Source organism: Haliotis asinina, chromosome 10 (genome assembly GCF_037392515.1).
Source record: "Haliotis asinina isolate JCU_RB_2024 chromosome 10, JCU_Hal_asi_v2, whole genome shotgun sequence".
NCBI lineage: Eukaryota > Metazoa > Mollusca > Gastropoda > Lepetellida > Haliotidae > Haliotis > Haliotis asinina.
Genome location: NC_090289.1, coordinates 51,421,913 through 51,710,270, shown reverse-complemented (window position 1 = coordinate 51,710,270; position 288,358 = coordinate 51,421,913). Strand labels below are relative to the sequence as shown.

At 38.8% G+C, this 288,358-nt stretch overlaps 9 protein-coding genes and 1 pseudogene across 29 annotated transcripts in view; 3 read left to right on the top strand and 7 right to left on the bottom strand.

The window, feature by feature from the left end:
- Positions 1-75,204: 75,204 nt before the first annotated feature.
- Positions 75,205-105,676, bottom strand: LOC137298111 (PHD finger protein 14-like). 17 transcript variants are annotated; one of them, XM_067830209.1, is made up of 24 exons: positions 105,480-105,676; positions 104,056-104,175; positions 97,125-97,507; positions 94,824-94,909; positions 94,164-94,219; positions 93,748-93,848; positions 93,442-93,497; positions 86,945-87,056; positions 86,692-86,786; positions 86,130-86,178; positions 85,132-85,272; positions 84,866-84,941; positions 84,547-84,641; positions 84,345-84,441; positions 83,801-83,907; positions 83,335-83,430; positions 80,978-81,072; positions 80,625-80,756; positions 80,125-80,266; positions 79,231-79,455; positions 78,621-78,727; positions 78,049-78,166; positions 77,464-77,489; positions 75,205-76,078 (listed from the first exon to the last, which is right to left on the bottom strand). In XM_067830209.1, exons 1-24 carry the CDS (start codon positions 105,541-105,543, stop codon positions 75,979-75,981), a joined length of 2,679 nt encoding a protein of 892 aa, XP_067686310.1. In that variant the 5' UTR covers positions 105,544-105,676; the 3' UTR covers positions 75,205-75,978. The 17 variants fall into 17 exon arrangements, with proteins under 17 accessions (XP_067686310.1, XP_067686307.1, XP_067686308.1 ...); XM_067830206.1 differs by having other exon boundaries at positions 79,231-79,467; positions 83,326-83,430; positions 85,120-85,272; positions 105,480-105,655; XM_067830207.1 differs by having other exon boundaries at positions 85,120-85,272; positions 105,480-105,655.
- Positions 105,677-107,171: 1,495 nt separating this feature from the next.
- LOC137298186 (cytochrome c oxidase subunit NDUFA4-like) lies at positions 107,172-111,429 on the top strand. The gene is made up of 4 exons (XM_067830343.1): positions 107,172-107,283; positions 108,439-108,527; positions 110,345-110,402; positions 111,005-111,429. Exons 1-4 carry the CDS (start codon positions 107,242-107,244, stop codon positions 111,068-111,070), a joined length of 255 nt encoding a protein of 84 aa, XP_067686444.1. The 5' UTR covers positions 107,172-107,241; the 3' UTR covers positions 111,071-111,429.
- Positions 111,430-113,747: 2,318 nt separating this feature from the next.
- LOC137298759 (uncharacterized) lies at positions 113,748-116,033 on the top strand. Its single transcript, XM_067831035.1, has 4 exons — positions 113,748-114,484; positions 114,539-114,824; positions 115,314-115,416; positions 115,607-116,033. Exons 1-4 carry the CDS (start codon positions 113,748-113,750, stop codon positions 115,819-115,821), a joined length of 1,341 nt encoding a protein of 446 aa, XP_067687136.1. The 3' UTR covers positions 115,822-116,033.
- An 8,898-nt stretch (positions 116,034-124,931) lies between these two features.
- LOC137298113 (cytospin-A-like) lies at positions 124,932-249,323 on the bottom strand. The gene is made up of 4 exons (XM_067830210.1): positions 249,314-249,323; positions 131,133-131,171; positions 127,436-128,487; positions 124,932-126,114 (listed from the first exon to the last, which is right to left on the bottom strand). Exons 3-4 carry the CDS (start codon positions 128,472-128,474, stop codon positions 125,204-125,206), a joined length of 1,950 nt encoding a protein of 649 aa, XP_067686311.1. The 5' UTR covers positions 128,475-128,487; positions 131,133-131,171; positions 249,314-249,323; the 3' UTR covers positions 124,932-125,203.
- LOC137298117 (ankyrin homolog) lies at positions 152,833-164,142 on the bottom strand. 4 transcript variants are annotated; one of them, XR_010957717.1, is made up of 11 exons: positions 164,023-164,131; positions 161,847-161,893; positions 161,452-161,653; positions 160,301-160,398; positions 159,939-160,062; positions 158,685-158,885; positions 156,028-156,146; positions 155,217-155,331; positions 154,444-154,879; positions 153,461-154,301; positions 152,833-153,402 (listed from the first exon to the last, which is right to left on the bottom strand). XR_010957717.1 is itself a non-coding variant. In XM_067830214.1 (9 exons), exons 2-9 carry the CDS (start codon positions 161,865-161,867, stop codon positions 154,578-154,580), a joined length of 1,182 nt encoding a protein of 393 aa, XP_067686315.1. In that variant the 5' UTR covers positions 161,868-161,893; positions 164,023-164,142; the 3' UTR covers positions 152,833-154,577. The 4 variants fall into 4 exon arrangements, 3 of the variants coding, with proteins under 3 accessions (XP_067686315.1, XP_067686318.1, XP_067686317.1); XM_067830214.1 differs by having other exon boundaries at positions 152,833-154,879; positions 164,023-164,142; XM_067830217.1 differs by having other exon boundaries at positions 152,833-154,875; positions 155,213-155,331; positions 164,023-164,101.
- On the bottom strand, positions 165,420-221,914 carry LOC137298116 (stAR-related lipid transfer protein 3-like). Of its 2 annotated transcripts, none has more exons than XM_067830212.1 (14): positions 221,596-221,914; positions 212,679-212,779; positions 204,034-204,181; positions 202,309-202,389; positions 201,471-201,548; positions 199,716-199,769; positions 198,601-198,742; positions 198,041-198,142; positions 176,053-176,129; positions 173,609-173,770; positions 173,042-173,137; positions 172,386-172,570; positions 171,626-171,719; positions 165,420-169,749 (listed from the first exon to the last, which is right to left on the bottom strand). In XM_067830212.1, exons 1-14 carry the CDS (start codon positions 221,617-221,619, stop codon positions 169,642-169,644), a joined length of 1,452 nt encoding a protein of 483 aa, XP_067686313.1. In that variant the 5' UTR covers positions 221,620-221,914; the 3' UTR covers positions 165,420-169,641. The 2 variants fall into 2 exon arrangements, with proteins under 2 accessions (XP_067686313.1, XP_067686314.1); XM_067830213.1 differs by lacking the exon at positions 221,596-221,914 and adding an exon at positions 221,301-221,451.
- On the top strand, positions 221,913-243,406 carry LOC137298115 (UBX domain-containing protein 4-like). The gene is made up of 12 exons (XM_067830211.1): positions 221,913-222,110; positions 226,527-226,632; positions 226,841-226,869; positions 228,276-228,394; positions 228,755-228,957; positions 229,977-230,031; positions 230,890-231,059; positions 231,393-231,515; positions 236,186-236,288; positions 236,401-236,523; positions 237,241-237,437; positions 241,952-243,406. Exons 1-12 carry the CDS (start codon positions 222,029-222,031, stop codon positions 242,097-242,099), a joined length of 1,458 nt encoding a protein of 485 aa, XP_067686312.1. The 5' UTR covers positions 221,913-222,028; the 3' UTR covers positions 242,100-243,406.
- A 5,925-nt stretch (positions 249,324-255,248) lies between the features above and the next one.
- Positions 255,249-278,211, bottom strand: LOC137298109 (meiosis-specific coiled-coil domain-containing protein MEIOC-like). The gene is made up of 8 exons (XM_067830188.1): positions 278,085-278,211; positions 275,694-275,828; positions 268,537-268,883; positions 266,189-267,637; positions 265,753-265,837; positions 262,326-262,460; positions 261,613-261,793; positions 255,249-255,552 (listed from the first exon to the last, which is right to left on the bottom strand). The coding sequence occupies exons 1-8, from the start codon at positions 278,178-278,180 to the stop codon at positions 255,326-255,328; spliced, it is 2,655 nt and encodes an 884-aa protein (XP_067686289.1). The 5' UTR covers positions 278,181-278,211; the 3' UTR covers positions 255,249-255,325.
- LOC137297770 (uncharacterized) lies at positions 269,170-270,596 on the bottom strand (annotated as a pseudogene).
- Positions 278,212-287,508: 9,297 nt separating the features above from the next.
- LOC137297849 (dnaJ homolog subfamily C member 9-like) overlaps positions 287,509-288,358 on the bottom strand; it is a 7,533-nt gene continuing 6,683 nt past the window's right edge. The window contains exon 5 of the mRNA XM_067829811.1: positions 287,509-287,947. Within this exon, the coding sequence (XP_067685912.1) occupies positions 287,750-287,947 (198 nt within the window). The 3' untranslated portion in view covers positions 287,509-287,749. The remainder of the gene's footprint in view (positions 287,948-288,358) is intronic.

The following is a 288,358-nucleotide window of genomic DNA, read 5'->3' as shown; positions in this document are numbered from 1 at the left end:
AACTTGAGAGCTGATTGTCCATTGTGATATGAACAGCAAAATGCCATCGACAACACAGGACCATGTTATCTTGGTGGGACAGGGTTTTCATTGTGAAATGGTACACCTGTAAAAACCGGCCACTACACTCTTGAGAATAAACTGTATATTGTTATACATGTCAAGACGTCTAGTGCATATAAGTGAATAGTGACCTAGTTATGAAATACGATATGATATACAGACTGTTGGCAGACAGCTACTTGGTATATATCTCGAGATATAGTAGTTAATCACAAACGGGGACACTGGCTTGTTATAGTTTTCAATCACTCACTGATTCAAAGAAGTAAGTAAGGTCAACATGGTCGGGGTGTTTTTTTGCATAGCTACAGTATTCATTGAGGAATCCGGTTGTCAATGTTCACAACTCGAATACGTTAAGCAATGTCCCAAATACGTCACGCCTTTTTGCATGACGAGGTTTCTAAAGTGGGACCTGTTTAAAACACTCACCCGTCTATACCATCCATGGTTTGACTACTTGAATACTTAATGCAATGTCCTAGATATGTCACGCCTTTATAAGTGAACGAGGTTCGCTGGTGGTGTTACGTTTTTTATGGTCCATGATGGGGACGCCAGGAGATGGTGTCGCCCGTTGTATCTATGTGAGGAGTCGAATCGGGTGACGAGCGAATGCCGAACCAGTTACTATCTCATCTTTGGGAGACATACAAATGAAGACTATAATGTTCTCTCCATGTATCATTCAAAGATCCCTTTACAACTGGAATTCATTTATGGCGACAAATGTTTTCTTAAATTTACAAAATCGAACGAATCTTGAGTATTTTAATTCATTTGTGTATTCGTTAGTACTAACTGAGACCTCAAAGACCATGATTTGGGTCCAATACTATTCATGTAGTTTACATCAGCGAGTAACCCGTTTGTCACAGCCATGACATGGCTGCTACTGACCTAGCTGCTAGTGTAGATGTGGTAATGTGATCCCAAGGGCCGAGCTGGGAAAATGTAACAGGGGTTAATGCCATCTATCTTCATCGTACAGCGAGATACTTAACATTACTTCAAATACATTATGCACTTGATTGATGATCATGATTGATTTAAACTCTGCATATAACGACTACAGATGTAACATTAGAACTCTGCATATAACGACTACAGATGTAACATTAGAACTCTGCATATAACGACTACAGTTGTAACATTAGAACTCTGCATATAACGACTACAGATGTAACATTAGAACTCTGCATATAACGACTACAGATGTAACATTAGAACTCTGCATATAACGACTACAGTTGCAACATTAGAACTCTGCATATAACGACTACAGATGTAACATTAGAACTCTGCATATAACGACTACAGATGTAACATTAGAACTCTGCATATAACGACTACAGTTGTAACATTAGAACTCTGCATATAACGACTACAGATGTAACACCAGAACTCTGCATATAACGACTACAGATGTAACATTAGAACTCTGCATATAACGACTACAGATGTAACATTAGAACTCTGCATATAACGACTACAGATGTAACATTAGAACTCTGCATATAACGACTACAGTTGTAACACCAGAACTCTGCATATAACGACTACAGCTGTAACAAAGTTGGCAAAATACCACAGCATGGTTAGCATTATAAGTATTCCGGAAGCGGGTAAAGTATACGGGGGTGGGTAAAGACATAAAGTAAAGTAAAGTATTAGCTATTGGTTCCCGACAGCGAGTATCACGGCTGCAGTAAGCGGAATGGTAACGGAAGGAATACGATCCCGGATGCGTGTAAAAATTACAAGTACATGTATCAGGAAAAGGATCCATGCGTCATGTTAAGGATCCAAGCTGCATGTAAAGAATGGTGGCGGTGAAGTGTCTTGGCAGAGGGTTTAAGGATCGCGGAAAATTTACAAGATACCGGCGGAGAGTATAGAATAAAGGCAAGTTGTGTAAGCTGGTACCTGTTTCGACAAGCACCCGGACGAACAACACAAAGCGGTAACGATACAGAATGAAGGAGTGACATGTCTCTTGGATTAAATACAAAATGATTCAAAGTATATACATCCTCAAGCATTAGTGTGTTATCGTCATTATACAATCATAAATAAACTTTGCCCATTCGCTGGTTAGAATTCGATTTCAGAAAACGCAATGCTAAAAACAGCAATCGAATAACATCGAATTCATGTGAGAAAAGATTTCTCTGCCAAACAGATGTAAACTCCAATGTCCTGGCTCAAATGCCAGTTAACCCATTTTTCCCAAAAAACAGATGTCACTAAGTCCCAGTTTTCAGTCCGGGTATATGTTTATGAAGCACCTCTTTACTATGTGACCTGTTGTCGCTATCAGTTGATTTTCTGCCGCAATAGGTAACCAGATAAATGTTTCTAGCTTCTACAGCTGTGCTGTACACTTCACCAGTGTGCGAGTTTTATGTTGCTTGTCGACTCAAATACAATGCATAGCGAGATGCTGGGTAACAAGATGCAGCTTGTTATAAAAACTTTTAGGTAACATGTTCGGGAATCGAACCACTAACCTTCCGCTTCCCAGGCAGATCCAGTGGGCTATGGTGACGATCCTCAATCCTGACGACAAGCACGAGTTACTCTACTACTACAAACAGCTTCGTCGTACAATTAGTCTACACATAAATTCAGTTTTGCAAGCACTCTAGACATCAACATAGGTAATGTTGTACCCATTAAGGCGAAAGCACACTTGCACGATAACCCGTTATATATAGAAAGACGATCGTTTGTTCAGGTATGAATATACTGGCACCAGTAGTACATAAGTCGTTTTCACAATTAGCAATATTTCGACAAAACCGGAACACATCAAGTATGAGTTTTACAACAAGCGATATATAACTGTGGTTGAACTTTAACATACTGACTTCAGTGCAAACACATCAATGCTCGATAAAACACATGACCTCTGAAGGAACACATGACATACATTGAAACAATACAAGTATTATTGTCTAGGTGAGTCAGTAGAGAAATATTTCCTGTGACAAAATTCCATATACAGGTGTTTCTTTGCAGTGTTGTGGGAGGCCATCTGAAACACCAATACGTGTTGTCTCATTTATGCTGTTTTATAGACATTGTATGAAGTACTTAAAGTTGGATATTTGCAATTTCAAATTATGAAATTCAAATCTGTTAAAATCTTTAGTCGTGGCGTTAAATTCTCTTTTCGAATCTGAAGCGGAAAGCGTCAACAAGAGTTCGCGTGTCACATTTTTACGTTCCATTCCGGATGTTCGAGGAAATTCCAAAAGGCTTAATTTCAGAATGTTTGGCAGTACGTCCTTCTTTACTGTCGTCAGAACGGTGCCAACTCACAGCCCATGCAGTGCTAGTCAACACCCATGTTGGGCCTCGAATGGCCAATAGTTGCCCACTAAAGTCCGTACACTTCATCACTAATGCGGATGCTGGATCTGAAATGAATGAATCCCCTAGTACTCGTCTGGAAACTCATTATCTTTAACAATATAGAGAGGTGTACTTTCCTTTTCTAACATTTTGTCGATATTATTGTGTTTGGTCTCAAATAAACACAAGCCCCTGAGAAAACACGCCAACGAGATATAGGTTAAGAACACGTGGCACATTTGTTTGCAATAGATTGAAGGATTTAAACAAAGAACACACTTGTTGTTTGCAGCAACAACTATTGCTAAAATATGGCAAGCAATGTTATACAAACAGAACATGATTTCGAAATAATTCTGAAAAGAATGTATCTATATCTTGTAAACAGGATTTTATTAAAACTGGGAATCTGTGCCCGCGAGAGTATGGTGGAACTCCTGCTACAATCTGACGGCTGAAACACCAATTCGCTGCTGATCGACCGAGGCCTAGCTTTCTGAAGAATGCATTGAAAGCCTTGTGTAAAGATTCCCTGTTTCTCTCGAGTCACCTGTAGCTGAATCTGGTGTTTGTTGAGATTTGACATTTTTGACCACTGATCAACAATCTGCGGTATTCCATTCACAGTTCCTATAGTAGACTCATTCACATTGACTCCACTGAAGAAATGAAGGAATCATATCTGTGCAAATGATACAAGTTATATGTGTATTCTTAGCGATTTGTTGTAGATAAACAAACGTGTGTGTAGATATCTGTAGAGAACATAGATATTGTGCTAAGTGACTGTGTATTGATGCTTAAATAACTGTTTGCACCAGAATCTGAATGTTAACATATTTGGTCAATCAATGGCATGTAAAATGTATCCATGACTAAATATCATGCTAAAAATCTCAATCCAACATAGGCCTTGATCTCGTCTGTATTATTAATATAGAATCGATACACATGGATGGTTTATTTGTTTACAGTTTGCAATATTGGTAATTTCTTTAACATTGTTCCAAAATTGGGCATTTACACTTTGTACATTAAACTTCAATGAAAGAAGTTCTGTCAAATATTGTTCCCTCACCGAACGGTTTCTGCATGTTTCACTGTGTACACTGAATGGTTATAAGAACGGTTTGTATGGATAGGTACATGTGCTCACTAAATAATTCTAACGTTTTTTTAATGGAATGCTTTGTTTTGTATTCGTTCTGGTTTGTTAGATTTACACGTCTAAGAATAAATTTTGAAAATGAAGTTTAGTTTCTTTATAATATATATTTGTTTCTACAAAAATCAAAGAAAGATTCCTGCTTGTAAGAATAGATTCGTCTTTAAATGTTTTGTGGGAATGACCGTCAGCGCATGACATTATTCTACAAGGACTGAAATAGGTTAACATTAAGTCTTTATTTGCTTGAATGACATCTTGGAATGACACTTTCTCCCTCTCTTAAAACTCTAACCGGCTTCCTTAACATTGTTTCTTAATTCCTTAGAGACACGTCAATCTCCGTGGAATTTCATTGTCATGCCTATCGACGCCATTTTTTTGCAAATGGCGGATGGTAGTCTCGTTGTGCGCCAACGTTTGCTTACGAGATTGTCGCTGTCATCACGAGAGGTTGGAATTTGAAGCTTCTACACAAGCCGGTGCTAATCTGACAAGCCGTGTTTTCTCAAAACAAAATGGTGGCGGCATTCCTTCTCGTTCTCACTTACCTCCCTTTCTTTAAAGAATTGTTGAAACAAATTCGACCTTTCAAACCAGGAGCAAAACAAGCACGTTGAAATTTTGCGCAATTCCGAAAATGATATTTCTGTCGTTGACATTGAGATGTGGAAATGTAGTATCGTGTCACAGTTTTGAAATCAAGCTTTAGGATCCAGACTGTTTCATGATGTATGTTGATTAAAAAATTATAAAATGGGGTGTGAATTCAGTTCATGGACAGCAATGACCAATCAAAGAATACGGTTATTAATTACACATGGCCGACACTACGTGGCAACGCCAGCGTTCTGTACACGTAACACTTGACAGTCCACGTTTCAAATGGCTTAAGTTAGTGTTGTTGTTGTCATGAGATCAACAGAGGCGGTAGTCACTATTAAGACTTTGTATGATGCATATATACAATATATGTATATTTGTAATTGTCTCCCTTAGAAAATTGAAAGCAATGAGCGTCGCCTGTTCTATTCAAGCAAATGTTGACACTGGAATGCGGCGTTTGCTAACGGTAATCCAATTGTAACGGGGCATGTGGCAACCCTTGAGAAACAATATTTAAGCCCTCTTTTGGCATCTGTTTAGAGTAATTGTCATTCCGTGGGCCGACCGTTTCAGTTTGAACGTCTTAAGCCGCCAGGTGCCACAGGAACACGGCTGACACTTGTGCTGCTCCCGCATGTATGGTCCGCCATGTTGTGTCAATCCGCGACGGATGTTTGCGGAATGTCACATCGATCGGAGGGTGTCAATCGGTCGCTGAAGACTAAACAAGGAACGGATGATTACAGGTTTTGGCTTTAACTGAATGTAGTTTACACCATAAGTTTAGGAAGTAGAAGTATCATTGGCTAGAGAAATATTTTAATACGTTTTTCATGACATTTCGTGATGAATTATACAATATGTTATTTTAGATGGGTACATTTTCAGCGAAACAGAACTAAATGCAGATGATCCCAATGCTGTGGTTTTCTTCTGGTATTGACCGATTATACACTACGGAAACAGTTTAACGAGAAAATAATAGCTGTATGAAAATTACTTGCATACAGACGTGCGTGCATCGTGGTCCAATTTGCATGTACTATGTGAGAAGGGTTTACGTTTTTTCATAGAAGCAGTTGTCAGTAATATTATTATTCTGAAAATGAATTATATATTTGAGATCGCAGATATTTAAAACACTTGATCAAATGTTACAAGTAGCAAGGGAAAGCTGTGTTTGGGCAATTCACATGATGGTATTATGCAGTGAAGAAAAGTGTAGTGGCGGTATGATAATGATAATTAGGACTGTTGAGTATTTGCATTGATCAGTCTTTCATTAATATTATTACGTGTAAGGTTAATATGTTAAGAAACCCAAATGATGCAAGCCATAGGTGTTTAGCCAATTGGAGGAACACAAAATATGAGACGGGGGGTTGACCATGACGGGACCTAACATATTGGGGGTGCAAAGGGACAACCCACTTAAGGCCAATTAAGATACGTTTTGTCAGACGTGAATCATCCAAGACGCACAGACTGGGTACAGACACAGATATAAAAAGTCGGAGTTAACATGGGATTCGAACCAGCAACAGGGTGTTGATTACCATGGGATGCGGATATGAAGACAACATGCTCAGCTCTGGAAATAATAACAGTAGTTGCAAATGATGTTTCCTAGACAGGTACGTGATAACTTACTTGAAAACAGTGAGACAGTGCATTTTTCAACCAGTGTTTTTATCCAAACGATGAAAGGATGATTCGTTTTACCTCACAACAACACTGACATATCAGTGAGCTACGTGTTGCTTCACATCTCTATCTTATCACTGGGCCAGCTGTCTGATATCGTCATCGCCTCGTGTCCTATCAACGGCAACAACAACGACAGTCAACAACATAAGTCATTGACGAGAGGAGGATTTTGACATAGAAGATAACGTCACATCGGAAGTGGGCAAGGTTATCGCCGCCATCTTGTGAGGTTAGTGTAGGCCAGTTGTAAGTGCTATGCTACTGTTTTGACAGCGGAAGTGACGATATGTTAGACGTCAACAATCAGGTGTCAGAGAGAAGAGAGTCTTCCGGTGATAACTTCATCGACATTTACGTCATTTTAAAACGTGTTTCCCAACTGCATATGGTAGCTTAGTATGAACAGATTCTCAAACAGAATATCAAAAAACACCTTTAGTTTTGAATAATTTGGTGTCTTGACAATAGCTTGAAAGGTGTGTTTTACTTCGGCAAATAGTCATATACCGAAAACTGGCTTCGCACCGTGTGTACATTAATCATTGTAAGCGATTCGATACGTAAATGCAGTACAACTATGATGTACTTGAACCGAAATTATTATTGCACATATTTCATCTTGTTCCAGAATATTATCGTTTGAATAAACTTCAGCACTAACTCCAGGAATACTTCGTCTTCAACGTGAATACACCAACAGACGCCTTGACGAGTAATAAGCTGTTGCTGGGTGGACACTATCGGAATGACATGTATAAGGACCAGCCGAGGAATTAAGGCATGGTTTGCTAACGGTGACTTGTTTAATGAATAAACCGACAACCCTCATCCATGCCTGACCTCCACACAACATTGGGGATAAAACTAGCCTTTTGTGTACTTGACAATATTACAACGCTTTGGCCAGTTGACCACAAAAAATCAGCGGGTGCCCCATGAATATTCTTCATTTCCTGCTACACGTAAACCGCAAGGCATCAGATCGGTGGCTAGCTTCGTGTCAATGAAAGAAATGACATAAGCCTAGCATTGTAGGAACAATTGCAATCTGCAAAGTGTGCAGCCAATTTAGTTCTTGCAAAGTGTGCAGCCAATATAGTTTACAGTAAGTAACAAAAGAACGTGAGCATCTTTTCGTGTTGGAACATGAATCATAACCAAGTACCTAAACACTAACATAATACTGAAACCATATCCCCGGCTCCTTCCTGTGAAACAGAATGGTTGTTCCCCCGTGGCTTGACCAAGCGTTTCGTGAACACGTGCATTTCATCGTCCGTCATACCGCCACAGACTGACATTCCGCTATGCGACACCAAACTCGGGACAGTTCTGTTCGGATCTTTGACAAATACGAGCAAGACCATGAGGATTGATAATAGAAGCTACGGAAATATCTTGCTCCGAAAGGTTTTGGAATGTGCGCGCGGTATAACCAAGTTTCGTTGAAACACAACCAAACTATGTACAAATGCATGTAGATAATTATGTAATCACCGTATTAGTTTTTCAAAACCATGGTATGACTTTCATCATTATTTTGTATAAAGCTTTAAAGATTCTGTTTTGTCAAATAGCTGATAGTGATTATTACTTGGTGTTGGCGTTTGGACTGTGTGGATTCATCTCTTTAAAAAGAGATAATCACCAGGAGCATCAAATAAATGATCCTAGAATTAAAGGGATAAAACTTGCATTTAAACATTATAAAACCAAGCTATTCCTTGCCCGAACAGTTCACACCATTGCCGTTTACGTCAACTGGGGAGGATATAGTTTGTAGAGAATCTCACTAAAATCTCATTAAATATCTCCCCGGAACTGTTTCGGTGAGGTAGTATGACATTTGACGTGTGTGTATTGTGCGGCAAGTGTCATACAATGTCCATCGATGTCTATTGCCTTCCTGGCAGTCTTGAGTGGCAGATATACACAACTAAACTATCCCACTCTCAATAACTGTCAGCCACTACACACAGGCCAGGTGGCGTGGAAGAACAAGCCCCAGGTAGTTGAAATACGCTGGATTAATTTCTCCTTCTCTGATGACCGCGAATAACACTTAGGAATGGAGCGAGCTTTTCAACTGGCAAAGACTCTGACGGTGCTTGTAATGTCACGGCTTTGCCCCATCATTGATCAAGACTCGAGGGGTTACCTATGTCCGTAACGGCCGTTTCAAGTATGTAGAGACGTCGCACATGATTGAGCATGGCAGAGTTTCTACAGTCCGTAGACACTGGTGCAATTTGGAGAGATATTGGGAAGTTGATGGTATACGCTAATGTCTTAGATTCCTTCAAGAAAACCTTGATCATGCCTGATTGTTTTCGATATTTTTTTATTACGTCCTCTCAATAACACAATAACCGTATTGCGAGGCCGGCCGATTGTATTGCGAAAAGGACGCACTGAAACCTCTAAACGTAATGTTTTACAAGAAACAAAAGTGTTACAAGCATTCCTCGAACTAATCCAGACTGTAATTAGATTGCAATTTAACTATATTTAGCACAGCTACAAGTTACGGTTTATAAGGTCGGTATTTTTATATTCTTTCTAAGAACTAATTCTAACATCTAAGAAATAGCACATTCCGGTTAGGACGATGATCTCATGAGAGATCGGGTCCAACTTGCTGTACAGGTAGCGACAAGTCCTCTAACATTGACCGTAATGTACTCTATCTTTCTGAAAATTCCCATTTGGAAATGGCTGACCATTGCAGATTGAATTAGTTGAATTAGGTAAGTAGAGTACAAAGATGACTGAAATATTCTCCGTGTTTGCTCATTTACCTGGGTAAACAAAGAAACAAAACCCATAAACTTGTGTGTGAAAGACAGCCATAAACGTTAATATTGTTTGATGCCTACTGCCATCGAGAACTCTCAAGACACACAAAGCTATGGTATGCGAGAAATGCGTATCTATACCCAGCATACAATGGAGTATTGGGGTGCTGTCGAGGTGGTTCTATCTTGTACAGGTATGGTGCGTTATAACTGACTGTAGGTATGATGTAAAATGTAAAAAAATGTCATTTTGAAGCAATTTCTCTTCATATAAAGTAAGACATTAAAAAGAACTTCCTCTCTTTGTAAGGTCAAGCATTGACCAGAACGTCCCTTTTAAATAAGCTTTTAAGGTGATACGTTCAATAAGATTTCCCATTTAAATAAGGTGATGCACTGAATAGGACTTCCCTTTTAAATAAGGTAATACATTGGACCGGGCTTACCCTTTAAATAAAGTATTATATCAAACAGGACGTCCCTTTTGAATAAATCAATACATCGATCAGGACTACACCTTTAAATAAGACAATACATCGAACAGAGTTTCACCTTTAAATGAGGTAATACATCGAGCAGTGTTACAAGTGTAACACTGAACTTTGTAAACAAAGTCCAATTGTGAGCATGGCGTCCTCTCTTTACAAGGTAAGATATTAAATAGTACTTCTTCTGTATATTAAGTAGGATATTGTAAATGTCGTCCTCTCTGTATTAAGTAGGACATTGTAAATGACGTCCTTCTTTATAGGGTAAGACATTGAACAGTACTTCCTGTCTTTAGGCGGTAAGACATTGGTGTTGACATTCTTGAAAACATACAACTTGATGCAATGAACGTACAGCGAACTAAATCAATTTACCAGATATAGGCATCTATGTACAGCTATCTTAGCAATGTTGTAAGAAGGCAGTAAGGGTTTTTTAATGTGATATTATTTAGAAGAGTTGAAACTTTTTTGTTTCAATATCCAATCTCCCAGCTGAAACATTTCCACACCGAGAATCATCACTACAAGAATGTATGCCTAGGGTAAGTTATGGTTATATCGTGTGTTCTTCTTAGGTCAGTAGGTTCGAGGAAAACTAAGTCAAATACATAGTGATGACAACTTCCATGACGACCGGAAGTGTCATGGCGGTTCCCGATAGCCATCGGGTATGCCTGCAGCAGCTGTGTAATTATCTTCTCATCTTTCAGGCTGTGTATGTGTTCAGTAGAGCCAAGTGTGTACCTGGCTATTACACTGACGACGTTTTAGCGCCTGGAGTTGGGATAGATGTCAGTAACTGGGTATTATTGACAGATGGCGCTGGATTTCCAATGTATTTTCCGACCGTTAAGCAGCATAAGGTGAAATTCAACTCTCTACATTCACGTATCTGACCCATTTTGACTTATATAAGGAATGTATTTAAAGTTGTATCTATAAAAGTATGAACTATGGAAATTCTCGAACACCTGATGCCATCACTAATTTTCAGTGATCCATTCACAGTGATGTTACCTCGTCCAACCGGGGCTCATAATCGGGTTGTTGAGACTTGCTGCTCACTGGCGCTGTCTTTTTACAGTCTTTTCTTTAAACGCTGTTTTACATTAGACACAGTGTATATTTATATGTTTTGCTTGACAATAATAGTTAAAACGATTTTGAATGTGTAGACCCGATTTTGTTCATATATTTCTATAATAAACGTTTTATCATTTAACTGATTTGAGGTAATCATTACCGATACTCCATGTTGTACTCCGGAGAGAGTCGACATGGTTCAAATCGAGGCATGTGAAAATGGACAATAAAATTAAAAAACAGCTTAGCTTAAAAACACACATACTACATGACTGTTACGTATATATATGCCTCTTTGTGTACAGCTAGACATGTTCAGTAATAGAAGACAGGCGTTTTGACTCTACCGGTCACGACTTATGGAGTTTCACTGTAACGTGCATCTAGAATCGCATTGTCGATTTGCGGTATTATACAAAACGGTTAAAGTCTATGCCAAATGGCCTCATTTACGGAATTCAGTCTTTCAGCCCACTTTCGTCAACTAGTTATGTTGATTGCTGCAAGGAAGCGAGAAAAAATATAAAATACTGTGTTAAAATAAATAGGGCTTAAATATACATGCATGAAAGGAAGTAAGTCATTTGGGAAATAAACATCGACCAACAGTTCACTGACGTCCGCAATGCGAGATACAAACAACATGTTTCCTCCGAGTTCCTGAAGCTTTTCCTGTAAGTACACTCGAGTCTTGAAAGATGGCCCTTCGGCCGTGATTTATGGACCTCTGTTATGATGTATGTTGATGACCGTTTGAGCGTACAAGAGATCATCCAAGCTTTGTAGTACAAATTACAGTGATAATCAGGACTGCCGGAGGGGACGAGCTTGATGGTGGATTGAAGATCTAGCGACTGGCGAAGGACGTCGACTACAGCGCAGGGAGGTCTAAAGGAGCGTCTCATCCCTGTCTTCTGTTCCAGCAGAGAGGAGACCGCTTGTCTCACGCTATTGTGTTGGTCGTGACCTTTAGTCGGGTATATGTTTGTTAACAATGGATGTTTTGTTCGCTAATTATACAGATAACGTAACATCATCGTTGCTGGGTCCAGATTCCGAATCGGTGGAAAGCGAGTATGTAGACACAACTTCGGCATTAGAAACATACTTGGACTGCGTGCATTCTACATAAATATATAGGTATAACGATATATTTCACTTCGACTTTGATTACACTGTTATGTATAGAAAGTGATGGGTGATGTCGGCCATTTGTTTGTCCTACTGATATTATAAACAACATGGACCATTCGCGAAGATTAACGTTTTTGGGATTAAGATGGTTTCTTTTTCAGTGTAGGTGTCAATAAAGCTTGGATTGGAACCGTCGTTCAACGAACCCTGGCAGTTAAATAGCACTATTCTTACCAGCGAGCTGTCACACGACTGGCCCGTTCAAGCTAGATAGCCAGATGTGTAAGGAATGTGGTTGGATTTCAGCGTCACAGACAGACATCAGTCGAGTTCATCCCAGTGCTAAATATGTGGTGTATAAGTAGTATTTCAGTCCACTTACACAGCATGACCCAGGGGTGAGACGTCATACCAGGACGGGACACGTGGACTCAGTATACGAAGGATCTCATACATCTACACTGAAACGGATAACACATGAGGGAGATGGCGGCTTTCATATGCGATCAATGACATGAGATAACGAGTGAGTGATTGTTGTTTTATCCAGTATTTAAAAGCAAGAAGTAAATAATCGAGACCATTTCATGATAATACGAGGAAGGGTCGATGCCGAATTACAACCAGGGGAGATAATAAGCTGTCAACACCCTGTCTTCATACGCTGGCTCTTATAACAAATACAGTCGTATAGGGATCATCTCTGTTCCGGACGCCAAACACATGAACCTATCAGTCAATGAGTGAGTGAGTGTTTTTTACGTCGCTTTAGCAATGACGAGAAGATGCTTCAGCCATTAAGCTACCCCACTGACCCCATGAACCAAAGAATGACAAAAGTTATTTAAGAAATAATTACTGCTTGACAAGTATTAGATGATCCAGCGCAGTGAAAGCGTTTGTGACAAGCTAGCGGGGCAAGTATATCGGGACGAACACACTTGGTTGCTACAGGTAGATTGGCAATTAAGCACGTGCAATACATGCTGACCGTGGCGTGAAATCAATGCTGCTATTGTTTAACACGTGTCTCGTAGAGCGATTTAGTTCAGGAAAACACCATCACAACACGATTCGATTGAACTTTTCAATATTTAGATGACAACCTGTCTCCCTCTTGTTTCAAATGGAATGTTCTGGAAGGCGTTCCCATATATGCAAATTGGGGTCATTTGTCAGGTGGCTCATCTAAAACTTGTGAAGCAGTAAACATCCGGGTCCCGATCCACAAAGCGTACGTAAACGTTACGACCCGTCGTAGCTCTAAAGTGTATCATATGCTTGCGAATGTCGTAGCGCTATGACGTTCTTGTAGATCGGGACCCAGGCAACAAAGATCTCAATGGAGTTGGCTCTCGCAATAATATACAACTCAAAAGAAGTTAAGGACCACCCGGTTCTATCTTACTGCTATAACTAACCCCCCTCGAGTCCCGTTACATGGCAAATCTTCTATTGTATATTTCCACACATAACATTTTACCTGTCTCAAATGTAGCGCTACGACTGTTGTAAATCTATGCTACAGTATTGGAGCTGCGGTTACGTTAGCGATACAACCGCTTTGGGCCCTGGGTTCAGTTATTCAAAGCGATCTCAGCGTTGAGGTGACTTTAACCCCCATACTTTAACATAGAATTAAGGTAGTTTTAGCGCCAAGAGCACTTTGCACAACGACACCCAGATCTGTAAATATCAAGTATAAACAAGACAATACGCCGATTGATATTTAGAGCAGCGACTCAAGCAGGCGGTTTCGTTGACACAACATGGTCGACACGGAGCCTGGCCATCCTCTTACAACTACGAAATGTGCCATGGGGTCCCCTGCGTACCCCCCACTTATTCAGTCCTGGTCCCCATAGTTCAGTTGATTGTTTATAGGCTAAAATTCTACTGACTGTGGCATTAACAAATATTCACACACTCACATACTGTATATTTCACACCATAAAACTGTAGGCAATTGGGTTCCCGGAGCACGGTAGGGGTTGTCACGTGACCATGTATGGATATAGTTGATTGTACTTAACCTATTTAATCCCCGATAAAACGTTAACCCCGAATTCAAATAAAACATATGACTGGTTGTATTTATCTGCTCATTGTAAACAAATCGAAGCGTCAGCCTTTCCTGTCGCATCATAAAGTCCAGCTCATACCTTCTTAGGGGTCACCGCAATACCGGTTTTCTCTTGTCGCCTATATACGCTATAATCATATATAGAGACGGAGCCTGGCTTAAGGTCACTGCCTAAGGTCAAAGAGTGACAAAAAGGTGAACATATTTTGACCTGTCTCGCATTCCCCACGAGTTTTATTACAGGTGGACGCGTGTCCGATTCGGCCATGCAGCTCCTCGGTGGATCAAGGGGGCTATTACAAGTAGACTCCATTGTTGTGGTCAACCGCAAAGTGACCAGTAAATACAAGGCACACTCACTGACCACGTTGTATCTATTCAGTGAGCAAATCTTAGTTACTCATTGTTATAGCCACGTTTCAGCTATGAGGTCATGTCCCTGCCTGTGCTCTGTTCATTCATGGTCATATGAACTTTGTGAATGGGACAATGAGGTCAGCTTGAATGGACACATGTGTAACCACGTGACACAGAGGTCATTAGTACTGACCAATGTAAACACCGATGACCAAAGTTATCGGTACATGACACTGACATCAGTACAAGACGCTGGCATCAGCAAGAGACACTGACATCGAGTGTGACATCGGGTCAAGAAACTGACATGAGTACAAGACACTGACATCAGTACAAGACACTGACATCAGTACAAGACACTGACATAAATAGTTATAAATAATTCGGTGTATTATTCTCCTATACTGATAAAATGGGAACTTGTGCTGCTGGTTTAGCGACGAGTGGTAACTGTGCAGTAATGAGTGTTATTATTAATGTAAGTAATGTTTCAAAGGTGAATTGTAAAGCCTTCTATAAACTATTGGACGCGCAAATACAACCAGTCGTGTTTTATGGCGCAGAAATATGGGATATGGACACGTTTGGTGGATTAGGAAAAGTTCATTTAATCGCATGTAAAAGAGTTTAAAGACCAACGTAGACCAACCATGCCTATCCTAAGTGTTTCATTTAATACCCCTTAGTAATGCAAACCAACAACAGTGATTGAAACTATGATCGCTGGTTAAACAATTTTAATCCTAGGTTGAATAAAATTCTGAGATTTAAATTTTCAGTTGGCAATGTAAAAGTTTGAGGATTCACAATCCTAATTTGACTTTATTCCATCTACATTTTTGCATAAAGTGAATTTCATCGGTACGTTTTCACTGCAAACAGACTATACATTATATAGCACGCTACGAATTAAATATTTTCCTTATGTGTATCATAAAAATACGAATATGCACAATTTAGATAGTTTCTATCAACGGATAATGTAGCTGAAGTTTAAGTATGTGTGCATGTGTACATGTATGTATGTATGTATGTATGTATGTATGTATGTATGTATGTATGTATGTATGTATGTATGTATGTATGTATGTATGTATGTATGTATGTATGTATGTATGTATGTAAAATATTATGTCTTGTAAACTAAAAAGAATGCTGAAATCTATCTATCGTAGACGTTTCAAAAACGTGGGGTAACCTAAACTTTAGATTTGGCTAGGAAGTGTAAACGTTGGCAAACGTTTCAAGTACAGGCACCTTATGAACGCACCACAATTTCCCTCTATTACCATCCCTAAGCACAACTCATGATATGCACGTGCACAACACAGTAGCCCCATACACGCTCACGGGGTCCCATTCTTGATTTTGACGGTTTTTTCAAGAAGGTCGAGAAATCACTTAGAACATTAATTTTGACACTCATCTTGCATCACACATTTGTTAGTGATTTGTGATTTGATTTAAAATGAAAATTGTATACATGCAAAGTACATGTCATACACCAATCATCTTTCAAAACCGACTACATTCCAAATATCTATGGTTGTAAGGAAGTGGAAATGGTGATGCACTCCCAAAACATTCAATATTATATCAACATTGATTGACTCCGATAAATCTCCTAAATATCTTTTAATCGTAAATAAAGAAATGAAGTCCCCCTACTTTTTTTGAGGAGTATATATACGGCTGTGTATATTTTGCATTGTACATGTATATTGGCCTGTGGTCTTCGTAGTGGGAATAAACACCTAACTTGACATCAACACTGACACTCAGTAAGAGATATGAATAGAACAATAAACATAGACCACTTCGTTTATGTCAAATGTAAGCGACTTTTAAGCTCAACGTTTAAATCCAAAGTTCTTTATTCACACGAAAGTTGGTTTGATATCCCTAAGGGTGAGAATTAACAGCCGCCAAGGTAGGATTATACACTCCAAATAATCTTTCAAGATCTCAAAATTACCACTAAAAGCATGACGTGTTAAATTTCCAGAGATAATTGATGTGTTCTACATGATGATTGAATGTATGTGGTCCATCATTGCAAGTATAATAATTTTTTTCTAAAATATGAACTGTCTTTTGATGACGATCATAAATAATATGAACAACTCTCGAGATAACGAGGCCAGTTTTGAATATGCTTGACGACTAAGACATAAAATTTATTTCGAATCAAACAATGTATATAGATATACATGCTTCTTTGAAGTCTCGAGCGTAGTTAAGAGGCCCATATCAAACAAGCACTATATCCATTTAACTTTCATTTCAAGGTCATATCTATAAAACACATTTCGTCTCCTATTCACACTTTGAAATTTGTTATATACACAATAACAAGTCGTCAATCATTCATGATAACGTGTTCTCAATAAAACCCAACAACGTACAATACCGACTGGTAATGACTCACTTCATTCGGGTCATAATTAACCATCCCACCACCGAGGTATTGGTCATAGGAGGGGTCATCTCCTGTTACCGAGCCAGGGGGCACATTCTATAAAAGTATATCGATTCTGCTTTGAGGGGAGTTCACACACATACTACCATACAGTAATTGTCAGGATATTTAGGAATTGTGGGAGAGTGTCTGAGTCAAGGTGGCGCTATACTACCGATTCCCTTCAATATAATTTACACAAAATCTCTGACTCACAACATAGACACCTGTACGGGGAAGAAAAGCTGTGGTTCTATTTGTTCACGTGTCCTCTGTTTAAAATGCACTGAATAAACTATTGCAGGTGCGTGAACAATGCTAATGCTGCTGCATGTTACTCCTTTACCCCGCTTCCAATATGACATCACTATTCGCAACATGGTACATGAAATCCTATGTCAAGATTGAAAGCTAAGTCTGATTCATAATGCACAAGGCGATAGAGGGCTGGGTGAGATAACCTTTCCGCGGAGACCTGGTGTCATTCCTGATTTCAGTGGGCCATTAAGTGATTATTTTATCGCTTATTTTCTATTATTGTGCCTTGTGAGTTACAGTATTATTGAATTTCGAGTTATATGTTAATTTTTTAGTGTCGGGGTTACAAATAGAAGTGCAAAAACACATATCGTCACCTATTTTCGCATGCTCTCACTTCATTTGAATGACTTAATAGTTATGCACATATGTTTAGCCCAGTTACGTTCTGCGAGCTGACATCAATGATAGGTTGTGCAAATTGAAACATGTAAAACAACATCACCATTACGGATCCATTTTATCTGAAGTTTCGTAACTCAGTTGTTAACGGATCACAAAACGTGACCTGCGATTTCCCCTTGTGAAATGTAAATCAGTCTTTATGTTTATCATCAATCTATTATTATCACGTTTAGGATTAGGGCCGAAGGACACCAGGGTTCATATATCAGCAGTTTTCAGGTTCAGCAAAAATTGCACGGCGGTTTCTGGGATCTTGTGAAATTCTGTTTGTAAACATAGATTTTAATGTAAATACACTTAGGATCAAAGACTTGTTTATACAATCAATTATTTCACCTTTGAGGAGAATAAACACAAAATCTGTTTGTTGAAGTAATTTATGAGTACAGTGATTCGTCAGTATCCGAGCTACGAACAATGGATTTAGTGAGCTCACATTAAGATAGAACAAAGAGAGAACAATGCAAGCATTGTAGACATGTGAGAAAAACTCGAAAATTGTTTGTACATATCGAGTATATCACCGTAACCCTAGCCGAATTGGACACAGCTTATGGTGGTGAACATGGATTTAGTCATTCTCGATTTTTTCCCAACCTATGTGAAAAATAGCTATTGTAGTTTGTTGACTTGAGTGGTTCTCCCCCAAGAAACAACGACTCGCTTGTGTTGGCTTAACACCATAGCCATTCGACATACAAGGCCGGATCTAACGTACTGGGAGTGGGGGAGATTTATGTTACTCTTAAATTACAACTTCGAGGGTTGGGTCCTAAACATTACTACAGTGACACAGAAGACACAGAGTGTGGTGGAAGGGTGGCCAGGCGGTTGCAGTATTCATGAAAAAGGTTCCGTGTTCGATTCCCAAATTTGTATTATATATTACTCACTTATGTTGAAACAAAAGTAAACTTCACATATTGCACGTGTGTATATGCATACACACACACAAACACACAGACACACAGACACACACACACACACACACACACACACACACACACACACACGTGCTCGTCCAAAAGGCTAATAAAATAATAAAATGTATATGAGCAAAAATCAATGATAACACCAGATTACTTGTTTAATGGGCATTCTAGAAGTTGGTGAATCAAAAATCAAACATACAGCTTCATGAATTACAACTTCTTGTTTATTACGTGGAGCGACGTTCCGATGTAGATTCTTACATCGTTATCAAGCTAAATGTGAATACAACCAAATACAACCAAATTCACCCTCGTCATTGGCTTCATCACTAGTGCCATTTGTTGTTTTAGTTCCCTACTGGCCTCTTCCAATTATGTTTCACGTGTTTATTCATTATATTACATGATGTTGTTAATGTTAATCCGCTGTTTGTCACAACATACCATGTATATGAAGCTTCTCAGTATTTGGCTGTATTCACTTTCAGCTTGATAACGATGTAAGAATCCACATAGAAATGTAATAATCAAGAAGTTGTAATCCATAAGTTGTGTGTTTCATTTTTGTATGGTTCAACACCAGGTGTCCAGGAAAGGGAGACGCATAACCGCCCTATCAGCACCATCCCGCACTCACACTAACATGACAAAAAGTGTTCTTGTAAAAAAACGTGTTTTCTCTCATTCAATTTCTCAGACAAATGTTCCATTTATTGCAGAAAATAAGTCTAACATTATGCTGCTAAAGAGCTTTTCGAGTAATTACTTTTATACCTCATAATAGATGTAAATACGATTTATACGCTGATCCAGTCTGTTCATGGCAATGATAACCTTCCGACTCCGACAATACGAGTGGATACTATTTGATGTCTATTGATCATATCAAAGTTATAAAAGAACTTGTTACGCTACTTACAAGCATTGTACAAAGGAATACTCCTTTTATGTTGAATCAAGACCACCCGAGTTTACTACAATAGAATAATCATTTCGGCAATCTGCAACAGGTGCAAAAAGTACAATACCACGTTGTGATAAGGAGTTAATATCAAATAAAAACCGACATGATGATCAGGTAAGAACAATAACAATACATTGAAACACAATAGGTCCCAACCTACAGCAGCGTGTGCTTTTGTCCTGTTGGTCTATGGCCAACAATGAAACAAAGACGTTGGTCGGTCACAACTAAAACAGGCGTCGATGATATCTGGGGAGCCCCTGCTGCTAGTGCGACCTATGTGTCGCTGCTTATATACATATGCTATTTACAGAGAGTTTTAATATGAAAGCACGATACTCATTTCATTTGATGACGCCTCATTAGACAACACTACAAAGACTTCATACGTGTGTTTAAAAAGTGGACCTGTGGTGTCGTGGATTGAATGGCTGGCAACCAGTCATCTGATATTCTGAAGCGAGGAGAAAAAACTCGTGTCAGGTCAATAAGTAAGGTGTTGTGACTTTTTAATGGAGTGAATGAGGTACATAAGCACCATGTTATGAACTGTTATAATAATTCAATTGTGTGAGAAACAAGTATTGAACCTGAAATATGGTAAATATACATTGCCAGTGCAAAACAATGCCCAATCCTGACATTTCTCAGAAACGGTTTCAGATTGGTGTAGAAGGAAATATAGTTCTAATTGTGTATGAACGTTTATGAATGTAATCAGTGTTTACACCAAATGTGCGCGAAATGGGTAAGCTTTGGTCCCGAGAACATCAGCTATATGAGAAACAAAACCTGGACTGTTAACATGGATTCAACAGAATTAGAAAACTGGCACCCACATTATTGGTAATAATTACGAGGAGGTGATTCTATACACTTCTAGTTGTACCCAACACACAGCATGTAGACTGTTTGAACACGATCTTGTCATCTACATGAAACATTTGGCCATACAGCCTGAAACACAACATCAGGTGCATGCCGTGAGTGACATGATCACCTTAGTGAAATACAAGTGAGATATTGCTGAAAAGGAAAACGCATGCCAATTTCACGTATAATGAAAAAACGCAGCCCCCCAAAACCAGCAACGTGAATGTACCATGGGCAGGCGCAGTGCAGGTACACGTGTCTTGGCTCTAGTGTGCCCAAAAGGCTATTAAAATGTATATGAGCAAAAATCAATGATAACACCAGATTACTTGTTTAATGGGCTTTCTAGAAGTTGGTGAATCAAAAATCAAACATACAGCTTTATGAATTACAACTTCTTGTTTATTACGTGGAGCGACGTTCCGATGTAGATTCTTACATCGTTATCAAGCTAAATGTGAATACAACCAAATACAACCAAATTCACCCTCGTCATTGGCTTCATCACTAGTGCCATTTGTTGTTTTAGTTCCCTACTGGCCTCTTCCAATTATGTTTCACGTGTTTATTTATTCTATTACATGCTGTTGTTAATGTTAATCCGCTGTTTGTCACAACATACCATGTATATGAAGCTTCTCTGTATTTGGCTGTATTCACTTTTAGCTTAATAACGGTCTAGTCATCAACGTGAAACATTTGGCCATACAGCCTGAAACACAACATCACGTGCATGCCGTGGGTGACATGATCGCCTTAGTGAAATGCAAGTGAGATATTGCTGAAAAGGAAAACGCATAACACTTGGACGTGTAATAAAAAAACGCAGCCCCTAAAAAACAGCAACATGAATGTGCCATGGGCAGGTACACGTGTCCTGGCTCTATTCGCCCAGCAACACCCAGTGTGAGGACACGTAAGCAACAGAAGGACTCCTTTGTAGATCTGGCCGCCACGGAGTCGCATACAGGTGAGTTAGAAATCATGGTACGTCATCTCCGCAGCCGCTTTGCGAGTCCAGATCTCCTCCAGCAAGCAGATTTTTGGAGCTAGAGTGTCACCAGTCTTCCGAAGAAAGAGCAAGTCCTTTTCAGATGGTCATCCCACTCCAGGTTGTAATTGATGAAATCATCCATGTAAGCCTCGACACAATCGACCTGATGTGACATTTTGCTGACGAGTCTCTTGAACATCGCTGGAGCGTTCTTCAGACCAAACGGTATCACCTTGTACTGATACAGTCTATCTGGCGTATCGAATGCCAATATTTTCTGTACATGGTCTGTAAGTGGAATCTGCCAGAAGCCCTTCAGTAAGTTAAACTTACTCATACATTTAGCTTGACCAATGCTATCAATGCAATCGTCCACTCTCAGAATAGGATACGAATCAGTTCATGAGAACGCATTGACAGCTTTCATGTCAGCACAGCAGCGCTAACCACCTCCACCACTTTTCAGCACAAACACACATGGTGAACCCCACAGACTGTCACTGAGTTCAGTGATGTCATTGTCCAGCATGTATTTCATCTCTTTCCGCATAATTTCACCTTTCACGATTCATCCGATATGGGTGTTGCTTTACAGGCACAGCATCACCTACATCTATATCATGGCTAGCAACATCAGTTCGACCAGGCACATCAGGAAATAAGTGACAGAAGTCATAAATCAAGTTCTCATCAAGGTGATTGAACACATCAGAATTTCTCAATTTTGGTTAAACATTATCACTAAGGTCATCAAACTTCACATTGCTAACATAATCATCAACGTTGTCAACATTTTCACAATTGTCTTTAGTACAATCAGTAACTGGGGGCAGTGTAGCAATACAATTAACATGTTTGGTTTCTAACCTGTCATGATATTTCTTAATCATGTTGACATGACACAATCTCTTTTGTTTACGATGACCAGGCATCAGGACGACTTAGTCTGTGTTGCTAACCTTTTTTTCAACAACATATGGACCTTGATATCTTGCTCTCAGTGGCTGACCATGAATGGGAAGCAAAACTAACACTTTCTCACCACAAGTAAAAATTCTCTCTTTTGACTTTCTGTCACAGTTTAGCTTCATTTTTTCTTGTGTAACTTTCAAGTTTTTTCTGGCCAATTCACCTGCTTTTGATAGTCTGTCCCTAAATGGTAGACACATAGTCTAAGAGATTGGTCTCAGGTGTGTCATTGAGCCATTGTTGTTTCAAGTGTTTTACTGACCCACGCACACTGTGACCAAATACAAGTTGAAAGGGGCTAAACCGTCAACTTTCCTGGACTGACTCTCTGACAGCAAACAAGAACAAATGCACGCCCTCATCCCAATCTTTCTATGTCACATTTATCAAAGTTTGATGAAACCTTTCTAAAGTTCCCTGTGAATCTGGATGATAAGCACTAGACGTAACTTGCTTAATACTTAACTGGTACATAGCTTGCTGACACACCTTAGACATGAAGTTTGAGCCCTGATCAGACTGAACAACATCTGGCAAACCTAATAAAGTGAAAAACTTGATCAAAGCCTTGACAATCACAGGCGCAACAATCCTACAAAGCGGAATTGCTTTAGGAAATCTGGTGGAAGCACACATGATTGTGAGTAAATACTGATTACCAGACTTAGTCGTAGGTTGTGGATCAACACAATCAATAATAACTCTACTGAAAGGTTCCTCAAAAGCTGGTATTGGTTTCAAAGGAGTGGAAGGAGTTTTCTGATTTGGTTTTCCAACAATTTGGCATGCATGACAGGTCTTACAAAATTCAGCCACATCTTGTCTCAAACTGGGCCAAAAGAAATGTGCCAAAATTTTCTCAAAAGTTTTGTTTACACCCAAATGACCGGCCATGGGACTTTCATGTGCCAGTGAATGTACATGTTTTCGAAATAATTTCAGTACCACAATTGAATGAGGCAATTTCCATTCATCCTCCGCTGGAACACCTGGCGACCTAGATTTCCTCATCAGAACACCATCCTTGTAGTAATAACAAACTGGAACCTTGCTAACCTCCTCAAAAGCTTACTAGCCAACTTCTGCACTTCAACATCCTCACCCTGTGCACTAATAACCTGCTCTCTGGATAGGAATGTGTTCACCACCTGACAAACTATCTGACTTATCAAGAAGTCCTGAAGAGCTACTACTCTACCTCACACAAAGAATGATCCATGAATGTACCTGACGAATCATAAATGGTATCATTCTGCAAAGAAGTCTTGGAAGAAATGCCTTTTCACATTGAACGAGTCACTGCACAAGACGAAAAACTACCCGGAAATTCATCCTTTTCTGTACTTACTGAACTCTCTGGCAAAACAGTGACAATTGGATCAGCGCCTACTTTGGCCCCCATAAGATCATTACCAAGTCAAATTCACAAAATGGAGAGGAGCAGAAGAATTGCCACCTATACCCTGAAACAAAACATCTGAGTTAGCTGAAGACTCATCAGAACAAAGCAAAATATCCTTCAAAATCAGAGATTGAAGAGCTCCAGTATCCCTCAAGATAATAAGGGGCCGTGGGGTAGAATTATCTCCCATAAGTGACACAGAACCCTTAGACACAAAGCACAAAAACTCCTACAGAATCTGGAGACTTACTCTCACAAACAAAACTCTCCTCAGAACCAACTGGAAAGAAAGGCTTAGGTGGATGGACACAAAAGCATTTGGGGAACCTGTAGCCTGATTTCAAAACTAGAGTTCGTAACATGCAGAAATCAAATGACCTGGCTTTTTATAAAATGCACAAACAAGATCAGAACCATTGGTAGTCTTAGGTTTAAAGTATGTGACTGCTTGCCACTAGAATTTTAACCTGTTCTAACACGACTGTAACCTGCATGTCCTGAAGTCTTAACCAGGGAAAGGCCCTTTTGGTCAGAAAACTTTGTATTACCCAGAGACCTGAAAGAACTCTTGTGAGTCAAAAAATAATCATCTGACAACAATACTGCCTCATGTAAGTCATGAACCTTTTGTTCATCCGAATAAGTTTTAAGGCCAGCATGAACACTCTGCTTGAAATCTTCCATCAGCACAAACTGTCTCAAACCATCAAAATCTGTGACCTCCTTAGACCCACACCACCTATCAAATAATGTTTCCTTTTCTCTAGCAAACTCTACAAAAGTCTCACTGTATCTTTTGTGAGTATTTCAGTATTTCTGAATTTCTGACGATAAGCCTCAGGCACTAACTCAAAAGCTTTCAAAAGTGTACTCTTCACAAGATCATAATCTGAGCTTTGTTGTACTGACAAGACTGAATAAGCATCCTGAGCTTTACCCTTCAAAGCAGTTTGCAATAACACAGTCCATGACTCCCTAGTTTTTCAGCAACTTTCTCAAATTGTCTACTTCTTTCTCATTAAAAGGGGGCACAAGCCTAGCATGTCTTGCAATGTCAAATGAGGAAGAATCCGAGGGCTGAAAAGGGTTTTCAAGCTTTTTCAGTGCAATTTCTCTGTCAATTTCCATTTTTTTTCAATTTTAATTCTTTTCTGTCTCTTTCCCTATCTTTTTCTATTTCCTTCTCCATCTCAAACTTTTTCATTTCTTTTTCTTCTTCTATTTCCATCCTCTTTAGTTCTATTTCTAAGTTTTGTCATTTCCAACTGGTCTGAATATTCCTCTGGCACTATTTCCAAAACATCATCTTCAAAAGCTCCCTCATCAATATAGTGATTCAACTCAATTTTCAAAATCTGAAACTTCCTCATTGCGGGTTTGGCATCAAGTTTGAGATGTGAAGAAATTTGCAATAAATCTGATTTCCTCTACTGACTAATTGTCTCAGAGTCAGGGGACAATGCAAACTTCTCAAGTTCAAACACCATTTGGCTGGTTCCTCAATTACCTTGTTGCACAAATTGGAAAACATTTGAAATAAATTTCACAAGTGGTCTCAAATGTCAAATGAATTCTATCCCAGACGAACCCCCGTTTTGTTACAGTTAAGAATTTACCGTGACAAACGATGTAAGAAACCTCCTGTGAACCAGCAAAACAGAATAAAGACAAGCCTAAAACATTCGAACAGTTATGCAGAATGTAACACAGCGAGCGGTCTGACGGCTATGAAGATCAAGCGTTTGGCAGCGATTGATGATGTATATACTCCAGTAATTGTGAACGTGTCCCTGTCACACGGCCACTAGCCTTTATATATACACGCGGTCATTTCCCGAAAGTTCTAGCATTTACGACCATCGCCACTAACGTGGAGAGCTCTGGAAACAGTCAACAGTTGCTTTTCAAAGGGAGGTAACTCTAAAGTACTGCCTTCGAGGCATACTGCTTAAATCATTTGCCGTAGGAAATGTGACCCATAATAATGAACCCTAAAACCTTTAATATTGTGACCCAATTACAACTCCAGCAATAATAATTAATAACAACTCAAATCATGGAAACTGATTAGCACAATCCCGAGAAGTGTAATTTTTCAGATAATTTTTTCGGGTCGTTTTTCAACGAACTATATATTCCAATTGACTTGTGACATCTACAATGCAAGGATTGAGTGGTTAGGACTCGATTCTCTATAGGGACCCATACTATGGCAGGAAAACTGCGGAGGCGTCAGGCAACACCACGCACTCATTGACATTGCCTGAGTGGCGGGTGCTACCTACAAAGTAGGACATGCTTACCCTTTATGCCATCACCTAGAGTCATCATTGATCTCCCTTTCACTACTACTTTGCCCTTTTCGCGCAGTGAACTGTATATGTTAAAGACTGACGTTGACGTATAATATTTCCATCTGGAATGACACGTACTTTGTTTGAAAATATCGGTTCCCATTTCTTTGTAGTGCTTCTCTTGTGACAAGGGCATGTAAAATTTCTTCCAATGTTGTATATAACTACCGCGTGAAGATCCGGGTGGGAACTGGTCCTCAGTAACCCATTCTTGTCGTAACGTGATCGATGGCCAGTTCGCTGACCTGGTTGACAGATGCCATCGTATCCCATTTGCGTGGATGCTCATGCAGTTGATCATTGGATTGTCTGGTCCAGAATCAATTATTTACAGATTGCCGCCATATAGCTGGAAAACTGCTAAGAGTGACGTTAAACTATTGACAAACAAGGTGTTTATAACTGGAACAGTTACTGAATAGCATAATTACACTGAGATAATGTCTCGGCTTTTAAAAAGCTTAGTCACACGCATAGTCTTTGGAAATATGTAATTGTGTTATAAACAAACAACTTGTGCATTTATTTAGGGCTATTAGGATCACAGAAAGTGCTAGTCACGCGGGAAAATAATGTTGTGTGACGACAGCGATGTTGTCTAAACAGGTACAATAAACCGGTTTCGCTAGCGTGCCGGATTGTATAGCTGACACTGTTAACTACGACTAGAAGTGAACCAGTTTTGTCATTCTCCTATGAATTTGTGTACCACGTGGTTTTCTCAATTACTGCAGACAGTGACTTAACTCAGTAATAACCTATTCACGTATACCTATACTAAACTAAAATAAACTTATCTTCGCCTGCAACTACCTAGTTTTAACCGCAGGATTCAAAGCAAGTGACAACATAGTCCGGTCCACTGCTTTCCACGAGCCGGATTAGACAGCGCTAATTACTGTATTCCGGCGGCCCATTTCATGCCAAGATTCGGAATTGCTAGCTGCCGAATTATTGAGCTTTTAAACAAAAATAACTGTACAGGCCATCGACGGGACCCAGAATTTATACCGGTGTTGACAACTTGCCGGATATGACTCCTGTCGGTTTTGATAGCTTCCACAGTATTAAAACATAGTGATGGGCAACTTGCAGTGAGCTAAAAGTGTAATGTTGAAGGGCTAATGTGATTATAATCGTACAAATTGGTCAGTGAAAATAAATGATGATACCGGGTGTTAACGACGCTCACGTATTGAACAAGTATGAGAGTGAGACGTTCGAAACTCTGAATTTAGCCAATCAGCCTTGTAAGATGCGTGTGTTTCACTTTCCATTCAGACTTAGGCAGATACAGCAGCCCATCTAGCTTCTCCTTGTGCACAACATGCGCTCCAGTCTTGGCACCGATAGCAATACGGCAAATACAAATATATGGCCAGGCAATATGAAATGCGTGTGGAGTAAATAGTGTCAGATATCGCAGTGGCACCTTTCTTCCTAAAGTGTCAATCACGATATATAATGGAAGCCCGACATGAACATGGAACCTTTTTCGGGTTGATTTGAGCGAATTGTTTGCGGATTTAACAGACATAATTCTATCTCCTTATCTGAGTAATACAACCTGGATCCTCCCGTCTGTGTCGAGCCTGACAATTAGCGGAGGTTGTGACCTTGCCACAATGTCGTCTTGTATTTCAATGACGTCATCAAAAGCTTCGGCTTGTGATAATGAATTGTATGGGTGGGAACACTTATATCCTTTGCAGTTCATACATGATACCAGTGTCAGCTCTGAAACGATTCCCTTCAATATCTGTTAATCCGTCTTTATTCGTGTTTCTTTTAAGCCTCCGTGTAAATGCAGTAACGATTTGTGCCATCGGGCAGACAGATATCCCACTGTCACGCTTATCGGTATCGAATGCTATCTATTAAGACGCACTGTATTTTCCCAACGGTATGGTCTTATTGTTACACACGTGGCATCATGCTGTTTGACAGATTATGACAGAATCAGTTATGTACATACACGTGACATTATTGTATGGAATATACCATTGTAAAGAAAAGACCAAAACTGTAATATCTCATTCAGAGTTGATTGCACCTACAGGTCAGTTAGTACGTCTACAGCTTGTCCAAGGAAATGTCAAAAAAAGTGACCTGTCCTAAGCAAAAACAGACAGTCCAAAAAACTAAAACAATGAAAACATGATAGATGAAACGAAGTTCAAAGTTCAGCACACTTTTTCAAATATTTCAACCGACCAGTGGACGGCCTTACTTTTTTCATAGTTTGTCCTCCATCAAAATAGACCATCTATTGACGTTGGAACAGGCTATGTTTTATACTCAGCTATAACATATTGCACAATGAGGATGGAACATTTAGAATGGCGTATGTTGATATAGGTGCCTCTCGACTGCTTTATCAATGATAAGATACTATTTTAATATACTTATGTTCCTCAAAAGAAGTTCATGAACATTCAGTTTGATTTCACAATACGGTCATAGCATGAGCTGCATGCTGTTTTAACACTTCTTCTTCTGGTGCCAGAGAACAAAAGTGATATCTTACTTCAATGTTTTGACCCTAAAATATTTAATGCATACGCAAAGCAGAACAATGCGTGCATGATTTATGTTGACATTAAGAGCGAAATGTCCTTGTAACGGTACCAATCAGCAATCTTACAAGGCAACCCTAAAAGGTGTTTTTAAACTGTTAGTGTTGACGTAAGTGATAAAATTTACTGTTTGAAGACATGACATGGACTGGCCATCCTGCCCTTTGACCTACATGACCCGTCCCACGCATGTCAGTAATACGTCCGCTGTTCTAATTCAAACCTGTGACTAGGGTTGGGAAGGGAATGGGTAGCGGAAAAACCATACCGTTTATTGAGAGTTTCGCCAAGTTAGGAACCATTTAAGATCGCCGTCACTTTGTGATTTTCGTCACTGCTAAACTAGAACTTAGTTTTCTCCCAATGCGGTTTTCGAAGTCAAACCGACCCACTAAAACGGATAGTGACTGCGTTTAAATAGACTGTCTCTATCTTTTCAGCAATCATCGCATATTTAACGTTTTAGAAAAGGGTTATTAAGCGCAATTATTACATGAGTGCCTGTTCGATGCCAATTAATGCATCAACGCTAGTGTAACGTTTATAATGTGTATTATGTCTCTGTATGTGTGAATTTCACAACGTAGACATAGATTTAAGGTATACTTTTCCAATGCAAAATTATATTTTGCATCAGAAATACACAACAGAACTCATCACGGTAATGTACAGTTCCAAGCATTCCATGAAAATAAGCTTGGTCATATGAAACGTTAGTTTCAAAACGTTAATACTCGTTCCAGATGAAAGCACCAATGTTAATTATAAGATTATTACCTGTCCACCTGAATTCGTCTACGTCACGTCATCGTACACGCCGTGTAATCCGTCACGTCACGTCATCTCTTCGCACACAGCGTGTAGTACGTCACGTCAGTCCATCGTACTCCCAATGTAATATGCAACATCAATTCAGCGCACTTAACATGACGTACGACTTGTCACTTCAGCACAAGATTCACGTGTAATATGTCACATCAGTTAAAAGACATTCCGCATTAATACCTCACGTAGATTCAGCTGTAGTGGGACATCCGTGTTCATGTCGAGACTGACACGTAAGACACGTCCGTGATGACTTACGAGTAGATCAGCTGTCATCAAATAATGTGTGTGTACGAGACACTATGACATGTTGTAATCAAGAAGAATCAGTTTCCTCCTGTGTTTTCAAGCAACGATCCAGCTGACGGCGAATGCGCAGGTCAGGGTTACACTTATTGACTCACTGAGAGGGGCTCAGCACATGTTCTATGACAAGTTTAAGTATTGGTGTAAGAAAACCATTCGAGAAAAGAAGTATTGGAGCTGTGTTGTCACCGGATGCAAAGCGTCAGTGATTACCCAGAATGACATCCTTCAAGCGGTCTTGCAGGTAATATTATCATGAATTATCAAATTTATCAAATGTATATCCGATTTGACATAAAACTGTTTTACTGATATTCGTTTGATGCTTGACTTATTTGCCTATTTAATTTAATTAATTTTATTTATTTACACTTGCACATCACCCACAAAAGAGTGCAATTCGAGATGGAAGTGGAGGCCTTCAAGCCCACACCAGTCCACCGTGCAAAGACCGACACAACGATTCTACACAGATGAAATATCCCGACTGAGACCCCTGATGACATACTAAAGGAGATACCTTCCGTTGCATCACCTAAGACAATTCTCTACAGATAGCGGCTCAAGATCATTCCTAGACTCCGTGCCACCCTACGTGAGATGGAGCTTGAGGGACAGTGGACCTTGATCGAAGCAGGAGAACCCTTCCTCCATCGCATCGACGTCAACATCGTCATTTTCACAACTGACAAGAACACTGAGCGTCTGTGTGCAGCAGATACAGTGTTTGACGATGGCACCTTCTCCCCAGCACCCCGGCTGTTCCAGCGGATCTACACACTGCTTGCTGGGTATCAAGGCCACATGTTCCGATTCATCTACAGTTTGCTGCCACATGTACATAAATCCGAGGATACATACAATACCTGGACCCTGGAACACTTGTGTCAGAAGGCCCATTAGGTGAACTGTTCCCTCGATCCAAGGAGATTCCAGTTAGACTTTGAACTTGCTGTCCACTATGCTGTGAGAAGTGTATTTCCCAACACCCTTCTTGTGGATGTTTCTCCACTTCACATGTTTGGAACCACTTCGGCAATCTTGGACATCGAACCAACAGTGACGTCGAGGGATGGAAGCACAGGATAAACAATCTTGCTGAGGAAGAGCTCTTGCCTTTTGCTAGAACTGTACAACGTGGAAGTCGCCATCCCACGGATCTTCAGTGATCACCTCAATGTAACTTATTGGTGAACAGCCTGTTACTCAATCATTTATTGTTAAATATTTTTAAAAATTTCTACCATTACAACGGCATCAGACAACAACTCACATTTCTTTGTTTTTCTTGTGTGGTGAGTGTCCTGGGAACGCGAAATTCTGTGTTCACCGTAGCTTGACCATTCCCGCGAAAGCGAAGCCTAATTGAGGAGGTTTGATCCAGATTTCGCTTTCCCGGACCATAGCCGTTCCATCAAGTCATCACTGAGTTCACCAAGTCATCACTATTGTCCATCAAGTCATCACTACATTTCACCATGAACCTGCGGCTTTTACAGAATTTTTAAAATATATTAACTAGTTACTTACTAGGCTTCACTATTTATTTCAATATTTTCCTACCTGTAATCACAGTTGTTGTGAAATACCCATTATACGCCAGAATATCTTTACAATGACTTTACCAAAGATGCAATACTTACGCATGTTAACTGTATATGTTGTATTACATTTGGGGACAATGCCACACTATGTTACTTAAAGTAACTGTTAAAGTAAAACTGATTTGAGAACTCTTTCTCAAATATCAAAGAACATGAATATGAAAGGCCTCTACTCACGTGACCTAACTGAATTTAACACCTTATCATAATGCTAGATGTTCGATTGATATGGTCATGCTACAATCTCTTCACACTCCTCCTCAAACAAGATCTCAAGATTAAAATGCCTGTGTTAAATATACCCCCTCCCCAAAAGTATTCTACTCGCCCCCGAACCCACACAGGTAATGTGATGTTATTCTGGGAGCCAGATAACGCTGCCACGACTTACAACACCATTGTACTTGCAACATAGGTGGGATTTGGAACCTTTAGGGGGAAATCAGTCACTCAGCTAGAGTGACTCTTCACCATAATATTATCGTTGAAAGGCGAGAAGAGGCGTAAGATGGCGCGATTTGCCGTAGGCTTTGATATAGGGTGTCACAAATTTGGTACAAAACTATCTCACTATAGAGAAGAACATTTTAATGAATATCAAATCACATTTTCTATAACAAAGAAGCATGGATTCAGGATATGAATGAATAATATCGATTGTGAGTGAAATATTCAAATTGGAAATATCAAAACGAAGATGAGATAGTGCTATAAAAAGCGCGCTATATCGGGATTTTAATGTATTTATTCCGATCCATTAAGTTTTAATCGTAGTCAAAGAACATCATTTCAAAAGCGGCACAATGAATGTATTTTGGTTTAATTGAGAGGAAAAACTCTAATTTAAACTGATTATCTCTCGGCTTCCTCGAGGTTGAGTCCCAGGGCTAACGTTCAGTGTCATGGTGCTATCAAAAATCAACATGGGTGAAGAATGGATATATGGTGGGTGGTCCACAAATTAAACACAGCCACTAAAGTCGTGAATACATGCGTAGAAGTGTATAACATACAGGGTGCGCTGAACTGACGTGACGTGCTACACGGTTAGTGCGCTGAATTGATGTGCCGTATTAATAGGGAGTTCGCTGAATTGACGTGATGTATTAAAAGTGAGTTCGCTAAATCAATGCGATGTATTAAAAGGGAGTTTGTTGAATTAACTTGATGTATTAATAGCGACTTAGCTTCACTGGCGTGATGTATTAATAGGGAGTTCGCTGAAGTGACGTAATGTATTACTAAGGAGTTCGTAGAAGTAACGTGATATAATAATAGGGAGTTTGCAGAATTGACGTGACGTATTAACAGGGAGATTGCTGAACTGACGTGATGTATTAATAGCGAGTTAGCTTAATTGACGTGATGTATTAATAGGGTGTAAGCTGATTTGGTGTGACTTTCAAATGGGGGAGTCCGCTGAACTGACGTGAAGTATTAGTAGCGAGTTCGCTGAATTCACGTGATGTATTAATAGGAAGTTCGCTGAACTGACGTGATGTATTAATAGGAAGTTCGCTGAACTGACGTGATGTATTAATAGGACGTTCGCTGAACTGACGTGATGTATTAATAGGAAGTTCGCTGAACTGGCGTGATGTATTAATAGGAAGTTCGCTGAACTGGCGTGATGTATTAATAGGAAGTTCGCTGAACTGGCGTGATGTATTAATAGGAAGTTCGCTGAACTGGCGTGATGCATTAATAGGAAGTTCGCTGAACTGGCGTGATGTATTAATAGGAAGTTCGCTGAACTGGCGTGATGTATTAATAGGAAGTTCGCTGAACTGACGTGATGTATTAATAGGAAGTTCGCTGAACTGACGTGATGTATTAATAGGAAGTTCGCTGAACTGACGTGATGTATTAATAGGAAGTTCGCTGAACTGGCGTGATGTATTAATAGGAAGTTCGCTGAACTGACGTGATGTATTAATAGGAAGTTCGCTGAACTGACGTGATGTATTAATAGGAAGTTCGCTGAACTGGCGTGATGTATTAATAGGAAGTTCGCTGAAATGACGTGATGTATTAATAGGAAGTTCGCTGAACTGACGTGATGTATTAATAGGAAGTTCGCTGAACTAACGTGATGTATTAATAGGAAGTTCGCTGAACTGACGTGATGTATTAATAGGAAGTTCGCTGAACTGACGTGATGTATTAATAGAGTGTACGTTGAATCGGTGTGACGTTTAAATGGGTTAGTCCGCTGAAATGACGTGACGTGTATTACTAGTGTTTATGCTGGAGGAGGTGTGAACGGAATTAACATGAAGCATTAATAGGATGTACCTAGAAATGACATGACGCATTAATAGAGAGTACACTGATAGACCTATTTCAATAGGATGTACGTGGAATGATGTGACATCTCGAGAAGACACTTTTGTAATTTGCTGAAAGATGAAATACTAAAGGAATATGTGTTTCTTTTCCGAAAATGTCCACGAAAATATCGGTTGTTTTTAAACTTTTTTTCAGTAGCAGATATTGCTCGTTTGTTCCGAACATTATACTGAATGTTGCAAGCCGTATGTATAAAATAGTCCTATTCCAACTCGAGGGGATGGTGGTGTTATCTTGGCACTGCCTGCAACAGATGCCCGGCACTACTGCTTCACAAATATTCTTTCATCTCTTCACAGCTGATCAAAAGATCCGAAATCCTTTTTCATGTCAAACTGAGATTCATATGTAGATTTGACAAGGTTTTGCAAAGATTGAGACAGAGGTCCTTTGACCAGATGGCATTCAGTCAAGCTGGGGTGTCGGGCCGAAAGGGCGAAACAGTCGCTGAGTCATTACACTACGCAAAACTCACTATCCAGACAGTTTTAACAGCTGGTTAATTATGCCACAGCCATCTTTCTAGAACCAGTTATTCGTCGATGTCTGTGTCATCAGCGGCCACATACGGGCACTTATGCACAGAATGTAGGGATAGGCTTTAAGGTATTTTGCTACAGCAGAAGAGCTTTTACACTGTTTTGTTCTTATCCCCCATTTACAAGCCCTGAAATAGCTTTAGATTTCTTAATATCGCCAGTGCGTGAGCAGGTTGTCACTACGTGTCAGCTGCATGTGCACCAGGAGGGTGACGCTGGGCCATAGCCGTATACTATTTCAGGGACAGACTTCTTTTTCAAGATAGGTGTATTTATCGCCTGTTGGTTGTTTTCATTCTACTGACCAGGGGCTCGTTTCACAAAACTCTCGTAAGTCTAAGATCTCGTAACTTTTCTCGTAGCCTTTGCAACTCCTATGTTACAGTATGCCAGGTACAAATGCTACGAGAAAAGTTACGAAATCTTAGGCTTACGAGAGTTTTGTGTGAAACGGGCCCCAGGGACACAGTAAAATATCGCAACACTCCTCATTTACTGTTGCAATCAATATAAATGAGTTATTCAAAAAAAGATTTAATATAATCCCGCTAAATACTTATCGTAGACTCACTGAAAAGTACACCCAGTCATACTGCAAATCTTTAGAAATGCAAACTTTTTAGCTATCAATCAGTAAACCAAAGAACAGGCCTGGCTTGGGTGAAACCCGCGATAAAGACCAATTACAACGTATCGTACTCACGGTGGATGTATACATGTATTTTACTGTTACCTTCACCAGCTTTTCTCTGCTGCGATATGTCTACCCAAACCTTTATATATGTATATCCATGATTTGTTCCAACAATTCTTTACTCTACGTGTGCTTATATATTCCAGTAAGCTACCTGTCATTCGATGAATAAGATAAAACAAAGGTACAATAAATATAGACGTTCTTTACAGTCCTACTTCATTCACAAAACATGATCTCCACCATAGCCGTGGGCCATGTAAGCCCTTCGCTGTATGTTCACATGTCACAGTAACAGATTATATACATTCATCCAGATAGCTTCAGGCCTCGGCTGGTGTGTGGATGCGTTCGACTAGAAAAATGTTTCGTCCTAAAAGTTAGATAAGAAGTTTTTTTTCGTATAAAGTTATCGCATCACATTTATTAACGATGAAATCATATTGTATGATTCAGTGTTAGTCGGCCTTGAGCCTTAAATACATCCCAAGGTCGTTCAGAAGTCAAGAAAACACTGATCCCATTATTGACATCCGACGTAGTTAAGGTGTTAAAGAACCACTATGGACCACGTTGTCATCCAAGAGTCATCTAGGTTGTAATGAACCCTTATGGACCACGTTGTCATCCAAGAGTCATCTAGGTTGTAATGAACCCTTATGGACCACGTTGTCACCCAAGAGTCATCTAGGTTGTAATGAACCCTTATGGACCACGTTGTCATCCAAGAGTCATCTAGGTTGTAATGAACCCTTATGGACCACGTTGTCACCTAAGAGTCATCTAGGTTGTAATGAACCCTTATGGACCACGTTGTCATCCAAGAGTCATCTAGGTTGTAATGAACCCTTATGGACCACGTTGTCACCCAAGAGTCATCTAGGTTGTAATGAACCCTTATGGACCACGTTGTCACCCAAGAGTCATCTAGGTTGTAATGAACCCTTATGGACCACGCTGTCACCCAAGAGTCATCTAGGTTGTAATGAACCCTTATGGACCACGTTGTCACCCAAGAGTCATCTAGGTTGTAATGAACCCTTATGGACCACGTTGTCACCCAAGAGTCATCTAGGTTGTAATGAACCCTTATGGACCACGTTGTCATCCAAGAGTCATCTAGGTTGTAATGAACCCTTATGGACCACGTTGTCACCCAAGAGTCATCTAGGTTGTAATGAACCCTTATGGACCACGTTGTCACCCAAGAGTCATCTAGGTTGTAATGAACCCTTATGGACCACGTTGTCACCCAAGAGTCATCTAGGTTGTAATGAACCCTTATGGACCACGTTGTCACCCAAGAGTCATCTAGGTTGTAATGAACCATTATGGACCACGCTGTCATCCAAGAGTCATCTAGGTTGTAATGAACCCTTATGGACCACGTTGTCATCCAAGAGTCATCTAGGTTGTAATGAACCCTTATGGACCACGTTGTCATCCAAGAGTCATCTAGGTTGTAATGAACCCTTATGGACCACGTTGTCATCCAAGAGTCATCTAGGTTGTAATGAACCCTTATGGACCACGTTGTCATCCAAGAGTCATCTAGGTTGTAATGAACCCTTATGGACCACGTTGTCATCCAAGAGTCATCTAGGTTGTAATGAACCCTTATGGACCACGTTGTCATCCAAGAGTCATCTAGGTTGTAATGAACCCTTATGGACCACGTTGTCATCCAAGAGTCATCTAGGTTGTAATGAACCCTTATGGACCACGTTGTCATCCAAGAGTCATCTAGGTTGTAATGAACCCTTATGGACCACGTTGTCATCCAAGAGTCATCTAGGTTGTAATGAACCCTTATGGACCACGTTGTCATCCAAGAGTCATCTAGGTTGTAATGAACCCTTATGGACCACGTTGTCATCCAAGAGTCATCTAGGTTGTAATGAACCCTTATGGACCACGTTGTCATCCAAGAGTCATCTAGGTTGTAATGAACCCTTATGGACCACGTTGTCATCCAAGAGTCATCTAGGTTGTAATGAACCCTTATGGACCACGTTGTCATCCAAGAGTCATCTAGGTTGTAATGAACCCTTATGGACCACGTTGTCATCCAAGAGTCATCTAGGTTGTAATGAACCCTTATGGACCACGTTGTCACCCAAGAGTCATCTAGGTTGTAATGAACCCTTATGGACCACGTTGTCACCCAAGAGTCATCTAGGTTGTAATGAACCCTTATGGACCACGTTGTCACCCAAGAGTCATCTAGGTTGTAATGAACCCTTATGGACCACGTTGTCACCCAAGAGTCATCTAGGTTGTAATGAACCCTTATGGACCACGTTGTCACCCAAGAGTCATCTAGGTTGTAATGAACCCTTATGGACCACGTTGTCATCCAAGAGTCATCTAGGTTGTAATGAACCCTTATGGACCACGTTGTCACCCAAGAGTCATCTAGGTTGTAATGAACCCTTATGGACCACGTTGTCACCCAAGAGTCATCTAGGTTGTAATGAACCCTTATGGACCACGTTGTCATCCAAGAGTCATCTAGGTTGTAATGAACCCTTATGGACCACGTTGTCACCCAAGAGTCATCTAGGTTGTAATGAACCCTTATGGACCACGTTGTCATCCAAGAGTCATCTAGGTTGTAATGAACCCTTATGGACCACGTTGTCACCCAAGAGTCATCTAGGTTGTAATGAACCCTTATGGACCACGTTGTCACCCAAGAGTCATCTAGGTTGTAATGAACCCTTATGGACCACGTTGTCATCCAAGAGTCATCTAGGTTGTAATGAACCCTTATGGACCACGTTGTCATCCAAGAGTCATCTAGGTTGTAATGAACCCTTATGGACCACGTTGTCATCCAAGAGTCATCTAGGTTGTAATGAACCCTTATGGACCACGTTGTCATCCAAGAGTCATCTAGGTTGTAATGAACCCTTATGGACCACGTTGTCATCCAAGAGTCATCTAGGTTGTAATGAACCCTTATGGACCACGTTGTCATCCAAGAGTCATCTAGGTTGTAATGAACCCTTATGGACCACGTTGTCACCCAAGAGTCATCTAGGTTGTAATGAACCCTTATGGACCACGTTGTCACCCAAGAGTCATCTAGGTTGTAATGAACCCTTATGGACCACGTTGTCATCCAAGAGTCATCTAGGTTGTAATGAACCCTTATGGACCACGTTGTCACCCAAGAGTCATCTAGGTTGTAATGAACCCTTATGGACCACGTTGTCATCCAAGAGTCATCTAGGTTGTAATGAACCCTTATGGACCACGTTGTCATCCAAGAGTCATCTAGGTTGTAATGAACCCTTATGGACCACGTTGTCATCCAAGAGTCATCTAGGTTGTAATGAACCCTTATGGACCACGTTGTCACCCAAGAGTCATCTAGGTTGTAATGAACCCTTATGGACCACGTTGTCATCCAAGAGTCATCTAGGTTGTAATGAACCCTTATGGACCACGTTGTCACCCAAGAGTCATCTAGGTTGTAATGAACCCTTATGGACCACGTTGTCATCCAAGAGTCATCTAGGTTGTAATGAACCCTTATGGACCACGTTGTCATCCAAGAGTCATCTAGGTTGTAATGAACCCTTATGGACCACGTTGTCATCCAAGAGTCATCTAGGTTGTAATGAACCCTTATGGACCACGTTGTCATCCAAGAGTCATCTAGGTTGTAATGAACCCTTATGGACCACGTTGTCATCCAAGAGTCATCTAGGTTGTAATGAACCCTTATGGACCACGTTGTCATCCAAGAGTCATCTAGGTTGTAATGAACCCTTATGGACCACGTTGTCACCCAAGAGTCATCTAGGTTGTAATGAACCCTTATGGACCACGTTGTCACCCAAGAGTCATCTAGGTTGTAATGAACCCTTATGGACCACGTTGTCATCCAAGAGTCATCTAGGTTGTAATGAACCCTTATGGACCACGTTGTCACCCAAGAGTCATCTAGGTTGTAATGAACCCTTATGGACCACGTTGTCATCCAAGAGTCATCTAGGTTGTAATGAATCCTTATGGACCACGTTGTCATCCAAGAGTCATCTAGGTTGTAATGAACCCTTATGGACCACGTTGTCATCCAAGAGTCATCTAGGTTGTAATGAACCCTTATGGACCACGTTGTCATCCAAGAGTCATCTAGGTTGTAATGAACCCTTATGGACCACGTTGTCATCCAAGAGTCATCTAGGTTGTAATGAACCCTTATGGACCACGTTGTCATCCAAGAGTCATCTAGGTTGTAATGAACCCTTATGGACCACGTTGTCACCCAAGAGTCATCTAGGTTGTAATGAACCCTTATGGACCACGTTGTCATCCAAGAGTCATCTAGGTTGTAATGAACCCTTATGGACCACGTTGTCATCCAAGAGTCATCTAGGTTGTAATGAACCCTTATGGACCACGTTGTCATCCAAGAGTCATCTAGGTTGTAATGAACCCTTATGGACCACGTTGTCATCCAAGAGTCATCTAGGTTGTAATGAACCCTTATGGACCACGTTGTCACCCAAGAGTCATCTAGGTTGTAATGAACCCTTATGGACCACGTTGTCATCCAAGAGTCATCTAGGTTGTAATGAACCCTTATGGACCACGTTGTCACCCAAGAGTCATCTAGGTTGTAATGAACCCTTATGGACCACGTTGTCATCCAAGAGTCATCTAGGTTGTAATGAACCCTTATGGACCACGTTGTCATCCAAGAGTCATCTAGGTTGTAATGAACCCTTATGGACCACGTTGTCATCCAAGAGTCATCTAGGTTGTAATGAACCCTTATGGACCACGTTGTCATCCAAGAGTCATCTAGGTTGTAATGAACCCTTATGGACCACGTTGTCATCCAAGAGTCATCTAGGTTGTAATGAACCCTTATGGACCACGTTGTCATCCAAGAGTCATCTAGGTTGTAATGAACCCTTATGGACCACGTTGTCACCCAAGAGTCATCTAGGTTGTAATGAACCCTTATGGACCACGTTGTCACCCAAGAGTCATCTAGGTTGTAATGAACCCTTATGGACCACGTTGTCATCCAAGAGTCATCTAGGTTGTAATGAACCCTTATGGACCACGTTGTCACCCAAGAGTCATCTAGGTTGTAATGAACCCTTATGGACCACGTTGTCATCCAAGAGTCATCTAGGTTGTAATGAATCCTTATGGACCACGTTGTCATCCAAGAGTCATCTAGGTTGTAATGAACCCTTATGGACCACGTTGTCATCCAAGAGTCATCTAGGTTGTAATGAACCCTTATGGACCACGTTGTCATCCAAGAGTCATCTAGGTTGTAATGAACCCTTATGGACCACGTTGTCATCCAAGAGTCATCTAGGTTGTAATGAACCCTTATGGACCACGTTGTCATCCAAGAGTCATCTAGGTTGTAATGAACCCTTATGGACCACGTTGTCACCCAAGAGTCATCTAGGTTGTAATGAACCCTTATGGACCACGTTGTCACCCAAGAGTCATCTAGGTTGTAATGAACCCTTATGGACCACGTTGTCATCCAAGAGTCATCTAGGTTGTAATGAACCCTTATGGACCACGTTGTCATCCAAGAGTCATCTAGGTTGTAATGAACCCTTATGGACCACGTTGTCATCCAAGAGTCATCTAGGTTGTAATGAACCCTTATGGACCACGTTGTCACCCAAGAGTCATCTAGGTTGTAATGAACCCTTATGGACCACGTTGTCACCCAAGAGTCATCTAGGTTGTAATGAACCCTTATGGACCACGTTGTCATCCAAGAGTCATCTAGGTTGTAATGAACCCTTATGGACCACGTTGTCATCCAAGAGTCATCTAGGTTGTAATGAACCCTTATGGACCACGTTGTCACCCAAGAGTCATCTAGGTTGTAATGAACCCTTATGGACCACGTTGTCACCCAAGAGTCATCTAGGTTGTAATGAACCCTTATGGACCACGTTGTCACCCAAGAGTCATCTAGGTTGTAATGAACCCTTATGGACCACGTTGTCATCCAAGAGTCATCTAGGTTGTAATGAACCCTTATGGACCACGTTGTCACCCAAGAGTCATCTAGGTTGTAATGAACCCTTATGGACCACGTTGTCATCCAAGAGTCATCTAGGTTGTAATGAACCCTTATGGACCACGTTGTCATCCAAGAGTCATCTAGGTTGTAATGAACCCTTATGGACCACGTTGTCATCCAAGAGTCATCTAGGTTGTAATGAACCATTATGGACCACGTTGTCATCCAAGAGTCATCTAGGTTGTAATGAACCCTTATGGACCACGTTGTCATCCAAGAGTCATCTAGGTTGTAATGAACCCTTATGGACCACGTTGTCACCCAAGAGTCATCTAGGTTGTAATGAACCCTTATGGACCACGTTGTCATCCAAGAGTCATCTAGGTTGTAATGAACCCTTATGGACCACGTTGTCACCCAAGAGTCATCTAGGTTGTAATGAACCCTTATGGACCACGTTGTCACCCAAGAGTCATCTAGGTTGTAATGAACCCTTATGGACCACGTTGTCATCCAAGAGTCATCTAGGTTGTAATGAACCCTTATGGACCACGTTGTCACCCAAGAGTCATCTAGGTTGTAATGAACCCTTATGGACCACGTTGTCACCCAAGAGTCATCTAGGTTGTAATGAACCCTTATGGACCACGTTGTCATCCAAGAGTCATCTAGGTTGTAATGAACCCTTATGGACCACGTTGTCATCCAAGAGTCATCTAGGTTGTAATGAACCCTTATGGACCACGTTGTCATCCAAGAGTCATCTAGGTTGTAATGAACCCTTATGGACCACGTTGTCACCCAAGAGTCATCTAGGTTGTAATGAACCCTTATGGACCACGTTGTCACCCAAGAGTCATCTAGGTTGTAATGAACCCTTATGGACCACGTTGTCACCCAAGAGTCATCTAGGTTGTAATGAACCCTTATGGACCACGTTGTCATCCAAGAGTCATCTAGGTTGTAATGAACCCTTATGGACCACGTTGTCACCCAAGAGTCATCTAGGTTGTAATGAACCCTTATGGACCACGTTGTCATCCAAGAGTCATCTAGGTTGTAATGAACCCTTATGGACCACGTTGTCATCCAAGAGTCATCTAGGTTGTAATGAACCCTTATGGACCACGTTGTCATCCAAGAGTCATCTAGGTTGTAATGAACCCTTATGGACCACGTTGTCACCCAAGAGTCATCTAGGTTGTAATGAACCCTTATGGACCACGTTGTCACCCAAGAGTCATCTAGGTTGTAATGAACCCTTATGGACCACGTTGTCACCCAAGAGTCATCTAGGTTGTAATGAACCCTTATGGACCACGTTGTCATCCAAGAGTCATCTAGGTTGTAATGAACCCTTATGGACCACGTTGTCATCCAAGAGTCATCTAGGTTGTAATGAACCCTTATGGACCACGTTGTCATCCAAGAGTCATCTAGGTTGTAATGAACCCTTATGGACCACGTTGTCACCCAAGAGTCATCTAGGTTGTAATGAACCCTTATGGACCACGTTGTCATCCAAGAGTCATCTAGGTTGTAATGAACCCTTATGGACCACGTTGTCACCCAAGAGTCATCTAGGTTGTAATGAACCCTTATGGACCACGTTGTCACCCAAGAGTCATCTAGGTTGTAATGAACCCTTATGGACCACGTTGTCACCCAAGAGTCATCTAGGTTGTAATGAACCACTATGGACCACGCTGTCACCCAAGAGTCATCTAGGTTGTAATGAACCCTTATGGACCACGTTGTCATCCAAGAGTCATCTAGGTTGTAATGAACCCTTATGGACCACGTTGTCATCCAAGAGTCATCTAGGTTGTAATGAACCCTTATGGACCACGTTGTCATCCAAGAGTCATCTAGGTTGTAATGAACCCTTATGGACCACGTTGTCACCCAAGAGTCATCTAGGTTGTAATGAACCCTTATGGACCACGTTGTCATCCAAGAGTCATCTAGGTTGTAATGAACCCTTATGGACCACGTTGTCACCCAAGAGTCATCTAGGTTGTAATGAACCCTTATGGACCACGTTGTCATCCAAGAGTCATCTAGGTTGTAATGAACCCTTATGGACCACGTTGTCACCCAAGAGTCATCTAGGTTGTAATGAACCCTTATGGACCACGTTGTCACCCAAGAGTCATTTAGGTTGTAATGAACCCTTATGGACCACGTTGTCACCCAAGAGTCATCTAGGTTGTAATGAACCCTTATGGACCACGTTGTCATCCAAGAGTCATCTAGGTTGTAATGAACCCTTATGGACCACGTTGTCATCCAAGAGTCATCTAGGTTGTAATGAACCCTTATGGACCACGTTGTCACCCAAGAGTCATCTAGGTTGTAATGAACCCTTATGGACCACGTTGTCATCCAAGAGTCATCTAGGTTGTAATGAACCCTTATGGACCACGTTGTCACCCAAGAGTCATCTAGGTTGTAATGAACCCTTATGGACCACGTTGTCATCCAAGAGTCATCTAGGTTGTAATGAACCCTTATGGACCACGTTGTCACCCAAGAGTCATCTAGGTTGTAATGAACCCTTATGGACCACGTTGTCACCCAAGAGTCATCTAGGTTGTAATGAACCCTTATGGACCACGTTGTCATCCAAGAGTCATCTAGGTTGTAATGAACCCTTATGGACCACGTTGTCACCCAAGAGTCATCTAGGTTGTAATGAACCCTTATGGACCACGTTGTCACCCAAGAGTCATCTAGGTTGTAATGAACCCTTATGGACCACGTTGTCACCCAAGAGTCATCTAGGTTGTAATGAACCCTTATGGACCACGTTGTCACCCAAGAGTCATCTAGGTTGTAATGAACCCTTATGGACCACGTTGTCACCCAAGAGTCATCTAGGTTGTAATGAACCCTTATGGACAACGTGACCACGTTGTCATCCAAGAGTCATCTAGGTTGTAATGAACCCTTATGGACCACGTTGTCATCCAAGAGTCATCTAGGTTGTAATGAACCCTTACGGACCACGTTGTCATCCAAGAGTCATCTAGGTTGTAATGAACCCTTATGGACCACGTTGTCACCCAAGAGTCATCTAGGTTGTAATGAACCCTTATGGACCACGTTGTCACCCAAGAGTCATCTAGGTTGTAATGAACCCTTATGGACCACGTTGTCACCCAAGAGTCATCTAGGTTGTAATGAACCCTTATGGACCACGTTGTCACCCAAGAGTCATCTAGGTTGTAATGAACCCTTATGGACCACGTTGTCACCCAAGAGTCATCTAGGTTGTAATGAACCCTTATGGACCACGTTGTCACCCAAGAGTCATCTAGGTTGTAATGAACCCTTATGGACCACGCTGTCACCCAAGAGTCATCTAGGTTGTAATGAACCCTTATGGACCACGTTGTCATCCAAGAGTCATCTAGGTTGTAAAGAACCATTTTGGACCACGTTGCCACCCAAGAGTCATTTATGTTGTAAAGAACCATTAAGGACCGTGCTGTCGCCAGAATCATCTAAGCGTATGGCAAGAAATTATTGAGAATTTAAAGATTGTAATTTTCCCCCACTCATTACTCATGTATTAAATGTGAATATAAGCAGAACGTAACTCCAGATTCAAAGACAGGTTAACAGTATTTTGTCATGCAACAATGGACAGCAATGCAGGCTTCAGTGTGACTGGACACACTACTGATCAAAGAAGGTAGAAAGTCGTCGCCCATGCTGTCCCAATATCGGACCACCTCTTCTTTTATTTCAGCAATATTTGTCAGGGTTTTCTTACTGACACTTTCCTTCATAAGTCTCGAAATATTTTCTGTTGGATTTAGGTCAGGGCTAAAGCTTGGTCAATCTAGTAATATTTTGGGTCCGAAGTCAGGCCTGTGGATGTTTTGAACGATATTTTGGGGCGTTGTCCTGCTGGAAAGTCAAGACATGTCCATAGAACAAGATGGAAGGAAATGTCCCTGGAGAATATCTGTGTACCGCTCAATGTTCATATTCCCCTCAAATACACAGAAGGGCGTTGCCACTAACACAGATGTGTCACCCCGCTCGTTAAATTTCGGATTGTACTTTGGGCGCTGATACAAAGGTTTTACAGATTGTTTGCTCCAGAATTTCAGTGTATTAGGAAACAGCAACAGAGAACTTTCTTCTTAGAATATAATATTGTCACAGCTAACACTTCCATGCTGTAAGCACCAGTTCAACCTTCGCTCCTTTTGTTCAGGTCTCATCATCGGTGATGGAATCCCTCGACTTTTCTGCAAACCCACTGCATGCAGCTCTGTTGTCTCCTCACAGACAGCCACAGTTCTTCTATCAATCATATCCAGCCTCAAGTTTTCTAAACTTCTACGTTTGTTTTCATTAACAAGAATACCTAGCTGCCTCCTGTCACCGGCAGTCAATATTGCAATATTTTTCAAACAGTGAAAAGGGCGATAAACAGTGGGCAAGGGGATACCTATTGTTCTTGAAATCACTTTAACGGATCTGATGTCCATGTCATAATTCTCTTAAATCAACTTCCTCTTCTCTAAAGCATCCATACTTAGGATCACTGAAAATGTCGTCTGCTAGCAAGTAAACAAAGGGCGATAACTCTTAAACAACTAATGAAAAGGATTAACGGAGTTGACTGTCCTGCATGAAACCAAGCACATGATAGCTGGTCAGGGTTGTTTATACCAGAAATCCAATTAAACAAATATTCCTAAAATTCTCAATAATTTCTTGTCATATTATAAATGTCCACTACAAACCATATTGTCACCCACGGTCGTCCAGGTGTTAAACAACCATTATGGACCACGTTGTCATCCAACCGTCATCTAGGTTGTAAAGAAGCACTATGGACCACGTTGTCATCCAACCGTCATCTAGGTTGTAAAGAAGCACTATGGACCACGTTGTCATCCAACTGTCATCTAGGTTGTAAAGAAGCACTATGGACCACGTTGTCATCCAACCGTCATCTAGGTTGTAAAGAAGCACTATGGACCACGTTGTCACCAAGAGTTATCTAGGTGTTACAGAATCATTATGAACCGGCCACTCACCAGAGTCATCTAGGTGTTCAAGAACCACTACGTACCATATTGTCTCCAAGAGCCATCTAGGTGTTAAAGAGCCACTACGTACCATATTGTCTCCCAGAGTCATCTAGGTGTTAAAGAACCACTATGGAACATGTTGTCGCCCTGGGTTAACTAGGCCTTAAAGCTTCTTTAAGTTGGTTAACAAAGGTGCTTGAATCACTAATGTAGGATTTCCTTCTTTTCGCAATTGTTCTTTTCTTGGCTTCAGTATTATAACGCATTGCTTTCTTTGTACATCAATCCAGGCTTCGTAATTATATTGTTATCTTTGTACATATAGAATCTCACCCAAGTGTCTACTGATATCAAATATATCAACACGAGTTGATAAAATAGCAAATATTCGAGACTTGTCGAGGAAATTTTTACCTTCATCAAAGAGTGTTGATATAATTGACATGCGGGTAAGATTCTATTTATCATAAAAAGTCATTCTTCATTAGTTTTCAGTGAAAACTGTACATCTCTGAACACAGCACTGACATTAGAATTGCAGTGCAAAGATGTCATAGCATTGTTACGTCAAGTTCATGACGTCATAACATTGTCAGGCCATTGTGCAAAATCTACTGTCAAAGCGATATCACACAAGCAAGAATTAGTAATGAAACGTGTTGTGAAGAATAAAAAGAAACTGTTATCCATAAACCGTGTCATGTATTCACTATGGAGCAAGTTGTTTCCCAGATCCATCCCATTTTTAAAGAATCTGACGTGGACTCTTTGAAGATCACCACACACCATCACCGTATACTCGTTGTATATACATCACTGACTGTGTTGATGTAAACGTTGTGTGAGGTGTTATGTCTGTGTTGATATATACATTTTGAAAGATGGTATTGTCCTTGTCCACATATATATTGTTCTAGCAGAAAGTGACCTGAACGCATCATTGTATGGGGGCGATGAGGTAGCCTATTGGTTAAAGCGTTTGCCCGCCACACCGAAGGTTCAATTTCCAACATGGTTGAAATGAGTGAAGTTCATTCTGGTGTCCCCCGCCGTGATATTGGTTGAATATTGCTAAAAGCAGCGTAAAACTAAACTCACTTACTCACTCACTCACCCACTCACAAGTGCATCGTGTTGTGTATTGCACTGTATCTTGTAATATAAACTCATTGTTGTGAATATATCCATGAAACAACATATTCCACTTGCATAACGACCATCCGGAGGTCATTACATAAGGAACGTTGGAACATGAAGGGAAGCATTCACGGATTACAGGGTGGGTAAGTGAATACTAGCTTACTCCGTAGTTATCAGTATTCGTACTTCATCACGGTAGCCTGTAATGATCGAATCTTGGTCAGGCAGATCAGTGGTTGACAGCATGAGCAGCATGTCACTTTAACAGGTAATTCTGAACAAACTCATCAACCAACTATCCTAACAAACGTCATTATGCACACAACGAGGAATCAATAACTTCATTTACTATGACACCTCATTTGCTTAAACCCAGTCTGCATGGTAAGAATGCAGTGTTACAACATTTAACATTACACACACACTACGTATAATGAATTGACTTCCAAGCGTATAAAAACTACAAACAAGTCGCACAGTTTATTGTGAAGCTGACGTGGACGCGAACCAGTCAATACTCAAACAGTTTTTGCCACGTGGTCTGCCCCAGCTAGCTTATTGATGCCGCTGTGTTATATAACCCGACCTAGTTTGTAATGTGATTCATAGAAAACCACAAGGAAAGGCTACCAGGTTGCTGAGTGTTCCCTCCGTTCATTTCCTGTTTTGCAGCTCCATCGAACCAACACAAGCCTGCTTAGTTATCGTAATATTTACATTCTGATGACTGACACACTGTTAATACAAACCCTTAGTACATTGTCAGATAGGTTCAATAAATGAATATCCATAACGATTTTATCATAATCGCGAAAAATAGACTGATTAAATGAAAACACCTGAAGTTTCAACACCTATTGCCAAGGCCATTCTTTCATCTATTTATAAGCCGCAGTGTTGTGGCGCGTTTTTGCGCGCGTCATATAATACAAAATATCATTGAGTTGCCTTGCGCGATGTGTGACTCACCCTTTTGCGCGCGGACGGTTGACAAGGAGCTATCGCCTGATACGGAGTGGCCAGGTGGGCGTGGTCATAGGCACGTGGCTAAACCAGGAGGCGTGGTTTTATAGTGAAAAAAGTCTGGACGTTTTATAATAATAATCATTGACATGTATTAAATGTCACCTCTGTAACAAAGAAAGGAAAACGCAAAGTATGCACCTACGCCTTCTTGGCATCAGACATACATGTCTATGGCATTAGAAATACTGAAAGACATATTTTCACAGAAAACATGCATCCTAGAAAGGAATTGCAAGTTCTGGTTTTGGGTTGTAACGTAAATCTATGAAAAGATATTGCAAGAAAAGATGACAAAAGTGAAATGTCATCGTCGCATGTACGAAAAAGGTTCAAATGTTTATTATTTGACTTATGTCACGTGTTTAGCCATACGTCATTACAGCTGGCTTGTATTCATTAATCCAGTATGTTTCGCACGGAGCAGATTCAGTGTCACTTATTTAATAGGGGGCATTTATACAACATCGTGGTAAGTCTTCACTAAAACAAAATCCCAAAATATTGATGATCCCTTAACTCTTTTTCAGAAATGAGCTTACTGCATGAATATGGTATACAGTGAAAAATTGATTGCATCAATATTACTCTCATCATCTTCCCCACCCGACTCGACCAGTGAAGCTGTGAGTCATAATTGGCCATGCTTGTTGTAAGATGCTACTAACAGATCGGGGGGTCAGGATCGCTGACTTGGTTCACACATGGCGTCATATCCCAAGTACATAGATTGATGCTCGTGCTGTTGATCACTGGATTGTCTGGATCAGACTCTAGTATATGCAGAACACTGAGACAGAGCAGAGATATTGCTGTGTGCGACAAAAACAAAAACAAACAAACCGTTCTCCTCAGCGTCATCGTCATCGACATCTTCTTTTTGGTACTTATTTCTTCATTCATATCCATGCGCAAACGTTCATTCGACACTCATATAAACCAAATGTCCGTTGGCTAATGCAAACCCTGATGGGCACACGTAAACGTTCATACACGGCGCAGTAAAGTTATTGCCACACAGAGAGCAGTGTTAACCCCACGTTCTTCTGACAATGAAGTGAAATGATCTCGCATGAATTTGTTAGGTTTCTGTGAGTAATCATAGTAGGAACTATCCTTCTCAAAAACTTCTGTGGAGCTGTTGTTAAAATGAAGCTGAATGTCTGTCTGAATGTGGTTTAACGCCGCCTTTAACAATATTCAAGCAATATGACGGCTGCGTGGGCTATAAATTGGCGTAAGACATCCCACTCATGAGCAGAACTGGACCCGGACCTTCGCCGTGACAAGCAGACGCTTTGACCACAATACCACCCTCCGCTTCTATCAGAACTATCCGTCTACACGTTTACCAGCATGTAGCTCTGTCATCATATTCATGGTATGCTGCAAAAGGAAACCATCCTTAAGACATAGTGTCTGTACATTTCCGGGAGATCTGCACCCGATATACAACACAAGGCAGTGTCGTATTGTTTCGTGAGTGCCCTGTATACAGCACATGGCAGTGTCAGAATGTTTCCAGCGTCACGTGTCAATAAAGATCCCAAGCTTTCTCTATAAGAAGCATGACAGAGTCACGCCCGTTCTGAAAACCAAGGTTCGCCTGTCACAGAAATTGGCACTTATTCGTCGTGCAACTGCCCAGAAATATACTACTTCGTTGTCAAAATTTCTCTCACTATCGGTAAGTGTCTTGTGTCTGTTTTGAACAACCAGCCACTGTTTCATCAAACATTGTCCAAGTAGATTACTGAAACACGTCACTTCAATTCACCTCGATCTTAATGAATTGTGTATTTCTTTGATGTCTGGCGAAGACAAATAATTCTGGGTTATAAATAATGTTTATTATTGCTTGGTCGTTATTGATTCCAGTGAAGGTATCCATGATTTGTTCAGTGAGCCGAGGTATCAATTTAACAACACTGTATATATGTAATGAATTATTATCGGGGAAAAAGCTCATAAAGAACTGACTAGCTATTCTCGAAACGTTCGGAACCCTACGAAGTTCTTAAGCCAATTCTAAATACATTGCTTACGATCAAAGTTAAGAATTCTTAGGGCTACGAACGTTTCGAGAATAACGGCCCTGATTGTTACAAGAATTGTCAACGACTGTACTCTTATATTCGACACTCTTTTATTAAATTATAGGACGTGGTAGACGCAGGGCCGGCCCAGTATGTTGTGTTACGGTTATGAATTTGCCGTGACAAAAGGTGTAAGAAATCCCTTGAGAACCGGCAAAACAGAACAAAGACAGGTCTAAAACATTCAAAAATTGTATTGTTTTGCAAAGAGAGAGCAAGTATTACAAAGTCACCAGTCAATTTCACAATACCGATTTCAAATATAATACAAACGAGACAAAATCTTGGCCAATGGGCCACAAAATATACAGCAAACTCACCAAAGTCTTAGTGCGAGAAAGAAACAGTCGTTGACAGATGCAGATGATGTATACTCCAGTGAATGTGTGTCCGTCTCCAACACGGCCACTAGCATTTATATATACATTCAGTCATTGCCCCAAAGTTCGAGCACATACGACCATCGCCACTGACGTAGAAAGCTCCGGAACTCGTGTTATATGTTTTTCCAAATAGAGGTAACTCTAAAGTACTGCCTTAGAGGCTTACCGTTTAAATAATTCTCTGTAGGAAATGTGACCCATAATAAGTAACACTAAAACCTTTAATATCGTGACCAATTACAACTATTGCAATAATATTTAATAACAAAATATACAGAAAATACACACTCATAACAGTTGCAATGACGTAATATGACATATGTTTCTCCAAGGTGGAGACCATCGAGAAGCTGTTATCAAGAGTGAATTGGCGTTTACGCCCACATAACACCCATGTCAAACCCGGGTCTTCAGAGCGGCAAGTGGACGTTGAAACCATCTGGCTACCCCTCGGTACCTTGTTATGAAGACCCGATATAGGCATCAACACTGAATTTTGTCTTTGGCACAATTGATTGGCATGGAAACATAAAACAGCTCACTCAAGTTCCAACTGGATGGGTACTATGTGTGAAACCCATTTCTGGTGTTCCCAGCTGGATTATGCTGGAATATTGTAAACGTAGAAGATTCGCATGGGCTTTCGTTTCTGAAATACGAAACATTATACTATGATAGTTTGTGGATGTAGTCACAGTCGGACTATATTGTCGTGAGCAGCGTACCGACTGTATACATATGTGCCAAACAAAAATAGAATTAAAGTAAAAATAGATTAGTCACTGTGTTGAGAGTTTACTTTATAGAACACTACGTAACAGCGGCGTAAAACCATATTTCCTCACAGTTGGAATGGGTGCCCTGGTCAGTGTCCCCAAGGTATGTTGGGTGAAGTAGGTTAATATGAAACATAACACTAGGCAATATAGTTTCACATGGTACATTATCACATTTATGGGAGGTGATCATGGGAGGCTATTGGCCTAATGTGTTTTGACGCATATCAAGACTAAGATCGAGGGCGCGGTGAAATACCTCGCACAAGGCGTGTATCAATAATTTGATAGGAAAAATGTAGTTATTGCTATCAAATATGTTTTTCACCGCGTGGCTGATTTGTATTTGCTGTCAAATACTCCTTAATTGACAAAAAACGAGAGCAATAAAGGATTCTGGTGTGTCCAGAAATAGAAGTACATCAATCTGTGCACACAAGTGTACTGTTCCCTTTGATGTGTACAGATAAAATGGTTGGTGTATATGGAATCTCCTGCAGGCGATACACACCCAGTTGTTAATGGAATGTCCAGTATTGAAGACTAATTGTATCATTAACAATATTAGAGTCAACTGCCACACCCGAACCATTACTAAATGCCACGTTCACGTTTTTCATCGTAGTGTTTGCAGGCCTGCCATATGTTTATTACAGGTGTCATCACAGGCAGCATACGTTCATCTTTTAGAGAACACCTGGTGTCACTTTTATTTCAAAGTGACTCATAAACACATGCTCTGTCATCGTATTGCATGGTGACAATTACTGGATTGTCTGGTACTATATCTGTTTGCAAACAACGTGGTGCAGCTTGATCACTGCTGAAACAAATATGTGCTCATGATATCGTCACAACTGTACAATCGACTCTGCTTGTAGCAGGGATTTCTTATGAATTAGGAGTTTTGTTGCTAATATATATATATATATATATATATATATATATATATATATATATATATATATATATATATATATATATATATATATATATATATATATATATATATATATATATATACGTAAAACATATAACACATATAAAACATTTATTTCCTAGTTTCCTTAAAATTGTAAATTGTTCAGTTTCAACAAAGTATACGTTAGTGAATGTAAACCAGAAGATTGTTGATGAATGTTTTGAAATAGTTTCCTTCACGGTTATGTTATGTGTGTAGTCATTCTGGTTTCACTGCTGCCTGCACTTCTTTAGAGGGGATCACAATTACACAGCCTGTCTTCTTCCTTGTCGGCTGATTATATCTCCTACTCACACTAACGTCAATACCATACAAGTAGGTCAGGTGGCACAGCAGAGTGACCTGGGACCTCTACCTAGAAATCTACCCGTAATATTGTAGATCACTACATCCTACTGTCTCTCCAGTACAGCCACGATGAATGGGCCTTGCCATGATGAAAATTGATGCAGTGTATGTCTTGCATAGACGGGGCGGAGCTTAAAGTTCGGGTGCACGCGCGGGAAAACACCACCGCAGCGCACACGCGGCCGTGTTAAAGAAAAGGGTAGGGCGCCAACAGTCTTTTTCTACCACGCGAACAGAATCACTGAAGTATATATTTTGAATACCTGAAATTAGGCATACAGTGAAACGTTATTGATGAAGGAATGCGAATGCAGTTAATGCGATGACAGCCTATAATTTCTGGTACCTATCTATGAGCATGTTCAGCGTATAGTTATAATGACGAGGGTTCGTCCCTTCTCCAGGGCGTTTTGCGCTTATCAGTGCACGAACTAGACAAAGTGGACCGAGCCATATTCATGAAAACCATTCCCTATGGTCGAGAGAGCTTTTAAGAGCAAACGGGATGAACCGAAGAATTGTTTTAAACTTGCGCCATATTCTCAGTCTGTATTCAAAACCACTGGGACGAAACGCTAGCAAGGCTGTTTAAACCATTGAAACTCGGTGCAGTTAACTTTCTATATAATTTTCTGAAATCTCAGTATTGTTCCCGTTCGAGTGTCGCGTGGCCAGGCTACTGCATATAGGCTTATTATGAACATATGACTTATGTTTCTTTGTGCCCTTCAACCACTTAGGTATTTTCATGTGAGATTTAATGGGGCCCAGAAGCGCGCATCCTTTAATGATATACCCCTCTCGTGCTCTGCAACGTCGTCTGTGTATGTACAGCATTACTTTGTGAGCGCACCTGAGATTTGAAAGAACAATAGCTCGTTGTTTGTCGCAATGATGATATTAGCAGCTGGTTCCGTGACGTGTTCCAGTTTGAGAAATATTTTTAAAGTCAAGGTTTTGTCTGACTTTCTATCCTGCAGTTGAACATGAACTGTGTTGACACATGACGTCCAGCGTTCGTCACGATCAGGGACTCGTCAAAGGCAACGCTCGGTTCCTTGCAGTCTCTCACTACAGGGTAAATTGAAACAGTGGTGACGCATATTTCTACCTCACCCTTACCAAGTCATCGGTTCTTCAAAGTGAGGACATATTCTTTTTCTGTTCATCACGCTCTAGATAAATACCGTGAAACCTCACGACAAACGTAAAATTGTTGATCATGGCCATACGAAGTGTTGGGGGAATATCAATAGGTAAACAATGGTATATATCTATAGTAACCTTTCATAAACATTTGCATGTTTGACACACTTGGCGTCAAATGAAGTAGATAAGTATATAATGTCAGTATTTCATTTGTATTATTCACACGTGGTATTAGGACACATACAATTTGTTTATTGTTTCCCTGTATCATACATTCTACCTAGCAGTGGATTAATATTTTCTCATTACGTCCCAATTGTGTTAACAGAATGACTGTGATGAAAGGGTCTCCCACGATGCGAAGCTTGATCAGCAGGTGCACGTTACAACAGAAGACAGTGTATTTGCAGATGCGTGTGGACGTGTGTCATTTGATGAGTCTAGGAATGCATGAAGCAACCTGGGAGCATATCGCCGTAGTTGGTTGTTTGTCTGTATGGAAGCCTTGTCGTAAATCTATCCAGTGGTCTGATGTCCAATATACACTCCTCTCCCAGCCGCATCCGATTACGAGAGGGGCTGGCGGGAGACAAATGTTTTAATAATCAGAAGTCGAGGTAGATTTCCCCTTGAATAAAGATCGTCTCTTCCTTACTATCGTTGAATAGGAGCCTCACAACGAACATGTCATCTGCAAAAGCACAGTGTCATCTTTCGGTCGCCATCTTGCAAGAGCCGGTTTCTGAGGCCATGGACTTGTGAGTTGGACAATGGGCACTTTCTTCTATTGCACAAAGCAAGACTGTGTGGCAACGTGATTAATTGGTGGGGGGGACACTCACTGTAGATATATTGTGTGGGACAGACATTACGGTTAGATATATCATGGTGATAAGCTAGCCTGGGTAATCTAGATCGTCAGTTTGTCAAAACACAAGGGAGATAACTCTGGCGATATAGACTGACTGAAAATGGGAAGACATGTATCACTTTTACAACTCTGAACAACAAAACGACGAAGTGGTATATGTGTAATATGACGCTCTGTGGTGTGGAAAGTTTAAACCGTCTTTGCTTCAACACCACATAGCTTAACAAAGAAACTATCGCGGCTCTAAATGTGGCACATGTCAAGCTGATGTGAACACCAACAAAAATCTTACAGGTGACTTTTCATGGAGGGGATGGTGTTTCTGGCTCCAAACAACCTGGTTTGATTCCATATTCCTTCTTGGTTACTATTCTCGTCATACTGCCGCGATGAAGCTGAAATACAGTTGTGGGATTGTCTGAATATTATTAGGATAAAGCCACATTTACTTGGGCTATAGATGAAATGCAGCTCGGATAAAGATGGGATATATCTTTCATTTTGCTTAGTATAGCTTGGATATGGATGCGATACAGTTACAATAGAGATAGGATATTGCTGCCTTATAGCTGGATTAGGCTGGGACATATCTGAGGATTTGTTTTGACAAAACGTGGAGTGAGTGAGTGATTATGGTTTTACGCTGCCGTTAACAATATTCCAGCAATATCACAGCGCGAGACACCAGAAATGGGCTTCACACATTGTACCAATGTAGGGAATCGAACCCAGGTCTTTGGTGTGACGAGCAGTCGCTTTAACTTCTAGGCTACACCACCGCCACGGTAAACTGAGATATTACTGGAACCGAGGGGTGATATTACTGGAACAGTGGGGATGTTTTGGAAAACCAGGATACAGTAATTCTGTATTGTGCGGTATTGCTGGGGTATTGTTGGGGTATTGCTGGCATTCGTGTAGAAAATTGGACATAACAAGGATAAATCTTCGGGAGATAGCCGATACATTTTAGCTGATTGGTTTAAACACATTCTCGACGAACACAGATTCAAAGGTACGATCGAAGGTGGGCCAAGGGGACTATCCATAGTGTTGATGACTCTGTCTGATGCTGGTATATAGCTGTAATTTTGATGCCTTTGTTCCATGCTGTAGTTGTTGTTTCTGTGAGTACTTAGCATACAACTGAATACTTGATGTATACTGGCCTGTGTGTAGCTGATGATGCTGTGAAATGATAACAATAGAACGATAACAATAGACCGTCCCCATATATGTATCATGAGCGCTTTCTGGTGACGTTTGGCCACTGTGTCCATTCTCTCCTTGTCTGTGTTTGACATAATACAGATTGGGCAGCTGGTACAGATAGGTCTTTGGGAAAAGACATATATGTGTATCTAATATCATACATAATTTCTTGATTGGCTGAGCGTTCTCCTATTAATTCCAATGTAGCCTACTTACAATCGATGTACATTTCAATGTACCCCGATACCAATAGCAACTCATTTGGTACTTCTTGGTGATACCTCTTTACCTCGAATAACATTGAATCACACATGATGCACTAAAATTACCGATGGTTTGCTAATGCAAATCGATGGAAGCGAGATAACTCTAAATCTGTTTTTCTTGTGTCGTTCGCAAAATCTACAGATGGCTAACAAAAGATTTGCCCCGCATTCCAATAAATATATTTTGACATATACATATTTCTCAATATTATGAGAAGGTGATTTCACCGTGGCGACTTTACTAAGACAATACCTGCGTGGAAAACAGCAGGATGCAAGATTTGAATCGTTCGATTCACACAGGTGGGCTAAGTGTACGATGCGATACCCATGCTTCAAACCGTTCAAAATTAAAATTAAGGTGTTCGGTAAGATAAATGTTCACTGGTCCTATAGGTTGATGTATCCTCGATGTTTGCTTATGTTCCCCTCGCCCTTTGGGCTCAGGGCTCAGAGGCCAGGGGTCATAAACAAACATCGAGGGTACATCAACCTATGCCCTCTCGTGATCAGTGAATAACTTATCTTGTACTCTATGTCCAGTTATGTACATCCCTTTAGGGTCTTACGTGTTTGATTTAATCTTGTCGCACGTCTGTAGAGCCCTTAAACCCCGACAGGTCACGTCATGCATGTTTTCCACGTTTTGATAAAATTCATAGGTGAGGATACTGCCATCACACCACAACCGTCTTCTCTATCCGACATCATTATAATCTGCTCCGCTCCTCTCCACTATATCAAATACCACACAATACCTCTTAACCCCACCCCTCCTCGTTCAAATACTTTGCGCTCTACTCCCCTACACTCAGTTTAATCTCTTGTGACTTTAGAGATGCAAGAAAGGTTACCCCTATACATACTGTATGCTCTTCCTTGTAGCCTCTGCTGGGCATCCTACACGCTGTGCGGTACTGATGAACCTACAAGCAGATTTGCATTTTCTTTTGTGCGATATTTGTATAACATTTTCTCAGGTAAATTGTTGAATACTTTTTCACTATTGACATAATTCTCATAATATTTGCATACATACGGTGTTGAAATTCATATCATATAATTTAAGAATAACATTGTACAGCAATTCAAGAAATGTTTAAGATCAACACAATGACTATCGTTCAGTCTTTCATCTTATTTTGGGAGACCTTTCGAGTATTTTGTAAATATGTTATTTACAAAAATATTCAATCTCAAGGGCGTTCTAATGCGTTGCTGAAATTCTGCAGATACAGCTTTGTATGTATTCTGTTGTCGTTAAAGGTACCCCAATGTTTACATGCCAAACATAAAGAAATAACAGGTGTATGCTCTTTGTAGATGAACACGGGAATACTGTTAGGGGTGTTCTGAAATTTTGCTAGGATGTCAATTAAGGAATCTGCGAGTTTTTAAGGATCAAGACCTTACAAACAATATGTTGTAGGCTTTTTAGAGGACACTACTAGCCCACACGCGTGGACAAGTATTAAATGGTATTGAAATCCGTCATGAAGGTCAATACACTACTGATGTAGTCCAGAGTGAGTGAGTGAAAAGCAACTGCAGGTTGGATATCTCTCCTCGCGGGAAGTGAAATAGAAAGCAACTGCAGCGGGATGTCTCGCCTCGCGGGAAGCCAAATGGAGAGCAACTGCAAACGGGATATCTCGCCTCGATATAAAAAAGAAGGAAAACCAAAGGTAGACAGGATATCTCCCTGGTGGAAGGAGCAGCATAAAGCAACCATGATATCTCACCACATGGGAAGAGCGACTTAAAGCAAATTGCTGGCGGGACATCTCACCTTATGGGAAGTGAAATGGAAAGCAGTTGCATGGAAGATATCGTCTCCTGGGAAGAGCTACTACTGGCAGGATATCTCGCCTCATGGACGAGTCATGCATTGCAAACGTACGCAGGATATCTCGCCTTATGGAATGAAGAGTATAGAGCTAATGTTGGCCGCTAGAATATCTCGCTTCAAGGCCTTTCCGTGAAAGCAAGACAGTAAAAGGTGAACTCTAGCGATTGAGATGATTTGTTGTGAATGTGTTAGGAGAAATTTCTAACGATGAAAAGGGCCTGTCAAAATGACAAATTGTGTAAATACACATTTTACAATATTTCATTCATGCGGTATTAGGAATGAAATAAAGCTTTAGGGCCGTATTCCATATAAAAGTGTTCTCTTCAATGCCGTTGTTGTGGAAGTTAATACGGCAAGTTTGGGAAAGGGGTAGAAGCATCTTTGAATATGCAGCATGTGCGGCTTGGGTGGGGGATGGCGAGGCGGTGGAGGGGTTGGCGGCGTGGGCAATGGGGATGGGGACTGGGGTTGGTGTGAAAACGTGTTCAAGACAGCACACGGGACTGTCAAGAATATGATTCCTTCTCCTGTGAGCTTTGTTACTATTACTTTAAAGACAAAAGTAGTTTATCACAGACTCTCACAGACGCTGGCATACACAGACACTGACACACAGACAGACACTCACAGATACTGACACAAAACAGACACTGGCACACGTCGACACACACTGAGAGATGCTGACATACACAGACAGACACTAACACACGTCGACATACACCAACAGGTGCTGACACACAGAGACACTCACAGATACTGGCACACGTCGACACACAGTAAGAGATGCTGGTACACAGAGACAGAAAGACAAACACAGATTTTGGCACACACAGACACAGACACTGACACACACAGACAGACACTCACAAATACCGACACACAATAACAGACACTAGAACACACTAACAGATGCTAACACGGAAAGACACTCAACGACACTAACACTCAAAGACACAGACACACCTAGAGACACTCACAGACATTGAAACACAGTAACAAACACTCACAGATACTGACACAAGTCGACACCCTGACACACACTAACAGACACTCACAGACACTGACACACATACACTAACAGATACTGACACACACAGACACTGACACACACACACAGACACTGGCACACGTCGACACACACTAAGAGATGCTGACATACATCGACACTGACACACAGACAGACACTGACACATGTCGACACATACTAGCAGACACTGATATACATACATCCGGTGGTAGCTGTTACCTGACAATGTCTGGGTATTTCAATGAAACATCTCACGCTTAGGCCTGAAATCCCTATGTCAGCAACCGATGAAAACAATGAAACCCATAGAAAATAGTCATTGTCTACTGACGGGATATTTAGTTACTGTACAAACATGTGGAACAGCCTATTGTCCACGATGATGTGTTCATTGGGCCCCGGAAACATAATGTTAAAGTAAAATGGAGAGAAGATTGTCTGAGGTTAATCCTCGTAAATGACAACCACTTGAGTTTCTGCAACAAAATGTCTTTACGTTAGGTAAAATGAGTCCTCAGAAATTCTTTTATGTCGCACGTGACCTGCGTGTAGATCTAACACCACTCACAATTGTGACACTATTGTGGAAATGTATTGGAATTGGCAGTTGTCTTTTGAGCGAGGTGTATATCCACCATTAATATGAAATGGGTATTGCGAAACATCTTCCACTTGAATTAAAATGAGGGCCAGGCTGTCAACTAACTCAAACCTTATGGTCTACATCAATCTTGAAGTTAGTGAATACGCCAACGGCACATGTACATGGAACTAACTGTATTTTCTAGATATAGATTGACAATGGGATGAATCGACTTGTTTTCGGCACCATTTTGTCTTTGATGTCCAGAGATGAAATAACTGGCACCGAACAGTCCCCCGAGTAATAAACTTCTTCAATGCTCACGTCGTAAATCACTGAATACTCCGATGATGACTGAAAAGAAAGGCCACCAGGAATTAACCCTGTCTAACGCATACAGTACCCAGTGGCTAGATTAGCTCTAATGAAGACGTTATAACTGTTATATTGCTGTGACGCGTGGCCGGAATTAGGACTTGTGACAATGCCCCAAAATCTGTTACACCATCTAACAAAAACTGCAAAGAAATCCGTGTAAATATGAAAATAGTCCAGGCATGATTTGTGTTAGATGCAAACCTCAGCAATATTCCTACAACATGATTGAGGTCTACTTGCGTCTTGATAAACCAGATAATGATATCACAGACAACGACAAAAGCCATCAAGGTGATATCACATACGACAAACGAATCCAAGGTAAAGGACATATATTAAAGTATGTATTCGACGTTGACTAAACGATCCACTAAGTCGCTACCAGTCATCAGCAGGAAGTCCCCGAAAAGTGACGCAACTAAGCAGTATCTTGCTAATGACAAGATTTCCATCCAGAAAACTTTGATTAGTAACTGTCTGGTAATTCTCCAATAGAAATATTAAGAAATATAGTACCCCATGGATGACACAACGAAATCTTTGATATGACATTGTATTTCCTTCATATGACATTGTATCCCCTGGATATGACATTGTATTCCCTTGATATGACCTTGGGCGATCCCTGAGCTACATCTATGCTAAAACAGAATTTTAATTTTGAGTAAGGGGTTGTGAAGATATAACACCAGAGAGCATTTACAAGTGATTTGTCACATTTCACGAAAATCTTTGTTAAAACTGAGACTTTAATCTACATAACAAATGATACAATGTGTCAGCAAAGCCATTTGGTTCCACTACAAGTGAGGACCTTTGTTCGGAATTAAATCGCTGGCACGACCTTTTTTTCAAAAAGTAGCCATTGAAAATAATGTCTCGCTCCCAGCAGCGTCACTGTGGCCACGGCGAATGTAAAAATGTTTCCCCTTTGTTCGTAAAGCTACTTTTCATCACACTTCATTGTCTCGTTAATTCTCAACCAGCACGTCCAGGACTGTGATTATTCCTAATTAATACAAGCTTCTTAAAATCACTGCCCTGTTTCAGTTTCCAAATCAATAATTTCACACTTTTGTGAAAAGGATGTTTTTCACTGAATGATGAAATCCGCACAGATAATTATAGGTTGTTGGGCTCCACACACGGGGATCCTGTGTCACGTACCCTCGACAATGCACTTAGGGGCCATCTCAAAATGTAACCGAGTTTGTTTTATCACCATCAGCGTTGTGTAAGGGCGAGACGCCCTGACATGTCACCACAAACCCAAAAACCTAATTCATCATAAAAGACACTTTGCTGCCGTTGTTCAAACTCTGCCTCTGTGGCTGCAATAATATTTCACACATCACGTTTTTGGTATACTATGACGATAGGTTACTTTCGAAAACAAAAAAAATGTAATTTATATTTTGTGCGTGTAATTAGAAAAAAATATAATCACGAATGTCATGCAGGTATTGCCTTTGTTGCAAACCACCCACTTTGAAAAACAAATGCCCAGACCAAGAGCAGTCGTGCAGATGATGAAGACGACGCCCCGTTGACAATTCCGACAACCATCTTGGTTTTGGGTGGATGAATTCGTTGTGAGCAACATCTGCCATTGGGGGAAAATAGCCACATTAAAGAAATATTTTTTTTATTTTTTGATTCAGGTAAGCGGAACTCAGATGTAAATGTCTATCAATGGCACTCTTGACATTTACTGGTTTCAAACAACCATATAAACAGGAAAGCATGCACCTGTGGTTGCGGCACCGAAAACAAAAACAAAAAACACTGGTCTGGTATTCCATATGGGTATCACAGCCATCTTTTGGAGCTTAAGTTGATTTGTTTCCAGGTTTGAAATGAGAAAATGTAAATATGAAATTATAGATTTGAAAGAAAAAAACCTATAAGCATTGCTTTCACAAAAAAAGTATTTTCGGAAAATCATTCGCTGGGTACTAACCAGTAAATATACATTGATGGATAAAATGTATACACTTGCATGATTTAACAAATGATTGCAAGTATCAGTTCGTTACTAGACTGAAAACAGTTATGAAAACACTTCAACCATTTTCCTTTTCCGAAAGTTGTAGTAATTGATTATCATTTTTCTTGGTTTTGATGACTTTCCTGATTACGTGCGATCTATAGACCTTCTCGTGTTAGGTGCCACTTAATTTACGACTGTTTTCACTGTAACTTGACCATAACCAATGGGATATGTGTTCCCCAAAACGCATTCTGTAAGACAATATGGGAAAAAGGTCTTGTTTCATGAATTCATTCTCCTGTACATGCGCGAGGGGTGTATTTACACGATACAGCAAGACATGCACGGATGTTAGTCCCGCGAACAACTGGTCGTTTCATGGAGTCTAAAACCACCTTTCACGAAAAGTTTTAAAAAAAAGATCACGATTCCACCATATCGCCGGTTCTGGTTTCACCATGAAGCAACACGTATGTGCAAAGACTTTCGTGCATGTTATCCTGACGAAAGGTTCATCCTAAATGTGTGTTTTAAAACCTTTCACGTATGTCGTACGTAATATGAGAAGTCTTCATTAACGCCATTTCCATTTGACCATGCATCTCCACTGTTTGTAGCTTTTAGAAGCCTAGTTCTCATATATAGTGCTGTAAAACCAAGAGTTATGGTCAGGGCTAATGTATTGTTCAGTTCACTGGATCATGACATGTTAAGGCAGTTCAAACAGAGTTCGTATCACGAATTTAAAATAAAAAACAAAAAACCAAAAAAAACAAACAAAACAAAACAAAGAACATTACGTCAGCAGAATAAATCACGCACAATGCGAAGTGAAGCCACAAGACTGACAACACATGGGTATAATTGAACACAATTAACTCCTAGGCAATAAAGATAATAACACGTTTACAAAACCATCACATCTACATAAACATTATTCGAATGCGACAATGGGGGAAAACCGATGCTCCTTCGGGATATTTAAACTGCTGAGTCAGCACTATAGAAAAACTACCGTGACATACATGTGCAAGTGGTAACTACTGTGTGGGCGGTTCCAGTGTCAGGCAGTGATTCACAATAATTAATATCTACTAACTAATGACTAACCTGTGACTAACACAGGATAATCAGGGGAACAATTATGGATCTAGTTTCTGTAAAAGTGTCTAATTATAGATACGTCAGCCAGATATGTTCAAAACTGTGTTAAATTGAGCGTTCAGTTGCCATTATAGCCGGGTGTTCCCAGTGAGAAGGCTCAACACGGATACAGTCAGATGTCATATTGGTGATGACACAGAACAAAGACATCTCACCTGATGAGTTGCCGGAAGTGATGGGGGTTAAGAGTTACGCTTGCGTGGGGACGCGCATGCATACGTGTGTTTGGTCTATGTGGACTGATGTAAACAGACATGGGTTTTATGGTGCAAGCCAACAAGATACCATGCACCATTTTAAAATGGAAACCTGCAAGGCGGTTACAGCTTTTCACCCGTATTCACGGTCCATATAACGTGGACAGAACGATGAACCTCAAGCTCCAGAAATGCTCAAAAAATATAATAATGTTATAAGGTTTTGCGGTATGACGCAACGGGGACAGTATAATGTTTTAAGGTTTTACGGTATGACGTGATGGGGACACAACCACCGACCTTCTGTTATAGGAACAGGTAGGCTGGACTTAGGAGGCGGTCGATGAGGTTCTGGAAAGGAAGCTGACCAATACGGGGCAAGCACGGGTCATCTGTCACTCCTTGCCCACCAAACTAATCTCTGACGGTGAAAGCTCAGTTGTTTGTCTAAACACTCAAGTTCGATGTATAAGGTCCAGCGGTGAACACATCACCGTATTTCCTCTATAAGACAGTCGGGTAATCCATCAATTTCGTGCGAGCGGTCTAACTGATGTCTGCTGGCGACCAGCGTATGTTTACTTCAACTCGCCATCATACCAAAGCCGAGATTCCAGTCATATATAGCGTACACAAACAGGAAACAGTAAACATAAATAACATGGAGCCAGCCAGACTTCCTGCTTCTAGTGCGTCTACCCTTGGACAAAGTGTATCACCCGACGTCACTTAGAGGCCGTGTATTGCATAATCCCCCGCCGTCTTCCAGAAGAATTACAGTACCTTGGTCATACGGAGACGTGGGATAAGGTTCTACGGATATTCAACTTCTAGATTACAATATACGGAAACTATCGGTGTAGATTCTCACACCTGTATCAAGCAAGTGATGGACAGTACTGATGGTAAAGACCTCATATACATGAGTGAAAAGGTATTTGTACATAGAGATTTACCAACAGTATTTACATCACTTCCTTGACAACAGTGTTAGCATCTACACGGAAACGTCGCATATATCAATCCCCATTATAACAGCAATATAGAAGTTGCATATCCAAAGAGCGTTCCCACTTATTCATCACAACGACTTCTGAAGGCCATTCAGAAACGTCAAAAACAGACATCTATGTTTCCCAGTCTAAGTAAACTTCGTCTCAGTGTATTTCGTTACACTCCACCACTGAGTCTAACAAAACCTAGTAGAAGGTCGCGTCAGGTAACCGTTGAGCAACCAATGACAGTCCAATCAATTGCGAGACGGTTAAATAGATTTATCCAATCAAACAACGGCTACTATTTAGGGATCGGTGGGACTTTCAAAATATTCAGGTCACCGACACAGATCTCTCCACAAACAAAAATAAGCATATTACACAGTTATTTCACCTGCAGTATGTACGCTTTGGGGTTTCTGTTGACATGGTTACCATAACCTAATATTTCCGCAAGGTAACATCCTTGAATATTGTCAAAAACACTATTTTCAGCGACTATTTACTCACCGTTGTCATGGCAGTACGTACGCCGAGTGCATCACCTGGAAGCGATCGAACGCTAAATAGCATTCGGAATTGTTCGGGTACGAAACTTTTCGAGATAAAAAGTTCATAAGGGATGTGCGAATGTGCACTTTCGCGATTTGGTAAGCTTTGTTCTGATTGGTCAATCTCAAAAGTTACCTGACGCGACCTCCCATAAGGTTTTGTTAGACTCAGTGGTGGAGTGTAACGAAGAGTACTGAGGATAAGTTTACTTAGACTGCTATGTTTCCCGTGTTAGGTCCAGGCTACGTCACGTATACATACATCTACATCAATCAGACGTGCATAGGGTTGAATGTTCGTAGGGAGGTCTCTATCTCTCTCTCGCGAACGAACGAACGAACGAACTAACTTCAAAGCCTGCGAAACGGGGTACGACATATCAACTTCGTTGATCACAAGATAAACATGGTGTTTTCATGCTTTCCAAATTGTCTCGGATCTGTATATATTCGGCTGATGTAACCTGTACCAGTGTGCATACCGAGTGATTATTATATTTTTTTCACGTCTGAGACGGTCATACAAAGGACACAAAATTACACGGAAGAATAGCCTATGACCGAACAGCAATATAGAGATCATCACTCGACATGACCTGCTTGATAACAGCGTTATAACCAATAACGAAAAGTCGTCGCTCTCACTGCAATAACGTTGTTCATTCATAGATGGTAATCCTTCCTTACTGCTTCTGCTTCTAAACCCATCTCAGAGCTTCATGGGAAGAGATGGAACTCATATTCTAAATCATAATCCTTACAGTTTGGTGCCCTTGTACTCAGCCTGTCCTCTCTGCAATCCCATATCGTGGGGTCGGGTTTCAGTACCTCGTTGCATGTTAAAGTATTACATGTTTATCAGCTGTCATATCAGTTCCAGTAGGTGTGTCAGTATGATTCTGACGACAGCGCTTTCAACATATGTCCTTAACAGTTCATGCATGTTAGAAAGTCAGATTTGTGTATGGAGCGCTTAAGGTTTTTATTGCTTCCCATCTTTAACCCCATAGATCACCACCCCCACCCCGTTTCCAATCTCTTCCTGTTGGTACAGACGTGCATAAACAGGGAAGGCGGCGTCTTTGATGTCGACGTAGACGGACAGTTAACCAAAGGTCATTAAGTGCACACATTCCTGGGAAACTTTGTGAATGAACGTCACAGAATCAGGGCGGGGCGGTTTCCATTCAAGTTGATCGGAATGTGCCCTTCACAGAAATTAACTCTAGATGTGAGTTTTATTAGGTGGTTCTGTGTTTGACAAGCCGCCGATAAAATGCTTCGAGGAGGGCATGTCGCCCTTTGGTCATTGTTAATAAAGAAGAGGTTAGACATGACAAGATCGTTGTTGCTTATATCGACTCCGGGGCACCTTTGCTTAGCAACTTGAGAATCGCCTGGCATTTGTCATATTTAGAGACTATGAGGACCGCCTATGGACGGTACCGTCCAAGAAAAATACACAATAAAGGGGGATTCCTTTTAATTTCTATTTCTACCATTCCTAATTGTGTTCGAATCAGTGGGCAATTGTGTATAGGAAGTAGATAATAGATGAGGGTTTTTCACCAGTTCCACTTACACGGTTCGTCTGCGGTTTGCTTCTAGCGGAGAGACTTACGATTACAATCACGTTTATACTGCAGTTTGATAAAATAACAGTCATAAAGTCACTAACGCAACCCACAGAGCAAGGACACTTGCATGTGACTCACATGCACAGCAGAAAACAATATTAAATAAACCTTGCACAATGCATTTGTAAGATAATATAAAAGGAACAGATTCAAATAATTCCAATATTAAGATCACTGTAACTATTTCAAAATAACGTCGTCTTGATATTAAGCATTGTCTGTTTATTGATGTTACACCAGGAAATACATGTTGAGAAGTGCTATACTGGCCTTCATGCCGAAATAAACTATCTAAGAAGCAGTGAACCAGATGATGAGTTAGGGGAATGGAGCTGTTAGCGAGTTTCTTTCACGCGTGCCGACTCCACCCCAACAGAGGACGGTTTAAGCCACGCCGCGTCAAGACAGACAGCGAACGCTTTAATTCGCGATATCATAATATCATAATGATAATAAAGCTTTAGTTTAATCTAGAACATCTGTCGTTTTTAAATGACTCATGTTAACACGCTCACATACACGTGTAGCCAATACCTTGTAGCTGATTTCGATAGGAAATCGAACAACCGAGATCATACTTTATGGCAAGACGAAAGGTCGAAGTCTTGGGTGGGTCAAAGATCTAAGAAGTCTTCCTAAATTGAAATCAAATGATCACAAATGACTTTATGACAACGTTATAATCATACATTAGAGCTGACTATGAGCATGTTTGACTCTGGGTGATTGGGGTCAGTGGAATACTTGTGTGAATAGTTTGTTATCTTTTCTTACAGGACTTACAAACCGTATCGTATCAGACTGAATCCCGTGTTACATGAAAATAAGGAAGACACGAATATTGAAGGCACAAATAAACTGCACTAAAACAGACGCCGTTAGCTCTTTCTTAACTTGACAATAGTGGTTTAAAGTTTGTTTGTTGTTAGTTTCTTTGTATGACTTTTCACTCAGCAATGTGCCGACTGTACAATTTTGTACGATAAGACAAACATGGGTGCCGAAAACCGATTCCAACCCGGGAAGCTGGCTGACAGCGGGTAACGGAAAATGCAAAGACATAGATATGTTTCCTTCAGTTTGCACAAGACATAATTACAACCATTATTGCCATTTGTTACTCTTTTTGAAATCTTAATGCAGTCTTTCATAGTAATAGTTGAGAACAATGAAACGGGGTGAGGTCCTCGGAAAGCAATACTCTATTGCAAAATGCTTGAGTAAAACCACAATTTTATAATTTTTATTTCCTATACATAAATTGGCTCGACGTTTTTCGATTTAGGTACAAGAGACCCTGGTGGTTCAACACCCGACAATTACGTGTTCAGATCATGTAGGTCCAAATCCCGGTAACCCAGATTATGTTTTAAAGGCACCATAACCGTGGTCTAATAAGCCAATACTAGGGGATTACCTCCCACATTAACCTAACACGCAACGATTAACACTATTACTTATATATTATGGGGCGTTAAACCAGTCTCACTACTATGCAACTGACAAATGTAACATCGCAATAGTTTTCTTCACTTAGCGTCTATTCTTAATCCCACGAAGATCTGAGTTATATTATTGGGCTTCGGGTATCGTAAGAGGTAGCATACGGAATCGGGTGGTCAGGTTAGCAGACTTGACTGACACACGTCATCGTATCCCAATTGAGTAGACTTATACTCATGATGTTCATCACTGGATTGTCTGGTCAAAACTCGATTGCTTACAGATCGTTGCCACGTAGCTGAAATATTACGGAGTGCGGCGTTGAACAACAAAACCACCACCACCCACACTAACCATCGACTTGGGAATAATTTGATATATTTCTTCCCCATATATAGAGTTGTTAACAACATTATTTATTCATCAGACTAAAAACGACTGACCAGGCTTCGATAATTTATGTTAAATTAGATGGTTTCTAGATGAAGTCTTTTCCATTTGAGAATACTAACGTTGATCGCGAATCGTGTTAGTCCGGTTCTCAGTCGATGTAGTGTAATTTTACGTCCGCTTCAATTACTATTGATTAATGCAATAATTGTGCGTCATCCATCGGGTGCGACGGTGTTCGTTGCATATGCTTTATAATCCAGTGGTCGTCGGCTCTCCTCAATCATAATTCGGCATCCGGTAGAAAGGTAGTATAACCTACAATATCTTGGTGTCTGGTTACAACTGACACATTTCTTCAAAGCTGCGTTATTCCAAATCACTCAAAAGCGTCTGTATTTCTATTGCTAATGCAATTTTCCGGCGAATCATTTCAGATTCCTTGTGGAATGTATTCCAAAAGTAATGACACCGTGCTCGGAAGTCTAGCTATCACAATGAAGGAACAATTTAAATATACAATTATCATCAACCTAATGTTGAAACATTTGCACACTCTTTATCGTCGCACACAGACATATTCATGTTCCTGAGAAAATCAAGTCTTGTTCAGAAAATGTAGTTATTGAAATCATAAGCACTGACCCCAGCCGCCGACAAACAATGACCTGCATAAACCAAGCAGCAAGCTTGGCCACATAAGTCCTTCCAAGAGCTCATTTTTAGCAATCGTCGTTTAAGAATTTACACAAATTTGATTCAAACGATTTTGAGTAGAAAGACGAAGATTATTTCGAACGGTGATGCATTGAACTAAATCACAGCCATCTGAAAGTTATAAAACGACAAAGAAGCGATCCAAAAACGATACAATAAGTTTACTGGTCCAGCCAAAAATAATTACTCTTTCATCGCAAAGATATAGCCTACAAAATGTACAGACTACAGAGAACTACAGAGAAGGACTAACTACAGACTTGGAGTTGCTCCAACTGTTGTTTTACGAACACAACGAAGTACAGCCTGACATAGTCATGCACCCCAAAAGACGGCAAAGGCGAAGGTCACTGCTGCTGTTACAGGTCATTGGCTCCCTCCCTCTGCAAACTGTCAGCGTTCTGCTGTTTTCTTGACAGTTGCACAGACAGATTCTTTCATACAAATGCATAAAATAGGTGATTTACAATGTGACTTGGTAGTCTGACAAAACATCCACTTGCTAAGTTTGAGATCGATTGTATCACAGGATGAAGAGTTACATGCATTTCATGCCAAACTATAGCTTCTGGCAAATATCCAATTCTGGCCTACAACTTAGGGGCATCTCGCCACATCATCGCGGCTTAATACCCGAGATATCTCAAGCTGTCATTGACCAATGCTAAAACAAAGTCATACAATGTCCACATACTGAGCAGAAATGGAGATCACTCAGCTCTGAGTCCCACGATAAATGAAGCCTACCTAACGCCAAGGGAGACCTGGATGGGAAGCACATAGCCATTCGAAAAACATCATGTGGAAACCTGCACCACAACTACAACGGCTTTGTCTCAACCGTTCTTCTGGCACTGGCAGACGCCAACTACAGGTTTCTGTGGATAGATGTTGGTGGGATGGGCCACGTGTTTGAACCCCTGAAATTTGTTGCCTCGGACCTTAAAGAATGCACCAAAGACGAAACCATCAACTCTCCCAGACCTAAACCACTCCCATATGACGACGTTGATGGACACTTTCTTCTGGGGGACAATACTCAGAGAGTATCATGAAGTCATACTCCAGTCGAGGTCTTACAAGATGTCCAGAACACACAAGAGTCGTTGAGAATGCCTTTGGATCTTGGCCAGTCGATGGCAACGTCTTCTATCTACACTGCAACAAGGACCAGACATCGGGAAAAGTATGATTGACGTTGCTCTCTGCCCTCACATTATCACGAAGACGAGGAACACTGCCAACCAGGATGCACTTGTAGACAGTGAAGACGTTGACCACAACACCGTCTCTGGCGTTAAACGGCCAATATACGTGTTTTGCCCCATGTGATGGGTCCCAACGGAGACACTGTAGAGGCCAAGAAACAGCGAGAGAAGAGACAAGCTGTTTGGCTGTCATATATGATCAGACAAGCTCAAGTGTAACTGTGCCGTGATGGATGGAAGCTACTCCCTTCGTACGTAATATGCATGCTAGACCTTTGACACAGCATCACCCCACTCAGTGGACTCTTTATGTATGCAATGTCATTATAAATTGTTTCCATATGAATTCGTGTTTTCTCATTCTTGAAATGTTGTTAGTATGTTTCCTTTGTCATGTTTTTCTTACACGAGAAAGGAGACGGGAAAAAAAGATTGTGAAAAGAAAGATGAAAGAGAGAGTAATTTTGTATGTAATGTGTAACGTTGTTCACTTTTTTTCATTCGTCAGTATTGACAATATGGTTTGGATGTAGTTGGAAAAGTGTATGCTACAGACATCATCACACGTCAGTACCAGACAAAAGGGTGTGAACGCATTTGAGGGCTAAGAGATCATTTAATTTATACAACAGGGCAAAAGCTTAGAGTCACAATTGAAAATGTAATGAAGCAGGGTTGTAACAACGGAAATAGTCATGCTAATAACTTACAACTTTTCTGTAAAACAAGCCATTCCAATAAAATGTTATTACACGTTACTGGAACAAACAGCAAAATGACTTTTTCGTTTAAGACAATTATGCATGCAATTCTACACCGTTATCAGGTAGTACAGTAAGCCCTGTGTATTGATGTTCGGCAGTATTCAATTAATCCTCGTCGTACGCAGCACTGAACTTGTATTGCATAACGTCTCTCGAACGTGTATCTCGCTGATTCTTATTACCATGTTCGAATTACATCACGCGGAAAGGGAAGGAAGGTTACCGGAAAACTCGCAGAAGACTTGCGGTATGTGCGTTCTTAAAAGAAATGAATACGAACGACTTGCTATGCTAACGTTTTTAACGATTTACTCCATAACTATTGAACAGAATGAAATAAAATTTATCTTGATGATAGATCAGCTATTCACTGATGTTTTCTGCTTGTTTACAGTTGTCGATCGTGTTTCTCCGAAACGCGGTCAACAGGAAGCGCGGTAGTGTATATTGTGCTTTCCCAAAGACCAATTATCGCCATTTCTGAATTTTATGCTATTCACCTAATTTGATATAAACTTGGTAATAAAACTATTGCGTTTCAATCCCTGACATATTGAAGAAATTTCACAATTGGAATTTGTTTTTAAAAGAACAAAACTCGGTCTCACTGTGAATGTTGACGGGTGCTGATATATGCTGATAGGAATATGGAGATGTCACTACGGGGTTGAATTTACGATGGTTGAGAATTCGAATAGTAGTTTGCACTTTTCGCAATGTTTGTTTTCTCGGGGGAAAAACGAAAAGATGAAAGTAGAAATCGACAGTTGTCAGTATCGTCATCGTGGTATCTGTCGAGTCCATAAAACGGAGATGGAAATTTGGGTTAATTCAAAGTTAAGTGATTGAATGTTTGCATCTACGGTATGTTCAGACAAATTAAAATCTGTACAGATTCCTAACACAGCGTGGATGATTTTCATTCAATTCTCATCGTTTATGAAATTTCATGTCAACACACTAATGGTCACGTGACATACCCCGACGTGTTTAGATCTCGCCTTCCGACGGATTCATATTTGTAAAGCTTACAACGTAAAATACTCACAGTAATTTTAACTCTTGTAACCTATTGGGTTTTTTAGGGATGTGTCAATGTGTGAAATGCTACGGAAGTACAAGTAAAACTGTCTGTGCAAGTGGTACAGCCTGGTGTTGGCGATAATTAGTACGCAGCGATAACTGGTCGCTAGCCAGTACATATTTAAGATCTCTGCAGCGGAATTCATTTTCATATTATAGGGTACGTTTTAACTAAATCGACAGTATTTCGATCGGACAAAGTGATTTTAACCAGGGAGCCTATATAGAGGGGGAGAAGAAACTCCTCGAAAAGCCGATGAACGTATGTCTCGGGCCATTACGTAACCAGTGTAGCCAATATGGTGGCAGCGTAGTATTTAAAATTGAGCCCGGTTTATTTTCAACAGCTGATTAAGTTCGCTGAGAGTTGTAACAACTGAAATCCAACATTGTAGAAGATAGATTAACTAATTTGTCACTTCAGTTTAAGTAAAAAAATATTACTAGTGTCCGTATTAGGACAGTAGATTTGTAGTAAAGTTTTAAGTCGGTATGTTATGGCTCACTGGCTTCTATTCTCGATTCACCGCGAAGATAGACTAAATTGTGCCGATAAAAACTTCTTTCCCACATTCGTTTAATTTTTATGAGAACATACCTTTAGTTGAAAGGTGATAGTTTCATAATCTAAAAAAGAATGTTAGGGTGTATTGGAGGTGTGAAAAAATATGACATAGCCGATCTGATCTGATTCGCCATTGATGCTTGAGGGTTATAGTTCCATAACTTCTTACTTTCTTGTTGATCTTATTATTTGACAAAACTGGAAAGGTGTTTTAGAACGCATTGTGAGACTTTTACACTTTATTTTTGAGGGCAGTGCGACAGTGTCAGTTAACAGTTTCTTAATCTCCATTCCATTCCCCCACATGCAATAAGATATATGAAGTAATTATTAATGTAAACAAAAATGTCTCAAAGTAGATTTTTTAAAAGCACAGCTGTGTTAACACGTGTTCTCGCGATACTTTTGCGTTCTTCAACATGTTTTGGGTGGGAAGGTCGCGGTGTATCATTTATTCTTTCATTCATTTACATATGTACTTCTTTCTATTATTCTTTTTCTTTATTTCGTTCATTCATTCACATAATTCTTGCTCTTAATTCTTACTATAATTCATTCATTGTAAAATTCCGACTGATACAATAAACTGGCTGAAGTTCTGTTAAACCAGGGATAATCTACAACGTATATATTCTATATAGTCTCCCTGGTTAAACACAGCTGAAGTTGCACTGGGAACGAGCCAAGTCACTGTGTGCGTTGGAGCATGACGAGGCACACCTTAATTACAAATTACAAATGGTAAAGAAAGCAAGCGAGTGACCTATCCCTGTTGTAGAGTATCCCTGTTTTAACACACAGGATTCGAAATGACCCTGTTGATAAAAATCACATTCAAATATCATTTCAGGCAAACCAGCACACCATGGTACCGTGTGTATCATCATCCTGACCTTGAAAAGTATGGAAAGATCACCAAAATAAAACTGGGCCCTGCACATTCCCTATATGAAGCATGCTTTTACATATGAAAAGGATCCAGAAAAGGTTCTTGAGATATGTCGCAGATGAGCTTAACATGCAGGTTAACATGCTGAAATCTTTTAAGTGTTGAAAATTACGTGAACGTCGCCAAAACCGACTGTGTCTTTCCTATGTAAAGATGTTATAAAATATGAAGAAATTCCTGAGAACGGTTCTTGAGATACCTTGTTGACAAGCTTATCTTGCAGGTTAACATGCTGAAGTGTTGTTGTGAGCTTGAAAATTATGTGAAGGTCACCAAAATCGACTGGGTCCTGCGCCTTCCCTAGATGAAGCTTGGTGTCAAATAAGCAAATTCTGCAAAGGGTTCTTGAGATATCTCACTGACAATGGTAAACCGTGACCTTGAAATGAACATCAAGGTCATTAAATCTAACTGGGACCTCTCTCACACTGTGTTGACCCTAGGTACAATTATGAAGAGAATGTAGTCAATGGTTCTTAAGATATTCCAAGGATATACAGACCCTAAAACTATATTCCCTTCTTCACACTAAACAAGTGGCAGGGGATGAGTCACCAGAGCTCTGATCTCACTTGCACATGTGTCATACTCATTCCATATATCACTGAAAACTGAAAGTGCAAGTTTAAGTAAGTTTAGTTTTGTGGCTTTTAGCAACATTCCAGCAATATCACTGCAGGGGACAACAGAAATGGGCTTCACACATTGTGCCCACATGGGAACTGAACCCAAGTCTTCCGCATGACAAGCAAAGGCTCAAAACACTAGGATACACCATCGCCCCGAAAGAAGTTTGATAGTCATTTTGTAATAATTGCAACAAGTCTATGTCAGAAAGTGTTAAACAGAAAACATAATATTTATAACCTAATATACTCATTCAAGCTCATTGGTTAAGTAAGCCTGTGATTATTTGCTTGCTTCATAAGGCATGCATCCATTTTTTCAGCTGCAGTGTTAACATCAATGAGGCCAAGAATGTCCTGTCATAATAATCATGACACTCTTTAATGTGAAAATATACAAGCACTGAACAGAAAGTGGACAACCATTTGAGGTCAGCTGTTCAGGGGAGGTAAACCAGTTACCATATGTCTGACAGCTGTCCATCTCTTCCTTGCTGCACACAAACACATACACCATCAATACTGACTGAAACACATCTGACCAGACAATTGCTCCTTCTCTAACACTGACAGGACAACAAAGACATACAGCTGGAAGATCATCATAAATTTGGCTTGCTCTTATTTGTACAGTATTAACATAATACCTACAAAGTTGATGATGTACAGCTAGTGTGAGTGATTGGGGTTTTCTGCCACGTTTAGCAATATTCTTGCAATGTCACCCTGGGGGAACACAAGAAATGGGCTTCACACATAATACCCATGTAGGGAATCAAACCAAGGTTTTTGGCATGACGAGCAAACATCTTAACCACTAGGCTACCCCACCACCCAGTCAACTGATGTGACCACAGCTACCAGTACACAGTATGTACAAGTCCTAGCCTAGTTTTCCTGTGAGTAGACAGACACTCTTACCTTGGGAAGATCCTATTAGCCTTGGGTCACTACACTGCCATTAAATCATGATTTCAGTTTATGAATGTTGGACATTATATGTACAAAAATACATGAAATGCATCAGTTTTGATTCTCTGACTCTGCTGGATTGTCATGTATGTTAATCACTGTCGTCAATCTGCACAACATCATCCTCTTCTTCAACATCAACATCTGCATCCTCATCGCCCAGATTCACAATTTCCACATGTTCCATAACTTCTTCGGGAGACGACGGTCGCGTGTGGACTTCCCCCTCGACGGTACCTTCATCTTCATCATCATCGTCCATTTCCTGCAAGAAACAAAGCAAAATAAACCCCTAACATCCACAGAGTATAATGTAAATAAATTTTATGAAACATTTAGCATTACGTAACAACAGAAACACTGATATGTTCCTATCTTCCCATTATAGCATCATTTGTTATTATACATGAACTTTACATTACGGTATACACAGAGATTAAACATGGAATTCTCATACAGAAATATCACTGTAACATGCGACGCCATTACTTTCTCATGTTCACAGGGTTAACCAATTAATGATTACAATTGTTGATTTCAAATCATTTATGCAACTAATCACCCACATCAAAGAATTTATATACATCAAAGAATTTATAGATACTCAAATTTCACAAGATAAACAAAACTCTTTATTTCACTCAAACATAATGAAAAACTTAAACTATAATGTCCTCACTACGTACTCAAAATATAAAAGACAACTTCACATACCTAACTAAACTTGCCATACACATATGGAGGTTATTCATGGTACTAAACAAGTGTTAGTAGTACATATATTGGAGAGAAACTTCCACAGTTCATCATTAAAATTGGACAAATCCAAAGATTTATTCAAGTGTCACATTTTATTAACATTTCCATGTGATGATAACCCTAAACTCATAGCACTTGCTCTCAATGTCCTGCCTTTAAAGATAGATAAGGTTAAGCAGAGGACTAGAATCACAAATACTGATATTCATAGATTGATAATACCATTGTTATCTATTTATTACATATAAAGATTTGGATCTGTCCAAGCTAGAGACAAGTACTCATCCAAGCTGCAAGTTGACAATCAAACTCCAGTGAAAAGCAACAGTGTAAATAATTTTGCATAACGTAAGCCAGAGAAACTCTGAAGCAAACGGTAACAAAGCAGTCATCACAATGGTCAGGGAAGAGATTCACAATTAAATTTCACCTCCATTAGATTCAGAAATATTGTGTCGTTACATAAATCAAGACATTTCAATTGCAAGATGCCAAACCATAATAAGGTATTCAGTAAATTCTGGTTTTGTTATTTAATCACATTCCAAAATCAAGAGACATCAAGAGATTTCAAGAACATCTTTAAGTTGTTACGATAAAAAAACTTGGAACTACCACCACAAGGAAAGCGTGAAGATGTGAAACAGGCTCAACATAGCAGCCCTGCCTTGCCGTGCTACAGGTGTGAATTGGTGCACATACATCATCTGACATAAGGATTAATCCAAGCAACCCGCTGTCACCTCATTCCAGTATCGAGCCACACAGTACCAAATACAGCCAACAGCAGCTCAAAACCATAGTTCTCAAGTTTTAAACGTTTCCTGACCATTGTGAATAAAAGAATAAGTCTAATAGCTGATAAGGGTGATAAATAAAATAATACAACACGTGTGTGTCTCTTTCTCTGGAGAAGTCTACATGCAGCAGCACCAAAAAGAAAAAAAAAAACATTGTGAAACTTTTAGCAAAGGAAAATATATCCTTAGTATTATGTTCAATACATCTAAATTACTGCATCCAAACTTGAACTGTTTTAACCAAACATTTTTGCTTCTTTTTGGGGTTTGATGTGTTGATGTAACTCAAAGCCATTTCTCATCATCATATTCCTAAAGTACCTTGACTGCCTACTTTATGAGTTAACTGATCATCATCGTCATCATCATCATCATCATCATCATCATCATCATCATCATCATCATCATTTTGCAGAATGTAACTTGTCAGATAGTAACAAATAAATGTACCTGTAATGGTACAATATCTGAGAATTGATCAGTATTAACAAAGAAAGAAAGATGCTGCTCCAATTCAAATATTTTAATATATGCATACACTGCAGGAAATTCCCTTCAAGCCAGAATACATTATTAGTGCAAGGTCCTACTTAGACCTAAGTCCAAATACATGTTAAGAAGGAATATCCTACACAGAGGTATACATGACAGGTGGCGTGTGAGTGTGAACACTGACCGACTCGTCTGTGGGGTCACAGGCTTCACAGTGCCACGTGTACCCTCGGGGTTTGGGTGACTTTCTGGTTGGGGGATTCAGACACTGGAAGTGGTAGCACAGCTGGCACTCATCACAGCTGAAACATGGGATGTCAGAAGCATTAGCTGCATCACAAAGAAAACATGCCGACAAGTAACAAGTTTCATATAAGCATAATAATGTTACAAAACCAGAGAGGCATAAAGGGTTTTGAAAAAAAAGTGTTATATACAAGTAAATAAGTGGCATGGGATAAGCGTACATGATTACACAGTTAACAGATAGGGTGTCAGTATAGAGAGGGTAGCCCACCCTGCATTCCATGCCACTCTCCCTTCTGAATATGCCAAGGTCAAACATGCTAAAATATGCACCCTAATACTTTGAAAAGATTTGCATTAACACTGATGTTGTGAGCTAATTGAAACACTTAATTGTGTTTAGCCCCACAAAGTATAAATACATTACAATTTCAATAAAAATTGTCTGACAAAAAGTCCAGTGAGTTTTCCAGTATGGCTGTCACAGTTGCAGACGGACAGGTGGCATACCTGACCAGGTTGCTGTTGGTTCCTGGTTGATTGCACACAACACACACATTTTCTTTTGGCTTCTTTGGAGCAGAAGTAGTAGGAGTCATTTTGGGCTTCTTTGGTGGCTGATAGTAAAAGAAGAACAAAACAGATGACAACAAATTACATGAATGATCACTTTTATTCTTTTCAAAGATATACAACACAGCAATCCTGAAATGAAAACAGAGTGAAAGACTTTATTTGATGGGTTGATAGTTGACACATGAGAGTTCTGGTTTGAATTATTCCAAAAAATGATTGCGATTCAGGTGTCTTGTTAAAACTAAAGAAAGAAATCTTGGAGCATCTTCAACACATACCCTTGCCTACATTTCCAAGCTTCAACAATTCTCCAAACAAATGGCAGTGGCCATTAGTGATAATGCTTAAGGAAGATCTGAACACAACACACATCCCTCAGTCTATAACCTGACCCAAGACACCAAGGTGCAAACAGATTCAAAATGATTGATTGTATCTCACCTGGATATTTCACTAAATAGTCATGTATATTCGCAAAGCCAGCCACTTCACAAAAGTCAGTTTTGATTTTTAATAATCTCTGTAAAAATTGTGAGCAACTTACGGGTTCTAATACTGGTTCATGTGCTTGTTCTGGCTCCGCTTCCTCCAGTTCCAGCTCTGGCTCTGGCTCTGGGTCTGGGTCTGGGTCTGGTGCAGGTGTTGGTGTAGGAACACTCTCGACCTCTTCTTCCTGTTTCTCATGTTCCACAGTCTTCTTCTTCCTGCTGCTGCTGCTGCTGCTGCTGCTGCTCCTCTTCACATTTTTGCTTTTGTTCCTCTTCTCTTTCTGCAAGGAATACTGTTGGTGAGATCAAACGTAATGTAAGGCTGGGAGACTTTTTAATGCAATCAGAAACATCTGAGTGGTATTTTATGACAGAGATTATTTACAGTAGACAGATGATGCTTTGACAAAACAGCCTAGTTCTGGTTATCATGTTAGTCTATATGTCCACAGTGAAACCTGTGATTTCTGTTTGCTTTTTAATGCAGCACTTTGTAAAATAATATTGCAATGATGGCCATCTGAAAGTAAGTGACTCTGGATAAAACAAACCAGTGGTCAACATCACAAACATTTTTGTACCCAAATCTGACAGGCATTAACAAAGTCACTGAGTATGACCACCTAATCCTTTTAGTCACCTCTCAAAACAAGCATAGGTTGCAAGCTACACAAAAGAAATTGGTTAAAGATATGGTTACAGGAAAGAAATGGTAGTTCTATAAATTATGTTGTGACTTCAAACTACACTTTGTTTGAATGAGAAACAGACCAACCAAGGCGCAACCACAACGCTGCACATACCCACTAGATTTCAAGGTAATAGTTTTTCCCAGTAATCCACATATCAGTATAACTGATCACCTGTAGCTGATATGTACGTTTTTATTTTCATTTCATGGACAGAGTATGCTGTTCATCCTAGGAAGTCAGTTGTTAGCCAGATATTACCTTCAGCATTTCAAGTCTCTGCATGTTGACAAACTTCTGTGGTTGTTTGATGGTTTCACGTAAGCGGCGAGGGGCATCAACATTGACGTTGCTCTTTTCCACTGACTCATCACTGCTTGAGCTCACACACTCTGAACACTGCCTGATCACATGAAACAGAGCAGGAATGATGATGGAAAAATGCACACATTCAGAAAAATAGGTTGAAAACTAACAGAAATAAAGAAGAAAACAGGGCATGATTAAGCAATATAGCGAGTAACTACACCCATAAGACCTTACAACCACTGTTTCTTAAAGCACTATTGACATCTGCCCTCTCCCTATTTCACTAATTGTATATAACTGCTTTCACTAAACAAGTTTTGATGCATTCTGAAGTTGACAGATGCAGATTATAAAGTTTAACTCACACTTGCTCACACTTTATCACCAAACAAACATTCCCAGTCAAAGAAAAACCTTTAAGCATACAAAGAAAAGTAACCATTGGTACCCACCACCCCTGTAGTTTGGTCTTCTTGGGCATCCTAGTGAGAGGTGGGTCCAGGCAGCCTAAGTGGTAGTGCTTCTTACAGCTGTCACACTTCGCCAGCAGGTGCTGGTCTGTTGTCAACACACAGATACCACATCTACAAAAAAAGGCAGAGTTCAGATTGTCATTCACAACAGCTGCTGGGTCAATGTTACTTAACAGGAAGTTGCAAAATTGTAGCACCAGCCAAATAAAGAAGTACAGTACCAATTTATTTAACTTCTCTCAGTAATCGTAATTCATCATAATGACCAACAGCCTTTCCAAACATGATTTTCATACAACAGCAGATACTAAACTGCAACATGACTGCCTCACTTGTGAATGACAGCTGGTGGAGATTTAGGAGTTTCCTTCTTTGTTGGTGATCGAGGCACCTTCTTGGGACGAAACATTTCTGGAATGTTTACTTTCTGGAAGAACATCAAACCATGTTTACAAACAGTACAGCATTATGTACCACAGCAACATAAGACAGTATCATACAAGCTCAGGGGACTCACCACAAACTTTTGAGGCAGAGCATTTCCATATTAAGGTGTCATGATATTCTTCTCATTTATAAGAAAAACAAATTGAGACCCTGCTGCTTTTCAACATTATTGAATGATGTAAAACACATACTGTAAACAGGAAATATTCTGCGTCTTGAAACTTTTGCGTCAGCGTACCACCAGCCTGTTCTGCGACGTATTATTTTTGCGAGAGTAGGAGGTTTTGCAAAGCCAACATTGTTAACTTAAACTACATCACTTCTTGTTAATCCCTTTGATCTGAACAGTATCAACTCAGTGTCAGTGGGCACTGAGATTGTTAACTCAGTGTCAGTCGGCATGTGACTATAAACAGCAGATTGGTCAGTCTCTCACAAAATCGAAATGTGGAAGTTTGTAACTGTACAGAAGCGTGGAGAGATAGGCCTACCAGATCTCTCCAAGGCCTCGACACCAGAGAAGGCCAAGAGGATGGCTGCTATTAACCAGACCATTGAACAAAGTTTAAATAGGGGTAGCCATGACACAATCATTACTAAACGTGGTGTCAAGCGAAAACAAGAAAATAATAATTTCTCTCCAAGCACAAGAGCCAAGATCACAAAGTATGCAATTGACAACGGAAATACCAGGGCCACCAGACACTTCAGTTCTGTTCTTAACACAAACATTGGCGAAAGCTCCGTCAGATTCATGAAGAAGGCTTACCTTGCTAAGAAGAAAGAAGACAAGACTGCTGATATCGAAGAATTAGTACTCAAACAACGCGGCAGCCCCCTCATGTTGGGAGAATTAGACAAACTGGTGAAAGAACACGTGACCGCCATTCGTGACTATGGGGGTACTGTCAATTACAATATTGTTTTGGCTACTGCTAAGGGTATTGTTTCTTTTGAAAATAGGCCACTTCTTGCTGAAAATGTAGGCCCCATTTCCTTAAGTAAAACATGGGCAGAATCCTTCTTAATAAGAGCAGGATTTGTCAAACGTAAAGGTACGAAAGCAGCTAGGAAACTGCCTGACAACTTTGCCAAACAGAAGGAACAGTTCATTAGTGGTGTAGGGGAGGCTGTTTCCAAACATTTGGTTATTAATTTTGACCAAACTAATGTCAAAATTGTACCCATCTCGAACTGGACATTAGCTACTCTAGGATCAAAACAAGTGGGCATTGTAGGTCTTGAAGATAAACGTGAAGTGACAATGGTATTAGGAAGTAGTGCAAGTGGTGACCTTCTCCCCCATAGCTGATTTACTGAGGACTTACTTATAGATGCCACGCCCACTTCAAATTCCCCGAAACCTGGCACGTGACTCACTCTGCAAACCACTGGAGCAACGAATCGACCATGCTCGAGTATATTGACCATGTGCTTGTACCTTACACCAAGACTGTGAAAAAAGAACTCAAGTTGCCATTGAAACAAAAATCTCTGCTGATCTTTGATGTTTTTGCAGCACATCATTGTGAATCATTCTTGAGCAAGCTGAAGCAGCGGAACTTCATTTTCAAATTTGTTCCGGCTGGTTGCACTGGCGAACTGCAGCCAATGGACCTTTCTGTTAATTTGGAGTTTAAGTCAGCTGTGAAAACACAGTTCACAGACTGGTATGCTGATTGTGTTGCCAAGAATCTAAAGGACGGGGGTGATCAACGTGTTTATCTACGCATTAGCACATTGAAACCTCTCCATGCCCGGTGGATCCTGTCCAGCTTGGACAGTGTGAAGAAAAACAAAGACTCAATCATTCGTGGATGGAGGGCATCTGGTCTTCTCGATGTGATAATCCACCAGTAGTTTGTCAAAATTAAAGTATTTGCTATGTGACACTGATTAAACTGTCTGGGAGTGCTGCATCCAATTTGTTGTTATTGTGTGTAGAATTTGTCCATGTATTTAAAGAATAAAGTATATACGTCATCAGAAATATTTGTTTTGTGGTGTGTGTATTGATAAATATTGAAGGAATGTCTAAATATTTGTTGAAGTAAATTTACGTCACGTAATATTACTACGCAGAGAATTTTTTGCGTGGGGAAGAGAAATGCAAACTTCGCAAAATATACACGGAGGCAGAATATTTCCTGTTTACAGTATTCAAATCATGTCCACTCGGTTATGAAGCACAACAACCTTCACCATAAGTCAGGTGTGTTTACACATCAGTTACCATGGTTACCTTTCCACCAGATTCTGACAGGTTATCCCACATCATCTCCCCTTCCTTCCTCAGCCTGGTTGTGGACTCTTTGTGTTTCTCTAAAGCGGCAAACAGCTGCAACACAAAGTTACATCACAGCTGCTTCCTGACAACAGAACTTCTTAATCAGGGAAATAGCAATAGTGATTTATGGAAACAGTCAACTGATGGATGCTAAAGTCACCGTCACTTGCAATCGTCAAAAGATGAACACAATCTATGAAAAGCTTATCTATCCAAATCTGTGTGCAGTTGATACATGCCATACATAATTCATTGAGGACTTTACAGAACTACTCTTCATGATTCCAGATTAATGATTGTGTTAAAAAGGGATCCAACTGTATTTCTGGGAGTAATACATGTAAACAAAAATAACAGAATATTCATAAACAAAGGATAATTTGATGTTGTACCAATAAGTTGTAACACAAAATGATCTTACTTGATCATATTGGCTGCGGAGTATTTTCTCCTGATCTTTGAGTTTATCATTCTGTGTGATGAGATCCTTCATGTTCTGCTTGAGGTTTTCAATACGAGCATTCCTCTCTATACAAACAGAAGCACAACATACAGCATACAAGTGTTCCTTTCTGCAAAGACATAAGATGTCAATGTTCCAATCACAATAACTCTTATGTTACATAACAATTTTATCTTCCGTGTGCACCAGACAAAAATCCCAGCTTCCAGAATATACCCAAACAAACACACTGCCTGTCAAGAAACCAGAAACATCAGTATTGTTTCATTTTAATTTCTTATCAAAGCAATATTCCAGCCATCAGTAGCATGTAAATATCACATCAGGACCAGACAATCCAGGGCTGATGTTGTGAGCAATCACCTACCCAGCAGGAATAGATAGATATGACATTGAACGAGCCACAAAGTCTGACAAGTCAGTTCACTGGGAAGCCTCTTACAATCTCAGACACGTACTCTGTCAGTCAGAAATTCCCACAAGTCTAAATTCTAACACATACCAAGATAGTAGCCAATGAATTCAGAAGTTAGAGCTGGAGCAATGTGTAATTTCTTCCGAGTTTCTTGTTTCTCATGACCATGGGACGAGTTATGAACCTGGAACAAGCATGTAAAGAAGCTGTAACTAGAATCAAGGTTAAATGTACAAAAATATCAAATACAATTGTTTTCTGTTCGTATGTTTTAATGCAAAACACTCACCTGAGTTATGACGCCCATGAGTTCAGCTTTTTTCAACATTCTCCTTACTGCTGAAGGGCTTGATGTCAGGAATCTCACTAACTTTTGAGTTGGAACTGCTCAAAAACAATACCATTTGATGAGATGACAAAAACAAATGTTTCTGGACATGATGTATGTAAACCACACAAATGCAACAGATGTTTTGGAATTGAAATACTATACATATAATACTGTTCAGAAGTTTACAGTGTTCAGTTCTGATGACTGAAATGGCTGAAAATGAGCCATATACTTGTACATTTGTCAAAACATTATCGACCATTCTTCCAACACATACCCCAGGAAGGCGGCCTCCTTGACTTTGCAATGGCATACTTCTGTCGATGCCGGTTAAGTTTCCTATGAAATCTTGCCTGAAAAAAGACACAGAACATATACATTACTAGCAACACTGAACACGCAGCTTGCTTGACTCCAACTGTTGATGATGATTGAAGGCCTTTACCTTACAGGAACTACTGAAGTGAGATTAGGTTCAGACATGACATCACCAGACAACATCAGACACTGAGATGCTACTTTATACTCAACGGAATGTTCCACCTTTTCTTTCTCATCTTCCAGAACTCTGTCCGAATGGCGCCGGACATGAGACTGGATGGCAAGCCAGTTGCGTCTCTTGGCACGGGCAGAATTCTTGTCTGCGTGGAGTTTGCAGTAAGCAAAGAAAGGGTCAGCTATGTCCTGGAACAAAACACTGAAAGGTAACACAGTTACATATATGAACCAGAAGGAAAGTCTGCTAAATCAGCCTCAGCCACTGAAGAGTTCGAAGTAAGCATACTACTTTGGAGTAGAATTTACATATCTATTTCATATAAATCTAATTATATTGTTGTATTGAAATAAACTGAAACCAATATTGAAATTACATTTTCAAAACTTGAGCCATCCCCATCTACTTGACCTAACACATGCTATCTGACCAGAGAACTTGACATCAATTGCCTTTGTCATTGCTAATTACTCCTCTTGCTTCACAGTAATCAGGTCTAAACATATATAACATGCCTTGAACATCAGATACCATTGTGTTCACAAAACGTCCTTGACACATCTGCGTGCTGTGTTCACTGATATGATTGCACACAGACTGATGTCATAAGATGACACAAAATAGCCATGTGTCCCCTAGTCTTGTGAAAAACCACAGGGTTAACAGGTCTGTGGAGTACTGACAATTGAAAAGATATTGCTAAAGTTGTTTCTCTTAATGCTTGTAACACTTTCACGTTTTCTCAGCCCAGTATGAGTATACAGCAGAGAGACATGAAGGAACAGTTGCTATTTATAGTGCACAACATACAACAGGTTTTTAACAAACAATTCAGGGTGAGATTTACTGCTCTTTTTGCACCAGTTTTAACTCTCATATTGACTAAAGTGTACGCCAATCTATTCCTGTCCAAAGGCCCAATTGAAGATTGCGGATATCTTGCTGAAAGCATGTTGTTGAATTACCCTAATACTGTGTACATTCTAGTAACAAGTAGCATGGTGCAACATGGAAGAGCTAAATCCCACCCTGACAATTGTACTACCATTACTTCTTCAGGGGAAGCCTCGGACAGCAGACCCTCTCTCTGAGCACTGAAACATACACAACCACCATTATTAGAATCTAAATAATCCAATAATCATCAAAACTGCATGGAAGTTAAATACAATGACACTTTCATAAAAGAGAAAGAAGCAATGAAACATCATTACAAACAAGGCTTTGCTATATCTAAGACAATAACGTTATTTACACATGTTCTTCCAAATGCTAAGTGCTAGAATGATAATTGTTTGGCAACTTGCAACAGTATTGAAATATATAAACTTTCCAATGCTATGACCCTTATAAGAAATTACAAAGGTAGTACATTAACAGTACTTTGGAAAGTTCAAACCCCTAAACATATGAGTTCGTGCTTAGAAGATTCATTCCCCTTTGCTAAATTCTCTTGATGGAAAATATTATGAGAGTAATGTTCCTTCAGGAAAAATCTAAAAGATTTATTATTCCCCAAATGGCAGGGGAATCATAGATCTAGTAAATATTATTCCAACCCAGATATATTTATAGTGGCTTGAATTATCCTGCACATCTGCACCTACCAGGTGACATGGAAGTATGTTCGACACATGCCAGCATCACAGCTAATACACACGCCAGTCCGGCAAAACCGAGCATCTTCACACAGAGCACACTCCTGTAATAACATCAGGTACATTAAAGCTCCATAACAATTAGTCACAATTACAGGGTTTTAACTCTGACCACCCACAACATAGTTATTACTATATTTCATATTTGTCTTTTAAGAGTGAAGTTGATTTTACTCAATATTTTCATACAATTTCCTCTCACCCTTGCTCCCCATCGCACATACGGCATCTCAAACAACGTGACAGGACTGAGCTTGTCAACATCTCCAAACGCCACACCAGGGGTATACAAAGCACACACAAGGTGCACCCATCTACAGCAAAAAGAGTCAATAAGTAAGAAAAGTTTATATTAAAGAAGGCTTTAGCTAGAAATGCAATTTTCTGAATAAAACTGATATATTATACTTATCCTGACTCATGTTTATTATGCTTATTTCCTACCACCATGCGAAGATAGTGAAATCCCTCCTAATTAAAGCGGACATACAATATTCTCAACCACTGGAAGCCTCCCTTTCTCACCAATATGGTCACATGACCAGCCATGCTTGCCTTTCTCTCCAAAATCTCCTACACAAGAATTACTGTGAATTCTGCATGCCTGAGAGGGTGGTTGGGAAGGTTTGACGCTGTGAAACAGGATAAGTATAAAATACTCAGAAAATTACATAGTTTTCCTTATCCTGACTCATGCTTGTTATGCTTACAGAATCCGACGTAAGCAATGTCCCATAGGTAGTGGTTGGTAAACACTGTATTTGATTTCCAAAAGCAGAAATCAATTATAGTTGTTTGCAAGCAGTTTCCATATAGAGCAAGTGTCGACGCCAAGGCTCTGACTTCGTGTGGATTGGAAGCTCGCGGAGGTTCAAGTCCTGCTGCTTTGTAGGCCCTCAGTATAGAGGCTCTCATCCATACTGTTATGAGTGTGTATTTTCTGTATATTTTGTTATGAATTAAATAAAAATTATAATTGGGTCACAACATTTAGTGTTTTGAATAATAATTATGATAAGTCACATTTCGTTTAAATAGCAGGTCAACACTTTTAGGATTCTGGTTTTTATCTGCTCCTAGTTTTCTATGTGTCTACTTCCGGGAAACTTATTTGAGGGCATTCTGCAGTGTTGACGATGTTCGTAAGTGCCCAAACTTTCAGGAAATGACTGAGTATATTTATAAAGGCTGGTTGCCATGTTGAGGGCGACACTCATTCATATTACCTGGAGGATATACATCACTGCCAACGCTTGATCATCAAAACCCGTCAACGCATGACCTACATTATCCGCTGTCAGAACGATCGCTGTGTTTACATTCTGCATAGTTGATAATCTCTCGTACTGAGACTTTGGTGAGTTTGCTATATTATATCTTCTCATCCATTGACTTAGATTTTGACTCTCTTGAATTGTACCTGAAATCAGTATTGTCAAATTGACTTGTGACTTTGTATCCCTTGTTCTCGTTGCATAATAATACATAATTTGAATGTTTATGACTGGTCTTTGGTCTGTTTTGCTGGTTCACAAGGAGATTTCTTACATCGTTTGTCACGGTAAATTCTTAACCCTAACAATACTGAGACAGTGTTGCAGGATACTTCCATAAGATTCTCAGCAGATAATGGGATGAATAGACGCTTGAAACGTCTCCTTGTTTTGGTTCTCTGTAGATATAATTTCAATGCTCTGACTGGGCATATTGATATATCCTGTGTATCATGTGGCCCGACGACTGCAGATAATGCCGATATGTGGAATCGTCTGTCCAGCTGTTCAGGCAGTTGATTTTAGGTGATGAAATCCCATCTCAGTCCTAGATGTACAATCTCACGAAGACTGGAGTCCAGAGCATTGACATCCGTGCCACTGCAACTAGGGCAAGCAGAAACAGCATTTCCTGTGTCAATAGATCAAACAAGTTCCGGTCTATAGGCTCGTAGACCTCACTCTTGAGGTGTTGTAGTATGACATTCAGTCCCAAGCCGGAGCCTTAAATCTGCTTAGCTAGTCTTCCAGTTTGAATGATCATAGTAAGGTGAGTAGTTCCAGTAGTTCAGACAGCTTGATCCCTGTTTTCATGATCATAATAGAGCCGAGTGCCGCTAAGTATGTCAAGAGTGTAGAGCCTGTCAATCCTCTGGTATGTTGTAAATGACATGTAGCACGCTACTTGAGGATGTGTGGCCGTTATTGCAGTGAAGCCTAGTGTATTCTTTCTAGCGTATCTTGCAAACCTCATCCATTTATCGTCATATTAAGTGCGGGTAGATCTACATGGAGCTCGGGTGACTGTCTTCGCCACTCTAGAAGAATAGCCTAGATGCTTTAGGCAGGCCTTGATGCGACCCAGACGTAAAGTTGGAACAATGACGGACTGCCATGTGCTTGTTTGGTGTGTGAAGGCATGAGTAAGTTCTTTGCCAAGAAGATGTGAATCAGTTGTATCAGCATCGTCTGTTTTATCTTTCCGATGACTTTTGGGAGTAGTACTGGAGTTTAGGCACTTAAGTAAGAGTTAAGCCCTTCCCACAAGCTGACCTGTGTCTGTTGCCCATGCTAACTGATCCAGCACTGGATATACGAATGTTGGTATCTGCTTGTTGAACTTTGTGGCAAACATGTCTATTTGCAGAGATCTGAATGTCTGAGTGATGAGTCAAAACGTCTTTCGATGTAGCATCCATTCTGTTGGAGGTGGTTATAGTGGGCATGACAGCACGTCAGCCATGACACTGCGTGCACCTGGGATGTGACATGCCTTTATGTAGAGGTTCAAGTCAGCAGCGATGTCAAAGATGTCACTGCAGTAGCAGTGTGTGAGAACGTGTTGATCATTGCTTGCTTATAAAGAACGTTACTGTGGAGTTGTCTGCATGAACCATCAGTAGTTTGTTCCTCAATGCTGTCAACTAATGACATACTGCACTGATAACAGCTTTCATCTCCAAGTGGTTGATATGCTGAATGTGTTCACTGCTTATCCAGGTTCCTGCTGCCACCTCACTGTCCAGGTGAGCACCCCAACCTTGCAGCGACGCATCTACGTAGACATGGTTGCTGTAGACCAGCTCTAGCAGATAAGTCCTTGCGCAGACATTCGATAAGTGAGTCCACCATGGTAGATTTGGTCTCAAGTTGTCCGGCAGAGCTATCCAATCCAAGGTGTTGAGATGCTGAATAAGGAACTGTTGTAATGTATGTAATTGTAGATGTCCTCGTCTGGACAAATCATGCGCTGATGTGAGCAGACCGAGTAGACATTGCCACTGTTGTAGTGGTAGAGCAGAGCTTGTTCTATAATGGTTTCAATTATGACACACCAATCCTCTGAAATGACGATACGGTTCAACGGAGTGATGACTCGAATCCAGAGGATGCAGCTTTAATTCCAACTTCCGTATATTCACAAGCCATCTGAGTTGAGTTAGCGGCCTGATGCTCAAGTCTAACTGTAGTCTGAGTTCACCTGTCTCGTGATGAGCTTGAAGGACGTCGTCCAGGTAATAGGCACTGCGAAGTAAGTCCCTGCCGATGTAGGTAGGTGACGATGGGCTTGGTGACTCGAGAAAATAGACATGGGGCTGAAGATATTCCCAATGGTAGGACCGACCATTGGTAGTGCTGACCGTTGAATAGGAAGCACAGATATTTCCTGGAGTCCAGATGAAACGAAATGCGCAAGTAGGCTTCATGTATATCGATGTTGGCTACATAATCCACTGGATGGATGAGATGCCGTAGTTGTGGTTGTCGGATCATTCTGAACTGTTCTGGTGTCAGGCAGGTGTAGTAGATGGATCATTCTGAACTTAGGAACCATTCTGGTTTCAGTAGATAATCCTTATTGAACAACTTCATGTTGTATAAAGTCAAAACTTTTCCTTGGACTGTTTCTTGGGTCTCAGAAACCAGGGAGTAGAATCCTGGTGTTAGTCAATCCAGGTGTTGTTCTTCAACTGTGCCTTTCTCTAGTAGAGATGATATGGCATCGGCTAACTTGTCTCGTTGACCCTGAGTGCTGGGTCTCTTGTGAGCAGTGGTGAAGCCTGTAGCAGTATCTTGTAGCCGTCTCTTGGATGCTCATGGTGTAATCATCATTGAGAAGTCTCCAATTCTTTCAGTAGTGTTGTGGACATCCACTCACTCGTGCAGGTTGTACAGGAACGGCTGGGGGTGGAAAACTCCAGTTGTTCCAAACTTGATCTTCAGCGCTTTCCTCCTTTAGCACCCCTCGCATGATGTTCTGTTCCATGGGAGCAGCTGCTTCCTCCAGTTCAGCGAGGAAAAGAGCACTTGCCTTGTACTTCTTGTCTCTATCTCTCCAAGAGCCTGGAAAACTTTGACTTGTTGAAGCAATGTTGAGATGTCTGTTTGAGGACAGCAGACAAAGTGTCAATCGCCTTTATCATCATTACTTCCCTGGAGTCCTTGGCGGCGGATTTAGCGACGTCCTAAATTCTGGCACTGATTACTGTGGATGCTGATAAGAAGGAACTGACATAAGGGTTTAGCAAAGTTGTTGGCCCAAGAAGGCACTGATAATAATCCTTGTCGGCGTAGTAGATTCCATGGACAAGTCAGAAGAAGGTACACCAAGTGGTTGTATTCAGATGAGTCAGTAACTTATCCTCCATGTAGGATCTGTTATGAGTCTCACTGATGAGCTTGCACTGTTGTAGGCCTCATCTACGTCAGATGCTCTCATAAAGGGCTCCATGTGATGTAGTGGGAATTGACGAGTGCTGGTACTCAGTCGCCATCTGAAAGGCCACTGACAAAGTTTCAGGGATCGTAAATATCGGCGCAATCAGAGGAAATGTCAATGTGTCGATGTCTTCATTATTCATCTTATAGGTATGATCTTCGTTGGAGTCCTTCAAAGGAAAGATGAGGTCCCATCCTTTCATAACCCACAACGCGATCTCTGAGTCTGAGAAGAGCTCTTCCTCCAGTGATGTAAATCGAAGACGCCGAACTTTGTCCATTGAAACACCTCTGTCCTTGCACGAATGCATTTGCAAGTGAGGAACGATGTCCATGCATCAAACATCATTGTGATCTTCCTGTCTAAGTGTATCCCTGAAACGACTGCCATTTAGTGAATGCCTTCGCACATGCCTGCATGAATCCACATCTAGTAAAGAAGGGGATGCAGACAGGGGTTCTTGAGATATCTCACTCAATATCAAGGGTTAAATGTTAAAGTCCCTTTGTGATCTTGAAATGAAGGTGAGACCTGTCTTTTATTATGATGAACCTAGGTACCAAATACAAAAAGAATCTAGTGAATGGTTCTTAAGATATTCCAATTCGTACATACAGACAAACGGATGGGCAGGGCCTAATACTGTGTCCCCTGCTTTGCGCGGCAGTGGATAATAAATATAATGTAAATTCTGAATCAGATAAAAGTTCACAGCAAACGGGAAGAACAAATAGGTTTGCACGACTTCATCAACTAAGACCAAGTCTAAGTTGAAGAAAGCCTGTACAAAAACATATGAAAATTTATAAATTTCAACAATGATTTACATCATGACAGTAGTAATTACAATCCAAAAACTGAATACAACACAATTTAGTTTACAGGACCGGAATATAAGCAAAACTTATAGCTGTATCAGGACCCAAAGTGCCTCCAACCATCCTCATCGAGCAATGAAGGAGAGAGCAACAAGCATGGGCTTGTGAACGATTTGAGGGGAAAGAGAGGTTTTCAGTGGGCGAGTGTATTGTACATGCTCAAATAGAAGTGAACTTCAAGGGATTTCACATGTTCCACTATCTTCACATGGAGGGAGGAGATAAGCATGATAAGCATGAGTCAGGATAAGGAAAAATAATGTATATTCATAACACTTATTCTATCACATCCTTCTTTGCCTTTGTTCGCAGAGTGGAAACAACTTTGAACGAGTTTCCAATCCCTAGTTATCAGAATCCAGAGCAAAGCGTACATCTTGCCTTGGCTGACCACGTGACTCCCTACAGTCCCTTACTCATGGGGCCGAACCTGCGGGGTAATCTCTGTAGCAGTCGGTCAGGTGAATCTCCATCACGTGTGATAGGATAAGTATCATTAATTACAATTTATAGTTAACGTTTTATGTTGACCATTCTGGATCGGAAGTCTATATGCCTCCATTTTGATCAATGAAATGTAAGAGTCTCCCAGAATCATATATCAGAGTTGTTGATCAGCATGAAAGGGGTAGGAAGTTACAAGTAGATTGGTGATGTCAGAAAGTCATCATTTTGAAGCGTCAGACAGACTCTTCCCTGTGACTTGTCAAACCTGTCAGGATCCTGAATCATTTGCTAAGATGGTATATACATTTTGTTCAAGGTTGTTTCCACTCTGCCTTTGAAAGAAAAGAACAAGAGGTAGGAAAAACTTGCAACAGCAATAGTAGAAATACAAATGTTATCAAAATAGCACCTGCAGTACCCATTTGGCCAAATCTGAAAATGACCAAAGATCCAGACACAGCTAAGGGAAACAACTCTGCCAAGCTAACACTAAGGGAAACAATTCTGACTAGTGATTGAGTGATTGAGTGAATGAGTGAGCAAGCAAGCACTGCACTTAGATTCTTGCACCCTTCTTTGGGTGAACTGTTAGTAGTGTTATCTGCTTTTGGAATCAATGTGTATCTCGATGTTCATATTGTTCAGTAGAGGTTGCTCTTACTTGCCAGCATCTGTTTCCTTGTATATTCCACCAAAGTTTGGACACAGCTCGCAGTGCTGTCAAAAGAAAACATGGCCTTGAAACCTATGTCCACAGCATATCAGTATAATTCACAACGAGTGTTCAAATACTTAAGACATTGTCAACATAACCAGTACTTTGGAATCTCTGTACACCATAACATGCACTTTGTGGTTAGTCAAGAGGTGAATGTCATAACCCTAAAAGTAAACGTTTAGACGTTACAGAAGCCTTAAAATATTGTGAATATGCAATTCACTTGATGCATATATGTTGAAAACATACAGGTTTCACTCCAGCCTTGCAAGCATCACAGAACCATGGTTCCGTGCTTGCAGATGACTCGGTACTGGCAGCAGACTGACTCTCACTGATACCATAGCAACCTGGAATAAACAACAATATACTACAACCATGACTGTCAGAATAAGCAAAGGTTGATCACAAACCTAACATGACAAACTAAGAAATTCACACCTGACAACAAACCACCTGAACACCTGACATGACAGACAATAAATGAACAAGATACTTCGAATGACACTACCAACCATGACAGGAACATGATAAATCTCCTACTCAGATCTGGCACAAAACTTGAATTCAGGCTACCAAAACTGTATCGGTATTACATATAACGTCACTTAGATGTCCTAATAAGAAATCTGTTAAGGTTATAAGCAATCAGCCAGGCATGTTACCTTCATGTACCGACACACCACAGTTGTCACATTCCACTATTTCATCATCGTCAGCACTGAAAGATTAGTGGAAAATTAACCTTATTGTGATGCTATATATCATCTCAGTAGATGTAAAGAAGCAGATATTTACCACACTTGAAACAAACATGGCTTTTAAGGCAATGTTTTATCTTGACAAGACAATTTTTGTATGTTGATCTATTCATAATCAAACATTCAGACTAAAAATACCTGCAAGAATCAAGTGCATTTATTTTCCAGGCGCAAGATGTGTTAAGTAGGTAAGTCGACCAAAGTTTTGTATCAGGTGACGATATGAGAAACTCACCATGCCAGTCGGTGAATCAAGTACAGTTAAATAAAAATCTCTTTATATGTTTTATTGCATTGAACTAATTAATTCTAAATCTGTGAACAAAAACTGCTCTGCATGTATCTAGCATTTTAATTTAGTAGATGTCTGTTATAACTAAACTCAATGTATAAAGCTGTCCAAACAAAACAGCCATTAAAACACTCTGAAGGAACTGATAATGAATGTACTTAGCATTCACTTACTCACTAGGCCCAATTTCACAAAACAATTACAAATAGATCATGAGAAAAAAAAGAATCGTTTGTACAGACAATTCAGGACATAATATGTCAGATACGTACTTTGTGTCTGAGAGACAAACACAACAAATGAGGACTTTAATGTGGCCATGGTTGACTTTCAGCTGAGTTTCAGAGACTGGTGGCAGCTGAAATGAATCGTTTGGTTTGTAGTCATCAACATTAACAAAGTGTCACAGACTGTTTACAGAAGACAACAGGCGAACACTACACAACTGGAAACAACAGCAGGTTCAGTTCACAGGAAATATTCACTCTCAGCCTTAATTAGGCTTTTTGACATACAACTTCATGTTGTTTGTTATTTAACACCACAAGCAGAAATGTTCCAAATCACTGATGGCAACATGTTACTAGCAGATTCTGGACCAGACCAATCCAGTGATTGGCACCATGAGCATCAATATACCAAAAGTCACTCAAACTGCAAAAGTGAGGTGCATGCCAATACAGCTCTACGTATCCAAGCTTCCAGACCACAACATCAGTAACGGCACGAGGAGTTGTACAACCAGTGTAAACAAGAATCATCAGAAGGTGACATATCCCCCCAGCTCCCACATATTTGAAACAACAAATCATCTGACAGTTACTTGTTCTAGTTCTGCTCCACAAACAAAACCTGTCACTCCTTTTGGAGACTAAGATGGAATTGTTTTCCTGATGGTAATCACACTGATTACAGGTAATTACAGACAAAAATCTGTAAATAGCTAAAGGCATCACTTTGTGATTTGCCAAGTGCTGCTGGGAGATATTTAAAGGTTTTCTGGTTGTGCTCTGGAAATGAAATCCAACCTTCCCATAGAAACTGGAAAAACAATAAATCACAAACATCTGTAAATAGCAAAAGGCATCACTTTAGGATCTGTTTGGTATATCTACCAAGTTTGGCAAAAAAATACTGAACGTGTTTTGAGTTACAATCAGGAAACAAATCCCACCCCTCCGTTTAGACTAATTCCAAATCATTTCCATGGAAACCAACAAAACTAGAAATGACAAAAATCTGTAAATTGCACAAAGCACTACCTTAGTTTCTGTTTGTAATATCTACCAATTTTTGCTGAAAAAGCACTGAATGCTTTCTTCAGCAACAACATGATTACAGACGGATGGACAGGAGGACAGACGGAAAAGGCATCGACTACATACTGGGGCAATGACAAAGGGTAAATGTGTAATTGTGATCTTGTACACTTGTCAAAAACAGCTGGAAAAGGGAAATATGTAGACTAATGACACTGACTACTAATCTAATCAAGCTGACTGTTAGTATTCACGGTTTGTTATAACACAAAATTCAGGAAATAAAAGGTTAAAAATATGAGACTTTCCAATATTTTAATTGACATGATCACTGTATGCTTCATGTCTGATTAACGTAGTGAGAGGGAGAGGTTTTTTTTCTAAATTGGATAACTTGTGCCCAATCCTTTTCTTCGTGAATAAAATATGTTTAAATCAAATCAAATCAACGTAGTATTTTAATCATTTCTGCATCTTGATGCTAATGGAATTTGCATTCCAGCATTTGTACATGCCGTAAATCATGTCCCACAAACTGTAGTCAAACATATGCAGATAGTTTTGCAAAAACTGTGACAGCTTTGGCTCAGTACTTACAATTATATTGCTAGGTGATGTCTACATAAGCAGTATCATGAGGTTTTTTTTTCTTTCTTATAATAACAGAACAGATTGTTTCTTGATAGACTTTTCAACAAGTGTGCCAGGAAATGATTAGGACAGCCTTTCAATTATGCTGCCCCTCTAGGCAGCAATGAGCTGACTGGCATAAATATCACGTCTGTATCTACATTTAGCTAGAATGGAATTCCCTGATCACAATCACTGAACTTTTGTTATCATAGTGTTCAGTTACAAAATGATTTCGCCTAAAGAAAAGGATTTAACAGATTAAGAGTTGAAGAGTATATGTTTTTCTGAAAATGTGAGTAATTATTCAGGTCTTCTGTGATTCAGTGATTATTGTTTGTGCATATTTTAACCTGAACAATGGGTTAAATATACAAGATTTGCACTTCTGGGCAAATACTGACATATTGAAGCTCATCCATAAAAAGAACACAAGCTTTGTCATCAATCTGCCTCTAATAAAACATAAGGGAAGTCAGTAATTGGGTAGCCAGCTTTTTGTGGAGCTTGTTTGTTCTGAGAACTGAATCAAACCTGAGGTGAAAGTGTGACTTAACACTCAGAAACATTTCATGTGTGACTAAAAAACACCTAAATCTGTCAGCATTCTGTCCCCTCAATTATAATACAACAAAAAACAATGTATTTTTAATTCATTTTGCAGAACAATAAATATCAACATACCTTGGCCTCTGGCAACTTCAATTTAACGACTGTATCTACTGCGGCCTTCTTTTGCTTATCTTTCTTCTTGGGAACATAATCTTCATCCTCGTCTTCATCATAATCCCCGAAAAAGTTAAAAGCTGGTTCCTCACGTGAACTGTCTGCATCTTCATCATTGTCACTAGAGCTCTCATCATTGCTTTCATCATTGCTGTCATCATCATCACCATTGTCATCATCATCATCATCTTCTGATGATGATTCTGCCTCCCCCTCAGCTGCTGCTTCTTCTTCGTCCCCATCTTCAGCATTTTCTGCTTCTGAAGCTACGTCTTTGGATTCACTCGACACTTTGGATCCCTTGTCACTTTCTTCCTCACCACTGTCACTGTTGTGGCCCTCTGCAAATAACATACTCACATCACTACACTTGTCCGATGCTACTTAATCTTGAATCATTTCATATGCCGGCTTTGAAATTTAACAAAGCATTATGTCAATTTTATGATCCTCCCTTTTGGGACTAAGTCTGAACCACAGGCGCCCACCGCGGGTCCAAAAGATCGATAAACCAAGACCCGGTTTACTATCCAATCCCCTTACTATATAAACTATAAAGGTGCATCACCAAATCACGGCAACGTGATCGAAAACAGGACAATTTTGCACTCTTCATTGAATATATCGTATTTCAAAACTCTCACGAGTATCTGAAGCTTCTGTCCACATTTTCTGATGTGTGTGGGAGGCACGTGCACAGGCCTTTCGAGGGGATGCACTTGTTGCTTTTTATAAAATCGCCAAAGACCGAGTTGCTGTGCCGGAAGTATACAAAACTAGGTCGTCAAACCTAGGTCCAGGGATCTGATTGGCTAACACTATTGTGTACAAAACACACAGACACCCACGTGAAGTTGCAGTTTGCATTATTAACCAATCAGATTCCCGGGGGTCATAAAGCATGTCGCCGACGATCTAGTTTTGGTGATGCATCTTTCTAGTTTATACAGTAAGGGGGTTGGATAGTACACCGGACTTAGTTTATCGATTTTTTCCGGACCCGCAGTGAGCGTCTGTGGTCTGAACTGTTTCCATAAAAACCTAGAAAACAAAATGCTAAAAATCCGTAAATAGCAAAAGGTACAACCTTAGCTTCAGTTTGCTATGTCTGCCTATTTGGGATAAAAATATTGAATTTTTTTTTAGTAATGCTCCGAAAAGAAAATTATTATGTTATGGATGGACAAGGTGACGACTTTATCATGCTGGGCGGTTAAAAACACCAAAAATCTGCAAACAGCAAAAGGCACCACTTTCAGGTCTGCATCACATATCTGCCAAGTTTTCAAGTTGTGCTCCGGAAACGAAGCCCGTCCCTCCATTTAAGATTAAGTCCGAAACATTTCCAGGGCAACTGAGAAAATAATAAATCACAAAAACCTTTATATAGCAAAAGGCACCACTGTGGGGTCTGCCTCATATATCTGCCAAGTTTTGCTGAAAGATAATAAGTTTTCAAGTTGTGCTCTGGAAACGAAGCGTCTCTCCCTTTTGAGACTAAGTCTGATTCGTGTCCATGGAAACCAAGAAAAAGATAAGACACCAAAATCTACTTCTTTTGACATGTAATCTCCTTAAATCAACAGTGTACATTTCTCTACTGCAAACGAAATTTCAACCAATCAGAGGGGAGCGGCACCGGGTTGTAATATGAGGTACACCTGTGTGGGTTGCTGTAGTATTTATGTACATTTCCAGGGGTAGATTATCTTGTTCATAGGTTTGTCTAAACCTGCAATCGTGACAGTTGTTTTGAACAAGAGTCATCAGAAGATGGCATATCCTCACAGCCCCCCATATATTTAAAAGGACAAATCATCTGACAGTTACTTGATGATTTTTTTAGACTAAGTACAAATCATTTCCATGGAAATCATGAAAAATATAAATGCCATATATCTATAAACAACAAAGTGCTTCAGATCGCATATATCTGCCAAGATCTGTTGAATGATATCAAATGGTTTTCGAGTTGTGCTCCATAACTCTGGAAACAAAGCCGCACAGCCCTCCCTTTTGAGACTAAGTCTGAATCGTTTCCATGGAAATCAGGAAAAATAATGATGCCAATAATCTGTAAATGGCAACAAGAGTCATCAGAAGATGACATGTTGCCATCCCGGCCCCAACATATTTTAAAGGACAAATCATCTGACAGTTACTTGCTGTTTTCTTAAATAAAGTTTGAATCATTTCCATGGAAGTCATGAAAAATATAAATGCCATATATCTGTAAAGAGCACAAAGCACCACTTCAAGATCTGTTTCATATATCTGCCCAGATCTGTTGAAAGATATGAAATGGTTTTCAAGTTGTGCTCTGGGAACGAAGACCATCCCTCCAGTCAAAATCGTTTCCATTGAAACTGGGAAAATGATAAATCACAAAACTCTGTAAATAGCACAAGGCACCACTTTAGGGTCTCCCCTACATATCTGCCAAGTTTTGCAGAAAGATATTTAGAAGTTTTTGAGTTGTGCTCCGGAAACAAAGCCCATCTCTCACTTTTGAGACGAAGTCCGAAACATTTAAATGGAAACAGAGAAAATAATAAATCACAAAGGTATGTAAATAGCAAAAGGCACCACTTTGGGGTCTGCCACATATATCTACCAAGTTTTGCTGAAAGATATTAAGAACTTTTCAAGATGTGCTCCGGAAACGAAACACACCTCTCACTTTTGAGACAAAGTCCGAAATGTTTCCATGGAAACCCAGAAAATAATAAATCACAAAGGTCTGTAAATAGCAAAAGGCACCACTTTGGGGTCTGCCACATATATCTACCAAGTTTTGCTGAAAGGTATTAGGAACTTTTCGAGATGTGCTCAGGAAACAAAACACACCCCTCACTTTTGAGACAAAGTCCAAACTGTTTCCATGGAAACCGAGAAACGAAGATATCACAAAAACCTGTAAATAGCAAAAGGCACTATTTTAGCTTCTGAATGGTATATCTACCAAGTTTTGCAGAAAAATAGAGAACAGATTTTGAGTTCTCTGGAAATGAAACCCATCCCTCCATTTCTAGAAATAGTCCGAACCGTTTCCATTGAAACCAAGAAAATAATATACCACAAAAAACTGTAAGTTCTAAAAGGCACCACTTTAGGTTGTGACTGTATGTAACAAGTTTTGCAGAAAAATATTCAAAGGTTTTTTAGTTCTGCTCTGGAAACGAAGCCCATTTCTCCTTTTGAGACTAAGTCCGAAACATTTCCACTGAAACCATGAAAATAATAAATAACAAAAACCTGTAAATAGGAAAAGGTACTACTTTGGGGTCTGCCACACATATCCACCAAGTTTTGCAGAAAAATATTGAACGATTTTTGAGTTCTGCTCCGGAAACAAAGTCCAACCCCCCATTTTGAGACAAAGTCTGAAACATTTCCATGGAAATGAAAGATGAGAAAATAATAAATCCCCAAAACCTGTAAATAGCAAAAGGCACCACTTCAGGTTCTGATTGATATATCTACTATGTTTTGCAGAAAAATATAGAACAGTTTTTGAGTTCTGCTCCGGAAATGAAACACACCTCTCACTTTTGAGACTATGTCCGAAACGTTTCCATGGAAACCAAAAAAATAATAAATCACAAAATCTTGTAAATAGCAAAAGGCACCACTTTAGTTTCTAACTGATATATCTACCAAGTTTTGCAGAAAATTATTGAACGTTTTTGAGTTCTGCTCCGAAAACGAAGCCTACACCTCCCATTAGACTAAGTCCAAAACCAAGAAAAATAAAACTGCAAAAAATCTGTAAATAGCAAAAGGCACAACCCTGGGTCCAGTTTATTATATCTACCAATTTGGGTCTAAAAATATTGAACGTATTTTGAGTTATGCTCCAGAAACAAAATGATTACAAACAGACAGGCAGGCGGGCGGACAGACAGACGAGGTGTCGACTATATTCCTCCCCTCCTCCCCCAAAATACATGCCCCACTACAATCTTAGCCTCAGTTTGTTGTGTTTGCCAATTTTGGTCTAAAAATATGGAACGGTTGCTGCAGAAAAAAATGACCACAGACGGACGGACGGGCAGACAAGGTGACAACTATATCTGCAGGGGATAATAATGTATAACCAACCACAAAACCATCTTCCTCCTTATCAGTGCTGCTGCAAGTGACATCCTTGTCATCTCAGGCTATCACTTCATAACATCTGATATAACTGGACCAGCAAGAACTTAGAAATTTGTAATTTCAATTCAGGAATTTTAACTGACATATGCTGCAGAAATATCATATTTCTTTTATCTGTCTCTGTTCTACTACTTTGCTGAGTCTCGAATAACAAAACATCAAGAATTCAACACCAATGGCAACTCCCCATGTTATTGAAAGCCACATGCGTTGAATGACTTGTACAAATATCTTGACATCATATTTGATGAGACGTCACATGCAGGTCACAAACCTGTAACTACTTTGTACCGTGTTGAAACCAGAAAGTATCTGTAACTTGAAAAAACAGTAATAATTAATTTGTCACATGTACTTAAAGGTCACATATACTCTAATAGGGTACAAACGCAAAATCACTTGCTGACATCGTTATAAATGAAACCCTGTCATCAAAAAAGCTCATTTCGATCTTTAATTACCTTAAATTGACCTTTTTGTCAACAGTGCAAAATTCTCAGCCGCAAACGAAATTTCAACCAATCAAACGTCTCCGTGACGTAATAGTGGGTATAGAAATGAGGGTCTGTGCAGTATTCATCTACATTTCAGGGGTTGAATTATTTCGTTTACTGGTTTGTACAAACCTGAAATCGCGAAAACTGTTGAGAAAAATGAAAGCTATATGTTCTCACAATCTACTATCATTTAGTTTTGTCTCCTGCTTTGCCTAATTTTCAAGTTACAACCCGTTTTCATAGACGAATCTGTCAAAATCACTTGGTGTCGCTAGGTTGTAATCCATGTTAGGTGCTATAAACCTACACGTTATTTGTCATCATTCACTTGATGCTCAGTTAATGAATTTATAACAGGTATAATTAGTGGTAACGCCACTTAGATTACCCGACAAAGGCCCCCATTTGGCATTTGTTTTGTCTGGATTGATCAAAGGATTAACCGATAACACGCTGATTGATTAATTAGTTTTATGGGGATTTAAATGGGGGAATTGTCAAAAGGTAGTGTTTATGTATGTACAATTACTAATCTATACTGAATACACTCTGTCGTGTCTGTGTCTATGTAAAACAACACCCTTCTTTCAAAGGATTAACCGCCAATACATTGATTGATTGCTCATTATTGACTAACTAGATAACTTCTTAAAAAGAATGACGCACATTATGCAGTTAGTTGCCATGTGTGCTATCTTGGGTAACCAATGAAACTATACAGCGATGTGAAAAACCTGAAACGATACATCACGTTTTCGTATATTAGACTGTTAAAAGACACATCACTTGGGAAATCTGCAGATGAATTATAAATCACTTGTTTTTGTGGATATTGATAGATACATTCCTCGAAGAAGGCAATAGCCTGACATTGCTCCTATAACTTTAATTTTAATATTTGCATTTTTGTTTTTAATACGTTGTCGTAGCTTTCAACAGAATCATTGTTTTCGTCGTTAAGTGTAATGATGCAGACGACATACACTAGGGCATGGGTGCGAATTATGATTCATATAGGAAAACTATGAAATGTCTACATATTACATTCCTGTTACACATTCGCAGATCGCATAAGTTTCAAAATACATACAAGTATGATTATAAAGTAATTAGGATTATGAGACCAAATATAAAGATGGATACTGACAAGTGTCTACATACTGGTGAGTGAACGTTACAAACCAAGTAAATTTAGCGAGTGAAGAAATTTATCGCGCAGTATTTTCACTTCGACCCTGACCTCGCTTAGGTTATGTTACAGGTTGTGTCATGCAAACTCCTTTTGGTAATGATTCAAATACATATTTATGTACTTTTGATTTTCTATCTTGATGAGAACAAACCATACATATTCTCATTAATTCAAATGGATTTGACTTCACGATTTTCAAAAATGGCGGCGCCCGGTCTTGGGATGAATGCTATTTAAGTTTGTTTTCACCGACTTACAAAATTACTTTCTACTGGTAGTAAAATATGTATTTTATTGATGGACATTAGGATTTTACATGACCTTGCTCATAACATAACAATTTCATTCTTGGAATCGGTCAATATAAGGGGTCAATATAATATTACTTACGATAATATTGTCACTTCGACCATAACCTCGTTTCCGAGGAAGAAAGCGTTATATCCATGCAAAATCCTTTTGGTCAGCAATGTGTAGTAAGCAGTCTTGATTTTATAAACTCGATGAAACTTGAACTCCACTTCCTATCCTGGAAGCGTGGTAGGGGGCGAACCATCCGATTTAGTATATACCACAGGCTTCCACAAAGCTCACTTCGCACACACTAACAACCAATTTAAGCACAAACTACGGACTCTGGTGGAAATCTGTGCATAGTGACACCATCACCCGGCCCCAAAGAACAATTGACGGCAACACAACAATTTGGCATGTCTTTGGTGACGTCAAGAAATCAGCAAAATGACGAGCTTCCTACACATTTTCTATACATTTAACTGGAAACTGTTCCTTCTATGACATCACTGTAGGGCTCTGGCGAGAGAGTTACGTAACCTGTCAGCGGTTTTGTTTGCGGGCAAGAGATAAGCAGACAGCTTTTTAGCAACTTTTAAGCGCTTGGTATTAATTAACAAGTTTTTTTGAAAAGAAAATGGTGTTTATGACTAACCAAAAGTCTTTACAAGATGAATGTGTGTACACTAACATAATTATGCTGCTAACATTTCATCATTTTATTCCCACTCGTCATGAAATTCCTCACCTTTGTGAGAGTTTAATTCAAAATCACTGTCTTCTTCACTATCATCAAGTCCACCAAAATCTACTTGTATCAGATGTTTTTGTACAGGTTTTACTCTTCTCTTCTTTGGATCTCGGGAAACTGAAAAACAAGAGAAACCATTTAGTAAACATGTTTACACCACTAACTACAAAGGATGATTGTTTTCCTTTATCAATTTCTGAACACTGAGCACAATACTTTACTTGTTTCTACATTTAAGCTTCCTCTATACATATGAGGCAGCTGTGGACAATTTAAAGTGACGAAAATTCACAAAACAGGATTCTACAAAATATCTCAAATAAAAGGGCTAACTACAACAGTCTCTTAAACATTAGTCAGCTGCAAAGGCATGGGCAGTGAAGTTCCCTAGGGAAGAAAGATGAGATTGAAGCATATAAGATTATTCCAGACCAAAGAGACCATCAGTTGCTAGCACTGAGGAAAAGGTTCACAAAATACATGCTAAGATTATGGAAGATTGACAATTAACCACACACAATCTCCAATAGCTTTCATAGATTTGGGGGGTTAACAACTTTTTCAGGAATGAACATAGCAGAATACAGACTTTCATGTCTTTTTGACTTAATGACGACATTAGATAATGGATGTTCTCAAATCAATCCAGCTCTGGAAAACCTCAGCACACTGTGATCTCAGAGTAGGTTATCAGTAAATGGGTTAGTGTCACAGGGGTAGCATAGTGGTTACAGCGTTCGCTTCACATAGGTAGAATATGTGAAGCCCACTTCTGGTGTCCCCATGATACAGCAGTACTATTGCTAAAAGTAGCGTAAAACAAACCAAAGTCACTCATTCACCATTTCCTATTATGTAGGGATGCACAAGCCATAAAATTCAGAAACATAAGGGAGCAACAAAGTAAAATATAACCATAAAAAAATTATGTCACCTATCTAAACTTCTTTCCTACATCACTTTAGAAAATATTGGTCAGAACAAATATACCGTTAGCAAAGCACTCCGGTAATATCATTATAATAGTCTGTACGAAATTGCCTGTTTACATCAGTTATGCTGATTCCTTTGACTTCAGCTGTACTAGTAACATAACCCTCCATGCAGACTGAAAAGTTCATCAGTTATGACCTCCGATGAAGGCTTAACTTAAGGCCCGCCATCCCCATTAATCCAGATAGATATGTAATTGGTACCATGTAATTATCAAGATTGGACTGGCGTTCGTAATACCAAAGACTAAGATAATAATCTTATTATATAGCGTCTGTTTGTACATATCCACGCTATTCAGTGACATACAGCATATCTCGACCCAACGGTAACGAAGAAATCGGCAGGCACATTTTGCTAAGTTTTCACAAATTATAAGCATGATGCCATGTCTACTGAGTGTTGTCTGAGTGTGCCCAAATACATACACATAGTCTTGTATAAAAAGCTGACACTTGGATCAACACCGTCAATGCCCAGATCATCATCCATCTTTTTAAAAAAATGACAGAGATAGTTTAGATGCAGAAATTCAATCGTTGTAATGAATGTCAGAAAATGAAAACAACGCGCTGAAAATCGGAAGCGGTCTACTGTGTCAGCGACGCCTAGCGGAACTTTTGTGAAAATTCAAAACTCCATGTAATACAGAACGCACTCGGTCTCTCTAACTGGTTCTGCTGTATAAATACGCGTCTAATCAAATTTCTTTGAATATTCAAGCATTTATAGTAGAAAACCTACTTTCATTTATCAAATTGGGGGCCAAAATTGGTGTTTGAGAATATTTAAATATGGGTTTGTCTGTCAACGCATGTCAAGTTAAAGCGCTAAGGTTTTGTGCGCACCACCCATAAGTTACTTGTTTAGATGACAGAACCCACTGAAAGCGCGTAAGCGCAGCAGATGCCGGGAACCAGGCTGTATGAGAACATGTATTCTTAACAACTTATGTATATGGATATTTCCAGATTGACATTATATAGTGAGCTTTTCGAATTGTGTCCACCAAATAGGCGCCATTTAGCACTTTGGATGAGAGAATTGGTACAGTGATACGGGGGCCAAAATTAAGATTGCAACTGTGAAGACTATATCAAATTCTTTAATGTCCAATATCCAATTTACAAATAACAAAGAAAAGTTAAAAGTCATATGAAAATTTGAAAACGACGTCAATTTTTTTCTTTCAGAATATAAATCTGCTGACTGACTTTGTAAATTACTCAAAGGGACAAAAATGGCATGGGTTTTTCAGTCAGTAGATGACATAAATATGGCTAGTGTAGTGTAACACTTGATATACTAGTACATATGTTTTACTGAAAGATGCCATTTCATTAAAATTGAAATGAAACGTTTTTATTGAAACAATAGATTCAAAAATGTGTGGAAAAAAACTAAACATGCTTGATTAATGGCTGCAGAGTAACAGTACCGTCTGGACGAAAACAAAATATGGTTCAGGGAATTTAAGATAATTTAACACCCGTGTTCCAAGTTTAGCCACTGTACAACTGTTAAAATCGGCAGTCTGAGTAAACTTCGTCTCAGTGTATTTCGTTCACTCCACCACTGATGGAGTGTAACGAAAGGTACTGAGGATAAAACCTGGTATCAGTATGTTGAAAGGTATAAAGCTACTATGTGTTTGATACTGTCACAAAGAAACGGGATCATGCGGTCAGGCTCGCTGACCGATGGTCATGGTGTTATCACTGGATTATCTGGTCCAAACGCTCTTATTTACAGACCTCCACCATATAAATGGAATCTTGATCGGTGCAGCGTAAAACTTACTCACTGTCTCTTCCAACTGATCAATAACTTACTTTCACCATGTCTGTGTAGAAAAAAACGTAAACATGCAGATGTCGCGTACTGTATTCAGTAAGAAATCATGCAGAGAATAAATATGTCGTTATTCCCTTTTGTCCAGGAAAAAATCAGCAGCCGTACATTGGCACACCACGCTAATCGGGATGTGAATTTGGATATGATGTATTGGTGCTAAAATCACGTTCAAGCAAATGCCATCGGAGACGTCAACAATTTAGAGACGCGTTAATACGATATCGGACATATAACCAACTGGCGCCTAACTGGCATGAGTTGTGATCATAGTAGTATACAACAACATCCGCCATCTTTCAGTCTGCTTGCACGGTCAAAACTAAGGTGGCATTAACCATGAAGGGGTTGACAGTGTCAAGTTTGAAATCGCATCCTTCGGTGAGAAACGTTCAGGGAAATTCTTTGGTCGGTCTTAGAATAACTTAATCGAAAATTATGCTCTTGACGTATTCCCCAGAGCTCTAATTTCTTTGTTTTCATGTGCCCTTGAAATCGTGTCCCGATAGTGATACTTCTTGAAAAGCCTTATGGGTTAAGTTCAGAAATCCATAACCCCCGTAAAGTGGAACGATAATATTCATCATTTGAGTCTAAAGGGAGTTTCAGACTGTAGACATACCACATTTGGTATTTGGTATTAAACTCTGAGTAAACTACCTTAAATTCAAGGATATTTTAATGTTTTATTGGGTTGAGCCCCGTACGGGATTCGAACTCCCACTCTCAGAGGCGCCTAGGTCGATTCTTTATCAGTTGATTGTAAATAACGTGAATGTCTATTAACACAATATTTAACACAATGACTTACACCAACAAAGTCATCAGGTGTCATTCTGTTTGTCATTGGTTACTAGGTTGCTGAAGACCAGTTCCAACAAATATCTTCACCAGGGGCCCCTTTCACAAAACTCTCGTAAGCCTAAGGTCTCGTAACTTTTCTCGTAGCAATCGTACCTCCTATACTGTAACATAGTAAGTAGGAATGTTACGAGAAAAGTTACGAGACCTTAGGCTTACGAGAGTTTTGTGAAACGGGGCCCTGGCCTGTAAAATGACATGGAGAATGCAAATTTGAAGGAACTGCATGTCAAATGTAGACAAACGCACCCACTCGCGAAACAATTGCAGCAATGTTGTTAGTTTAGCGGTAATAACAAAAACACAACGTTCCTATCAGAAACAATGTCGGCAATACTTGAAACGCGATCGGCCATCTTTGGAGCAGGGCCTGTGTATGCTGGATCTGAACCATTGTCAGATTTATTCTTAAACAGAATATTTGTGAAAATGGTGTCAATTAATGTGAATAATATTACTTTCACTTCTAGTTGAGTGTTTTGTGTATCGTTTAGTTAGTGCTGCCCTATATCCAGTTTAATGTATGAATACGCTAAAAAGTTATGTGATGATGCTATTAATATATCATGTTATTAGTGAATTCATCGTGTGAAATAAGTTTGAAAAATATAGACTATGTACTGTTGCTACTAAGGTAACAATGTCAACCATGTTAATTTCTGTATCAATTTACAGTTGATCCCACTATTTGTTGCGACTGGTGTAGGAGCTGCTGCAGCTTTCTTTTACACCATGAGACTCGCTACAAGAAACCCAGATGTGTGGTAAGATGGTTATTTTCTGTTTTGTTCTTATCTTTATCAGATGGAAAACAACAAATATTACCTGGTCAAGAGCAGACTCATACTCTAGCTTCACAGATAATGCCTGTCTTAAACAAAAGATCCTTAGTTGGTTGTGATAGGGTAAGGTTTAGGCAACATCCAACTCAGTCCTTGGTGTTTGGATCCCCTTCACAGTCAAGCACACTTTACAATCAGTTAGGGTTAGGTGCTCATTCATGGTCACCAGGGTTAATGCAGCCAGTCCAGTTCAAGCTCGACAATCATTTGTTTTGAGAAAGTGGTATTGCATGTTAATTTTGCCTGAAAATAAAATACTCTGGAAAATGAATCTAGGATAAATGATAAGATCACACTGGCTAACATTCCAAGGTTAATGAACTTAATGCAGATGCAGTGTGACTTGTAATATATATTGGAGGGGTGCATAGCAATTCTGTGCTGGGTATTCCTTTGACAATTATGCTGCAAGTTACTGTCACCATTTTCCCTCATTTAATAGATTGATCATGGTTGATACAGTGTTCTCATCAATTGTTTGATATATGTTTACCTAGAACCAAATGATACAATAACAATATCATTCCATGATGAGAAGGGTTCGAAGTTGAACCATGTTGTCATGTTGTAATCCATGTTCAGGGATTTACAAAGGAAAGACCCATGAAGATCAGGGTTAGGATTAATCTTCTGTAGCCAATGCTTGTTGTAAGAGGTAACTAACAGGAGTAGGTGGTAAGGTTTACTGACTTGGTTTATGCAATTTATTGGTAAGAGTTCCGCCCATAACCCCCACCCCAATCAAAAGCCAAAATTACAAACTGACATGCATACCTCACCTTAAATATACATTCAGTAAACTAGAACAGATATGAAAAACACATCAATGAACTTGTTTCAGTGTAGGAATATTACACCGGGGAAGGTGGCAATATTCTATGTAAAATGATGGGGGTTACGGGCGGAACTCTTTCCAATTTATCTTCTCCCAATCGTGTTGATTGATGCTCACACTATTTATCATTGGAATGTCTGATCCAAACGTGATTATTTACATACTGACGTCATATAGTTTGAATATTGCTGAGTGAGACGTAAAACCAAACACACTCACTCTCAAAGGAATGGGGAGACGTGACTTCCAGCAAGGATGAGTTAGTCTCGTTCGTATGATGTCTCAGTATTTCCATATTGAGAGTATGATTACAAAAAGACAGCTGAGCTGGAAGTTAATCTAGCATTCCAAATAATGAGCCTTAAGAAGTTCATGTTGATAACAATATTACCCTGTAAGCATATTTGTCTCAGGAACCATTTGTTCTTGTGTCTTAATTGTCTTAGTCTGCTCCCATCTCGTATTTCAAATATTGATGGTATTTAAAGTAGTCATTTGGGCTGAACATTCATAGAAAATGGAATGCGGTCAGTATGTATAGAAAAAAAGTGATCTGCATACAAAGTACCAGCAGCCAAATGTGCAAAGTATTCATTTTTCATGGAGCTAAACATTGAATGAAACTCTCTAATCGGCTCTTTTGAAAGTGAACCCTTGCATGTAAATGATACCAAAACATTACGTTGTCTGATTTTGTTCATGCTGTAAATTCTGAGTACTGGTTTGAAATACTTTTGATGATATGTTTATTATGTCAGATCAACTATTGTTTGCGTTGTTGATCAATGTAGATGTTGAAGTCCTGGTCGATGACCATGAGCTTCTTGCATTTTAGTACTGTGTAATATCAGTAGCTATCCGTATCCTCAATCCTGAGGTAACAGTATACTTTTTGTTTGTTTAGCTGGGACAGGAAGAACAACCCCTATCCCTGGCAGCAATATGAACGCAGGCAGTACAAGGTGAGCAAGGTCCACAGGGTTTAAAAAGTCCCATCGCCTGATGCCTAGGACAAGTCAGTTTTCAGTTCGGGCAATCAAATAATGGTATCTTACTTGTCTGTGGGCTACTAGATAATTTTTGCTCACGGTTCAAAACTGACAATAAACTTGTATTTCATTTCATATCTACAATAAATGTAACTGTTAAATTTCACAATGATGATACAGTAGGGTTATCTTTCTTGGCTATTTATCACTTTTCGATAAATAGTCCACTAAACATTAACATCAAATATCATGTTGATTTATTTGTTCATAATTACATCATGATTATGTCATAGAAATCAGGGCAACTGGAAAATTAGTGAGGACAAGTTGCTTTCTTAAAGTCTCTTTCCCTGTTGGCAAGTGGCTTTAAACATTTTTGTAAACCCCTGGTCAAAGAAGCATCAAACAGCATCACAGTAATGCTCAGTGACATCTACTTTTTTGTTGATTAATTTACCTTTGCAGCTTTAGCACTAAAGAAAATCAAGTTTATTGCTAACTGTTTAAAGACAAACATTTTTTTAGTTGTTCTGAAAGCTTCTGGTTTCATTTATGATCAATATTTATTCTTTCAGTTTTACTCCCCAATCAGAGACTACAGCAAGGAAACATACCCCAAGGAAAGACCAAGTCTCGACTAGGACAATTGCCTGAATGTGTTTTGTGTGTTTGTGTAAAAGAATAGTATTTGATTTGCTCCATAATTCTACAGAAATCTCTCTTATTCAGCAGAAAGTTTCATCTTAGTTGTAATCTCAGAAGTGATAATATCCTATATGTTAATTTTTTAAACTATTGCAATCTCATTGTCTGTTTGAAGCAACAGTTTCTTCAGATAATAGAGTCACTATGGCTCGTCCAGCGCACAAATTGGACCTCTCCACAAACACTTTATAGGGTTATTCATTGTTTTGGTTTAAAGATGGAGTTTATAACTTGGAAAATTTGTACATATTGTTCATGTACTACATGAGCTACAATAAAATATTGAAAGTTGAAATGTGTGATGTACCTTCATTCAGTTTTCCAGTGTTCTTAATCAGTGTTAGTGTACACATATTTCTTAATCACCACACCCCCTTTTATACAAAATACGAGTCTGACAATCTGGTGAATGATATGAGTAAAGTCAGACGAAGTTGCACAATCACATGCTACACCCCAGTGTTGTCATTCTTAATTTGCTGATCAGACATGGGACCATGAGGCCAACAAATCCATTGCACTGGTTCAAATTCACATTTCTCGAATGTTACCTGTGAACTGCAGTAATGCTAAGAGCATGGCTACCTTTCGGTCCTTTATTTTTTTTGACATGTGGTCCTCCGTGACGACGCGAAGTGAGAAAAATGTGCATCGACAAGCCTTTAGTAATGTGCGGTGCATTGAGGCAAAAACGATCAGCTGGTGTCAACATGGCAGCAATGAAACATGTTGTGTTGCTTGTTGTTTCGTTTTGATCAAGTGAAAACATTCAGCTAGATAAATGCGTTAAATTATCGTGTCTAGGGAAATACGGGGTGTTATCAGTCCCGAGTAAGCCGGAGGCGAGGGGAATACAACCTTACTCGGGACTGACCGTCCGGCTCAGGGAATACAACCTTACTCAGGACTGATAAAACCCCCATTTCCCTCGACACGATGTGATAACTTATATAGCCTCCGCCCAAATACCCAAAGCAGTATTTCTGAAGCTACACACTTCTTGATGCAACTCGGATGGACATTCCTTCAGCTGGTTTGCACAGTCTTCACCTTATGTTATTAAGGCGGAAAAGGACAAGGATTCTGTGACGTTGTTTGGGTAATTATCTCATGGAAATTGGAAACCATGCACCATGTTTACAATGAATCTCAAATTTGGAGGCTGCACCTGTAACAGTATTCATTACACTTTATGTAGGGTGCCAGTAGCCCATGCTTGTTTAGTGGGTGTCCAAATGATTTGGACACTTTACATGGTTTCAGGGACCTCAGTCCTTATTGCTAATATCTATTCTATCATTTACATCTTGGCTATTCCCAGTATGGCATTTTGGAAAAAAGTACAGCAATCCTTAGAACCTTATGCAACTATTCCATCTCTCTGCTACAGAGAGTTTCAGTATTCGAAGAAGCGCATGTAAAATCTAAGACATGCACTGGGTCCAGTTCCACGAACATCGCTGCTTCCACTGAAAGGAGGTCAGTTAACGCGCTGCGCTGTTTGGTTGAAACGGTTTTCTTCCAGGAAGTTCACACAGCGGGTAAATGATACATCACTTGACTGTCTTTATTCCTTCCAAGATTTTCTTTAAAATATGCATGTGGTCTCTGTCTACTTTCTAGTTTTATATTAACTTTACGCGGAATACACAGCAAATGTATGGACTCCTATGCACTTGATTTCTATGTATCTACTTGTGTGAGAAATGTATAATATCACGTTAAAAGTCGGCAAAATTATCTCACGCTATTAAAATATCAATTTATGTAGAGCACAGACGTGTGTGGATATACAAAACTATTGTCAATATAAAGTACAAGAGGAAATGGTGAACTATAGTAAATGACCCAAGAACGAGCTGATATCCAGGAACATTGATAAACAATAGAAACGACAAAACGGTTGATTCACACTTTTGGAATCTTGATTTACACGAAAACACACGATGACTCTGACAGTGGTTAGCACTTTACGTGACATCAGAGTTATCTACCTTATCATAACGCCCAGCGATTGGTCAGTGACGTTACCCTTCACTACACAGCTATTGTGGGTGTTTTACTACCGGGAAGTTCGAAACTACAGACATACTGCGACAAGATAACCGCTGAGTGATACAGCACAAGTGTGTAAGTTTATGTAGCCACATGTAAATGTCGCTAAGTAATTAACACACACGCTAAACCAAACTTGCGGTGTGTGAAGTAGACTAATCGATCTGTGTGTATGATGTCAAAACCCCCATTTTCAAAATGATGGACACGAATTTATTGCTGAAACCGTAGATTCATTTGTATACGACATCTTTGAGGTTAACTCCTCTTGACGGATGTCAACAGATGACGGGGCCATTGTAGAGACATCTAGAGTTCCATGCTGTACCTTCACTATGGGGTGATAAATAGTAAAATTTTACAACCAATTTATATACGCGGCCCCTTAGTCGGATGCGGTTAGGGTAATGCAGAAAGAGGTACATTAATGATTGTGTAGTAAAGATGCGACAACCAGTGCCGAACAATATCTGAATGCAGTGTCCTCGAAATGGAGCGTTAATTCATTCATGTATTGTAGGTCGAAAATACATGTGTGGTCCTTATTTTGAGCAGGCGATGCCGTGTAAAAGAGACACGGAATGGAAGGAGGTCAGCCCGAGCGGTTTGTCCTTGACCTCCTGGGTGGACGCATATGTGAATGTTATTCTTAAGGCAATGTTGGACCAACACCAGGCGACAGAAGAGCCCACAGCTCAGAGAACACGGCCAGGTACTCCTACACCTGATGACTGTTGTGTGCAGAGGTTTGTTGGCTGGATCGTTGCTCAGGCTGAAGCCGCTATTCTTGCCCAGGAAGAGGAGTATGTCAGTGACCTAGTAGCTCATTCATTAGAAAAGATTTGCAAAGAAGACACAGGGAATCCGGATCGTGGGGAAGACAGACTGGATATTGCTGACACCTCAAGTTCCTCCCAAGTCATTGAGAAACAGGATAACGGGAAACGAAATGTTGGCATAAACTGTAGGAAGGATTTTTCACCCAAAACTGCTTGCCGCAAGAAGAGTAAGCAAACTGCAAACGAAATGCTAATTGAGGGTAACTTAGACAAATATACTTCTGAATTTGTGTCTGGTGTCATTGATAGAATTGTAAAGGAACAAGTCAGAGATAATTATTCCACCAAGCGTCTAAACGATGGGAATATGTTGAATGTGTTCGCTGCTGAAATTGTTTCAGATGCTCTGGACCGAGCCAAACAAGGACTTGTGATTGCACAAGAAACGACACATTTGGACGTTTTCGCAGCTGACTTTGTTTTGAATATCCTCAACAAAATTTACGCAGATGAACAGGTTGTGAAAAATACATACATCCGTAAGGTAGCCACTGAAGGTAACGCCCGAACTGGCAGCCACTCCATCCCCATACACACGACGGAGAAGCCACTGACTCCGACTTGCAAGAATTCCGCTGTCTCTGAAGCCTTTCAGAGGATAAAACACACAAGTGTAGACAGACCAGTTGATGCTGACTTCAGCTATGTTTACCACCGTCTGACAAATTCATTTGGGGAAGGGGTAGACGACTCTGTCATCAGCTTAGTGATGGAAGCCATACCTCAACACAGCACTTGGTCGGAGAATTTTGAAGCTGTAGACAAAAGTATCAGAAGTGTAGAAAATTGCAAAAAGGTAACCAGCGACAGTAGGGCTGGAACGAGTAACTCGGATACCTGGGACGGGTGGGTAACGAGTTGGACACGGGTACCCGTCTCAATACCAATGCCCTTTATAATCATGTGACAAATAGATGAAACCGTCTAATATATTATTCTTTCATGACTGAAAGATTTTTTTGTCTTTACGATTTAGACATAATTTCAATCACATCTTTTTGAATATCTCACAGATTCAGTTCAGACTTTGAAAAGTTCAAACGTTTAACCTCGAAGCTGAAGAACAGTATTGCTATTTCTTCCAATTTTAATGTTAGAAGTTAATATAACGGGTATCCGGTATGATAGGGGTAGAGTAATGGGGGTGGGGAACCTGGGCAGAAAATGTTGACCCGTCCCAGCCCTAATCGACAGTGTTCATTAAGTTCATTAAGGTAGAAGCTGAAATACGCCATGCCACCAGTACGTTATCGTTATCTTCGATTCATGACGACTTTCTCCCCAGAAACGTCTGACACTTCACCGAAGCCAAGCAATGACACCAGAGCAGCTGAAGCCTCCCTCTACGAAACCATCCTCTGGCAGATGTTTCCTGGATATGTTTCAAAGTAAGTTTGGAAAGTTTTATCATAAAACGGAATCCAGATAAGCCACACTTATTATTTTGTTAGATGTGTTTTAAATTATTATTATTTCAGTGGGAGAGTAACGATCTCTGGTCTCTGTGTACTCATTATCTAGACACATAAATACTATGATATGTTTTGCTAGAAAGACACAGTGTATTCTTACTTCTAGTGAAGAAGAGCATCCATGTGACCACCACATCGGGGGACGTCATCCAGCCGTCAACAGGGGTCGTGACACCTAGCAAGAACGCGGAAAGTAGTAGACGCTCCACCCCAAGTCGCGCAAGACGTTTCCTGACCAGTATGCGCAGTTCCTTGTTCCGTTTAAGAATATCAACCACATTATCCCGTCGGGGTCAAAAACGCATACTAGTATCTGTATAGTCACATCTATCCGTGTATCTAAACACGACGTCGGTAGGTTCGGTCAACATTTTAAGGATATTTAGCTTTATATATTTCTGAAATTGGAAGATTTTTACGATTCAAAACCTACTAGGAGACACATAACTTTATTTAAAATTGTATATGTCTGGAAAATTATGACATAGGTTGTGGTGGATACTATTGTATGCTATAATATATCTGGGATTTGTGACTTGTCGTTTGTTTGTTCACTGTGCGCCGTCAGGAATGATCATGACTAAACCAGGGATAATTAACAACAGCTATAGGTCACTCCCTTGCTTTCCTTACCATTTGTACTAATAAACGTGTGTCCACGTCATGCTCCAACGCACACAGTTACTTGGCTCGTTCCCAGCGCAACTTCAGCTGTGTTTAACAGAACTTCAGCCAGTTTATTGTATCAGTCTGAATTTTACAATGAATGAATGAATGAAATGTAAGAATTAAGAGCAAGAATTATAAGTGAATGAATGAAAGAAAGAAAAAAGGAAGGAGTACATATGTGAATGAATGAAAGAATAAATGATACACCACGGCCATCCCTCCCAAAACATGTTTAAGAACGCAAAAGTATCACTAGAACACACGTGTTAACATCAGCTGTCCTTTTTTTAAAAAATCTACTTTGAGACATACGAGCGTATTTGATTACATTAATAATTAATTCAGATATCTTACTGCATGTGGAGAATGGCATGGACATTAACAAAATATTAACTGACACTCACACACCACTCAAAAACAGGAAGTTCAAAATTATCACAAAGCGTCATAAACACTTTTCCAGTTTTGTCAAATAATAAGATCAGCAAAAAATATTAGGATCAACAAGATCCCTCAGGCATCACCAGCATAAATGGTGGATCAGATCAGATCGTCATATTTTTCACACACATCACATACGCCCGAACAATTTTTTTTAAAATCATAAAACTATCACGATTACTTGCAAACACATTTCATCTGATGGTATATTCCTTTCATAAAAAGTAAAGGCCAATGTGAAAGAAGTTTTCGAATAATAACCAAAAACATTCGAACAACGCAGTGTAGTATTTCAATGGATGATCGGATCAAATCAGCGATATGTCACATTTTTCACACACCTCAAATACAGCCTAACATGTTGTTTTTCAATGATGGAACTATCCCTATTACAGGCAAACCCATTTCACCTGATAGCATATTCCCCTCAAAAGAATGAAAGGTGTATGTGAAAGATGTTTTTGAAGCAATAACTAGGAACACTCAACGTCCTCAATGGCGGATCTGAAGATATCGGCAATATGTCATATTTTTCTCACTCCTCAAATACACTCTAACAGTTTTTTAAAGTCATGAAACTATCACTATTACTTCCAAATACCTTTCAACTAAAGGTATGTTTTCCTCTGAAAATCAAACTAATGTGTGAAAGACGTTTTTATCGACTTAATTTAGTCTATCTTCGCGGTGAGTCGAGAATGGAAGCCAGTGAGCTATAACATACCGACTTGAAACTAAACTGCAAAACTACTGTCCCAATACTGACATTAATAACGATTATTTGACTTAAACTGAAGTGAGTAAGCAGGGTATCCGCAGCCCCAGGAACTCCACGTTAGCCTATGACACATCACGAACATCACGATAATTCAGGACAAGCAGTTACGGAAAGGGGCTCTTAGTGACGAGTGATATGCCTAGACCGATGTGACTGTTTTATTAGATTTATTTCACTTAACGCTTCACATGCTGGAAGCTAACTATATCCGTGCCTGTGGTGTATGTGGCATCATATCCAGACAATATGAATCCTGTCTATACCAGAAACTCTGATTTGCCTAACACGCTCACCCCAGATATTCACAAGTACCGAAGTAGCGTAACTTCGTAACATTCACTGCCGATTTCTAGGTGCAGTCAGAAGGCCATCTTCATGCTTTTAGCAGAGACCATATAATAATATAATTTATTATATGGTCTCTGCTTTTAGCAGCTTTATATTAGCTCGGGAAACCGAGTGGTGCAGAACGGGAAACCATGAAACCTTTACGGACCAATCACATGTATTCCTGTATTCACGCTTGGTAACGAGTGAGATAATTAACTCAAACTAAACTCAAAAGAGAAACTATACCTGGATGAAATGTGATTACTGGTAATTCAGAGAACATCACGCTCTCAAGAGTAAAGACTTACTTTCACTTACTATGACGTCAATGAGCGTCACCCCTGCAGTGACACAAATTGTTCGTGTGGCATCGGAAACAATTGTGTATTGTATACAGAGACCATAAAATAAAGGCTATAATACACTGTATTGCCCTTGTTATAACGAGGGGGTTGTAACATTGTGTTGGATAAATTGTCTATCACTCATTTTGGTTGAAGGGTTCAACCAGATGCTTTCAGCTGAAGATAAAAAGCCACAACTGGCAATATGACACCAAAGATAATGGGAAAGATCTGCTACTGAACAATCTTGACCAGTCAGCAATGTCACATTTTTCACCATCTGGTACTCCTGTTGAGGCGATAATGTTTTGACAAAGACATTCTGTTGTTTCCTCGGATCCTCTCTGAGACGGAATGATAGAATGTGGTGGTCATTTCAGAACATTCTTATCTCTGGGACATGATATACGTGGAAATATATATAACTATCTATGGAACGTCTTGCACCTGTTTCCTGAAGTGTCTTTTATAAACAAGAACAAACAGATCATGTTAATGCCTTTAATTATATTTCACCTTGACACATATATTACAGGAATATCAGGTATATCAATCAAATGAGATTAGAACTAATCACCTGGCAGGTGAAAATAGATTTAGTAAACACTGGACTAAACAGGTTGTATGCCAACGTTGTTGATACTGCTTTCGATGAACTGAGGTCACAAAACTATAACCAACTCACATTGTTATACATGGTACAGGCTTGGTCTTCATGTGTATATTGCAATGTCTGGCGACAGACTGAGATGAGTCACTAGCATCCGTACATTACCCATCATTTGGCTTATCAGTGGAACTGCTGTTACCCAAAGGTCAGTAAATCAGAAGGATCAGTTCTTTCAACTTAGGTAAGACACTTTCTATGTGTAGTGGAGCTCTACAACTAAGCTAGTCAACACTCATTAACAACCTAAGAAAATGCTGTTTTGAAATGTTCTGAAGGATTGTATCCTCTTCAGATACAGGATGTCGGAAATACTCATGGAATACAGCAATGACCCAAATTATCAGTAAATTTCTAAAACAATAACAATAGCTGCTGACAAATGTGATTTTCACACTCATGACCAACAGGGCAAAAGAAGAGCATAAATCTAGCCTTGCTAAGCTGTGACTGAATCAAAGGGCTATGGACAGTCTAGTAGAGTGTGGAGTCTGGGGCCAAGGTGAGTGGTGAGGAATAATGTGGAGCAGTTCTCACTCATCCCTTCAGCTAACTTCCAGAATGAAAGATTGAAATACCACTTAAAGACATAACTTTGCTCCTTAAGTTTTCCATATGGTTAAAGAGCCTTGTCATTTCTGTTTCTGTGATAACACCTATCCCCATTGTACCCCTGTACAGGAAACCCTGGGCGTCTGCCTTGACTATTGAATTCAAGATATAATTTTCACCAGATCTTGACACTGCTCTGGTTTTCTTTACATGCTACATTCACTTTTGAGGTCAATATTCACAAGAAGAAGCAATTTGACATCTATTTAAGGCATTAGCCAAGTGTTTGTCTGTGAAACAAATATGTAAACAAGTCATGAAGTAAGATGTTATTGGTATTATGAATCACCACTCATAAATATGTAGATCTCATAAGGTGGTGAGTGAGCAACAGGATGACCAGTTTGTCATGGGATAAAAACTAATAAACCAGGTTCTATACTGTAACTGAAAAAATACAATAACATTTTATTGTATTTCTAAATTTCCCAAACCATGTTTTGTCTCCAGTTGCCCTTAAACAGGTGATACACCACAGTGACCATACTACATAAGATGACATGCGACACCATTTGCCTCTCACCTGAGTTTGTTGTAAACATGTACTGGAGGAAAAGATTTCCAACAGTTGAAAACTAATAAAAGATGTATGATTTTCCTGTTACATAATTCAAATTAAATTAAATCCCTGATCATGCTGATATAACATATTACACCTCAACCATGTAATGACTGAAGGTACTTTACTTCACTGATTATTACAGCCTTTTAGTGGGTACTTCATACTTTCCAACACTTAAATTGTGTAAAGCAGACAAGCAAATAATCTTGACCTAACTTTTGACAAGTATATACACACACATAATACAAAAACTAAACACAATTGATAAATATTTACATAATGATCATTAGATATCTAATTACACAATTTTCAGTGAGTAATTTGGGTCTGAACAGATTGTACACATACACAATAATAGTGGGCAATAATTACAGTGCTCCTGTCTAGGTGCTTCAGACACTATGTTCCAATACTATAGTTTCAGTGCAAACTGGTATTCAGTTGTCATTAGGTAATTATTTCCTCAGAAACAAAATTGTACGTGGCAGATTGACAGATTAATCAGATTTAACACATCACTGTTGAAATTCTTGTTACCTGCAGGAAACTTTACACATATAATAGAGATACACATGTACATCAAATGGCTGGAAATTGTTCATGAAGAAAACTGCAAATACAACCGATACTTTAATAGAAGTGTTTACCTGTTTATGGTAGAAATATTTAATACAAAACAAGTTCTACTAGCATCTCTAACAAACACATCACAAGTCTTAATTCATTAATCTATGTTTTTAAACACAACGTCTGTAGGTATGTTTTTGGTATATTGTTTAATGTGGATGAAACTCACCAAATATGTTGAACATCTACATTTCATAAAAATCACAGTTTTTGACAGATCAGACAGACTGATAACAAAGTTACAATATCATATGCAATCAAGCTAGGTATGAAGTTTGTAAACTGTTTGAATGTCTTGTTTCAGTAACATGAAAGCACTAATACTAAACTCACTGTACTTTAAATGTGTGCACTTGTTTCACTCAAGACTACAGCAACTTCAATCCATATATAACAGAAAATTCTGACTGAACAGTTTTTGTCTAACCCCAACTCGATGGCAAGCATTTATCAAATAACAGTTATAAAGAGTGTGGGTATCAAGGGAAGTCACATAAATGACTAATGTCGTCATTAAGAATGCTTTGAATCTCACTTTGAAATGATACACAAAAAGCCAGATGCCTTATATTCGTAAACATCAGTCATTTTGGAATGTCATGTACCTCCTTGTACAGACATCCACAAAATTATCCCCTACTTATATTTCTTCAAGTCTTATAAGTTATTGCATGCAAACACCTTTAAGAGGCATTGTACACTGATCAAAAACTTCAATTCCACACAGTAACTGTGAACATAAACAACTATGAATGATCAGTTGAAAATATGAACCCAAGAAGTGTTACAGTTGCAAGCTGTACATGATGCTCCAGTTGGTTGAGATACAGCGTGCCTGACTATGGAAGGTGCTGACAGCAACAACCGCCACATGAATGGATCCTGCTTGCTGCAGAGTGATCCATTCATGAAAAAGCTAGTTCCCTCCATGACAATCTATGAAAACATCTAGTCCTTTCTGCAAACTCAATGATTTGTTTAATCAGCATTAAGTTGGCACGTCAATAATGAGGCATATGACTATGGATAACAACTGCTTGATTACTGCACAGAGCGACTTTTGCCTTGAAAACATCACTCTATTGGCTTAAAATGTAAGAATTTACACTTAAATGTCGTTCTGTGCATTAAACATGATGTTGGTATCCGTTATGCGTATAACTTGAAAGTGGTGTCACTGAAACACCACTGAATGCAATAACAAGAAGTTGTTATCCCTTATGTCATATGCTTCATTATAAACTCAACTGATTTGAGTGGACAACTATGTTCATAGCTATAATGGACTTTCTCATAGTACAATGACGAGGCCGTGAAACCCCACTGGGAAAAAAACCACTGTAGCCATCATTACTATAATGAATGAATGATGAATATAAGGGATACTGATCACTAATAGCTGCAACACATGATTACTGAGGACAGATAGGATTAAATACCACTGTCACCAGCTGAGCCAGACACAACCACATCAACTGATGATTTCAATGAGAGTTGGGACGTTAGATGACTAAAGGCCTATTCTGGACGAGGCCCTTTTGCACACCATCACATAGTCATGATAGGTAACATTTCAGAGACAATAAATCATTACTTCCATTACGCCCATGTTTTATGACAAGGCCAAAATGACCATATTATTAGTTTCTGAAAAGGAAGGGAAAGGTTGATTCCAAAACTGCCTCCGCTGGCATCTCCAAAATGTGACAAATACTACTGGGGTAAAAACACAGATTACAAATAATAATCTTTGCCTTTATCATATCCATTTTAATGACAGAGTTGAATGATTATTTTGATCAATTCTTGCTGGTTCAGGGTTATAAGATATAAAGTAAGGGTTAATCTTGTCAAGGGTTGACTCCATGAACACAACCCTATAGGCAGTGGAGGGAGGGCCGACTTGAAACCATTCTCTATGTTGTTCAAGGAAATTTGTCACATTGTAAATTGGCATAAACACACAGCATCACACCTACTTTGTTCACGGTTTAGCTTAAAATAAATGGACCTCAAACTTGTCACAGAGAGAGATAGTGGGAGAGTTAGTACCCCACTTTTAACAACATTCCTACAGTATCACCGCAAAGGATACCAGCAATGGGCTTCACATATTGTACTCACATGGGGACTCAAACCCAAGGCTTCAGCATGACAAGCAGTTGGAATGGTGAGTGAATAGGTTTTTCTTTTTTTCACTTTTGTCCATATTCCAGCTATACCATACGAGGTGACACTAGAAAACATCTTCACTCATTATATCAGTGTGGGGTCTGAACCCTGGCTTTCAGTGTGATGACAAAACACTATCTGACTTACATAATGAAGGGCTCCAGATAATTTTTCAAAATGAGGAGTACGTACGCCTTTTTTCACTAAAAGAGTACTGGGAAAAGTCAGAGTACTGAATGGAATTTACTGGCGTGTAAGTAATCTCGTGTTTCCTTTCATATATGCACAACACTGCTACTCTTGTGTAAACAGGTCAATAAACAATAAAGCAATACTTTTTCAGATAAATACGTCCATAACTGATTCTAAGACTGTAGACCATTGCTGTGTTGCGTATCTGCTACATTTTCTGATGTTTCTCTTACCTTATCGCACATATTTTTAATCCGTACATACACCGATACGGCCCTTATCTGGAGCCCTGTCATGAAAGTTTGATGAAGAATAAAGTAATCAGTTAACAGATGTTTGCAATCTTGTGAAATTCATAACCATGGCTCAGGTGCTAATACACCCTGGTCACAACGTGGACAAAACCCATTTAATATTAGCTGAATGTTGATGATTTCCATTGCAAAGAAACAAGATATACTATTTCAAGAAGAGTAACGAACTAGAGAACTGTTTACTCTGACTTCTTTCGCCATCCAACACAAAATGTGTACTAGTTTAAAGTAATGACGAAACAGACCAGTCAGTTACCATGGTTACACTCGACATGATAGATAGGATTAAAGGTCACATGCAACGCAAAACACACCTTTGCAGATTCTGATACCTTTCAGTATGGGCTTACAGGAACAAATTATCAATAAATCCAAATTTAACCAATAAAGTTTAAAAATAATGCATTGAAGAAAGCCCGCCAAATTGCAGTTCAAACGATTCACTAACTTTCCCCTGGGGAAAAAGTGGTTTCAACAGCTTCGTCCATGGCACATGTGCAATGATTAGGCTCATGTGGCTTGAACAATGAAGGCGTCTCGTGCAAACACAGCAAGTGATGCGTGCAAGAATTATCAATGCAGTCGAAGTTGGAGAACAAGAGATGTTTCTTACGACTACAAACATCTTGGGTCTGCAGTAATAAATATAAACTGGTCCCATATATGCAGATATGCTAACAAAGTTTTCAAGAAAGTGTAGCATTAGAAATACTATTTTCATTGCTAAAAACTGCTCAGCATGAAAACTAAAATGTTTTAACACCTGTCTGCATAAACATATGAAAAATATGTTGATTTTGATAAGATGTCTCTGTCACTGACAAAACTCGATCTCTGTTTTATTCACACATATGTGTCTGCCTGCCTATCTCCTAATGGCAATATGAAATATACAACTTCAATCATTGTCCACTTAAACAAACAATAGTTTCCAGCCACATATTAGTTCACCATCTCAGTATTTCTTGATTGGATCGAACAGAAATGCAGAACCCAGCATCTCTATAAACATTTTTATGGATAACAACTTCTTCTATCGTATATGATGCGACTTTTCAGTGTGGATTCTTGTACCGCTATCACTCTTGCTGGACAACAGTATATGAATCCATACCGAAATGTCACATCATACACAATAAAAGAAGTTGTTATCCATAAAAAAATCATACTTTCTTATTACTCACCATACTTCTGAAATGCCAATAAAACAGGTCATCTCTATATACACACAATGAGCCTTCTGCATACTGGCAAATGATCCAGCCAATGGAAAGTCTTTGTTACACTTAGGAAGCTTTTTGCTCATGGCTTATAAGCCTGATAGGTTTTAATTGCATGTGGTCAGTGATTGAAGCTGTGCATTGCATACTGTCATTAGCAGACACACATACAAGAGTCAATTAACCTGACACTGAGTTTACTCTGTGACAGAGTCTGCTTATCACAATCAGCAAGCTTTTTTTATGTAATGAGTAGATTATTTAATTGTTTGTGTACACAAGCAAGATTAGACTACTGCTCACTACCTCTTACTCTGGGCAGGCATACTGTTACAAGCTCCGAGAAACTATTCACTGCACATGCGTTATGAGAGCAGCGCAGCATACCTGTTGCAACCACTTTTTCCCTCAGTGCTGGGGGAAAATCAGTTAATTGTTTGAACTCCGATTTCATGGGCTTTTTTTCATCACGTTTTTTCTCAAGTTTAAAGGTTGAATTGGCATTTTTGATGATTAGTTTCAGTAAGTGCATACAAAAAGGTACCAGAATCTGCAAAGTTATATTTTATGTCACATGCGACCCTTAAGCAAATTTTGATCAAGGATGGACCCTAAGTCTGAAATTTATGTTATGACTGATGCATACTAACTTTCAAGCTTATTTTCAAACACTGGAAAGAAAACACACTTATTTCTAAAACAATTTTAAATCCTCATACATTAATAAGCACTAAAACTCACTTTTGTTGTAAATGTGATGTGAAAACTGCCATTTTTATGGATCTAATATCTCAAATCTGTCAGTTATTTCCTGCTCAAAGTGAGTCTGAACATGCCTTTCAAATTCTTCCTGTGGTACGGTTTCAGGGTAAAGAGCATTGCACATAGGACATATCCTTTCTATCTGCCCAGGTCGGAGAGTTTCTGGTGCACTGGAGTCATCAAAACATTCAAACACATGTGTTTGGAAATCCTCCATTGGCATCGATGCAAAGTCTCTGGAACAAACAGGACATATCTTCTCTGTTGACTCTGTCTGATTTCCTTGCACCTGACTGGTCTGTGTTCTGCTGTTGCTAGATGATGCTTCAATACCAGGATATACTGGGTTCGGTCTTAGTTCCGGAGGTACAGGGAAAGCTGGAGTTTTGTCCTGAACCAGCCTAAAATCATCACCAACAACTGTCTGGTAATTTCGTCGCATGTTTGGGTTAATATTTTCATAGCTACTCTCAGGTTGGACATGAGTTCCATTAATCCGCCACTGAGTCTCTGAGAATGGTGAGGATTCTCTCACATTTCCCAGTGTATCACCTGACCTCACAATTACCTCTGATTTGCTTCGTGGACTACTGAGGGCATTGTCTGATGTTCTTCTCCTGAGCACCTCTGACCTCGAATGTTCCTGATTTGATACAGACATCTGTGGTGTGGGGCCCTGTGAACTACTTGACCTCCTTTGTGGAGAATTCCAAAGGGCTCCATCAGAAAGCCGAGATGTAGCTCCTGGCATTCTCTGGGGAGATAAGTGGTCCCCATCTTTCTCATACTGCCCAATCTGGGTCAAATGGGGGTTGCCCCGAACGTTCTCCCAACTTGGACCAAGACCATTTTCTTCATTTAGTGTTCGTTTTGGAACACCTATACTTGGTTCAGTCCTTGCACTTACCATGCCACTTGTTTTGCCTGAAAGGTAAGCAGTTAAACATAAATTATTAAACATAATTAACAGGCTGACAACAATTACTATAATTCACAATCAGACTGTCCTCAAATGCTCTTATACAGTTTTAGGACACATAAATATGGAAATATCTTTCATTCATAACATTAGCATCATGCTAAAATGTATCATGACATTACAACTTTTGAAAGTCATACTTGAAGCAGAAGTCCTAGCATTGTGATCTCTTTGTGCAACTGCCACAAAATGCCCTGTCAATCTAATATATTATTCAAGTATTAAAAACCAATAAAACTACAACATTTTAAAAAATGAGAATATTCTAATACTTTAACTGTATTATCAGGATAAAAAGCCTTGAAACCAAAAACTTGAACAGGGAAACATTCCCACAAGACCACAGGATCAGTGAGTGGACAGTACATAGTGGTCTTGTCTGTACTTCACTGAACCAAAATAACAGCTGGTATTACGTTTTATTTGCAATAATATTTTGCAGAGCTCATTTCATCTGAGGGATTTTATCTATCAGTTAACAAACAGTCATACTCAATGGCTTTGTTGATTACATGTCACCCTTGGACTGGTGTTCATGACATCAATCATTGGATTGTCTGTCCATACTGATAATATACAATCTGTTGTCATTCTAGGTGAATACTGCTAAGTGCTGTGATCACAGTCAGAAGTAACTTTTTTGTATCCACAACATTTCGCTGTGCCTACCTAAGCTTGCTTATGTTTCCACAACAATTGGCTGTATCAACCTAAGCTTGCTTATGTATCCACAACAATTGTCTGTACCTACCTAGCTTGCTGAAGTATCCACAATTGTCTGTACCTACCTAAGCTTGCTTATGTTTCCACAACAATTGGCTGTATCAACCTAAGCTTGCTGAAGTATCCACAACAATTGTCTGTACCTACCTAGCTTGCTGAAGTATCCACAATTGTCTGTACCTACCTAAGCTTGCTTATGTATCCACAACAATTGGCTGTACCAACCTAAGCTTGCTGAAGTATCCACAACAATTGGCTGTACCTACCTAAGCTTGCTGAAGTATCCACAATTGTCTGTACCTACATAAGCTTGCTGAAGTATCCACAACAACTGTCTGTACCTACCTAAGCTTGCTGAAGTATCCACAATTGTCTGTACCTACCTAGCTTGCTGAAGTATCCACAACAACTGTCTGTACCTACCTAAGCTTGCTGAAGTATCCACAATTGTCTGTACGTAGCTAAGCTTGCTGAAGTATCCACAACAACTGTCTGTACCTACCTAAGCTTGCTGAAATATCCACAACATTTGGCTGTACCTACCCAGCTTGCTGAGGAACTCCCTCTGTTGTATAACAGTTCTCCTGAGATCAGAGATGACTTTCTTGAGGTGCACTAGTTCATCTGCTGTTGTCATGGACGACCCTGGAGGAAGATCAGACTCTCTGGAAACCAGCAGTTCCTCCTCAAGGGCACGGTTTTTCGTTCTGAGGTCATCAAAGTCTTCTTTAAATTTCCTGACTGTGTTCTGCAGTTCTGCCTTAGCTTCCTGCAACTCTCCCTTGGCACTTTGTAAATCTGTTTGGGCAAGGTTTTCACTGACCTTTAATCGGTCACACTCCTTCCTCAAAGTATCACATTCAGCTTCAAGATTTTTACATTTTAACTGCAGATCCTCCAAATCCCTGTTCTGCTTTTCCAAGCTAGTCTGAATCACTGAGCTTTGCATACTGTCCTGAATGTCAGATGCATGTCTTCTATAGGAATCACGCTCTTCACGAAGTTGCATGTTGTCTTCTTTCAGCTTGGTAATAATTTCATTAGCACGTTGCAAATCCACGTCCTTTCTTTCCAGCTCTGACACAGCATCCTTATATTTCCTTTGCATAGCACTGCAACTTTCTTCAAATGAGCCTTTTATTGAAATTAACTGTTGTATTCGAGACTCATTGTTCACTTTCTCACGTTCAAGATACTTGACATATCCCAAGCGTGCTCTTAAATTGTCGTCCATAACCACTTGTTCTGCTGTTGCAGCAGCTCCTTGTGCATTGATCGACAGTTCATCAGGCGTATCACCATACGTCGACATGTTTGGTTCCGCAGATCTCAACTTACCTACGTCACGCAATGCTCGGGATAACTGGTCATTCCTCTGCTTTGTTTCATTGTAGCGTTTCTTGAGCTCAGAATATGCTTGCTGCAATGCCTGGACAGCTGGATCTGGCCTGCTACCAGGGGATCGCGATATCACAAAGTCAAGAGGCTGATGTAGGAGACGATTGCCAGGATCGGATACACTACCGTCGAGTGTGTCATGGACACTGGACAAAATGTAGATATCATCATCTGTGTTCTCCATCCTTCACCTTGGTCTGAAGAAAAGAAGATATGCTTGTGAACAACTTAAAAATAATCATCAAAGATTTCTCAGATAAAAAGGTTAAATGTGGCATTTGTTAGATGCGTTTCAAATTTCAATAAAAGATCATATTAATTAAAAAGGCATTTGTTTCTAATAAGTTAGTATGAAAAAACAAATAATATGTCATTAACATGATGAAGAAAAAGTTACTTTATGTAACTGATTTTATTGTAAGAAGAAGCATGAGCATTGTTTTAGTTTTGTCAAAATACAGTATTGTACATATTCGATAGCATTAGCATTGCAGGGCTCATGATAATCTGTACATTTTCATTAAAGACAGAAACCAAACCACTAATTTAATTTGCTGTTTCTCTGGTACAGAATGATGATGTTTAATAAACCAACATGGCATACATTTCTGCTCTGACTGAAGACGAGCAGTACTTATATATGGTAGTATATAAGCAGTGTGTGTGCTTACTTATTGTAACTAAGACAAGTATCACTCTTATGGAGATACTAAATGTAACTCACTTGAGGAAATACACACACATTTGCTAATAAGAAGGTGCATTTGTATCTGAAATGCCATGGACTAATATTGCTTTCAAAAAAAGTTACTAATTGGTTTCCAAACAATCACAAGCTGCAGAAAACAGAAGAAAAATGTTGAAACACAAAAATATACAAACCATCAACAAGTATGAATGATAACATATGAATAAATACTGAATGGCGTAAATCACGATTGGAAGCCCTGATACTGTATACCAAGCATAAGCTAATTATGAACATATATAGAGGATACCAAACGACCTTCTGTGTAATACCATTTTTATTGAACGAGTTAATGATTTGCTATCAAACGAGCAAAAGCGAGTTTGATACCAAATTTTTAACGAGTTTAATAAAAATGATATTTCACCAAAGCGAGTTTAGTATTCTGTTTATTACTCGCCAACATAAATTGACAGAAACTGTGGCGAAATTGCCTACAGTGTGAGGGCTCTCAGCTTTCAAGTCAAGCAAGGTCTAGTAAAATCGCGACATCAACATTAGCATTGTGACGTCACAACTTTGAACCATTTTGACGTCATAAGTCAAGCGGTATTACACTAGTGTAATACTGAAGTGAAAATATTACACTGCTGTAACTTCAACGGGCGAGTAATAAGATACTTTACTTTACTATGTTCTTAGCTATTTTCACCATACCTTAAAATCTCTGTCTCAAATAACTGAAACCAAAAAATATGTTCAAACTATTTTGGAAAAATAAAACCCTTCATTGATATTATGCCAGTATTTGAAAAAGTTTTATTTTTCTTTTGAGAAGCAAAATGTATAAGCAATGTTTTGACACTAACATTTGTCAGTGAACACATTCAGTTATGTATTTGTTTATGTAAATGAGTGGGCACATCACTGACTCATAACATCAAAACCATAAATAATTATTAGTTTAAACTAACAACAATTTCTAAAAATTTTAGACTTGACACTGACCAGTACTATGAAGACAAAGCAAATTATTAGGTAATTATCTGCAGGTAAGAAATACCCACTTACACTGAGTAGCCAGTTAAGAAATGAAATAGCTGTCCACCTCTTATTTCTGTTAGAAATGTTCCTGTTTTCAATTACATAAAATCATTATGTCACAAATTGTTTTTCTTTATTTTCACAAGATGTTTGCAGACCTTTCACAAAACTTACAATGAATTATGCTTAGAGATATGCATGAACACCTGATTCTTATACACATACAAAGAATTATGGATACCAACTGAGTTTTAGTTTAGCTCTGACAGTTTATGGATTAAGCAGGAAGTATGATGAATATATTATTATCACAGTGCTACTAGGCCTACTAGGGTAAGAGCTTAATACATGATACCTTCTATGCCTCGGACACCATTGACTGACTGGTGGGACACTTACACTGACTCTCCGGTGTACATATTTCATTTCAAGTCATCTGGCAAAGAAAAACCTTTCGTAAGAGAGTAAATATCCACATGCAGATGACTAAACTGTGGGTGTTTCTGACACGAACTGACCTACATAACTTGTGTGATTGTATTCAAGGGTGACTAAGGTTAAAAATAGGCCACTGCTTGTAGTATACGTTTTACAACTTATCTCGGAAATATACTGTGGCCGCCTATTGTGAACACCTTTATTTACAGTAAACAAATGCACAGAAACAATTAAAGCATACTTACAAAATTTACATATTTTTAAGTGTCCAGACATAAGTACTAGTCAAGTACGCACTAAAATACTAATTGCGTTGTTTACAGACACAATAAGTTTTCCAGTAGTCCTTATACCATTAGCGAGCATGAGCTAATGCACTGAATGGTATAATGGAAGACGGCTGTACTTATACATCTTAATGTTTTATCAAAAAACGTATCCAGATTTCAGTACGTATGGATATCTTTCTGTTCCCAGAGATTTACATGTATTCTATATTTACGTCACCAAATACAATCTGAAAGCAAAAGCCCATTACACTGTTAGGGTTGCCCAAATATTCAAAGACGGAAACAGGTGTTCTAGGTTATGTTCGGGCGAAAAACTAACAATATTGTACACAGATATTGTCATTTGAACATTAAGACCGACTATATTGCTATTCGTACCTACCCATTTCGCTTATTCACTCTTGATTGTTACATCTTTGTCGGTATATTGCCCTGACACTCGACGAGAAACTATGGCGATGCGTGATGACGTAGTGTTAGGGGATTCCCCTTGCACTCGGGCAATATCGGCTACCGTCGGGACAGACCGTATCAGGCCGAATACTCGACGAGTGAATCACTTTTCGAACGCTCCAGATTTTGAAATTCAATCATTTTTATTATAAAAGTATGTATTTTAAGCATATATTTTAAGCCGTCAACAAGTAAAAGGCATCTATTGGCCTTAGACAGTACGATGTAACTGATTTCCTACAGAAGAACAATTCTTTTCAAGGAAACGTCGCATCTACTGCAATAAAAAGCCTCTCCGCAACTGATTGTTCCTCATCATACCAGACAGACTGAAAAGCAATAGGCGATTCATACGTTGAAACATAATTTTACACCGGTGACACTAAAGGCAGGTGTGTTAACTTCGTGCCTCTTTAAAAGTGGCCAAAGCTCTTAGCTTAAATTGGTAACACTCTTAACACTGATCTTGTCCATTCTGGACTCCATTGCCTGGAGCAGATGTATCATTAATTGTAAGTGTTAGAAATAAACCAAAAATAAAGGACATACACAGGGATTAACCTTACCTCCTGTTTTTGAGGGTCCGTTGGACTCATACTCTTAATTTTCAGGGATCCTGGACTACAAAATGGCCGGGGATCTCGGGGACAATAATATTATTAATACTATGTTATAATATTGTTGCAATTCAGTTACTTTTGTATTGTGTACCTTGATCATCAGTTATTATAATGCAAAATTGAATGATATCATAGCCAGGCTAGTAGCAGACACCGTGATAACTCATTTCTACTTGATCAACATTTTTATTTGGACTTTCTCTGCGTCCCTGTGGATGCGCTAATCTGTTTCGTTGCGTTCTTAGTCAGTTTTTATACGTATAGAACGCATGAATTTGCGTCCTATAAATCCCCGCATACACGTGTTTCGCTTTGCTTTTCAATCCCGCTTTTTGACTACATGTATACAACTTTGCTCCTTATAGTTGTGGTGAGTTGGGAGTGAGGCCGCTTGTAAACACCAACGAAGAATAAAAGTGGGAAGCTTCTTAATGACCCATGTCTCTGCATGTTACTGAAACTCAAATCATTTCCTTGATAGTGATCTCACTACAAAGACAGTAACATACGAGTACCTATTGTACCAAGCAGTGAAAGTTTAGGTGAGCAAATGACTTGTTTTTACTAGGGAGACTATAAGACGTGGATTATCCCTGGTTTTACATAAAGAATTTCGACAGGTGCCCTCAAATACTGCAGGTTTGCGAACACCTGATTTATTTCCACACCTTCCTTGTGCAGCTGGCATCGTGAAATACTGTGCTTTTAGCATTGATATCTTGTGTTTTGGCAATTAGTTTTGTAACTTTTACGGGTGAGGCCACACTCTATCGCTTGGACAAATGACATCAGCAGATATGGCTTCCGAGCGAATTATTTTGGCGAATATTTACTGTTACAACCAAACCGAGCTGTTTCCATATGCATGGATTCTCCATGTTGTATGATAATCTATGTTTTGAAGTGGCATAACTTCGATACAACGACATACATTCACTTATTCCATTTATGCGATCATACTGTATTAGGACTAAAACGTTCCTTGTTTATATGCTTCAAACAAAGTGCCAAAGAAATAACGAGTTGCCAAATTTATCAGTGAAGAATGGAAATAAACTACCGTCTTATCAAGTTTCAACACAATCATTTAAACAAGGTTCTCGTCTACCAGGTTATAATTCCATGACCATGATCACACTAACAATACATGGTGACCCCTGCAGTTGCACGGAGGGAAGTATGTACGTAACCACACAATATTAAACTTGCTAACAAACTCTGAAGCCGAATGCTTCGGTTGTGTCAAAGATCATTTCCTGTGTGTATAGGAGAACAAGTTAATCTTAGCAGCACGGGCCATCTCACGCAACGGCACGCACAGTTGGTCCACGTGAAAGGGAAATAACCGCTCCACATATTACTTATGAATCCAACTATCTTTCTTTACATGTGCTCGAGCGAACGTGAGACTGACTATCCAAAACTAAAGAAGAAGTTTACATTTCACCTCAAACTGCACCATTTCTCAAAACACTTCTTAAATATTTACCCGACTGATAATTTATTAAACTCGAAAATTGTTATTAATAACTAAATCAACAAACCTTCTTACAAGTCTCCAAAACAAGATGTGTTGAAAATCGTTCACAATTATTATACAGAGTTTATGGAGAATATTGATTTCTTGATGACGAGGTATAAGCTAGTTTTTGACAAGGTGGAGTATCGAGTATGCAACAGTTTGAGCCGGCAATAGTTTGATATATGGTAATTGTCAACGATGTACATAATTATAATAATCAATGCTTCAACACACAAGCATCTGTCTGTCCTGTGATCACACATACAAATGCCAAACAATACAGGTACTCACCTCAGACAAAATGATTAAATACATTTGAGCCCTCTGTTTGATTTTGGAATGTAGCTTTTCTCATTTTGCCGTTTACTGTTGACATAACTCACTAACATAACTTCACATCTTCATCAACATCGCAATCTTTATCCACGAGTATCATGTTACATGATGTCACTACCGACGATAATTAGTGCGCTTTAATTACATAAGTACAATACTAAGCAGAGTTAACAATGTCCTAATTAAACAGATAAGTGGCTTGTTACCTCTACGTGGTTCCACACCAGAGTATGTCGTAATACACGATTTCACCCAAACTGCGCATTTTGGCGCAGCTGATTTGTAACGAGTCTTGAAATAATTCAATTTCCAATCTATTGGTCAATACCTAATGTGACACGCACGCCGAGGTGTGGCGTACATTCCTGAACAGGACGTCAATACACAAGATGTACTTATGTACTGAGATTTTAATTTATGATGAACTATGTCCCAACTATTTGTACTAAGATGAATTATAACCTCGGTATTTATACTGAGAGGAACTATAGCCCATGTATTTATCTTGAGATGAACTATGTCCCAAGTATTTTTACTGAGATGAATTATAACCTGAGTATTTACACTGAAATGAATTATAGCCATTACATCGTGTACTGAGATGAACTATAGCCAAAGCATCTTATATACTCAGATGACCTATAACTTAAGTATTTATACTGAGATGAACTATGGCCAAAGCGTGTATACTGAGATTAACCACATCCCAAGTATTTATACTGAGATGAACTATAGCCAAGGTGTTTGCACTGAGATGACCTTTGACCCGAAATGAGTGCACTGAAAACACCTAGTTGATCTGACGTAAACACAATGTTTTTTTAGCAGAATCCCTGCAGCTGTGTAATGTATGGATTGCCCGCCCTGGCTTTCCCAAGAAAACAGTTATTCAAACACAGAGACAGACAGACAGATAGGCACATCGTGACATGACAGTGGTTACTGGGAAATGTTTTGGAAAAGTAAACAAAATTGTTTTGTCATGCGAATATCAAAGTGATAAATGTATCATTATCGGGTCATTATCAGGCGATCCCTAATCAGACAGTGCACTTAGATATGAAGGTATTGCCACACAGGGGTATCCAGTCAGCATGTACGGGTATCTGTTCGGACATGAGGTATGTGACCAGTAGATCCTGGATATAGATCACAACATGTGACTGTGAAATCAATGTGGTGTAATAGTACTTGTATATCAGTGAGTCATTTATAGGTTACGTCTAAGGCAAGAATACTAGTACTGTTACCAATACCCCGTGGTGGAATATGCATGCACGACAAACGTTAGGAATCCTGAATACATAGACCTCTAGTTCTAACTGGACTTGTCAGCAGCAACCAATGCCTGTCCTAAGAGGCGACTAGGGGGATTGGGTGGTCAGCCTTGCTGACATGTCATGCGTAGATCGATACTCACGCTGTTGATCACGTCACTGTCTGGTCCCGACAGGGTCCACAGTGATGGAAAATTGCTGAACGCGACTTTAAAAACAAACCAAACCCCACAAGAATGAATGGATGGATGGATGGGCGGACAATTGTGTACACGAATAAATAAATATATTTATACATATTATGAAAGGAAAGACAAAAGTTCCTTCGTTCAGGATAAAATGGGTAATACAGTGGAAGCTTTCCAAAGCGGCACTCATTGGGACTGAAGACATAATCTAGTTTAGACAATGTGCCGGTTTGTAAAACTGCTGATGAATGTACAAGCCGCGGATGGGACAGATTTTGTGTCGAGGAGCAAACATACATTCCTAATGATGACAAAAATATTAGAACATGCCAGAAATAGTTATTCGATAATGAATTATTCTGGTATGGGCATGTGATGCGATATGAAATCATGCCCCTGAATATGCCACAAGTGACCTATACATTCGTGTCAAGGAACGTGGGCGTCGCAACTTCACAGTACACAGTCATTAGCAGTACCATGGTGCAGTGAGGACGGCTGGGTAGCCTAATGGTTATAGCGTTCGTTCGTCACGCCGAGACCCGTGAAGGTCCCGGGGTAGAATAGGCCTTCAGCAACCCATCATTGCCATAAAAGGCGACTATGTTTGTCGTGAGAGGCGACTAACGGGATCGGGTGGTCAGGCTCGCTGACTTGATTGACCCATGTCATCGGTTCCTAATTGCGCAGATCGATGCTCATGTTGTTGGTCACTGGGTTATCTGGTCCATACTCGAATATTTACAGATTTATTTTCCGCCATATAGCTGGAATATTGCTGAGTGCGGCGTAAAACTAAACTCACTCGTCACGCCGAAGGCCCGGGTGGGTACAATTTGCGTGGAGCCGGGAGTACTGCTAAAAGCTGCATAAACCATTCTCATTAGTAGTGCAGCGGGTATCAAGTGTGAACTTTCTTATTCCGTTTTGACCACCAATTTGTATTGTTACGTACATGTAATCTAAAATGTTATAGGTAAATGATATTGTGGAACACAATTTGACAACACCACATATGATAAGTATAAATAGACCGGAAAAAAACAACTATATCCTAGATTTGTGGATGGGCATCACAGGTGACATCGCAAACGATTAAACCAGTTTGCAGGAAAACACAACCATATTCAGTGAATGTCGAACAAGTGGTTGTCAGTTTTCAGTCTTCCTTACGAAGTATTAATGAACAGCGCCCTGCTGAAACGCTTACGATATGGAAGTGACGTCAGTATTTAATACGAGTATCCTCACGGCGTGGGAAGTGAACAACACTAGTAAACATGTGACGTGCACTGATCATGATGACTGGGGTGCAGTTTGACCTTAATCATTACTGATGATCGACGTAATCTTGCAAAACATGTTTTCCCACAATACTCTCCGTTCTGTTATCAGATGTATTACGGTATTTACTGATTATAGCTATATTTATTATAGGACTGGGACGTGAAACTCCGTCGGTCTCTGTATAGTAATGAGTTGAACCCAGATACCCATTTCAGTACCCGAGCCCGTTATGATCAAGAGACTAATAGATTGAACAATGTAATATTTTATCCTTTCACGATTAAAAACTTGTGTTGTCTTTGAAGATTTAGACATAGTTGTGTAGTCACCTGCTTGGAGTACAATATACATGGTTAAGTTATTTAAAAATTCGAAACTGTAGCATCTGATCCGAAGAATGTATTGCCATTTCTGACAAATTTGACCTCGAGTATACGGGTAGGGTAGGGAAGGGTAATAGCCGTGACGTATATGTATGGCGTTATCCTGGTAACTGTCAACACATGCACACACCTTTTGAACGAAGTATTATTATTTTAAATAATAAGCGGAATGTCATTGTATCATTTATTCTCCATGTATTCTTCTGTCTTTTATAACGAAATATTTTTGTCTCATTATATCATAGTCAATATCAAAACGTACCATATTTGTTATTGTTTTTTCACCACAAGGAGATTCTCAAATCTTTAGAAGCTTTTGTGATCTTACGCTTGTCATACTTAGATAGGATATTAATTTTTATCTCTTACGAACCATAACTTGAGATTTTGCAATACTGCCAGTCTTTGGCCACCACATTTTAAACTTGTATTCTGTATGTACATGTAATACTAATCGGAACTTACAAAGCGAAAACGTCTCTGTGAAGTGAGCTGGTAACAGTTGTTCAGACTGGAACCAGCTAGTTATTCTGTATGATTTTACGACGTTTCTAGCACTATAGCCAGCTTATATCTGCGCTAACCCCAGGAACGAATGCGCCGGAACTTTGTTTGCTTGGTCAAGCTAAAACATTAACAATAAACATATTTCACCCAAATCAACAAATGCGCTTTCGTGTCAATTGATGCATACATATCCTTGCAATCTAACTTGAAAACTAATAAACATAAAATACTCGAGAAACGTTGATCATAAGCAAAGCATCATAACAACTCAGTGAGGTTTTTGCAGAGTTTTTGTTCTAAAAATAAAGTTGTTTAACAAACTATCATTAAAATTTGACAGAGTTCACTGTTTGTTACGAGGGAACGGGCCAGCCAAGTGTTCGAGAGGCACATGCATAAATGCCGAGAAAGTTATTAATTAATTAACATGGCTGTCCCTTTCAATTTTCGAGGTAGATTGCAATTCATCAGTCCGTTTTTTATCCTAAAGGACAAAAGTTCATCCCTGGTTTACATGCCGCTGTGGTCTGGTAGGATTACAGCTGAGCGGAGTCTATAACGTTATCTGGTATGTATTGTATGGCCTGTGGTAGTACACATAGTTGAGGGACATTGCCATTGTAGACGTCATAAAAACATCTTTACAAAGATTATAGGATTTTAGGATTTTTATAAATATCCTTCCTGATATTTTAGCACGCATCAATCAGTCCGAACACGTGCATACGTAGACGCACACAGTGATTGATTTGTGAACTATGTTAAGTTTAGTATGCGGATTCCCAGTTAACGTTTTATTTCCAACATGGTCATCAAACACGTAACGTGGAAAAATAACGTAAGACGTCTGACGTTACGATAAAGGAAAAACAAAATTACACCAATCGTAAGCGGTGTATTCATATTGATGAGAGTAAACCAATTAGCATTTCTTGTGCACTTAGGACTATATTTAAGACATCATTCAATGCCATATCCGGTGACTACAATAAGGCAAATGCTGATATACAGAGGATATTGTGACATCTTGTCTCACGTGGCGTGATTATCTCTCCCATGATATGTCACAGTGTACATTTCACAATGCCAGCCAGTTCCTGGAGGTCACCGTAAGAGATAGAGGCCACTGGGTGAGACAGACGTCAACATTTTCCTGGAGGTTACTGGACGCGATAGACGTCAACCTGTTCCTGGAGCTACCCAGAAGAGATGGAGATAGTCCCACGTGCACAAGGAAAGGTGCTAAAGTTCCTGCTGGTCAATAGAAGAGATGCACGTAGACCTGTTCCTGGAGGTCACCAGCAGAGACGGACCTCATCCTGTTCCTTGAGGTCGCTGGATGAGATATACGTCAACCTTTTCCTGGCTGTCACTAGAAGAGATGGAAGTCAGCCTGTTCCTGAAGGTCACCAGAAGAGATAGACGTGAACTTGTTCCTGGAGGTCACCAGAAGAGATGGACGTCAATCTGTTCCTGGAGGTTACTGGAAGGTTAGACGTGAACTTGTTCCTGGAGGTCGCCAGAAGGGATGGACGTCAATCTGTTCCTGGAGGTCATCGGGTGAGATGGACGTGAACCTGTTCCTGGAGGTCCCAAGAAGAGATATATAATCACGGCGAAGGATACCAGAAATGGGATTCCCACACTATACCCATGTGGGGAATCGAACTCGGGTGTTCGGCGTGACGAGCAAACGCCTTATCCACTCGGCTGCCCACCGCCCCGAGACTGGAATGACCTGCATTATAGTTCAAACAAGGTGAGAGGGTACAACCCTGTAATATCAAAACACGCCAGGTTCATGTTGGAGGAAACAGGCTGACGCAGGTTCAAGACACCTCAACTTTGATACAAACCAGATGCACATACTATAGGACTGGCACTCACGAACACTGGGTTGGGGAAGCAGGTCGAAGCGATTAGAATCGCGTTAGATTAACCTGCGTGTATCCTGATATCAAATCAGCATTATAATATTACATGCAAAAAACACTTTTATCTTTACCATATAATGGGTCGTGTATATTGATATCTACAAGTAGCATGTAAATATTCATAACGTAAACTAGATTAATGTATGAAATGGTTATGGAAAGGATATTTTTATGTATTTGCAATAACACGTGCATATAAAGTTGTGATGACGTTCTCGCTACTTAGATCTTGTAGAACTATCTGGCACATTTTCTGTGTGATGATGTAAATACGTGCAACGAAGTTTAAAGAGGCTAACTTCAAGTATGTACACCAGCGAACACTGAGTCATTCTAGGATGTGCATACGGGTATCTGCATCAGTGGCTATACTAACTGTATTAAAGAAATGAACAGGTAGATTAAACAATGTTTATATCCAAACAGGACCTGACAGAGCCAAACGTATTTTCTCAGCTTTATGTAACGTCTAAACCATGACGTCATGACATCAACAAACAACATCATGATACGTGTTATTTATATTCTGAAATAGCTCATCATTTCCTTTGTAACACTATCAATAGTGACTGACAAAGTAAGCCACACCCGTTGTCCCTCCCCAATCCTCAAGTCCCCGCCCCGAATCACGGGCCACTTCGTCACACTGCTCTATCTGGAATACTTCCTACATACGTCAGAGGCATTCACTTTACAAACAACTATTGTTGACTTCGCCGCAAAACAGGAAATATGTTATTACGACTTGTGATGTAAAAAACAGCACACATACACGCACGCACGCACGCGAGCACGTACGCACAAAACATTGAATATGCTGTTTTACAATTGCATTTAGAAAACCCAACAATAATCTATCTTATGATGCATGAAAACAGCTGGTATGTGCAACTGCCAAATATATCTTGAAGACTTTAGGTCCACCTATTCATAAATGATAGAATATTCCAAGGACTTTGATTTGGTACGGAGTTAATATTCCATTAGGAAGTCAAAAATTTACGTTTTCAAGACAATGATTGTTTTTAAAAGTATAACGTTGTGTTTTATATTATACAGTGTTGCACGTGATACTGATGTTTATAAATAATTTTCTCCAACATTTACCGCAACATGTATTTTGTACTGAAACCGACCCTGTGTCTCTCCGTATGGGGTTTGAAGACACCACTAATAACAAACATATACAGCTAATAACAAAACATATGTCACTAATAACAGATAATAGACCAATAATAACAAACCGTATACCATACTAATAACAAAACACATGTTACTAATAACAAAACATATACCACTAACAACAAACCATATACAACTAATAACAAAACATAAACACTGCTAACAAACTATGTAACACTAATAACTAAACATATGTCACTAATAACAAAGCATATACCACTAATACCAAACACATGCCACTAATAACATATATATATACCAATAATAACAAATCGTATAGCATACTTATAATAAAACACATATCTTACTAATAACAAAACATATAAAACTAATAACAAACTGTATACAACTAAGAACAAAACATAAACACCAATAACAAACTACATAACACTAATAATAGAACATATGTCACTAAAAACAGACATATGCTAATAATTACAGACATATACCACTAATGGCAAAACATATGCCACTAATAACAAAACACACAGCACTAATAACAAAACACACGCCACTAATAACAAAACACACGCCACTAATAACAAAACACATGACACTAATAACAAAACACATGACACTAATAACAAAACACATGACACTAATAACAGACATATAACCACTAATAATAGACATATACCAGTAGTAACAAAAAGTACTAACAATACGATGTGCATGATTCCAACTATGTATTTATACCCACTTGGTATTAGTGATGGCACAAGACAATAACAACACTATTTATAGGTGTGGAAATCAGCCATACAGAACTTGCTTTTGTAACACTAAATGTCGTGCCACACTGAAAACTCGACTTTATTAAGTTGTAGGGATTCTTGGTCTAGAGGCCATTGTTGCTGACAACGCTTTTGCACAGCACCGTCTTAAATAGAAACTGACCTAACTGATATCATTCTTCGGCGATATCGCCGTTCATCAACAGCCATTGAGACAAGATAGAACATGTCCTTGACAGCTTAATCTGACAGCTATGCGAGATTAGTTAATGTCAGTTTTACCAAGTATTAGACAGTTAGATACTGATGGATTACATATTTTCTGCGCGGAAACAGGGGACATGACATACTTCTGATGACATGACCGATGGAGATTCAGTGAAATAACACAAATACTTAGAAACCTCTTCACTTTATCATTTGAATACATCGTGTGGAACATCTAGCCGCGCACACGTGACATTACAAGAAAAAGATGATATGGTAAACTTGTTTTATAAATGTTTTATCTCTGCTTTCGAATTTTTGGGCAATGGTTTTATCCCAGCATGGAAAGACTTGTCAGTTCACCTGGCACATAAAGGTCATCGGGGAAGTATGTGGGCTTTTCTAACATTTCTTAATGATCGACAGACCGTATGGGGCAAAAGACGTGATAAAATACAAAAAAAACATACGTTGTTCAGAACCATTCTGCGGTTCAAAAGTATTTTACCTTATATTCAGTTATACAAACAAGTTTGAAGATGTCATAATTGTCGCCTTGAAAAAACACGTTATAGACTGTGGTACTGTTACCGGCGACAGATTACAGTGTGCAGTCACTTGTATAATTTCCAAGTATTTCCCCTGCCCCAGGGGTGCAAAGCAGGAAAGTCTTAAAATTCCAGTTATATCATATTCATTTTGCAATCAAATAGTTTCAGCAATAATACTGAGCAATGGAAAGCATGATATTCAGTTGTGTCCAGGTTATATTAAAGTACAACGGTGGTTATTTCAATAAGACGTCATACGACTTGAATCTTGAATATTCCGCATGTTCGTGAATCCACGAAATGCATTTTTTTTTCAAAACTGAAATAGCTGACTTCCTAAAAGAGTCCCGAAAAGGGATGTTTTCTATTATAAAAAATGATCTTTAATCATGAAATGAATTGTGGAATAACGGTTAATGCACAGAGTGGTGAGCAAATAGTATGGTTATTTTACATTACCTCTAAACCAGTATCACCAAGCATCTATCATAAACTGTCCCTATTCACACACAACCGGTTGGCAGGATGATATATGTTCTGTAGCAATATATATCATACATTTATTGGAATATCAGAATTACCAACACCGTGTTCTATGTGGAGAATAAGATATCGAATCTATATACAATACTCTCCATGGGGCAAAACTACAAAGTGTAAAGGCAGCACAAATAGGAACATCGTCTGACAACCAAATACAGTCACAACCGTTGTGAACAGCAATGAGAGGTATAGAAACTAATTAATTTAAAATATTTTTTAAAGTATTATTTATTTGCAAGGCACTCGACGCCAAAACGTTTAAATGCATGCCCTTTCGAGCTATACAATATAAGAATTATAGATACTAGTGGTTCGTCAATCCTGGGATTATCTGAGGGAAAAACACATCCTTGTTAATTAACTGAACTAATTCATTTACATAGTTATTTTTTTTGTGAGAATATTGTTAACGTACAATACAATCAGGGTGTATTTTGACGGATACTTTGAACACAATAAAATATATTGAATATTCGTGTGTCATATTTTGGCGTGATTCACACGATTTATTTCATCCACAGGAAATGGATACTAACCAGACTTGACCAAGTGTCATGGTAACGCATTTTGATTATGTTTCCATATACATGACAAATATTATGCACGCTGATGACATCGAACATGTCATATTAATATATGCGGGTGCTCTTAAACTTCTGACAAATACCACTTGCAGTTCTCTATGTGTCTGTGTGTGCGTGCGTGTGGGTGTGTTTCTCTGTCTGTTTGTCTCAAAACCTTACTCATTGTAACTGCCACAAGTATCACTGTTATGGGGTTATATTAGATCGTGTTTGTGTTGTATTTTTATCAGAAAAATGTGTGACACCCGTTTTGACCGGTTCATGATCCCCAAATACATTCAGTGATCAAATTGTTGAGAGAAATCACTTATGATAGCACACTGGCATTTAGAGAGTGGTCAGATGTAACATATGTTAATCTGAGATTACCCTTTCTCAGTAAAGAACAAATTCTTGTACTTTTTAGCTCGGGGGAATCACTTAAATTGGAAAATGACCTCTGGGTGCATTTCGGTAAAAACAGTTCGGATAAAATAAATTATGAACACACACATAAATACATGTATATGGGGTTCACTAGATAATACTTGAGCCATTTTCTTAAAGATAAGTTTAATCACGTGTCAAGTATATATTCACAATCAGCATATGAGGTATCTCTTGAGACTATAAGTTCATTGTTTCTGGTGAACACAAGTGTAAATTCTCCATCGTCACAGCTGCATAAACAAACGCATTTGTCCTGTCATTATGTTGTTAGAAACACACTTTCATTGCATCTTAAGTCATGTCTTGCCAATGACTTTTTCAATACAATGTAAACAGGTTAACGTCTACCTGTAATTTAAAACAGTGTCACAAAAAAAAAACGATGTACGTGATAGGCCCCTTTTTGCAATAACATTTAATATAAATATAGTACTACTACATGTTATGGGTAAGTAATGATTGGTAGGTATAAGGTGATTTTCCGACCCCGACCTGTTGAACAACACTGCTACCTAAAATACTTCACTTTGCTACATTTTATATGATTTATACAAGTAAACTGGTAATTTGATGTGTGAAAGATTTGGGATATGTCATTTGCTTGATAATTTGAGTAAGGGTATACAGTAAGAGTTTTTCAAATGATACCATTTTGTCAAGCAATCTTGAACATTGCCGAATAGTTATGTCAAAATGAAACAGAGCATTAAGCTTGAATACAACTTGATGTAAACACTGCTAGATTCTACATGCACCCGCTAAGTGTAGTAATGTCCACACAGGGAGTGTTTTGTTTTAACATCATTGCATTTACTACACCACTGGATAGTGAAAATAAGATAATCATATTTCGCTAAATATTGAACCACTTTTTAATAACCACTTTCTATAGTCGCTTGAAACCCTATTTTGAAAAGATGAATGATTCTTTACCACAAAGATCAGGTCTTCTTCAATGGGAATTATTCACATGCCGGAATAAAGATAGTCAAATATTTGCTAATGATACACAATGGCCACATGCATAAACAATGCAATAAACAATGAACAGAAACAACCTGCAAGATTAGCGTCTAGTCAGACGTCCACCATTAGCACAAAGCAGTGTTTACTTACTTTAGTTTGTTCCAACATTTCGGGTGGACACCGGAGTGTAACCTTGCCACAAGGAGTCCGTTATTAGTGCTACTGTCCCCAGTGCATGTATATTACCTACATAGCCTGGTAAATCGACAAGGAAATTCCAGTGTTCACTGAGCCCCGGTAAAGGGGAATCCCCGTATTTTCCCAACACACAAGGACACTGACAGCGTTTTTGCGTCGTATATAGGACTGTAAGCTTGCCTTTCGTTAGCACATTCTACACACAAGGGGAGCACTGTAACTGTTGGTACACGGGTACTCCGGGGGGTGCATGCACATGCCGTCTTCCGTTAACCTTCCCCGACCCCCACCCATCATACACGCCATCATCCATCCCAATGCATCTCGCTATCTATATTTATATATTCATTCATGGTGGCATTAGTATGTGATGGAACAAGCATTAGAATAACGCAGAGTCTCTGAAATACTTGAATTTGACAGGAAGATTGAAATGAACAGCTGTATAAATGAACTGAAACCGTAGTGGGATCGGTGTTTTATAACGTGAACCGTGCGGAAAATCTAGCCTTGCTACATTTAGAGCTGCTGTATGACGGTAAAGGGTGGGCGATGAGGAAAACTGTCTGGTTAAAGGATTGTGAGGTAGACAATGGTTCCACGTATGTCCCACTCACATAGCTGTCCCCATATCATATATAGAGGGACTGGGTGCGTCTTTTATAATCACAGCAAACCAGTTTGGTTCGGGTGTGACGGGCATGCTTTCTCTTTGAATAGAGAAAAATGTCCTTCATGTTTGGTTGTAGGGGGTGGTTTTAAGGTTAACGCCTATGTACATGGTGGTTAAATGTCTTTCACTGTTTCCGGACAATTACACATTCTTAAATGTCATCAGTCATGACGATATCATGCTAACACCCATCCCACCTCGAGTACGTGACTTCACATAAAGGCAATCCTCATTAACGCTGATGAGATATCGTATCAACGATATTGCATCACATTATTTTGCATAAAATTAATGTCATGAGGTAACATAAATATAAAAAAATCTCTAAACGTTATTTCAAATATTTGCGTAAATCTAAGTCATTCGCAAACCTTCACTACAGCATAGAGTTACGATAGGTAGAAACGTTACATGCCATTACTCCTTGTAAACAGCATACGTTTGGGCAAATGATTTGGGAAGATAAATAGAATACAACTGATAAACTAGCGAGCAAATGATACTAGTATACACCGATATTTCATAATGGTTTGAATGGACCAAATAAGAAATTCCTATTCGATTATATGTGGAATACCGCTTGTGTTTGGACCGCAATTTTGGAGTCTTTAGATACCTTGAGTCTGGTAACTATGGGCGCAGCGCAGCACAGCTGTTGAAACCACTTTTTCCACCAGTGCTGGTGAATAATTAGTGATTCGTTTGAAATGCCATTTCGAGGGCTTTTTTCAAAGCGTTATTTTTCAGCTTTATAAGCTGAGTTTGCATTTTTGATAAATTGTTTCCATACCAACGATATCAGAATCTGCAAAGTTGTGTTTTGCGTTGCAAGTGACCTTTCCTTAGCTTTAATATAATGTTAATTGGAACAACCTAGTAAAATCATTACGATAGCGGTAAAGGGCCGTACTGTACAGGTTTCAGCTAAATGCAACACGTACAAAGGACAAATGAATTAATGCATCTTGTAATTGCATGTATTCACGACGTACATATTGTGCGCAATCTTCTCCTTAGCAAGAGGTTAATAGTGAGATGAGCTCATCTTGTATTATTTACCTGAATTTAAGCTTTAGCTCCGAGTCTAAACTTTACAAACAATTTCAATGACGTACTAACCACAAATTGTTTTATAAAATAAACGTATTCATCACGTGAAATTATTAAAATAACGTTTTACTCTCAAACAATATCTAAAGTTTATCTCCATTTAGAAATGGATGTTTGTGGCAAAATGTTCCACGTCCTCAGTAGATGGTGAGAAGCAACATTAAATAAAGGGACTATTGTATGACATATAGGAAGACAGGTGTACATGCGCTGTGTTCTACATACGTGACGGAACACATAACGCTTAAAACGATTTTAATGTACATTTTACTCGTATATTCCACTATATTGTGGAACACAACAAAAGCACGAGGGTGTCCTGGTCCATTTCGTCTACAGAGGTGGTCGGTCAACTTCCTCACTCTAGCAGCAAGCTGACACGGCCCCCGACTCAACTCCATGTCTGTTACGACAAATAACAGACGGAAGCTACATTGTTGTGGAGGGTCGGAACACGAAGGAACACTGGCTTGACTGTTGGGTGAGATGGGGTATACAGACTTGTTCCTGGTAGGCAACCATTGGCTGAATCAAGCCACCAACGGGTTGATAAGTGCTAAACGGGGTTGCAATGCTCTGACACAACTGACGTTCGTGGTAACATAACGTTTCTTGTCATCATTCCTACATATACGAAACAGCAAATGAAACGCAAGTCTCTGGGAAAAAACAGAATCGCATAAAAGTAAGCGTTCATGACAAAAAAGCCAGGGTTGGGTTTCTTTTGCTGTTCAGTATACTATGGCGTGGTACTGCCTTCAGTCTCTATACAGATTTGCCTCCCTTGCACGTGACAGGATTCGATTATACAACGGCACTTTCGGTAATGATATCAAGCAAATAATAAGATTTGTATCATTACAACATGGCGATTTTAGATATGCGTGTGCTATGATCAAATGCGGGCAACACGTGTAATACGTGTCAAATATCAAGTTTTATCAAACTGTTCTTGCAGCTCGATAACTTGGAAAATCAATTGATTTTGTTGTTGATAAGCATGTATGGGGTTCCTTTATTGACATCTGGTGAAAATGCCGAATATTGCTAGAGACGCTGTTTGTCATCCATCGACATCGATCAGTCGACTGGCCAGAAACCATCAGCAAACGATAAAAGGCCTTCCGCGCTCTCCCTACTAGGCTGCAAAAATAACTTTTTCAGACTCACGACACTTTATCCTGTTGCGTATGGCCACCATTAGCAGCAATTGCTGTTCGGTACCGTCTCGGCACAGCCTGGCCGATAAGTCGACGATGTTGCTCTTGCGGAATTCTGCACTTCCTGCAGTGTGATGGCCACTTGTGGAACTGTCTGCGGATTCTTTAGACGTCTATACTTAGGTAGAGTTTATCCAATAGGTGTTCTATCGGGTTTAGATCTGGTGATCGGGAACATCATGGCGAGACACTGACGTTAAAATTTGCAAGGTGACGGACCGTGACGCGTGCTGTATGTGAAGCAGCGTTGTCATGCTGAAAAAAAATTCTCTGTTGGTCCAGAAGCATGTGACATGCTTGGTTGATGCACTGATCAGCTGTCAAATTCCCCTAAACCACCACTAAAGCCGATCTTTATGTTCAAGATATCGCACCCCAGACTGTGACAAACTTCCTCAACCGTATCTGTCATCTGTCCAGTGCAAAGTTGGGGCAAAACCTTCATTTCTTGAACGTTAAACACCATCTCTTCCATCTCGCGTCTCTTCCATCAGAAATCATGATTCATCACTGTACCAGACTAGCCTCCAGTTTCTAAGGTTCCAGTCCATGCTGGCTATTCTCGAAATGTTTGTAGCCTAAGAGCGTCTTAACTCCGTTTTTAACACATTGGCTACGATGAAACTTAAGAATTCTAAGGGCTACGAACGTTCCGAGAATAAGGGCCCAGGGGCCCGTTTCACAAAACTCTCGTAAGCCTAAGGTCTCGTAAGTTTTCTCGTATCATTCCTACTTCCTATGTTACAGTATAGCAGGTACGAATGCTACGAGAAAAGTTACGAGACCTTAGGCTTACGAGAGTTTTGTGAAACGGGGCCCAGGACCGTACATCGCCCCACTTTGCGCAATCGATTCTTGACAGTTTGGTAGGAAATTCTCCTCAAACCAGGGATGCGGTGTGCAGTCTGCAGCAAGACCATGACGCAAGTGAACAAACCCGGATGAACCGATCCTTGGCTTGCATGGGTGGTAACTCTTGGACGGCTGCTTCTTGGGTGGATCTTGGGCGAAACTGGCCTGCAGGAACCGATCAAAAGGAGAGATATGATGATGATGAACGTTGAAATTCCAGGCAACTGCAAACTGCGACTCCCCAGCTTCAAGGCGGCCCATGGCGATGTTTCGATTGGCGGCACTCAGTCGTGGCATAATGACTTCCCCTTTTTCAGGCAAAAACGAATGACAAACTTAAATACGTTGGTGTTTTAATAGTGATACCCCAATGCAAAGCAAAATGCACGTGCAAGTAAGCAGAAAAGCTTACTTGCACGTGCATTTTGCTTTGCATGTTTTCTTGGAGACGTTTAGGCGAATATTTCTTCAAACGTCTCTAAAACAAGGGGGAAAGTTACAACCGTCGCGTTTTGGCGATAAAGCAAAAATATGACGTTTTGAAAGAAACAACATATTTATATTGTTTTTGCCGCAGATATAGAATTTGACGTATGTTAGAAATATAATTACTTTGCAATACAAAACAGTGAACTGGAATATAAGTTGATTTATCCCACGTCACTGAAATACGGAAGTCTGTGTATAGTTACCCTGTGAACACTACTACTTTGGGGCAGTACAGCGCACCTTGTCACTAAAAACCGTTATTGAATATCCGCCGTAAAGCGTCCACTGTGTAAATTAGAGTCCGACATGAAATCCTTCATCATAATGTTCTTCAATCGTTCACTAACAGTTTGATGGTGTTGGTCTTTCGAGGATGAAGGTCGAAAACGGCACAAACACTAAACATTCAAATTTGGCACAAAGGTAGTTGGATATTTACCCTAAATGTCGTTGTATATTGTTTTGATTATGCATTTTAGGGAAAAGTAGCCGAAGCTAGACATTGTTTTACAGGCTCGTGGGATAGAATAATGACGGAATAGAAAAATATTTGGTGGACTTACTACACGTGTCTTCTAGTTTATCAAATGAATTTTGGGGGACATTGTAAAATACAGATATTGACATTTTCCTACACCTAAAAAATAATCAAGCTCACCTCTCAAGTGATAAATCGTTCACTTCCTGCTGTGAAATATTTCATACCGTTAACCGCTCCTATGGTGTGATAAATGGTCGTTACGTCTCTCCTATAGCTAATATGCGTGTCAGTATTTTTTGCTGTACGTGAAAATGTCCCCATGTGAAGTCTAGTATGCCATAATTTTACAACCAGTACTCGCTTCAGATTACTTAAACGTTCACTTGTGAACATCCGGATTAAATTTGGTCTTCAGTAGCCCATGCAAGTCGTAAGAGGCGACTAACAGGAACGGCTGGTCATGCTCACTGATTTGGTTGACAGATGTCATCGGTTCCCAGTTGCGCAGATCGATGTTCCTGCTGTTTATCACTGGATTGTCTGGTCCAGACACAGTTATTTTCAGACCGCAGCCATATAGCTGCAATATTGCTGGGTGCAGCGTAAAACTAAACTCACTCACTCTTTGTTAATCCCCAAATTAATCGCTCGAAACGTAACTGTGCATAGTTTTTTCTTACATAATTGTCTCGGCCCTGGAACACAAGTAAACATGCACTCTTATGTTTTGTAACCAAATAAATGACGAAAGGTTTTGATGATCATCAAGCTCAGGAAACAACAACTGTCGAACAAGGATTAGAAATGTTTCCTTGTATCAGTTTGGACAACAGTTTAGTTGGTGTTTAATACAGCACTCAGAAATATTACAGCTATACGGCGGCGGTCGGTAAACAATCGAGCCTTGAACAGACAATCCAGTGATCATCATGAGTATCAATCTATGTAATTGCGATACGGTGTCATGTGTGTAGCTAGTCGGTGAGCCTGACCATCCGACCCGTTAATCGTCGCTTACGACAGACAAACGTGTTGCTGAAGACACAATTAAACTGGATATTCGCGGAAATAAACACAATGAAAAGGTCATATTCCAGTGTGCGCACTAGCTACCAATTCATCAATAGGTACTGGTATTTTGTTTTAAGGACAGTAATCTTGTTTGACAGAACTTCACAAATGAAGTTTGAAGTCAACAAAGGTGATCATCTCTACTTGTGATACCCCGGTAATAATATCCTATATCCATGCACGATATATTCCCTTGTATTCTGAATGTTACTTGCTTTCCTGGATTATTTTTTATTCACAATTTTTAGGTTAGACAGAACCTGTAAACCAGTTTCTAAATAACATATTGACTCATTTACACCATAACATTTGTGATATAGAGATTACGGATGCCTTTGGTAAACTGATCATTACGCGGGAGTCCTGAATTCTAACTACATAAAATCCCCAAACATTTTGAACAGTTCTTGCGAAACATAAGCACAGGTCCTTATTCATACAGTTGTCCAGTCCCTCGCATTAAAGGGACAGTGCCCTGTCTAAATATACCTCAGATGCGAAAGGCTATACCTTTGTCTGTATGGAAATGGCTATTCATTATACCGTGTCGTGACTCCATGGACGTATTTTGTGCTTCGACTCATGACTTATCGGCTCTGCATGAGTATGACTGACGGCAAGTCACGATCACAAGAATTCCCCTGACTTGAATATTGCGCAACACCTTCCACATGCATACTTGTGTCAAGGGCACAGTTACATCGGGTTAGACATGGAGACTATCAGTCTATTTTTGTACAACGTCTACTCCAATCTTCCACCCCGCTCCCCCCACGCCACAGACACAGGTAAGCTTGTCAGTTGAGGCCTTATTCCACCCAACTGGTCCATGCTGTTACAGGTGATATACACTTGTGCTGGGTCACACACCTTGGATAGAAAGCCCTACGTAAGAAGTTGCTTTAGATTATGTATGGAAACTATTATAACAATTTCAGTTTCAGTTCATAATTTCAGTCCAACTGGATTAAAAGAGTGAAAGCACAAGACACACCACTACTTCATTTTATCAACAATATTGCATCCCTGTTCACATAGGGATATGATAGTTTTTATACCTCATATATCATATCATAAGGACATCTTCATGGTCAGAACTCGTTACAACATACTTTATTGTCTTACTCAATTTGATGAATGGCAACAAGTCTTATATTTGAGCTGCTTTGTGTGGAAATGGAAAGGTCAGTAATCTGGTCAAGGTCACTGTGGATAGTAATCATAAGTGTAACTGAAATGCCATATACCTCTGATAACTTTTAAGTGATATGAATTAATGGTTATACACTTTGGATTTATGTATAATTAAAATCTTAACACTGCCAAAAATGTGTCTCCTTCAAATTCTATAGCACCTAAAATACAAAAACAGTGATTAATATAACAGGAATCGATCATTGAATATCAGATGAGATCAAAAGTTTGAGAAAATGAAAAGCATCTTCAGCACTACCAATAGCACTTACCAGACAAATGATTACAGGTGAACGCCACACTTGGCAGTATGCTACCATATAACTACTAGCATCTACACTATATATACAGAAACATAACAATATGCAATACATGCAATACACCAATGTCCAGATACAAGAGAGTCAATCAACAATGTAATCCAGGGGTTCACCTGCATTTGTTTTTGCATTAATGTTGGCAGTATCTCATATGTGTTGTGTGCAAGGAATGCAATCCTCTTGTTCTTGAAATACCTGTAAATATTCACACTGAAGGATATACACCAATAAATGCATCAGGTACACAGGAAATAAGGCAGTGTCCACTAGCATGATAAAATATAGTGCATGCCATCTTTGGGGTGTTGCACTGGAGTACAGATTTGAAAAATCTCCACTGAAAGTCAAGGTAGCTGGTGTAGTCATTTTTCAGGTATAGTTACCATGGAATATTAACGATGTTCATGACTATTTACATGTCCCCACGACACATCACAAATACCTTTTACGGAAGGGTTAAACAACATGATCTCCTCCTGCCAATATGGGCATTACAGTGTTAAATTTGTCACATCAGTGTATAACTCTCCCAAACATTTCAGCCAGAGCAAAGGGCTGGTTAGATGTAAAACTTGCCAGCCCTGACCAAACGTTACCTGTCCACAAAAAAAAGTTCACATACATGTAAAATTTAACAATACCACTGGGCAGGTGAATTTGAGAATCTGGCAGTCCATGTTGAAAATTAGCTCATCTCGGGTGGTCAAGCAGGCAGGTATTTTGAATGCGGGTATTATACAGATCTATTCCCCCCAAATGAAACACACCGTCAAAAATATTCTGGTTTATTGTTGAATAACAATATACAAACAAACTGATTACCATGATAACTATACCCCCACTCATAATATTATTCTTTGATTCTACGAAAGTTTAATCTGTCATGGCAAGCAGTGATCACATAAAACTATAGGCAGAACAGAGGTGTCATGAAATTCATCTGATATGGACTTTGCTTTCATTTGGTCATAACACTTTCTGATGCACACGCTTCCTATCTTTGATCTACCTCCTATAATCTACATTCACCTGTTATCCACTTTGAGTTATCCTTTTATGACCCGAATCATCATTCATAACACACAAGATGTATAAACAACATATATCCTTTGATGATCCAAATCATTGTTCATAACACGAGATGTATAAAAAACATATAGTCTTTTATGGCCCATATCATCATTCATAACACATGAGATGTATAAACAACATATATCCTTTGATAACATGAACCTTCATTCATAACACATCAGATGTATGAAAAGCATATAGACTTTCATGACCCAAATCATCATTCATAACACATGAGATGTATAAACAACATGTAGTCTTTTTTCAGACCTAAATTATCACTCATAACACATGAGATGTATAAACAACATGTAGTCTTTTTTCAGACCTAAATTATCATTCATAACACATGAGATGTATAAACAACATGTAGTCTTTTTTCAGACCTAAATTATCATTCATAACACATGAGATGTATAAACAACATGTAGTCTTTTTTCAGACCTAAATTATCATTCATAACACAAGATATATATGAACAGTATAGTGCTTGTCTTTCATGACTTGAATCCTCATTCATAACAAAGGAAATGTATAAACAACATATAGTCTTTTACGATCTGAATCAGTCTGATACGAAGTGAATCATTCATCACGAGAAGTATAAATAACATACATCATACTATAACCTCTATCATCATGGATCACAAGAGATATAAAAAGAAAAAGGCCTTAAAGAGAACATTCAACAGTGTAAGTAAATCATACAATAAAATTCAACACAGGAAAAAGAACTAACAGCAACAGTGCACGACCTAGGCAAAGCAGAATGAACTATCTGTTGAGTGAGTGTGTAATAGTGTGAGTGAGCAAGTGCTAGTATGAGTGAGTGAGTGAGTTGGGATTTATGCTGTTTAGAGCAGCAATATCACTACCAGTGACACCAGAAATGGGCTTCACAAATTGTACCCATGTGGGGAATCAAATCCACTTTAACCACGTTTTAGAAACAAGGTACGCCATAGTCAAGTTGACCAGGTGATTTTTTTCTCAACTATGATGATGCAAAGGTTGTGGAAGGAGAGTACAGCCTCATCAGTTGCTGCTAATCTGCCAGCCCATAGCTACTAAGTGTGTTGAAGACAACAAGAATCCCAAAACTGTGACTATCACTGACTGGTAGTATTTGAGGCGAAAATGTTCAAGCATTTCAAGCCCTGGTGTTGCTTCTAGCTGAAATTGAATAAAACTGACAGAATATCTTAATAACATAAAGTCTTGTTCAAGAAGGACTTACTACAATCTCTGAGGAATAATGACATGAATCTTATGGATACACATTTCTGAGGCTGCAGCATATGGACAAGTAGCTTTCAATATTTCCTTGTCTAATCAACTGAACATACCCATTCCAATGTGCTGATATCTGGTGTGTACTTTGTACATACTGTAGTGTACCATCACTGGCTGTCTGTGATCCACCAGTTGAAGTATTAAATAACACGTCAATCATAATATCTGACGAGGAGGAAGTCTTTAAGTGACTGAGGTAGCTGAAGTTCATTTATGGCTGTGAGCCCCTTAAGTGTGAGACAGTGCCGTAAACTTCCTCTGCAAAGTCTCTTCAGACTTTTGGGGCTGTACATTTCCTTGTAGAGCCAGTCTCGGAACACAGGGACACGGTCACACAGTACCTGGACAGCATCGCTGCTGAAGAGACTGTAACTCCTGTCACAGTCAGCCAACAGCAGCAGCTGAATGACTCGGAGCTTTCCCTGTATCACTGCATTCTCTAGTGGCGTTCTACCTGCAACAACATCCACAGGAGATTCACATGTATCATCTCCATGAGTATCTGTTACATGTCCATGTGGTTCATACCCTTAACCCTGATTCACTCAACCGGTTCAGATTAGAACTGGTCCCCACTGACCATCCTTGTCATAAGAGGCAACTACTGGGATCAGGTAGTCAGGACAGCTGACTTGTTGATACCTGTCATCGTATCCCCATTGTGCTGTTGATCACTGGACAGATTGCTGCCACCAACTGATGCAACACCTGTTTGAGTGAAGATGTCAGGACACCACAATACGTCACATAAACCAAAGAGGGTTTTTTAATGAGATGTTTATAAAACTTACCAAATCTATCCTTCAGATCTGGGTGAGCACCATTATGAAGGAGGAACTTTGCAATATTTACACTCTGTCCATCATTGGTAGCCAGATGAAATGCTGTATTATTAGCACTGTCTACCTGGAACAGGTAAAAGTGTTGTGGTTGGCGTGAATATAAATCCCTCTTAGTCACATCATAGCAATGGGCGAAACAAAACATACCATGATGTCATTTAGAAGCCTCATGTCATTGTTGAGGATCATACATTTGTTTCTCCAAGAACATAGTAAAACCAAGTGGTTTGCAAGTACTACAAAATCAGAAATAGCCCGTTCAATACTTAAAAGAAATTTGTAAGTAAATATTTTCTTTCTGATATTTTTTAAAGAGGACTAAGGAAAATCATGGAAAAATGATCTTGTTATCTTGTCAGCTACAAAGTAAACACTCACTGATTCCTAAACATGAGCAAGAATTGACTAACTGAAGCAATAAACTGATGCACTTTTGCATTGTGAGTTTTCAAGCAATTATATGACAATAATTTTCATGTACCAATACAAAACAGAGAGTTGCATAAATATTTACAAGGTTTTTTTTATAACACTCCTAATCCCATGTTTTCAAGTCAAATATCTCACGTTTACCACTAAAACACAACAAACAAATTAGCTTTGGAACCTGCTCTGAAATATTTATGGTCAAGAAGTTATAACACAAAGGTATGTGTGTCTATGGCAATACAATCTGTATCCTGACCTTCATATTGTGACACATATACATGTAATGAACTTGCTCTACTGCATCATCCATGCAGCATATCTTACTACTCACTGCATTAACATCAGCCCCAGCCTTTATCAAAGCTTTGATCTTGTCCAGCTTCTTCAAGCTAACAGCAAACATGAGGGGAGTTGCTCCTTTCTGGGTTTTCTTGTTCACGTTACAACCCGCTGGAGAAATAATACAACATGGTGTTATGTGTCTTGCTGATCCTATTACTCAACAGGAAGTTTCCCATCAGATACTTAGTAGTTAATTCTGTTTATAATATACTTCCAAGGCCAGATGGTGTTGCTGCTGAATTCTTAAAGGCTTCTAGTCATCTCACTGTACTATATCTTACTCATTGTTGTAATCATATTCTTGAAAATTTAAATCTTTTTGGGGTTAAAGCATTATTTGTCCTGTTCATAAGTCTGGTTGTATAGATGATATTAATAATTACATAAATAAGTTATGCAGGAGGAAGAAGGAGGTCAAGGTATTACAGTTTCCTCCTCTATTGGCAATCTCTGCTCTCTTATGTTTGTTGGCGATGTGTCAGCAATTGCTGACACCTGTGCACAGTTGTGAAAACGGATTAATGTACTTGGTAACTTTTTTACCAAACTGGTATGAGCGTGAACTCATTATAACCACGATTATTGTTTTCAGAAATGGTGGTCCTTTGCACTCATATGAAAATTGGTTCTATACTGGTAATGTTATTGTCACTGTATCTTTCTACAGGTACCTTGGAATTATGTTTGCTCCTAAGGTATCCTGGAGTAAAGCTACATCTTGCCCTGCATTACAAGCAAATAAGGCAATATTCTCTGTTAGAAATTTCCAAAGGAAACTTGGCAGCATTAATTATACAGATTTATTTAAGATTCTTGATGGTATGATATCACCCATTCTACATTATGGGTCTGAAGTCTGAGGCATATCCTACTGTAATACTATTGAATCTGTTCATATGAAAATTTGTAAATATGTTTTGGAAAATCCACCTGTTACGATGTGGCCTTGAGTGAATGAGGAAGAGTAACTCTAGAGTTTATTCATACAACCAATGCAGTGAAATACTGGTGCAAACTTTTAAACATGTCTGACTATAGATTACCAAGACAGTGCTATTTTATGCTATTATCATTAGACACGGCAGCATGAACTTCATGGGCAACTAGAATTAAAAATATTCTTGTTCAATATGATTTTGGATTTGTATGGATAAGTCAGGAAATTGATGATCACAAAATGTTTATTGAATCATTTAAACAGAGATTACATGATGATTTATACCAGTCTTGGCAATCATCTCTGGATAGCAGCCATAAATGTTTCTACTATAAGCAATTCAAAACTCTTAATTAAATGTAGAGAGCTACTTGATAAATAATGATATCCCTCAATATCTAAACAATATATATGCCAAGTTTGGTGTTGTAATTTTAAACTAGAAGTTGAAACTGGTAGACATGCTAATGTTGTATGTAATGAAAGGCATTGCCTGTTTTGCAAATTTAATTGTATCTTTGCTGTTGAATATGAATGGCATGTGTTTTATATCTCTGATGCATACACCCATATCAGGAAAAAGTATGTATCAAAATAGTTTAGTAAATGTCCATCAATTACTAATTTTATATCAATATTACAGAGTAAAAATGTTAATAATCATCAAGGATATGTGTCATTTTTATACTCTGTTGATAAGAGACACAAATCTAAATGAAATACCTTACATGTGCTCCAATTAACCATCAATTTATGTATATGTATTTTACGTCAGAGGCCTGTTTCTCAAATAAAATTCGGTCTGTCAGTCTGTTATGTGTGTTGTGTTGAGTAATATATGTTGCCACTGTATCAAAGTAATTGGTTGTAACTGTGAGTGACAGCAAACAATGGAAGTGATAATGAAAATGTCAAGTGATGATGGCTTCATGGAGTGATTGGAGTTACCTTCTCCTGGTTGTAAACCTACCAGGCAGACTTGAAGTTTTGGAATGGAACAGGTTCCAGAAAAGGAGTGTACCTATATAACTTAGGTAAGATATCCTTTTCCCACGTGACTTGAGTCACTTGTCAAGTGGGAGCTGGATGATTATCAAATAGCTGCAAACTTCAAACATCACTCAGTTCAAGTGTGAAGACATGCCTAAGACCAGAGGCATTGATTATTGGGGCTGTGACTAATTACTGCTGCTAGTTACATGACCATTATAAATTATTGATAATTCTTGGGTGGTCATTTAAATTTTAGGCAGCGTATCAGCCTCTGATGAGTTCCAGATCAACTACTGCACTCTGTTCCTCACACTAGGATGTCTGCCTGCATCAGATCTTACTGCTGGCTTGCTACCACTGAGATAGTGGATATGTCACTTTTCTCTCCGGATGAAGAAGGCCTTTGGTCAAATGAACCCCTACATTAAAATAATTTCAACCAAAACATTTGTGTCACAGAGGAATTTTACTGAAACACACCCCTTAACATGTTTTCACAACACATTTCCAGGGATTTACACAATGTAGAACTGAAGATCCAGTCCACACAAATTTACTGAATATATGCTACACCTCTGTTGAATATTTTCAGGTCCAGATTTTAACAAAGTGGAATTAAAATTCACATTGTTTTCAATGAACTTAGTCAACCTCTCAAGAATATTTCGCTCTTCAATATAGATATCTGCTCCTCAACACAACAAATATCTGCGTACCTTCCACAAGTCGGTTGACGATCTTGACACTGACCCTAGGCTCCATCATGGCGTGTCCCAATGCTGTTGTGCCCTTGATGTCTTCAAGCTCAAGATCTGCTCCTGCCCCAATCAGGGCATCCACCAGGTTGAGACGATTCAAGCACACTGCCTCGATGAGAGCACTACGCTTGCTGCTGGTCTGACTGTTCAAATCCACACCTGGTGAGGTCAAGTAAAATCGAGTCTCATATGACATTCCAAGTTTAAGAAATCTCCAGCCACATAAGGTATATCCTACCTCTACAAACGGATAAGGTGAGTGAGCATGGTTATACCATGCTTTTAACACTATTCCAGCAATATCATGATAAAGGACTCCAGAAATGGGCTCCACACATTGCACCCATGTGTGGATTCAAACCCAGGTCTTTGACATGACAAATGAACACTTTAACCAGAAGCCTACCCCACTGCCTCCACTGGATAGGGGTGAAATGATGCACCAGTGCACTGTGACTTTTACTGCAGCATATGACACACAAAATGCCATTTTCCCAAACAATACAAGGCAACATGCTTGGCCTTACAAGGCTAAAATTCATACTACTTGTTTAAAGACACATCCCATCACGTTTTAATTTTCAGTTGCCAGCTAAATAACCACCAAAAAAATACTGTCTACAGCTAACTTTCCCTTTGGAACCAACTCTGAAATATTTGAGGTTCCCATGCGATTTGACATAGTCAGGCTTGTTGACTTGGATGACGCATGTCTTTGCATCCATTGGCCTAGATCAATACACATGCGGTTGACCACTGAATAGTCTGGTCCATATGCAATAATTTAAGAACTGTTACCATAAATCTGGACTATTGCTGGAATATTGCTGAGTATGGTAACAAAAAACCAAAGAACCAGCCTACTTCTACCAATGAGTATGGTCACTCAGCAATATGGCATTTGTAAAACGGCAGCATGTAGACTTGGTAAATATGTCTGGAGCACACAATTCTGCTTTCGATATTAAAGACAAATGAGGGACATACCACTGGGGTACATAACATAGGGGGTACATACTGCCCCTGTATCTTCAGAGCATAATGAGTCACCATCAGTTTACCATCAGTAGTCATGAAGTCTGACCACCTCATCCATCCACATGCATCTTACATGAAGATTACATCAAGTATAAGATAGGACCAATTCTTTACCAAGAATCTCCACTGAGTACAAGAAAATGTACAGTCTTCATCCTACACCCAGTCACCAACCTTTTCCTATGAGGAACTTGACAACATCCAGTCTAGCAGCAGCAGTAGCGAGGAAGATGGGAGTCCTGTTGTTTCCGTCCTTTATGTTCGTGTCAGCACCATGGGAGCACAGGGCTGTTATTGTCTAACATATCAAAACAAATGTATTAGGCATCCATGAATATTTTGATACCTTCCACAGCAGAAATGCCAGTAGCCTGAGTTTACATGTATTTTGATCATCAACTATCTTAGTTGGTAACAATGCAGAAACTCTAGTGAGTATTGTTTTATCTCACTTTTTGTAATATTCCAACAATATCAAGGTGGCGGGCACCTAAAATAGTCTTCACAAATTTGAGACAACATCCTGAAGTCCTCACCTCCATGTCTGAGTGCAGCACAGCCACGTGGAGCAGACAGTACCTCTTCATCTGGATGTTGCGAAACAAGGAGGGACTCTTCACCATGCACGCCTCACCTGCAGTACAGCGATACAATGTAGTCTTTGTCATTTGTCATGGCTACCACCAAACATTCAGCACTTCACTCAGACACTGAGGGGAACATGAAACAGGACTTGTATGTTTGGACTGACAAATTTAGAGCCAACACAAGTCTCTGTGTTTATAACCATTTAGCAGTAAAATACGGCTATCTAGCTGGGATAACAGTAGCTTCAGTTTCCTATGGATGCAAGTCAACCCACTGTTGAGGTCATATTACACTATCAGGCAGGTCATGCATTAAAACTATCAGTACATCATGTGCTGATGATTCTCTTTGGACTTTCTATCCAAAAAGCAAGAGACCTTGGCACTATCTTCCTATCTGGCATATCACCTGAGGAATATGTTGAATCTCTCTGGTATAACGTAAGAGATGTTTCATGTCTAAATATCTCCCTTACCAACGTTAGAGTTTGTTCATAGCAAAATGTCACTTCGGGAATATGCCTGCAAAGTTATGTTTCTTTTGCATCTCCATTATCGGCAAAATCAGCTATCTACTACACAGTCAAACAATCAAATTTCTCCTGTAGCCCTAATATCACAATTTATTTCATCTGATTATCGTAACAAGTCATTCATTTCCCACACTCCTGTGAACCAAAAACTCCCCATAATTGATACACCAACAGTGTTGCCACATTGTTTTAATCATATTTGACAGAATACCCCCAAACACACGATGTGTCTATCATAAGACTGAACTGTGTTTTACATTTCATCAGCATTCTTCAAGCCATATGACAAGACCAAGTCGGCTTACATTTACAATTTAACTAAGCTTAAATGAGTTGGGGGTTTCATAAACCTATTTAGTCATTATTTACAAACAGAAAAGAATCATAGAACACAAATATAAATAATCAGTCTGTCTTTCACATTGCATGGTTACAATTTATGACGCAGATCAACCTCATCCAAGTAGTTCACCATGAGATGTTCACTCATGCAAGAAGATGGGGACTTAAATAACACAATATGATACGTCTGACTTGAAAAACATATGACACACTGTTACAGCCGACCTGTGTGTACCATGTTGACGTCAGTTCCATGTCTCAGCATTAAGCTTATCTTGTTCACATCGTTAAGTCGGACAGCTTTAAATATGGTATCTTCTTCCTCAGTGGGGAGTTCAACAAACTCATCACTGATTCCTTTTGAAGCCACAGTGTTAGCCTCGTCTTCATCTTGAAGCAGAAAGGGTGGAGGGAGTCGGTTCTGTAACTGTTTTAAAAGGGGCAGTAACGATGTGTTCACGACCACATTGCAATTCTTTAACACATTGAAGATGAACATTTTATTGATTGCATAATCCTTAGGGCAAAAATATTTGAAGCGACAAAACTATTCAAAAACGTAACACGAACTTACACCAACCAATAACAAATTTTGTTTCATTTGTAGGGTTAATACTTACAAAGTTTCCAAGATCAACCATTCTTACAGGCTACTCTAGGAAGGTATCTGTAACAGAAAGTGCAGATCTGCACAAGTCTCTAAGATAATACTTATCAGTTAAAATGCTAATTTATAAGTTAAAATATACATAAAAAAACATAATGTCCATCTGAAACTCTAGCATCCTTTGTGTAATATCAGCTTGTCGGCTGGACAACTGTCACCAGACGATTGCCACCCAGTTATATTTTACTAAAGTAACAAGGACAATTGCAACCCAGAATTTCCTGTAATTTTACAATAATTTAGAATAATTTGTTATATGTTATAAATTACCATGTCAAACTCATTAAAAGTTGGTTAAGAAACTGATTATGGGTGGCAATTGTCCTAGACCCTTATTAAGGTTAGAATTGGTATCTGTCTATGGACTTAGAATTCAGTGTAACCTCTGAACAAAGCTACAAAAAGTGCAGCAAGTCAATAAGTTTAGTTTTAAGTCACAGCAGGGGACACCAAAAATGGGCTTCACATAATGTACCCATGTGGGGAACTGAACTCGGGCCTTCAGTGTGAAGAGTGGAAGCTTTAACGACTGGCTTCTGTAACACCCATACAAGAAGTGTAACAGCTGTTCATGAAGATCATAGACAACGGCAAGAGTCCACTGACCTGTGCCGGCCTATGAACAATAGCTGTTGTGATTAGGGTGTGTGGATGTTTCATATTCCTTTTGGATTTGAGAACTCTGGATACTGCTGGAAATACAATCACATTGTACAGTTTGGGTTTTGCTGTGTACATAAATTTTAATCTCATAACTCTGTTTAAATCCAAGGTACCTTGCCCATACATGACCTACTATCACAGAGACCATACCTACATCCTCAGCTTTTGCACTTTCCTCCTTTAAGCTTATCTTGAAGTGAGTAGCTGCAAAGTTTCTGATGCAGCGTTAAGCAATATTTGCTCACTCCCTCTTCATGTTTATGAACTGCCTATTGTTCTTTACACTTTGTATATTTTCCTGGAGAAAATATGGAGAGAGACTGACACTTTTGCACCAGTCTGGACTGTGATATTTTGTTCTGCCTGGATGTTTCTTCCCAAATCTAGAAATGTTACATTAACTACTACTGGTCAGACCTCACCTGTATATTGGTAAAATATGGTCAGTGTCCTCAGCATATTAATGAATATAAACCTAGTCGTAATAATTAATACGGGAATGTTCATAATTTATGGCTAGGATGGGTGATGATGATTTTAAGGGGGATCACTCATTTTGTTCTTTGGAGGTAGGTGGGGGCTGATCAATTTTGTACATGCTCTGGGGGGTGGGTCATTGATTTTTTACATGACAAGCATGGGGATTGCTTATTTTGTACGTTGATTTTAGGGGGTGTCATTCACATTGCACATGCAACTCCATAAAAATCCTCCTCCTCTAGCCATAAATTTGGATGGTCCCTCATCTTACATATGTACATACAATAAGTCATTAGTGACCTCTTTATTGGTAAAACTGCTGCCTGTTTCCCCTTTAAATCTCAACACAATATATATATAGTAACATTATTTGATATGATTTGACTAGGAGCATTATTATTCCTTTTAGGAATGAATAATGTTTTGTGCAACATAGCAACATAATTTTGTGCAACATAATCATTTCTTTATGAAAATATACGTTCCATACACACAACAAATGTAAACAATGGCATGTTCAAAACAACTAAAACAGTTGCATGCAATATTTGTGCAGATATTTTGAGAGTAATAATGGTTATTTATTTGGGGAAACACCTTCAGCCGAGCGCTGGATAGCTGAACGTGATCTATATTTAGCTCATCTGCGTCATCCAAGGCGTGGACACATCCATATAAGGAAATTAAACAACACATGAATGAGCGCTGTCGCCGCGATTATACGGAAATGAGTGGTTTATGACCTTGTCAAATATACCGTAAACAAGTAAATACAATATTAGTCACCCAATATTATCGACAACGACAACTGTCAGTCAAGAAATGTTCCACTATCTCCAGATATCCAGACTTCAAGCGCCGATGTTTGTCCGTTCTGGGTCTTTCATAGTTTCGAGTTTTTTTTCAAAGAATTAATAAAAATGCTACCCATGTCTGATTATACTTGCCAGTGGCTGTTTGATGGGCAGGTTAGATCACATACGTACGTGGTCATTTGTAGATGACAAGCATGTACTGCAGTATAGAGTGACTCAAAACTTCGCAGCCCTGCGTTCTCGTCTGGACATAACTAATCTGAAACCGGATTGGTTCACTGTGCAGAACCCAAACCAAAAGCAGATTAATGAAAACCGGAAATAGCTTGAATTGGATTTTATGTGCGTTTCAATTTGCGAGATTTGCAGACCCGTAGTCACTTGACGTAATTTCCAATCTGCTAGACTTGTCCAGCAGTTTTCCACATGGCGGTTTACAGGGAACGACTGTGTGTGATACAACTGCTGACTGTCTGAACACTGGGCCAGTTTATAGGCACAACAGTTGACCGTCTGAATGTTGAGCCAGTCTATAGATGAAACAGTTGACTGTCTGAACACTGGGCCAGTCTATAGACACAACAGTTGGCTGTCTGAACACTGAGCCAGTCTATATATAGCTTCTACAGCTGACTGCCTGAACACTGAGCCTGTCTATGGATAAAACAGTTGACTGTGTGAACACTGGGTCAGTCTATAGACACTACAGCTGACTGTCTGAACACAGAGCCTGTCTATAGATAAAACAGTTGACTGTCTGAACACTGGGCCAGTCTATAGACACTACAGCTGACTGTCTGAATGCTGAGCCAGTTTATAGATACAACAGTTGACTGTCTGAACACAGCCAGTCTACAGATACTACAGGTGACAGTCTGAACATTGAGCCATTCTTTAGACACAACAGTTGACCATCTGAATGTTGAACCAGTCTATAGACACAACAGTTGGTCGCCTGAACACTTAGTCAGTCTATAGATCCAACAGCTTACTGTCTGAACACTGAGCCAGTCTATAGACACTACAGCTGACTGTCTGAACACTGAGCTAGTCAATGGATAAAACAGGTGACAGTCTGAACACTGAGCCAATCTACAGATACAATAGGTGACAGTTTGACCACTGATTCTATAGACACAACAGTTGACCATCTGAATGTTGAACCAGTCTATAGACACAACAGTTGGTCGTCTGAACACTTAGTCAGTCTATAGATACAACAGCTTACTGTCTGAACACTGAGCTAGTCAATAGACAAAACAGGTGACAGTCTGAACACTAAGCCAGTCTATAGATACAACAGCTGACTGTCTGAACACTGAGCTAGTCAATGGATAAAACGGGTGACAGTCTGAACACTGAGCCAATCTACAGATACAATAGGTGACAGTTTGAACACTGATTCGGTCTATAAGTACACCAGCTGACAGTCTGAACAAGTAGCCATTTAAGTACTGTCATTCTCACTGTGTTGATACTTGAGCTGTATACAAAATTCTTTCATGAAGAAAGTGAGAACTCTCATTTTCATCTTAAATGAGATACTTGTTAAATAAAAATGACACAGATTTACTGAAAAATGACATTTATTTTATATTATCACATATTCTGAAACTGTATTTTCCATATTCATTCTCATATATACAACACATCATATAAGTACAAGAGTTCACTGTACATACTCTCTACAGTTTGTATAGATTGTGATGAATGCTGGACCTGTCAATACTACATGAAGTGCAATCCTTCTTGATAACATCCATTAAACCCCACATTTTTGTGATAACAACGACATGAATAAGCCATGAGAAAATATGATCCAGTACAAAAATGTCTGCTATAAGACAGAAAAGTAGGCTTTTCTGGTTAGTGATTACAATCACCTTTCTAAACAAAACTACATCTACTAATGGCTAGAAATTTCTACATAAAATATTGTGTCTTTTGTAAAAGAAATTTGAACCAACTCACCATTAGGAAATGGTATTTGTTGAGAACATTTGTTTCATCTTTTCAAGTATAAAATGATAAAAGTGAAATTTTGTTCAAGTTCAAGTACCTATGGTAACATATAAAATGACACAATGAAGAAATCGTATTCTATTAGGTAAAATGAAACAATTTTGAAAATGTTTTCATTTGCAACTTGACAAGTGAAGGAGTCTTCCACCTATAATGCAAAGGTCTGTACAAAGTGCTGTGATAAGGAGCAGACGCCTCCATCTTCCAGGGCCGGTCACCAAAGTAATAACCAGTCAAAGTCAGTAGTATGTGCCCTATGTCCCGCTTCTGTCACTGTAAAAACTAATATGTGCCCTAAGAAGCTAAATGAAGTAAACATTAGCAAACCTAAATGCAAGTTTGAATCACCCATATGAAGAATTTCATGATGGATCATGTTACATATTTATAACCATCATAGAAAATATTCTAATACTGTGAAGAAAAAATTCACAGCCAATATATTCCTAATGACAACTTAAAGTTGTCTTATCTGATATACACTACACAACCTTTATATCATGTACGTGACAGCACAAGGAATATCGATATCATAGGCTAAGACATATTTATCCAGTCTTCAGACCTTGTGTCAAGTGAGTGAGATGGATTTGACACCTCTTTCAGCAATATTCCAGCAATGTCACGGTTGGAGACACCAGAAATGGGTTTCACATATTGTACCCATGTGGAGTATCGAGCCAAGGTCTACGGTGTGACGAGTGGACGCTACTAGGCTACGCTATCGCCCCCTCTGTTAAATGAGGTCTACAGTAATTAACAAAGACGTTGGCAGCAATGTAACATCAATGTATTTCCAGGATCACAATGTAGAAAAAATTGCCCTAAAATACCTTGTGAAAAATTACAAGAATAGTTTATGTAAATCAGGCAAATCCTTATGGCACTTTCACACATAATACAGTACTGACATTAGTTAAAGATAACCCTCATTTTCATGGTCATATTCATTATCCGGCAGACATCTACTACTCATCAATGTCATGGCATGAAAATATATGTACAAATCTGATAAAACATCAGATGTAAAACTGTACAATTTTGTTCACATTATCTGTCATGTCATCTAAACTTCTTCCAATGGATGACCCGTGAAGACCCAGGACAGAACAGGTCTTCAGCAACTCAAGTTTGCCACAAAAGGTGCTTTGCTTGTTGTAAGAGGCGACTAATGGGATCGGGAGGTCAGGCTCGCTGACTTGGCTGACACATGTCATTGGTTAACCATTGTGCTGATGCTCATGCTGTTGATCACTGGACTGTCTGGTCCAGACTCACTTTTTTACAGACTGCCGCCTTATAGCTGGAATATTGCTGAGTGAGACGTAAAATTAAACTCACTCCCTCTTCCCATCATTGTATGAGCAGCATGGATATCAAGTATATAACCCCCAACCAACACAGGAAGACCCTAGCTTCATCACATATACTAAAGGCATAGCTTTATTAGGTAAAGGGTCATGAACACAATGAATGGGTGTCTTGTGACCAACTGTTCCACAAGAGGCAGAATCATCAGGAACATGTCCTGATAATTGTCACATATGTGTTGTTCAGTTCACAAAGGCTCTGACAAATTTTAAACCTGATGGATTTATATATCACAATTAAGAGAATCGTGTAATACAATCGTGTAATGAAATGAAAAGTACATTGCTTTTATACAGTTAGCTTGATTATAGTCATAACTTCAAATTAACCCTGATACATTTAGAACATGGTTAAACAAGATATTGGATTGATGTTTATTAATAAATTACTCAACATTAGATGAATATTATACTCATTAATAATCACAAATATAATAACACATAATTTTATGTTTTGAGGTATTTCCAGCCATGTTGATATTCCTCACTTCTGAGCATTGATTTTTATATGGATAACTTTAAAATATCTCAGGTGCACAAGAAATGGGCTTCTCCATGATCTGTAGTGTCCCAGGTCTCACATCACAATATATACATACTCACAATTCAGTTTTCTGCACCTACAAGGGTAGATCTTTGTATTTCTATTTACATATATATACATTTACTTTGTTCCAGAAATAACAGCAAGACTTTGCTATCATGAATATAATTAAATAGTACATTAATGCTGTTGTGTTTTTATTCCAGCATGGCACCTTTGTAAACGCTCTTGCAACAAGTAGTCTTATCATTGAAGATTTCCACATTCAACACCTGACATCCCATAATTTAGGTGTAATGGTCAACGGACCTTAAAAGCCTTAGCCTGCAAAAACCAGCTATTAAAACTCCAAAACATCTTTCAGAAGAAGCATATACCGGCATGTATAAAAATAACATTCATATTGTCCTTGAGCTTACAGGTATATATCAGAGTTATCTCCCTTGTACAACATGCACTCCCCATGTAACTTTGCCATTTCAAAAGTCAAACATTAGTGTCCTCAAATAAATGGACAACCAAATTTGATTTCTGTGATTACTACTGTGAGTAAATTACATCACATGAGCAATTCACACCTGTCAGTAACTTAATAAAATTGTACATAGTTTGGCACTTTTTCAAACTGATTATCCATTCCATTCTGTAAACACAATTATAGGAAATTCTTGTGAACAAGAATGCCAAGTAACATTGCCGCATACACCTCAAGCATATATGATAACACATAATGCATTCAAGTGCTTTCACAGGCTATCCCTAAGAGTAGAATGATGAATACATGAATAACATTATAAAATGTGACAGAAGGACGACCTAAATACAATTAACGATTTAAATACAAGAAAATTCTTGCATATTTCTCATTTTACAAAAGCATAATGGTAAAAAAGATTATTTACAGACATAAGTGACATAATGAAGTGTGAATGTTTTCTGTATGTAGATAGGACATAAAGTGACAGAAACACTGATAAAGAACAGCTTGTTGTGTTGGGAGATTGATGGAACTGCCAATGATTTGATACCTTCTATAGATAACATAGTATAGTAACTCCATCTAGGCTTTCTTGGTTGAAATGGTTCATTCTTGCTTGGTCAGTGACTCAGGCAATTGAAACATCATATCTTTCAAATAAAAGTACAATTATTCAATTCAAACTCAGTATTTGGATGCTGTGACACTCCAGAAGCAACCCATTCACATGTTCAGGCAATAATAATTTTCTGGGTGACTAGTGGGTATGGGTTAGTTCCAATAATGTAAACACCATTCAGTTCATTATGGGATGAACTGAATTTCATGAAACTAATTACTTGAAACCTGTTTGTATACAAATCATGCCATAGAAAGTTAATTAAAATATGTTTTGCATAAAAAATACTTTTTTTGCTGAAAATCAGTATTTAATTTTAAAAGAATAATAATAATGAATTTTGGGGTAAATCATTTAAAATATTACGACTGTTTGTCATGTAAACCAAGAAATATAAAGTGTGGCCTGAATATTCTGTCACTGAGGGATCAGCATCCTTGTAGTGATGTACACAACCAGGAATGCTGGACAATGGCTCTTCCTGTGAGTACTGGAGGCTGTTGGTTGATATATCCCGTATCAGTCAGTACACCGTTTCTATTATGCTACATGTTACAAAGTATATCTTCCAACACACAGCAAGGGTTCACCACTGTGAAACCACAGGATCTGGTCCATGAACCACAGGATCCAAAGCTAGACCATGTTGGCTGGTGACTTGTCACAACAAGAACAGGACGTATACAGAAATTGTCACTATATTGCACCCAGTTTCCTGTTACGAGCTTGTGTCCTTGCACATTTCTGTGTGTTCCCATCACCTCTCAGCATTATTTAGACTTTCTGCCCGTTTGCGTACGTGAACAAGCATGTCAAGGCAGACTGTTGACAAACTCTGGTCGATCAGCTTCTGTGGCAGCCAGCCCTGTTAACAAACAACAAGGTCCATATGATTCTACTGCTTGTAAAATGATTTAACACTTTTATCAATGAACAGTTTCCAATGATGCAGTATGATCCTATATTTAAAAAGGGCAGTTGTGAATGTTGAAAGCTCAGCACACATTCTCTCATTTCATTGAAAAGCTTTTTTTAATGTTCATCTGTGTTTAATGGGCTCCATGAAAGAAAAAAGAATTCAATATAAACTGGCTTCAACTGCAATCATAGCAATGTTAGCAAACTTGTTTTAGGAAAGGTCTGTTTTGCTCAATAAAATAGTGATTTTATGAAAGTATTTATTAAATGTTTAATGGGCTCCATGAAAGAAAAAAGAATTCAATTCTAAACTGGCTTCAACTGCAATCATAGCAATGTTAGCAAATTTGTTTTAGTTCAAGTGAAAACAGACCCCATACCCTGGGCATGTCAGTGTCCCTGGTACAACAGGCATGTCCACTCACCCTGTCTAGTGGGCATGTGAGTCCCCTGGTACAACAGGCATGTCCATTCCCCTCTCTAGCAGGCATGTGAGTTTCTCTGGTACAACCAGCATATACATTCCCCTCTCTAGCAGGCATGTGAGTGTCCCTGGTACAGCAGGCATGTCCATTCCCCTAGTCTAGCGGGCATGTGAGTGTCCCTGGTACAACAGGCATGTACATTCCCTCTGTCTAATGGGCATGTGAGTGTCCCTGGTACAGCAGGCATGTCCATTCCCCCAGTCTAGCGGGCATGTGAGTGTCCCTGGTACAACAGGCATGTACATACCCCCAGTCTAGCAGGCATGTGAGTGTCCCTGGTACAACAGGCATGTACATTCCCCCAGTCTAGCGGGCATGTGAGTGTCCCTGGTACAACAGGCATGTACATTCCCCCAGTCTAGCAGGCATGTGAGTGTCCCTGGTACAACAGGCATGTACATTCCCCCAGTCTAGCGGGCATGTGAGTGTCCCTGGTACAACAGGCATGTACATTCCCCCAGTCTAGCAGGCATGTGAGTGTCCCTGGTACAGCAGGCATGTACATACCCCCAGTCTAGCGGGCATGTGAGTGTCCCTGGTACAACAGGCATGTACATTCCCCCAGTCTAGCAGGCATGTGAGTGTCCCTGGTACAACAGGCATGTACATTCCCCCAGTCTAGCAGGCATGTGAGTGTCCCTGGTACAACAGGCATGTACATTCCCCCTGTCTAGTGGGCATGTGAGTGTCCCTGGTACAACATGTATGTCCATTCGCCCTGTCTAGCGGGCATGTGAGTGTCCCTGGTACAACATGTATGTCCATTCCCCCTGTCTAGTGGGCATGTGAGTGTCCCTGGTACAACAGGCATGTACATTCCCCCAGTCTAGCAGGCATGTGAGTGTCCCTGGTACAACAGGCATATACATTCCCCCTGTCTAGTGGGCATGTGAGTGTCCCTGGTACAACAGGCATGTCTATTCGCCCTGTCCAGCGGGCATGGGAGTGTCTCTGGTACAACATGTATGTCCATTCCCCCTGTCTAGCGGGCATGTGAGTCCCCTGGTACAACATGTATGTCCATTCGCCCTGTCTAGCGGGCATGTGAGTCCCCTGGTACAACATGCATGTACATTCCCCCTGTCTAGCGGGCATGTGAGTGTCCCTGGTACAACAGGCATGTCCATTCCCCCTGTCTAGCAGGCATGTGAGTGTCCCTGGTACAGCAGGCATGTCCATTCCCCCTGTCTAGCGGGCATGTGAGTGTCCCCATATCACAGGCATGTCCATTAACCCTGCCTACAGGTATGTGGGTGGCACTTGTACCACCCACATGCCTATTCCCCGTTTTGTGAATGCCCCTGACACAACAGGCATGTGCTGTTCCTCCCTCCTCACCTTGAGGTTTGTGTTGAGCAGCCAGACGAAGATACACTGATCAGGCTCCCCAGGGACAGGTTTGAAGCCCCAGCCTCCTGGGCCGTTCTCACCCCTGAAACACACAAAGAACTTTAAGCCAGCCCCTAAATAATGGGACAAATGAATCACACACAGTGTGTTAAAGCTACCACTAACACAACAACACTGGACTAATTACCTTGACAGAATTCTAAAAAGTCAACATCTATCAACATGGGTGACATGCTGCCACTCAAAGCCAACTACAAAAATGTCATTGTTTTCTGGAACTACACAGCCTCTATCTATTTTCTGAAACTGACTACATCCTGGAAATTCGCTACTCTGTGACTCATTCTTTGTCCAGGCACCAAATTTCCAGTAGTGTATGATAATTTAATTAGGTCTGAAACCAACTTTAACTGTAATTTTAGTTGTATTATTGCATGCAATGTTATTATGGGAAGTGTGCATGATGTTAGGCAGTTCTCGGGATCCTGCGCTGTGTAACATATATGTAACTACCATATAAAGCAACAAATCGTCAGGATCCTGTTATGTCTAAGGGACAGAACTGTGGAAACAAACATATGATCATGGAATCAAGGCATGGCCTGAAAGTATGACTATGCACCGCAAACTGCGGCACCATATCATCTAAACAAATACGGACACCTTCAGTATTATAATCACAAACTTATCTTCCAACAAAGACCCACTAATTATTTAGCAGTTTATAATGTGTATTGCAAGAACTCACCTGACATATTTCTTTTGTGGTGGCATTTCTGGATGTGTGGTAGCAATGCCAGCCGACATGTAAATGCCGTCCTTCACGCCCCATTGTCTCACTGTGACGAAGTCTCGACTGGTGATGAGGCCACCACCACCCTCAGCAGCGACATTGTAAGAGACGTCTGTGTTGTCATTTATGACTTGCAACGTCTGTAAGAAATGGGGATTAACTAATCAAGGAGTCAATAATATTTGAGCATTGCTTCTTTCATGCAGACTTAAAAATGATTACGAACCTGAAAGAGCTAATGGAACATGAAACACCCACTCATTTAATCCCTCATGACCCATCACCCAACCTCATCTCATAGCAAGGATCATCATGAGAGCCCGTGGTTTGCCTGTCCCAGGCCCAAACAAACACTCACTTACTCTTACCACAACCATGGTACTGTGTGTCAATGACTACTGCTTTAAGCCACTGTTAGAATTATTTCACCAATATCAGAAATTGGCTTCACTTTACCTATGAGTGTACCCCATTGGCCCCAGTAGATACTAGATTGTACAAATTCTGCACAGCACAAACCGTATATAGGTTGACCCACTTACCCACCAGCAGCTGCCATGTTTCTTGACACTTCTGTAAGATAAAGCTTAAGTTGGTCCTTTTCTACTCACCCTGCACTCAATCACAGTGGGGTTCCATTCCGGCTGCTCACTCTGATTGGTCACTATCTCACGAAACAGATCAGCTGGACTCAGCTCCACCAAGCCCTGAAAAGCATAAAAAATATCAAGAAAGTCCCGTAGAACAAGGCATTAGAACAGCTCAGTAGAACAGACAAGGTTATCATGGTCTGACACACGCATCCCTTCACAAGAGTTTTAAATTTCTTTAGTGGAAACCCAAAGAATGTAAATGCCACCATAATTCATTTACATACTGACCGTCAAACCAATGTCAAAACAATACCTATGCCACATTTGCAGGCTTCAGAACCCTACACTTCCTTACTTAGTTGTCTCACAGTCCCTGAACTATATTATTTTCCCTACCGCCTAGCCCTTCCTGCAGTGCTGAATCCCCAAGAAAGCAAGTCTAGATTTCCCCAGGCTCTGAATCTCTGCTTTGAGCTTTTTTTCAATTTAATAGGCTTGTTTGTTCCTATCAAAATTATATATATTGACAGCCTAAGCACAAATCTGCTCCCTGCTGCGTATGTCCTGTTAGTGGCCAAGCCTCACCTGTAGCCTGAAGACCTTGCCATGTGTGGGCACAGTCCTGCTATGAACACACCCTCCAGTGGGGTCAGTCCCTGCCTCTTTCTTCCATTCTGAGTCGTCACTAGTGATCATGTCCCACATGTTGTTCCACGCACTGAGGCCGATACTCAGGTAATCTACCTCCTGCAAAGTCAACATACATTAAAACATTTTGTCCTATCATAACTACTAAAAACAGGGAAAAGTTGGACCTGTGCAGAGAACATGTTTACAAGAAGTAGTTTGTGAAAGGGAGAGCAAATATAGGCTAGTGCATGTGCGGTGCATGATGATGAAATTGATTCCGAGTGTGGCGGCACATGTCTTGCTCTTAAAACTCTAACATGGTCGGTGTAGCAAGTCAGTAATATTATAACATAGGGCCTCTTCGCTATATATTATAGTTTGTGTCCAACACAACTGATATTGGACATTATTTGGGTATTTATTGAACTTTGTGCTTATTGTTTGTTTAACACTCCACAGAGCAATATTCTTGCAATGATGTTTGTAAATAATGGACAAGACAATCATATGAATGACATCATAAGCATTGATCTCTGCAACTTGGATATGACAGACATCAACCAAGTCAAGCCTGACCATCCATTCCTGTTAGTTGCTTCTTACAACATGCATAGGCTACTGAAGACCAAATCAGCTCAGATCTTCCCAGAGGTGACACAAGTCAGTCTATTGTTCAGAGGGTGTAATGTAATAACTGTGTTGTGTTTTGAAGAATAGATGATACCATGATTTATTGTTTTGAATCATGTATGGCAATACACAAATACTGACTTCAGTTTGGTTGATCCAATGATTTATGAACCACCTTCGACATGTGATATTCACCAATGCAAAGCCTCAATAATTCTCAATAATTGTTTTATTATATGACTAAAGTACTGACATAGTCATGAATCTTTGTTGTGTAATGTTGTCCGCCATTTTAATACATATCGAACGTAACTCTTTATGTAGCATGAGACACACAGTGTGGAGTTCACAGCTGGACATACCCGGATCTATTTTTTAGCCAGGGAGGTACTTGGATTGTCATTGTCATATCAACCTTTGGCAAAGTGGTGAGCTTGACAACGCTTTGCAACAAAGCTGTCACATGACCAAGTGGGCCAATCAGAAAGGCAGAAATCTACCCATCATGCAATAAAGCATTTAACTGACAATCAGCATCAAAACTAATTGATATGACATTGTATTCAACATAGCATTTGGATAGTTTGGTGCTTTAAACCTATATATATTCATCTGTTAAGTAGACTCATCATTTACTTGCATATGGTTAGTACCCTGACTTTATCAGTTTCAAATATTTCTAAATATTTATTTCACTGTTTAGTCCAGATTCAACTCATGCACTTTAAGTGAATGAAGGATTTGTATAGCTGTAGAACAATATGGATACTAAGAAATATTCTTCCTTAAGGTTGGTAATATCAACTTTGATTCTCTGATTCAACAGATAATGATGTATGGATATAGCTCTCACAGTGTAGTCAAGTGGCAAAACTAACATCACAGCTGACAGACTTGACGTGTGACATGTGGTTTATCACGCAAGGCCTCGCTGAGAAACAGGACTTAAGGAGGACTTTCGTGCTGGAATGTTTAAATCAAATACAAATGCCCTCAGGATATGGTTATACTACCAGACAAATTGTCATACTGTCTATCAAACTGCATAATTAACAATTTCCTGTATCAGGGTTGCTCATGATGTACTCAATAGACCTGACATTCCTGTCACATAGACACACACAGGCCTACATCACCATGACAACACACCATACAGACTGTCCTACATGTACAAATCCCTCTGCAGCCTCAACTCATGAACGGTCAGGGTTAGCTGTACATTAAACTCTGCACAATGGCCCTTACTGAACAAAACCATAATTATTCCATAGACTAGCTAACGTATTAAAGACTTCATGATCCTTCAATGATACATGGACATCCTTCTTTTAAAGAAATTATTCATCAAAAAATCTGTCGTATACATCTCCATGTCTCAATATTAGCTAACGACCAAAATAGCAAATGGTAAGTGGTATAATTTGCTTTTTGTTGTAATCATCATTAACGACAATTTGCTTTTATGCATTATTCAGTGTTCCATTACAGTTCTTCAGAATAAATATTAGACCATCTCATATTCGTCAGAAACAATCTGTGCCATAATTTTTAAGCTATTATTCAGGAAAACAGAGTTTCAGATTTGAACAGCTTGTCCATGACATTATACAAGCAAGTACACAGGAAAAGGGAGACACATGATGTTTAATAAAGGACGATACTTCCCTATCCACAAACATTGACATAGTGCCAGCACCACTCTCCACGACTTCTCACATATAATTCAATTCCTTCAAAGAAGGGTCCTGCTACTTGTAACATTGCCCTACCTGTTTGTTGGTCTGTCCTGTGGCGGGGACGCTGTAGAACCGGTCACGGGCTTGCTTGTCAGTTTCTTCATCTGACCCTGCAATGAAACAAAGCCATTGATGACAAGCTCACAATCTCCATCCTGGGATTCAACACAGCTCTCGCTATATTACATGTAAAAGAAGAAGTGACAGTCAAGAGTAAGTGAGTTAGTTGAGTTTACAGCTTCTTTCAACAGTATTTAAATCATATCAGAGCAAGGTGGCGAAGGGACACAACTTTACACAGCACCTCAGACAAATGGGCCACCCAAACCGCTGTAAACATCCCATGTCTACACCAATTGCATCAAACAAACCCAAACGCATGATCAGGATGAAACTGGAATCACAGTGAGTGAGTGAGTGAGTGAGTGAGTGAGTGAGTGAGTGAGTGAGTGAGTGAGTGAGTGAGTGAGGTTTTACAGCATTTTTAGCAGTTTTCCTGTATCATAATGACAGGGGACACCAGAAATAGGCAGCACATAGTGTACCTATGTGGGTTATCGAACCCAGGTCTTGACATAGAGAACTAACCCACCAACCCATGAAAAAATGAAAGTCATGGAAAACATCTACTTTAAAAATACACATTGGTGCACTTTGGTATTTTAAGTGAATGAGTATAAAGTTGCAAGTTTCCAGTGTTGTCACAGGTGAATGGTCTTTTCATGTTCATTGTCTTGACCAATCACAAGTTTACTGAAGCACTTTTCTGATCTCTATGACATGGCACTGACTGTTACTTCTGTTAGTTTGTTTATCTGTTCAGCCCAAGGCGCCTTGAACAGCAATCAAACAATCCATCATCATGCTTTAAGAATCAATAACATAAAGTCTGAACTTCACAAAGTGGTTTCCAGGAAAGAAATCCATATTTAATACCTTCAGAATTACATTCCAAATACTAGTGTTATTGGGTGGTATTAGGGTGCACTTTGATCAGTGTTGGTCTAAACTATGGTTGACAAACATTGTGCTAGCATTTCTATGATAAGAAAGTCAGTTCGGTACAAGCAATATTCCAGCAATATCCAATTTGTGTGGGGAATAAAATCAGTATGGTGAAGCCAAGGCTCTTATGAAGCCTGGCACTGACTTGTTATCAGTCTGTGACTTAAGCCACTACTCAAAGATCAGATTCTACTGAATTCCTGTTCAGCCTACTTCACTAGGCTACTATTGTTGAGATAATAACACTACAATATACTGAAAAGACACTAGGAGACAAGTACAGGGTAGTGAGTTTTTGGCACTGACTGGAAGCAGATCACTGAGGGAGACATGGCACCTCTGAAGAACTTTCTGCTACCACATCTGACTTGTGAAGCTGGAGGGTGTACAAAACAAATGCTGTTAGGTTTAGTGATTCTGATTATGGTCACAAACACTTTTAAAGACATCAATAAGACAGACAGGTGAAAACATGGCAAATGGTGACACAGTCAATGATGCTGTCTCAGCAATTATAATGAAGTCTTGGGTTTGCTTGTCTGCAGCTAAGACTTCTTCAGAAATTCTTAAAAAATAGAGTTAACAGTACTGAAGGCCATTAGGCAAAATTATAGAGAATGTTATTCAGCCTTCAGTTGGTTTAGGTCACAGAAATCACTTAAATTTGTTTATTCCAGAAGCAGAATTAACAGATTCAACACATTTCTTTATTATGGAGCAAAGAAAGTCAACCACATCAAGCTTTAATTCCTAATTTAGTAAGTCTACCCGGTAAGAGAATTAGAGTGGAGGTATCTGCTATTGAAGAAGCATTGACCCATAAAGTAAAGTGTTATCAAGTATACAAATCTCTTTCCTGTATTGCACAAGACCACCTGCACCATGCTAGATGATAGGTGATAATAACACCCCATGCAGCTGCAGCGTTATCCAGTGTATCACACCCTTAGGGTAGGGTGCTATGTGTACGTATCATGTATATTAAGCTTTCATTCAATATTCACATCTAGAACAATGACTGTGACACTGACTGTGTGAAACAATAAATATCACATAGAGCAATTACTCCACATACTAATTGTAATTAACTGAGTGGGTGACTGATTACTGCTAAATATTACACTAGCAATCAACAATCAACAGACAGAGAAGTCTTTAAATGTGTTATTCAGTACTGGTCATGTTGAACATGACACATGTCCAACATCTCTTAAACAGAAAACAATTTCTCTTTTGGCTTCCAAAAATTCATTAAAACCCTTACATATACCAAATTAAAAGACAGAGATCATGAATTCTTCAGTAGACATTTTAACATAATTGTGTGCTCAGTCTTCCTTACAAAACATTACCCCCCAAATACTTACAATCCCTACGTTTTTTGTATGGTATAATAAAGCATCGGCCAATGGATAAGAAATGCAGTTATTTCAGGGACATCTGCCAAAGGCCCCTTTCATGTGCTTCCAAGTATTGACTAACAGATCAGCACAGCAATCACTGCTGAGGTGTTTGTTCCTTTGACTGACTTACTCTAATAAATATCTTATAACAAAGCAAGGCTTCATACAGCAGGGGCTTGGCTTCTCCAACAAAGCTGTGCTTTCAGAGAAACATGGAGCTCTGTGTACTGATCCCAGGTGGGAGATTTGGAGCGTTAAGAGATGTCAGGATATGACATAGTAATGCAATGTACAGACACTGGGATACTCTGGGAGCAGTACAGTGTGCAGTTACAGTATACCTGGAGTGTGGCGCATGCACAGAGGGCAACACTATGACAAACGTTATTACCAGCAATGTCTATTTACACAGTTAACACTTAACGCAGTGACATTGAGGAAACCAAGTTCTATGGATAGTTAACTTCTTAATTGCAATGGGTGTGACATTTTGGTGTAGGTACTGTCACCATATTCAAGCAAATATTCACAAATATTCTACAGACCTGATATACATCAATATAGAGCAGTTTGAGAAAGGATTAATATCTGAAGAAATTTCACTGATCAATGTACTGAATCTTGAGTTAAGTGTTAACGATATTATTGCTGAACAAACTAACACTTTTATCGAATCTGTTACTTCCATTCATTTAATGTTTTCCAACCAGTGCAGTGAAAACATCATGGTTTCCTGTCCAAATTAGGAAGTGTTAAATCAAAATGGATGAATGGGCGGTTAACACCCTCATGAATGAAAGATTATGTAACATGACATTTACACAATCCACCAATAACATACAACTGCATTGACATCCTGCTACCAGTCTAGTGAAGACAGATGAAGGGGATGCATGCTACGTGCTGGCCATGGGGAACACACCCACTTGTTATACAGTTTATTGTGTGACAGTCTTCATACAACACATACTGCACAGTTTAGATCCTCGAGTGTTTTCAGCACCTTCCACTCCACATGTAGCACACAGATGTGGATTGAACAAACAACCTCACACTCACAATGATATATATGTGAAAGGTGTAAACTATACTGGTAGTCAAGTAGATCTAGGTATCCACCTGTATCAATCTATGTTGGTAGGTAATACATTTATCTAACAGAATAAAACAATGCTGGTAGGTAATATATGAATCTAAATGTATTACTACGTTCCTAGGTAATATAGGGTAGGGAATATATGTACCTAAGTGAATAAAACAATGTTGATATGAAACATATGAATATCAATGTATAAAACTACGTTCCTAGGTGACAGATTTGTACATAACTGAATAAAACTATTTTGGTAAGGAATATATGTATATTACTGTACTACATTACGTTGGTAGGGAATATGTAAACAGAAGTCCATCAGGTTAGTGTTGCTGTTCTGTGAACAGAGATTGAATGATTGCAATAAAACAAACTCAGACCTGTAATTGCTGTGTTTACAATACCCTATGATTTGGACAGTTGCTCTCACTATCAACCACCAATATGCACTGTATGCCATTTGTCACCAACTACCCACAAAACACCTCTCAGACATCCATCCACATGCAACACTGATCATCAGAACAAGACCGTAATTTTTAGAGCATTTTACGTCAAATCAAGCTTGCATCCCACATGCCAGGTATAGCCTGTTGAACTAAGCTGATCCCCACTGAGAGCTATCAGGATCAGTTCTGGGCAGGATTTATCATCTCCAGGGATGGGAAGTTGACGTAACAAAGACAGCTGATGTCTACCAGTGATGGGAAGGGCCTCTCACTAGGGTGACCAAGTCCAACACTGCACCTGACAGCTGGAGAGCTTGCGGCTGACGGCTAGCCTACATATCAGTCTACTCTCGCAGGCTTACAGGCTTACGTATCTTTTCTTGATCAGACACTAACTTTCACAAAAGTAAGGATACAAAGAGAAATGTGATGACAAAGATAGCGATAGCTGGAAAAACTGATTAAGGAACACGTTTCAATAAATCTTTTATTCGAATATTTGTAAAAACAAAACAGGGCATTGTTTCACTGAGCGATCTTAGCACTAAGGAGTTTGTAACACCAATACTTAAACACAGGATTATCATCATCAGGGAGCTAAGATCACTTTGTGGGACAGTATCCTAATAATCTGGTACTACTGTTAACAGACTGTGCTCCTTGCTATAATCATCAAATGAAATTATGTTTTTTTAAAGAAACAGTCAGACCAATTGGTCTTTTCTTGTCCCCTTAATGCCTATCAAGATTTCAAAGAATTTGTACATATCCAGTCTTGTATAAACTGAGTCTGAGTCCATACCAGGCAGATTATATAAATAGCAATGACTAATTAGAGTGCTGACTCGTAAAGATGTGGGTTAGAATGTTGGCCTTCAGTACTGGTGGCATAAAACTAAACTCACTCACTCAATTACAGGATTCAGTAATGCTATTTTCCTTCCACTTAATCTGGATTCACATACACATTACATCAAAGAAAGCCATTAGTCACCAGACTGACATCCAAAATAGTACCAATGATGCTTCAAATTGTCCAAGTCTGGGGAAGGAAGGTGCATGGTGTTGTGTAGAAAATAATTATCACTAGAGATATACAACATGTAACACAAATATTCCCCAGGGCAAAGCAATCCGTGCAAAACTATAAATATACACCTTTTGGGGATGAGTTTTTCTAGTTCATTGTTAATCCCAAACTTCCTGAAGCTGCCTGACAGTTTTATTACAGTTGTCATCTACTGACACCTTCTGGTAGGAGATTGGTGGCCAGTCTATCCTCCGTTAAGAGACAGTACACAGGTGAAGTAGTTCTATATGTTAACAAAAACATGACAGAGAAAGAAAAGCAAAACTGTATCACTTTCTTCATCAGTGACAAACCATGAGGAAGGGATGAAAGTAATGTGTGTGAGTGAGTGATCATGGTCCTACCCACCTGTTAGCAATATTATGGCAGGGGGCACCAGACATGTGTTTCACATATTGTACCCACGTGAGGAATCGAACCTGTGCCTTTGGCGTGACAAACAAACGCTTCAGCCATTGGGCTACCTTGTGTGTCAAGTACCATTGACATATCACAAGTGATGACATTCTTTTACACTTCTCCACATTGTAGCACATACCAAGGAATATTTCCAGGATAAAGTATAGCAGATAGTATTTTTTTTTCAAAATAACTTTTTCCATAAAAGATATAGTTGGCAATGCACTTTCCATAAGCAATATAACTATTTCAAATTTTACATATGGAAAGAAGGAAAAAACTTATTGATTCCATCAGAAAGTTCAATATATCATAAGCATTTGGAAACAACCAGTAACTTCAGCAACCCACGTTATCCTATATAAAAGAAGTATTATTAGATTACGCAATCAAAATTCAACAACCTTGGTGTCACAGCCAGTGAAACACTGTATCTTAATGTTTTACTAAAAATCAATGTTTATGGCATACTCGTCAATTATACATGTAACAGGGCACAATGTAAAGCCATCAAAGATGAGGAGTGTAATATTTGGAGAGTGAATTATTTACTCCAATCACTCATCACCCACACACAATGACATCATGGTACACTATGGCATAAACTGTAAAAGAAAAACGGAAAAACCGTTATGTCTTATTGACTCTTAATGACCTTTACAAATGGCTGTATTGCCTGAAAGCATAATGTGTGAGAAGGTGGCATGAGTGGGCGATTGAGAGTTCAAGGAAGGACTGAGTGCAATTCCCTCAATAATTACATGGCAGACATTGTCAACCAGTCGAGATCCAGATATTTCACCAATCCATGCTTGTCGTAAGAGCCGTTTAATGGGATTGGGTGGGTGAGCTCACTGACTTGGTTGACACATGTCATTAACTCATGCTGGTGACCACTGGATTGTCTGGTCTAGACTTGATTATTTACACATCATCGCCATATAGATGGAATATTGCTGAGTGTAACATGAAATGAAACTCTCTCACTCACAAACTGTCCCTCACATGGGAATTTGAGCTCCATCTTTAGCATAACAAGTAAACACATTAACCACAGCCTAGCACTTAAGTTTCTGAGAATATATCCAAGTAATTTTGAAAACAACAAAAAACTACATCTAAGCTGACAAAGAAGCCCACTGAGACCAGTGATTTGACTAGCATCTAGACCAGTTCAACTAGTGCTGTTGAATGACAGAAGGTGAAGACCCGTGAAGGTCCCGAGGTAGAATAGGCCTTAAGCAACCCGTGCTTGCCATAAAAGGTGACTCTGCTTGTCGTAAGAGATCGGGATCGGGTGGTCAGACTCGCTGACTTGGTTGACACATGTCATCGGTTCCCAATTACGCAGATCGATGCTCATGTTGTTGATCACTGGATCATAGCAATTAAATGAAAATTACCAATGCTATGATAATACCTTACTTTCAGTGCTTGATGATCTAAAAAGTATTGTACCCTGACATTTATGAGCTCTTATCAAGAACAAAATTATAGAACCTATTTCAAGATTTTGCAATGACAGCATTGGCACAAAAGAAATTATTATGGTAATTCAAAATCACCCTTTTTCTTTAGTTGTGTCTCTACTAAGTGGTGACAGTAATGGTTCAGTAACAAGAGCCCAAACATATATGCAGATTAAAACCTCCCTTTACTTATTTCAAAACACATCCTAAAGAAATATGAAGCTGCATCAAAGCAACATCACTAATGAATGACTCACAAAACAGTTTGTGTTCCTTTGTTGTTGTGCTATTGTAGAATGGTGATAATGGTGTTCATAATATAGACACGGATGTGTTGTCTTTTCAGTATAAAGGTTTCAGACGTTGACTTGATACCTGTGAAAATTTCAAAAAAGGATTTGAAAGGAACTCACAGGTATGAAATCTACATTTGAAACTAAAGCGTGTACTATGTTCATATATACTGTTAGTGATGTGTAAGGGACACAGCAAGATGTCCATATGATGCTGTGGAGCTCCATGAATCCATCTTTTTGCTGATCAATATAAGAAGTCCTACTACTCCCAACATATCGATCCATTTACCACTAAAATAGGCTGCAGCTTCAACAGTTGAGCTGTTACAGCCTCAAAGTCACAGTGGGTTCCCAGAGTTGTAACATTAGACTCATGCTTAGCCTTGGAAGATATATTATTTTGTCTGAAACCAAGGACTCCTTTAATTTCCTTTTTGAAACCTACACTTGCTTCATTTAGGGCTTTAGTATTGTAGAAATTGTTGAGAGGAATGGAAAATGATGAAATTCAGAGACTGTGAGCTGAGACTGACTACTGTGAGATGTACCGGTAGGTAATTCATCTAATTGGCCCTGAGCAGAAGCGCTGACTCAGAAGTAAAACTGTGTCAAGCTTGTGGCTATCCAGGTCAGATCTACATATAACTGGTGCTGTAGACAACCATCCTCAGCTCCTACATCATGCTATCACATTACCATGGAGACAAAATTTGCAAGCTTTTCAGACATCAAGTATCATCTTGTTATTGACTGAAAATTCTTCTGTTTCAGTTTAACACAGATCTAGAAGATATGTTGAGTTCAAATTGACATTTGCTGAAAAATAAATGTTTCTCCTCTTTAGAAGGCAGAGTTCAGAAAAGAATTTGCATGCTCAAATCTTGCTTGCAGCTGAATGATAGGAGCAAACAATGCTTTGCAGGTACATAAAAAGTCACGAAAAATGTGTACATTGTTTCTTGAAACAATGTAGTGACTGCCCAATCATCTAAGAAAAACAATGGCTTCTTTTGGGCTAATATTTTCCTCATGCCAGCAACACGAACGAGGGTGCAGAAATGGAGGGAGTTATTTCCCCACTGATCGAGAGCCTGGAAGGTAAACGATATTGTTGACAGGCCTAGCAGCCATCTAGTTAACAGGAAGCCATTAGATGAACAAAGATTAAATTGGCAGTTCAGGAAATACAGGATATGACCAACTGAGCATGTTATGACGACATGTAAGTGATAAGGACATCTTACAAGATGGTCAGTTTCTAGCAGTTTACATAAACATGCCATCTGTTTTGTAAATATTTTGTCTTGCTCCTTCCTACTGTAGAATCATCTGCTCATTCTTTCTCACTCCCTCAAAGCAAACAGGAGGATCTTGCAGAAGCCAAGAAATAACACACAGTTCCCAAGTTCCAATCTATCAACTCACATCTAAAAACAATAAAAACAACTTCAGTATGTTCTGGGCAGCTCAGATGGCACTGCTCAGCACATCTAGGCCTATCACAGACTTGGTCAATTATTTCAAGTGAACCTTCAACTGGAGTTGCCCGAGTTGAACTTCAAAACAAAAATACATGTACTTAGACTCGTTTGAGACATAATACAGCTTTCAGATAAAACAGCAACAGTTGTATCTAGAATTTTAAGAATATGAATGTCACACTACCATACCCCCACAATCAAGCCTATTGTCAAAATTCACAAATATCATTAAAAAACGCTCATTCATACAAAGCAGTTTCTACAATTCCCTGAAGAACTTGCTCAGTGATAGACAGAGCAACTAACTCACAATTGAGACAAGTGAACTTCTAAATGGGTTATTATTTTTCTCCTTAAATTTTTATGCTACATAATAAACTATTGGTCCAAAATGTCTAGTTAGATATGACCAATTGTATCTAGCCCCCTGTTCAGCTATTGATTTGTTTGGGCCATAACACAAGTGCCAGTTTCTACTACTGAAGGTGTGTTCAGTACAAAATATGAATCTTACAAATTCTGTAATCAGTCACTGAGACAAATTCATGTGTCACTGTAACGAGTTCATGTTCTGAGAAAAGTTAATCTTCAAAGCCTTGATTTTCGAACAAAATGCCATACATTAACACTAGCTTACAACTATCTTAGCGCTAAGTGAGCCCTGTTCTGGGCCCTTCTTGGATTGCCTTTTCCTAACACTAATCATGAGAACAGATATCCTTTATGTGTGTTACCAGAATAAACTTGGTATTGTCTGGTAGGTACTGTAGACTTAAGAACACCATAATTAACTGAACAGAAATCATACATCATGAGATATTCACACTAACTAACATTAGCCCATCACTACACCAGCCTATATCACACAGTAATTAGCAGGTGTGTTTCAAGTTGAAAATAAACTATGACTGGCAAGACAGGGACATCAATAATGCAACATACTAAAATCCTAGCAATGACTGTAAAAAAATCAGAGGTAAAGGAAACAGGAAACTAAAATGTTTTCCAAATGCTGGATGGAAGTGATGAGGATGCCCATTTTTGAGGCCATACAGAGGGCCAGCCATTAATAATGTTAATGAAAGGAAGGAGATGCCTGCCTACCCTGGACACAGTCACAGTGATGGCCGGGAACATGGATATGCACAAGCTTCTTCTTGAGATTTCTGAACAGAGATGTAACTCCTCCATATCTGCTGGTGGATGACATGGTCTGTGTATGGGTAATGTCCGTCTGCTCTTGATGTAAACACAGTGTGGTGAGTCTGCCTGACTCAGTAAATGTGGCCTGATATGGGGTGATCCCACACTGAATGCTGCCTTCTCAGTCAGACCTGCTGGATCAATGAACTCGCTGAGGCTCCACACAAAGGGGCCACATCAGGCGAGGATAATAGGCTGTCAAATTTACGAGTCACCTACTTACCATACAGTTGTTTGGATGGGGCTTTAAGTATTAATAAATAGCACTCACTAAATACAAGTGGATATATAAATTCTAATGCCTTTCATAAAACCATAACCCTGACACACTGACATGGGTTTGCATTTATGAATCTTTCCCAAAACATTAGTCAATAAAAAATAGTTTACTGTATATTATACACTTTACATAATGTTTTTAATGAACACATGATATTTCTTAATATCTCTTATTTGGTTGTTGTTATTTGTAAAGCATTACATAACATTCAATTTATAAACATAATGTTGAACACTCTTCTAGAGCCTCACTGAGGACCACTCACGGCAAAGCCACCAACAAATTATATTTAACTAGCGATGAAACACTCATTCCAAACCCAAAGCATGGCTTTGTTTTCGTTTCCAGATATACATTTGAGTGATAACTTTGTACACAGTAAGCAGAATACAGAAGGTCACAGTTAAATTCCATGATCCTTTTTCTTCTATTTTGATACAATCACTGTAGCTGTTGATGTGAGGCCATGGTGGAATAGGCCACTGTGTGAATTGAGAACTGATGCATCATAAACACAGTAACACAGTACATGTATATTTCCTTATGGACTGACTACAAACTGCAAATAAATCTACAATATGATATTCTATAATCCTGAATATGACATCTTTTTCAAAAGTGATAAAAGCATATAAGCTTCTGAAGAGAGGAATGGGATGATGGCATTGGTAAACATCAAATAGCTTCAAGGGAGACTAATACAAATTACAATTTGACATGATATCTCATTTGCTTTCATATTACACCCACTTCCACGCCAGGGATGTAACAGTATCACAATACTGAATTGTCTTTGAACACTTGTATGCAACATCTTGTGAACATGGTGAATTCTGTGTTCTTTGGGGATAAGGCGTTTGATAGAACAAAAAATCATGTCATCATCTCCCTTGCCCAGAAGAAGATTTTTCTGTTTATAAAACTTTAAACAAATGACTGTATTGGACTACTTGCTGACATTCAATCTTTCAAAAAACCATCAACTCCAATCCATTCTCAAACAGATATATATACAACTTTAATTCAAATTTAATATACAATATTATTCCACTAACTGTTAATGTTCACTGTACTTACACTTTTATAACTGAAACTGGTCACATGTCCAAAACCTTGTTCGCAATTTTTGAGTCTGGATAATACTCAAAAAAATAATCATGATTTCCAATCAGGTTTACTTGTGAGGTATCAGTTTTGTTGAATTTTTAAATGAAGAATCATTACAATATTTGAAATGAGAGTTGTGATTAAAAAAAACAAATCAACATTTACAACCAGAACTCAAACCACAACCTCTAACCTCAGATTGATAATAATATTGTCGTGAATAAATAGACATTACCACTCATGATGGATTCTAAATAAAAAGATATGTTCAAATGATCTTTTTAGCTAAATGCTACAATTGAATATGTCAACACATTTATGACATTTGTAAAAAGAAATTTTCACAAGATGATAAGAGCATATAAAAGCATATCAGCTGATCCACAGTATGCTACAGATGGGTCTAACTTTATCTCAATACCATCAAGGTCCTCATCTTATTAGCACCATGATATCTGCCCATCATCTGGAGCTGACGCCCAAAGCACCTAATCTTATCATCTAATTCAGGGTTTAATATGATTACCTAGCAGTTCATCCCAGATGTGGCCTACAGATACCACTATAGGTGTTACATCACGATTACTGCTTTAGACAATGTAGAGCATTCTTGCCCTTGGGTTATGTTACTTCCTTTTTCCTATAATTGTATCCACCAAATATTTCACGAGAGATTCAAAGAGTGAAAAGTATCATAAACTGGACTGGATTAACTGATGGTCAGTTGCAAACAAATAAGTAAATAAGTGTCAAGTGAGTAGCCAATATATTCTTCATACAACAATTCCTAGGTTTTTCTATTTTTCTGTTTGTAGGTGTGTCTCAAGCATAAAACATATATATTAATGTGTCCCAGGGACATGCTAGTGACATCATACTGCATCCATTTTCACTTCTTGTAAATACAGGACATAATTAATACCTTCTATCCACTAATAATCTGCTAACTAACTATCCGTTAACAAAACTTACAAGTTTAATTCAAATTGTTTACATACACCATCGCCAATATATTCTGTAACATGGAAAGGTCTCTCCTAACAACATACTACCGATTTCTGAACATCAGAAACATCAGAATTTATAAATTAGTTAGTGAAGAGAGAACATTTCTCAATTCATCCACTTACAGGTACTTAACATAAACTATAAAAGTAAGGCCAAGACGTGAAACAAAAAGGGATAAACATAATGCACTCCTCAAATCATGTGTCTCTTAGCATCTACGTACCTTGCCTTTGCACGTGGCAGAAGCAAGCAGAAGAGGCAAAATACACCGAGAATCTCAGCCTAGTGTCACTGATATCAATAATATCAACACAAGTTAATAAAGTTACAAATATCAAAGGCTTGCCGAGGATATTTTTACCTTTATCAATGAGTGTTGATATAAATGAGTAGACACAAAGTAGACACAAAGGTAAGATTCTGTTTATCATAAAAAACATTCTTCATTAGTTTCAATGACAAATGTACATCTCTCAACACTATTCTACCATCAAACGTGCAGCGTAGCAATGTCATAGCATTGTGATGTCATCAAATTCGTGACATCATAGCAATGTCAGGGCAATGTACAAAAACGACTGTCTCCTCGGAAATATCATATGATCTCACAGAAATGTTATCTCCTGTGGAACACAGTTTTGGATGACAAATGCTCATATTTTTGAAAACCTCAAGCATCACTAATTACGTGTCAGAACTGTACAATGCACTTTGTCGAACTGAATGCCATAAATTGCTTTTATTTCATTACTGTGACGAACAACACACATGAACTTTGTAAAATGCAGGACAGTATCTGGTCTGTATTGTTTCTTCATATAATAGCTGATGCACTGCATGGATAATCAATATGGTGACACGCCCACACAGTACAGGTAACATATTCATTCCACTAAACTATGCAATTGTAATATATTTCTTGTTCACAATTAACAGTTTTATCACAGTCGGAAATTAACGTTCCATTCATGCAAGAACGTTGGTATTGACATAGACGGCAGTATAGGAGTTTATGCACATTTAGTCAGCCTGTTTTTCAAACCATAATATATGAAATGAAAATCTTTGTCTGTGAAATTATGCTTACAATACAGTAATTGCCCCAAAACTATTAAATCAACACAGGCAGGTACATAACAAAGTAAACAATATGATTTTGGGTTTGGCACCTATATCTTTGATTTTAACTACTATGCAAATATCTCTGTACTGAATTTTACAGTGTTTTTGTCTTTTAATGACAGCAGTACTGTACATAAGACTGTGGTATGGTATAAATCAAGCTGCAGTCCTCATGTACTGCACAGCCAAGTGAGCACTGTTCCTCCAAGTAATACAGTGTCTCACACGTGAAGTCAGGCTTCAAATATAACTTGGCAGAAAAACTACGAAAATTTTGAGAACTGTTACTGTAAACTGGAAATGTTCCACACACTGAAAATATTGTGTCAACGTACCCCTAGCCTGTTCTGTGACATATTATTTTTGTGGAAAACCACTGATATCAGGAAATAAATGACCATAGATATCATTTGACATATCATTTTATAATGAATACCACTGTGCCAAATATCATTTGCATGGGGAAGAGAAACGCAAAATTCGCAAAATACAAACTGATGCAGAATATTTCCTGTTTATAAAATATCAGATTTGACATGTTGTTAACTATTATTTTAAAAAAATAATAGTGTAATTTCCTAAAAGTGTCAAACACATAACATTTATGACTTCACTGTTACAAGAGCTATAACAAATAGACCAAAGTAGCACTGTTACGGTGGAACTAGGATCATGGTGGGCAAAAATACATTGCGAATCTGGCAATCTGATACATCTGGACTGGTCACTTGGAGTTGAATTCTTCATTGTTGATATGACTGAGAAAGCAGTCAAAGCTGATTAGAATAATTTACCAAAGTGGAACTTAATTTTGCCAGCAGACATTGAGATAAGACATGTGCACAGTTTGTCACATTTATTCAAACCCCAAGCTGATCTTAATTTTGATTCCTTCAGTTTGACAAGTGGCTAAGAATATGTGATAGAAGTAACATCAGTATGGTTGCCATGGATATTCAGTCTAAGGGCTTGATTTAGTGCTTTGTTACTTGCACTGGTGCAACCCAATTATACAAAGTGCATCCTAGTTATGAGTCGAACTTGGTGCATGTCAGTTTTTGAGAAATACATCAACAATAAATCTAACATTATAGGCATAAATATGTCAACTCATTTTTCTTCTAAACTCTGAATAGCTAAGGCACTGAAACACTGCTATTCATAGACACATCTCGGCTATGACAGCTCTTGTAAACAGGGATCAGCTGTTTCTCTGTGTTGCCATGGTTTCATCGATACTAAAGCACTGTTGGAAATTGGAATTTTTCACATTTATCTCCACATTTTATGCAGTTGATATGTAAAAGTGTGAAATACCTGTTTAACTAACTTCGGCTAACTACAGTTCCAGTGGTAGGGAGATAGGGAACATGTGAAAAGGACTTCACTGGGAAGAGATTGGTACAGGAATGAGCAATGCAGACTATATCAAAGTCCAAACAGACTTATTTGGAACAGAGCATGGCTATATGCAAACTAGTGTGCGATTACAAAGGGCACATTGTAAATGTGCCCTATTTTGAAATAGACTTAGCTTCATTGTAAACGATAGCTCATGTAAAAACTTTCATGCTTCAAACATTGCCAGTGAACTAAAGTCTTAAATTTCATAGCCTGAGTGTTGACATTGTTCTCCAATAGCAGAGCAGACACCAACTCAACAAAACTTGCCAAACAAGCAGGTTTCTTTGTTACCACCATCACTAATTAATTATTTCAGGCTCATTTCTATTCTTAGAACAATACAGCACAAGCACTGGTGTCGATGAGATTAATTCAGTTTACAAACTCAAACAATGACATCAATAATAAACATGACTATTTCAGGATTTTCTGCAGATGTTTACATATCTGAAGCTAACACAAAGCAGGGCTGTGTAACCTTCCGAATCTCATATTGCGATATATTGCAATATACTCTCCTGTATTGCAATATGTATTGTGATATATTATGAAAGAACAACTACTGAGATTTGTCCACTTTGTTACTCTCTTTTACCTTCAAATTGAATCACAGGATATGTAAGTAATAGTTGTGCATTATATAGCTTCTTTCAAAGTATAAACCAGAATATTCTTCTGTTTACAAATTTTTAGAAAAAAAAAGAATTGCAGAGATCGACACTCACTAAAAGGTTTAACTGGTCCTTCAGGCTACTTGATTTTCTATGTCACTAGTCTTTTAAAAGAAAATACCAGCCCAACGCTCCACTGTACAGAAGTCTTTCTTTTAATTGTAACTGCTTTCCAATGGAAACATAACACAGATAATTGCATGATATCTCATTTCATATATGTGACAAATTCAACTGAAACGAGTTTACACCATGTCCTCTGTCAAACCACCCATGGTATGTACATACTTTAACTTCTGTTAACAGCAAAGGATGTTGAATATCAAATAGTTTAAGCAATCAGAGCTACAGTGCACATCTCTATTACTCAAGAAACATTCGAATGAAGTCACAATCACATGACATATCTTGAAGTGCACATTTGCACTTATGTCTTTAAATAAATGATGTTTTAACATGACTGATTTCATGAATGACGTTTGGTACACTTTCTCATAAAGAAATGATTAAGTGCACTTTCTTCAGACTGAACAGAATAATGAAACAATTGAATAATTGAAACATGAGAAACATAGCCTTGTAATATGATAGAAGCCAACGCTTATCATGGAAAATATCAGCTCATGAAACATTATTGCTACTACGTCATACGCCATTTAGAATTTTTAGGTCTAATCCAACTGTTGAAAAATATGAAAGGTAATTTTATCCTACTATTCAAATAATACAACTTCAACTGAAATATTTCATAAAATAAATTTAAACGTTTACACACTTACAATGACCAGAAAAACCCTGAAGTAGACGAAAACTAATGCTATTTTAATCCATTTGTAAGATGCCATAATATCCCCTTGTCTATTTCTTTTATATATTTTCACTTATTTCAGTATGCTATAATGTTCATCATTGGTAAAAGTCATGTAACCAAACGCAGCCAATCATATTACAGCTATGGATACCTTCCTCATAAACGAGAAGCTTCAGACAAATATTTTGGGTACAATAATGCTATTCTGAACGTGTTAATCAACAAATCGCCATAAGTATGTAAATAATCAAAGTTATTGGACATATCATGCTAAATGGTGATCAGCGACATGTATTCTTTATGCAAATGTTTTCGTGTTAAACATCTTGTCCAATCATGAAGATCGATGCAATGAAAGCGGAGAGAAAGCAGAGATGGCACTTGACTGACACAACACGATCGCATGAAAAGATGGAAATAGTAAATGTAGATGTATGTTTGACAACTTTTAAGAAAACTTTTCATTTTATTCATTAGCTTACTCAATTTAAATGATTTGCTCGAAACATCGGTACTTTGCTATTTATCACTGGACCGGTTGCCAAACATTTGGAAAGACTTCCACCCAATACCCACCCAACACTCCCACCAATAATACCTGAACGTACATCAATACCTTTTTTCTCACCACTGAAGTCTAGGGGGTATATGGGCGGAAGTCTTCCCTGGGGTGGTGAATGGGTTAAAAGCGAACAAATAAATCTATGTAAGTATACCGGTACATCATAAACGTATTGCAAAATGTAATTGTTACAGTTTTGTACTGCTATATACCAGTATACTGTTAATACCATACAGCCCTATTACAAAGGCCCACTGTTTATGTGCTTGGTTGTCCCAGACTGTCAACACTTCAGCATTATGTTGTTGTTGCTGCACCAAGCTACTCCCTCTTGGCTAGCGGGATTAACTTGTACACTATATCAACTGACATGCTAGTCAATGTATTGTTTAATTAGTTCGCACCATAACTTTGTACATGATGTCATATATATGGTGTGCAAACTCAAAGTTAAGTTCTCTTTTGTTGAATTTTTACTATCCTGGATGATATATATTGGTGTCCTGTAAACCAGACTTTGACTGGCTCAGGTTTTTCAAAACTCTTACCTTTCTCATTGCATAACTGGGGCAGTGGCGTAGCATAGTGGTTAAAGCATTCGCTATACACACTGAAGGCCCAGGTTTGATTCCCCACATGAGTACAATGTGTGAAGCCCATTTCAGGTGTTCCATGCAGTAATATTGCTGAAATACAGTATTGCTAAAAGCGGGGTAAAATAAACTCCCTCATTCACTGCTTAACTTGTAACAGACTTTGACTCTCTAATGCTCTGTTTCTATCACTCTGTCTGTGTGTATGTCTATCATGACGCTAACAAGTCTATTACAAGAGTTGTGATAACAACCCCTCATTCACTGAAGACCACTATTGGGGTTATTGTCACTATCACATCAGGGATTGTCATCTGGGATAGTCGAGATTATCACATGAACAAGGTCACTGACTTATTAACGACCATTTTATCTAATACAAGCCACCATCTGAGTTATTACAATATCTTTATGACACAAATGGCCTTGTTATATTGAAAGTAAACTCTCCTGTCTGACAACATATGATGTCAAAATGATACACAATACACCAATTTTGAAACTTATCAATTAAATTAAAGACTATAGTCGAAAGAAATAAAATAATACATACGACAAAAAGTCAGGCACACCCATATATAGCATTTTTTATTTAAAACAGAAAAAGGAATGTGTGACGTCAGCATTTCCACACGGATATTTGAACATTTTCAACAATTTTCAGCCTCAGATATGGCTGTGATAAGTCATGGAAGAGTGAGATTCTCAACACAACCTGCAATATTTTTTTTTGTTTTCCTTTTCCTTTTGTGCTGTATTCATTAAATGACAGTGACTTGTAAATAATCATATCTGATCCAGACAATCCAGTGACTGACATCATGAGCATCTATCGACATCACTGAGAAACAGTGATATGCTTAAACTCAATATCCTGTAAGTCACCTCTTCTAACATACATGGGTTGGTGATGCCTATGTTTACAGTGTCACTTCTACTGTCCCCATCATCTGAGAATTGACTTTGGTGTAGAGATTTTCTTTGAAAAAGTCTGGTCCATTAGTGGAGTAAACATAATATAAAACAATATTTCAAGGCATTGATTAATTTTTTTTTATGAAAAACATGATCTCATGAAATTATGTGAGTGAGTTAATATGTAACATTACATTGGAAATATTTCAGCCATGACGAGAACACATTTGACATTGAAATGGAAAAGGGATAGTATATAAACCTGTCATCTAAAGACAGTAAAACAACTGGAATATCACAATCAGAATTAAAACTAGCATGGAAAGTTAAAACTAACAGTGCCATTTGGACAATACAAAATAAGAACTGGCTATACCGTGCCGTACCATGTTTTCGGGAGAACCATGTTTTTGGGGTATTTCTTTTCTCTGTAATTGCTTGCGTAAAGTGAGTACTAAAATTCTACCCTAGAAAGTAATGCACTTTGAGAACCTTCAAAAATGTGATCATAGCTTTTGAAATAACGCTCACAACTTGTCAAGCGGACCATTGTCTGCTCGAGTGAAACATCAAACATGAATATCGAATGGAATATTGCGCACATAATAAAAAAACCCATTGAACACCAAATTGGCCATTTGTTACACATTTTTTGTTTCGTGTTGCAGAATTACTACCAGGCTTGTGACCTCAGGGTTTATTTAAAACACTACTGTGATGTTACTATACTTTGCAGACATGACACGTTTTATTGTCCACGCCATGGCGGGCCATGCAGACAAGGAAAATGAATGTGCAAATGACTGAACAACTTACCTGTAAATATGTTTATTTTTAACAATTTTCAAAAAACATTCAAATAATCAAGAAAAAGATTACCAATTTGCTAGGCTTCTAATCAAAATGACACATATTTGTTGATATCTGTGGAGAAGAATGCATTACATGCTCTTCTATACAGGGGCGTGACCCCACACGATAACGAGAAACCCGAAAACATGGTACTTCACTTCTAGCGCTCGTGCTTACGGACAAGACACGAAATGTACATTGCATTGGAAACCAGAGGACAACAGAAAATTGTAACAATAAATTTATGAAAGGTGAGGTGATATTCATTTATGGAATTACAGTTTTGATAATCTTCTGATACGCAATAATGTTCATGATCATCTTTTGCGTTATTACCCCGAAAACACATTACACCATGATTTATCACCATGAAGCAAAGTGCTTTATTCTTCACACAGGTACAGTTTAGAGTAATTTGCTGGAGACAACAAGATGGTATTACAGTAATGAAAAGCTAGACATGCAGTCATAACAAAACTGAGAGCAAGTATAATTTTTTCATCAGAGACCCATAAAACAAGGCCAATCCTTCACCACTTCCACACCAGTTTCTGCTACACAACAGTTCAGGTGTGACCAAACACCTATTAAAAGAATGGGCACCATCACAAAGCAGTCATAATATAACTGCCATTACAGAACACTGCTAAAGTGTGTTAGATTGTTATCACACTGTTAAGTGGTACCTGGTGGCAGAATTTCATAACCCCGGGGAGTTGCTTATGGCAGTCAGTGACACAGTTCGCTGGCAGCCCGAAGTACTGATTTATTATTACTATTTTTACTATTTTATTTCACTACAGTCCACGCATAAAATGGCAATATGATCCAGTTTCAGGTAAGCTAGCATGGATTACCACATCGAGTTTGCAGCGGCTTATTATGTTTAATCAAATATTGACACACGTAATATGCCTTTGAAATGCAGAAAAATGAATATCAATATGATGAAAAGATTTAAGCCAGTCCACCCATACAGATGATCAATAGTCAGTTAGCATGATTATGAAGCCCTTGTTTTACACACAACTACAACAGTAAGGCCTCTTGGGGCATCGAGGTACTGGCCAGCTGTCAACGGTCAATAGTGGTGTGATTGGTCATGTGTTTAACTTTGACCAATCACCCTAACATCTGCTTGTAAACACAAACCACACCACCTCCACGGTCTGGTGACGAGCTTCTCTCAGATTTACCCCAGGGAGGTTTGAAAGGCCTTTGACCATTGACCTATATCTCATGACATTTTGACAGAAGGGGGGGGGGGGGTAACCCAACTGGTACTGAAACGGAGAGTTCTGGGATGGGATTTCCCTTGAACCAAGCGGGGAATTATGAGAAGTTATGGCTGTGATCAAAGATGCCTTTTGTGCATAAAATCTGTTTACATGGATTTGTTTCAAAACTATATACAAATGAATGTCTCATAGTTGAAGTCAAAATTTTACACGTTACAGTTAACGTTTGAAATGTTTACATTTCCACAATGTTTACATTCCCACAATGCACTTTTTTTAAAACCATTATACAAAGTGTGGTGACATACAATTTGTATGGGGGTCGGTCTGCTTGCAACAAAAACAAACTTTTCAAAACAGTTATTCCTGCCAGGAAAATTACTGGAGTGTCTTTCAAGTATATTTCCTTTATTTATGAGCACCAGATTGTCAAAAAGTCAACTAAAATTACAACTGACAGTATCCACATTTTATCACACTATTTTGAACTACTTCCATCTGGATGCCACTTTCGATTACCTTCCCTTAAAACAAACACATCTCGACAGTCATTCATACCATCTAGCATTTGTATTATTAATTCAACAAATGTTTTGGATAGTCATCATACATGTGACAACCACTAACTTAGCCTCTGTACCTTTATATTAATTATCATCAGCATTCATTTGTGATTACACAATGTCATTTAGAAAGTGGTCAGATGTAACATATGTTATATTTGGGATTGCACTTCTTCAGTAAAGTACAAATTCTAGTACTTTTTTTGGTTGAGTAACATCTGTGATTCGAAACCGCACCCTCAGAGTCACGCACCTAATCACTATCCTACACAGTCAACCACTGAGCTTCCTGTAAGAAAACTACTCCAAGTTCCACCCAGAAACTATCTATCAGAACATACTGCTACACATGGAATACATTTAACTAAAACCAATCAGAACATGTAGAAGCTACTATTTGATTGGTTGTAAGGTTACCTCCAGCCCACTGTTGCAAAATCCCACTTGATTGGCTGCTATATTTTTCACAAGATTCATATTATTCTGTTGTAAACGACCCATATACTCATTTTCTTGTATAACATGTCAGATAACATAGAAAAGGGCTGTTAACTTCTATATTTAACTTACCCCTCTGCTTCAGATCAATTATGTCAATATTTTATTACTTGTCTTATACAATCAACCCTTCCTAACCCTCAAGCAGTGTTGTGACTTTGAAACTTTAAACAGTCTGATTTAAAAAGGTAAGAGATATTCAGAGACACGCAGCTTGATTGAACAACATGTCCATGGCAACAGTACACCAGGGAAAGCAGATCATTCTGCCATGCAATGGAGACTGAGAGAGCAAGCAGCTACAAAATGCGTGATCTTGTTGGTCCCCAGCAGGTACAAAATGTTATCATTTCTCATATTTACACATATCACAGATAAAACTGACATAAAACTGAAGAAAAAGACATATTGAAGCAGAGGAGAGGCAGTCAACACCTCATGACTGTTAATGCACGTTGACTACAGTATTGATTAATAGAAATCTGAGTCTAAGGGAGGTAACTACTTACCATCTAGTGACTCTACAGGTGAGTAGTATCTACTGTCATCTACTGAACGATCATCATTGTCACGGAGTAGAGGTGTCCGCTCATCAACATACCCTCTGGAAGCTGGTAAGAGAAGAAAATAAGTACAATAGAAGCTGGCAACGCACAATATTCTTATCACAAGGCCTTGTACTGAAAGACAGGCAAATTTTGTTTCTTCACTGTTTGGCACCATACTCAACAATATTCCAGCTATATGGCGACAGTAAAAAAATGAGTCTGGACCAGACAATCCAATGATCAAAAGCATGTGGCATCAATCTATGCAACTGGAATATTATGACATGTGACAACCCAGTTAGTGAGTTTGACCACCCGATCCTGTTAGTTGCCTTTTGCGACAAACACGGGCTACTGCAGATCAATTTAACTCAGATCTTCATGGTTGACAGACAAGTGGATACAATACATGGCATGACTTAAACATCACTTTTAAGACTCAACATCCAGAATGCACAGGTAGAGCTGACAAACCAAAAATCAAAACCTGATAGAATCTTGAATACAAATATTTCTGTCACCTCTTTCCCTTTTCTCCCTGTCTTTGGTCTCCTGTGGGAGCACCTTGAAGTCTAGGAACCACGTCTCCACCCATGCCAGCACGAAGGAAATGATGAGCAAACAGTAGCTGAGGGGGTTCTTACTGCTCTGGGTGGAGCCAAACTGGACAATAAACAACCAGACAGCTTATTAAAATCCTACATAACATATGACATACATGAATACCACACAGCATTCACCCAGAACACATGGCATTATAGTGGGAGCAATTTCTGGGGTTTATTTGTGGTTTTTATTTTTCTGGTCATTGGAGGCAAACCTGTGTACCCTTTTTGTATTCAGTGATATCATACCCAGTGGCTGAAGTTTTGTAGCCATGAACAAAGAGATTCATTGTGACACAGGAATAACACCCATGATCAGCCCACCATGACTCATGACAAGGGACACAACTCTCCACAGCCATTAACAAGCAACTACATCTAAGTAAACTTAGCCTCAGTGTATTTCGTTACACTCCAACACTGAGTCTAACAAAACCTAGAAGAAGGTTGAGTCAGATAACCTTTGAGCGACCAATGACCGTCCAATCAAACGAGAGATGGTTAAATAGATTCAACCAATATTTAACCAATCAGACAACGGCTACTATTTAGGGATCGGAAGGACTTTCAAAGTATTCAGGTCACTGACACAGATCTCTCCACAAACAAAACTGCATATAACACAAGTTATTTGACCTGCAGTATATACGCTTTGGGGTTTCTGTTGATATGGTTACCATTAGCTAATATTTCCGCAAGATAACATCCTTGAATATTGCCCAAAACACTATTTTAAGCGACTGTTTACACACCGTTGTCATGGTTGTACATACACCATGTGCATCACCCAGAAGCGAGCATACGCAAAATAGGTTTGGGTACAAAACCTTTGCGAGATAAATAGTTCAAAAGGTATGTGCGAATGTGCACTTTCAAGATTTGGTAAGCTGTGTTTTGATTGGTCAATCTCAAAGATTACATGACACGACCTCCTGTAAGGTTTTGTTAGACTCAGTAGTGGAGTGTAACAAAACGTACTGAGGATAAGTTTACTTAGACTGTATCAGAGATGGAAAAGATTTAGCACTTACATCAAATAAAAATATTTTTGCAACCAGGAAGGCACAGGACAAAAAAGTTGTGACCTGAAAAATGAAAATGAAAGATTTCTTACATCTTGTTATTAGATAAATATTGGGAAACCTTCTTACTAAAAACAAAACATGTGCTTGAAAAATGGAAATCAAATATCAGTGCATTTTCCAAAATTTCACACAACATGCAATATAAAATCTCTTTCCCTTTCTTAAGATATAAATAATTTAGGAGATGTTTTGTCTAATGATGTCACTATCATTTCGTGAAAATCACAAGCTTACTACAGTTGGATTTCAAACCAAGAAGTACTATATCTCAGCCCAACGATTACAGTAACTTAATATCTGATGACAGGTTTTTAGCAATACATTAATCAGGAACAGAAAAGATGCAAACATTGCCAATAACATCACATACTTGACAGAAAACCTTACAGGACCCATGGCTAGAACGGCCCCAGCACTCTCGTGGCTCTCACATGAAGCAAGCAAAAGGGAAAGGGGGTCAGGTGTGGTGATGTTACTTTACCCCTCCAGTACAAGCCATTGCTCATACTATCCCCCTGTTCCATTTCTTGCTCTGACAGGGTGTGACATACCCTAGTGAGTGAGTGAGTGAGGGAGGGAGGGAGGGAGGGAGCGAGTGAAGTTTTAACACTGCTTTCAGCAATATTCCAGCAATGTCACGGCAGGGGCCACCAGAAATTTTCATAACACACTGTACCCGGGAAATTGAACCCGGGTCTTTGGCGCGACGAGCATATGCCTTAAAATCCTGGATACCCCAATGCTCCAGGATACCCTAGTATTTAAAGTGATCGCTCATCATCAAAACTGCCCTCTGTGTATTTACAGTAACACAGGTTGCAGACCAATCTTTAAAAGTACCAACCCAGAAATGGCAACATGAGGATGTAAATCCAGGTTTGTGGCTTCACAAACTAGGACCCTCATGGCTATCAACATAAAACTATTTAGTGATAGCCTCATACTATCTCTTGGAGGCACTTTCTTGCTCTGCATAGCGGCAAAAGTGGCTGTTCATCATGCTGAAAACACATACTCGATTCACCACATTGGTATAATTTGTGAAGACCAATTTGGTGTCCCCTACCAAAACATTGCTGGAATACTGGAGACAGCATAATACCCAACTCATTCACTCACTCACTCTGTGGACGAATTGTACCGTTTGAATATTTCAACAAACAATACAGATGAGGATACACTATTGAGTAACCTTGTTGTATTGTTTGTTGAAATATTCAATATGGCTTTATGTTGCTTTTAGCAATATTCCAGCAATATCACAACAGTGAACACTACAAAACTGATCAAATGCTAAATAATAACCTTATAGCATTACCAATGTAGAGAATATCAGTGCATACCACTCAAAATAAGTTACCGTAAAGATCACCCTATTTTAACATCTGACTATAGCTAATATGTCGCAACAGGTGGGTACTGCAACACACAAGGAACTTCATAGATCTTTAGCAAACATGTCATAAGAGGATCAGGTGGTCAGGCTTGCTGACTTGGTTGACAGATTTCACAGATGAATGTTGATGATGTTGAGCAATGGATTCTCATATTATTTACTGTCTCCATATACCTGAAATATATACCTGCAATCTTGCTGACTGCGGCAAAAAACAACAAACACACAAAATCCAATCATGGGTGCACTTTCAGTTGTTTTGAGTGGTATATGTTAACATCTATGGTGTCGTCACTTATACTCACAGCTACCATCCACCAGTGTCTTAAATTGAACAACGCATAGGCCAGTAAAAGGAATGTAAGGCGCACTGCAGACAACATCTGAAAGAGGAATTTACAGATCATTATTTCAATGCTTTCTCTAAAAATTTCAGGACATAATGGGGATCTAACAAAAGAACTGAGATGCTCACTGTATTTAGAAAAAAGAAACTTTTACTGAAAAACACTGTATTACAAGTTGTTTAGCAAGTAATATTTATGCCTAACACATTTTGCATTAGTTAGAGTTCTGGCACATGACAAGACATTATGAGTCTGGCAATCAAAAGTATGGCCTTCTGCTTCTGTCATCCAATGGTTATCCAATGCAATAGCTACCCAATGGCTATCCAATCTGTATCCAACAGCCTGGTTGGTCAATGAACCAGATTGAAACCAGCAACTAATATAAACATTATTGAATTAGAATTTGAGTAAAATTAATAAACTGGATTACAAACACAAGTGTAGATAAGCAAAGTTGAAACATGAACACATTTTATTATGAAGTGGTGTAACAACAGGAGGAACTTGTGTGATTCAATGTGGATTTGTTGTTTGAAGATGGTGAGGTGAGGTGAACATAGGTTGATGGTTCGCCTCATGTAAGGATGTAGCACTTTTATAGTGATTTTAAAAGTCAAGTCAGGGCTTCAGCTAATCTATGCAATCAGCTGATCTGACATCATATACAGTGGTATTTTGGGACTATAATATGAATTGCACCATGCAATTCCACACAGAATGATAGTAATGCACTCAGCATTGAAAGTTTACGAAAGGTCTCTATAAAATCATATTAACTGTTCATAAAACTCACCACAGTATCAAACAGTGAAATTCTGAAGTTGTATCCTGCCACTTGTTTCTGAAAGGCTACCCAACCTTTATCCCCTATGAGCTGAAAACAGAAACACAAATGTTGTACACTTCCTTCAAGGAATGTCAAGTATACCTGTACTAAGTAAGTGAATCCATGGTTGACATAAAGCAGGACTGACACAAAACAGGGCTGAATTTAATGAACTGAAGTTAATTTGCATAATGACATGAAATCCTAGTTGCACAAGAATGAATGGAACTGCACCATGCTACTGTTCTGATATATTATTATACTCTGTGTAGCAATGGATTGTTGCCAGTCATACTTATTCTTGTGTTTGAAGTACATTCACCCACAACTTCCGTTTCTTATGAGGAAAGATCACTGTGAGTAGGTATGGTAATTTGTTATGAAATCACCAATTTGTTGCTAAGATATCGACCTTTCTATTTTCCCAGAGAGATGACTCTATCAAACATGCATTATATTGTAGATATTGTTTAAACAGGTGTCTTGACACTTAAGAAATCTTAATGTTATAATGATTAGTGAAGTTTAAGGTGTATACACTGTGTATCACAGGTGTGTATCATGGATTTTATAGTGTTTATAGATTTACACCAGGGGTGGAAGCGAGTACAGATTTGTTTGGTGCCACTTTCTTTTGCAGATCGTAACACAGTAAACTAAGGATTTTCTGGAAACATAGAAACTTTCTGCTTAGTTGCTTACATCATTAGACATCATTGGTTGCAAATTATCTCCCCTTATAAACAAATGTTTTATATATTTGGCAATGTGCTCACAGAACACGTTAGTCGAGAGCAACATGCAAGTAAAACTGTGAGTACATTGCCCAACAATTTCTTGCGGGGAAATCTCTCTTCATGCGGGGAATAAATGTTCACAATATGTTTCAATAACTACAATTTGATTAATGGAAGTTATGAAGGAATGCACTTCTATTTTCAAACATCTTCACACGCATGCTTTGGTATTGTGTTGACAATTTGTTATATGGTAAAGCAAAAGAAAAGTTTGTAATATCAAGCCCTATTTAAAACTTTACAAGTTTCATTCACAGTTCTTTAAATACTTACTTATACACACTATTCAGAACTTTGTCAACAGTTTCTAAACTTAAGAAACTTTTCGAAGAGTCCACTAGTATATACATCTTATCAATTTTAATTCAGTCATGATGAAATGGTTTATCATTACATCAGTGTCATAATATTTTCTGCTCATAAAATAATATCATATAATGTGGCATAACTAGTCTGAATTATATTATTTATACATAATTTTTTAGAGTATTGTTCCCACAAGAGAGAGTGAAAATATTATATGAGTGAATCTGGGTAAATCTGAGGTTTCAGAGGACATGCCTTTCCTGTATTCAGAGGTTAAATTTGTATGAATAGCATTATAAAATATGTATTTATTTCTGCATTTCATTGTTGCAGAATATGCCTTGTGACCCCCATGATGATAACACCAAGGATACTAGAAGGGTCTGAAATCAGTCACTATTCATTCCGAACTGCTATGATACAATTACCAAAGCTGGTTTGCTCATAGTGTTGTAAGTATGTACTGCTACAAAAAGTACAATAAACTACAGTCCGTTGTGAGACAGGGTGTTTTATCTCATGAACAAAACAAGATCTCACAGACTGCGATATTGCAATCCCTCAACCCTGACAAGAATGATTTTCTCACCTGAGTGTAGATGACCCACAAGATGAAAGTGAGGATAAGATCAAAGGCCACGAACAGACAGAAGGTGCGCCTGACGGCAGACATCTTGCCCCGGCTTTCATCCATCAGTGAGCTGTTGCTGTATGTCCCACTGATTTCTGGCCAGCCACTGAAACGGAGTGCCTTGTTTAGCAATATTACAGCAATATCATAGTGGTGGACTCCAGAAACGGGCTTCACACACTATACCCATGTGGGGAATCGAACCCAAGCCATCAGTGTGACAAGCAAGTGCTGTAACCACTGGGCTACCCTACCAGCGCCCGAAACAGAAACATTCAGATATGACCCACAGAAAAGAATCACACATCCAACTAACACAAAAAAAAGCAAGCTTAGAGAACAAACATAATGCTCATCTAATGAAGGTAGACGTCACTGATGCCACAATCAAAGAGGCTCACTCTATAGAGTTGAATTAAGACTCTTCTCAAGCATAATATCTGGATCCCGTTCCTCAAAGCAATCGTAGCGCCCATACTTTAACACAGACATACGACAGTGGTAGCACTACAAGGAACGGGGTCCTGGTCTGCTAAAATCCTTAGCTGCTTGAATTATGTAAATGTGAATGTTGCCATTCAGGAGGAAAAAGAGCCCAGTGACGACTTGTTCCTGCCATAGATTTACATTCACAAAGCTACAATATTACTGACTGTAACCGATTATACTGAATCCTCCATTTATCAGAAGTACTTTCAATCACAACAAATGCGTCCATGTAAAGTTTACATGGTATAGACATGTCACAAGTATATTAAAACTGGTTGCCATGACAGTTGCTACGTTGCTATGAGTCTGCAACATCACTAATATCTATAGCAAATCAACCTATTATAATGTTCATATTGACAGGACAATTTCATGAAAACTATTCCACAGACTGAATCAACAGCATATCATAACCAATAAGCATAAATGGCATCATATAGTATATATATATATACAAGTATATATGTATATTGCACTCACTATAGGCAATAACTGTCAATGGCATCTTTCTGTACACCAATAATGCATGTGAAACACAATACACGTCATAAACTTGAAAACTACAGTGATTCATGTTACAATTCACACAATTAAGAATGGCAGAAATTGACAATTGCACCTATCAAAACTCATCAATAATGAGTCAGTTTGCAAATTTTGTTGCTATGTACACTGTATATGCTGCTGGAAATTCAGCTAAGGATCACCATATTCTTTCATGTTGACATAGTTAATTTGCCACCAAGAGTGCTCTCGTCTGGTGCTACTGGACGACATGACATATGAAATAAATTCTGTTTCTTACATAAACCACATTGTATAAAAGTAAGTAAATTATTGGCTTCTAAAAGCCAAACTAATTAATTACTGATCATGCTTTCCTTAGTTTTCCAAATGCAGCTAGTTAGTGAAATTTGTCGATAATCTAAAGGATTGGTACGGACACGTCCGGCTTAAGGAACTGCAACAATTACAGCATCATGCCATGAAGGAGGAAATTCCACTGACGTCCAAATACTATAAAAAATATTTGAAAATGTTTATAGACACGATTCTGTTGATACAATATGTTTTCACTTCCTGCAGCAGTATCTTGAGCATGCTTAAAAGATTCATGAAGCGCATGAATAGACAACATTCCATTATAATGTTCCCCAGCATTGGACTTGCGACACATTCATCAACTATGATGTTTAGTTCATCAGAAAATATTTTGTAGGACCAAGAATGCCCGTGAAATGTTATGGTTTCAATTTGTTAATACAAATGCATATAAATGCCAGTTTGGTTTTAAAGCTGTTAAAGAACTAATAGTGTCCTATAACCGTGCTAGTGTCTTATAGACGTGCTAGTGTCTTATAGACGTGCTAGTGTCTTATAGTCGTGCTAGTGCCCTATAAGTATAACCGTGCTAGTGTCTTATAGTTGTGCTAGTGTCCTTTTACTGTGCTAGTGTCTTATAGTCGCACTAGTGTCCTTTAACCGTGCTAGTGTCTTATAGTCGTGCTAGTGTCCTTTAACCATGCTAGTGTCCTATAGTCGTGCTAGTGTCTTATAACCGTGCTAGTGTCTTATAACCGTGCTAGCGTCCTATAGTCGTGCTAGTGTCCTATAGTCGTGCTAATGTCCTAGTCATGCTAGTGTCTTATAATCATGCTACTGTCCTATAGCCGTCCTAGTGTACTATAATCGTGCTTGTGTATTATAGTCATGTTAGTGTGTTATAAGCATGCAAGTGTCCTATAGTCATGCTAGAGTCCTATAGTCGTGTTAGTGTCCTATAACCGTGCTTGTGTCCTATAGTCATGCTAGGGTCCTATAGTCATGCTAGTCAATGTGATCACCTCAGGGTTGCCCCTGCCCACACCCCTGGATCAAACATACAAACTACCAAGCCGAACACTCGCCTTTTGGGTCAAATTATCTGCTCTCCATTGTAGAAAACTTAGAATGCTAAACAGAATGCCCATTCATTATGCCACTGTTATATAATATTGATTATTTCCAAACCAACACAACATTTGTGATTATAACTATATTAGAATACCTTTTACTAAAAACACATTCTCTCCTTACTAACAAAAAAATAACATCTGGTTCACCTCTTGACTAGATATCCAAACAGAACCAACAATTACCAAGTTCAAAACAAACAACTGACACTTTGAGAACTTAACCCATTATGCATTTCGTCTCTTTTTGGAGTCACTTCAAAAAAGCATTTCGCTATTGTTGATGACAGAAACTTGCGTTATAGATGTGAATGAAACTGAGTAAATTGTTTAGTGTTTGAACCATTCATATTACTTGTACAGTTAATGTTCATAGCCACTTCCTGTTTCAAAGCTGCTGATGATTCTTTTTATTGGTCTCTATTTCAACTATGCAAGTTCATTAGAATGTTTTTGAAACTTTGTGTTGTTCAAATAGAACAAAATAGAACAATCGGATGAAAATGGTTTGCATTTTTTCCATACTCAATTTTCCATTAAAGTACCATCCCAAAAATGGGACATTAGAGTTAACTTAAATTAGGTAATATATTAGACTTGGGTGGTGGGAGATCAACCTCTTGAATCTTAAAACTGGCTCTTTCAAGTAAAAGATCACATATGCTCTAGGGGGATTACAAATACATAAATCATTTGTTGATATTGATATAAATGTAACCCAGTATTTAAAAATAATCATTTCGATATTTAATTGCGTCAAATCAACCTTTTTGACAACAGTGTACAATTCTCTCCTGCGAACGAAATTCCAACTAGAAAGCAGGCACTACCACAAAACCAAGAACTGGAAACATAATTATGACAGCTTATTCAATGCAAAAAGGAAATAGAAACTTGCTATCATTGTACACATAGTGGAGATCTTGATTATTCACAACATGATACTTCCTTATCAATGTCCTTTGTGAGTAAGTTTAATCTTTTGTGTCACAGTATTTGGGCTGGTTAACACCAACATCCTCCTTGTTCCCATAAACAGGTTTAGGGGACACTGACAAAGAAATAACCGTGCACAGTACATGTCAACCTGAATAAGGAGCAAATACAACCAATGCTTAGATTTAACAATTACCTCCCATCACATACAGGTCACAGCAAACAGCTGGAGAATTGCTGATGCCATGTAAAGCATCACTAATCTAAGTGGAAACTTGCTGATGCCGCATAAAGCATGATTGATTGATTGATTGATTGATTGATTGATTGATTGATTGATTGATTGATTGATTGATTGATTGATTGATTGATTGATTGATTGATTGATTGATTGATTCACATTTGTTGCTTAACGCTGCATCTTGCAGTTATATGACAGTAGTCAGTAATGATCAATGATCTGGACCAGACAATCCAGTGGTTGGCATCATGAGCATCGATAAAAGTAATTCGGATACAATGACATGGGCCAACCAAGACAACTAGCATGACCAATTACATATTAGGTGATCACAGGTTCACATGTTAACATCAAGGAAATGGCTAATTATCGAACAGAAACTGCTGAAGAAAACATTGCTATACAGGAAAATATTGTTATTTTGGTTCCTGTGATGTGGAATGTCATGATGTGTGATATTATACCATGTGCTAGTATGTCTTGTCAAGACTTGGCTGTGTACTATCTGCCATTTGACAGCTGGTATATTGTTGAGTGCAGAACTACAGAGTCGTGCAAAAAGTACTCAGACAATTGACGTCATTTCCACAGACTTACATGTAATTGCAGTGTAGCATAAATAATTTTCATGGAATTGGAAGTGAGTTTGGGATAGATCTTTGTGAAATTTGAAAGGCAAATTTAAAATCGTCCCTGCTCTGCACATGTAATTCATTTCAGTTCTCTGACCACTATTTAACTAACAAAATCCGACTTATCAACTCATGTACAGTTCTACAATGCATAATCCCATAGGCCACCATGTTAAAGGAGTTCACAGCACTGTACATATGTTGATTCAATTGTTGCCATTCTAAAAACAAGCAAAGGAAAATATACAAAAATCATGTGATTGCAGTCGAGATGATTCCTCACAAATTAGCAAAATTTGACTTAGATCTCATAAAACAGAATTGAAGAAAATGATTTATGCTACACAAAATATACATGTAAGTCTATGGAAATTAAGTGTCCAAATACTTTTTGAAAGAGTCCACAGAAAACAAACACATACATACAACCACAATGATACTACAATCAAGTTTGGACCACTAAACCTAAATATCAACCATTGCAATGTACCATACACAAGACCAAATATGCCAAAACAGGGTGACACTTATCATAACCATACATAGTTATTTCCATTTTATATAACAGTTGCAAGTACACCAATGATGAACTATTGTTTTCTGTAAACAAAAAAGGTCTGTTATGTTTATTTTTATTATGGTAGTCAGAGGGTGCATCCTAGAACAGGGTGTTTATTACATCAAATACAGTAAAGTGCTGCAGTAACAGGAGGAGCTGGGGCTGATACCTGGATGGAAAGTCTTTTTCTAGTTAAAACAAAACCATATAAGCTGGCAGTGGGATAAAGCTTACACTACCACCAAACATTTTCATATCATGTCAATGAATTGTACTTGTTAGTCATAACAGCAACACAGGAAAAAATTGAAACTCACTTCCTAGTTTTTCAGGAAAATGATTTCAGATCTATTTTCTGTCTTACCATCTTACCAATGCACAGCACATCATTGTGTCTAACAAGGAAGTATAAACATGACATGTGTTTCATGAGAATGTGCTTGTTGTTCTCACCATACTTCACTATTGTTTATCATGAGTAATCTATATCCAAAATGTGGGTCAACATGAGCCATCTTTGCTAGATATCTGCACGACCCCAGTTAGCCCATGGAGTATTTGCTCCTAAGTTATCATTTACCAGAGAGTCAGTATACAGTTGTCCTCTCCTGTGGTCCAGTCAAAGTATTCTTTAATTCATCAGCAGACATTATTCAAATATTTTTGCCATAAATCCTGTCTCAGATAACTTCTAACTTACTTCTATTCAGGTGCTCATTATCAGGCCTGAGCGACACACCTGTCACATCAGCTCACAACACTGATGTAGGTCTCACATTCAGACAGGAGACAGGGTCATTTTTTGTACAATCCACTGCTGTAGAGTATATGAAGAGGTGGTGTCTGCATATGACCAAGAAATCAGCAAGACATTAAGGGATGCAGGCTGAGAAAGGATACACTGGGTATTACCACAAAGTTATTTCAGCTTTTCCGAATTTATCACTCATATGTTTATCCAAGCAAATCTAAGTGACTTAAGTGAGAAGGTGATTTATATTTTGAACAATAACTACAACGCCTATCTGAGGTTAGCTGGTTGGGTTATTCAAGGTCTGTCAACTCAGCTCTGAAGTATGCTACTGTATTGAATGTGCTGTACCAGTTTAGTGTCAGTTCTGATTGTTGTGTGCAGTCAGGTGGGTTCAGAATCGGGAAAAGCTATAACTGGACTACCCCAACCTATGACTAGCTATGTGACATATAATGTATTATTTAGGGGACCATTCAAAATTTAGTGTGTGTGCATGCGTGTGTGTGTTTGTGCATGTTTGTGTGCATGTGTGATAGATGATGATGGGAGGTTAGAGAGTGTGAGAGAGGGGTTATTCACATCGCACATGCTTCACCATACAAATCATGGTCGTTGATTATGAAAAACATTTGGTTATGAATTTTGAATGGTCCCTAATGACAACAAAACTACAACATTACCAGTTGCTAATTTCTTTGACACTATGCACACATTCCTTTTGATGTTTATAGGTTCAAATAATAGAAACAGTTCAGCTTCACTACAAGTAGATCAGTACATGTGAATCTAGACAGTATTTGCCAAGGCTCAGGTAACCGTGAATCCAATCAGACATTTGGTACCCAATCAAACTTTCCAGAAATAAATTCATACTTTGTCTATCCCCACTGAATTGCTAGGAACTTCACATCTTCAAATAAGTACACTTTGGCAGATACATTGTGGATGGGTAGTTTTGACAACTTTTGTCTTTGAAATGTAACATTTACATTGAATACAAAAGACAAGGAAAATACAATGGTGATGACAAACATGAATATTCCTTTGCCAAATCTTCTATTCCAAACACAAATATCTCTTTAATGTACACCACTATATATATGACAGACAGAAGACAAACAAACATACTAGATGTGTTCTTCCAACTTGTATGCACCAATCAAGGATTTGTTTCAGTGTGTTCTTACTACAGTCACACCTTGTTATGTCAGACATCGATGTGTATAATTCCAAATTGTTTCAAAATATTTATTTATTATCATATATTTTTCAATCTCACCAAACTGAAAGTGTTAAACTATCAGTTATCTCAAACTCATTTAGGTGTCTGAAGCATCCAAATTGGGAACATAATTTCCCACAGAGCAATATTCGAGTTTACTTTTATCTATGAAAAATAGTCTAAAAGCAAGATTGCATCACATGTAATAATCTCTCATAACCCAGTCTAATGTTCTTGCATTGGGATGTTCACTTTGCTTGTGATCTTGAATCCAGACACATACCCTTTCTCCGGGACCGTATGAGTTTGGGATTACTTCATGTAGTAGTCTAGTCTAGACTTCACTATATTTTTTAGTGCAAACCCTCTGAGATACCATACAGCCATTAGGGCAGAGGGGTAGCCCTGTGGTTAGAGTGTTTGCTTGTCACTCCAAACACATAGGTTTGATTCCCCACATGGGTACAATGTGGGAAGCCCATTTGTGGTCTTCCTGACCATGATATTGCTGGAATATTGCTAAAGGCAGCATCCAACCCAACTCACTCACTATGCAATTACAGGTGGGCACCAGACTCAGTATACTGACTCCCAGTCAACCGATACCCTAATTCTGAGCATATCCAGAAAGTATCATTTCCTAACAATGAATATGACATGTGATAATACTCTAACTATCATAAATGAGACTGAGATGGACTATAACGCTGCTTTCAAAAACATGGTGGGAATCAATGTAAAAATGTATTTTCTCACAACATCCCCTGCCATGGATGAAAAGTGGAAAATATTATCAAACACAACGGCCTAACATCATGAATCTTTTATGTTTTAAAAATTCCAATTGCTGACAAAGTGCCATTTCCTGTTGATTGAGGATAAGATATATTCACCTGGTTTCTTGTGGTACAGTCTGTCCTAGTGACATGCCATGTATACCTGGATTACAGTGGTACAATCTTCCAAATGGCATGTTATAAAAACCTGGATGATAGTGGTACAATCTTCCAAAAGACATGTTATAAATATTTGGATACAATCTTCCTAATGACATGATATTGTTATAAATACCTGAATTACAGTGGTAAAATCTTCCTAATGACATGTCATAAATACCTGGATTATAGTGGTATAATCTTCCTAATGATGTGTCATAAATACCTTGGTTATAGTGGTATAATCTTCCTAATGATGTGTCATAAATACCTTGGTTATAGTGGTATAATCTTCCTGATGATATGTCATAAATACCTGGATTACAGTGGTATAATCTTCCTAATGACATGTCATAAATACCTGGATTACAGTGGTATAATCTTCCTAATGACATGTCATAAATACCTGGATTATAGTGGTATAATCTTCCTAATGATGTGTCATAAATACCTTGGTTATAGTGGTATAATCTTCCTGATGATATGTCATAAATACCTGGATTACAGTGGTACAATCTTCCTAATGACATGTCATAAATACCTGGATTATAGTGGTATAATCTTCCTAATGATGTGTCATAAATACCTTGGTTACAGTGGTATAATCTTCCTAATGACATGTCATAAATACCTGGATATGTAGTGATACAGCCTGTTAAAGGGTGGCAGAGTAGTCAAGTGGCTAAAACGTTCACTTGACCCTGGTTCGATTCCCCACGTGGATACAATGTGTAAAGCCCATTTCTAATGTTCCCCACCATGACATTGCTGCAATATTGCTCAAAGCGGGATATAATCATACTTACTCACTCAGTCCTAGCAACAAGTCATATATACCTGGATAACTGTAGTATAGCCTGTCCTGGTGAAAACCTACACTTACCTGGTTTGCTCTGGCACAGAGCTGCCTTGGTACAGAGCCTGCCCTGCCTGTTTCGCAGCCCAGTCCCGCGTCCGTCCGACTCGAATAAGATCACCTTCAGTCTGAAACAGGACGTGGACAGGGTCAACAGAAGGCTTAAAAGAGATGAAGCATCGTATGCTAACCACATTACAACTGCCTTGTGCATGTTCAACTTCCATAGCTCATGAGTAGTTTGCAGGTCAGATATTTGATAAATTTTGAACTAGAACAATGCCACAGTCCTAAATGAACCTTGGAACACTGATGATAACATTAATTCATGTAAATCACCCATTATTTGCATGAATACAGAATCATCAACAAAAAATTCTTGTGACAGTATGTCAGCCTGTATCATGCAATTCTGATAAGTGGCTGGTATCACTGCTGAAGGAGATAAGTGAAGTATCCTCCTTCATCCACTCCACTACAAAGTATTTCACCCTCAATGGACATGAAGATGGTAATGTCTGGTTTAAACATATGTCCGAAGGAATCCATGTTTCAGTTTGACTAACAGATTCAGTGGAAAGTCTTAGTGACTTGCATGTCATCTGATGTCGACAAGAATGGATGCTGTTCCCTGTATCAATCACTTGTTAAAATGGTCCAGATTTGATCATTCGCAGGCATTTGTTGCATAACCGGGAATAGGCTAGAGTGCACAATGTAACAACAAGTCAATGAAGCATCAAAAATGAATATTGAATGTGCCAACATAACAACACAAGTTTTGGTGATAAGTTCTGTGTTCATGCCCCAAGACTATGGAACACGCTGACTCTAAACATTAAAGTCTCTCCTTCATTTGACTCTTTCAGATCCCAAATAATACAAAACTACAGTATTATTATAATCAGAGCTCCAGATAAGATTTAGGTGAGTGAGTGAGTGAGTGAGTGAGTGAGTGAGTGAGTGAGTGAGTGAGTGAGTTTTACGCCGCACTCAGCAATACTCCAGCTATATGGCAGCAGTCTGCAAATAATCGAGACTGGACCAGACAATCCAGTGATCAACAGCATGAGCATCAATCTGCGCAATTGGGAGCCAATGACATGTGTCAACCAAATCAGCGAGTCTGACCACCCGATCCCATTAGTTGCCTCTTACGACAAGCATAGTCACCTTTTATGGCAAGCATGGGTTCCTGAAGGCCTATTCTACTCTGGGACCTTCACAGGTCAGTAAGATTTAGTTCATGCGGGTACTGCTGAGTGGGTATTCATTTTCTGTTGTTTTCAAATAGGCGGTTGTTTCAGTGATTTCACTCATGACATATCATTGAGTAAATTTACTAAGCTGGTATGTCATATCTAATCAGTACCAACTTCATATAATGGAAATGATTTTATTGAAATCACTCATCCTGTGCTGACAGTACAACACTAGTCCTTTACTACTAACAGTACAACTTAATAGCAATCGATGCCTTTTCCATCATTCATTTTTTATGAATACATTCTGTATGTATATCTTTTAAACTTTCTAACATTTTAAATGTGTAAATGATAAACAACAATTACTATTTTTCAATGCATATTTGGAAATTTTCTATGCAAATTGTACCCAGATACACAGCTTATCTGGGTCTCTGGATATTATTATCATTAACATATCTTTGACCAAATGCAATTAGATACAGTGGAAGCTGTCTAATTCGGACTCGACTGGGACCGACTTTTGTATCCGAATTACAAGGAGTCCGAATTGGACTGGTGAGAGTCAAGAGTTAGCTCCCTTGACCAGGAGATACGCATGCACGGTACTTCTACCATAGATGATCATGGACATTATTGCATATCAGTAGATTATCAAAACTGTAACTCCGTCAATAAACATCACCTCATCTTTTACAAATAATTTATTGTTAGAATGGTCTCTTGTCCGGTGGTTTCCAATGCAACATACATTTTGTGTCTTGTCCGTAAGCACGAGTGCTAAATGTGACATACCATGTTTTCGTGTTACTCGCTCTTGTATGGAAGCGCATGCAATTCAATCTCCTCCAAAGAAATCAACAAATACAACTTATCATTGGTTCAGGCATTTTGTCACTGATGAGAAATGACTGGAGTATCGTCTTTTTATAACAAAATTGCATACCATCAAAATGACACTGAATGAGTTGTGTCAGCTTGCTGAACTTCTTTGTTAATTCCTTTTGTTAACTGGTTACCATCACACCTGATAATCCATTTGAAGTCAGTAATCGGCTAACTACAAAGCACTTTCGCCTCAGGCAGTCCCGCTAGTCCAAGTTAATAACCAATGTTTTCATAGTAAATTACCTTGAAGGGCGGAGATTTCAGCCTGGAATCCGAGTTACATGAAGTCCGAATTATATAGAAAACAGAGTTACTTAGGATCCAAGTAAGAGAGCTTCCACTGTATCAACAATTATGCACAAGCCGAAAGATATTCTAGCTTTGCATCAGACTAGAATCATCTGTAATCTGAAACACACTTGTGCAACAGTTTGTTGGAAGGCATGAACAAGTCATGGGTCTATTAGCAATGACAAAACACCTTTGAGATAACAGTCGTAAGTGTTAACATGTCCAAGACATGCTTGCAGTGTATCACTTAAGACCTTAGTCTGAAGCATTTGTCTAGTTAAATCCTGTTCCTCTTCTGAATTCCAATAATCCATAATAACATTTACTGGAAGTAATGCCAAAACCCAACCTCAGGCCAGTAGTCTTGAATGTGGGCACAGACTAGTAGATCCCTGATTATTTTTTGAAATAATCAAAGACTGGTTGCAGTTACCAAATGACCAAGGAATTGATAATATTTTCTCATAATAACACAAACCATTTTGGACCTACTGCTATAGTCATTGAAACACTTGACAATGCAACCTATCTATAAACTTGTTGGGGCCTGTAAACATGTTTAATTCATAGAAGACTCACTTCACTCGGTGAAAATTCTTGACTCAATATTTCTCCATGAGGTTTATGTTCATGATATGTTAGTCATCACTCTAAACATGTCAAAGTGGCAAGTTGAATCATCTTATAATGGATGTGAAATTTGCAAATGTAATTTGTGCTGTTTCAATACAGAAACAACAATAGAGGACCATGTTGTATTTATCTGGACTAACAACCTAGACAGGAAAGTCAGAAACCTATTTTTCAATGACAACTCGTTAGCAATAAACCAATCATCAATTCTGAGATTTTAAAGGGGTACTGATGTGGAGCAATTTCCGTGGACTGGTGGTTTCTTTTGTTATTGTTTTTCTCCTGTAAGTACCCGGATGATATCCCCAAATTCGTGACTGGTTCGTGATCTCTGCTGCGCGTCCTATATGCGCAACTGATAGTTTATGTGTAAGACTGATCATCAAAGATGAAGACATTTTACTTCATTATTATGAAAACCAATCAAACACCTTGAAGTTTACTCATCTGCCATTGGTATAAAAAAACTTAAGGACTGAAAAATATGAAGTCAGTGTACGTCTTTATATTTTGTCTTATAAACCTAATTGGTTCCTTGTCATATTTGTATGCATTTTGAAAGTTGACATGAAAAAAACCACACGGTCTGCTTATACTTAGGGTGAATTTCTTACATGATTTTAATGTCTAAACATTGTATAGACTGCCAACGTGAATCATATTTCACACACACCCTATTCGTGACCTAGTGCATGTTTTCTGTAATACAGATTCTGCTGAATGCTACAAGAAATAAACTAAAACAAAATGCAAATAGTCAATTTTAGACAGACGAAAGTTATAGCAACAATGTCAGGCTGTTACCTTATTCAGGAATGTATCCATCAATATCCACATAAAAGAACAATATTCTATTCCTCTGCAGCTGGTAAATAATCCTGCTCTATGTGTTGTGTCTTTCAACATTCTAATATGCGAAAAAGTGACACATCATTTGAGAATTTTTCACACAGATGTATACATAATCTCACTGGTCACCTAGAACAGCACACCTGGTAACTAACTGTATGATGTCCGGCATTAGTTAGCCAATAATGAGCAACAATCAATCAAGGAAGTGGCGGTTAATTCTTTGTAGGAAGAATGTTGTTTTTACACTCATACTTTACGACAGGGTGTATTCAGTATAGATTACGTAAATCTTTACTGATAAACACTGCCTTTTTGACAAATCCGTTGCGGAAGTAATTAATCAATCTGTGTGTTATTGGTTAACCCCTCGATCGATGTTTGTTTTTGTAACTCAGCTGATAAACCCTCTTGCATCACTAACATGCACATATTGCATAACATTCAATACATTTGTCACTACAGACCTTAATTTATAATGTTGAGTATTTACTCCAGACAGGAGAAATGCCAAATGGGAACCTATGTCGAGTAATTTTAGTGGTGGTTACCACTATTTATACCCGTCATAAATCCATTAACTGACCATCAAGTGAATAATGACAAATAACACATGTAGGTTTATACCATCAAACGCGAGTTACAGCAAGGAAGATATACTCTCTGTGTCGCATGCACCCTGAAAACACTTATGGGTAAAAACTGTTTTGAGGATACCAAAGGAACTTCGTTGTTACATAAGAAGTGCACATAGGTATTTGCTGTGTACTTGGGTAAATGGGTATAATCAGTTTTTTTACACAAGAAAATTTTCAGATTTCTCTACCACTGGCAAAGTCATTGCTATCAGTTTACAAATTTAGTTAAATCAACTGTGTGTGTGTTTATTATCATAGATAATAAACCAGGGTTGTAGCTACCAAAATTTACATATGATGTCTGCTATGACAGCTGGGCCAATCCTCAAAACTATATAAATATAAAGCTTTGCAATCTTTCGGACTTACATGAAACAAATGGCTTGCTACGTGTATGTAGACATCATATTTCCACAAGACATGATTAAATATTGAGGTAAAAAACACAGAAATAGGATCAAATTGGATCAGTGACTATACGATCCAGGCATCAGAAAAAAAAACTACACTGCTGTGATATTTTGTTACAATCAGACATGGAATACCATGGATCTTGTAAAATAACGGCATGTGATGGGCATCTGGCCTCCTCACTTTTTAGGGTGAAGAAATTCTGCTAATGTGGACAAGAGCCTAGTCCCTTTGTCCGTCACGGTCGAGGTAGCAGGTGCTAACCAATTTGCTGCTTGGTTTCATAATTAGACCGTTGGTGAGAAACATGACTCGCTCCGCATCAGTGCCCCTTTAAGCAATTCCCAAAACTACCTAAAACAGCATTTGTGAAATAATTTAGCTCATATCATTGTGACTGTGCACTGTGATGCTGAATAATGATTAAGGATATCATCATTTATCAAATTATCACTATCAATCCAAAGTCAGGACTTTCAACACTAAACATGCTAAAATTGATGATTCACTGTTACATAAATATATATACAATATGACTTCTATGGTTTAAAGAAAGCATGATAAGAGAGAAAGTTAAATTACAGACCTTTATTGGACCTGCCTAGTTTAAATACTAAAATATATAGCAAATGTTTACACACAGGATTTATAATAATAGCAAAAAAACAGTCCACTTTAACAGCACAATAAAGGATGAATTTCTTGCTCAAAGCACTACTATCATTACCTCCAGTATAACCCAATTTGCCTGTGAGGTGCAAGTCTGTTGTACAGTCCCTGTAGAAAATATATCCATAATCCAAGCCACGCAAGTCAAGAAAATGTGGGAAGTCTAGAGATTTCCACAGATTCAGGCAAAGAAGAACACCTAAGGTTCCTTTCCTTTACGCTTTCTTTTGTCTTACTATGAACTTTTTTTCTGCAAAATATGTTCATTTCAGAGACTAGTCTACTGAGGTGTTAGAAGGTTAATCATCAGATCACACAATATATATCTAACTAAGGTTCACGTGAGGTTTTTCTTGTTGTTACACGCTGCACTTGGTATTTGCTCTGCAGTATGCCATTACCTGGTACCTGGTACAGCTTTATTTCATGTTTTCATGTTGAACCTGTTTCTCATGTGACAGACATGGTCACAGAAACTAAATATGGTGGTGTATAGTCATATTTAGATCTAAACTGATGGTTGAGCATTGAAGATAGAGGCTCTTCCTCAATGTAGAAAAGCATCATGGATATGGTCCCTCACTCCCTGATGATGCGTCTCAACTACTCATAAAGAATACACTCTGTGAAATAATTCTGGACAGGTGTCACACTGGTCATTTCAACGAATATATATGGGAGAGGTTATGCATGTTAATCAACGTATGATTTTTCAATTCAATGCCACACACAACATCTTGACAATATTGTAACTATATTTGTCATCGTGGTTATAAATTGCTTCCTTATGAATCAGGAATTCCAAGGACTGATACATTAAACTCATCTCTACAAAACAATATTATGACTGAACAGGTTATTGTGGTGTTCACCCAACTGAAGTGGTCACTGAAACTATGATAAGCTTTGAGACAGACACTCCTGCATTAGTGCACCAGTTGTCAATGCAGGAATGTAACACAAAACCTTATTCAGAAGAAGGCAATTTGTCCAGTTGATCCTTATGACTGCATATTGGCATACTAAATAAAAACTGTTCATAAAATTAAGTAATATATTGGCTTGACCATCAGTTTGACCAGTCATGTGTCCGGATAGTTTACTCAGGACGTGTGTTGTGAAAATTATTTACATGTTCCTGTCAGACATCCTTATTTTTGAAGAATTATGTTCAGACAGATGGTCAGTCAGCATATGATCTATATGACAATTTCTGCATAAATATATAAAAGGAGAGAGATAAAATAATAATCAATCAGCAGGATATTCTGAGACAGTTTGCATTACAGATATACATGGCCAGCTCTCTAATGACATTAAGATCAGTTGATCCATAATAAATGTTAAATTTCTCACGCATAAGGTATGATATGGATTTAGTAGGAATATACCTCTTGAGCAGTGTTTTGTACCGTTCACAAACCATCCAAAAGTTATACTCATCTTTGATGTATCCTTCATTACACACCCAGTGCTCACTCTTTCATCTACAGGAATATTAACATATCTGTCTGTTTCTATTTTCAGTCCACGGAAGCTACAACCAAATTGTGCTGTGGCCATGCAGAATTTTGCAATTGTTAGTAGTTTGAGGTATAACTTCATTCCGAAGAAACCTTTTAAAGAAAGTATAATTTCTAGTACCTGTCCTAGTCAGTTCTGTGAATAATCAAATCACAGTCATGTTTCCAGTAACTGACATCGTGAGCCTCAGTCTACATTTCTGGGATACAAGACAGGAATCAAAATCATCAGCACATTCTGATATTCACACCATTTCCATGAGACTATTCATGAATGTAACATAATGAAAGACAGACTATTTCCTCATTCCTGCTTAAAACTGTGGGAGGTCAACTCTTCTTCCACATCTGAAACATCACCCTTCAACAACTGGGCCCTTGATGAATGACACTTTGATCACCTAAAGTTCGTGAACAAATTTTGAAATCTCTCCTTCTATGTTTATCCATCATTTGTTTGTCATGTCAGTCATCTATAAGTAAATGTATTTGATGCATGTCAGTCATCTATAAGTAAATGTATTTGATGCAAATGACAAACTGCTACTCTGATTAACTAATTGAAACAGACACTTCTATGATGTAATGGTACTATTTGAATATCAACTTCAATGTTCATACAGTATGACCTTTGCTCTATTAAGGTTCATTCTCTGTTAAACTCCCACAAAGGAAAAGTCAATTTGTAGCTGAATGTCGCAGCACTACATTGCCATACATGATTCATTACTGTTGCCTTCATCTTTTTGTTTCACATATACAAATGTGAACATGATGAGCACAATACTGAGAGAAACATAACATAACAAGAAAGTGTGGTTTCTAAATTATGGTTCAAGTGCTTAGTATTTTACACATAGTGTTCAGTTGTTGAGGAGATCAAATTTGGACATGGACATGAGTAGTGTCCAAGAAAACCAGTGATTGAATGCATGAACAACAATCACTACCATCAGAGTAATGAAGAAAACAAGCAGCCAAGTCCAAGAATGTAACCACTAGATCGCCACTGGACAATTCCATAGCCCAAACCTATGGCTAGCATGAAATTCCAGAATGAGATTCCTGAATCACTCATCTAGCAGTCATAGCCACTTCAGAATGTTTGAGGAGTAAATGAAGTTTCTAAACCATCCATCTTACAACATTATCACATCACTTCCTGCTGTCAGATACTGAACACAGACTAATCATAGTATATGTGACCAGACCTGATGTGACTTAATCAATAACATAGCCATCAAAATCAATCTATTCAATGTTCTAAATAAAAACAAGTGTGATCTTGCCTTGTCATGCAGTTTAGCTTATGTTTCACAAATTAGAGAAATATATTCATACCTTGTAACTGGCTACATATCCAGTAGATCCATTACTCATTCTGTAATAGTGTGCTCCAGCACCGAGATGGTACTTACAACAGTTTGATACACAATCATGTGATTGTGAACAAAAGTGTATTCAGTGGCTCACATGACCTCACATAAAAAAGAATAATATATTGATATTTCGATATGTAATGGTATAAAACTACTAACTAACCCCAGAGGACATGTTGACATTCATCTTATTCAAACATGCATTTCATGTTGAAAGGAGGACCATTCAGTGTGGGTCAAATTCCATTCAGTAGATAGCTGTGCATTCAATGTCTCACTCGCCTGATATGACGAGGAAAGCGGACCTCCGTTCTGTTCGGGTATTGTTTGCAGCTATATTTGGAAACTTGCTTAGCTGACCGTAACTGCGCCAATGGCATGCTTTGTTGTCAAATCGTGAACCACGCCGATTTAAATGTACTAAACAATGACATCTTAAGAAACAAGATGATACGTACCGTATTAAGAGACATCACTGACATAGTCCTAATCTTCCTGTTGTATCAGCTGACTAAACATAGTATGATAGTATGCAAATGATCAGTCCAGTCTGTCACACTGTACTTCCGCCATTTTGTCCATGTTCATTTTTTTCACTGACTAGTGGTTTAGTTAAGTGGTTTAAAGACAAGAATTAAGTAATACAACGTTTTAATCCTTGAATACAGATTGTGATTCTCTAAGTACCAGCCAATTCCTTCTTTCCTATTTTTAGCTATTTCCGCCGAGTACGGACGGTGAAAGTTGACAACATTATGCATACGCGAGACCAAATGTATTGGGAGTTATTCCCCTTGGCGGAACACTCGCTCAAGAAAGGATAACTTCCGGAAAGAAACCATCGGTGGGAAAACACGTAGATTTCCATGATTTGCATATTTTTCTAGAACAATGAAGTGGTTTGAAGGAGCTATTCCCGAAGCTATACAAGCAGCAAAAGTTCGAAACAGTATTTTTATTGTCTACATCGCAGGTAATATTTCTTCTGTGGTCAAAATCAGAGAAATGGTGAAAATAGTTTTCAAACTGTTTTATCACAATGAAAGTGTTAGTTATGAATACGTCTCGTTTAGGAAGTAAAATAACTGAAAATGTGAAATATGATATAAAAAAAAATTAAAAATTGTATACCCGTACATAGGGACCCAAACAGAGGTGGCTCATGAAAAATATTCTGTTTCTAAGTAAACGTAATGTGAGTCAAGAATTAAATGGTGTCAACTGAATCCATAAAAATTTATTAAAATACACCTCAGTATTTAATGTGTCGTTTCTGCCTTTTTTGGTATTCTGTATGTGTACCTTGTTGTTTGCAAGTTAAAACAACTCCCTGTTATTGTAAAATGCAGTTAAGTTAAACAACCAATCCAAACCTCGTAACAGAAAGTGAAAACAGTTATTGGAGCACCTTTAGAATTCAGCACCACAATTTCTCGTGGGGACATTCCCAGCCATAGGTCACATGTCAGACAGGCAACCAGTTTGTGAGAACCCGCGACCTTCAGATTGTTAGCCCGACAGCTAACCAACTGAGCTACGTCCACATTGTTGCACAATGTGCAAATTTAGCTAGTCATTCCTGTGACGTCACGGAAATGAATGGAAAGAGTCGAATAGGTTGCGGACAATTACGAAGGTTACGGGTAGTCTTGGTGGCTCATGCTTTCAATCTACAGATGGTTGCCAAATGGTCCCAATATCATTTGGCACGATTGTCCCATTCCATAATCTACAAGATACCATGCTGTGTTGAATGAGCCGATATGGTTCGAACTGAAAACGGTTGTTGATGTCAGACGTCAGATGTCGATTTCAAGGTGCATGCATGAATGAATGAATGCTTGTATAAAATCATTGTGTGCTTTCGTGACAGAAAAGTGTTTTAGGGAACACAGTAAGGATAATGTGGATAGCGGTAAGAAATGAGTAAGACATGGGCATGTTTGGTGACGGCACGAGGGTGAGTTATCCTTCGAGTCATTATTGAAAATATGTAGATCTAGAGGTGAAAGTTGCTGGAGGCCGATTTCCATCAAACCACACATTAAACCATTTCATCGTTTATTTAACTTTTGACGTTTTTGGTCTCCCGTTTTTCTTTGTGAACAAAGTACATGTATTAAAAATGGAAAAGGAAAACAATTGGTACTCATGCATTTACCTACTATATTGGATTAGGTCCCTTACCCTAACCCTAAACCCTAACCCTAACCCTAACCCCAACCATAACCATAACCCTAAACCTAAACCTAAACCTAAACCTAGCCCTAAACCAAAACCAAAACCTAAACCTAAACCTACCCCTTGGAATAATTCTAATAAATAGAATACGCTCTCCGAACCGGCACGAAAATGGGTGACGTATTCAGTGTAATGAATTCTTACCACTTCGAAAAATAAATATTTCCTTGTAATGGTGCAAATTACTGAATGACAAAGATATGTATGTATATTAGTTTACAGTTATTATTCCTTTGATCCAAATAGTTACGTTTGTAACCGAAATATAGAATATGTTTAGCTTATTTTAATTGACCAAAACTGCAAATAATAAAACATGGCGCAATGTGTCCAATGTTAGTCATTCTTACTAGAATTTAAAAATACAAAATATATGAATACACAAAATATAACACCTCAGCACCTCTTAATACAAAGAAATATGAGCATATTAGTCAAGAAAGAAAAAATATTTAAAACTGGTGCTTGCAAAAAATTGCACCTCCTCCGGGAACTACTACTGGAAACTCGCAACATCATTGGGTTTCTGTAATGACATAGCTGGTAGAGATGAAACATCAGTGAGCGGAGCTTATACGACCTTGTTGCTAAGCCAGCGTCATAGGGCATTGTTTCAAGAACATACTTTTGAAGAAAATCACTTGTAATTACGTAAAATAGTATTATGATGTGTTTTTAAAGTTTGTGATGCTGTATTCTAAAGGTAGGCCCAGTTATTATATATGGATAATCCATACATACAAGTAAGCTGAATTATTTTATGCAATCCAACACCATTAAATGTATTTGAGACAAGAACAAGATATCAATTGATAAATATACTTGTAAGATCAATAATACTTCATTTCAGACCTTCATTGGTCAAGATTTGCTTACAGCTTTGACTTGACAGATGTTGATTACAGTCTTCGTAAGAAACTAATCATTTACAATTTTGTGTAAATTTAGAAACTGTCAACATGCTTTAAATATGCATGATAATACATTGAAAGATTTAGCATGTTCTTATTGTTCATTTGGTAAAACTGAAGATGAACGTCGCTGACTATTAATCTGTGAGGCTTTCTCTGCCTACTGAAAGAAGTATTTAAAATGCTGTAATGATGTCCCACAAATGATGTATGATGTACATAATTCTAATAATGCTGATATTATCAAATCTGTTGCCATTTTCATAAAATATTTAATGTCCATCTGTAAATCATATGTAAAACCATACTATCATGTCACATGGCCAATACTTGTAATTGAGCAACTTCAATTTTAGTTTGGGCCACTGGGTTGTAACTACTGAGTGTCTGTCTGTCATCATTAAGTTTTGAGCATGATCATAAGTTTTGTATTCTTGTGTATTGTTTGTATTCATCTTCTTAGTGGCTTTACCATTCTTTACAGTCATAGTCAAGTCTAGAATTTTTTTATTTTTTTTTTATATTTTTTTCAACATACAGACATGATTCACAATATTCAGACACACAAAATGAATACATGTATTCTGAATAAGTTATAAAGACTAGCTTCTGATGTACAGTAGAGATAATTGATAACAGTAAAAGACATCATACTCTCAATAAATCATGTAGGGAGGACCAGAATTTAACAAAATGTCTTCTTCACCTGATAACCGGTATGCATATTTTGTGAAATCATAGTACTGTTTAATCTGTTTCTTGATGTAAGCAATATCAGGTTTTTGCTTTTTAATAGAGAACTGTAAAGGGGGTTGCTTTAAGGTGTGAATTTATTTTCCAGATAGAAGGAGATAAAATAGATATATCACTAAAAGGAAGGACTCGTTTGTGTATTATGTACCCTCTGGAACTTTCTCTTTATGATGAAAAGTGCATTATGAACAACCTTTTCATCTTGTTGGATATTGATCCTTTTTAAAGGTCACATGCAACGTTAAACACATCTTTGCAGGTTCTGATACCTTTTGGTATGCACTTACCGAAACAAATCATGAAAAATGCCAATTCAACCTATAAAGTTGAAAAGATGCGATGCAAAAAAGCCCACGAAATCAGAGTTCAAACGATTCACTATATTTCCCCCAGCACTGGGGGAAAAGTGGTTTCAACAGCTATGCTGCCCTGCGCCCATAATGCATGCACAGTGAATAGGTTCATGGAGCTTGAACAGTATGCATACCCCAGTCCTGTCTCTGCCACATTATGTAATTAGACAAACATACACACACATGGATGCATGACATGTTTTTATGTCTGTTGGTTGCAAACAAACTTCATCCATTTTTCTCAAATGACTGGATCTGAACGGAAACTGGTGCAAACTCTTGTCAGTTTCAAGTCCTGGTTTGTACTTGGACGAATGGCAGTTTCTAGCCATGCAGTATTTCACCATCTCTACTGATATGATTTTTGATTGGATCGAACGCAAATTCATAGAACATTAATTTCCAAAACCCAATATCTCTATATACATTCTTTATGGATAACAACTTCTTCTAGTGTAAATGATTTTGTTTGACAACGGTATATGAATCCATACTGAAATGACACATCAAGTACAATAAATGAAGTTGTTATCCATAAAGAATCTCATTTTCTTGTGACTCACCATACTTCTAAAATGCCCATCAAACAGATCATCTTTCCGTACACACAATGAGCCCTCAGCGTAACGGTAAATGAACCAGCCAATTGGAAGTTGTCGTTACACTTGAGTGCACCCCCACCCGCTATGACTGGGTTCGGTCTCCCAAGGGCTTCGTTTCGAGGGAAGTAAGCCCAAGTACAAAATATTGCACTTTTGAATCGCAATTGTACGCTTATAATTTTGTTTATTTGTTTTTTTTACAAGCGGCAGTGTATATTATATGTCATGAATAAGGGATAATTGTGTTTTAATTATGTTTGATTTTTTGGTTGCATGTGAACTTTAAGTAAATATTTCCTTCTTTCCTACTTTGATTGGAGTGCAGTACTTCATGAGCAGCAACCTTAGTGTAGTGAGTAATAGAATTCCATTAATTTGTTCATTTTGTAGGCACAAATGCTCATACAATACTGCTCCATTATCTGCTTTGCCTCTACCTTTAATATAAGATTGCATTTGTTGAAACATGACCAACTATAGTAGGGTATGTCAGAGTGGTGAACTTGAAGCTGTTCCTGACTTCTTGCAGGTGAAGATGACTTGTCAAAACAGATGAATGGCACATGGGAAGACACACAAGTTACTGAATTATGTGAACAAGAAGGATGTGTTGCTGTCAAAATCAAAGCCAACAGGTTTAGTCATTTTGAATTTTTTTGTACAGACTGTAATTCCAATGTAATCGAGTCACAACATTTCAGACCGATACTTTTGGACTCATCAGTACAGTAATAGAAACTTTTATGAACTTAAGATGACATTATTTTAAAACGATGATGTTTAATTTCTCAATTTTCTGTTCACATTCTCAGTTTTAACTATTGATTAATTTCTGCTTTTCAGTGATGAGTGTGGCTTTTTCTCACAGATCTGTATCCTTTCATTATGATTTGTATTAAATTTCTCAGCTGGCATTTGCTGATCATCCCATCATGGCTTAACTGTGCGAACAGCATGATAGATCTACACAATCCATGTGTTGCATGATAATCATGATAGGTACAATAGTGATGACCCTTTGATCGCAGTAGAAAATTAGTATTCAGTTGATTGGTCAAACTTTCATATTTACCAATTGCAAACAGCATAACTAATGCACTATTTCTAGAGACATGACCATGACTATGAAATAGTGAGTTAGTGAGTGAGTTTGGTTTTACGCCACACTCAGCAATATTCCAGCTATATGGCAGAGGTTTTTATATAACTGAGTCTGGACCAGACAATCCAGTGATCAACAACATGAGCATTGATCTGCGCAATTAGGAACCGATGACATGTGTCTACCACGTCAGGGAGCCTGACCACCTGATCCCGTTAGTCGCCTCTTACGACAATCATGGTCACCTTTTGTGACAAGCATGGGTTGCTGAAGGCCTATTCTAGTATTTCTACCCCGGTACCCCAGTAAATGTGCAGAAGGCCTTTTGATGATACAGCAGTGCTGGAGAACCAAGCCTATTTTAGCCTTAACTTGTTAAAACCAATCTTGCCAATCTTGAAAACTTGATCAGTGAAAGTAAGTAATGACCAGACTGAGAAATGGTACCGGTAATTCCTGCATCTTGTTCACTTCCTGATAGGGACCAGGGATAACCAAGAGGTGACAATTTTTACTCAATGTGCTGAAGTCCTGTGGTTGACTCTAGTATTAAGACTTGGTTGGAATCTCACAATTAGTGATTGGTTCAATACCAACAAGCAATCAGCGAAAAAAATAGGTTTGGGTCCTTTTTAAGATTTTCCTCTCCATTTTATTATTGCAGATAAGAAAAACATTTGGTTCTCTTTTTGTTTTTGTTTTATTTAGAAACTGCGCAAATTGTATTTTCATATTTCATATCCAGCGTAAAATGATGCACCTTGCGACTTTTGCTACTTTAAACTGATGACTAATAAATGAACAAAAACCTCCAAGTGTCTTCAAGAAATAATCAGACATGAGATTTCATGAGTTGTCTAAGAATCAAACACACTTTCAGGTCCTGACAACATCCAAGATATGTTTAAGCATTTCAAGCTCTATTACTGTGGTTCCAAAATTGTTTGATCATGAGAAACTGTGATCAATTACTTGGTTGTTTTCCAATTTAATTGGAACACCACTAGTTGACTCTTACTCATCTCATCCACACTAGACAAAACCAGCAAATGTTAGATATTTCAAAATGCAAAACATTCGCATTTTACCCAAAAGCATTGTAACAATTGAACAGTATCTGCTTGTAAAGTCAGTTTATTCCAAGTCACAGAGTTACGTGCCTTCACCAGCACCCAGACCCTGTTGTAGTTGTCCCATCAACATTTTTCATTGGTGCTAATGGCGTCCCTCTGGAGGTAACCGGGGGTTACCTAGGAGAAGCAGAGTTTTTGGATAAGGTTAAGTCTGTTGTACAGGTAGGCACACAGCTTCATCATTTCTTTATTCCAAACAATGAACCATACTTATTGGGTTTTCTGCCTCATCAAAACATTTAGATGAAGGAACATGTTTCAGAGTAACAACTTAACAAATGAATGGGTTATATCTCTCTAACACAGCTTTTCTGAATACAGGGTTAGAGCTGGTGACTAGATGCCATTAATGTCAAATCTTGGGTTACATTGTCACATTTTTGGCTGAGGCATCCTCAGTCTGCCAAATCAGTTTGATAAGCTGGAAAGTTTGTATGGAATTTATAATTTCAAATTTAATGTTTGTAGATGGTATGTAAATGACAAGAGAGCGAATCTTGTGAGTTCTCTTTTGCGATTCAGACACATCAGGTCAAGTCTCCAGCAACACCAGCAAATGTCCCTCCATCAGAGCCCAGCCGGACAGAACCTGCAGCGGCAGCAGCAGCAGCAGCACAAGTAACAGAGCCTGCTGCAGCATCAACCTCTGTGTCTGGCGATGGGAATGATGGTGCTGAAAGTCAAGCCAAGATACCAAAGCTTGACCATGAGAGCAAAGTGGAGAAGTAAGGACCAGATTGTCTTGAAAATAGAACAAAGCCATAGGAGTGGGTATTACTAAAATATTTTGGGGGGATATATTGTGATATGAGCTGGCATATTGCAGTATGTGGCTAGTCATGCAAAACTGTCTTTTTACTGGTTAAGAAAGACAAATTTTGTCTGCTAAGAGATCTGATGGTTTACAATGAAAATGGTGTAAAAACAGAACGATTTGTTGAGACTTATATGTTGTGTTTGCTGTCTGGTTGGTAGTATTTTGCAATCAGGATTAATAAACTTCCAAGGATTACCAACCAAGACAACAAAAACAACAACAATGCACTACAAAATTGTTTGGGGAAAACTGTATTGAGATTTACTGGTAATATTGCACACATCCACAAGTCAACATATGGGGAGTATTGTTGATATCATCTTGATCAGTGTGAAGAGACTTTTGTAATGTTAAAGTTGGGTTGATTTGGCATCAGGTGAAATGTTTTATATGGAAGTGTTACCAAGGTAACATCTTGGTACCAAACTGATACAAGCAATACCTGAAAATGAGCATTACACCTGTGCACCAAGTCCATGGTGTCCATTGTGATACCAAAATATTCATAAACAACCAAGAGAAAGACTCTCTAAATTATTCCTGAATTAGTGAGTGAGTTCAGTTTTACGCTGCACTCAGCAATATTCCAGCTATGTGGCAGCAGTCTATAAATAATCAAGGCTGGACCAGACAATCCAGTGATCAACAACCTGAGCATCGATCTGTGCAATTGGGAACCGATGACATGTGTCAACCAAGTCAGCGAAGCTGACCACCCAATCCCATTAGTCACCTCTTACGACAAGCATAGTCGCCTTTTATGGCAAGCATGGGTTGCTGAAGGACTATTCTACCCTGGACCTTCACAGGTCTATTCCTAAATTAAGTTAGGTGACAAATGAAAAGTTGTTCATTAACACATGAATGGTTTAAATTACATTATTGTCATTTGTATCCTTATCATCCATTTTTTGTGGTTTATTATAGAGCCAAGATGATAATTGAACAGAAGAGGCTGGAGAAGATGAAGCAAGAGGAGGAGGTAAGCACATTCTGCTTTAGCAGTGTCTGGCTTCCTGCACAGGCTTCACACACCAGTGCTGCAGGAGGCTCTCTTGTATGGTGTAAGGTAACACTAAGCTACACAGACCAGTGCTACAAGAAGGTGTGGTGTAACACTAAGCTACACATGCCAATACTGCAAGATGGTGCTGTGTAACACTATGCTACACAGACAATTGCTACAAGATGGTGTGGAAAACACTAAGCTACACAGATCAGTGCTACAAGAGGGTGTGGTGTAGCACTAAATTACACACATCAATGCTACAAGATGGTGGTGTAACACTAAGCTACACACATCAATGCTACAAGAGGGTGTGGTGTAACACTAAGCTACACAGACTAGTGCTACAAGAGGGTCTGGTGTAACACTAAGCTACATACACCAATGCTACAAGATGGTCTGGTGTAACACTAAGCTACACAGACCAATGCGACAAGATCATGAGGTGCCACTCTAAGCTACACAGACCAATGCTACAAGATGGTATGATGTGTAACACTAAGTTACTCACATCAATGCTACAAGATGGTGATGTGTAACACTCAGCTACACACATCATGCTACAAGATGGTCTGGTGTAACACTAAGCTGTGGACATCAGTTCTACAAGATGGTGTGATGTAACACGAAACTGCGCAGACTAGTGCTTCAAGAGGCAACACTAAGCTGTGGACATCAGTGCTACAAGATGGTGTGATGTAACACTAAGCTACACAGACCAGTTCTATAAGAGGGTCTGGTGTAACACTAAGCTACACACACCAATGCTACAAGATGGTGTGATGTAAATCTAAGCTTCACAGACCAGTGTTACAAGATAGTCTGGTGTTTCAGGAAGCCAAGAGGAAGGAGAAAGAGAGGATCAAGCTAGGCCACGAGGTCCAGAAGCTGAAACAGTTCCAGCAGGAACGTGAGCTGAAAGAAACAGCACAACAGCTGAAAAAGGACAGGGAGGATGACAAAAAGGCTCGAGAGCGGATTAGAGAACAGATCGCCAGAGACAGGTAGGTGAAGTGATGAGTGAGTGAGTGTTTGGTGCAGTCAGCTTTACTTACCCATTCCACCCTGGAGCCCCATGCAGGAAGAGTAGCTACTAGTTAATAGATGCAAGACCTGGTGGCTTGTAAAAAACTAATGACCTGCAGCAAATTCAAGCTGTGAAAACAGGGACTATTATTGTTTTGACAAATTCAGTATATTTAAAGAAACCATGTTTTTGAACAGTGATTGTTTACTCTGTGTAGAGTTTATCTTTACTCAGAGTAATTCATGGAATTATCCTCAAACTTACAGAAACGATTTAAGGGATTGTGTTGTACTCTTGTGATGTGATACAGGGCAGAGAGAGCAGCACGTTTCAACAAAGAGAAGGCAGATAGGGAGAAGACACAAGAGGAGGCAAAGCGAGCCAAACTAATGGCCCAACAACAAGCAGCAGCAAAGGCGGAGGCTGAAAGAAGGTAACCCTCCCTTGTTAGACACAGGAGGAGATAAGTATGTGAGCATCATCAGCACTAAACACAATAGTTAGCATGTCCCTTGATGTGGCTCCTGAAATTCAAGTCCATGAGTTTAATCTTTAGGAACTATTTTTTCTATGGTTTAGGAATGTCATAGTATGTGAATAAGCCAAATAAACATTTACTACTGAACACCATTTTGGTTTTGAATTACATGCCTACAAAGTTAGACATAAATATATAGATGTTGTTCAGTGAGCTGAATCTGCTGAGTATGTTTAATTTTTCCTTATCCTGACTCATGCTTAATTGCTTATCTCCTCTTCCTGGCGAAGGTAGTGGAACACCTGGAATCCCTTGAAGTTCCCTTCTAAAAGAAGCAGACATAGAATTCACACTCACCCATGTATTACCTCCCTTCCCAGCACATGGTCAGCTGATTGGCCATGATACTTCACTCTCTGCCTATTGCCCGACGAGGGCGGCTGGAGGCACCTTGGATCCCGTATACGTTAATAAGTTTTTCATTCTTTTGGTTTTTCTAACTAAATTTGTGTTGTATGTGGTTATTGGCTTGTATATGTTTATTATTATTTTATAAATTTGTGATTATTGTGCTTTTTTTTAACACATATTTCATCCACTGAGACTTAGTCTCAGTTCTGCTCATACTCGTTTTAAATTTTGCATTAAATTGTTTGAAGCAGAATTCTTTTTACATTTACGGCCTGTTCACAGACGTGCTAGACATAAGCAATGTCGGCTCATATTAGCCATGTGTAATCTAGTGAAATAAAACGGTTAGACCTGGACTCAGATATGAAGGATTATCAGCATCCATCAACTGTGTCGCACTCATGGAAGGATGAAGACAGAGGAAGCCCTCTTTTCGGACTCGGAAGTCACATCGTAGATCATGAATGGTCTGGACTCACCAACCAAGGATTCCAATTGACCCAACACTTATAGGATGAAGAATCAAGACATGCGTTAACATTTCGGTGATAGCTTCTTTATCTATGATTTCTTAGAAGTTATATACGGCATTCAAGTCAGTATCCAAGTTTCAACAAGCGGGACTGAATCTACTCCCTTGTCAAGATTGAAGAGGTAGCAAGGATGATTGCCCAAGACTTTAGACAAGTCATGATGATCAAGTCCATCGACACCTTGACAGTGGTGCTCAAGCAGACAAGTCAGCATTACACTAACAATTCAGAGTCCAGTGAACGAGAGATAAGAAGTTCAGTACCGGAGCATCCAGGAGGTAAGCATTAAAGATCAGGGGCGGAACGACTCGAGTTTTCCATCATACAACCGTCTCCAGTCGGTGAATGTCTTCAACTTGACTGGAAGAAGCGGGGAATTCTCAACGATGAATATGTCATGAAGATTCTTCAAGATGACTGCAACATACCACTACAAACTACACCTCTGATCACAAGAGATGACGGTATTATCTTCAGTGGAAAAATTCCACAACATCTACCTGAAAGACAATTTGTCTACATCAGCTTCAAGCGGCAGAAATTTTTTCATGCACTTTACTCATGTAGACACGAGCTCGCTAATCAGCATGGTTACAGACAACCCTAAAAACTAGCAAGAGTATCACCGTTTGTACAAGATTTCACGATGATCAGTTATCTGCTACACCAGTGATGTCATGTCTACAATCTGATAGGTCCCCGAGAGACAACGCCCTGTAAGGAAAGCCAATGACGTTACATCTACAATCTGATTGGTCCTCGAGAGACAACGCCCTGCTAAAGAATGTGATGTTAATTTTCCAGTGTTAAGAAGTCGTCTACATTTGACCTACAGTCATTCAACGATGGAAAGATGTTGTTTACACGCTAGATTAGCTGTCTACAGCATCATTTGATTGTTCAGAGGTCATAGAGATCTTCTACAGCAGGCTCAATGTTGCCTATGATGAGGCTTGCAGCAATGAATGGCACTTTCTGATTGGACAGCCAGCCAGCTATAAATAGACTTCCTTGGAATGATGATCTGAAGATGAAGAATGACGCATCTTCACGGCATACATGCTCATCATGGGAGAAGTCAACTCAGTCTACAGTTGGACTTCACTATCAGACTACTAACTCAGCTCGAATCTAACTCCTCGGAATTTGATTCATCACTACGTTGAGATACATCGCAGTCCCAGGATCGGTGGGTCGAAGTTCAAGCCGATGATTAGAACAAGTTCTACTCCCTCCGTTATCACTATGTCAGTGATGTCTACTCGATCTGCTCACGTCACCTCCGGATATGACCAGACGAAGACTACTACTACTACATCTATGACAGCGGTTCCTGAGTCATGGTTTCATGTCCTGACTGGTTTACGATGCTGGACATCTTGAGACCATATCTGCTATGGTAGACTTGCCAGTCAATGTTTGCACAGGAATTTACATATTAGAGCCTGCATTCTATAACCTATAACACATCTCTTCTAGGATGAAATGCCCATCTAAACAACGAGGTTGCAGCAGGATTCTGGAAGAAAGAAGATTGAGTTCTTCACATCAACTAGTTGGAGATGAAAGTGGTGATGCATGTTATCCATCATTGGTTGACAACACCGAGAGACATGTTACTGATGATCCAGCTCAACTCAACAGTAGCCTTCTACGTAAACAAGGGTCAATGAGACCTCCATTATCTACTCTTTGACGTGGTCGACAGTCTGAATCTTCAAATAAAAGTATCTCAGATACCAGGAGCCTGCAACATCATGCATATGGCAGACGCCTTATCTCGCCCTCTTCATCTATCACCAACACAGTACATGCTGCATCGAGAGATGTTTCAACTAATCAGCTGGAGGTTCAGATCACTGCAAATAGACTTATTTGCAACAAGGTTCAACTAACAGACAGCAACCTTTGTGTGGCCGGTACCAGATCCATTACCTTGGGCATCAAACGCTCTTGGCATCTCGTGGGAAGGACTAAACGCATTCATGTTTCCCCCTCCAGTGCTGCTACCAAGAGTTATCGAGAAAATCAGACAACTGTCAGGTGAACCGGACAGACAGTTCCGCCTTCCGGCCTAGTCTTCAATACTTGGACCTCATGACTACTGAGACAGCTGAAGGCAACATATCTGCAGATAGCAGAATATTTATGTCACTTATGACATTCCAGAGATCTGAAAGGCTCTACATTATCTACATACTTGGCAGCTCTCAGCTCAGTCGTCACCATGGAAACGGAAACCAAGCCGACTGAAGTACCTACACTCCTTCAAGTTGAAAGGTCAACAGCATGGGATCTAAACATTGCACTTCAACATCTCACAAGTGATGGGTATGAACTACTTTATCAGACCTCATTTGAACTGCTAATTCAGAAGACGTTGTTTTGACTTGCCTTAGCTACAGCTGCACGCATGTCTCAAATTCATGCTCTAGACTTCAACCGCACAAGCTTTGATGCAAATCATCAGCAGACAGCTCATCCGGGTCTATGATGGGATTCCATTGCGGAAAATCAACTACCAGGTCAACTGGATAGACGATTCCACATACCCGGTATTATCTTCAATTCTGAAACCTCATGATACTCAAGATTTATCATTTTGTCCAGTCAGAGCATTGAAGATATACATCATACGTACCAAATCTAGAAGGCAACATTTCAAGCACCTGTTTATCTCTATATCCACTGAGACACTTACGGAAGTATCCCGCAACACTATCTCAGTGTGGATTAGAGCATATACTTAGAGCATATAAAGCAGCAGGATTAGATCCTCCTTGAGCCCCTAACCCACACGAAGTCAGAGCCTCTACACTAGCGCTACATGGGAATTGCTCGCTATCAACTGTAATGGAGGGTTGCTTTAGTGTTTGCCAATCATTATCTACGAGACATAGCCACAAAGGATGTCTCTGGCATTCATCAGTTTGGGCCACTTGTTGTTGCTCAGCAACTAACAGTTCCCAGACGACACTGACTGAACTCATCCGATTTATCATGTGAGTTGTGGAAGCCAGACGCTCTGCGAAGTATTTTGGTGGAAAGTCCATGCACACCTTTTAAACAGACTAGCATGAGTCATTGTGACCCTGTACTCATAATGAAGATACTTGTTCATGAAGAAGTGTCTCAACTAGTCTCGATTGCAATATCTTGACATTTAGTTGCATCAGAAACTAGCGGGATGCCAGTTACTTTTCAATGTAATCATGTGCCAGTCAACAAAGCCTTTGATGGAAGACACGTTCGACTGGATGTGATTCCCCCCAAAATCTACAATGAAGAGTAAAGTTGATCATGTGCGAGGTAATACATGGATGAGCGAATCTGCCTGATTCTGTAAGCAATTAAGCTTGAGTCAGGATAAGGAAAAATATGTAATTTTCTGAATAATCCTGACTCATGGCGAAGGCCGTCCCAGCCGCCCCTCCCAGACACGCTGAATTCTAGTATTCTCGTGTTGGGCGATTATAGGAGAGAGTAAAGTTGATCATGTGCTGGGAAGAGAGTGAGTGTGAATTTTACGCCCGCTTCTTTTAGAAGGGAACTTCAAGGGATTTCAGGTGTTCCACTACCTTCGCCAGGAAGTGGAGATAAGCAATTAAGCATGAGTCAGGATAAGTATGAAATATCAATTTTATGTAGAAAATTACATCCTGGTGGTAACCTTACTTCCAGTGAGACAGCAAGAATACAGTTCCGCTTACCAGATGGTTCCTCAGTCACCCAGCAGTTCCCATCTCGAAACAACCTACAAGAAGCCTACAACTTTGTGTCACAGGTATGTCAATTAACCCTTTGTATACAACATGTAACATCTGGTGTTTGTTTTCAACCTTCGATCAGTTCAGGGTTGGCATTTTTAGGAACAATTTATTTCTGTTTGTTTTCAGCATGTTGGAAGCCCAGTGACCCTTTCTACTACGTTTCCAAGACGAACATTCTCTGATGCCGACATGTCAGTGACATTTGCCGATCTGCAGCTTGCTCCTTCCTCGGTCGTCATGGTTATGCCAGTAAGCAGTAAAACATCTCATGTTTCTTGAGCCAGTCAAGTCAAGTCATGGCCCCTTGACATGATGTATAGACTTGCATCCTTTAGGCAAGCCAGAAATGTGATAATGGGTTCCAGGGCCCCTTTTCACAAAGCTCTTGTAACTTTTCCCATAGTCTTCGTACCTCCAATGTTACAGTATTGGAGGTATGAAGGCTACAAGAAAAGTTAAGTGATCTTATTCTTATGAGAGCTTTGTGAAGCGTGACCATGTAGTTTGTGTTTGTGGGTTTTCACCCAAGTGAGAAATGCAGATGATGTCTGACTTTCCTGACAATTATAAACCAACATTGTGTGATAAAACTGGAATTCTGGTGAAAGGGTGTCAAGTCAAGAGTACCTACTATCAACATGAAATATTGCTGACTGACAGGTATTGTAGCCACTTCCATACCATAATTTCACTACAGACAAATGTACATGATATGTGCGCGCAGATGGTAGCACTATGACTGCCCCATTTAGGAAGAGATACATGACAGTGAGTGAGTGAGTGAATGAGGTTCTACATATTATATGATGTATAGAACATGTCTGGACTGAGCAAGCTATTAATTCACAGTATACATAAGTCAAACAAGCAGGTTATTTATGCTCACTCACTCACTCACTCATTCTCACTCACTCACTCATTCTCACTCACTCACTCACTCACTCACAATGTACTGTGTTTTTCCAGGGCACCAGATCTGCAGCACGGTCAAGCGGAGGAGGGGGAGGGGCTGTCTCAAGTGGTGGCATACTGCAAATGATCCTTGCTCCTTTCCTATTCCTGTTGAACATCTTGCGGTCTTTCTTCTCATCATCTCCTTCCACACCCCCTCCCAGAACCCCCACCCAAAGTGACAGAGCTGCAGGTGGTGATCGAAGAACAGGGTGGGTATTGGAACAACCAAGTGTTCCTACATTCAGAGAATCTAAAACTTCTGTGTAAAATTGAACTTGATTGTAAACTTGTAAAATTGCACATAGAGATCATCATGGGGTACATACATGCATTTCCTGCTGCAGAAAATGTCATGTGACAGTTGTATCAATGTTTCGATAAAATATTGTACAATAAACAAAAGGCCCTTTTTTTGTTCATTATACAGCCCCTTACCACATTGAGTCACCCCTCTGCCACGCATGCGCAGCCAACAGGGCAAGCATCCAAACCCGTATCATCATTCACACATGTTCGATAGTGCTCTTTGCTGACTATCGAACTTTGTATTGACATTTACACCTACTTTATCATGGTTTATGCAGATGTTGCTATTCCATCGTGGGAAGATTAGTGTGCTTTGTGTTGAAATATTGCATTCAAGTATCAATTCATGTCACATGCAGGTTATTCATGTAATTTTTAATATTTTGTACAAATATGTTAGCTGTTCTATGTTAACTGCCAGCTACATGCTGTTGTGTTTGCTTTCAGGTGTTTACGATGTGTTCTGCCTTCAGGCAGAATAAGCATGACAAATGCCGTTGTTGCCAAGAAAATCTGGCCACAATCCTGATATTTGAGAGTTGTTTATGGGTTTCTCCCCACAAGCCCAGAAGAGACAGGGAGCGGATTTCCCTTTTTACAAGAAGTTGCAAGAGGCAGGAGGGGACCTGAGGATTCCTGGGGTTCCAGTCCCTGCACCACCCCTCCGCATGGGAGTGGAGGAGCTGGTTCCATTCGTGCTTCCACCTGTGTCTTGAGACCAGGGTGAAAGCGTTTTCTCCAATACTGGAGCGAAGGGTTCTTTGGGGTTTTTTCAGCCCTTTGCATCAGTGGCTCGGCCTCCCGATGGGTCTGGGTTCGGCTCTTCTTCACGGGGAGACCCAGATTCTGACTTGGGTTTGGATGCTGGGTATATGAAGGTTGAGGAGCCCGAGGGTGCTTTCCTCTTTACCTCGGCTCTATGGGAGGTTTGGCAATGTATTGCCTAATGTATCCCCTCAAGCCGCAGTACTGACATCACACCCAGACTCAACTGAATTCTTCCTGTTGGAAGAGGCCGGTTGGTTCTCGCCTCAGGTTAGATCTTTCCGAACTAGTTCAGTTGAGGGGATGATTTTTTATTCCTTGTGCTGGTGCTGGACGAGTTTGGTTGCCCTCGGGGGAGGATCGACTTCCTTAGGTGCAGCTCCAACTGCCAAGCAAGGATGGTTAGTACCACTGCCCAGTCTGGCACCCTCCTGCTGCAGGTATACTGGACTTACAAGGAAGTCAACCGGAATGCCATGCAGCAGGTGCGAGTTGTGGTCCACAAGGCGTACCTTTCCTCACCACAAAGGTCGACTCTGGAGGTGGAGGGGAACATTGGTGATGTTTCACCGAATGTTGTTCTTCTTCATCAGCTATCTGCAGGCTCACCTGACGCGAGACTCTTTAAGGTCATCGGCTTCCATGGTGATGTGCGGAGCCATGGGAATGCGCAAGCTGTGGCTCTCTACCTCTTGGTACTCAGCAGCAACACAATTGACCTTGCTGGCTGTTCCGTATCAGCTGGAAGCGACATTGTTTCTGGGGGCACGGCAGGTCATTCAGACTGTTACAGCAACAACTTCCTTCTAGGATTCCTTGTTGGAGCAACCGCGAGTTTCTCGCTCCCGTGTTCCTGTAGTGAGCTCTTCCTGCTGATGGTGGGTGGTTGTCTCTCCCTATTCCAACCAGAGTGGGAGAATGCAACATAAAACTCTTGGTACTGTCCACCATTCGTGTAGGCCATTTACTGCTGTGGAACCGAGGCCCACCCGAGTTCAAAGGCATAATGCCATGTCCAGTCAAGGTATACTTACTGTGCAACGAAGTTCAGGCTTTGCTGGACAAGTCCGCAATAGAGCGCATATCACCAGGCGAGAAGAAGGCCGGGTTTTATTCCACATACTTCCTCATTCCGAAGAAGGACAGCGGGTTCCTTCCCAGTCTCGGGGGTTGAATTGCATGTTGGAGGTTCCATCCTTCAAGATGGAGATACTTCACTTGGTGATTTCCTCTGTTCAACCTGGTGATTGGCTTATGTGAATCCATCTAAAGGATGCGTATCTACATGTGCCAATGCATCTCACGTTCATGCAGTACTTCTGGTTCTCTTTCAACAGGATGTGTTACCAGTTCAAGTTGCTCTCTTTCAGCATATCAATTGCCTCCAGGGCGTTCACCAAGCTCATATTAGTGCTGGACAACCTTGCACAGTCGCCAGAGGCGAAGGCGTTGTCACCCATACCTGGACAACAGGTTGCTATGTACACCAACTCAAGCCAGCGAGTCTAGATTCTACCCACATGGTGATAGACATTGTAGTTAGACTGAGGTGGATCATAAGTCTTAAGAAATCCATCCTGGTACTCATCCAGGACTTGGGATTTTCTTGGGGCAAGGTTCACAACTCAACAGAGTCTTGTCTCTCTGTCAAAAGAGTACAGCAGATTGTGTTTTCATTCCTCTCACAGCCCCAGACTTGGCTCCGTTAATTGGGTCATATGGAGGCAACCATTTCTGTGATGTAGTGGGTGGGGTTGAGGAAACGCCCTATACAGCAAGCTTTGGCGAGTCCGTGGGCTCGCCCAGAAGATCTCACAGTTCCCAGGTGGTTGTCTCCTCACCTTCAGTGGTGGACCGATGTAGGGAATATCTCCAAAGGGATCCCTGTGGAAATCCTGACACCAGCTCTAAGAGTTCAAACTGATCCATCCCTCTCAGGCTGGAGACGTGTTTTGGAGAGACTATCGGTGTCTGGATGCTGGTCCGAAGCCAGTCTTCACATCAGTGTCTTAAAACTGAGAGCTGTGCAGTTGGTTTTCGAGTGCCTCCTGGAGTATTTTCAGTTCCAGGTGGTTTGTCTTCAGTTGGACAAATGCACAGCCATGGCATGTATCCTGAAGTCCAACTTTCTCGTGTCTGTTGGCTTTTTCTATTCAGCTGTTAACATGGAAGGCTGTATTTCTTACCTGGGTGAAGTGTTGCCAATTTACATGTTATGTTGGCAGTATATGGCTTTCAGATATTTAAAGTCCGAAGATCAATAATGGTTTCCATATGACAGCTGCTGTCGAACTTCCTACTCTTACCCAGCATTCTACACTGGTCTACGACCTCTGCAATGAGGGCTCACCTGTTGCATGTCCTGAAGACCCTCAAGGTCTATATCAAACAAACACAAGGAATCTGAACAGTTACCCACCTGTTTTGCTGTTACGGTGGCAGGAAGGTTGGGTTGCATGCTAGCAAACAGACCCTACCTTGCTAGCTCATTTTGGTCATTTGTGCTGAGTATATGGCTAAGGGCAAACCTCCCCCTGAGTGGTTATCGGCTGACTCTGTCAGGGGAGTGGCCACTTCAAAGGCTTTTGCATCGGCACTGCCCATTGTGGAGATATGCTCCACTACTATTTGGAGCCAGTCTAGCACTTTTATGCAGCACTATCAGCTCAATACACATTCAAGCAGATTTGGCCGTTCCATTCTCTCCAGTGTCCTGCCACATTGTCAGAGCAAGTCTTGGTTATCGGGACAGATGATGCTATTTTCAGTTGTGAATGATTGATATATCTGCTGTTAACATATGCTTTCAATTCTCATACGAGTGTATCAGTCTGTTGTGAGCTGAATTTTTCCCCTTTCAGTGCTCTCTTTTCATTTCACTATATGGGCAGGGTTATCATGTTCACACTATGTTCAAGATCAATTGCTTCACTTATGTGCTCGGTTCTCAGTACATTTCCTCCCTGTTGGTTCCCTCCAATAATGCCTCTCACTGAAGCTTTGGGACAGGTCACAGGTGAATGTTATGGCATAAGTTAATTTTTACAATTATGATCGCTATTTCTTGGTACTGTGCCAGGATGCCCTCCTCCCTAGCCTCTGGTCTTTGGGTAAGTTAATGCATATATGTACCCCCAAGGACAATCTCTACCAAAGAGAATTAGATAAAGTTGTAGAGGTTTCCAATTCTTTGAAGAGAAATGTTCTTGGGGTAAGGTCACGCACCTCCCCACAATTCTGTTCACTGATTTATTCAACAGATGGAATGATATAGGCTTGGATGCTTTCCTGGTTGGCTGTGCATGCATTGCAGAGGGGTCACTCCACGTGGGGAGGGACCGTATTAACAAAAAAGGGCTTTATTTTATTGTACATTTTTTTTATAAAAACATTGGTACAACTGTCACATGACATTTTCAGCAGCAGAAAATGAATATATGTACGCCAAGGACGATTCTCATCAAAGAATTGGAAACCTCTACAGGTTTATCTAAATTTTATGTTGGCATTATTAATGTAGGTAGGGCGATAAATATTTATGATGGAATAGAATAAAGTCTTGAATTCTACAGCATCTGGAAGTACTTGAGCTGCCAGCCCTATAATATATGCATATGTTTTAGCATGTTATGTAGCTGTTCTTCTGTTGCAGAGCATATCCAAGACGAGGAGCAGGGGGTGGAGGAGGTCCTGGGGCCGTTAGTCGCAGTGAGGGAAAAGTTCACCGCTTCAGGAACGCGGATGATGATGATGATGACGACAGAACGACATATAATGGGAATTCAACACAGCAGATGTAGACTGTGACACTCTCTGCATGTTCGATGCTGTTTCCTGCTGCACTACAAGACATGCACTATAAGCTGTGTGACTGGATACACATACTTCTGCCCTTCATACTGTTCTCCCCAAAATTGTCTAGCACCTAACAGGACACATCCTCATCAACAGCATTTGATTCTAAATGCACAGGAAGGCTGGAGAAATAAATGTGGAGTTTTGGAGATTTTTACATACATTGCTTGGGGTGTTTCTTCACTAACGTTGGATGTTTCTCCTTGTTTATAGTAGCTGGTTTTCAGATACAAATAAATTAAAGAATGTTCTTTATCAGTTTTGAGAGCTGGACATGCTTATTATGGCGGTGTTTATCTTCTCGTCTGTAGTTACTGGCAGGGGAAAAAGTCAATGTTGAATCGGTATTTTTGCCTAAAGGGCCATTGTTGGGCTGTTACGAAGAAATAGGTCTGCAGTATTTGTGAGGTAGATGGATTATCATTTGGTAAATGACTGTAAACTTGCTTCAGTAATAGCTGGGTTTTTTTGGGGAGTATCAGGATTATAGTTATATAGTCATTTACAGAAATAAATATTCACAATGAATATTTTCAACCAGATTTATTGCATCATTAGTCAATATTACCAGACTTTGAGAGGCCCAAGTGCAACATCAGTGTGATATGAAAACAGATATGAATAAGTAGGCTCAAATTACTGGAGTCTGATTTCAGTAGAACATTTCCTTGCAGTACTGTGTGTTTTCAACACAAATGGGAATAACAGATTCAAGAATATTTTCTTCCAGCTTATAAAGCTGATTATGTAACTATGCCTTTGAAGGGAGCTTATGCTCAACATTTATTGGCCACTGTGGCTTGCATTGTGATTATTAATCTTGGTGAGATAAGATCAAAGATGCTCTGTCTGATCTTGTTGTTGTAGAAGCCTTTACACTATTACAGAATTGGAATTATACTATTCTTGGAAAACATACTATAAAGCTGACCATGTCATTTCATCCTTCATAGCCATAGCCAATAACTACGGTTGAATGTCAGAAGACGATAGTATCAAATTGATGATTTGCCCTTGATCATCTGTGACAAAATGTGAACATGAGATACTCCTTGTTTATATTTCTGATATCCATGATTGTAAATAATACTCATTGTTATTGGTCATGCAGATGTTTCCTTGCTTTTACCTTGATGGTTTTGTTGCATTGATTATGCCACTTGATATGTAAAGTGATTCTGAACTGTTATTTTAAATTATTACCTTTAACTTGATGTAAAAATTGTAAAATAAAATGTTGAATATTTGAAAACTTTGTGTATTCAACACCATGACATAAGAAATGAGGTGAAAACTGCATATTTCCCATCATCATTTGTCTTAAACTAATCATATTTGACCCCATTTGTCTTCTGACTGAAATTTGCATGTTAGAGGAAACTTATGTTTGTATTTTGACATGATTCCAGAAACTAATTCAGCTTCATTTTCTGCATCTTTTTATGAATGGATGGATAGTGTTATATGTCAGGCCGGAAAATGGAAGGTTAAAAGTTACTTTTTGTCGATTTATGGCAAAAGTCATTATAAGTATCAACTTATTGTTACCTGGTAAAATTGGCATGTTATTTCCATGTGCCTAAAAGAAGTATTAGTCTGGAATAGCAGCAACATACATGTAAGTGGCAAATTAGTGGAGTATCAAGCACAAGACGTTACACCATTTCACCACACCCATCATTCCTTATAAAGATTCTTAATTAGTATAGGCTGATGCTTCTTGTAAGAGACCTAGGTTTATGTAGGGATTTTAGTGTAAATCATTCTCTTTCCATAGAGGTTACTTGTCATATCTTCCTACGAACATCTGTTCTAATACAGCAGTATTTGCTGGTTCTCATAAAATCCCCTAGCCGCAAATAATCGCAACTCAAAGTAGCTCCCTTCTTTCCATCCAATCAGAATGCGTGATACATCGACTTACATCCTGCTTGACTAACCTAAGCATGTTGGCGACTTGTGTTGATCTGACACACAAGTTTAATAGCTAGGTTGTCTGTTGTCAACGAGGGTGATGGAGACACCATTGAATCACCATTTTGATGGATCTGCTCGGTCGGGAAGAAACATTTGCGCCTCGTGTTGGGGAAGAGGTTCTAGTTTTCCCGATGCATAGGGAAATTACTGAGGCCTTACAAATGTTTACTTTTGAAAGAACGTCACTGGTTGCCATCTGATTCAGTTGTGCAATCACGGATCTTGAACACTCACACCATGAAAGTGCCGTATTAGAACAGAGGTTCGTAGGAAGATATAAGTAACCTCTGTGGGAAGAGCATGAGTGTACATCAACAGGGTAGCCATTCCTATTCTAAATTGTAATTATGTTCACAACATTATTTTTTTCCTTAAATGTCTGTGCACTAGATGCCATTGGCCCTGGCAAGAATAAGTGTAGATAATAAACCTTTATGGTATACAATATTGAATGAGCATCCAGTACGAAAATAGAAAAAAAGAAAATGTATTTAGGCTGTTACACAGCATCCATCAAATTTACACAACTGCAAATCAGATGTCAAAATAACTGGGCATTCAGATGGATGCATAAGAGGATATCAAGAAAAGCATGTTTACTCGGAAAAACAATAAATCAGACTATAGATGGCAATTGTGTTGCTCAGCCAGGTATGACGATGGAAAGCTGACTCCCCTGGCATGAAATGCATGTGCTGTCTACTGGCGCAAGGGGTCATCTCAAAGATATTTTGTGCTTTTTCATGTGTGTTGAATATGTCTCATCTGCTGATTAACATCTTTAATGTATTTCTTACATGAAGTTGCTCTTAGAATATGTACCAGAGTATGACACCCTATACCCATGGAAATGCATACCATTAAATGTCTTGAAATATGTGTGTGGCATGACCACCCGAAGATCAACAGGACTGGATATTGTTGATTATATTAAAACATGCCATTTACTTCCCTACTTTAATTCCTGTGGGATTATCATATCTTAGCTGGTATCTCTATTCCAAGCCTAGCTATTGTCTGCTTCACTCATCCTGGTTTTGCCTTTGAGACGACCCCTCCTACCGTTTTTTTTATTGGGATGTTGAGACTTCAAGGTAGCTACATCCTTTTATCTCATGATCCATTATTTGTTATTGTAAGTACATTATTCAAAGAAGCCACTCATTAGTCCAAGGGAAGGATTGTAAAGATGATGTCTCACTTCTGGACATTGCGTTCCTCTTTGTTTATACCACTGGGGCAATATTCCTGATATCTCTACCAAACAATCTAGTGAATGATATAAGTATCAATTCATGTGCATAGACAACATCTTATCACCCAACCCCACAAGATACTTCTTAGTTCTTACACATATGATCATCCATATTTGATCAATCCTAATGCATATTTACCCTATGGTGATAGGGCATATCAAGACACTGTAAAAGAAAACAAAATGTCTGCCAAACAACCATGCCTTTATTGTCATAATTCATAAATCTGGGAAAAAAACAGGCATGAATTTCTAATTGCAACATGATAAACACCCTTGTAAGCTACCAACTTGGGCTACATTTTCTGTGGGAAGTTTCACATCTCTCTACTCATGCTATGACAATCTCCTTCTATGACAATCTCCCTCTCAAAACTCGAACACAAATCCCCATGGACTGCACTGTTAGTTCTGAAGAAACTCAAATTTAAGAATTTAGAAATAAAAAATTACCTGTATTACTCAATAAATATTCTTTCACCTGCTTTGCTATTTTTCACCTGATGTTTGTGATCTGCACACAAACAACTAAAACACATACTATCAATATATTTTGATTAATTGAAATATAAACTCTGTAAAAAACCCCATCCTAACATATGCTCTATAACAGAAGTAAGTAAATTATTTAAACTTCTTATCACTAAATACATAAGGACAGGATAGAACAGAAAAGTCAGCAATGATCATTTGAGAGTTTCGTCTAATGTATTCATAAAATAAGGCTTCAAAAGACGACCAAATGACTAAACAGGTTTTTGTTTAAAGACTGTAGCAACTGTGTAGCAAGTGCTAGATGTGTGCACCAAGGTCTTCTTAAAGTTGTAAAGCCGAAATTATAGCAGATCAAAACAACTAGTCAATTCCAAAGAAATTTATACAATTATAAAAAATGAATGTAATATGATTAATGTCATCCTTCTCTAATTAACGACAGTGCTATTTCAGATCTACGGTTTATTGTCTTATTTACCATTGCAGTCGCCTACCTTGGGACAGTGTTGCTATGACGTAAGTATCAAAATATTCACAGTGAGTATATAAGACTCAAAAAACCTCACCTATCAAACAGTGCAGTCCATGCATTGTACACATACTGAACCATTGTTCTCCCATGTTTTAAACTACATCAACACTCTAAAACACAATCACAGTTTACGAATATATCTCGCCTCTCCTTCAATCCCATCAATAATGCTACAAGTATTGCAGGTTTGTTGCACTGACAACGTAAGCAAAATCTAGGACTGGTCTCTCCACGAATAGTGATTTGTGACAAGTCAGATTGTAACTCATTTACATTTCAGTTAATATAACATAACCTGAACTTTTTCTCCAAAACGATTACTCATATCTTAGAATCTACTATCTTACGAGGAAATTCATGTTCATAAAAGGTTTTGATTTGTCAAGTCTAAAAGGATATGATTTGCTACTTTACCCAAAATAGCTTTGATCTTAAAAACGGGCTTTAAAAATTATACAAACCACATCTACAGGCTGTCTTCAACTCTACAGTGAAAAACATACCTGAAAAACAAATTAGAAGTAAGTTTTGTTAATTTCTCTACATTAATGCAAGGCTACATTAATATCTATACAAATCTGACTTGCACAGTTTGAGAAACTGACCAGCATTAACTAGAATAAATATACACAAATAGTAAGAATCAACAGTAAAACTCTTCAGAATTCAAAACTCTAATCAGGAAAATCACTTCCTAAATTGACTGGGTAGATATAAATCTTATTTCATCGATGCAACAAAACTCAGACTATTTATAGAATCACAAACTACATCTCCAATTCCCTGCTTCTTCACTAAAAGAACACTTCAACTTTTAATACACAAGCATTGTCTACGTGTAAACTGTACCAAACTGGTATGCACAAAAAATATCTATAGTATCCAAGTCTATTACTTTGAAGCCTCCATTTCTAAAGTTACCCTCTAAGCAAAACCCAGGTCAATTTACATAAAAGATAGCTGAGATAAGATGTTGGTTTGCAGAAAGCATCCATCCAATTACATGAAATTACATGAATATCTATTATTCAAAATGATCATGACATTCAATCTTTCAGCAAACAATTAGAAAAAAGAAAAGCATCTCATGCTGTATCTTATTATCAACTATTGTGACCAACACTTATTCCAAATTCAAAGAAAAGTATATTGAAAAAGTGGTCGTAGTTGTGGGTAAATAGTGATTCGCATGAAAAGATTACAAGACAGGTTGTGGGAATAGAGCAACAGGAAGATTGTAACAGAAACTTCATAATTTCACGTAGAATTTTTGATTGAAATCAAAGAATATCAAACTGGATGGTAAATAGTGTACTTGTGTTTAAAGAGAAACTTGCATGGGGTTTTTGCAACAAAATTGAAAGAGTATTACTTGATCAACTATTTCAGAATTGGATACTTAACATCACAGACATTTGGAGATCGCTATCAAACAATAACACAGCCAAGCAAAATATCAAATAGTGACAACACTCTGTGGTGCTCACGGGACAACAGACAAAATTGTCTATAAACTCAATCAAAATCACAACACAAGCATGACGAGTTAAAGTCTTTTGTCTCTTATATTGCTGTGTACAACACACACAAAAATATAATTTGATATTTTCTCTGCTCAAGCATTTTTTGACATACTCTAACTGTTCTCAATAGTTTTGACACAATGCTTTACAAACAGCATGCAGTCATTTACCAGTAACAGTCTACAATAATATAATTAAAACCTAGGACCACATTTTCCCTGATTCAGTCATTTAAAATAGATAATGAAATACTTAACCGCCTTGTTTAATAGGCAAATGCTCTACATCAAGTACACCTGGTGTGATCAAACACAGCCAACATTTACCAAACACTAACTGAATGCATAGAAAAATACTGCTTTAGTTGAAGAAAAGCACTGTGCTCTTACAAGGCTTTATGCATTAAAATACAATCTGCAACTGTCACAAGCTCCTAGAATTGAGCATTCAGACTATCTACTGCTATAAAAATATTATTATATACAGATATGAAAATATTTCTTGCCATTTTGAGTGTTGTGGACTTTGACAAAAGTACTGACAAAATTGTGTGGACTTAAAATGCTAGCGGTATAAATGGCATTACAGTAACACTAAACAATATAAGCTGCTGCTGCTGCAACAGAACCACTGGAAAAACACCAGATTGACAAAAACAATGTTAACTTTTCTTTATGCCTTTTAACCTTCATACAAACTCTTATTTTTCTGATGTCAGGACAGTGACAAAATATGATTTAATTGCTTTTGACAAGCAGAAGACAGCCATGCTCTATTATCTTATTTTTTGGTATTTATTTTCTCTATGTCCCCCTAATGCCACATAAAAAACATCAGTTGACCACATGAACTGGTATTGTATTTGCCAGTCTGAATTGTTTCCTTGCCACATCTTGATGTTACATTAATCTTAATTCAACAATAAAAATATTCCTACATGACCAAACATACACACTGACCCTTCAGTTTTGAAACAAGTATGTCTAAAAATGTCTAATAATTAGAAAATTACTTCAGAAACTCCTAATCTGAATGATAATCATCACAATTTCCACTGTAAACATCACTAAAACATGAATTTTAGTCATGAGGTACTGGTGCTCAAGTGGAGAATGGTGCAATGGGGTACTCCTGAACCCATAATATATATTTCAAGGCAGTAAAGCAGTAACGTTCCTATGACAAACCTAAATATTTTGCTTTTCTGCATATTTAGATTTAACTATATTCTCATCAAATTGTTTGTAATTTTGTTAAATGCCAGTGAATAATCTTAAAGCAGTAAGATTGCTGTCTGCTGATATTCCATTCTGGAAAAGGCAATCCTAACCAACTGAGAAATAAATAGTTAAAGATTTCTGGTGAATGGACTATAACAGTATTGCTCAGATTCAGAATTAGATGTTAAAATTATCAAAGTAAAAGTGAATCCTGAGTAAGCTGGAATCTTCCATGAGGTAACCTGACAATGAATTCTGCCCTACAGATTATTCCAAATACATGCTTGCAGATACTATTCTGTATCAGTATCAGCACTTGACCAATGTAATTTATGAAGTACATGTACTATGTCAACATGACTTCAGTTTCCAGTTTCAGTATAGTTGAAAGTAAGCCAATGTTAACGAAAACAAGTAGTCAATGACAGCTAACATTTCTCTCGAGAGGTAAAATTACTTTTCACCAGAAAGACCAAAATCCATCCATTAGTTTTCATATTTTCAGACACAAATCCACACAGGACATAAATCATGAAAATATATTCAACTGTACATCCATAATCTGTGTGAATACATTATCTAGAAAATATATTTTATTGTGGGCAGAATTCAAATTGATATGCACACAATGCATTGATATACCTCATACTAAGTCTCAAACTATTCAAACAATTATAACGAGTCTAGCTATAGTCAGGTCACTAATGTCACGCTAGATCTAGGACTATGTAGATACAGATATCTTACAAAATCTCACAAACAAACCCATTTCTACTTAATATTCACCATCGACCACCAACAATGCTAACTGTCCTGAAAGCATATACAAAACAAATGTGCAATGCAAAAATATTGGTCTGCTAATATTTCCAGAGCACAACGCTTTGTATTGGTTCACCAGCAGATTCATTGTATCTTGTGGGACTAAGCTATGAGCACACATTTACTTTAAAATTGTCAAGGCATGAAAAATGTGCAGGAAACAAATACAGCATGACTTCTGATTTTGGCTGAGGTTAAAACAATGTGACTCCGACGTGGAAAACAATGTGGAATGACTTCTCTAATGATCTGAACACATGGTAAGCATGAGGCAAATGAGTGTACAGTTGTTCAAATATTTCAGCAACAATGACAAGGTTATACACTGAAGTCTATGTCATGACCAAACAACAAATAACCCCACACCACTAAAAAGGAATTGTTTTAGCTGCATAGATGCAATGACATGATCACTGCTTTGTATTGGGACAATCCAATTTCTACATTATCATTGGGCATCACTGCTCATATATCAGTCTTCCTCTTCTATCAGCAGAAAAGTCATTGCATATCTTGAATTACAAAGCTGGGGTGATTTCTATGATCGAATTTCAGAATAGGTTTATGTGGCCAAGAAAGTTCATAAATTTGTGGTAAATCATGGGTTAGATATGTTAATATGGTGTACATATGTCATGTCAATCACAATACAAGAGAACAACTTATACACCTTAAAAAAGGCTCATCAATTACAACATAAGTTTCACCAAACATAAAACACTGGTTATGAATGTGAGAAGCATGGCTTTGTTCTATCAGGAACCTGTAATGAATGAGTCCAATGAATGGCACATCATTCTACAAAAATAAAATCACAACAAAATAATTTAATCTATAAATATAGGCAACACATGAACGCCATCTAAAACTAGACATCTGTGGCACAACTATATAATTCACTGGTAAAACAAATAAACAAAATACATATGTCATGAATGATGAACAATCATCAACATGTCCAAGCAATTTTTTATGTGTACAAATGAACAGCAAAATATGTGCACCAAGTCATGCATGATTATAGTTGAATGTCATTGCTTTTGATATTTGTACAAACAAACAAAAAAATCTATGTTTTCACTGACTGCTTAAGAATTGTCACCCGTTTGCTAAGTACTACATATAACAAGATAATAACCCCACACACTAATAAAGTGTCTATAAACCAATACAACAAACACACATACACACATAATGGCAGACTATGAGATTATATTTGGTTCATTAGATCTGTGTTTAATATGAAAATAGTGTGATCACAGTCAATTTAATGGAATTGTGGCACACAAAATGCCTTTGCAATAATAACTCTGCATAATATCTGGTGTGCAACCACTGAAATATCCAGCAAATATCCACATACTTTTCACATGGTTAAGAAGAATAATCTAATGCAAAGATACTATTGGAATGTCAATCATAAGTTAGCAAGGAGATGCAATGCTTTTGATTAAACTCAGACTAGATTTTACAACTATTCATCTGAGGAATCCTAGATTTCAACTTGATACACTCAAGTTCTTCTGGTACAATTGGCTTTTTATTAGTCTGTCAACCACTGTAAAATCATCTTCATCATCATAAATACCATAGGGGAATGACACATGAAACCCATTTCCAAAAGACCTGAACATACCAAATACATGACTAAATGCATCCATCTGACACTTTGTGAAAGGGAGGTAAATCCTTCATCTGACCCTTCAGTTTTGTGTCAAACTCATTCATTCACTAATTCATTTTAAAGTGTCCAATAACATTTCAGAATTGAGACCCCACATGAACTTCCACTGTCAAAATACAAGTTACAAAAACATTCACAGGTCAGCTTTTCAAAACTAGTAAGATGTACTTTTCAGTATGTCAGAATATTAGTCCTAAGCATATCAAGGGTCTATTTCCATCCCTATTTCAAGATCAATTCATTCTAATATTTATTCAATCATGTACAACTACAACTGTTGTAAATGTATTTCAAATTCATTGATATATCATGTTAACACTGAAGAAACAGATCAACAAGTTCAACTGGCAAAAGTTAACAAGCATTAAATTTCAAATTTAATCATGTAAAACTGTTGACTATTAAGGGTGAAAGTCTCATGTTGAGTAATATATCACAGTATCATATAAATGGATTCATCATGCATCACATTTGTTGAGAAGGAATGACACTTTTGAGATTAGTGAAATAGCTCATCTCAACCTACTAGAACCTGTAATATTGTTGTCACAAGTAATTATCAAAATAACTGTCAAAAGACAAAACTTAAACTGACACTAAGCATCTTGGAAATAGGTTACATTGTGAAAAGTAATTGCAAACATAATCTTTTAACTTGTGGACAAAAAAGGCAGACTTAAATTATGGTACAATCCGTAATAAATCAGGAATGGGCATACTGAACGATATTTGCATTTGTATAACAAAAACAATTATGTCACGTAAACATAGCTTTTACTTGGTCCCTGAAATTTATTCTTGAGCAACATTGTAGCTAATTTGTGAAAGGTTCAAATGTTCTGACATGAACAAAACTAAAGACAAAAGATGGATGTCTTAGTTTAAAACATTTTCAATTTCCAAAACCCTGATGATAGCTGCGTATTTTGACTAAGAAACACTACTTCTAAAAGATCTTCTTAGAACTGTGAACATTTTTCTTAGCTGGATGCTGGATTCCAACACAGTGTAAGGAATAAATAAAAAAGAATGGGAAACTGGCACTTGAAAAGTTCTGACTCTTGTACAGAGTCATCTTTGACAAACGGTAATTACTCTAAATTTGCAACACTGTTTACTTCTTGGCCTAATTATTAATTACTCATCATCATTGTATCATGACATAAAACACTTTTGAAAACCACAGAAGCAGGACCAATGCCTTTTCAAACCACAGTAATCACTACAGCACAGCAAGATAACACGAATACTTGGAAACAAATGTTGAAGAAAAATTCATTGTGACCATAGGATAATAGAAATGAAGCTAATAATGCATTTGTGGCAAACAATCACTGATCATGTGAACTGGATCCCCAGGAGGGATAGACTAGATACAAACTTGTGGGTATTTCATCATTATTGAAATACAAATTAGTCATAGAAAAATACATGCAACTTGAGTACAATACTGCATTCAACAGTGTGGCATTTCTTCATATGGCACCTAGGGATTTTTGTCATTCTGATTTCTCAAGTTAGTTTCTTGGGGAGGGTAAGAAAATAGATTTGTTTGAAACACAGTAATACTTGAATCTCCATGATTTTAATTGATGTCTCTAAAGTTGCTACGGACATTACACCAGTGATATCTTCAAAGATCTAGCTAATAACTACAAACTACTCACACTACAAACCATTCTATGAAAAACTACATTTTTACTCCCACGGTACTGGGAGGAGACGAATCAATAAATACATTCAAAATGTGCACGCAATAAGTTATTCAATTGGGATATGCATATCAATATATCCCCAACTTTATCAAAATCTTTCCAAACAAATCTGTAGTTTGAGTAATAGGGTACCTTTATCCATAGTCAATATTCAGATCTTCCAATTTCATACAAAAACAAAATACTGACCAAATTAAAAGAACAAACACGAAACGAGTTCTTTTTCTGCCGTTTTCTGTTAGCATGAATGATTTATACCCAACTTAACAAATAACTGAAACATACAAATTTGGGATTTTTTAAAATTCAAGCTACAACCATTCCTATTATCAATGCCTTGTTTAGTGAACTAAATTGGAGAAAAATGAAAACTATTTTTCATTTCAGTTAATCATTTGTACTAGAGAACAAAATGGAAACCTGACAAATTTAATAGACAATGGATAATATACTAGTAAGTACTTCTCCCATGGCTGGCCATGTGATAAGGTAAAATCAGGTTTACACCAATCTGTATTGGACTGAAAAGTTTTAATACGTTAACTTATATTCACAGCATGGGAACAAACCATGCAGAGCAGTGACTATGGAGCAGGTACCCCACTGGCAACAGTGGAGAATCAATATCAGACCTTTGGCATTTTGCAGTTCAACTATGCTGAATAGGACAACTCTGTCCCATATACATATGTTTAAAGAATAATTATTGGTTATATTTGTTTTATCTGTAAGGTATTCACAGTATTCAAGTCAACATCGAATAAAATATTCAGATCATATCAAATACGTATGAATGAAATCAAATTATACCCAAGTATCTATGTAAAGTTGATAACATACTTATGCCAGTATGAGCCAAACAAATGACTATAATCTGAAAATGTTACACAGGTTATGACTTCTGATAGCCTGATATGTGTTCGAATAAATATCCTATGGACTATGTAGCTCAACTGGCTAAGAAAATAGTGTGATGGTCTTTATATCTATAGCCTTGTGGTTATTTCAATAATTGAACATCAACAGGTACAGCTGGCATTTTATATATATATATATATATATATATATATATTATGGAATTTCTAAGAGTTGTCGATGTCCACGTTGATCAAATTTGCTAACACACATGTATTCCAATTACATGTCAATATTCACAACCTTCAGTTCATATCTTCTTTACTTACAAAAATCAAAAGTATTATCTGCTTGCTCTCTAAGCATGCAAAACCTTCAATCAGTTGAAAATACCATGAAAATAATTACTATTCATAAAGGAGATTCTTCATACAGGTGATACACATTCATGACCCAATTGGTTACGTGGTTGAAAATATCTGATAATCAAATTTTCAGAAGAGACAATCATGTCTGAATTGGACGGAAATATATGACTTGCTGGTTCAAAACTGAGACTTCAATCTTATCATTCTATGATAAACTTATATAATACAAATTATGATGAAACAACAATTCAAATTATTCAAATACATGAGATTCACCGGTGTTAACAAAAAGTTCAATATTCCAAAGGTCTGACTTGAAATCACCCCAGTAGCTTTACAAAAACCACTCATAATGAACTAGGCACATGTTAGCATTCTCTGGTAAATCCAACAAAACAACAAACTTCAAATACTATCACAAATCTATAAAGGTTAATCTAAACCTATGTATCACAAGCTACGATACCTGTCAAATGCTTGTCCAAGTTCATATTGCTCTGTTATTATTACTCAACCAGCATTTCAAAGAACTTTGTTCAACAATAACCCTGTTTGCCTTTGCCAATCCTTTAAACAAGCTTGCAGTGCTCAGCTCACTTGAACAGTGTTGTACAACAGTCAACTACATCAATTTTTCAAAAGATTGGTAGTTGTAACAAATATGTCTTGCACATCCAACGGATTTCCAAATTTTGAGGTTGTAGCTGAATCCTTTCAGCAACTCACTATGTTCCTGCTGTTACATTTTCTTCTTTTTCTTCACTTACTGGGTTGCCAGTGTCAGGTACTTTCACAAAGGCTTCAATGTTGACTGGGCTTTGCACATTTACACCAGCTTGTGGAATCAGTGGATTTTCCTTATCTGACATCTGCAGGGCACACCATGTTGCTGTTCTAGCTCGTCGAGTGTGCGCAGTAAGTTCACTGATACTGGCAGCCAAAGCCAATACATCTGCAAATGAAAAGCTCAAAGCTCAAAATTACACCAATACCTGACGGCTTACAAGCCTTTTAACTTGCACTGTAAGAACACAAGCTGAGCACAGTTCCTGGTGTAATGAAGATATAATGTTTATTCTTTCAAATTGTGAAATGGTCATCTGTCCGCCAGTAAGTGAGTGAAGGAATGAAATTGTGAATATTTCCTTAAGACACAAACCGACCTGGCAAAAGTTAGACAATGTGCCATATATAGAGGATATTATACTAGTGCCTATGTCATGCTATGTTTATGACATGAGTGCCTAAATAATGGTATTTCCTAAGCGAGAGTGAGAAATACATAATAAGCATGAGTCAGGTAATATTTAGGCAAGAGTGTGATAAACACAGCATGATATGGACATGAATAAAATATTCTGTTTATTACAAAACTCATCAAATGGAAGAAAATATACAAAATTCCACTTTCAAACACAGGCTGGCAACTCACAACACAATATGACACAACATTTATATGCTTATCTCCTCCCTCCATGCGAAGATAGTGAAACACTTGAAATCCTTTGAAGTTCCCTTCTAATTGAAGTGGATGTATAATACACTCACCCACCGGAGTCTCCCTATCGTGCCAATACAGTCACTTGAACAGCCATGCTTGTCACTCTCTCCGAAATCTCATGAGCCTGACACGAGAATTACTGTGAATTCAGCATGCCTGAGAGGAGCAGTGGTGAGGGCTTGACACCACAAGTCACGATAAGTATAAACTATCAATTTTATTTAGAAAATTACATATTTCTCCTTATCCTGCTTATCATCATGCCTACAGAATCTGAGAGAAAGAGTGGTGGGTCAGGCCAGGTTGGAATCTGTTGGCTGCCACATAAGTATGTCCAGTACTTCCCTCCTTTGAGAACTATAACAGCAGTAGTTCGGTCTTGTTTTTCCAATATTCATCTGTGAAATGTGAAATGGGGGTGGGATGTGCATCACATCCAGACGAACCTGTCTTCTCTTGAAGCATTCGTTCATTGTAATGTGATAATATATATATCAGCTAGCGTCATGCTAGTGTCTAATGCAACTGTATGTCAAGATATCTATCAAGACCGGTCATACATAATCACTCATGCTAACCTGTTCAAGACGTGCATAAGGACTGTCAATCTTCAGCAGAGCGTCTTGGTCTCAACAAGTCATGTGATGAAAGGGCGAATGAAAATCAGCACCTTTGTGGAACCGTTAGTTGTTGTGCAACAAGTGGCCTAAATTGGTGAATGCCAGTGACATCTGTGGCGATGTCGCGTAGGTAGTGGTTGGCAAACACTGTATTTGATTTCCAAAAGAAGCCCACAATTATAGCTGTTAGCAAGCATGGTGTACAGCAAGTGTTGACATCAAGGCTCTCACTTCGTGTGGATTGGAAGCTTGTGGATGTTCAAGTCCTGCTGCTTTGTAGGCCAACATAACAGCTTTCATCCATACTGAGAGTTGCGGGATACTTAGGTGTCTCTGTAGATATTGGGATGAATAGGAGCTTGAAACGTCTCCTTGATTTTGTTGTTAGAGATATACTTTCAATGCTCTGACTGGACATAATAAATCCTGTGCATCATGTGGCCCAAGGACTGCAGATAATGCCAGTATGTGGAATTGTCAGACTGGGCAGATGAATTTTGGCGATGAAATCCCACCTCAGTCCTAGATGTACAATTTCACTATTGACCGAGTCGATTCACGTGCGATTGAAGCCCAGAACAAGTATTTCTGACATCTGTGCCGCTGTAGCTAGAGCAAGTAAAAACACCATTTTCTGTGTCAATAATTCAAGTGATATCCAGTCTTGTGGCTCGTAGAGGTGTTGACGTGCTGCAGCACAACATTCAAATCCCAAGCTGGTATTCCAGCTTGAACGATTGTAGTAAGGCAAGTGGTTCAGGTTCTTTAGTCAGCTTGATCCCCGTTTTCATGGTGACAACACAGCTGAGAGCTGATATGTACGTTGAGAGAGTAGAACCTTTCAGTCCTCATGTATGTCGTAGATGACATAAGTAGTCAACTACCTGAGGATGTGTGACCTTCATTGCAGTGAAGCCTTTCTTTCTGGCGTATCTTTCAAACCGCATCCATTTATCGTCATTTAAGGTGCAGGTAGATCTACATGGAGCTAGGGTGACTGTCTTTACCGCTCTAGTAGAATATCATCAATGTTTTGAGCAGGCCTTGATATGATCCAGACCCATCTACATGGAGATGGTTGTTGTAGACCAGCTCTAGCAAATAAGTCCCTGCTTAGACACTCAACTCAGTTCTGTAAACTTAGGAATGACTTCTGTAAACTGAATGATGATCATGGAATGACATCCATGAGAATATGCATTGTGAACACAAATCTGAAATCTGTCAAACTGGCATGCAGCTCTTCCTCTTTTGATGTCTTCTTGTCAATAGCTTTGAAGTAGTGAACTAGAGATCGCCAGGATTTTCAAACAGCATTCAATTGCACTGTACATAGCAAACCAGTGTATGTCATGAACATCCTTTACTTTAACTTGTGGATCACACAGAATCTTTTGAATATGATTCAATTCTCATCTCTGTGGGCTGGGTTTTTTTCATAATAGAACAAGTTCAACTAATGTCTTTTGAGACACTTTGTTGACGAACGGAACTGACTCTGTGGCTTTAGATGTACATGGGTTCAACCTGTGTACCATGCAGTGAATGCCATGACGGAGGCACCAACCGATCCAAAGGCAGAAACTTCACTTCAGTCAAGGCCCTCTCATTCCAGAAATTCATCAGATAGTCATATATAATAGCTGCTGTAGCATGGGAACCCTCCACAGAAATACTTCCAAAAAACATACTTCTAACTTCCATGTCATACATTACAATCCTGCCATAGACAAGTTTTCTTGTGACATTCAAATCAGTGCTTTCATACTTAGAATTGATCTATATCTGCATTCTTTCAAAGTTTCATCAATATCTTCCTGAATAACTTGAGAAAAAGTTTGGTGTAACTGATCTGCTGTCTCTTGTGAGGAGTAAGTGGCATTTTCACCAACACCCAATTGTTCAGTATTATCACAGCCCTGGCTTCTCATAAGTGACAGCAAAGATCTGTATTTCAGTGTGGCAACACCTCCTTTACATAACACACACTTCATAGCTGCAATGATACAGTGCTCCTAGAAATTGCTGTGTCCACAGTGGTATCAAGATTCTTTCTCAAAACTTGATATTTTAATGCTTTTTGATAATGATAATCACTTTGTTGCACATCGTTTAAGAGTAGAAATTCTGTAATTGCTACAGTCATTTGTCAATGCATTTTTGAAAAATCAATTCCTTGCATAGTTTACAAGTCATGAAGCTAGTATCTACATGGTATTCCAACCAGCTGAATTCTTCCAACCATGTTTTGTGACACCTATGCACTACTTTTCGCTTCTGTGTTTTCTTGTTTTCATTATCATCATTATTTTCTCTATCCCTGTGTTCATCAATATGATGGGAATAAGCATTTACTATCTCGTGATCTCTTACACTTCCATTTTTGATCGGCATGTGCCAATCAGTGTATTCTATAAGTTCACCATTCATATCAGCATTTATACTTGCATAATCTTTTGTGAAAAAGTCAGTAATGCATCGTTGCTTAGGATAACACATCACTGCTATGGAGAAAACATTCAAAGACCACTTGTTGAAACTATTTTTAACTATGCTGACCCGTGACAGCCATCTTTGAGAGCATGACTAGTTCTGCTCACTGTCATTGGTCGGGTCATGACAGTGTGATATTTGACAGTTTATCAGAACGAATATTACTTTTCGACATGTATTAAGGTTGTATTTATTTCAAACAATGGGTTTTTTTCCCTAAATTTGTTTATCGCTTATTTCAAATATTTGATACTAAATTTAACCATAATTTCCTGGTGATAATAAATATAAAGTTTCCACTTCATTAGTACAACACTGCTAATCCTGCAGACATGGAGGCTAGATGCTCTGAAAAGAATTGATGATCCTTCTTCTGAGTGGTGAGTGCAGAGGATTGTGCTTTCTTCTTCTGTCTCCAGGTTGCCGAACTTGAAGATGAGCGCTTCATTGATAGCCCAGCAAAGGGCAAGTCCGAAGAAGTTAAACCAGTCGCTTTTTATCCTCTGCTTTGTAGGGTCTGTTGCGAGTCTCACTGATGAGTTTATAGGTCTCATCTACATTGGGCTCTTTCACTAAGGGCTCCATGTGATTGTCTGTGAATCAACGAGTGCTGAAACCCAGAGTGTTTTGTTACTGGTTCTTAGTCATCGTCTGAAAGGTCATTGACAAAGTTTCGGGGATCATAGATATTGACACAATGTCTCGATGTCCCTGCTACTCGTCTTATAGATGAGCTTCACTAGAGTCCTTCAACAGAGAGACGACTTCCAGACCGTTCATAATCCACAACAAGATCTGTGAGTCTGAGAAGAGGGCTTCCTCCAGTGATAGAGATGGACAACCCCTCTGTATTTCCATACATAATTCATGAAGGGGGAACATCATCGTGATCCTCCTGTCTATGTGTATTCCTGGAACAACTGCCATTCGGCAAACGCCTTTGCGCACATGCCCATGTGAATCCACATCGGACGAAAAAGACGAACGATGACGTCACATCTGATAAACAGGGGGTGTAGACAGTGAACACTTGTAGCTGTAGCGGGATCCGTGAGTGCAAGCACTCAGCGAGTTGATGGAAGGAGCTTCATGCAAACTGCAACGCGATGAAACAGCTGACGGCGATGATTTCCATGAACGGATACAATGCCTCCTCTTCATCCAACAGACCTAATGCAGAGCGGATGAACTGCTGTTTATTCGTAGAAGCATCTGATGTGTTAATAGTAGAAGCTGTAGATGTCTGCATAGAATGTACACACTCTGAAGGTTGCAGTATTGTTGTTGACATAGTTTATGAAGGTCTAGCAGACGATGATCATTTATCATCAGTGCTGATGATCGATACTTCAGGAAGCAGTAGTGGAGGTTCATCGTAGATGTGATGTTTGTCGGGAGGGACGATCTCATCGCTGAAAGAGTTCATGTAAGCCGTAGAGTGTAGTTTCAGCACTGATCTAGTAGTTGAAGACTTAGGCATAGACGATGACTACTTCAACTACTTCAGTTCAGATGATCCCGATTTTGACGTCCTCTTCCGTGATCTAGACGAAGCCTTGCTGGTATCTCAACCATGCCCCACATCGTGTACATCTGACTGATCACTAAAATCATTAATGTCAGCTTTGATCAACAAATGGTTAATAGACACAGAATCCACCACTTTGGACATGACTCGAGACAGTCAAGTTGTCCTCAAGACACCTTGAACAGTATATGAATATAATGCAAATTCTGAATTAGATAAATTCTTACAAAGTTCACAGCACAACAGTGGAAGAACAAATAGGTTTGCATGAAAGACATAATACATGAGGATCAACCGTAACTTACACTGGGAGACAAAAACCGTAACTTACATTGGAAGCACAATTTATTCAACTAAGTCTATGTTGAAGAAAATGTGTCATAAACAAATGAAATTTTATAAATTTCAACGTTAACCTTACAATATGACGATAATAATTATAATGCAAAAACCGAATACAACAACACCGGAATATAAGAAAAACTTAATGCTGTATCGGGACCCAAAGTGCCTCCAATTGTCTTCGTCAGTGATGAAGGAGAGAGTGACAAGCATGGCCGGTCATGTGACCATATTGGCGGGAAAGGAAGGCTTCTGGTGGGTGAGTGTATTGTACAATCCGCTTCAGTTAGAAGGGAACTTCAAGAGATTTCAAGAGTCCCACTATCTTCGGATAGAGGGAGAATATAAGCATAAGCATGAGTCAGGATAAGGAAAAATTGTCAAAAAGAATCTTTTGTAGCAAAGACAGACAGAGGATGGTCTACAAATTGATTTTTGGGTCAGAATAGTTCTCTACAGGAGATCTGACCAAACATTAGTTCATGCAACCCAATCATCATTGCAAGCCTCACAACAAAAATAACCAACCTTTATCTTCCTGATGGCGGGAAACACCTGCTCGATGTCTATTGGCAGCATTAACGATTTCCTCCTTCCTTCTAGCCTGGACTTTCCTGATACCCTCCAACCACTTGTCAAGGGAGGAATGGACATTAGCATGGATGGATATTGTTCTTAGTTTTTCCATCTTATCAATCAGTGTTATAATCTGAAAAAGGAAGATTGCAGTAATGTGTACCAACAAGTCAAGCATTGCAAAAATGATACATCATGTCAGTGGAAGTTTTATTAGGTATACACAAAATTAGAATTTCCAAATTGATCGATGAGACACAAGTGCAGTAAAGGTAAACTCTAATTTTTCCTGTTCAACAGGTATTTGGTATTACAAATAGACATACAAAACAAATAGGTAGTCTGATTTGAACACAAAGAATGATTTGAAATCGGTCATAAATTATTCTCTGGAAAAGAAACCTAATAAGGAGAAAGCTCATTTCTGTAAGAGCAAGACTGTTTGGGTGGGTGTAAGAAATGTTTCAGCTTGAGTTTTCATGCACAAATTTGAAGCCAAAAACAGGAAAAATGTCCATAGGTCCAGTAAAATCAGCAGATACTGTTATGTCATAGCAGTAAAATCTATTAATGTGATGCAAAGTTCACAAAGAGAAATACCCAGCATTTCAACAATTTCTCAAGTTTGGAAAGCTAAAACTTTTATGAAAAACACAAATCGGTACCCTTGCATGTTCCCTGAAGGAATCCACAATAAGTCGATCCACTCTAGAAGGGTTTGATGGCAGTCGAGGAATGACAATGTTGTTGGCACTTGATACTTTTTTTCCTGGATTCTGTCTGGCTAGTTCTGCTTCCGTCTTAAAAAAAGTAATCACAGGCAATTTATGTAAGTCCATGAAGTATTACAAAAGGAACCACAACAGAACAAAGTATCATGCAGATATTAACAAATTACGGATTTCCCCTACAGAACAAATATCATTAACACAAATTCCTAACCATAATTTTTTGTGCTATCCCATTAATAATACTATATAATATGTCATGAATTACTCAGTATTTACTGACAGGTTACTGGCCCAGTGTACCAATAGTTTTAAGCATGCATTATATTATTTCACTCCCTTGGGTCGAGCACAAGCATATTGTGCTGCCACAATCATGTTGTATGAACTCTAAGTATATCACAGGGAATGAGACAGTAACCTTTTAATTATTCACTGCAATAGAAATCATACATTAAGGTGGCTGCATTTGATCAGTAACATAGAGTAACTGAGCCGTGGAAGTTTAGTATTACTCGCTTTTAGCAATATTTGAGCAATATCATTGTGAGGTACACAAGAAATGGGCATCACATGTGGGTAATTGAACCCTGGCATTTAGCTTAATGCGAGAACACCTTAACCATTATGCTACCCCACCACCCCAGTAACCTAGAGACCTGAGGTATGAAAGCTATGAAGGAAAGTATTGGTTAATTCTATCTTTGGGCTTTAATATATTTTCATAAATATTAGTATGCAAACAACTCAAAACTATTACTGTGGGATGTGATAATGATATACTGAATCTTCTCTTTACTTATAAAGAAAGACATATTTTACTGCAGTCATTTCTAAATGTCTGTCAGCTGTTCATTAATTACAGTTTGCAATGAATGAACTACCGTTCTCCATCACTTAATAAATCCACATTATATCTTAAGTCTAATTGTTCTAAGTATGGGGGTATGGCATTTCAGAATATCTGAAAGCATGTACTACCTCTTATTTTAGTTCTTATTGAAAAATATTAGTGACAACTGAACAGTGAACAGTAACTCACTAACTCTAACTGCATAATGGTATTATCTGCTGATGCAGAACTGGTTAGCAAATTCTCCCATTACATAGAAGACCTATCATGCACTGCAATTACTTCAACCACAGCAAGCTTACAATATTTATTTCATGATGTCTGTTTATTTTACATTCAATCATATCTGCATATCATTTAACTGTATATTATTAGTTACACAGTGTTATGAAAAAGTGTACAGGACTGTAAGACCCTTGTAAATTCCATATTTCTTGAGGCACAGCCAAATTAATTACCCTAAAGATCTCCTATATACGTTTATTTTTAAACAACAACATTCAAACTTTGGCTTAATGAGACGCAAAATATTTCACCTTATTTCCTGAAGTCATAAAGGGAGATAACTCAGGATGGCTTAGTTCATGACAAAAAAAAGATCGAATTTAACGACAAGTGAAATACAGACATCTTTTATTTTTTCTTTGTTGATACGTATATTTAATGGCAACAGTTTTATTGTTCTGTTTATACTCAAATGTATACATCAACTCTAAAATTTCGAAGCAATCAGCCATTTGGCAGCCACATTTTATCTAAGGGCAAAGTCATTCGTACAACCTGTGTAACGTGTCATGTGACAGATTTTACAGGGTGTATGGTTTGTACACCATGGCAAATCTGCCTACATGGTTTCCTATGCTTGACTATTACCCAATCAGAATACAACAAATTTATCTTAAGGGTAATAAATGCTGACACACCCCTTATCTGCAGCACTGTCATTAATATTCAAATCAGCTGTCATGAAAACACTAATGTCAACCATGCGTAACTGATATCCCTGCTGGGATCAAAATGGTACAGAACTGATTCATCAATTATTCAAATGGCATGGATGAAAAAATGGTAATGTGCCATGTCAGCACATCTAAAATTTAGCCAGTTAAATACTATACACCATGATTCATGTAATAAAAAATGTGATAAATCTAATCAACCTAAAAGACTCATAAGATACCCTTGTACAACAACACACTGTTAATCTGTGACATTCTTAAACTGGCCATTTTGAATGCCAGTGAGCATAACAGGAAAGTCGTTTTGGAAAATAACCTAGTTTATGGGTCTGGCACAAATGAAGCTGAATTAAATGAAGTCTCTGAATACTGAAAATGTTAAAGATAAATTGTAAAATAACAATACTTATTTCATCTCACAATAATTTGGATAGTAACAAATAATCCCATTTACAATGAAAAGGAGCTGAAGTGAGATTCAGCAACTCAGAAAATGTAGACTAGCATCATTAAGAGCTTCAGAATTACAGAAAAGAACTGAACAGAAGACAAATTAATCTGGTTCAGGGTCTGTGAGACAGGACAAGTTTACAGGTCCACAAGTTGAACTGGATAATCAAGAGGCACTTGAACACTTCCTTTCACAAAGCTACACTTTAATGATCTATCTGGTGCCATGAGGCACCCTTAACAAAAGTTGCATTTCTAATGATATGCTAAAAAATGTCATAGACAATATTATATTGACCACTAAGGTATGCATTGGGACAGAGAACATTGACTATGGGCCATTTTCAGGATTTTAAGCCACTTTCTTAATTCAGAATGAGTCCCTGCCCTTGTATCAACAGTAAACTTAAAAAAAATTCAATGGGCCATTTTTTAATTCTAATGTGCAAAATTCTCCATGGCCCATGCCTTTCCCAATCACTGCTAAGGGTGAACAATAATACTCATTTATATAATCATGTTAGATACAAATTTGGGCAAATGTTTTTTCAAACACTGACAGAAGTATCTAGGACACATGACTATCTTGAAGCTGACGATAGCAAGCATCAACCAATGAGAGGGCTTCCTTTGACCACACACCCTTTATGCTGCCTTATTGCCCTTGCTATCGTCCACCATTTGTGTCAAGATCGTTTAGTTGAGGGTCAAACACGGCTTTCAATCGACTTGTAGAAATAACAATAAAGAACTAGTAGGTGTCATAGGTGGTGATCAATAGGCCAATCACCAATGATTATATGTTTAGATGAAGTTTTAATCAATTGCTTGCGATGGTAGCGTAGCAATCAACAGTGCTATGATAGACAAAACATGCCCATTTACGGAAGTGTCTTGATGTATTGTGCTGTGAAGTGTTTCAAGTCAAAGGTCATCTCAAAATGTTTACTTATTTTTTTTTCTTAAATCTTTAATCCTAGCAAAGACAAGAGGGCCCCAACAGGGTCCTGAATCAATTGAGTTGCATTTAAATCCACGGATCTCACAGAAAGTTGCCATCCCTGTTAACCATATCACAATACTATTAAGATCTTTTTAATACCTTCTTTCTCTCTTTCTCTATGGCCTTGAACTGTTCATAACACTCCTCTAGCTTAAGATGAAGTTCATTAGAGGGTCCACTTCTCCTGTGAATGTGAAAATGTGAGCTGAATTTGATAAAACCACAGTTATAATTTTTAATTCTTTTATTTTTGAATAAGTAATAAACATTAAATGGTAAACCATGGCAACAGCAGTATGCAAGAGTAAGCAAGATAGTTTCAGTAAATTACATGATTGTATATGGACATGTCTACATGCATTCATGAATAATTGCAGCACACAAGAACACTGACACATTTCACTGATTCTAACACTGTTTACAATATCAATTAATATGCAAACATGAAACACACTGTTCAAATCATGTAAGAAGGCTGGAGGGTATAACATGCTGATGTAAATGGCCTTTACTTATCCTGTTTGTAGAAACATACCTGAAAGAACGCATTCCTTGAAAGAAGCCAGGATGGAGGCCTAAGACATATTGTGGGAAGTCAGGGTAGAGCATTTCAGGGATGAATCCAGGTGCAATTCTGGGCAAAGGTTCAATTGGAAAGTATTCAAATGCTTCAGCAGGCAAGGCACCATGGGAAGGACTGAAGAGAGGGTGGGGAGGATAGTGGAGGAGATGCTGATGATGAGACAGGGAGTGTCGGAGACCTTGATCATGGAGGAGACATTCTTCAAGAAACTTCTGTTTATCAACTTGGTCATGGTCAAAGGCAAAGGGGAGTAACTCTGGAGAAATGTGATCAAGATTGCCAAGTGCAGGGTGGTGTGTCTCTCTACCAACTTGGTCAGCAGACCAGCGGTCATAATTTGGAGACGAGAACATATCATGTGGTAATCCTTTCATTTTTCGATTGTAGAAACCATGAGGAATAAAATTCTGCAATCCGTGTTTCTCTCTGCTGAGAGGAGTAGATGAGCTCATTGGCACATAATCCTTTTTCAGGTTCTGCATTTTGTTCAGGAAATGGCCAGGTACCTGAATATTGCCACTGGAGGTGTCTGACTGATTCTGTGGTCTCTCTTGGGGAACATTTCCTTCCCCTGGTGAACTAGGAGTACTAGGGTCAGACAAACTGTAGTTACTTTGATAACTGACTGGAGTATGTGTATTAACATGAATGGGGTGCATAAAATCATTGTCATGCTGCATATGTTGCTGGGAAGAGTGCTGGTGTTTCAAGGCTGCTGCATTGTGAGAATTGAAGTTAGATGATGGCAAATAGTTGAACATCTGCTTCTCAACATCTGGAGGTTGATCGTCAGTCTTGGTTGGGGTTGTCTGGAATGTCTTGTTTTTCTTGAAGCTGAAGGGCTCACTTCCGCCTGGATATGTTTGTTTTGCTGCATTGACATGCTGAGCCACAGCATTCTGAAAGGCGCTTTGAGCCATACTGTGTTCCTGAGAATGGTGAATCTTTGGTGAAGTGTCATGGGCTGATGAAGTGAAAGCAGAACTGATCGCTGGCTGTGAGGGAAAAGGTTTTAACTTCAAGTGATTCTGGAATGTGGCAAAATTCTGTGGTGAGGACATCTCGTTGAACATATCACTGTTCATGTGTTGATAAGACCTGTCCAATTTTTGCTTTCCACTATATTCAGATTGAGCTTGAAACTGTTGAGGAAAGGAGTTTTCGTGGATCTGGCCACTGGGAAGTCGGGACGCCTCTTTAGCATTAAAACCCTGTGAAAAAAAGTGATCTGATGTGTCAGAAACGTGTGACGAGGAAAAGCTGTTTTCATCCCATAAATTTTGAGTCATGCTAGAAGCATGCTCAAAACTTCCATATGACGTCGAGTTTTTATCTGACTTTCCAGAAGGCGTACCCTCACTGCCGGTTGACCAAACACTTCCAGATGCAAAGCCTGGTGAACTGGAACAGAAACATTACTCTCAAAGCCATGTATATCATTGATATCAATGTGAATGAAACAATATTTTGTGAATTTAGGTGAGATTTTGACCAAGCAGCATTTCCCCTAAAAATAGTGATACTTTGTGATCTGTATAACGTATTTGCAATGCATTTCAACATATTGTCATTAACCCCTATGATCATACATTTCCTACATGCCCATTGAACAATTCTGCACACTGATCTGTTCCTCCTTGAAGTAGCTGGTCACCAAAGACCTTTTAAAGACTTTGGCCTAGATCTTTCAAGCTCTCTAGTCTTAGCCCTAAGATAGTTGCAAGTGCCATACATTAACATCAACTTACGACTATCTTAGCACTAAGAGAGCTTGACAATCTAGGCCTTGATCTCTTGTTTTTCACGAACATTCTGCACACATGTATGACAATGATTACCTGGACCAGACAAACCAGGTATTTATCTTATATTCTGTGTACGACAATGTCAGGCTATGATGAAACACCATCAACTAAGTCAACAACAATGACTGTGACTACCTGACTTTGATAAACCAACATTACACAAGTCACAATCATCTACTGTAATTCCTTAAAAATTCTCTCAGCATCTTTAACTTCCCAGGGTAATGACAAAATGGACCCTTCTACTTTAATTATTTTGCTGATACTGGTTGTAGAATGCTGTAGGCTGTTCTGACTTGTGGCCATATAACCATATAACATTAGTTAGTTGTAGCTTTGTTTCCAATGGTCAAGAATAGATAAATTTGAGGCAGGAAAGTGCTGCCCTCTTCAATATCAGGTATTAACAGTACAGCAAACAAATTTTTCACCATATTTACTGAGCTTTTAGTACCATCAGTAATATCTATACAAAATGTATGTTGAAATACTTACCCATCAAAGGAAAAGACATCTGAGGTGGCCTGTGACTGAGTTTCTTCATTAAACTCTCCAAAGAGGCTGGTTGAGAAAAGAGATGAATCATCATCAACTATCTTGTTGACAAGATCATCAAAAGCTGAAAGTTTGTCGCTAGAGCAATTGTTGAGTGCCACATTTTGATGATCCGGGAAAGAGAAGGAAAATGGTGATGCATGGTCAGGTTCAAGTTTTTGTGCATTTTTGGAACTGTATGTCATGTGACTCCATTCTGGATAGGCAGTCTGCTGAGTGGCTGAGGACACCAGCTGTGAGCCTGTCTGCATTGTGTTTGAATGAGGGAAAGGCTGGAATGTAGCAATCTGTAACGGAAGAGGAAAAAACGACATATACTAAAACATGTAAAAAATGTACACAAATACTGTACAAAAATAAAGAAACCTTTTCAGAAACACTGAAAGAATAGGATATATCACTAATATCAACTTTATTCAAATATACTGAAAGGCCACAGGCCTATAGTACAAGCAATCAACTTCAAAACTTTAGATAAAAATCATTGTAAGTACAGCATACAGATACAACATGCCATAGCATATCTTATTCAGCGCATCACATGTTATGTAATTAGTTATGACAAATGGGTACCTACATGTAACTAATATTATGTTCTAACATATATTCAGCTCTGAATTTCATTGCATAATACACAAACATTGCCAGGTTTTGAAGTATAATTTTGTTTCTATTACTCAATAGCGCAACAAATTTGTGTTGGTTTGCATGCACACTGTAGTATTTGTTGATATAAAGATTTCTCAATTGAGTATACACCGGGCATATTAAAAGAAAATGATATTCATCTTCAATGGCACACTGGTCACAAAGCTTACAAATCCTATTCTCTCTATCAATCGCTCTAAATCTTCCACTCTCAATATATAAATTGTGCGAGGAACATCTAAATCTACTTAACGCCGTTCTAAACTTTTTGACATTAATAACTGACAGATACATTTCCTGGTCTAAATTATATTTAATCATTCTATAGTAAAGACATTTGCTCGAAAGAGACATGTTTTCAAACCATTCTTGCAAATACATATCTTTTAGTCTTCTCGTTAATTCTGAAATAAACAAGTTCTTAAAATCAACATATTGATTGTTCCAGACATATCCAAAGCCTTTTGAGAATAGAAATTTTCTAATTGCAGTAACCCAGTTAGTGTGGCCGTTTCTATCAAATAGTACCAACATATTGTAGCATTTTTTGGGTAAACGATACGGGGGCATATTCAATAATTTTAACCAATATTTAATTACCTTTATACTCGTAAATAGCGACATTGGATATCTACCACATTCTCCGTAAACCATTAAATTCGTTGTATTGTGTTTAACACCAAGAAATTTCTTGCAGGCTTGTAATTGCACCCGTTCAATATCTGGTAGATGACTTAACCCCCAAATTTCAGCTCCGTATGATATTATAGGGTAAATTTTTGCATCAAATATCTTGAAGTACGAACTTATATTTAAATCTCCAAATACATTCAGTTGCTTATAGAGACCTATCATGACCTTCTGAGCTTGAAGACTTGCGTATTTAGCATGTGTTAGCCATGAGAGACAGTGACTAAAAAATATTCCCAAGTATTTATACGAATTGGTGGTTTCTAGTTCTATGCCCCTGTACTGCCATTTCTCATTTTTCCCCTTTTGAAAACTACTACTTTAGTTTTATTCCTGTTAACCTTTAACTTGTACTCATCACAATATGTCTCTAGTTCCATTATTAGTTTTTGTAAACCTGCCACAGTGCTCGAGAATAGGACAATGTCATCTGCAAAAAGCAGCAGAAATATGTGTACAATATCTGGATGCAATTGGATTCCATTTTCACAATTCATTTCAATTTGAGTTGCTAGTTCATTAATGAAAAACGAAAATAAGAATGGGCTAAGTATACAACCTTGCCTCACTCCAAGCTCTAGGTTAAATGTATCTGACAATTCATTATTATTTCTGACGCAAGCTTTTACATTTTCATAGATATTGTGTAACAGATTTTTCATTTTCGGCCTAAGTCCATGAGTACTGAATGTATCCCAAAGTTTCTTCCTGTCGACAGAGTCAAACGCTTTTTCAAAATCAACAAAAAGAGCATATAATTTAACACCCTTGAAATTAAGATAACGTTGTATAATACTATGTAGGATAAACATATTGTCTATGGTCGTATACCCATGTCTAAATCCAGCCTGAGACTCACTGATTTTATTCATTGCTTCACCCCACGTCACTAGTCTTTTATTTATGATAAAAGTGAAAACTTTACTAAAAATGCTTAAAAGTGTGATTCCTCTATAGTTGTTTGAATTGTCAACACTGCCTTGTTTATGAATTGGAACGATAATACCGATGGACCAACTGGATGGATACGTTCCGCTTTCAAGAATGATATTGAACAACAGTTCCAGGTAGGGCGCTATTATATCTGCTGAGCTCTTAATCATCTCAGGTAAAACATCATCAACCCCAGGCGATTTATTACATTTTAAGTTATTGATACCATCAAGTATTTCTTCTCTACTGATCGGAGAATCCAACATATCCTTTGTTATTTCAAAACTAGAGTCAGAGGTTTCAGAAGCGTTTAATGTTTCTACCTTATCATTTACTCCTTTCTGTTGATCAGTTCTGAAATTGAAGAGGCCACTAAAATGCTGATGCCAGTCATTCATGTCAATACTGTTGTTTGATATGGTAGGATTCTTCAAAGACTTAAGTTTATTCCAGAACTTTTTTGAATCTGCTATATTATTTTCTATATCCGCTTTTTTGTTCTTATAATAATCAAGCTTTTTTTGTTTACAAACTGCATTATATTCATTTCTTATTTGACAACAATCTTCAAACGTTTCCTTGTCTTTTACCTTTCTAAACTTGTTTAGTAATTTACACCGTTTTCTTTTCAATTTTTCGCAAGTTCCATCATACCATTTGTTTGATATTCTACGTATCATACCAACTTTACGTTTCATATCTTCCGCTGCGGAACACAGTGCGTCTGTGACATATCTAATGCTATCGTCTATATTTGTAAAAGCAGAATCGACTGACTTGTCAAACAATAACTGAATGTTTTCAGACAATAGATTTTCTCGAAATACTTCAACTCTATCCTGTTGCCAATAAAACCTATAGGCCTTATTTGAATTTCTCTTAGTGTTATCTAAAGATCTAACATGTTGTGCTTTTACTGATAAGGTAACAGGTAGGTGATCTGATTCAGTACGTGACTGTATGCTAAAGTCACAAACATGGTCAAATAATACAGACGATGATATTATGTAATCTATTACACTTGCCCCGTTGTTACCTATAAAAGTAAAGTCTCCAACTTCTGTATCACCACCACAGCGCCCATTCATAATATGAATATTCATGATAGAACAAAGATCTAGTAAGGATTTACCAAAGTTGTTTAAAGTTCTGTCAGCGGAAAAACGTTTCAAATTAAAATAGTCTGTTAAAAAGTCCCACTGTGATGCATTTTGGTTTTCTGTATAATCTAGAAGGTCATCTTCTACAAAATCTGAGTTGGTACTAGTTCGGGCATTAAAATCTCCGCCACTGAGGATATAAACATCGGGTAAACCAGAAATGATATCTAATAAGGACTCTTGATACAGAAGCACTCCGTTTTTACAGTTTGGTGATAGTTTATCATACCAGGTCGAGCTCTCCGGTTGAATGTAAACACATGAGTATAGAATGTCTCTGTCTAAACCAAATAGAACTCGATCAAATAATATGTAGATAGCATTATCTGTTAGCTTTATCCATTTCTTATAACTACAAAACTGACGACGTATTAACACTACCATTCCACCGGATAGTCTCCCACTAGTAGATAATTTGTCTGCTGTTTTCACTATCACATCATGATCAGGGAAGATATTCTGTAATTCTACATCACCACTCCAAGTTTCACTCAGGCCAATTACATCAAATGATTTAACATAGTCAATAAAATCGGTGTCACCTAATTTGTGTATAATTCCACCAATGTTCCAAAACAAAAAAGTCACCGAGTCTGTCGGGTTATCATGGTCATTTGTAGTAGTAATGTGTATGTTAGGAATTGGCTGTACATATGAGTGTTTCCGATGCGCCGTAAAATGTTCCTTATGAGACTCAAGGCCCTGGCCACACCCCTAGTGGGTGTCGTCCATGTCCGCGTGACGTGAGTCAGACCTGGGTCTCCAGCTGAGTCCCTGGTTACTTCCACCCCAAGCGTTGTTACGTGTGCATGAACGTGGTTGTGTAGCCCTGTTCGAGTGAGCCGTGTTGTTCAAGGGAACTTCCATCAGCTTGTTACCTTTAAAGTAGTAACGCATGTTGGGGTTCTCTGTACGCCGTCGCTGTAGCTCCTGACGTTGGAATGTGGTCAAGTCGTTAGCGATCCCCACTCCTTGACTTTTCAATTCACTTCTCAGCTTGACCGACCGCCATTTGTCCTCCCAATTGCACATTCTCACTATAATAGACCTTGGCTTGTCCCCCCTTTTACCAGACAATCTGTGGGCCCTCTCAGTATCCCTGGAGACTAAGGGTGGAAGATCAGTACCTTCCCTGGCCTTATCAAGAATGTCCAGCACTTTCTGCTTACTGTCAGTGTAAGTCTCTCGGTCCTCACCCTCAGGTACATTATACAGAACTAGGTTGTTTCGTCTGCTACGCTGTTCCTGGTCTTCTATCCTATAATCTAACTCCTCTAGATAACTCTCCATATTATGCGCCCGTTCATCTAGTGCGTCAACATCCAGTCTGATCACATGCTGCTCTTGTTTATTGGAATTAATATCATCTCTCAACTTCTGTATGTCAATCTTCATGCTGTTGATATCATCTTTAATCGATCTGATGTCTGTAGCTAATCTGACCTCACTAGCCTTAATCTGTTCCAAAATGGTGCTCATCATCTCCTCTAAACCATCTACAGGGCCAGGGTTGAGTTCTATGTCACCTGACAGCAGAAGCATAGACGGGATCAGTCTCTTAAGAGGCAAAGCTGCTCCTGCCCTCAGGTATTTGTAACTCATGACACTTGTCAGAGCTGAGCTGTCCGTGACGTCACTACTGTCACACAAATGTAAACAAACATTTCGTTTCGCCACAAGATCAAAATGGGGGGAGCCAGTATCTGCAGAAGCTTCAACCAAGTGCACTAGTATGAATGATAGCAGAAGATGTAGTGAGAAGAGCACAGAACACAGAGCTAGTCTGTAGGGCACATCAGAGCTAGCGGAGTATGGTGTGTACCTGTCACAATGGCTGATCTGTCTCGTACCACTCGGCTGTCTAAACAGTCCCATCCGAGCTCTGTAGAGCACTAAGTCTATCATAGCTACTTCATAAAGACACTCTATACCCTTACAAAACAGTATAGACAGTTCGATGTCTTAGCTGCCGATGTATTTTGATAAATACCTATATTTCTCTGCTGCTGTGATTTCGTGATCTTGTTGGAAGGGGCGTATAACTCTGAATATATCATAACTACTAATACCTGAATGCAAACTTTCAAAATTATTCCTGACAAGTGTGCTCAACCTTGCAAATGTATATGCTTGCATGTCAAAAATTATCAACTGACTCTGTAAGTGTTATGAGTGACATTTTTTAACTTTTATGATTATGGACACTGTGTCTGATTTTGTTTTCTTTAAAGACAATTTAAGCTGTTTTCTCCCTGACATCTTCATAGTGCTCTGTAAAAAAATATTTTATTACTGTGTTATTAAAAGTTTTTTTCATAGAAAATGTTATAGACGCCGGTTGAGAATTGGCAAATAAATTCAAATACAATACTGGTATCTGCAATGAGATGTACAGTGATAGAGTGGAAACAGCACTGATTGTATATGCAGATCCTATTTTTTATATACCATGAGGCCATAGAAACAAATAATTTTCTGACATCATTTTCAAAAATAGATTGTATTGTTAGTAATACTTTCATTTCTAGACAATTCATAGTATGTAAAATATGCCCATTAACAACAATGGGAAACATCAGAGGCAAATGAAAGCAATCATATTTAAGATTTCATCATGCTGAGAATGACAAAACTCATCATACCGTATATTACCCTAGATAAGCTGATCTCCTACTATAGATAAGTCAACCCTCTAACTTGACCTTTAAAATCAGTATCCAAATGGTATGTTTCATATACAAGCCAACCCTAAGTGGGGCCTCCTAATCGTGGCCAAATGACAACTGGCAGTTACTGATATAGTAATAATCAATACTTCGGTCCAAATTATTCACTGAATCACATTGACTCTTCACTGACAAAGTTCTTGGTAAAACTTCTGCCCTTATCCACCCACCCACACCACACCACCACCACACCCTCCGCCAACTATAATGGAAAATTACTTCAAGAGGCGTTTTCAGAAGTTGAACAGGTCTTTTGATATTGTTAAGATACAGTCAAAACAACATGTTAAAACTCATCAATGTCAGATGATATACATTCTGGTGATATCATTTGACTAGAATGAAACTTTCCAAGTTTTTTTTTCTCATGTTTGTTCACGCCAAATGATACAATGTCATTTTCTTAACTTGTCACTAGAAAAAATTTTGGACAAAAAGTGTTACCTGTAGATAAGCCCACTCATTTCTACAGGTGACTTTTTGGGGTCTTAGATAATTTGACTTATTTACAGTAATATACGGTAATTATTTGGCCAATATACCTGCTCTCAGAAAAGAAATTTTGCAATATGTATTGTCAAAAAAGCAAATCACAATTGACTGGTAATACTGCAGCCCCATCATAACCATCCTCGATATCTCCAGGGTATACGATCCGATAAGTCTCCACTATACCCTGGACGCATCTACGGCTCTGCATCATAACCTGCACTACTGGCAGTACTGTAGTCCCTTTAGAGACTTAGGTTGCATACTACATTTCTATCAGTGGCAAAGGCCACATACACTGACACAAGTGTTAGAAGGCAAAACATACACCAGTGAGTGGTGGTATCTTCACAGATTTACACAAGCATTTTCACCCACTGATATTGCATAATGCCAACAGGATTAACAGTCACTAGGACCCTTTGGCTGAACTAGAACAGGGGACACTTACCTGGCCATTTTTGTATCCTGGTGCCAAATTCTTGAACTGCTCCTTTGACCCACCTAACTCCACACTTTCCTGGTATGTATCCAGATCAAACGTGTTGGGTTCAAAAGGCTTTGCTCCAGGGTTGTACCTGCCAGGCTGTGAAGAAATATAAGAAATCTTATCAATTCAGAGGGCAAACCCATTATTCTGTCACATGTATGCATGTTTTCTTAATGAACATGACACTTCTCAAGAAGCATAGAACATAGTGAACATTTAATATTTTTTTTGCTACATTAATCTGGGGAATGCTTTGATAATTTGATCCTAAGAAGTATTTGCTTTTGAAGTCATGTAAACGTATGCACAAACCATGGCTCAACTAGTATGTTGGTGTGATTATCACTGACATTATTCATTTTGCCTCGGACTATGTACACTGCAATGGCTGCTGAAATTGAAGATCATCTTAGGAGCATAAACCAATCATCTGCTTGCTGAAAATATCCCCTATAGATAGCTAAAAGTGATATTGTGTGTCAACATGGGATCTGAAGGTGTACCATGCACAATAATAGAATCTGGAACAAAAAAATCAGAGAAAAGGCAAAATGATGTATAACGTTCATCAAGCACATGTACTTACAAACGCCTGGTTTGTATTCAGGCCTAGATAATAATTTAACTTCAACTAAAAAACGATTAAAGTGTGCATTAAATGTAACTTTAAACACTAAGATACTGTTTTTTGAGTTTCATTACTTCTTAAGCTTTACCTTGTCATATCTAAATTTGTGGCTGATACACCAATAAAAATGGCAACTATAAAAAAATTCAAAGATATATTGTGAACACACCTCATAAAATGAAATTTGTTTCACCATCAAGGCATTTATTTTTACAAGGCATATGCCAAAAGGACAGTTGCAAATGCTGCATGCTAAGTCTTGATTCTTTATCTTTGCAGTCAGTATTATGAGTATACCAACAATTGGTTCATTACTATTGAACTGATAAAAAAATGCACATTTGCTCAGTTTCAACTAAATCTATTTTCAGCTGAAAAATCATTGTCTCATCAAGTGTGTGTGTGTGTGTGTGTGCGTGCGTGTGCGTTTGTGTGAGTGAGTGACACAATTCACAGAATCGATCGATTTCAAATAAAATCAGCAGTCAGCAGAAATCTGCAGGTCAGCAGAAAAATGCCATAACTGTCAAGTAGTACTAAACCTTTCTGAAATAAAATAAACAAAAATGCCAATAGCTTGTAGATAAGCAAGTAGAATGTGCCACAACTTTGTAAAGTGTGGATGACTTCAGTTTAGGATAGCTATACATATTTGGCTGTACTGAAACACTGTACTGGTATTAAACAAAAAAAGAAACCTAATAGTTGTTTGTGATCTGCATGAATGAGCTTTCATTGTCTTTTGTAATACAACTCAGTGGTGTTACCAATATGCACATAAATATGTGAGTACTGTCGAAATAACAAATAAAACAACCCTATATTAAATCTAAAATGAAGACCAAGAGGAGGAGCTCACAGTTTTACTTAAACTGTGTTACCGTTTTGTGAAAGATCTGTCCTTTTAACTTTCAAGAAAAAATGCACTCGTATCTTGCTGTGAAGGGCGGTTCACGAAATGCTGAAGAATATGTCAATATCAAACAGCTGACGGGGCATGGCCCTCATGCTGAAAGGTGGTTCTATTTAGACCGGTTCACTCTATCAGTGTAGATGCTGAACATATGCGAAATTAATTAAGAGGAGCAAGTGTCAATGCCAAAAACCGGCAATATACGTGTTGTCACGAAAACAAAGACTCTCCTGAAGAGTAATTCGGTCGGTGGCATTTGCAGTGTGTACCGGAGTTGCTACAACACCTTGCGTCCGCTATGGCGACCAACTTCACGTGCAACTCAGCAGAAGTCGCAATGTTTTGAAAACAGTTTCGTCAATATTGCTTGTAACCTATGGACTCATATTGCGCCATGCACCCCAAAATCACATGATCAATTTTTTTCCTCAGATTTTTCTTTCCATACGAAATACCTGCATTTCTCGTTTGGGATGGCGCCATTTCTTAGATTTTTCAATCGGGTCATCTGGAATATTCACAATAACAATCGTACGAGAGCCGTTAGTGGAGGCTCAAACTGACTCACCACTGCAAAGAAACATTGCATGAAACAATTATAAATGTCTAAATGACATGTCTTTCACTCGATTGATGAAACAACGCCGAGGAAAACATGTAAATATTTCTCACGTTGACGTATGGAATGCAGGCGAACGATCGAGCCCATCGACATCAACACTTGGTATGTTGACATCGGACGTGAATATACAGCGGCTTCAAAATGATTTGACAACCACAAAACTGGATGAAATATGCACATTTGGATTACCTGCTGCTTAAGCTGGTTATTTCCAGCCGACCTCATCAATCTTATCCTGGTATTTTCATATTTTTCGCTCTCATTCAGCTGGACCGAGAGCGCCATTGACGTTCATTTTGCTGTATGCTAATCGTATGTTTTCATACTATTTTCCACACGACACATTCAATTGAAACCAAATGCGCTGTCTGTTGATTTTTGCTCTGACAGTTGAACTTAAGCATCAACCTGTAATAAGCAATCAGGATAAAACTCAGCTTACATAAACAACACGACACGGGAGTATTGCAAAAATACTGCTATTGTTAGATAAACTAATATTGTGTAGTCTATATCTGAACGGGCCTTACAATATGAAACGTTTTGAGACATTCGGTGTTATCACAGAAAAGAAATTATTTGCAAAAAATACACATTTTTTCAAACCCAAATGGTGAAAAACTGAATGTGCAGGCACATACGGTAACAGGTGTGGTAGGTGAATGGCGATATCTATTTCCAGAGCGAGTTTGTATGGATGGAATAATCCGAGAAAAGCGGGACGGCCCGTGGGTTACTGATTGTCGGCTAATCTTACCACAAAAGTATGTCATGAAAAAGAGGACAGTGGATCTCCACCCTTGCACAATCTACACGATCCAATCGCGCTCCATGTAACACAAAACGTGCGTGCTGGATTTAAATTACTTAAGTTACAACCAGCTGATGCAAGCATTCATGACTAAATCAATCAGAAATTATACTGGACCCTGGATGCAATGAAACATCAAATACACAGAAACGTGTTTTGTATCTGTATCTTATTTCTCGGATCAGTATCCATACGTGTAGAAGTAATTCCGGTAACACGAGAAAATCGACGACTGACCGAGTAGTACAAACGACCAAGCAATTTCTGTTACTGCGTTCAGACAATATTGCCCCTTTCTGAACTTTTAAAGGAAAGAGTTCCCTTTTTCCCCCAAACCAAACCAAATTCTGAACCTAACCTTAACTTAAATTTTGGACTTTTAGTAATTTTTTGTGAGTTCTCTAGTATTTTCTGTGTTAGATTTTGTTAATGATTTTCGTTTATTTTAGTTTATAAATATTATTTGGGATGGGGGAACGGGAGGAGCACTTAACTTTTAAACTGCTTTAATCTTGTATCAAGGAATATTTAAAACATTATTAAGAGAAACGGATCGAACGAGAATTTCGTGCTGAAAATAGTATTTTGGGGTTGGTTTTATCTAGTTGTATCTCAATCACCCTTTTAAATCGAGAGGAATTACCATCACAGATAATTTCAATGGCTGATCGGTTTTGAATATCCAGTGATCAATCTATCAATGACAAGTCCAAACACTGTAGAAGCTGCAGAGTAATTGTAGCACAAGTTACCTGTTTCTGTGATAAGTTTGTTTATCCATATCTGTAATTATTATGTTTGGAGTATAGCAAGTTCATATTACGCATGTATTATTGATATGCACTACAGTTTGTATAGACCTATGTCATTTTCCTTCCTCATATTTGTACATAAACTAGTTGCTCGATTGGCTAGTCTTTGTACAAATGTGTACCTATGCCTGAATGTGAAACCTATATTTAACCTGGGTTATACATGGGAATACACCGTGACGTAATTTTGGGATTGGGTCCGTCCCGGATTTGAACCGATCCCGTATCGCCAGCACACAATCAGCGACGTAACCTACACAGCCACTGATGCTTCTCCAAACTGGAGTGAGTGAGTGAGTTTGGTTTTACGCCGCTTTTAGCAATATTCTAGCGATATCACGGCGGGGGACACCAGAATATGGGCCTCAAACATTGTACCCAAGTGGAGAATCGAACCTGGGTCTTCGTCGTGACGAGCGAACGCTTTAACCACTAGGCTACTCCAAACTGGAAGCCCAACAACTGTTAGTGGTGTACTCACAGTACGTGGTCGGAATTACCACGCGTTAGTAAATCGCTGTTGACTGCGTCAATCGTGAATCTGTAAATTGTGAAGATGAGTGTGGAGCCCACGTCTTCTTTTCACATGAACTTCTATTCAGGATTGTCAGTTACTGTGAAATTCAGCCCATCAAGTGTGTGAGAGAGTTGAGTTTTACGCCGCTTTTAGCAATAGTTTAAGAGTGAGGTTAGTTTCAAGCGGCCTTTAAGAATATTCCAATATTTTCACGACGGGGGACACCAGAAGTGGACTTCACACATTGTGCCCATATGGGGAAACGAACCCGGGTTATCACCGTTACGAGCAAACGCCTTACCCACTTGGCAAGCCTACAGCACAACAGTTCATGCATATCACGACGAGATATACCATGAACGGGCTCCATGTATTGTTCCCTTTCTGGAAATTGAATGTCGTAGAATAACACGAATTGAAATGTTTCAAATGAACACAGAAAAAATAGAAAGCAATTGAGGCCGAGCTGTTAGTGTTGTCGAGCCAATCACTCTCACCGGTAGGGAACTTGGTCACAGTGAGAGTGGAGCGTTTTGGAATTTTGCAACAGAACCTTTGCGACATGTCACAGTCTTTGCGATTTTAGTTTCAGCAAGGGAAGGGTGAGGTAATAGTTGGCCCGTGTACCTAGAAAATCAATAGTACAAGAGAGTTGGATTCAAATTGACTAATATTAGGTCCCAAATCCGATCTATTGACCAGACTGGATGAATCATACTCCATCAGCTATATTTTGGGATTGGGAATTATCTGTGGCAATGAATGAATTTTCAGTTACATCAGTTTCGTAATCACAAAGTTTCTGTGACATTTGACCAATTCATGGAAGTTGATACGTACGGTTCTTTTCGAAGATTAAACAGCACATGTTTTATTATGAAAGAGGATAAACCCTCACTGGAGCATTTTATATTATTTTTACACTTTTTTATGGGATCATAATAAAACGATTATATATCAAAGACTCGCACATGTCGCAAAGTTTCCGTCGCAAAAAATCACGACGACTCGACTCTCAGTGTAACCAAGTTCCCCACCAGTCACTCTAGAGACTAAAGACGAGAATATTAAAATCAGCTTGCATATACTCTTAAGAAAGGAAAGATGGAAGTGCAGGAGCGGATCAAGATTTTTGAATGGTCTGTACACATGCACTTCAAACGAAAACGTCATGTCAAGAGGTGACAGAAAGATGTACAAGGTAGAAATACGGAAACGCCCCTCAATAAACAGTGATCTATCTACGTAGACTCTTGATTGTGGAAGACATCATTTCCAACATTATTAAAACGACTAATTTCCGATACCCATGCCGACTATGTGTTTAAAGAATACTTTGAGTTCACCAGACGCTTCATATAACTGCGGTTAGTTGTCCAACAAGGTGTATCCAGTAATCCGCTGTTCTCGTTTACCCCCTGTTTAAATATTCATCATGAATAGCATTATTGATCGCATTACTTAAGTCTTTTAAACCGAAAGTCGATAGACTTTAAGACACGTGTCGATTTATCGATGTATAGATCATGCATGGAGTGTATTTTTAAAGGTTTGCATAAGCGTACACGGTGATTTGAATTTAACCACATAGTCATTCGAAAAAAAAAACCAAACAGAAAAGTACAGAACATATTTTTTTTCTCAAGGAACAACAGACCGTACCATAAAAATAAAACACGAACATCTTTTGTTGTTGTTGTGTTGGCTCATCGATACTTTCAAGTCCGTGTTTCACGCTCTTTGGTCTGTGTAAGTATATGTGGTATACTGCGGAAACTATTGTCTCAAGTCTTGAAAGTCACGGAGCATGTTTTTGAGTATGTGTTAAAGTAACGTTCACAATATCGATCATTATGTGCATTGAAGTCATCGGCTGGCCATCCATCAGATAATGGATGCCAGGCGATGAATTGAAAAACATTATTGTCAGTGCTGTCTAGGAATGCAACACGGAGTATTTGGCAGTCTTGGTAACTGAAATGTATTGTCCGGATCCAGAAACCGGACATTTGTGTATGTATATGGCCATATTTTACGTAACGCCTCGCTGTGGACCGGGTACGATTCATTACATGGTCCCAATGTGTGAAGCCCATTTCTGGTGTCCCCCGCAGGGATATTGCTGGAATATTGCTAATTGCGACGTAAACCTTGCTCACGTACTCACTAATGCGTATTTAGCTTCATGCATAACGGAATATCGGGAGTACGAATAAGCGGGGTTCTAGTGTACAGAAAGCTGTTATGGGTGATACGAGGACGAGAGTAGGTATCTTATATAAATAAACTTTTACAGCTGTTCAAAAGAAAAAAACAAACTCTTAAACACAGGATTTTACTAATTGCGGCTGACAATGACATACAGAATGGGAGACACGTGGCGAGCCATGCATTTTGAAACGGGTGTTTCTAGAAAGGGAGTGTTTAGAGCGTTTCTGTAAGCTTTATACTGGGCATTAGAGATTCCTGAAAACACACCAAACAGTTAATTCACACTTTGTTTTTTTTGTTGATTTGTTTTGGCCTGGCATTTAAATTGCACTAATCTACGAGCTGTGTGATCAGACGTTCCGAGGTAGTACCGACTCTACCTGGTCCCAGCAAATGACGCATCGGCGACTGTCTATATAACCTTATCACCAATTTTAGACTCGGTCGTACGTGCGGTTGAACATGCACGACTGTACACGTGCGACGACGACCAGAACAAAGCAGGCACCCGTTGACCACTCGAAAACAGGATGAGAAAGACTAGTCTGTCTAACAGTCCCTGAAGCACATTATATTCTCTACTGTGTAGCCATCTCTGTAATGGCAAATCGCCAAATGAAGCAAGTCTAGGTTCCCTCAAGGAACTCAATCTTGCGATATTAACGAGGTGGTCGACTCACTGGGTAAGTGAGTAGTTTAAAGCCGCTTCTGCCACTGTTTCGATTACGCAACCGATCTAACGAAAATATTCACTTTTAATACTATGATTTGTATCAAGAGGTATAATGAGGGAAAAGAAATCAAATGGCAACTGAGAGATGTACTTCCCTACCAAGACTGTTTTTACCAAAATAGTGTTTAAAACGGCGCAAAAATACCCACACACTGATGTAAGATATCATTGAACGTTTTCGTAGCCTCGCCGGTATGAAAATACACACGATTCTCCATATTATAACATTGTATTATGTATTTGTGGAGCGATTATAGACTGACGGACTCGGATCGGCAAAGTAGGTAATAAAAACGTATATCCCCTGCTAGATGCGGAGCATGTTACAGAGGCTGCGTGCAAGAATCAGCGAACGCATGTTACATCCCTGGTATGTACATATGTGTTTCATGAGAGGTTTTCGGCCGCTGAACATGCTCTTACACAGACTGTGATCTGGTGCAGGCAAAAACAAACACTCGGGATAAAGGGATGGAAACAATGGGTTGAATGTACACCCACTGCAAACATGTTCACAGGTAACGTGCAGCAGGGAAGGGTTTGTCTCAACTCAACACCCATTCAAGCAGTTCGACAGCGTCCTTCAAATCTTATCCCTTAAAGCTGTGCTGCTTCTCATGCATGTTGAATGAATACGGAGGTTAACAGATATATCGTAAAGGATAGCAATTGACTATAAGCAAATTACCACGAAGGGTCTGATTGACAAATGGTTATTAATGTATTTAATGTAGATAAACAAACAAGTACATGAGAAACTGGTAAATAACAACTCTCTAAATACAGACACGTGATGCGGACATCTGCCTATCCGTCGAATCATTTGGGTTTATGTACAATTGAGGTATTTAATGAACAGATGGGCCATTCCTTCAAAATGCCGCGTTTTGCAGTGTAGGGTTGGGTGCCTGAAACAATAGATCCTGGGTTCGAATATCAAAGTGTATCTAGGTGTGTCAGCACCCGTCAGCATCTTCGTGGGTTTTACCAAGCTGGTAATTGTATGAGACCTCAATAACGTCAGAATATCTGATCACATCAAAATTTTCGCCCTTCTGTAACTAATTCAAAGAGACATTTAAAGAGTTTGCTGTACATATTACTTCCTAAGTCAGTTATTAATCCTTGACACTTCTCAAAAAGCAAACTTCCTTAAACGTGTATTTGATATGACAATTTAAGGGTTTTTATAACACTTATAGTTGTTATGAATGTTATCTCCTTGTGGACTGTTTTTGTCTGGGGAAACATCTGGTTTGGGATCATATGTGGGATGAAATATGTTGAACAGCTTATTGAAATATATGAAAAGCAAGTTTCATTGGTAATTTTGTTCTGTCTCATTGCTATTCACTACGTAATGTCTTTTAATGTTAGTATTTACTCTTCTCAAACTCATCCATCTGACCCCTCATGCTCCACCTTTGAGCATGGCAAAAAGATCGTTCATAAATCAAAGCGGTATCCACCTCACTGAACAATCTGAGTGTTTCACAGGACTCGTTACTAATACTCAGAAAGAACATTTTTCACCCAACAGTTCCTAATAACCAAGAGCTAAAACGTATCAATAATACTTCTCTACAAATTAATAAGACCTAACACCGCGTTGAGGACATAACCTCTTATGAAAAAGATTTTGTTCATAATTTACCTACTAGCTCCCTCATGACAACTGAATTTCTTTGCAAACTGGGTCTGTAGCCTGGTGGTTGAAGCGTTCGCTCGTTACATCGTAGACTGCCCACATGGGAACAAAGCCTATTTTGCTGGCTTACAGTCTACCAACCCACCATTTTGTGATAGTGCTGAAACTTTGTCAAAAGTAGTCGTGGCTATGTTTAGTAATCATTCTAGCTCTGGATCATGGCTGTGGGTTTGTTACTGTTTGTATTCTGAAACTCATCACTTAAGGATCACATTAAGATGGCTCCAAGATACAGAAATGAAATAATGTTCAAAGCTAGATGAAACTCCGCCTGTGACACTATTTGTGCATTCATCTATTTTACAGCATAACACACACCATAATCTCCGTTCAATTTGTCAAAATGGCAAAAAAAGATCAAACTTAGCTAGGTGTATACTTAAACATGAAAAATAACACACACACATACACACACAAAAAAAACCCAAACAAACAAAACAACAAGCCAATATCTTTGTATTGAATCGCATATGTATCAAGGGTGGGTTCTGGATTTTGGAGATGGGGGTGCACACAAATACTGAAGTCCAAAGGTTTGAGGGGAAATACTCATCTGGGGGTAAAAATCGGGTGAGGAGGGATGTGCGCAACCCTTTCTGGACCCGCCTGTGTTTCATTATGAGCACCAAAACATGACGTTTGACGCCGTCCATTGTGTGATGGGACATTGTGTTCATAGTGCCTAATGTCACCCTAAAGAGGACATCATTTAAAACAGCCATTGCCACTAAGGTGACATAATGCACAGACGCAAATTACCAAATCAAACTTAAAAAGTAATGACAGTGTAAACTGAAGTTAAATGTCTACAAAAACACATACCCTGACCAGACCACCTCTTGATATCTTCCAAGACTGACTTTGACCTTGACATGAATCTCACAAAGTATGAAATGTGCAACAATGGTACTAAAGAAATTACTTAAGAAGCATTCAAGGGAAGTCTTGAAAGTCTATGAAGAAAATCCAGTGAATTCAGCTTAATATACTGAAATCTTCAAAGTGTCGCAGTGACCTTGAAAGTTATGTGAAGGTTACCAGAACTGACTAGGGCCCTGCGCCTCCATGAGATGAAGCTTGGTGTAAAAGAAATTGAAAAAACTCGAGTGAATGGTTCTAGGTGTGTCACGATGACTGGCACATGATGTAGCTTAATATGCTGAAAATCTTCAAAGTGTCACCGTGATCATGAAAATTAAATGAAGGTCACCAAACTAGACTGGACCCTGTGCTTTCCATAGATAAAGCTTGGTGCTGAATATGAAGAAAATCTAGCGAACGGTTCTTGAGATATCTTGCTGACAGGAGTAAAACGTTGAAGTCCCCTTGTGACCTTGAAATGAAGGTCAAGGTCAGCAAACCTGGCGGAGACTTTTCTCATACTGTGATGAACCTAGGTACCAGTTATGAAAAGAATGTACATTACAGTTCTTAACATTCCAATTTGTACGTATGGATGCTAAATGCACAGCTGGGGATATAAAGTTCATATAATCTCCTATTCTGTTGCCTGATGAAGTGCTCCAGAATAAAAGCAATCGGTCGAGACTCCGATTGGACCCAAATCTGCCCAAGTGAACTGTTTATATTTGTTGTAAGTGAGAATAAGCCAGCCCCATTCAGCAATGCTCCAGTTAGTGTATGGTGCTCAGATGACAAATGTAATCTAACACTAACAAGCACTGTCCCTAAGGTAACGTAATCACCAATCGAAAAATTTATCAAATAAAACTTTAAAAGCAATGAAAGTGAAGGTCATAGTTGAAGATGCAGCTGAATGCCAACAAAAACATGACAAGTCAACCTCTCTTGATATCTTGCTCTTTAGTTGTTCAAACACACAAATATTTTCAAGACTAACTCTGACCATGACATGAATTTCATGGGGTATGAAATATGCCCAAACAGTAATAATGAGAAGTCTTGAAAGTTTTGAATAAAAAAACAAACCGTTCTTGAGACATCTTGCTGAAAAGCATAACATGTAAGTTAACATGTTGATAACTTCAAAGTGTTGTAATAACCTTGAAAATTATGTGAAGGTCACCAAAATTGACTGTGCCCAGTGAATTCCCTAGATGAAGCTCGGTGACAACTGTGAAGAAAATCCTAAGAATGCTTCTTTAGGTATCTCTGTGAAAAGGGTAAAAGTCCCCTGGTGACCTTGAAATGAAGTTCAAGGTCACCAAACCTGACTGGGATTTTCCTCTACTGTGATAAACCTAGGTACCAGATATAAAAAGAATCTAGCCACCGGTTGATAAGATACTCCAATTCATACGTACATACATACAGATGTACGGACAAAGGTTCACGGGGTAGGGCATAATAAAACAGGTATGGTAAGGATGTATATTTGTTTCATGTTAAAGTATTTCCAGCTTTTGCCTTTTCCATTATTTCCAATGCACTTCTTTTCATGAGCAAAACTGATTCTAAAATTAAAAAGCAACTTTGCAGATTACTTTGTTATCATTTTTGTAAATATGAAACATGCTCTCTTTCTGTAAGTTTTAAGATGTTAATAGTTAACATAGTTTGAAGTTAATTAGTTCTTGAAATGAACACTATCAGTCAGTATCATTTGATCATCTCTCACAGAACTGGCAAAAACACATTGCCTTGAGAAATATTCAAGGTTTTAGTAGATCCAATGTGGGATCTTTTTTCAATTTCTAAAAAGGAAACAAAAAACAAAAACAATAAATATGCATCAAACCACTGACGATTTTGTTGTATTATGCCATGTGTATATGAAATCTTGGACTGTTGTTATCCCAAGCTATTTGTTAATTGTGTTCAAAATACTCAGAACAGAATGAACATTTATAAGTTTTTATTTCACGATACATCTAAAAAGACTTAAGAGTGATAGGTGAAATACAATGTATATCAACAAAGCGTCATTTCCAATGCTGAACACCATAAATAACTTACAACAATAACCATGGTAGACAACTAAATCATGTGCTTTCAAATAATGGAATTAGAAGGAAAAAAACTGGACTTGAGCTTTCCATTTCCAAATTCCTAACCATCATATTCCAGCATGTCCCCAGACATTATGATTTAGACTTTCTGCTTGTGCCAGGCTTTGGCTTCTTTGGCTCAGCATACTTTGCTTCAAGCTGAGCAAAGAAGTCGTCGGCTGAGGCACCTCGTGATGCATGTCTCTTCTGAATCATAGCCTTTAGTGAGTCTGTTTCCTTCATTCCGATTTCCTTCATGGCTTCCTTAGCTTCTTCAGCCTCAGCTTCCGCCTGTAAACATGCAATCAAGGCTACAATACGAGTAAATTCATCTCAGGTTAGTCAAATTAGCCTATGCATTTTTTGGCAGAGCGAATGCTTCTGAATATATTTGACCAATACAATAATCTGAATTCAAAAACAAAACCTGCAAATCAACTGCTTGCCTTCTTGGTCCATGTCTCATCTTTCAGGATAATTCACACTGGAACATCACACAGTTCTAGTCTGTGTAGCAAAATCTCACTATTCTAGTATCATATGTTATATTTGAGACTACACTTCCTGTATATTGTGAATAATGTCCAGTCCCTCTGGCATTCCGCTACAAATTTAAGCAAATTCTGCAAAACATCCTGCGGTTAAAACATTAGAAAAAACGACAAAACCAATATACAGATCTTCATAGTTTAATTCTGAAAC

Excerpts from the sequence above, each read along its gene's own strand:
- LOC137298113 (XM_067830210.1), bottom strand. The coding sequence starts at position 128,474 with ATGGAGAACACAGATGATGATATCTACATTTTGTCCAGTGTCCATGAC. Across the intron at positions 126,115-127,435 it reads GGAGTTCCTCAGCAAGCTGG|GCAAAACAAGTGGCATGGTA; the intron begins GTAGGTACAGCC and ends CTTACCTTTCAG.
- LOC137298115 (XM_067830211.1), top strand. The coding sequence starts at position 222,029 with ATGAAGTGGTTTGAAGGAGCTATTCCCGAAGCTATACAAGCAGCAAAA. Across the intron at positions 231,060-231,392 it reads GAACAGATCGCCAGAGACAG|GGCAGAGAGAGCAGCACGTT; the intron begins GTAGGTGAAGTG and ends GATGTGATACAG. Across the intron at positions 231,516-236,185 it reads AAGGCGGAGGCTGAAAGAAG|TGAGACAGCAAGAATACAGT; the intron begins GTAACCCTCCCT and ends CCTTACTTCCAG.
- LOC137298186 (XM_067830343.1), top strand. The coding sequence starts at position 107,242 with ATGAAGGGGTTGACAGTGTCAAGTTTGAAATCGCATCCTTCG. Across the intron at positions 107,284-108,438 it reads GTTTGAAATCGCATCCTTCG|TTGATCCCACTATTTGTTGC; the intron begins GTGAGAAACGTT and ends ATCAATTTACAG. Across the intron at positions 110,403-111,004 it reads ATGAACGCAGGCAGTACAAG|TTTTACTCCCCAATCAGAGA; the intron begins GTGAGCAAGGTC and ends TTATTCTTTCAG.
- LOC137298116 (XM_067830212.1), bottom strand. The coding sequence starts at position 221,619 with ATGTCAGTGATGTCTCTTAATACG. Across the intron at positions 204,182-212,678 it reads TCTGTGCCAGAGCAAACCAG|TGGCTGGCCAGAAATCAGTG; the intron begins GTAAGTGTAGGT and ends ACTCCGTTTCAG. Across the intron at positions 172,571-173,041 it reads CCACTGTGATTGAGTGCAGG|ACGTTGCAAGTCATAAATGA; the intron begins GTGAGTAGAAAA and ends CATTTCTTACAG.
- LOC137298759 (XM_067831035.1), top strand. The coding sequence starts at position 113,748 with ATGCCGTGTAAAAGAGACACGGAATGGAAGGAGGTCAGCCCGAGCGGT. Across the intron at positions 114,485-114,538 it reads AAAATTTACGCAGATGAACA|TGGCAGCCACTCCATCCCCA; the intron begins GGTTGTGAAAAA and ends TAACGCCCGAAC. Across the intron at positions 115,417-115,606 it reads TTTCCTGGATATGTTTCAAA|TGAAGAAGAGCATCCATGTG; the intron begins GTAAGTTTGGAA and ends TCTTACTTCTAG.
- LOC137298117 (XM_067830214.1), bottom strand. The coding sequence starts at position 161,867 with ATGGTTGATCTTGGAAACTTT. Across the intron at positions 156,147-158,684 it reads CGTCAACCGACTTGTGGAAG|CGGGTTGTAACGTGAACAAG; the intron begins GTACGCAGATAT and ends TTATTTCTCCAG. Across the intron at positions 154,880-155,216 it reads AGATCTGAAGGATAGATTTG|GTAGAACGCCACTAGAGAAT; the intron begins GTAAGTTTTATA and ends ATGTTGTTGCAG.
- LOC137298111 (XM_067830192.1), bottom strand. The coding sequence starts at position 105,543 with ATGGATGATGATCTGGGCATTGACGGTGTTGATCCAAGTGTCAGCTTT. Across the intron at positions 93,849-94,163 it reads TGGTGTGTCGGTACATGAAG|GTTGCTATGGTATCAGTGAG; the intron begins GTAACATGCCTG and ends TGTTTATTCCAG. Across the intron at positions 80,267-80,624 it reads AAGACCAAACTACAGGGGTG|GCAGTGTTCAGAGTGTGTGA; the intron begins GTGGGTACCAAT and ends TCATGTGATCAG.
- LOC137298109 (XM_067830188.1), bottom strand. The coding sequence starts at position 278,180 with ATGGCGCTCTCGGTCCAGCTGAATGAGAGCGAAAAATATGAAAATACC. Across the intron at positions 268,884-275,693 it reads CAGGATACAAAAATGGCCAG|ATTGCTACATTCCAGCCTTT; the intron begins GTAAGTGTCCCC and ends CTTCCGTTACAG. Across the intron at positions 262,461-265,752 it reads TAGAGAAAGAGAGAAAGAAG|ACGGAAGCAGAACTAGCCAG; the intron begins GTATTAAAAAGA and ends ACTTTTTTTAAG.